The 270,920-nt window shown below is 32.1% G+C and overlaps 49 protein-coding genes and 5 non-coding genes across 76 annotated transcripts; 24 read left to right on the top strand and 30 right to left on the bottom strand.

Moving 5' to 3' along the window:
• Nucleotides 1–2,364: 2,364 nt before the first annotated feature.
• Nucleotides 2,365–5,898, bottom strand: LOC134830082 (kinesin-like protein Klp61F). Its single transcript, XM_063843447.1, has 4 exons — nt 5,588–5,898; nt 5,378–5,530; nt 2,778–5,318; nt 2,365–2,719 (listed from the first exon to the last, which is right to left on the bottom strand). Exons 1-4 carry the CDS (start codon nt 5,813–5,815, stop codon nt 2,549–2,551), a joined length of 3,093 nt encoding a protein of 1,030 aa, XP_063699517.1. The 5' UTR covers nt 5,816–5,898; the 3' UTR covers nt 2,365–2,548.
• Nucleotides 5,899–6,231: 333 nt separating this feature from the next.
• On the top strand, nt 6,232–12,934 carry LOC134830010 (F-actin-uncapping protein LRRC16A). Of its 4 annotated transcripts, XM_063843347.1 has the most exons (17): nt 6,232–6,379; nt 6,671–6,768; nt 6,884–7,374; nt 7,437–7,696; nt 7,896–7,937; nt 8,615–8,802; nt 8,861–8,938; nt 9,002–9,183; nt 9,242–9,393; nt 9,454–10,435; nt 10,490–10,649; nt 10,737–10,808; nt 10,931–10,951; nt 11,023–11,506; nt 11,601–11,912; nt 12,018–12,128; nt 12,182–12,934. In XM_063843347.1, exons 1-17 carry the CDS (start codon nt 6,325–6,327, stop codon nt 12,256–12,258), a joined length of 3,765 nt encoding a protein of 1,254 aa, XP_063699417.1. In that variant the 5' UTR covers nt 6,232–6,324; the 3' UTR covers nt 12,259–12,934. The 4 variants fall into 4 exon arrangements, with proteins under 4 accessions (XP_063699417.1, XP_063699419.1, XP_063699418.1 ...); XM_063843349.1 differs by lacking the exon at nt 10,737–10,808; XM_063843348.1 differs by lacking the exon at nt 7,896–7,937.
• A 1,656-nt stretch (nt 12,935–14,590) lies between these two features.
• LOC134830015 (SWI/SNF-related matrix-associated actin-dependent regulator of chromatin subfamily B member 1) lies at nt 14,591–15,916 on the top strand. The gene is made up of 2 exons (XM_063843356.1): nt 14,591–14,774; nt 14,831–15,916. Exons 1-2 carry the CDS (start codon nt 14,694–14,696, stop codon nt 15,854–15,856), a joined length of 1,107 nt encoding a protein of 368 aa, XP_063699426.1. The 5' UTR covers nt 14,591–14,693; the 3' UTR covers nt 15,857–15,916.
• Nucleotide 15,917: 1 nt separating this feature from the next.
• Nucleotides 15,918–18,406, bottom strand: LOC134830013 (ras-related GTP-binding protein C). Its single transcript, XM_063843354.1, has 4 exons — nt 18,181–18,406; nt 17,284–18,119; nt 16,588–16,816; nt 15,918–16,211 (listed from the first exon to the last, which is right to left on the bottom strand). The coding sequence occupies exons 1-3, from the start codon at nt 18,318–18,320 to the stop codon at nt 16,593–16,595; spliced, it is 1,200 nt and encodes a 399-aa protein (XP_063699424.1). The 5' UTR covers nt 18,321–18,406; the 3' UTR covers nt 15,918–16,211; nt 16,588–16,592.
• Nucleotides 18,407–18,421: 15 nt separating this feature from the next.
• Nucleotides 18,422–20,779, top strand: LOC134830014 (GTPase Era, mitochondrial). The gene is made up of 2 exons (XM_063843355.1): nt 18,422–18,739; nt 18,799–20,779. The coding sequence occupies exons 1-2, from the start codon at nt 18,491–18,493 to the stop codon at nt 19,747–19,749; spliced, it is 1,200 nt and encodes a 399-aa protein (XP_063699425.1). The 5' UTR covers nt 18,422–18,490; the 3' UTR covers nt 19,750–20,779.
• On the bottom strand, nt 19,746–21,511 carry LOC134830012 (adenosylhomocysteinase). Its single transcript, XM_063843351.1, has 3 exons — nt 21,367–21,511; nt 21,050–21,240; nt 19,746–20,899 (listed from the first exon to the last, which is right to left on the bottom strand). Exons 1-3 carry the CDS (start codon nt 21,389–21,391, stop codon nt 19,817–19,819), a joined length of 1,299 nt encoding a protein of 432 aa, XP_063699421.1. The 5' UTR covers nt 21,392–21,511; the 3' UTR covers nt 19,746–19,816.
• Nucleotides 21,512–22,237: 726 nt separating this feature from the next.
• LOC134830151 (type 1 phosphatidylinositol 4,5-bisphosphate 4-phosphatase) lies at nt 22,238–24,576 on the bottom strand. The gene is made up of 6 exons (XM_063843541.1): nt 24,416–24,576; nt 23,494–23,764; nt 23,224–23,430; nt 22,997–23,161; nt 22,817–22,922; nt 22,238–22,757 (listed from the first exon to the last, which is right to left on the bottom strand). The coding sequence occupies exons 2-6, from the start codon at nt 23,731–23,733 to the stop codon at nt 22,747–22,749; spliced, it is 729 nt and encodes a 242-aa protein (XP_063699611.1). The 5' UTR covers nt 23,734–23,764; nt 24,416–24,576; the 3' UTR covers nt 22,238–22,746.
• A 46-nt stretch (nt 24,577–24,622) lies between these two features.
• Nucleotides 24,623–26,335, top strand: LOC134829745 (BTB/POZ domain-containing protein 17). The gene is made up of 2 exons (XM_063842983.1): nt 24,623–24,804; nt 24,866–26,335. Exons 1-2 carry the CDS (start codon nt 24,758–24,760, stop codon nt 26,274–26,276), a joined length of 1,458 nt encoding a protein of 485 aa, XP_063699053.1. The 5' UTR covers nt 24,623–24,757; the 3' UTR covers nt 26,277–26,335.
• An 823-nt stretch (nt 26,336–27,158) lies between these two features.
• On the top strand, nt 27,159–32,180 carry LOC134829179 (ATP-dependent DNA helicase Q4). Its single transcript, XM_063842176.1, has 5 exons — nt 27,159–27,270; nt 27,329–28,573; nt 28,632–30,154; nt 30,570–30,713; nt 30,773–32,180. The coding sequence occupies exons 1-5, from the start codon at nt 27,181–27,183 to the stop codon at nt 32,178–32,180; spliced, it is 4,410 nt and encodes a 1,469-aa protein (XP_063698246.1). The 5' UTR covers nt 27,159–27,180.
• LOC134830944 (SET and MYND domain-containing protein 4-like) lies at nt 32,151–34,071 on the bottom strand. Its single transcript, XM_063844562.1, has 2 exons — nt 33,389–34,071; nt 32,151–33,333 (listed from the first exon to the last, which is right to left on the bottom strand). Exons 1-2 carry the CDS (start codon nt 33,981–33,983, stop codon nt 32,246–32,248), a joined length of 1,683 nt encoding a protein of 560 aa, XP_063700632.1. The 5' UTR covers nt 33,984–34,071; the 3' UTR covers nt 32,151–32,245.
• Nucleotides 34,072–35,209: 1,138 nt separating this feature from the next.
• On the bottom strand, nt 35,210–38,542 carry LOC134829480 (activin receptor type-2A). Its single transcript, XM_063842558.1, has 5 exons — nt 38,070–38,542; nt 36,846–38,004; nt 36,714–36,783; nt 36,565–36,657; nt 35,210–36,107 (listed from the first exon to the last, which is right to left on the bottom strand). Exons 1-5 carry the CDS (start codon nt 38,110–38,112, stop codon nt 35,928–35,930), a joined length of 1,545 nt encoding a protein of 514 aa, XP_063698628.1. The 5' UTR covers nt 38,113–38,542; the 3' UTR covers nt 35,210–35,927.
• Nucleotides 38,543–38,922: 380 nt separating this feature from the next.
• Nucleotides 38,923–40,616, top strand: LOC134830367 (protein D3-like). Its single transcript, XM_063843820.1, has 2 exons — nt 38,923–39,323; nt 40,173–40,616. Exons 1-2 carry the CDS (start codon nt 39,002–39,004, stop codon nt 40,472–40,474), a joined length of 624 nt encoding a protein of 207 aa, XP_063699890.1. The 5' UTR covers nt 38,923–39,001; the 3' UTR covers nt 40,475–40,616.
• A 166-nt stretch (nt 40,617–40,782) lies between these two features.
• Nucleotides 40,783–42,387, bottom strand: LOC134830366 (peptidyl-prolyl cis-trans isomerase FKBP8). The gene is made up of 4 exons (XM_063843819.1): nt 42,321–42,387; nt 41,196–42,194; nt 40,986–41,123; nt 40,783–40,921 (listed from the first exon to the last, which is right to left on the bottom strand). The coding sequence occupies exons 2-4, from the start codon at nt 42,135–42,137 to the stop codon at nt 40,841–40,843; spliced, it is 1,161 nt and encodes a 386-aa protein (XP_063699889.1). The 5' UTR covers nt 42,138–42,194; nt 42,321–42,387; the 3' UTR covers nt 40,783–40,840.
• A 2,275-nt stretch (nt 42,388–44,662) lies between these two features.
• On the bottom strand, nt 44,663–60,025 carry LOC134832753 (sestrin homolog). 2 transcript variants are annotated; one of them, XM_063846883.1, is made up of 5 exons: nt 59,829–60,025; nt 49,349–50,315; nt 48,623–48,729; nt 48,451–48,561; nt 44,663–45,275 (listed from the first exon to the last, which is right to left on the bottom strand). In XM_063846883.1, exons 1-5 carry the CDS (start codon nt 59,877–59,879, stop codon nt 45,189–45,191), a joined length of 1,323 nt encoding a protein of 440 aa, XP_063702953.1. In that variant the 5' UTR covers nt 59,880–60,025; the 3' UTR covers nt 44,663–45,188. The 2 variants fall into 2 exon arrangements, with proteins under 2 accessions (XP_063702953.1, XP_063702954.1); XM_063846884.1 differs by lacking the exon at nt 59,829–60,025 and adding an exon at nt 56,018–56,160.
• Nucleotides 46,164–47,059, top strand: LOC134832755 (farnesol dehydrogenase-like). Its single transcript, XM_063846887.1, has 2 exons — nt 46,164–46,811; nt 46,872–47,059. Exons 1-2 carry the CDS (start codon nt 46,193–46,195, stop codon nt 47,012–47,014), a joined length of 762 nt encoding a protein of 253 aa, XP_063702957.1. The 5' UTR covers nt 46,164–46,192; the 3' UTR covers nt 47,015–47,059.
• On the top strand, nt 47,073–48,568 carry LOC134832754 (farnesol dehydrogenase-like). The gene is made up of 2 exons (XM_063846886.1): nt 47,073–48,144; nt 48,197–48,568. The coding sequence occupies exons 1-2, from the start codon at nt 47,416–47,418 to the stop codon at nt 48,239–48,241; spliced, it is 774 nt and encodes a 257-aa protein (XP_063702956.1). The 5' UTR covers nt 47,073–47,415; the 3' UTR covers nt 48,242–48,568.
• A 6,124-nt stretch (nt 60,026–66,149) lies between the features above and the next one.
• LOC134830255 (lethal(2)neighbour of tid protein 2) lies at nt 66,150–68,014 on the top strand. The gene has a single exon (XM_063843675.1). The coding sequence runs from the start codon at nt 66,328–66,330 to the stop codon at nt 67,819–67,821; it is 1,494 nt and encodes a 497-aa protein (XP_063699745.1). The 5' UTR covers nt 66,150–66,327; the 3' UTR covers nt 67,822–68,014.
• A 482-nt stretch (nt 68,015–68,496) lies between these two features.
• Nucleotides 68,497–71,049, bottom strand: LOC134829419 (protein lethal(2)denticleless). The gene is made up of 3 exons (XM_063842476.1): nt 70,927–71,049; nt 70,453–70,637; nt 68,497–70,393 (listed from the first exon to the last, which is right to left on the bottom strand). Exons 1-3 carry the CDS (start codon nt 70,970–70,972, stop codon nt 68,603–68,605), a joined length of 2,022 nt encoding a protein of 673 aa, XP_063698546.1. The 5' UTR covers nt 70,973–71,049; the 3' UTR covers nt 68,497–68,602.
• A 57-nt stretch (nt 71,050–71,106) lies between these two features.
• Nucleotides 71,107–71,829, top strand: LOC134832827 (MRG/MORF4L-binding protein). The gene is made up of 2 exons (XM_063847011.1): nt 71,107–71,256; nt 71,315–71,829. The coding sequence occupies exons 1-2, from the start codon at nt 71,187–71,189 to the stop codon at nt 71,827–71,829; spliced, it is 585 nt and encodes a 194-aa protein (XP_063703081.1). The 5' UTR covers nt 71,107–71,186.
• A 176-nt stretch (nt 71,830–72,005) lies between these two features.
• On the bottom strand, nt 72,006–83,538 carry LOC134832826 (copper-transporting ATPase 1). Of its 5 annotated transcripts, XR_010162082.1 has the most exons (7): nt 83,255–83,538; nt 83,066–83,126; nt 73,387–76,570; nt 73,178–73,327; nt 72,580–72,809; nt 72,289–72,458; nt 72,050–72,156 (listed from the first exon to the last, which is right to left on the bottom strand). XR_010162082.1 is itself a non-coding variant. In XM_063847007.1 (6 exons), the coding sequence occupies exons 1-6, from the start codon at nt 83,304–83,306 to the stop codon at nt 72,006–72,008; spliced, it is 3,828 nt and encodes a 1,275-aa protein (XP_063703077.1). In that variant the 5' UTR covers nt 83,307–83,538. The 5 variants fall into 5 exon arrangements, 4 of the variants coding, with proteins under 4 accessions (XP_063703077.1, XP_063703079.1, XP_063703080.1 ...); XM_063847007.1 differs by lacking the exon at nt 72,289–72,458 and having other exon boundaries at nt 72,006–72,156; XM_063847009.1 differs by lacking the exons at nt 72,289–72,458; nt 83,066–83,126; nt 83,255–83,538 and adding an exon at nt 82,628–82,786 and having other exon boundaries at nt 72,006–72,156.
• LOC134832456 (uncharacterized) lies at nt 78,887–80,040 on the bottom strand. The gene is made up of 2 exons (XM_063846476.1): nt 79,879–80,040; nt 78,887–79,817 (listed from the first exon to the last, which is right to left on the bottom strand). The coding sequence occupies exons 1-2, from the start codon at nt 80,038–80,040 to the stop codon at nt 78,894–78,896; spliced, it is 1,086 nt and encodes a 361-aa protein (XP_063702546.1). The 3' UTR covers nt 78,887–78,893.
• Nucleotides 83,539–83,648: 110 nt separating the features above from the next.
• LOC134829322 (AT-rich interactive domain-containing protein 4B) lies at nt 83,649–89,064 on the top strand. 4 transcript variants are annotated; one of them, XM_063842357.1, is made up of 5 exons: nt 83,649–83,790; nt 83,865–88,227; nt 88,286–88,402; nt 88,466–88,597; nt 88,655–89,064. In XM_063842357.1, the coding sequence occupies exons 1-5, from the start codon at nt 83,785–83,787 to the stop codon at nt 88,828–88,830; spliced, it is 4,794 nt and encodes a 1,597-aa protein (XP_063698427.1). In that variant the 5' UTR covers nt 83,649–83,784; the 3' UTR covers nt 88,831–89,064. The 4 variants fall into 4 exon arrangements, with proteins under 4 accessions (XP_063698427.1, XP_063698425.1, XP_063698428.1 ...); XM_063842355.1 differs by having other exon boundaries at nt 88,668–89,064; XM_063842358.1 differs by having other exon boundaries at nt 88,469–88,597.
• On the bottom strand, nt 88,978–90,232 carry LOC134829323 (coiled-coil domain-containing protein 130 homolog). The gene is made up of 2 exons (XM_063842360.1): nt 90,091–90,232; nt 88,978–90,033 (listed from the first exon to the last, which is right to left on the bottom strand). The coding sequence occupies exons 1-2, from the start codon at nt 90,146–90,148 to the stop codon at nt 89,096–89,098; spliced, it is 996 nt and encodes a 331-aa protein (XP_063698430.1). The 5' UTR covers nt 90,149–90,232; the 3' UTR covers nt 88,978–89,095.
• Nucleotides 90,233–90,371: 139 nt separating this feature from the next.
• Nucleotides 90,372–91,262, top strand: LOC134829324 (E3 ubiquitin-protein ligase rnf146). Its single transcript, XM_063842361.1, has 3 exons — nt 90,372–90,512; nt 90,596–90,823; nt 90,881–91,262. The coding sequence occupies exons 1-3, from the start codon at nt 90,491–90,493 to the stop codon at nt 91,114–91,116; spliced, it is 486 nt and encodes a 161-aa protein (XP_063698431.1). The 5' UTR covers nt 90,372–90,490; the 3' UTR covers nt 91,117–91,262.
• Nucleotides 91,263–94,103: 2,841 nt separating this feature from the next.
• On the top strand, nt 94,104–100,677 carry LOC134829180 (photoreceptor-specific nuclear receptor). The gene is made up of 12 exons (XM_063842177.1): nt 94,104–94,146; nt 94,206–94,443; nt 96,866–96,910; nt 97,832–97,890; nt 98,664–98,781; nt 98,842–99,062; nt 99,515–99,571; nt 99,632–99,747; nt 99,822–99,917; nt 99,976–100,165; nt 100,223–100,335; nt 100,392–100,677. Exons 1-12 carry the CDS (start codon nt 94,104–94,106, stop codon nt 100,572–100,574), a joined length of 1,479 nt encoding a protein of 492 aa, XP_063698247.1. The 3' UTR covers nt 100,575–100,677.
• Nucleotides 100,678–101,357: 680 nt separating this feature from the next.
• LOC134829181 (LIM/homeobox protein Lhx9-like) lies at nt 101,358–102,528 on the bottom strand (the record flags this gene model as incomplete). Its single annotated transcript, XM_063842178.1, has 6 exons — nt 102,455–102,528; nt 102,260–102,394; nt 102,008–102,202; nt 101,822–101,952; nt 101,540–101,766; nt 101,358–101,477 (listed from the first exon to the last, which is right to left on the bottom strand). Coding segments are annotated over exons 1-6 (882 nt in total), but the record flags the coding sequence as incomplete, so codon positions are not given.
• A 6,778-nt stretch (nt 102,529–109,306) lies between these two features.
• LOC134829182 (protein apterous-like) lies at nt 109,307–110,906 on the bottom strand. Its single transcript, XM_063842180.1, has 6 exons — nt 110,868–110,906; nt 110,634–110,806; nt 110,231–110,509; nt 109,772–110,172; nt 109,511–109,710; nt 109,307–109,447 (listed from the first exon to the last, which is right to left on the bottom strand). The coding sequence occupies exons 1-6, from the start codon at nt 110,904–110,906 to the stop codon at nt 109,307–109,309; spliced, it is 1,233 nt and encodes a 410-aa protein (XP_063698250.1).
• Nucleotides 110,907–117,181: 6,275 nt separating this feature from the next.
• Nucleotides 117,182–120,298, bottom strand: LOC134830606 (protein daughterless). The gene is made up of 12 exons (XM_063844144.1): nt 120,178–120,298; nt 119,687–119,736; nt 119,372–119,629; nt 119,121–119,315; nt 118,835–119,068; nt 118,629–118,700; nt 118,327–118,534; nt 118,173–118,260; nt 117,996–118,109; nt 117,786–117,931; nt 117,614–117,726; nt 117,182–117,542 (listed from the first exon to the last, which is right to left on the bottom strand). The coding sequence occupies exons 1-12, from the start codon at nt 120,257–120,259 to the stop codon at nt 117,498–117,500; spliced, it is 1,605 nt and encodes a 534-aa protein (XP_063700214.1). The 5' UTR covers nt 120,260–120,298; the 3' UTR covers nt 117,182–117,497.
• A 735-nt stretch (nt 120,299–121,033) lies between these two features.
• LOC134829292 (mothers against decapentaplegic homolog 3) lies at nt 121,034–123,610 on the top strand. 2 transcript variants are annotated; one of them, XM_063842319.1, is made up of 8 exons: nt 121,034–121,314; nt 121,574–121,664; nt 121,724–121,953; nt 122,027–122,193; nt 122,313–122,490; nt 122,546–122,751; nt 122,812–122,956; nt 123,018–123,610. In XM_063842319.1, exons 1-8 carry the CDS (start codon nt 121,112–121,114, stop codon nt 123,139–123,141), a joined length of 1,344 nt encoding a protein of 447 aa, XP_063698389.1. In that variant the 5' UTR covers nt 121,034–121,111; the 3' UTR covers nt 123,142–123,610. The 2 variants fall into 2 exon arrangements, with proteins under 2 accessions (XP_063698389.1, XP_063698388.1); XM_063842318.1 differs by having other exon boundaries at nt 122,024–122,193; nt 123,018–123,609.
• Nucleotides 123,611–124,087: 477 nt separating this feature from the next.
• On the top strand, nt 124,088–127,871 carry LOC134829104 (flotillin-1). Of its 2 annotated transcripts, XM_063842101.1 has the most exons (10): nt 124,088–124,252; nt 124,322–124,397; nt 124,459–124,562; nt 124,624–124,874; nt 125,459–125,707; nt 125,771–125,992; nt 126,047–126,146; nt 126,205–126,413; nt 126,954–127,115; nt 127,831–127,871. In XM_063842101.1, the coding sequence occupies exons 1-9, from the start codon at nt 124,201–124,203 to the stop codon at nt 126,993–126,995; spliced, it is 1,305 nt and encodes a 434-aa protein (XP_063698171.1). In that variant the 5' UTR covers nt 124,088–124,200; the 3' UTR covers nt 126,996–127,115; nt 127,831–127,871. The 2 variants fall into 2 exon arrangements, with proteins under 2 accessions (XP_063698171.1, XP_063698172.1); XM_063842102.1 differs by lacking the exon at nt 126,954–127,115.
• A 1,443-nt stretch (nt 127,872–129,314) lies between these two features.
• LOC134829723 (sulfhydryl oxidase 1) lies at nt 129,315–132,044 on the bottom strand. Its single transcript, XM_063842953.1, has 2 exons — nt 131,671–132,044; nt 129,315–131,474 (listed from the first exon to the last, which is right to left on the bottom strand). Exons 1-2 carry the CDS (start codon nt 131,875–131,877, stop codon nt 129,765–129,767), a joined length of 1,917 nt encoding a protein of 638 aa, XP_063699023.1. The 5' UTR covers nt 131,878–132,044; the 3' UTR covers nt 129,315–129,764.
• Nucleotides 132,045–135,075: 3,031 nt separating this feature from the next.
• Nucleotides 135,076–141,956, top strand: LOC134831380 (SPARC-related modular calcium-binding protein 2). Its single transcript, XM_063845100.1, has 8 exons — nt 135,076–135,192; nt 139,410–139,569; nt 139,618–139,893; nt 139,948–140,162; nt 140,225–140,339; nt 140,772–140,887; nt 140,946–141,349; nt 141,408–141,956. Exons 1-8 carry the CDS (start codon nt 135,088–135,090, stop codon nt 141,643–141,645), a joined length of 1,629 nt encoding a protein of 542 aa, XP_063701170.1. The 5' UTR covers nt 135,076–135,087; the 3' UTR covers nt 141,646–141,956.
• A 413-nt stretch (nt 141,957–142,369) lies between these two features.
• Nucleotides 142,370–145,869, bottom strand: LOC134832038 (transitional endoplasmic reticulum ATPase TER94). The gene is made up of 5 exons (XM_063845926.1): nt 145,725–145,869; nt 145,258–145,363; nt 143,147–145,183; nt 142,648–142,799; nt 142,370–142,576 (listed from the first exon to the last, which is right to left on the bottom strand). The coding sequence occupies exons 1-5, from the start codon at nt 145,739–145,741 to the stop codon at nt 142,483–142,485; spliced, it is 2,406 nt and encodes an 801-aa protein (XP_063701996.1). The 5' UTR covers nt 145,742–145,869; the 3' UTR covers nt 142,370–142,482.
• Nucleotides 145,870–147,035: 1,166 nt separating this feature from the next.
• Nucleotides 147,036–148,488, bottom strand: LOC134829183 (uncharacterized; the record flags this gene model as incomplete). Its single annotated transcript, XM_063842181.1, has 4 exons — nt 148,308–148,488; nt 148,007–148,254; nt 147,318–147,949; nt 147,036–147,261 (listed from the first exon to the last, which is right to left on the bottom strand). Coding segments are annotated over exons 1-4 (1,287 nt in total), but the record flags the coding sequence as incomplete, so codon positions are not given.
• A 346-nt stretch (nt 148,489–148,834) lies between these two features.
• LOC134832039 (SPRY domain-containing SOCS box protein 3) lies at nt 148,835–151,531 on the bottom strand. Its single transcript, XM_063845927.1, has 3 exons — nt 150,507–151,531; nt 149,717–149,857; nt 148,835–149,662 (listed from the first exon to the last, which is right to left on the bottom strand). Exons 1-3 carry the CDS (start codon nt 150,665–150,667, stop codon nt 149,146–149,148), a joined length of 819 nt encoding a protein of 272 aa, XP_063701997.1. The 5' UTR covers nt 150,668–151,531; the 3' UTR covers nt 148,835–149,145.
• An 888-nt stretch (nt 151,532–152,419) lies between these two features.
• Nucleotides 152,420–167,421, top strand: LOC134830572 (acetyl-CoA carboxylase). Of its 4 annotated transcripts, none has more exons than XM_063844101.1 (10): nt 152,420–152,739; nt 154,808–155,156; nt 159,124–160,584; nt 161,098–161,352; nt 161,414–164,072; nt 164,653–166,150; nt 166,213–166,487; nt 166,549–166,890; nt 166,954–167,088; nt 167,145–167,421. In XM_063844101.1, exons 1-10 carry the CDS (start codon nt 152,730–152,732, stop codon nt 167,277–167,279), a joined length of 7,119 nt encoding a protein of 2,372 aa, XP_063700171.1. In that variant the 5' UTR covers nt 152,420–152,729; the 3' UTR covers nt 167,280–167,421. The 4 variants fall into 4 exon arrangements, with proteins under 4 accessions (XP_063700171.1, XP_063700173.1, XP_063700169.1 ...); XM_063844103.1 differs by lacking the exon at nt 152,420–152,739 and adding an exon at nt 152,997–153,149; XM_063844099.1 differs by lacking the exon at nt 152,420–152,739 and adding an exon at nt 154,187–154,728.
• A 10,094-nt stretch (nt 167,422–177,515) lies between these two features.
• Nucleotides 177,516–183,164, top strand: LOC134832891 (E3 ubiquitin-protein ligase MARCHF6). The gene is made up of 4 exons (XM_063847096.1): nt 177,516–178,835; nt 178,893–179,087; nt 181,174–181,356; nt 181,804–183,164. Exons 1-4 carry the CDS (start codon nt 177,516–177,518, stop codon nt 182,770–182,772), a joined length of 2,667 nt encoding a protein of 888 aa, XP_063703166.1. The 3' UTR covers nt 182,773–183,164.
• Nucleotides 179,111–180,985, bottom strand: LOC134832892 (UDP-glycosyltransferase UGT5-like). Its single transcript, XM_063847097.1, has 2 exons — nt 179,868–180,985; nt 179,111–179,643 (listed from the first exon to the last, which is right to left on the bottom strand). The coding sequence occupies exons 1-2, from the start codon at nt 180,901–180,903 to the stop codon at nt 179,126–179,128; spliced, it is 1,554 nt and encodes a 517-aa protein (XP_063703167.1). The 5' UTR covers nt 180,904–180,985; the 3' UTR covers nt 179,111–179,125.
• A 1,306-nt stretch (nt 183,165–184,470) lies between the features above and the next one.
• On the bottom strand, nt 184,471–190,274 carry LOC134829184 (uncharacterized). Its single transcript, XM_063842182.1, has 5 exons — nt 189,932–190,274; nt 186,129–186,231; nt 186,048–186,070; nt 184,848–185,215; nt 184,471–184,788 (listed from the first exon to the last, which is right to left on the bottom strand). Exons 1-5 carry the CDS (start codon nt 190,272–190,274, stop codon nt 184,471–184,473), a joined length of 1,155 nt encoding a protein of 384 aa, XP_063698252.1.
• A 2,904-nt stretch (nt 190,275–193,178) lies between these two features.
• On the top strand, nt 193,179–194,732 carry LOC134830993 (peptidoglycan-recognition protein SB2-like). Its single transcript, XM_063844616.1, has 4 exons — nt 193,179–193,379; nt 193,498–194,035; nt 194,098–194,421; nt 194,483–194,732. The coding sequence occupies exons 2-4, from the start codon at nt 193,801–193,803 to the stop codon at nt 194,686–194,688; spliced, it is 765 nt and encodes a 254-aa protein (XP_063700686.1). The 5' UTR covers nt 193,179–193,379; nt 193,498–193,800; the 3' UTR covers nt 194,689–194,732.
• A 933-nt stretch (nt 194,733–195,665) lies between these two features.
• LOC134831667 (uncharacterized) lies at nt 195,666–196,674 on the bottom strand. The gene is made up of 2 exons (XM_063845463.1): nt 196,465–196,674; nt 195,666–196,411 (listed from the first exon to the last, which is right to left on the bottom strand). The coding sequence occupies exons 1-2, from the start codon at nt 196,657–196,659 to the stop codon at nt 195,857–195,859; spliced, it is 750 nt and encodes a 249-aa protein (XP_063701533.1). The 5' UTR covers nt 196,660–196,674; the 3' UTR covers nt 195,666–195,856.
• Nucleotides 196,675–207,960: 11,286 nt separating this feature from the next.
• Nucleotides 207,961–208,046, top strand: Trnay-gua (transfer RNA tyrosine (anticodon GUA)). Its single transcript is given in 2 exon segments — nt 207,961–207,996; nt 208,011–208,046. It is a non-coding gene; the product is annotated as a tRNA-Tyr (tRNA).
• Nucleotides 208,047–211,028: 2,982 nt separating this feature from the next.
• Nucleotides 211,029–218,323, bottom strand: LOC134829249 (ubiquitin carboxyl-terminal hydrolase 47-like). Its single transcript, XM_063842253.1, has 11 exons — nt 218,233–218,323; nt 215,862–216,443; nt 213,849–215,416; nt 213,679–213,789; nt 212,529–213,628; nt 212,385–212,472; nt 211,974–212,213; nt 211,791–211,917; nt 211,660–211,733; nt 211,475–211,599; nt 211,029–211,415 (listed from the first exon to the last, which is right to left on the bottom strand). Exons 1-11 carry the CDS (start codon nt 218,279–218,281, stop codon nt 211,244–211,246), a joined length of 4,236 nt encoding a protein of 1,411 aa, XP_063698323.1. The 5' UTR covers nt 218,282–218,323; the 3' UTR covers nt 211,029–211,243.
• A 690-nt stretch (nt 218,324–219,013) lies between these two features.
• LOC134831356 (dnaJ protein homolog 1-like) lies at nt 219,014–220,709 on the top strand. Its single transcript, XM_063845074.1, has 2 exons — nt 219,014–219,173; nt 219,522–220,709. Exon 2 carries the CDS (start codon nt 219,548–219,550, stop codon nt 220,607–220,609), a length of 1,062 nt encoding a protein of 353 aa, XP_063701144.1. The 5' UTR covers nt 219,014–219,173; nt 219,522–219,547; the 3' UTR covers nt 220,610–220,709.
• A 267-nt stretch (nt 220,710–220,976) lies between these two features.
• Trnal-caa (transfer RNA leucine (anticodon CAA)) lies at nt 220,977–221,103 on the bottom strand. The gene is made up of 2 exons: nt 221,066–221,103; nt 220,977–221,022 (listed from the first exon to the last, which is right to left on the bottom strand). It is a non-coding gene; the product is annotated as a tRNA-Leu (tRNA).
• A 257-nt stretch (nt 221,104–221,360) lies between these two features.
• Trnal-caa (transfer RNA leucine (anticodon CAA)) lies at nt 221,361–221,486 on the top strand. Its single transcript has 2 exons — nt 221,361–221,398; nt 221,441–221,486. It is a non-coding gene; the product is annotated as a tRNA-Leu (tRNA).
• A 653-nt stretch (nt 221,487–222,139) lies between these two features.
• On the bottom strand, nt 222,140–222,265 carry Trnal-caa (transfer RNA leucine (anticodon CAA)). The gene is made up of 2 exons: nt 222,228–222,265; nt 222,140–222,185 (listed from the first exon to the last, which is right to left on the bottom strand). It is a non-coding gene; the product is annotated as a tRNA-Leu (tRNA).
• Nucleotides 222,266–222,372: 107 nt separating this feature from the next.
• Nucleotides 222,373–225,785, bottom strand: LOC134831568 (isoleucine--tRNA ligase, mitochondrial). Its single transcript, XM_063845322.1, has 3 exons — nt 225,521–225,785; nt 223,807–225,464; nt 222,373–223,343 (listed from the first exon to the last, which is right to left on the bottom strand). The coding sequence occupies exons 1-3, from the start codon at nt 225,713–225,715 to the stop codon at nt 222,389–222,391; spliced, it is 2,808 nt and encodes a 935-aa protein (XP_063701392.1). The 5' UTR covers nt 225,716–225,785; the 3' UTR covers nt 222,373–222,388.
• Trnal-caa (transfer RNA leucine (anticodon CAA)) lies at nt 223,615–223,739 on the bottom strand. Its single transcript has 2 exons — nt 223,702–223,739; nt 223,615–223,660 (listed from the first exon to the last, which is right to left on the bottom strand). It is a non-coding gene; the product is annotated as a tRNA-Leu (tRNA).
• Nucleotides 225,786–226,387: 602 nt separating the features above from the next.
• On the bottom strand, nt 226,388–227,827 carry LOC134829859 (ATP synthase subunit gamma, mitochondrial). Its single transcript, XM_063843145.1, has 3 exons — nt 227,673–227,827; nt 227,207–227,508; nt 226,388–227,146 (listed from the first exon to the last, which is right to left on the bottom strand). The coding sequence occupies exons 2-3, from the start codon at nt 227,505–227,507 to the stop codon at nt 226,563–226,565; spliced, it is 885 nt and encodes a 294-aa protein (XP_063699215.1). The 5' UTR covers nt 227,508; nt 227,673–227,827; the 3' UTR covers nt 226,388–226,562.
• A 286-nt stretch (nt 227,828–228,113) lies between these two features.
• On the top strand, nt 228,114–242,512 carry LOC134832480 (kinesin-like protein KIF13B). Of its 6 annotated transcripts, XM_063846509.1 has the most exons (18): nt 228,114–228,655; nt 232,062–232,149; nt 232,660–233,098; nt 233,158–234,717; nt 234,784–234,921; nt 234,988–235,041; nt 235,126–236,782; nt 236,841–237,004; nt 237,342–237,377; nt 237,576–237,687; nt 237,747–237,845; nt 238,715–238,759; nt 239,421–239,483; nt 239,571–239,915; nt 239,972–240,529; nt 240,591–240,727; nt 240,796–240,976; nt 241,038–242,512. In XM_063846509.1, exons 1-18 carry the CDS (start codon nt 228,577–228,579, stop codon nt 241,055–241,057), a joined length of 5,775 nt encoding a protein of 1,924 aa, XP_063702579.1. In that variant the 5' UTR covers nt 228,114–228,576; the 3' UTR covers nt 241,058–242,512. The 6 variants fall into 6 exon arrangements, with proteins under 6 accessions (XP_063702579.1, XP_063702581.1, XP_063702580.1 ...); XM_063846511.1 differs by lacking the exon at nt 238,715–238,759; XM_063846510.1 differs by lacking the exon at nt 237,342–237,377.
• Nucleotides 242,513–242,852: 340 nt separating this feature from the next.
• On the bottom strand, nt 242,853–247,870 carry LOC134830214 (ran-binding protein 9). 2 transcript variants are annotated; one of them, XM_063843621.1, is made up of 11 exons: nt 247,609–247,870; nt 246,230–246,394; nt 245,976–246,166; nt 245,709–245,893; nt 245,533–245,645; nt 245,014–245,165; nt 244,758–244,939; nt 244,446–244,696; nt 244,197–244,345; nt 244,021–244,132; nt 242,853–243,961 (listed from the first exon to the last, which is right to left on the bottom strand). In XM_063843621.1, the coding sequence occupies exons 1-11, from the start codon at nt 247,784–247,786 to the stop codon at nt 243,810–243,812; spliced, it is 1,830 nt and encodes a 609-aa protein (XP_063699691.1). In that variant the 5' UTR covers nt 247,787–247,870; the 3' UTR covers nt 242,853–243,809. The 2 variants fall into 2 exon arrangements, with proteins under 2 accessions (XP_063699691.1, XP_063699690.1); XM_063843620.1 differs by having other exon boundaries at nt 242,854–243,961; nt 245,967–246,166.
• Nucleotides 247,871–248,022: 152 nt separating this feature from the next.
• On the top strand, nt 248,023–249,020 carry LOC134831385 (SAP30-binding protein). Its single transcript, XM_063845104.1, has 2 exons — nt 248,023–248,213; nt 248,273–249,020. Exons 1-2 carry the CDS (start codon nt 248,073–248,075, stop codon nt 248,990–248,992), a joined length of 861 nt encoding a protein of 286 aa, XP_063701174.1. The 5' UTR covers nt 248,023–248,072; the 3' UTR covers nt 248,993–249,020.
• A 2,293-nt stretch (nt 249,021–251,313) lies between these two features.
• Nucleotides 251,314–268,222, bottom strand: LOC134829185 (uncharacterized). The gene is made up of 10 exons (XM_063842183.1): nt 268,000–268,222; nt 267,493–267,579; nt 267,162–267,266; nt 264,087–264,197; nt 258,065–258,198; nt 257,578–257,691; nt 256,736–256,802; nt 255,875–256,392; nt 255,538–255,798; nt 251,314–254,994 (listed from the first exon to the last, which is right to left on the bottom strand). Exons 1-10 carry the CDS (start codon nt 268,220–268,222, stop codon nt 251,314–251,316), a joined length of 5,301 nt encoding a protein of 1,766 aa, XP_063698253.1.
• Between the last annotated feature and the right edge of the window lie 2,698 nt (nt 268,223–270,920).

Below are 270,920 nucleotides of genomic sequence, written 5' to 3' on the forward strand. Positions count from 1 at the left end.
AATACCTTTTGCGCAAAAATAAATTTACAGGAGCCCAAAAACAAAATTACGTATTTTGACAAATACTATATGCGACACTGTTGCATGTGAAAATTGCAACATCCTAAAATTTGATATTTTTAGCTTTGTGCTTATCGTAGACAGTCAAATTAACATTCGTTTGAAAGATATGATTCAGAGCTACAAATTACAATAGGTACAAATACCTTTTGCGCAAAAATAAATTTACGGGAGCCCAAAAACAAAATTACGTATTTTGACAAATACTATATGCGACACTGTTGCATGTGAAAATTGCAACATCCTAAAATTTGATATTTTTAGCTTTGTGCTTATCGTAGACAGTCAAATTTACATTCGTTTGAAAGATATGATTCAGAGCTACAAATTACAATAGGTACAAATACCTTTTGCGCAAAAATAAATTTACAGGAGCCCAAAAACAAAATTACGTATTTTGACAAATACTATATGCGACACTGTTGCATGTGAAAATTGCAACATCCTAAAATTTGATATTTTTAGCTTTGTGCTTATCGTAGACAGTCAAATTTACATTCGTTTGAAAGATATGATTCAGAGCTACAAATTACAATAGGTACAAATACCTTTTGCGCAAAAATAAATTTACAGGAGCCCAAAAACAAAATTACGTATTTTGACAAATACTATATGCGACACTGTTGCATGTGAAAATTGCAACATCCTAAAATTTGATATTTTTAGCTTTGTGCTTATCGTAGACAGTCAAATTTACATTCGTTTGAAAGATATGATTCAGAGCTACAAATTACAATAGGTACAAATACCTTTTGCGCAAAAATAAATTTACAGGAGCCCAAAAACAAAATTACGTATTTTGACAAATACTATATGCGACAAATACTATATGCGACACTGTTGCATGTGAAAATTGCAACATCCTAAAATTTGATATTTTTAGCTTTGTGCTTATCGTAGACAGTCAAATTTACATTCGTTTGAAAGATATGATTCAGAGCTACAAATTACAATAGGTACAAATACCTTTTGCGCAAAAATAAATTTACAGGAGCCCAAAAACAAAATTACGTATTTTGACAAATACTATATGCGACACTGTTGCATGTGAAAATTGCAACATCCTAAAATTTGATATTTTTAGCTTTGTGCTTATCGTAGACAGTCAAATTTACATTCGTTTGAAAGATATGATTCAGAGCTACAAATTACAATAGGTACAAATACCTTTTGCGCAAAAATAAATTTACAGGAGCCCAAAAACAAAATTACGTATTTTGACAAATACTATATGCGACACTGTTGCATGTGAAAATTGCAACATCCTAAAATTTGATATTTTTAGCTTTGTGCTTATCGTAGACAGTCAAATTAACATTCGTTTGAAAGATATGATTCAGAGCTACAAATTACAATAGGTACAAATACCTTTTGCGCAAAAATAAATTTACAGTATAGTATTTGTCAAAATACGTAAATACGTTTGTTTAAATTTATTTTGACAAATACTATATGCGACACTGTTGCATGTGAAAATTGCAACATCCTAAAATTTGATATTTTTAGCTTTGTGCTTATCGTAGACAGTCAAATTAACATTCGTTTGAAAGATATGATTCAGAGCTACAAATTACAATAGGTACAAATACCTTTTGCGCAAAAATAAATTTACAGGAGCCCAAAAACAAAATTACGTATTTTGACAAATACTATATGCGACACTGTTGCATGTGAAAATTGCAACATCCTAAAATTTGATATTTTTAGCTTTGTGCATATCGTAGACAGTCAAATTTACATTCGTTTGAAAGATATGATTCAGAGCTACAAATTACAATAGGTACAAATACCTTTTGCGCAAAAATAAATTTACGGGAGCCCAAAAACAAAATTACGTATTTTGACAAATACTATATGCGACACTGTTGCATGTGAAAATTGCAACATCCTAAAATTTGATATTTTTAGCTTTGTGCATATCGTAGACAGTCAAATTTACATTCGTTTGAAAGATATGATTCAGAGCTACAAATTACAATAGGTCCAAATACCTTTTGCGCAAAAATAAATTTACGGGAGCCTAAAAACAAAATTACGTATTTTTTACGTAGTTTTTTTCGAATTTTTTTTTTCGCATAAAATTTTTCAGGATAGTTCGATTTTATGCATTCAACCGCCATTTTCTTGCATTTTTGACACTCATTGAGAAAAAATTTACGGAGGCTGTATCTCTTAAGACAACGAAGAATAATTCGAACATTTAAGTCAATCTAAAAGAAGAAAAATTTCGTAACTTTTGACTAATTTAAAGCTTAAAGAATCAGCAAAACTCATACAAAAAATGCATTTTTACAAATATGGCAAAGAAAATGACACCTTAGGTTTATTTCATATCAAATAAAGTGTTAAAAAAGTTTAAAAATAATACTTATATCTCTTATAAACGACAAGTTTTGTGCTCACACATCATCTTATTCCCTATTTTTTTTTGTGAATTTATATCAAGAGGCACATCTTACATTGAATTTTTGTAACTTTCGAGTACTTTTTAATTAACAATTGTCTGATTTTCCTTATTTTCTTCGGTAATTGCATCCAGACTCAGGATTTCCGACAAATGTAGTTCCTTCAAATCCTTGCGTTCAGTGACATTATCATCCAATTTCATGGGAGTTGACTCCATGATAATTACCGAAGAGTCGTTCAAGGTTTCGTCAGCCTAAAAAAAATTAAAAAATAATTATTTGTTTTCAACAAATGAAATTTTGAGCTCTTACCTCTGAAACAATTGAACTATCCAAGTCACTTGCGGTATTATCGAGCATAAATTTACGGATAATTCGATGATGGGGCGATGTAACTGCCAAATCGCGCACAATCCGATACTCTTTTCGTGCTGGCGTTTGTCCCGTTGGTTGGTACGATTTAATCTCGTTGCGTCGGAAGTGTTCAGCATCATCGGAAACACGGAGAAGTTTTGTTTTTGTCTCGCTTTCGTGCGTTTGAATACCTTTTCGCAGGCAATTCATCAAACTAGCTGAATTTGCCGTTACTGCTGTCACGCAATTGTTACATTTTTGCACCAAATCCTTCGATGAAGTCAGTTTTTCATCCGTATTCTTCGAGACTTTCGTATCCAGTTCCGTGATTTCACGCGTTTGCGAATGCCATAACGCAGAAATGTCTTCAAAGGCAGTCGAAACTTTCTTGTCGAGCGTCGTTAAGGAACATTTTGCATCAGATACGTGTTCAGCGGTGCAATTTTGCATCTTATCAAGCGAATTTTTGTTTGTTTCGTGCACCTCAGTAGCTTGTTGCGACAATTCTTCGTTGAATTTCGTCTCTTTTGCGATAAACGTTTGATATGCAGTGCCATGAGATGTCAAATCGTTTGTCCAACTTTGCATTTTCGCGTCAACGAGTTTTCTGTTCTCCTCTAAGTGAGCTGCGCCCGTTTTGAAATCAGCAACATTCGTTTTTGCTTGACTGAGCATCGTGTTCATCGTGGCAACGAATTGTCCGAAGGTTGATTGGAGTGTTTCGAGTTCCTTTTCTTGCTTGGCAACGACTTCTGTGGTCTTTTTGTATTCGGCATCGAATTTTTCGCGGGATTCACGCATGAAAGTTGTCATGGCGGATTTTAAGGATTCTGTGAAATTGTTCACAAGTACGTCTTTCTCATGGATGACCTTTAAAAAGTCATTTTGCTTTGCTTCCCATGCTTTTTGTTGCTTTTCAAAGTTTTGCGAGCACTTTTGCGTAAGAGAAGTCACTTCATGTAGATGTTTTTCGTGCTTTTCTTGAATCTCGTGAACGAGAGCGAGAATTTCCTTCTTGTTGAATGTCGTTTTGTCATCGATTTGTTTCAGGTTGAACGTTAACAGGGTTTGTCGATCGGAAAATCCATCGGAAATTGCTTTGTTTATCGCTTCTAGTTGTTGTCCCAAATCTTTGCTCAAACTTCCGTGCGTTTTCGATGCCGTATCTATCTCCGATTGGATGAATTTTGATTGTTTGCAGTATTTTTCGCTGAAATCAGCGAGTGATGCGTTCATGGTTGACAAATTTTCCTGTAATTTTTGCGTAAATTTGTCACAAGAACTCGTAATTTCGCTTTCAACTTGCTTGCGACGTTCAATTGTGTCGTGTAAGCCTTCGGTATCGGCACTTGCGAGTTCACACGTTTCAATTAAATCGCGTGCTTGTTGCGTCAACGTCTCTTCCGTCTTCATATGCTGCGATAAAATTACTTTTTTCTCGTTATAACGACGTTTTGTCTTTGACAAAGTCTTTTTCGTGTGATGCAAATCCGTTTCAGTGTTCGCTAATTTAACTTCCGTGTTCTGAAGCTCCTTTGTACGTTCAATCAAATTATAACTGACTTCATTAAAAAGCTTCGTTTTGCTCGCCAACTCGTCTTTGAGTGCTTTTATCATCAAATGTTTGTCATTTAGCTCCTTGTTTGACGTCTCAATCTTGTACATCATGTCGTCGTAAGATTCTTGCGCAAGGAAAATTCCATTTTTGTCACGAGCTGCCATCAAATCGCGCTTCAATTTGTCAATTTCTTCCGTGTATTCCTTCAAAACTGCCTTTTTCGTCAATCGTTGATTGATTTCCGGCTTATTTTGAATATTCTTTGCCCTATGAGCGTAATCCAAAGTACTCAACGTTTCTTCCAAATCTTTGTGCCCGGGAGAAATTGTCGCGATAATGGAAGTTTTTGTTCGTCCTCCCAACGATTCTTGCAAAAGTCGCGTCAATTTCGACTCGCGATACGGAATATGGGGCGTACGTTCGACAAGCGCTGTAATAACTCTGCCCAACGTTAAGAGACTTTGATTGATGTTAACTGTTTCACGTACTCGAATTCCTCGTTCATTGCCTGCTTTGGAGATATTTTCACTTCCAGCTAAATCAACAAGATTCAATTTTCCAATTTTCAACATTTCTTCGCCGTTTATGTCGACTTCCTTGATATGCACGAGAATGGAAAAGACAGTGTGAGAACGAGAAGATTGCGCATTCATCAACGTTGATGCGGTTCGACGACGTTCTTGACCTTTTGCAAGTAATTTGTAGACATCATCTTTGCTGTGCACGGGAATTTCTTCCAAACCTTGCACGATAACGGATCCTTTTTTCGTGCTATCATCAAAAATTCGGATTTTTACAGTGTCATCCGTAGAGAGCAAGTCACAAAGTTCTTCGTTATAGAGTTCCAAGTACGAGACACGCATCGAGAACTCACATTCTGTCATTCGGAGTTCGTCAAATAGATGACTTAAGGCACGCGGGATGATTCCAATGACGCTGTCCTATTAAAAAAAATGTTTTTAGAGTTGAAAAAATTGAAATTTTTAAAAAATTTTCTTACATCTTCCCATGAGAGACTCAATTCGGGCGATTCTTCGCCAACCATCGTGTGAGTTTTGCCCGTTCCCGTTTGTCCATATGCAAAAACTGTACAATTGTATCCCGAAAGGACTTCATCGATCAAAGGAGCAACTACTGTGGCATAAACTTCATGCTAAAAAAAAACAAAAAAAATTCAAGATTCATTTTTTTCTCAGAATTCCAATCTTACCTGTTTGCTGTCAGGTCCAAAAGCGCGATCAAAAGAGAATTTTTTCTGCGTTTTCGCATCAAGCAACACTCGGGCAATGACTTCCTTGTGATTCGGGACTTCGACAACTTCTTGCGATCGGATGCCCCGCTCCCGAGAATTCATTGGGCGTAGACGAACATAAACTTGGATGTTTTGATTGGCATTTCCCGCCTTCAGCTGCTTACTATTCTGAGCACTCGCATTCATCTCGACAATTTAACGCAATTTTCAACGATAATAACACGGATTTTAATGCTTAAATTAATTATTTTTTCGGATGCGATGAACACTTGTTTTGCTGCTAATTTGCAATTGAGGAGTTCCGAAATGAGCAACGTTTTTTAACGGTTTTTTTGTTGAATCGCAGCATGTTAATTCAATTTCCGGTTTGTCAGGGGTACTGTATCACAGCGACGTATAAACTCCGCCGTGTATTCTGTGATCGCCGGATAACAGTACTTGCAGAAAATTGAGACGAATGAAAGTGATAATTGAAGCACAGATGGCGCTGGCGTCTTTATCAATTGCATTCGTCTCAATCGGTGCCGGAAATGGAAAAATCGGTGCACTTCCGGTCGAGAGTAGCGCCTTCTGGTGTGCTCTTACGCCTGTAACCAAAACAACAAAAAAAGGCAGTAAAGCAGTAAAAAAGCAGTGTTTCTGCGCGAATTAGAATGACTTAAGTGTAAATTTTAAGTGAATTGAGTGTAAAGTGCATGAGACAAGGGTTCAAGATGTCGACGAGATCGCAGATAACGAAAGATTTGAACGGTAAAGCCTTTTTCGAGGAAAAATCCTGCACTTCGGAAACACCTTTTGCCTGGATTTTGCCTATTATCTTATCTCCGCGAGTGATTGGGAGTGTTTCGCAATGCGATGTGCACTCGAGCGTATCGAAAATGACGAATTTTCTGTGAATTGTACTCAGAATTGATGTTACAATTGAAGGTCAAATCGCATTACAACACCGAAAATTGGGCGATCGATAATCTCTCATCTCCTCACTTGCTGTGTTTACATAAACGTACGTTGCTAATTATCCTTTTTTCTTGCGTTTTGCAGAAAGCATCAAATCTGTGCTGGGTCGACACACGAAAATCCTCGTCAAGTACATGGTAAAATTGGAATACAAGACTGATAAGACGGAAAATCGGGTGTTGGTAAGTAAAAAATCTCTCCGAATAAATCACTGCCGGGAATCCCATTGCGTATGTGTACGATGCGCTGTATGGGGTGATTCATACGAGACATTTTGACGATTTTTTCTCGTTTCAGGTTTTTACTCCCGTTCGTGTTTACCTGTTAACAGCAAAAGTTCCGACGCGCATCGATCAACATTTCCATTATCTCGACATCCAGGGCGTCGAGAGTAAAGTTTCGACGCGTTTCAGCATCCAAACTACCGAAAAAACGTACAATTTTTGCTCGATTGGCGATGCGGGGAACTTTGCGTCGAGTGCCGACGTCATTTTGACGGATTTGTCTTCCTCCATCAAGCAAATCTTCCCAACTGTGCCGCTGAATTACATCATCAAGAAGATCGTGATCGAGCCATGCGAGCGAATTAGCATCTTTTCAGACGAATTACGCACGACAGACCCGAAAACTGTGGGTCCTTGCGGGGGATTTAGCCAACAATATGCGTGTTTGTGCGATTATCATGGCGTGCCATACCGAGAGGAAGTTGCATGGGACATTGACACCATTTACCTCTCACACGACAACAAAATCTTGAATTTGAAGGATTTTGATCATTTGGAATCAAAGTAATTTTTTTTTAAATTTCGAAAAAAAAAACAAAAAATTTAATTTTTTTCATGAATTTCAGAGATCTCATGGCAATCGTTTCCGTGTTGGAATATAATACATTTTTCCGCGGCTTGAAAATCAAACAAACAAAAGTTTCCAGCGAGACATTGGATCGAATTTTGCATGTTCTGAAACGTTCAATGTGGCTCGAGGAATTGCATTTGGAAGCGTTGGGCCTCAAATCCGACTTTATCCATAAATTAGCATTGTCTGTGATGTCAAATAAAAATTCTGCACTGCGAACCATCGATTTAAGTCACAACCCCATCGAAGATAAAGGTAAGAAATTTATAAATTTTTTGTCTTATAAATCGAAAAGTGAATCAATTGCCCGTTGAGAAGAAAAATCGGTAAAGTTCAAAAGAAAAATTTAATTAAAAAAAGAGGGCAATCGACCAACTCGACACGATTTCTCAACTAAAAAATAAAAAAAAAACGTTAACACTTAATTAATTTAACGCCTACACGACGAAATCAGGTGCTACATCGTTTAGTGTACTTTTTGGAAGAATTAAACAAGGTTTGGTCTCAATTAAGATTAATTAGAACAGAGTCATGAATGTCACTTGTTTCTTTCAATAGAGTGACCAAATACTCAAAATTTAAAAAAAAAATATTTTTTTTCAAAATTATCGAAAATTTCAAAGAAATTCAAGAAAAATAGAAAAAAAATTAAAACAAACTTAAAAAATTTTTTTAAATAAAAAAAAATGTAAATTTAATTTTTTTTTAATTTTTTTAAATTTTGAACATTTAAAAAAAAAATAAAAAAAAATCAAATTTTTCACCAATTGTTAAATTTTATTTTTTTTTTCAATTTTTTTTATTTGGAAAATTTAAAAAAAAAAAAAAATTAAAATTTCATTTTTTTTAAAAATTATGAAATTTTTATGCTTGAATTGATTCGAAGAAATTTTTAAAAAATATTTTTTAACTCGTTTCGAAGAAATTTGGATCCGTTATTGGTCACTCTAATTCTCATCACGTTTCATTAAATTACTTTAAATTGGACAAGAAAGCAACGAATGAATGCATGAGTCATTTTAGGTGTTTCCATTCAAAATTTCATTACACACAACTTCATTCATGCATATCGTTATTGTTTCCGGAAATTCTTTAGAAACATATTTTTTTTACGTTTTCAATTGACTTTTTTGACATTTGTATGCGAAATTTAACCTTTTTGAATTGTTTTAGGCGCTGTACATTTGACCGGATCAACAGCTCGCATCTCCAAAGGCTTGTGTAAATTAGCTTTATCGCATTGCGGTATCACATCGAAGGGCGTAAATCAAATCGCACAGTCACTGACACAAAATCAAAGCATTGCAAATTCCCTTACGCATCTCGATTTGAGCGGAAATAGCTTGAAAGATGACATTAATGTAAGAAAATTTGTTAAAATTTTGAAATTTTTTTTATAATAATTTTTTCTTTTTTTAGAATTTGTATAATTTTCTCGCACAACCGAACGTTTTGGAAGAATTGGATATCTCGAGTACAGATACGGCGTTGGAAAGTGTAAGTTTTTCATCAAAATTTATCTCAAAAGTTGAAAAATTAATAAAAAATTTAATTTTTTAGTTCTTTGGAGCACTTTTACGCGGATGTTCGACTCATTTGTGCCATCTGAATGTCTCGCACAACTATTTCAGCACAAAAAAAGGAAAAGAAATCCCACCATCGTTCAAGCAATTCTTCACGAGTACGCTTTGTTTGAAGCATTTGAACATTTCGCATTGTAAATTGCCGTTAGAAGCTCTCAAGTAAGATTTTTTTTCTGAAAAAAATTTTTTTTTTTATTAATTTTTTTTAAATTTTTAGACACTTACTCCTCGGTCTCGCATGTAACGAATCAACAATTGGCCTACATTTGAATTTAAGTTGTAATAATTTGGGTCCTGTTGGCGCTCATGTACTTGAATCCTGTATTCATGGCGTTCGGGTGTTGCAAAGTTTGGATATTAGTGAAAATAGTAAGTTTTTAACTTAAAATTTAAAAAAAAAAAAAAATTTTATAATTTTTTGTGTTTTAGATTTGGATGCTGAACTCGCAACTGTCATAACTGCCATCGGGAAGAACCCGTCAATTCGTTGTCTTCGTATGAACAAGAGCTTCCTCGGAATGAAACCAAAGTATTATTCTGTCGTGATGGATGCACTCGTGAATTTAGTGCAAAAAGACGATATTCCGTTGCAAGAATTGGTTTTGAGTGAAAATAAACTCAAAAATGACTTGCATAACTTCATTAACGCCCTCGGCAGTAATCAAACTCTTCAAATACTCGACATAAGTGGCAATTTTATGGGCGACATTGGCGCTCGGTTACTCGCCAAAGCCCTTCAGATCAACAATAAGCTCAAAACAATCTACATGGATCGCAATAACGTCTCGTTACAGGGATATGCAGACATTGTTTATGCATTAGAGAACAATTATTCCATGCGCCATATCCCTTTCCCCTTGTTTGACATCGCTCCAACGCTGAAAAATCATCCGGAACGAACAGATGCCGTCATGCGAAAAATGCAGGAATATTTGCGACGTAATTCGATGGGTATCAAACGTTCCAATGGTCAAGGTTTCCGTTTGCAACATGGATTTTTGCTTTCTTCGACACATCAATTGATCGATAAACTCGTTTCTGAAACAAATGATTCCATTTCGCTCAAACAAAACGAATCGTCGACAGGAATTCAAAGATTGTTGGAAGATGCGGAGAATTGTAAACAACTTTTACCTCGTTTACAAGAAGCTGTTCGTGCTGAAACTCATCCAATCGAGATGAAAATGAATTTATTGACGCAAGAATTGGGTCAATGCATCAAAATTTATCTGGATGAGACGTTGGAAACGATGATTCGCACAGGAGTTGAACAATGCCCGAAAACTTTGGGAAATCCAACGACAATTGCAGAACTACGAACGAGTTGTAATGATCGTTTGAACATTTCCGACGAATTTTTACAAGCTTGTGTCATTCAAACAGCTGGAAGTGAAATTATTAACAAAGTCAAGTAAGAATTTTTTCAATTTTTCTCAATTTTCAACTTATAAAAATCATTTTTTAGCGAAATTGAGCAAAATATGGCATCAACAATTGCTGATCGGGCAACTGACGAAGTACTTGAAGCTCTGACAAGATATAAGCGTGGTTTGGGAATCCCCGAGAACGATAGTCCTTATGACGATACGCTCGTTTCTGACATTGTAAGAAGTCAATCGAGTCATGTAAGTATATTAAAAAAATTTTTACGACTTTTCATTACTAACAACCAACAAAAATCACATGCACTCACCTTCATGACACGCAAAAAGGATGCATTTAGTATTAATTCAATGAAAATCCGGGCAGCACAACTGCCTATCATTAATTTGGGTTCGCCAACGGTAAGGATATTACTCACACATTTTGATTATTTTCACTTCCGCCTTCATTTTCACTTCAATTTTTTCTAACAATCACTTTTTCATCCATTCGCCTTCACACATCTCGGGATTCACGCATTTAGCAATTGGAGTATTTGAATCTGGTAAGAAATCATCATTTTCTGCTTTAAAAAAATTTTTTGAACAAATTTTAATGAAAATTTTCGATTTTTAGGCAACTCCGCAATTACGTAACAAGGCTCGTCCCGCATCGCGGAAGATTCGCCCGCAATCTGTTGTCGGAATTGGCGTTACTAATCTCAGTATCGATCATATTCCGCGAATGTTGGAGAATTTCCGTCGCGATTCGAAGGATTCTCAGGAAGAAAATTGCGATTCGATCACGGAATTGCCAAGTACGTCGCAACAGTTGCAGCATTTGGTGAAAAATCGCCCGAAAAAGGCGAAAACTCGAGCTCCAACGCGCCCTTTCCTTGCGGAAAATGCAACACAAAGCATCGGAGAAGGTTTGGAAGCGTTCTTTAGACCTGGATCGACAACGCCGAGCACTTTGACGCCTGTTATGTCTCCAACTTCCGAAGAATGTACGTTCCCGAGCATCGATAGCCCGACGTTGAGTGCGATGAGTCGTGATGAAAACGGGCATTTGAGTAACGTAACTTCCGGCGAAACAACTCCCATAATGGATGAGAGAAAAGGTACAGTTTGTCCGTGGTTTAAATTTCTTCGGAATTTTTTCAATAAACTTGTTCATTAATGCGTTTTATTGCTTTTTCCTTTAATTTTGTACAGGATGGACAACGCGTTCTCGTTCGACAGACAATATCGAAAAATCGCCCGCAATTGATCGAAAATCTCCTCGTCTAGTCAAATTAGAAACAGTTGATGGCCCGCATTCGTTCATAAGTTTGGATCATCGAGCAGCTTCGAAAATTTCACCAAATGAAGATGCTCTGAGCGAATTAAATCATAAAATAAACAACAACGGGATCTGTAAAACACCTTCTCGCCCTCGTCCTTGGAGCGTTGTCGGAAATGAGTCAAAAGATACGACAACGGGAAATGATTCGAGTCATCACACAACGCCCGACGAGCTTGATAACGGTAAAAAACGACATTCTTTGTGGAATTTCTTCCGTTTTCGCAATAAATCGTTGAGAAAATGAATTTTTAATACAATTTCCGTTTCTTACCTTTTTTCATTAACAGACGTTGACGTCGTTCCTTTTGTCGGAAACACTCCAGGTAGCTCAATTGTTGGCATCTCACCCGGTTTGGCGCTTTCGGGAGGAGGAAGCGTTGTTGGTTTAGGCACTCCAGGTAAGAATTTTTCAATAATTTTTGATTTTTTTATTAAATTTTATTTTTTTTAGGAACAGCTTTTGAAAAACGCTCCGTGCGCGATATGGCAGCAAATTTCCAAAAATTAGATACTGATACAGTTTCGTAAACGAACAAATTTTAGAGAGAAATAGCACTCGAAGGATATTTGAAAAGGAAAAAAATCGAATTTATTCAGTGTCAATGTGTATTTAGTCGTAATGAACAGTAAAATTAACTCAAAACGGAAAACGAAAGTGAAAATTAGAAAAGTACAGTGCACGAAAGATAAAAATTAGTAATTACCAAAAAAAAAGTTACTTTCCCCCTGCAATTCTCACGGAATTGAACGAAACAACACAATCATGAATTAATAACATTTAAAATTTAATCAATTAACAATTCAATCTAACATAATATTTAATGAAAATCAAAAAAAAAAAAATATTTTAACATATTCTTCAAATAATCAAAAAAAACTGAATAATTCTTCTGAATTAATAACAAAGTATTAATCGAAACATTACATGCCATACATAAATTTAAATATGTAGATGACAAAAAAAAATATTTAAAAAGAAAAACTGCCATTTCTTAACAAAAAAAAGTTAAATGTTCTTGACGATTTCGACTCAAATGTTTAAAAAAATGTAGTTTTTAGCAAACATTCCCCAAATTTGTCTGCCAATTTTTCGTGAAACCAAAAAAACGTATTTTTATATCAATTTTAATAAAAAAGTGAATGTTTTTTGTAATTCAAACGAACAAAATTTTTTGATGATTTTTTCTTCGGATGTAAGTTTTTGATTAGCGAATTATTTTTTTTTATATTTTTATGTTTATAATAAATCTTTCGAAATTTGTATAAAAATATATATTTACATATATAATAATTAATTAATAGGGTATTTAGATAACAATAAAAATAATATTTTACGTAAAAAAAATTTACATTTTAATGGAAAACAAATATTAAATAATTAAATGAAAGATGATGAAGCATTTAAATTTACAATAATAGAACAACAGTATGATAATAAAATTAATAAAATAATAAAATTTTAAAAAGTTATGATATAAAAAAATTGTCTTTTACACAGTTTTGTTTTGAAAACTAAATCAAGAGAAAAACTAAATCACAAAACTGTGTTTAAATCACAAAACTGTGTCATTTTTGTCAAATCTTGCTCCAAATGGATAAAAATTTGTCAGAGGGCTCTAATTTATCATTTTTAATCATTTTATAACTTTAAACTGCCAAAAAATTGAAACTGAAAAAAAAATTTTCCTTTGACATAGTTTTGTTTTGAAAACTAAATCAAGAGAAAAACTAAATCACAAAACTGTGTCAAAAACTGTGTCAAAGCAATTTTTGTCAAATCTTGCTCCAAATGGATAAAAATTTGTCAGAGGGCTCTAATTTATCATTTTTAATCATTTTATAACTCAAAACTGCCAAAAAATTTAAACTGAAAAAAAAATTTTCCTTTGACATAGTTTTGTTTTGAAAACTAAATCAAGAGAAAAACTAAATCACAAAACTGTGTCAAAAACTGTGTCAAAGCAATTTTTGTCAAATCTTGCTTCAAATGGATAAAAATTTGTCAGAGGGCTCTAATTTATCATTTTTTATCATTTTATAACTTTAATATGCCAAAAAATTGAAACTGAAAAAAAAATTTTCCTTTGACATAGTTTTGTTTTGAAAACTAAATCAAGAGAAAAACTAAATCACAAAACTGTGTCAAAAACTGTGTCAAAGCAATTTTTGTCAAATCTTGCTCCAAATGGATAAAAATTTGTCAGAAGGGCTCTAATTTATCATTTTTAATCATTTTATAACTCAAAACTGCCAAAAAATTGAAACTGAAAAAAAATTTTTCCTTTGACATAGTTTTGTTTTGAAAACTAAATCAAGAGAAAAACTAAATCACAAAACTGTGTCAAAAACTGTGTCAAAGCAATTTTTGTCAAATCTTGCTCCAAATGGATAAAAATTTGTCAGAGGGCTCTAATTTATCATTTTTAATCATTTTATAACTCAAAACTGCCAAAAAATTGAAACTGAAAAAAAATTTTTCCTTTGACATAGTTTTGTTTTGAAAACTAAATCAAGAGAAAAACTAAATCACAAAACTGTGTCAAAGCAATTTTTTCAAATCTTGCTCAGAATGGATAAAAATTTGTTGGAGGGCTTTAATTTATCATTTTTAATCATTTTATAACTCAAAACTGCAAAAAAATTGAAACTGTCAATTTTTTTTATATTTTTTTAATATTTATTTTTATTTATATAATATAATATTTAATATATATGTAGTATATATAAATATATATGTTTAACATATCATATATGTTTAATATTTATCATATATGTTAAACGTATATTTTAAATTTATTTTGAGACGAATGAAAATGATAATACACAAAAATTTGCATCTCGCTAATTCAAAAAACAAAAGGGACGCCTAACAAACACCGAAAAATCGTAAATTTTCATCAAATTTCCTTATTATTATAAGAAATTTCTTACTTTTTTGTGTCTCAACGATCTCCTGAGCAACAATGTCTGTTCGCACATACGGAGATAAGCCCGTAAGCTTCCAACTCGAGGAAGGAGGAGAATATTATTATGTCGGTTCTGAGGTTTGTATCATTTTTTCATCGATTTTTTCCTTTTTTCTAACAAAAATCCTTTTCAGGTTGGAAATTACATGCGTCTCTTCCGAGGGCTTTTATATAAACGTTATCCTGGCATGACTCGAATCACGCTTTCGAACGAGCAACGCAAAAAACTAATTGACTCCGGCATTTCGAGTCATATGCTTGCCAGTTCTGTGTCGTTGTTGAAAGCGAATGAAGTTGAAGATATCATCGCTGGAAATGACGAAAAGTATAAAGCTGTTGCAGTTCATACAAGTGAACCAACAATTCAACGCGAAAGTAAATCAAAGAAACAACCTCCATGGGCGCCTACAATGCCAAATTCGAGTCATCATTTGGATGCGGTGCCTCAACCGACAGCGATTAACAGAAATCGTGTTTATCAGAAGAAAATTCGAACGTTCCCCATGTGCTTCGATGACACTGATCCAACGATAAATTTGGAAAATGCAAGTCAACAGGAAGTTTTGGTGCCAATTCGATTGGATATGGAGCTCGAAGGTCAAAAATTACGCGATACTTTCACTTGGAACAAAAACGAATGCATGATTTCGCCCGAGCAATTTGCTGAAGTGTTGTGTGATGACTTAGATTTGAACCCGTTGACATTCATACCGGCAATTGCAGCAGCAATTCGTCAACAAGTCGAAGCTTTTCCATCGGAAAATCTCTTAGAAGACAGTTGCGATCAACGAGTCATCATAAAATTGAACATTCATGTCGGCAATACATCGTTGGTCGATCAAATCGAATGGGATATGAGCGAAAAAGACAACAATCCCGAAGAATTTGCCGTTAAATTGTGTGCTGAACTCGGATTAGGCGGAGAATTCGTAACAGCAATTGCATATTCGATTCGAGGACAATTGTCGTGGCATCAACGCACCTACGCCTTCAGTGAGGCTCCATTATCGACAGTTGACGTACCATTCCGTGTCATTAGCGATTCATGGGCTCCGTTCTTGGAGACATTAACTGATGCCGAAATGGAGAAGAAAATCCGCGATCAAGATCGTAATACGCGACGAATGCGTCGTTTGGCTAATACCACGCCTGGATGGTAAAAAAATCCTAATTTTAAGCGAATTTCATAAGTTAAGCTCAATAAAACGTGACAAATTCAATTTTTCACGGATTTATTATTAGTAGGCAATATAAGTAGAGGTAAAAACTCCTTTCTAATGTCTTCTTAAAAAAAAATAAGCAAAAATTAGCTAATTGAACATTGAACTTAACAACCTTAATTCTAAAAAAAAAATTTTTTTTTCACTGATAGAAGCAGGAATTCAAAGTATATCGACGAGCCCTTCCAAGTTTCCGTCATCGTCGTTGAATGACTCGGCTTGATTGTTAAAAGAGGTTGGCACGGGAGCGTAACCATCTGGAATAGAGCTTTGATCGGGATCGCCGAAAGTAAATCTGAAAAGAAAATTATGGAAATTCGTTTAAAAAATATTTTTTTTACTCACTCTTGAGCTTTAACGAGCGTCATGAAGAACAAAATGACACATAATGTTAAAGCAATTGCGAAAAATGACTTCATTTTTAAGAATTTTTCAATTTTTTGAAGTTATTAGAACAAATTTGAATTGAAAACTGAGCTCGAACCTTCGCTAAAACCCATTTTATAAACAAAATTTCCGAAAATTAGTCAAATATTTACACAAGCACGTCGAAAAAACATCAGGAGAAAAAAGTTGATGGTTCCAAATGACTGCCCGTATTCGACCTTCCCACATTTGTGCTGATTCAAGGTACTTTTTACGTGAATGAAAGTGCGATAATTGATACTTACTGTTGTTATGCTAATATGGCACCATCGTTATGGTTATCGACAACGCGCGAACTTTCGCCGTTCATGTGATTTCCTTGCATGTAAATGTCATCTTCGTCGTCGTCAACTTCCTCGTCGTCATCAATGTCTTCGCGATCTTGCACATATTCCAATTGCTGAGCCTTTTCCCGTAATTCAAACACTTTTGTGATTCCCTCTTTGAAGCAGAGGAAGTTGTAGTCGATTATTCCTGAAAAAAATTAAATTTTTGAATCTCAAAATAAATTTTTAGCTCTAAAAAAAATTTTGAAAATTTGTAAATAATTTTTTCGATTTTCAAATAAACTTTTCAAATATGAAAATTAAATTTTTGAATCTCAAAATGAATTTTTAGTTTTAAAAAAATTTTTGAAAATTTAAAAAAAAATTTTTCAAATTATAAAAATTAAATTTTTGAATGTCAAAATTAATTTTTAGCTCTAAAAAAATTTTTGAAAATTTGAAAAAAAAAAATTTTTTCTCAAAAAAATTTTTTGAATCTCAGAATGAATTTTTCAGTACTAAAAATTTTTTTTTTCGATAAAAAATTAAATTTTTGAATCTCAAAATGAATTTTTAAAAAATAAAAAAAAATCTTTTCAAATTATAAAAATTAATTTTTAATTCAAATAATGAATTTACGTTCAAAATTTTATAAAAAATTGCTCAAATTTTTACCTTGTCGACAGAAATTATCCTCTCTGAGAATCGAAACTAACGCGAGAAACTTGTTAACTTCCCGCAAATACAGCACTGTGTTGTTGTTCAACTTAATCAAACTCGAACTTTGCGAATCGAAGGCCATCTCGTTGCCTCCCTTCAGCCCATAGATGCACGACAAGTCGATGATCACGTCTATCATATCGCAACACAACTCGTACGTTTGCATATCAACAGGCGACGAATCTGTGGCAATGTAAATTTTCGACACGACATCAAACAAAAAAGCCTTTTCGATGCCCGAATTTGTCACCAAAATATTCAACAAATTTTCCAACGTTGGCAACTGATCGATTAACTTTTGCACGACTTTCGAGAATGCCTCAAAGATCGAATGATCATAAATGGAAGTCAGATGAAAACTGAGATGAATTTGATCGAGTCCCTGATCCGCCAGATCATCCGTTGCCCGTTGATGGATGTCCCGTTGCGATTCCATCTTGAAATCATCACTCACGCCATCGACTTTGTGAATGAAAACTTCAAATTTTATCCGTGGATTTACTTTGTAGGCTTTGGTAACTGTTTGATTTAGCTTCGCAAGTGCCTCGATGTAGTCATCTTGGGCATCAATGACGAAAACGAGGGCATTACAACCGCCAAAAATGACTTCCGAATCAAAAGTTGGATCGAAAAAGTCAATTTGACCCGGAAAATCCCAAATTTGGAAGCGCACGAACGACGAATTGTTGATGGAATCTTTGACAATTTTGTTTGTCGACTCGAGAAACAGCGTCTCATTCGGCGACATTTTGTGAAAAACGACCTTCTGTATCGAACTTTTGCCAGAACGCCTGTGTGTGATAAGAAAAAAGTGAAAGTGATAACGAAATATCATCAAAAACGCACACATACCTCAATCCCATTAAAAGTATTCTCGGTTTATTATCGCAAACCTTTTCAAACTCCGAGTTTTCAAAGTTTCCCCCATATCCGAAATCCTTCGGGAATGAACCCACGTCGCTCTCCGCGTACATTCCCTTATTTCCCGACATTTCGTTGTGCTTTTAAGACCCGTAAATGATTTTTTTCTATAAATTTCCTGAACTTTTACGATTTCTTCACTCGCAATGATACAATCTTGTTTTGGTCTGTCAAAAACAGCTGACTGTGTGACGCACATTTTATTGTTTACTCGCGATTTCAGCTATTTTTGGCTTGAAAAATGATTGTTCGACGATTTTTGTTTCAAATTACGCGAAATTCGGAGGTTTTGAAAAGCCTTCCGATCGTCAGAGCTTACAACACGAGCGAAAATCGCCAAAAAGAGGAAGAAAATTTGTTCGAATCAACTTTAGAGAATCCCCAAAGAGCATCAAAAGAAAGCCCGCATGAGAAATTAATCAGAGTAGCAATTGTTGGAGTACCAAATGCAGGAAAAAGTACCCTAATAAACACTTTAGCTGAACATCGAGTAAGATTTTTGACCAAATTTCGAAAAAAAATTCATCAAAAATATTTTTTTTGTTTTAGATTTGTCCCGTTTCAAGCAAAGTTCACACAACGAGAAACTTTTCACGAGCAATATGCGTAAAAGACAACACACAAATTGTATTTTTCGACACGCCAGGCTTAGTTAAGGAACGTGAGATTAAAAAACATCATTTGGAAAAGTCTTTTGTCAGCGCCTATCGTCATTCAATCCAAAATGCGGATTTAATTGCTGTTTTGCACGACGTTTCAAATCGTTTTACACGTGATACTTTGGATAAAAGTGTTTTGGAAGCTCTTCATCAATACCCCAAAGTACCGAGTATCTTAATTTTGAACAAAATTGACTGTTTGAAGTCGAAACGCATCTTACTGAGCCTCGTTGGAAAGTTAACAAAAGGATATCTCAATGGCGAACCCTTCGGAGATAAATTCGAAAAGAAATCTCGACGCAAAAAGAGTGCAATTCAAATTTTAGACGAATTAAAGAGACAAGAAATGCCAAAAAAGGACGAAGAACAAACAGCAGAAAATCCAGATGTGGAAAATCCTCGCCAAAAAGAAACCGGATGGGATAAATTTCAACAAGTTTTCATGGTTTCCGCTCTAAATGGCGACGGCGTACCAAAATTAACGGATTTCTTGTGTTCCGAGGCGAAGAACAAACCATGGTTATTTGATGCTGACACATATACAGATCGTACCCCCGAAGAGCTCATTGTGCAAAGTGTTCGTGCTAAATTATTAGATTTCCTTCCGCAAGAAATTCCGTATTCATTGTCGTGCGCCATGGAATTTTACACTGTCGAAAAAGGACAAATTTTTGCCTCTGTCTTGATTACTTGTCCAAATAAGCGAATCGAAAAGTTGGTTTGCGGCAATGGAAATGGAAAACTAAGACAAATAACGGAAATGATCACTTCAGACTTAATTGAGACTTTTGAAGCGCCATTTTCGTTAACGATCAGTACAAAGAGTAAAAGCAAAGATTAATTTTTTTTTTTAGGTGACAAAATTGTAATAAAAATTTTTTTTTTCAGTAAAAATCCATAGAAAATGTTTAGTAACGATAATGATCAGGCTTGAAGGGTCCTTCTTGCGGAACACTCAAGTAGTCTGACTGAGCTTTTGTCAATTTTGTCAATTTGACGCCCAATTTCTCCAAATGCAACAAAGCGACTTCCTCGTCGAGCTTCTTTGGCAACATGTAAACACCCACGGGATATTCCTTGCTCTTGGTCCAGAGCTCGATTTGGGCGAGAACTTGATTCGTGAAGCTGTTTGACATGACGAAGCTTGGATGCCCATGAGCACATCCCAAATTTACGAGACGTCCTTCGGCAAGTAAGATGATGTGACGTCCATTGGCGAGCAAATAACGATCGACTTGCGGTTTGATGTTGACCTTTTCTTTGGCGTTCTTTTCCAACCACGAAACATCGAGTTCGCAATCGAAATGCCCAATGTTGCAAACGATCGAGTCGTCTTTCATGTTCAAAAAATGTTCGCCTTGAATGATGTCTTTGCATCCCGTGGTTGTAACGAAAATATTTCCTTCTTTGCTGCATTCATCCATCGTTGTGACTTCATAACCTTCCATGGCGGCTTGTAATGCATTGATGGGATCGATTTCCGTGACAATTACACGTCCTCCGAAGCCACGAAGAGCCTTTGCGCATCCCTTTCCGACATCGCCGTATCCAGCGACGACGCAAACTTTGCCTGCGATCATGACGTCAGTTGCACGTTTGATGCCATCAACGAGAGATTCACGACATCCATACAAATTATCGAATTTGCTCTTTGTTACAGAGTCATTTACGTTAATTGCCGGGGTGCCAAGACGTCCTTCCTTGAACATCTTGTACAAATTATGAACTCCCGTTGTAGTTTCTTCACTGATACCCTTGATGCCCTTGATGTATTGCGGATATTTTTCGTGAACTAAATTCGTTAAATCGCCGCCGTCATCCAAAATCATGTTCAACGGTTGACCATCCTTGAAAACGAGCGTTTGTTCAATGCACCAAAGATACTCTTCGTCAGTTTCGCCTTTCCATGCGTAAACAGGGACTCCCGTAGCAGCAATTGCCGCCGCAGCATGATCTTGTGTACTGAAGATGTTACAACTGCTCCATTGGACCTTCGAAAAAAATTAGAAAAAAAAAAATTTAAAGATAAGTTATCAAATTAAAACTTACGGAAATACAGAAAAACAAAGTGTCATAATGGCAAAAGGTCAAACAATTACGCAAACACCCGAAAAATTACGCATTGCGATAAGAAAACGTACCTCAGCACCCAACTCAGTCAAGGTTTCGATCAAGACAGCAGTTTGAACCGTCATGTGCAAGCAACCGGCAATTCGAGCTCCTTTCAAGATCTTTTGAGGTCCGTATTTTTCACGACACGCCATCAATCCGGGCATCTCATTTTCGGCAATGATGATTGCTTTGCGTCCCGCTTCGGCGAGAGAGATGTCAGCTGAAAAAATTAAAAAAATTTTTATTAAAAGTTGTTGCTAATGCCTTTCTTTGTAGGTTAGAGAAGATTTTTTTTGTAAATATTTGAAGAAATTTTTCAATGATTGAATTAATTTTTTTTACGCACCGACTTTGTAAGCAGGCTTCGACATGTTTAGCGGAGTGTTGCGTCTTGAATGCGTGAAAAACTGAAAATATTTGAAGAATTCGACGGGAGCACGATGAAACCAACCGAGCACCTTGTGAAGTGAATTGAAAGAGAATGTCAGATTTTTGACGTTTTACAAAGAGATTACGTTTCATTGTGTACTTCTCATTTTGTGACAATTTAGTTCATTTTTGATCATTTTTCTTATTTTTGAATTTTTAAAATTTCTTAATTTTTTTATATACTTGAACTTCCCAAATTTTTTAATTTTTATTATAAACTGAATGACTTTAAAAAATTTTTTTAAAATTAAAATTATTTAATTTTTTTTAAATTTTTATTTTATTTTTTTTTCAATCAAGACTTTCAAAATTTTGATTTATTATTTCAAAATTTAAAAAAAATTCAAAAATTTATTTTTTTTTAAAGTTTAAAACTTTTTAATTAAATTTTAATTTTTAATATAATATTCTTGAATTTCCCAAAATTTTTCATTTTTAATTTTTAAACTGAATTATTTTTAATTTAAAATTTTAAGCTTTATTTTTTTTTTCATTTAATTTTTTTTTATAAAATTTCAAATTTTTTTAATTTTTAAGATTTTTTTTTTAATTTTAAATTTTAAAAAATTTTTCAAAATTTATTTTTTTTTTCAAAAAAAATTTTTTTTTTCTTTTTTGTGTCAATTTTTTTTTTTTTTTTTTTTTTTTTCATAAATTTATTAACGAAAAAAAATTATATGGACAATGTTGAAAAGAAAAACAATTTTTGCCTTTTTAATAATTTTTTTTATTGAATTTTTATTTTATTTTTCTAATCATATTACAGTTTATGTATAATATATATAATAAAGTGATAGATCTACATAATATTATATAATTTTGTAATAATAAATTTTTAATATAATAATTAGAGATAGCAAAAATTCCAACTCAATTTGCTCTACAATCTTTTGTTCTCATGGTTTTTACAAAAAAAAAAATTAAAAAAAAATATTTTTCGAAAAATTTTTAAAAAGCATTGAAACATGAATTTTTTTAGAACAGAAATTTTTAACAAAGGAAAAAATTAAAAAAAAAATGTTGAATATTATTTTACATATTTACTGAAGGAATGTCATCTTAATTAGGCGAATTTTGATTAAGTATTTTTTTTCGTAAACTGGATTGAAAATTTTTGCATCATTTTTCCGATTTTTTTCCCGAAAAAAGTTGTTGATGAGATGTAAGTAAAAAATAATGTTTTTTTTTTGTTGTTCAGTAATTTTTATGTCTGTTACAATAATAAAGAAGATCTCTCTGTGGTAGATCGTAATGTCGATTCAAAAATTGCTTCGTGCTATGTTGCATTTTTTGTAGCTTACATAGGCCCTGAAATGATAAAAAAATGAATTTTTGAATTTTTTATAAGAAAATTTTCAAAAAATTACCTTCTATAATGGAGACTTTTAAGACAGCGTAATAGACCATTCTCGCTAGCAGAAGAGCAGCAATCAAAAACAAGACAACATAGAGGAAATACATGCCAACATGGGACTGTGAAAGAGAAAAATTATGTGAAAGTTGAATTTTTAAGGCTTCGTACAGTCAACTTTCGCATGAAATCTTACCGCAGCATATCCTAATGTGAAGTATGTGACACCAAATCCAACCAATAAGAAAATAACACCAAACAAAAAGTAAAGTCTAATTCGGAGACGTGCAAAATCAGGACCCACAGACGAAACTTTGCGACAATGGGGACATCTTGCTAACGAATTCGTTAACGTATTGAACTAAAAATTAAAATTTTTTGTTAAAAAATGTCAAAAATCATGAAAAATTTTAAATTTCTTACCACAAAAGTGTCATGACAATGACCACAAGTAATACGACACATGCCGGGCATCGTAACAGGCGGCGTAACGGGCGATGGAGCAAGATTTATGATCCGCTTGCAATTGGGTCGAGGGCATGCAACGCGTTGAGATGAGCTTTTACAGATTAAAAGACAATTGCAAGGGCAACGAACGTACTTTTTACCCGGAGGCGCATTACGAATTGGCTAAAAAAGGTAAAAAAAATCATAAAATTTCTTTTAAAAAATTGATAAAAAATCAAAAATTACCGTCGCTTCATTACATTGTAGACACTTCACAACGTGTTGATCACGTTTCCATGAAATATCAATCATCGCTTGGCAAACGCGGCATGTAACAACGGGCCCCCCGCCTTGTACATCTTGTTGATATGGCGGCGGAAGTTCATCAGGACCTACTTGAGAGGCTGTTGTTTGTGTTTCTTCTGCCGCTCCTAAATCATCTCCGCCTCGATTTGGGAAGAGCGGTTGTCGTTCTGTATCTTCCATCGTTTTTTTTATGTTTTATATCACACTAAATCTGAAAAACATGAAAAAATTAATTTTAATAGAAGTTTCATACAACGATGAGTCATCAATAGTAAATGCCCTTATAAAAACAAGATTTTTTATGACAATTGATAAGAATTGTAGACTAAAACGAGTCATTGCAAGTCTTGAATTCCTCAAGAAATATCAATTAATTGTCTTGAATTTCAATGAAATTTCGAGAAATATTGAATCAATACAAAAACTGACCTTTCCTATGTACTACGGGTGCATTGATATGCAAATTAATAAAGAAAAAATCAGTTTTCTTATCATTTTTTACCGAATCTCGTGTCAAATGCCTATCAAAAATCTTTCAAAACATCCTCTCTCATGAGATTCATGTAGAAAATGATAAAAAATTTGCATAATTTGAGTCGTTTAGCCAATGAGAGGCAATAAAATTTAGCAAATGATTGATTTTCGTGTGCATAAGTGCAACGTAATTGAAAATTCTTCTTCTGAAACTTCATTTTTATTATTTTTTTCTTTCATTTCAATCGAAAATAATTTTTTTCTCAAAAAAAATCAAGGCTGAAACACGAATTTGATGCATTTTTGGAGTTTCTTTGTTTACAATTTGTCTAAAATAGAAAATGTCGGCACAAATTGCAAACTGCGACATTCTATTTTCACTAATTACCTGCCCAATTTCAGTTTGGCGTTCCTGTGAGCATCCGTCTTTGGTGCGGGACGTCTCCAAGAAGACTCTAAAAGCACTTTTGCGTGGAAAAGTGTCGAATAAAAGGCAGAAATTACGTGAAAATACGTTTCCTTTTGCAATAACAAACTTTTTTGACGCAGTGTTTCCACTTTTGTGGGGAGTGACAGTTCTCTTGTCAAAGAGAAAAAAATTTGTAAACAAAGCAAAGGCAGAAAAATGTAATAAAAATTGGAAAAAACGATTAAAAAAGCCAAAAATATCGACGAAAATAATTTTATGAGCAACGCTTTAGGGCGTTTCGAAGCAAAAGTTTCCTGAATCATGCAAAATAGTGAGCCAAGGGAGTTTTCGGTTGTCGAGATGAATAAGTAAGTGTCCTTCCCAGTTTTTTTCTCGATGATTTTTTTCATTTTCACACCTTTTTTGTAGCTCAAGTAGCGTTTTGCACAAAATAGCGAACCTTTATGCGGAACAGTTGATGTCGGATTTGATCATAAAGGTTGGAAATAACACGTATCCCGCTCATCGAGTCATTTTGTGTGCAAGTAGCGAAGTGTTTCAAGTCATGTTGATGAATCCCGAATGGAATGAATGGAGCAAAACGGTTATTGAGTTGAAAGAGGATCCTGTGTGTTATCCCGTCTTCCCCAGTTTCCTCGAGTACTTGTACAAAGGCAAAATAAATGTGTCGCTCGACACTTGTCTCCCCATTTTATCGCTCGCTGACAAATACAACATCAAGGATTTGGTTCAGCTGTGTCTGGATTACATGTTTAAGCACATCGCAGCCGCAGCGAAACACGGTTGCTTCATTTCGTGGCTCAGTTATGGATGGTGTCAACCTTTTCATCGCGATCTCGCCGAAGAATTACAACGTTTCCTCAAATGGAACTTGAAAATAGTCGCTGACTCCAAAGATTTCCTCGATCTCGACATCAACATTCTCATTATGTTGCTTCAGCAGAACGATCTTGTCATCGAAAGTGAATTTCTGCTCTTTGAATATGTGCAAAAATGGGTGTTGGCACGTCAAGAACAAATTTTCACGGAATATTCGCTCGCTGATGAGGAAAAACGACGTGAAGTTGCTTACATTACGGAAACCGTGATGAAACACATTCGTTTTCCGATGATGTCGCCCGCCGAAGTTTCGCACATTTTACAAGAAGAACCCGTTGCCAAACAAAATCCGAAACTTTTCATGGAATTCGTTACGCATGCCATGAGTTTCCATGCCGGATTCGATTCAAGCAAATCCCATTCGGCAAATGACTTGAAATACACTCCGCGTCTCTACACAAGCGATCAATTCTGCGTGAGCATCGTTGTTCCTGAATTCGAAAAAGTCGAAGATTACAAAAGCATCGCTTCCAACTTTTTCTCGCAAGTTTCGTTACAAGAATCGCAACAAACGGATCAAACCATCGCATGGGAAATTGATTTTTTTCCTCGTGGCGTGAGATTCAACGCTGCCAAACTCATCAATATCTACGCAACAGCCGATATTCCCGAAACGATCCTCAAAACGGTGCGTTGTCGAATCACATGTCGCGAAAAACTCACGGAAGACAAGAAATTCATGATTGGAGTTTTAATTACGGGCATTCAAGGAAGGATCCCGTATTGCAAGACAGTCTATGTGAGAGTTCAGTATTTTTCGCAGGAGGAAAATGTCTTGATTATCGACAATTTATTGCCATATGAAGAGCTCGAACTGAGTTCTGTCAACTTGAGCCCCTATCTGGTCAGCAACAATCGCGATACTCTCGATTTGTCAGTCATCATTATTCCGTTGAGTGATTTGTCGTGCAGCGTCGCTCCCAAATTCGAGATTGATTAACTAGAAATTACAAATTTGCACATGTTTATTAATAAAAATTGAACTAAAACTTTTAAAAATTGTCTTTTTTTAACTTTTACTTTGAAATTTTGACAATTTTTACAAAAATTCGTTTTTAACATTTTTTCCCTTCGTAAATTTTTTTCTCAATGTTGGTAAAAAACTCGACTTTCATAATAAATTTTTCAAAAATTTTGAGCAAATATACTTTGAAATTGAAAAAAAATTAAAATTTTATAAAAATTCAAAAAATTCTTTTTTTTTCATAAAAATTTTGGAAATTCTTACAAACACTCGCATTGATTTATTTCAGAATTTTCGTAAAAATTCACATTAAATTTTTAAATAATTTTGCAAACATTTATTTTAAAATTGAAATTAAATTTAAACAAATAATAAAAAAATCCTATTGAAATTTTTTTTAGATAAATTTTAGAAATTTTTTACTAATTATTAATAATTTTCGAATTTTCGTAAAATAAATAAACTTTCAGAATAATATTTCGATAATTTTGAAATAAATTACTTTAAAATTGAAAATATTTAAAAAAAATTGAAAATTTCTTATTGAGTAAAAAAAAAAATTTTTTTAAACAAATTTTGGAAAATTTTTACAAAATCTCGTATTGAGATAAATATTTATTTTTTTTTAAATTTTCTTTGAAAAATTAATTTTAAAAAAATTTTTTTTTAATATTTTTGTGAAAATTTGTTTTGAAATTGAAAATAAGTTTTTAAAGAAAAAAAATTGAAAAATTCACATTGAAATTTTTTCCCTCATAAAAATTTTGAAAATTCTTACAAAAACTCGCATGGTTGACGTAACTATCAAACGTCAAAACTTACCCGCGAAAGTGAATGGTTCGTCGACAAATTCAGAAAAATTGCAATTTTACACAAAATAATGGACGAAGAAAAGTATAAAGAATGCAAAAAGACAATCAAACTTTGGGAAAAACAATTTAAACTCAAAAATGGTCGAATTCCATCAAAAGTAAGTTTTCTTTCTTAAATTTTTGTATTTTTACTGTTATCAGCAATTTCGTTTGCAGCACGATTTCAAAGAAGCAGAAAAGCCTATCCAACTTGCTTATCGAACGTATTGTCGTCTAAAACATGCTTTATTGGAAGAAACACTCCGAGATGTTCTGGATGAGGGCGAAATGACGTTGGATGACGACTGCATGGGACTTGATGTTTCGCAAATCGACGATACCGAGTCCCTTGCTCCTTTTGAATTGCCTCGAGAGATTCCAACAACAATTTTCGAAGAACCTCCGGAGAAAAAAGAATTCGAAGCTGAAGGAGATATCAATCAAAGTAACGTTTGGGCAACGAATTTGAACAAAAAACCAAAGAAAACGGAGGAAAAGAAGAAAAAGGAAGACTTTAAGCTTCAAATGCCCAAATTGAATGCGACAAAAAGCTTTTCCATGAGAAATCCGAGAAAAAGTTTCAATCGATCGATCTCAAAAACGAGCAGTACTTCGAGTTTCAACTTGAGTCAAGGAACGGAAGAAGCTTTGCCTGATTTGGAAACCATTCTTTTGGAAAAATCGAGACGACATGATGACGAAAACATAGCAAAGAACGCAAATTTAGTTCAAAATGAGAAACAACAGCTCGTTAATACGGTCGACGTTGCTTGGTTAAATCGCAGAGACCCGACAAACAGCGTTCCTATAACAGAAAAACCTTCAACGCCTTCGTCTTATGGCTTAACAAACGTTCCTGTCGCAATTCAAGCTCAAAGCAGTTTCGGAATGTCATCTTTGAAGATCAATTCAGGACTTCAAAACACTTCTGTGGTACAAGAAGAGAAAAAATTCAACCAATCCGATGATGATTCTGAAGTTATTCCAAATAGCGATGACGAACAACTCGAAGCCATCAAGAATCGACGCTCAATTCGACATGTAATGAAACGACGACGCCTCAATGAAAGTGTTAAATCGCAAAAAGAAGCAGAAATTGTGCAAAAACCTCCTGAAAAAGAGAAAACTCCTTCGCCTGAGAAGAAAAAAAAGGTTGAGAAGCAAAAAACTCCCATGAAAACTATTCAAAGGACTCCAACACGAAGAAGTACGAGAGTTAAACCGGGTCAAGTAACGTATCAACAACCAATTATGGAATACGAGGAGGAACAAGAAGCTGATCCGTTCGCGTGCGACGATGATTCTGACAAAGATCCCGAGTTCAAAGACGAAAATGAGGAAAAACAGATCGAGATCAAGAAAAAATTGGAAGCTAAAAAGGAAAAAGTTGAAAAAACGGCAAAAGTTAAGAAAGAAAGAAAGGTAAAATTTGATTTTTGTTAATTTTTTTAAAAAAAATTTCATTTTTAAATATTTTTAGGCGAAAGTTGTCAAAGAAAAAGTCTCTAAACCAACAAAAATTGGAGGAAGAGTAACTCGAAAGTCATCAAAAGCATCAAAAATTAGTGATAAAATGCCTGAAGAGGAAAAGTCTGAAGAACAAAGCTTGAACGAAAGTAAAGAATTCACGGATTACGTTCTCGAGTTCGGAATTGAACACGCAGAAAATGTTCCGAGAATCGATTCTGACACGCTTCGACAAACCCAAAACGTTATAGAAGAATTTATCTGCTCTGAACCTTCATCAAAGCCATCAAAAGTTGCTTCTTCAGCATCAACCAAACCATTAACAGGCAAAAACTCCGCCGCTCGAGCCAAATTAGAGAAAAAAATCGCTGCAGGCAGCTTGAATGAAAATTTCGTTCGACTCAACATGAAGAAAAAAGTTTTTGTGCGCGGTAAAAAAGTCTTCAATTTCAGTCGTCACAAAAAATCCTTGTGGAAAAAGAAGAAAGCAGCTGCTCTCGCAGGTCCCGAAATGGATATGGGCGGATGTGATGGCGGCGTGTTGACTTGTTTCAATTGCGGAAATGTCGGGCATATGGCACGTCAATGCAAAGTTAAAGGAGATGGTTTGTTACCGATGAACGGCGTAGATGAAGAAGAAGCTTCTCCGTACCCGACTTTAGAAGAAGCAGAAAAAATGACAGAAAATCAAAAGTTACTTGCACACGCGAGAAACCCAAATGCCTTGCCAAAAGTCAAAAATATGAAGGTTGACGAGGTTTTGGTTGAAGAAACAGAGACTGAAACGGATATGGAATACGAAGACATGGATATGGGAAGTGACTTTGAAGATGAAACTCCGTCACAAGAAACGAAAATTGCTCCAAAAATCATCCCTGAAGACTTTTTGAAGTTGGTTGACAGTATCGAAACGACAGCAGGCAAAGATGAAATCCCTCCGATGTACGATCCGAACAAAATTATTGAAACTCCGGATGAAGTTCATGAAGCTTTAAAAAGTTTTGGGCATCAACGTTTCCGTCCGGGACAAGAACAAGCAATTATGCGAATTTTGTGTGGCAAATCGACACTTTTGACGTTATCAACTGGTTCAGGAAAATCTTTGTGTTACCAACTTCCCGCTTATTTGTACAAAAAACAGTTCAAACGTTGCATCACGTTGGTCATCTCTCCCTTAGTTTCGCTCATGGAAGATCAAGTTCATGGAATCCCGAGTTTTTTGAATGCTCAATGTCTTCATACGAATCAAACGGAAAAGCAACGCGAGAAAATCATGGAAATGGTGAAAGATAACACACTCGATGTTTTGCTTGTGTCACCCGAAGCAGTTGTTGCGGGAGAAAAAGCGACGGGATTTGGAGCTCTACTGCGTCAATTACCTCCGATAGCGTTTGCGTGTATCGACGAAGCTCATTGTGTGTCGCAGTATGGGCATAATTTCCGTCCCAGCTATTTGATGATTTGTCGTGTGTTGAAGGAAAAGTTGAAAGTTCGAACGATACTTGGATTGACAGCAACTGCAACGAAAAGCACGAGGTAATTTTTTTTAAATTTTTTAGGACGCTTTTAATGAAAATCAATAATAAAGTTCAAACTTTTTAAATTTTTTTCAAAAAAAAAAAAAGAAAAGAAAAAATATTATTTTCATACAAAATGACAAAATTTTAACAATTTTTAAACGTTTAAAAATTTAAGAAAAAAATTTCATAAAAAATAATTGTAAAAAAAATGAAAATTGAAATTGAAGTAAACTTTAAAATTTTTTTTTTTTTTTAATTTTTTGAAATTTTTTTTTTTTTTTTGAAAAATTTTTTTTTTAATTTTTTGAAAAATTTTTTGAAAAAAATTTTTTTTTCAAATTTTTGAACATTTTTTGAAAAATTATACATTTTATTTATGAATTTCATATTCAATATTTTTCATCAAAAATTAAAATTTTTTTTTATTTTAGAGAGAGCATTATAACACATTTAGGCATACCTGATGGAAATAACGGCGTAATTTCAGACATCCCATTGCCCGACAACTTGTTTCTTACAATTTCAAAGGATCATCACAAGGATATGGCATTAATCGAATTGATCAAAAGTGAACGGTAATTCAAAATTTTGTTCAAAAATTAAGATTTTTCCTTAAAAAAATTATTTTTTTTAGTTTTGCTGCTTGTAACTCAATTATCGTCTATTGCACGCGTCGTGAAGAATGTGAACGTGTTGCTTCTTTCATCCGTACGACGCTTCAAGATACTTTTGTGCCTCCGGAATCGACAAAACGCAAACGTGTCAATTGGATCGCCGAGCCATATCATGCTGGAATGGCAGCAAGTCGTCGACGAACAATCCAAAAAGCTTTCATGTCGGGAGAATTACGTGTTGTAGTTGCTACCGTTGCTTTTGGCATGGGAATCAACAAAGCTGATATTCGGGCTGTGATTCATTACAACATGCCATCATCTTTTGAGAGTTACGTGCAAGAAGTTGGGCGTGCAGGACGTGATGGATTACCCGCGCAATGTCATTTGTTCCTCGATGCAAAGGGAAATGATCGAAATGAACTCCGGAGACATATTTACGCAAACAGCATCGATCGTCATGTCATCCGAAAATTACTTCAAAAAGTTTTTGTGCCTTGTGCGTGCAAAAATAAATGCCCGGGGCACGAAGTTTCCTTTTCCGTTGAAAAAACTGTGCAGTTACTCGATATTCCTGAAGAAAATGTCGCCACGTTACTTTGTTATCTCGAATTACATGAACAAAGATACATCCAAGTCTTGAGTCGCGCATATACGCAATGCAAAATTTTGTCATACGGCGGATCAGAAGCCTTAAAAAAAGCTGCACAGAAATGCCCGCCTCTTGCAATGGCAATTGCTTTAGATATGAAAGCTGGAATCAATCACGAAAGCACAACAACACTCGAATTCGGCGTAATTGACGTTGCTGCAGCGATAGGATGGGATAGCGGCGTCGTAAAATATCACTTGAAACAACTCGAATGGACTGAAATCAATGGAAGACCAAAACGCAGCACAATTTCCGTGCAATTTAACGAACTTGGATTCCGTGTTCGTGCTCCCGGAGATCTTTCTGATGAACAATTAGATGAAACTTTGGATTTATTGCATCAACGTTCGACTTCTCAAGAAAAAACGCAACTTTTACAACTTCAAGCCACGTTTGAAGCTCTTCAATCTGTCGCTTTCAACAGTTACCTGCCAGCTACAAAGGCGGATTGTCCCTCAGATCCTTCAGACACGCTGAAAAAAATAATTCGTGAATACTTTCAATCAGATTCTCTTCCAAATCCGGAAAATTTCAACATGGGAGATGATTTTGAGACGCCAGACGAACTCATTATCGGCGATATTCGTACAATGATCAACCGATATCCCGAAAATAACTTTACGGGACGTGCTTTAGCTCGAATTTTCCATGGCGTATCGAGTCCTAATTATCCTGCTGTTATTTGGGGACGTTGCAAGTACTGGCGAGCACACTTGAAAGCAGATTTTAATCGAATTGTGTTATTGGCGAACGCGGAAATTGTTCGAATGAGACTTTAATGGACTGTTTTAAGTGCTTAACTAACAGATAATTGATTTTTTTCTTATTTATTTCATTAAAGCTGTTAACAAAATTTAATTTTTAGACGATTTTCCAAAGATTGCGAAAACATGAGGGCCCAAAGACACTCCATCAAGTTCTGTTCTGTCGCGCAAATCTCATAACTTGGATATTTTTTGTAATTTTTCGTCAAAAATTTTCGATATTCTTCAAATTTTCGACGAACGAACTTTTCATCGCCCTTTTTTATCAATTTTTTATCTTCAGAAATTTCAAGATACAGTTCTAATGGAGCATTCATCTTCTCAAGTAACGGATAATCGTTCGTGCAAGCTTCACATTGACACCAAAAGTTGTATTCATCCTTTAAAATTTTTTGTCTCTCAGATAATTCAGTTTTTCGATGATTTGGTCCGTAATTGTCGAAAAGTTGATCTCCAGCTTTGACAAATCTTCTGACAACAATGTGATTTGTCGTTCCATCGACAACTCTTTCGACGTTGGGAGCACAAGAGTGATTCAGTAAACTACAAAGCGCAAAAGATCCTGCTCCAAAATCCCCAAATCTGTGACAATTGAAGGCTGTTGTGTGTAAAAAACGAAAAATTAGGTCCAAAAAGAAGTCTTCTTCACTTTCAGATGTTAAAAATGACGACAAAGACGATGAATTCTTCAATAAATTCCAAACTCCCGCACAAGAATTGGTGAATTTGAAGACATCGATGAAACTACGTTCGAAATCGTTAACGGTATGAGCGTAAATTGCTTTTAAATGATCTTTTTCCGACAACTCAGGGGAGTAATTTAACGTAAAAGCACTTTCTCGTTCGACATCGATTGTAGAAATGAATTTTTTCAACTCTTCAATTGAGGAAAACATCGTTAAAGTACGTAAAGTTTGTCGAATCGCTAAAATTACTGTTGGAGAAGCATCAAAATTGGAAATTATTTCGTCAATTATGGGGCATTCGATGTGATGAAATCGTTTTGAGGCTTCTTGTTGACATTCAGGCGAACAAAACATCGTTTTTTGACATTTTAAGCAAGGAATGAGATTCAAATCGTTGGTTTCGAGACAATTTGCACATCTTGTGAACCAATCTTCAGCTACAATGCACTTGAAAAGGGGTTCTTCGATGATAATTACGTCGCCTGAGGAAAATTTTTTATTAAAAATTTGAAATTTCATATTAAATTTCATATTTACCTGGATACAAATCTCTCGTAGAACGTATAAAACGCCCAAATTTATCATCTTTCGCGAGTTCAAGTCCATCGATCATTATAGGAATTTGATTATTTGCTTCATAACTCAACGAATTCACTTTTTTCGTTACTCTTGTCGTGTTATTTTTCATCATTTCCTTACATTTGTTCCTCCGCCATTCCAATTTCGTCTTCAAATCTTCCGAAAAATTCTCCTTCAAGGCCATTTCGATGTTCTCCAAACAAAAATCATAAAATCCAATCTTCAAATACACCATTGAGCGATTTGCATATGCAACTGCCAAGTTTTCCGAACCACCTGTTGCCAAACACAAACTTTTGTTGTAACATTCCAAGGCATTCACGTACTCGGCTTGCTTGAAGAATGCATTTCCTTCGTTTCGAGCGTTTAATGAGGCAGTGTCATCTTTGGAATTTGGCGAAATTTGAGGCAAAACCGTTTTTTGCTTCAAGACTTCATAGATGAACTTTGTTTTTGCCGCTCCAGATTTGTGCGCAAAAAACTGATCCGCAGCTTCTTCGAGCGAGACATCGTCAAAAATGAGTTTTATGTAATTGAGAAGGCGAGTTGACATTTTTTTCGACGAAATCAACTCTTTCCGCGGATTTTGATGCGATCATCTCATATTGGAATCGCACAATGGGGATAAAAATAGAAACCAAATGACCCAGTACGAGCGTAAACAATCAAGTATGTAGGTTGAATTGACAAAGAAGGCGATTTTGGAAGGTTCGTCTTACATTTTTACAAAATTTAAAGAGATTTTTTGAAGATTTTTAGCCAAAATTGATGAAATATCAAATAAATTTTTTGTTCAAGAATTTAAAAATTTTCATGTTTTTAAAAATTCTTAAAAATTTTAATTTTAAATAACTTTATTTTTAATTTGAAAAATTTTTATTTTAATTTTAAAAAATTTTAATTTAAATTTTAATTTGAAAATTTTTATTTTTAATTTAAAAATTTTTAATTTTAAAACTTTTATTTTTAATTTAAATTTAATTTTAATTATTTTTTAAATTAAAATTAAAATTTTTATTATAAAAATTTTAATTTTTTAAAATTATAATTTTTAAAATTTTTGACCCAATAATTTTAATTTTATATTTTTTTGAAGCCTGAGTCGTAAAAATTCAAAAAAAAAAAAAAAATTTTTTTACAGAATAATTTTTTTAAATAAATCGATTAAATTAAAAAAAAGTTCAAAAACAAAATTTTTAGTCAACGTTTCATTTCACTTTTACTATTTTCGTAATTGTTACTCAACCTTTGACCTATTTTAAAATTTTTTTTTTGACTTTACCTCATGAAAAATCTTAAAAAATTAAAAAATCGAACCTTGTTAGTAGAAAAGTTATTGATCTTTATTTACTTCTTTCTAAATCTTTTTAAACAACATCTCTTCATATTTTTTTTTCTTCATTAATTATAATCTACGATACAATTATTACTCTTTAATATAAATGTTTGTTACAAACTACGTTAAAATTCTGAAATTTCTTCATTTTTTCTGCTTCACATTTTTTTTGTTCTAAACACTTATTTTTCGTTCGTATTTTAGTTGCACATGTATATAAAGTAATCTTAATTCTAATAATTTGAAAGAAACTTATCGAGTAATTCTTCTTAACTTTCCTAATTTTTTTTTAATATATTGAATTTTCTAATTGTAAAAAAGAACGCAATTGTCTATCATCAATCAATCAGGAAGAAACACTTTTCAATCTTTTTTTTAGAGTCCTTCTAAATATAAAATATCAATTTTTTTTGATTTCCAATTTTTTTTCACAGTCATTTTTTTAACAATTCAGTCCAATATAATTTTTTCAGCCAATTTTTTGCTTTAAATATTGAATATTTAAAAAGACACTTTCAATTTTTTTTTCACATTCTTTAAAATTAAAAACATTTTTTTTTTCTTTTGATTGTGGATTTGTGGAAGAACTATGTAACACTTGAAACTTAACGATTAATTGTTATTTTGAGGAGGATGCCAAGTTCAAAGGTAATATTTTTTTTTTAAATGATTATCAAAAACGAAATTTGGCACATTTTTAATATTTTTTTTAAATCAATCTCTGATATGTTTCCTATGTTTTAAAATATTTTCTGAGCTTGTGTTGTATAAATTCTCATCATTGTTGGTAAATAAAATTTTTTTTCGTTAAAAAAAGTGTTAACGAAGTTTTGTATATAAGATCATAGACACCGACGACGACGACGTTCTTACTTGTTAGCTTATCGATAATACTTTTTATAGTAGATAAAAATTAATATTACTTTTGTGGGTGGTTTTTGTCTCTCGAACGCGCGCGATAACCGACAGGGAACTTTTTTCGGGGCGTTTTTTATGAACTTTTCTTTTAGTACGAATCCTGAAAATATTTTTTCTTTCTTTGTTTTTTCTAAATATGGCAATTTTGAAGTTTTTTCGTGTGTAAATATTGATAAAAACGCCCTTTGTTAGTTTTTTTTACTTACTAAAATGAAATCTCTGTCAATTCCCCGAGGGGTATGCTTATGTACTATCAGACACATCCTTGTTATGGCTCACGGAGTTGTTTGTTTCGATGTGAAGCTGCGTGCTTGGGTATTTCATGTGTTGTGAAACGCGTTCCATGACGCAAGAAGCAGACAAACGCGCTTCAGCATCATGATCCCAACACTCTTCCATTGTTTCGCATATCGCATTTAAACCCTAAAATACAAAATTTATGAGTTTTAAAAGTTCAATAGGCCGTTTCAATTTTTTTCGATATTTTTGTCCCAAAAGATTTTTTTCTAAAATTTTTAAAAATAATTTTGTAATACTTTTTCATACAAAATGACAAAATTTTAACAATTTTTGATCTCAGAATATTTCAAGCTAAAAATTTTATAAAAACCACTGTCAAAAAAATTTTGAAAAATTAAAATATTTTTTCAGAGAAGAAAATTCATGTTAAATTTCGATTTTAAATAAAAAAATTTTTGAAAATTGAAAATATTTTTAAAAATTTTTGAAAATCTTTTAAAAATATATTAAAAAATACTAAAAAATGGTCAATTTTGTATGAAATCATCAACTTTTTTTTTATTTTGCCCTATTTCGACTTTAAAATGGGGCATGAGACAAAAATATAGAAAAAAAAATTGGAGCGCCCTAAATGACTTACTTTATGATTTCTCCAATGTTCTTGAATTCCGGGACGAACTTTCTTTGTTACGACATTCTCTTGCATTTCTTCCAACGATGGATGAGGTCCAATCTACGAAATTAATTAACATGAAAAATTTTTAGATAAAAAAAAATAAAATTTTTTACCTCAATTTCGAATGGCAAAGTATAATCTGAAACAATTCCATTATGGGCAGTACAACGAGAAACAAGTTCCCTATGATAAAATTAAAATTTTAGATAAAAATCTTTAAAAATTTAAAATTTTAAAAATTTTACCACAAAACAAGTCCACAAGCGTAAACATCTATCCTTAAAAACGCATCTCGAGTAAAATTGATCGCTCCTTCCAAGATTTCGGGTGCCATATAGCGTCTTGTACCAACTTGCCCATGCGTATCTCCGCAAGGTTCTCCCGGTTTGAATACCAAAGCGAGTCCGAAATCCGCAATGCAAGCCGTCAAATCGTCTTTTAACAAAACATTTTTACTCTTGAAGTCCCTGTGAGCAATTGCCGGTTTCAATCCTTCCGTTTTACTCGCTGCAATTTCTTCGTGCAAATGCATCAATCCACGCGCCATCGATTCTGCGATCTTACATAACTCAGGCCATGTCACTGTATGCGACTTCAAATAATCGCATAATGAACCATTCGAATGATAAGCCGTAATTAACCACAATTTTATGTCACTTCCATCCGGGAATTTGTCTGCTCCGATAAATTGCAAGATATTCGGATGTTTCATGCGTGGCAATTTGAAAATATTGTGTTCCGTTTCCCATGATTGTTTATCTTGCATCGGGAAAATCTTCACAGCAACTTCCTCAGGACGCATTTGTGCCTTCCAAACTGTTCCAAAGCGACCTTGAGCCTTCATCTCGATCAATTTGATCGACAAAAGCTCCAAACTCGGTCCGCTATCTGTCGCTTCGGGATCATTCGACGGGATTTGATTAAACGACGAGTGTCGATACTTCATGAGGATGAAGACAGTACACGATGAGAAGGCAACAGCTGCCATTATAACAATAACCAAGATTTTTATCAGCCGTTCACTCGTATCTGTGGGAGCTTCTGTCGGGACAACAGCATTTGGCGTCGCCGCCGTTACGGGACTCCATTTGTGATCGCGATTACACAAACTTCCGCTGCAACAACAAAACTTCATGTGATTTCGACCCGCGACATTCGTGTCAATACAATCCGTGTGATTACAAGCTTGATTTTCCGTGAAACAACCTTTCATTGTGACAGTAATATTGCCCGGCGGATCTTCTTTCCATAAGACAAAACAGTTGTTGGGACGATCATTTGTCTCAATGGGACAAGTTTCGTTCTTTACACATCCCTCGTAATGTCCTCCGGTACATTTACTCTGATCATAAGTCTCACAAACGGTCTCCGGAACATTTCCAATGACACTCACAGAGGGAGAAACTAAAAAAAAATTTTTTAAATCAATAAAAAAATTTTTTTTTTGAAGAAAAACGAAAAAAACTCACCAAAAGCCGAAACCAAAAATAACAATATCAACTCCAGACGCATTTCCGTATTTTTATTGTCTACTGTCTACGTTCCTTCATAAGCGAACACGAAAGCTTCGTCTCGTCTCGTATCGTAAAAATGTATTTTTGCCCAATTTTCCGCTACTTTAATGATCTTATGCTACAAAAACTCGTCGTAATACACGGAATTCGTCGTAATTTGACGTAATTCGACTCATACGCCGCCAACAAAGTCTATTTTTGATATTTTATGTCTCGCAAAATGTTCTTGTTTTAGAATTGTTTTGTTGCCGTCTCAAATATTTTCGATTTTTTCGAAAATTTCGGCAAGAGCGTTAACAATTTTGTACGTGAAATGCACTCACAGCACACCAAAGAACGGATTAATGCAAAATTTTAACAATAATTCGAGCTTTTAACTATTGAATTTTATGAAATTTATTAACAACAACCAAAAAAATGACCATAATTATGGAGTTGGTTGAAAGACAGCATCCATTTGAGCATTTCGAACCGGAGGCATACAAGAGAAAATATTTAAATTTCATGACAGTTGAAAATTTTTTGCTTTTAAAGTCAATATTTACGTAGAATTAGACAAACAGAACATGATGAGATGTTAATTACTGCTCGCCGCAAAAAATTTCAATTGCAAACACTTTACGCGGTAAGTCGAATCACAATGACTTGTGGAATTTTTTAGAATTTTTTTGCAATTAGTGAATACTTTCCTCTATAAATGAGCATTTTTCGTGTTTCTATTGACTTCAGTGTCGCATCAAGTATAAATAAAACTGGTTTCACTTTTCGACTTCATTTAAACTCGATTTGTTGTTGCGCAACGATTTAGTTTTATCACAGCTCTCAAAGTGAAAAGCAGCTTAAGTGATTGATAAGACAAAATTGATTACTTTGATTTTTCTGTCAAAATGAATCTTATCATTTTTGTTGTCTTCGCGGCAGTAGTTAATGCTGAAATGTCGACCACAGAAGTTGAAACAAAGTTCGCAGAGAACGAAATTACGGCAGATTTGAAATTGCCGAAAGGTCCTTCGAAGTTGTTGGAAATCACGTATCCGAGCGGAGCAACTGTTAATTTGGGAAATGAACTTACGCCGACGCAAGTGAAAGATATTCCTTTCTTGAAATGGGAAACTACTGACGATGCTTTGTATACGGTTTTGATGACGGATCCTGATGCGCCAAGTAGAGCTAATGCTACTTTTAGAGAAGTTCGTCATTGGTTGGTTGGTGAGTTATGAAGAATTTTTTTTGAATTGCAAAAATTCGCATCTTAAATTTTTACAATTTGTTGTTTTAAAAAACTAAAAAAAAATAGAAAATTTTTTTTTTTAACAAATTTGAAAAATATTTCTAATGAAAAATAAAAATTTAAAAAAATAAAAAAAATTTTTTTTAAGTAAAATTTTTAAAAAATTTTTAAAAATGATAAAATTTAAAAAATTTATGAAAAATTTTTGGTAAAATCCAAAATATTTATGAAAAAAATTAATTTTTTTTTAAAAAATTGAAATTTTTTGAAAAGTCATTCAAATGTAGAATTCAAACCTCATTAAAAAAATAAAATTCTTAAATATGATGAGAAAAAATATATTTTTTTTTTTTTTGAAAAATCGTTCGAATTATGAATTCAAAAGTCATAATAATAAATTATAAAAAAAAAATATTTTTTAAGAAAAAATTTAAATAAAAATTTTAAGTTACGCTTGAAAGTTGAAATGCTTATGATGAAAATTTCATAAAATTTCATAAAATTTAAAAATATTAAAAATTTAATTTTTTAACAAATTTTAAAATTATTCAGATGTACAAAAAAAATTAAGAAAATTCAAATTGATTGAAAAATGTAAAAAACTTTCAATTTTTATAAGATTAAGAAATTAAAAAAAAAAATTTTTTAAATTTTCAAAAATGTTGATTTTTTTTTTTGAAAAATAATTTTTTTGAAAAAAAAAATTCAATTTAAAAGTCTTAAAAAAAAAATTATTTTTTTAAGAAAAATTTTAAATAAAAATTTAAGTCTCAATATTGATGAAAATTAAAAAAAAAATAATTTAAATCGAAAATTTCTCATTTCAGTAAACATTCCCCAAAACGACGTTAAAGACGGCGATCATCTCTTCGAGTTTATCGGTTCAGGACCTCCGCAAGGAACAGGTCTTCATCGTTATGTCTTCCTCGTGTTCCGTCAACCCGCGAGAATTGACGTTACAAACATCAAACGCACCCGAAATTGCAGTCGAGAAAATCGCCTATCGAGCAGTGCAAAATCCTTCATTGACGAACATCAACTTGGCGATCCGCTTTTCGGTAATTTCTATCAAGCGCAATACGATGATTACGTTCCCGAACTCCATAAGCAACTCGCTGGATGCAATTAAGAGTCACACACGAGAGATCATTATCAAAAGAGTAATGAATGGATGATAGATAATAATTTTATTATATTTGCTCCTCTTTGCTTTGATGATTGATTAAATAACTCTAATTATTAGTTGATGTCTCTCGCTATTCATCCTACAATTATTTACAATTTTTTTTTTTGAGTACACAATGGATAAAATTTTTAACAAAATGAATTTTCATTAAATGAATCGAAAATTTTTTAATTAAAAAAAAACGGAATGAGTAAAAAGGACCCACAGACCATAAAATTTGCCTATTCTAAAAAAAAACGTTAATGTTAAAATGCACGAAATGCATTTGCCTTAAGCACCCCCGTACACAAGAATGAACTAAAAGTGTCTTTAGACGTAATTGTAACGATACATCGCAATGCCAGCCACACCAATTAGAATTGTTCCCATTAAATATCCCCACAGTTTGAACTAAAAAAAAAATTAAAAATATTAAATTTTTAAATTTTCGAAAAAAAAATTATAAAAATCTTACTTTAGACTCTTCTGTGGTTGTCGTCTTTTGTTGTTTAGATTTTTGTTCCAACTTTTGGGCTTGTCCGAGCATTTTTTGATACAAATCCTTTTCGTTACGAGCTTCGCGTTTTTGTTTCAGGATCATTTTCGATAACTCCTGAATGAAAAATGTAAAAAATTTCAAAAATTATTGATTTTTCAATGAAAAATTGTTTTAAAAAAGTCTCACATTTTGTATTGCACGATTTTCCGGGTCGAGTGTTGCTGCTTTTTGCAACAAAGGAATTGCAGCGTTGACTTGTCCTTTCGCATCGAGGATCTTTCCCTTGCGGAATAAGGCTTTTACGTTATCTGGTTTGCACGAGAGAACACTTTCGACACTTTTGAGAGCCGCATCCCATGCTTCGACTTTCATTTGTGCCATCGCCAAGTTATTATTCACGCGAATTCTGTCTTCGAGCAGTTCCTGTAGTTGTTCATTCGTCAAATCGACAGTTTTGACACGCGGATCGTCAGGCACTCCAACAGATGCTTCATCCAAATATTGCAGAGCTTTGCGGTAACATTGAATTGCCATATTGTACTCGTTTCGTTCGAACCAAAAGTTTCCGCGTTCACGTTTTTTGTTGCCGACACGTTTACGAACCTCAAATCCTTGTTCTTCTTCGTCCTCTTCTTTTGTCGAAAGTAGTTCGACGGTATATGTGACAGTTGCATTTGGAGGAATATTTTTCGCGGCGTCATCTTCGTTCACAAAACCAATTTCGCCGTATGCGAAACGTGCATTACACACAATTTCTGCCTTTTCGCCGACATCCATGAGAGGTAATGCCATGTCAATGCCTTGTACAACTTCGTAATTTCCTACTTGAACACTCTCGTTCTTCAATTCTTCGACAACAGTGCCATTTTCCAACTTCCCAACCAAATTTATTTTGCAAATGTCTTCGCGTTGCGGTCGATTTCCGGCTTCGCCTTTCACGAGAATGCGTTTCGTCAATTGCCCGTTGCCCAAAACGTCGAGAAAATCGGGCGTATCGACGGGAACATCGCCAGCTGTCGTTGCTTGAGCAGCTTCTTGTGCAGCAGCTGCTTCTGTGGCTTCCTTGATTTCTTGCTCGTTGAAGTTTGTCAAGTCTTCGAAGGAACTGCTGCTGGATTTCTCTTCCATCTTTTCGCTCACACTTTTGACCTACGTGAATTTTATTATTATGGGGAAATTGCGAATCTGGAACAAAGAAATAGAACACAATGACAATCAGTTGAAGGTTTTTGACGCACGGAAGTTAAACAAGGGCAAAGGGTAGTTCTCGATTCAAGCAGGTAATTAGCATGAAAATGCCGCGACACTCACCTAATTAGCGTAAAAAGTAACAAAAAAATAAAAGACTGGATTGGTGACTTTTGTATTTTGGTCGAAATGGGCGTCAAATAAAATGACAAGAGACTTACAACTTTTGGAAATGAGACAGGAGGCAAACAAGCAATACCGTTATTTAAGGCAATCACGTGTACTTGAAGCCCGATTTTAAATTAAACTTAAAATAAGATCCAAAAATTTATGAAAAATGAAGAAAAATTACTTTTCAAGAAATTTTATGATAGAATTTTTATTGAAAGTAAAGAAAATCATCAGAAATTGTTACTTCTGAAAGTAAGAAAATGTTAAAAATTGTTTATGAAAAAAAATTTGTGAAATCAGATTTTACTTCATATTTTGTAAAAATTTAAAAAAATCGAAAAAAAAAATTTAAAAAAAAAAAGTTATGTGAGCCCTTATAATAAGAGGATTTTGACTTAAATTTTTTTTCATCAATTTTTTTTTTGCTAACATCTTTAAATGGCTCCTGTACATCGGAAACGCAAAATTTTGAAAAAGTCCAAAACAAAAGTTGTTTCTAAAACAAAACCTTCAATTTGTGGAGAACCGTGATCTACAAAAGTTGAAAAAATCGGTATGTGAGCCCTCATAATAAGAGGATTTTTTAAATTTTTTTTCATCAATTTTTTTTGCTAACATCTTTAAATGGCTCCTATACATCGAAAACGCAAAATTTAGAAAAAGTCCAAAACAAAAGTTGTTTCTAATGCCAAAACCTTCAATTTAAGCTGGAGAACCGTGATCTACAAAAGTTGAAAAAATTTTGAAAAATCGGTATGTGAGCCCTCATAATAAGAGGATTTTGACTTAAATTTTTTTTCATCAATTTTTTTTGCTAACATCTTTAAATGGCTCCTGTACATCGAAAACGCAAAATTTAGAAAAAGTCCAAAACAAAAGTTGTTTCTAATGCCAAAACCTTCAATTTGAGCTGGAGAACCGTGATCTACAAAAGTTGAAAAAATTTTGAAAAATCGGTATGTGAGCCCTCATAATAAGAGGATTTTGACTTAAATTTTTTTTCATCAATTTTTTTTGCTAACATCTTTAAATGGCTCCTGTACATCGAAAACGCAAAATTTTGAAAAAGTCCAAAACAAAAGTTGTTTCTAATGCCAAAACCTTCAATTTAAGCTGGAGAACCGTGATCTACAAAAGTTGAAAAAATTTTGAAAAATCGGTATGTGAGCCCTCATAATAAGAGGATTTTGACTTAAATTTTTTTTCATCAATTTTTTTCGCTAACATCTTTAAATGGCTCCTGTACATCGAAAACGCAAAATTTAGAAAAAGTCCAAAACAAAAGTTGTTTCTAATGCCAAAACCTTCAATTTGAGCTGTTGAACCGTGATTTAGCTCAACTTTCAAAATTTGGTAAGAGAGTCTTACTATTAAATTAAAAAAGGTAAAAATAGGTCGAAAATAGAAGTTTTTGAGCGTTGTTAAAATCAAAATATATATAAAATGGTATCACTTTGACAGAATTTTTAAATTTTCTGAGCTTTTAGACTTTAATTTAGAGCAAGAAATTTATGAAAAAATAATGTTTGGTTTTTTTTTGGAAAATAAAAGAAAAATGGATGAGTGAACACATAAAAACTTATTTGACTTTTGACTTAATCTTAAGCTCAAGCCTAAGATAAGTCAATTAAAATGTTTTGACTTAAGCTTTTACTTGAGCAAAAGTCTAAAGTTTTTACTTAATAAGCTTTTTACTTAAGCTTAAGTCAAAAGTAAAATTCATTTTGACTTAATGACTTAAGTTTAAGTTTAAGTCAAACTTTTTTAAAAGCTTTTACTCAAGTTTAAGATTAAGTCACTTAAGTTTTTGAAGCTTAAGTTTAAGTCATAAGTTTTTGCAGCCCTGAATAAAACTCCGAAATTTATTAATCAATAATCTTTTCTCATTTATTTCTTTTTATTATTTTTCATATAGATAATCTTTTTACACAGCAAAATATAATCAATTAATCGTCAGTTTCTGATAAATACACTTTAAACATATATATTTCTTGCATATTCAACAAAAAAACTGAGAACAATAAAATAATAGTAAATAATAATTAATAATAATTATAAATCTGTGTGTATGGTTTGTGTGTGTGTGTGTGCCAACCTAACTATCACTTTACAACTTTTTGTGGCTGAAAGTTTATTTTATTATTTCATCATCGACTTTGATATTTTTTTCTTCTTAAACTTTAGTTTATTTATATTATTTATTATAAAAAATTATATTTATTAGAGATATTCATGTTGTTTTTTTGTGTAGTGTTATTTTTTGTATTGGGGCGTTGTTCAAGCAAACAAAAAACTCATCATTACTTTTTTTTGGCACAATTAAAATCACAAAATAAATCACATATTGTTTGTTTTTCTTCATATAAAATTTTTTCCTTGCTAAGGTACAGAAAATATTCATTTTTAACATAATAATTATAAACATTAATTATATAGATATTATTTATTTATCAGAAAGCTCTGAGGGTATGAAACCGATTTATTATTATTTTTTTATTTTGATTGCAAGACTGGCCAAAAAATATTATTTATTTAAATTTGTAAAAAAATACTAATTTTGATCGATTTTCGAAAAAATTTCATAGAACAACATACATATTTAAAGTTAAAAAAAAACATAAATTTTAAACATTAAATTATAAAATATAAAAAATTGTTATTAATCGCAGATATTTTTACTCTTCGTCATCGTGTGAACGTCTTCAACTTCTTACAGCTAATTTTGCGTCTTAAACTATAACAAACACTTTTTTCGACATCATTCTTACTTATCCGATACGTGAAATAATAATAATAAAGTTCTGTTATTGATGGCAGTAATCATGTCATGTAGCGCATTATTTCTCTGAGTGCGTACAGAAGCTCTACCTGATTGCGTGCCTCGAGAATTAGGAGATTAACGTGGACCTGAAACGAGAAAAAATGGAAAATTTTTAGAATAAAAGCATAAAATCAACATCAATTGCACTAATTATCGGAAATAAGGCCGTTTCAAATTTTTTTTTGAAATTTTTGTCCCAAAAACTTTTTTTTTTAAATTTAAAATAAAAAAAAAAGTTTTGAAATAAATTTGTATGAACAATGACAAAATTTTCAGTTTTTTGTTAATAATTATTAATTTAAAAAAAAATAATTTACAAATTTTAATTTAAAAAAATATAAAAAAAAACTGTAAAAAAAATTAAAAAAAAAAAAAAAAATTAAAAAAAAAAAAATTTAAAGAAGAAAATTCACGTCAAAATACTATTTTCAATACAGAAATTTTTTTAAAAAATTTTAAGAATTTATTTTTTGAAAAAATATGAATAACGACTTAAAATCGTAAATTTTTATAAAATTTTCAATTTTTTTTTTTATTTTGTCCCATTGGATTTTCGACTTTTGAAATGGGGCATGAGACAAAAAGTTCAAAAAAAAAAAATTGAAGCGGCCTTAGCAAGAAGAGAAAGAACGTTGATTGATAACGAGATTGTTTGTTCTGGAATCAGGCACGAGACTTTGTGCAAATTGTGTTGATTCACAATGACAAATGGATCTTAATTGAATTTATTTGCATATGGACTTAAAATTTCCGATGAATCCCAACCAAGCGATGCATTCTATTGATAATATTCGTTCCTCCTACGAATGATATTGACGGAATTTCAAACAAAAGATAATTTTGCGTGCAAAAAATGATACAAACAATCAATTTCAACGAGTTAGAATCTCTGAAAAGGGCATGACGTTGCTTATTTCGAGCAAAAATCGAATATAAATCAAACAAATTGTTCAATTCCTGTTCAGTCTTTTGCTGAAATTCCTCGAGAGACAATTGCAAAGCGATGGAAAATTGGCGCGGCAAAGTTGCTGTCGTTACAGGCAGTTCAGCAGGCATCGGAGCGGCGATTTGTGAAGCTCTGGCACGTCATGGAGTGCATGTTGTTGGAATGGCACGTCGTACCGATCGAACAGCTGCTCTTGCGGAAAAATGCAAATCATTTCCGGGAAAAATTCATGCCGTCGAATGCGACGTTACCTCATCTGAATCCATTAATAAGGCTTTTGATTGGGTTTCGAAGAAATTTGGAGGCGTCGATATTCTTGTGAACAACGCAGGAACGTATCGCAAAGGAAATTTCTTGGATTTAGAAATTCCGGATGAAAAATTTACTTTGACTTTTGAGACAAATGTCACAGGATTGCTTTTGTGCACGCGACGAGCCTATAAATTAATGTTGAATCGTCCCATGGGATACATTATTAACATTAATAGTGTTGCCGGGCATATGTCAGCTAATGCTTTACCTCCAACTTTTGGCTTGAATATCTACGGGGCTTCGAAACATGCCGTCACACAGATCACAGAAGTGGTTAGAATGGAATTGGCATCGATGGGAAATCATAAAATTCGTATTTCGAGTGTTAGTCCGGGAGCGATTGAAACAGAAATTCACTTGGCGGGTAAAAAAATTCAAAGTTTCGTCTTAAAAAAATTATTTTTTATGAAATTTTTTGTTTTAGCTGAAATTGGAGAGAATATTTGGGAAAAGATGCAAGTTTTACAACCAAGCGATGTTGCGGATCAATGTATTTACCTCTTAAGCACGAAGCCCAATGTGCACGTTTCTGAATTGACGATCAAACCAGCAGGCGAAAAATTTTAAAAAGCATTTGAAGTTCAAATAAAGGTTTTTTCGGTCAATTAATGACTATGACGGGCAATTTTGTGAACAAAAAAAAAAAAAGAATTCTGATTGACGCGCCCTTGAAAAAGGTTTGAAATATCTAATCTCTTACATAATTTGTTTACGCATTCACGTTCTATATGCCGTCGCCGTCAAATCATGTCAGAATATTCAAATCAACTCCCACTTTTGCTCAATTCTGACCCATTTGCTGAAACGAGTTTCTAAAAATATACAATTCCTGCCCCGCAAACCGACGATAATTTAATCTTCTTGATTGATTGAGTGCTTTTTGACCTTGTTTCGTATCAGACTCAATTGATAAAGTGCGAAAAAATCCAAAATTAGTTTCGTTTTACTCGTTTGTGTGCGACGACGAGATGGAAAAGTGGCTTGGCAAGACAGCTGTCGTTACGGGAGCTTCGTCAGGCATTGGAGCAGCGATTTGTGTTGACTTGGCACGACAAGGAGTGAATGTAATTGGCTTGGCGCGTCGTGTTGAAAAGGTAGAAGAGCTTTCAAACACTCACAAATCCCTTTCTGGCAAGATTTTTGCTCGAAAATGCGATATTTCGTCAGTTTCTGATATCAAAGAGACTTTTTCATGGATCGAAAGTACCTTTGGAGGCTTGGAAATTCTCGTAAATAATGCTGCAAAGCTCAAATACATGAATATTTTGTCAAAAGACGAAGACAATACGGAAGATGTGATTGCAACAATTAATACAAATCTCACGGGCGTCATTTTGTGTGCGCAGGAAGCTTTCAAATCGATGGCAAAACGTGATGTTTACGGATATATCGTTAATATCAACAGCGTTTCGGGGCATTTGTACACTTATGATCCCGAATGGCGTGAAAATGTTTATCCAGCAACGAAACATGGCGTCACAGCAGCTACTGAAGTCATGAGAGTTGAATTAGCAGCCATGAAAAACTTGAAAATTCGCATTTCGAGTGTTAGTCCGGGATTTGTGAAAACAAATATTTTCAACGCAGCAGGATTTGGCGAAGATGTTGACAAAGTCTTTGAAGGATGGCCCGTTTTAGAACCCGAAGATGTCTCAGATGCCGTTCTATATTTGCTAAAAACCAAATCGCATGTCAATGTAAGTGATTCGTCCTTGAAAAAAAATTTTTAAAAAACTTTTGTTCTTGTAGATAAGAGAAATCACGATTCAACCAACGGGCGAACGATTAAATTGAATTTCTGTGAATTTTTGCCTCTTTTCTCGGAAATGATCATCGACAGCTGTATGAGTCGTAAAAAATAAAAGACAGACATGTATTGTAAGAAACACGACAAATGGAATGTTTGAAATGTAAAAATAAAGTAAACATTGTATGATTTATAACGCGACGACGGCAAATATTTGTTCGCAGATGAATTTGCGTATTTAGCGGCAGAAACGTACCTTTTCGCTGTGTTGTAACTCGACGAGCACGCTATCATAGTCCTTCTTTGTGATGCGTTCAGGGAAACAACAGGCCGTTTTAATGAACATCTTCAATGGGCGATCAAGTAACTGAAAAGTCAATAAAATTCGTGAAAATTTTTTTTTTTTTGAGAAAATTTTTTTAGCTTACTTGATTCACTTCTCCATAGTCGTAGTCATCATGTCGAATTCCGTAGATACATTGGATGTAATTCCATATGGCACGACGAAACTTTGAGGTATCGACATTTTGACGTCCTATTGAGAAAAAAAAAATTTAGATTTTTTTCTTATTTTTTTAAAATTAAAAATTTTTCAACAAAATTTAAGATTTTTTTTCTAATTTTTGAAAATATTAAATTTTTAACAAATTTTGTAATTAAAAAAAAAATAGAATTTATGAGTTGAAAAAAAAATATTTTTTTGAAAATTTTATTCAGGTATATAAAATTATACATATATGAAAATTTTGATTTTTTTAAGAAATTTTTAAAATTTTCTTCAAAAATTTTTTTTTTAATTTTGAGTTTTTCAACAAATTTTTTATTTTTCAAATTTTTTTAATTCAATTTTTTTTTTTAATTTTAATTTTTTCAAATTAGAATTCATGAGATACATTTTTTTTTAATTTTTTTAGATCGAGTTTTTCATTAAACTTTTAATTTTTCAAAAAATTATGATTGAAAAAAAAATTTTTTTTTTTTCATTTATTGAAAAATTTTTTTTTTTTAAAAATTTAAATATTTTTTTAAAAAATTTTGATTTTTTAACAAATTTTATTTTTTTTTAATTCGAAATTTTCAACAAATTTTTAATTTTTCAAAAAAAAAAAAATTAAATCGAATTTCGACAAAAAAAAAGAGTTAAATAAACTAACCTGCAATTGTATAATAGGTGAGATTGTATGCAGTGCGAAACTTATCATCCAACAAATATCCGACATCGTTATAAAGTTGACTCACCAACGACAAGCCATGATCGTCCCATGAGTAATCTTGCACGCGAAATGTCGTCGGGACATTTTCGGCGCCGCGTCTCGTGAAATCCTGATACTTGAACGTCGGATCGTCGACATACTGCGTGTAAATTTTTGGTGCTTCGGTGGTTGTTGATTGTATGGGGAGTTCAGCTGCCTGCATTTCGACATTTTTGAAGCGATTACTGAGTTCCGTTTCGCTACATTCATCCGTCTTTTGCGACAAAACTTTCATTTTTTCCATGAGGGCATCGACTTTGGCGAATTGCCCGTCGCCTCCATTCATGCCATTTAGCATCGACATCATCGAGGGAGGACTTCCGCCATTAATCTGTTCGTTTTGCTGCTGCTGATTGCAAAGATTGTTGTAAATTGTGTGACTAGATGTTGTTTGTGTATCCAATTCCTGAGTTAGACCGCATGAGAAAACAAACGAAGCGAGCGAGTGAAAATGCGCAAGCAAAACAATCGCATGCACAACTTCCGACAAAGACCAATTGAAAGATCCCTTTGTGAGTCGCTCAATATGCTCCTTATTTAGCAGCCAAGGACGATGACACAGAATTTTGTTGATTTCGTAAATAGCTCGTAACTTCGCCGGCACGAATTCCAATCCGTTTAACCATTTTGGATCGCCGCGCGCTTGTAAGAAACGTTTTTCATGCAACGCTACGAGATACGAGCAATTATGACGTGCAGCTGCCATGATCGCCAAATAATGACGATAGGGCTCCGACAGAGGCCCATCACAGTTGAGGATGAAATTTTGTGTGCGCAAATAGTGCTCCAAGTAACGCGGATGATATGCAATTACTTTCGTAACGTGATCCAGAGTCTCATTCTCCATTAGATATTGCTTCAGGCCGTACTGCAAAGAAAGAAAAAAATTTCCATTAGTCCCAAGTTCACGTTTAAAAATAGCTCGCAACACGATTCAAATCTAGATCAACACAAAAAGTGTCAATAAAACTGATACGCTCACATTAAATAATAATAATGTGCGATAATAAAAAAAAGGAGAATTATATTATTCAATAATTTCTCAATAAACATATTCAGAGCTTGACGAGAGAATTGATGACCCATATTTCGCTAAAATTAATTAAATTAACCGCAAAACCGCTTGACGACACACATTTTTATCTTTTTTTGACTTAGAATTTGAAATTTGCTCGAAGAAATCAGGTTCGATCATTTTTCAAAAAAAAAAAAAAAAAAAATGTTTTGATTAATTTTTGGTCGAATTTGGGATGATGATGATGATGGAAAAATACATAAATGGCAAGTCAACTTGTCAAACAATAACAAATAAATATTAATTTTATGCAAAAAATATCGCGTCTGAATCAATCAGAGCGATAAACGACGGATGATGACTTTTAAAAAATGCATACGAATTGCTGATTAATTGACTTATGGCAACAAAAGATGTGTTTATGGATGTTTTTTTTGATTTTTGTAGATCGTTCAAGTGATGTTTTTGGAAGTTTTTCAAAGATTCTGAATTTTTGATGCTAAATTTGTCGCGCATTTCATTCACTTTTCGACCTCTAAGCAAAAAAGTCATAAAATCTTAACCTTCCTCAATAGTTTAATTGCACACTGTACACCGCAAATCCCGACTCTAAACAATCGATCACGTTCTAGTTTTATCGTTCGTACAGTAAATTATAAATATTTCGCAGATATCTACTTCCTCATAAACAACACATGTTGTTTTCGTTGTGCTGCGCTATTAAAAGCGAAATTTTCTCGTAAACATCGTCGTTTGTTGTCGCATTTCAAAAGAAATCCGAAAAAAACTTGGATTTATTGGTTTTTAGTCCATATTCAGCAGTATTCAGCGAATTTCTAGTAATTCAGCAAAGTTTTTCTTTAAGTTTTGATTATTTTAAGAAGATTTATATCAAATTTGAGGTAATTCAGCTTATTTAAATTCACGAAAAATGCGCTTTAGTTATTAACTTTACGATTAATTTTCATATCTTTTTATAATCTATGATGTTTTGCTTGTTTTGCCACACAAATATACAAGGAATTAAAAATGACCTTCTCGACGACTTCGCACTTGTTTGCATTTTTCTGTAAAGTTCTGTCGAATTTATCGAATTTTCGTTGCAAGCCAGTTATCATCATCGTAAGTAACGTCGTCGCGCAAGATTTAATTTATGCAAATCAAATAATGTCTCTTTTTTCAGTGCTTAACAAATATTAACACTCCATATATGTGGCGAACGAGCTTTGTTTACTCATGGTGTGGCTTGACAACAACAAAAACAACAAACGAACGAACGACGCGACGTCGTATATGCAAATATGTGCATCAATTGCACGCAAACAGAACACTTGAATCGTCGTCACCCGTAACCTTGAAAATGTTTCCTTGTGCTGATGATGCGCTAAATACGAGGAGACGCTCGGTGACTTTTGATTTTTCGGTTTTACTTCAAAAAAATAAAGATTGATGTGAATTTCACGTGCTATGAAGATTTAAAGAGATCATGAGTCATCATGAGCTGATAAACGACAAACTCTAATTCACTTACAGCTCTCGTCGTACAGTAAATTAATTCAAATTATTGACCTTGAAATTGAAATTGTTTGTTTGGATAAAGGCAATTCATTCTCATTCAAAGTGTTTGTGTGAGAAAATTTACTTTACTTAACGATGTTAAGTAATAATCTAAAGTACTTTGTCGTACACGACTCGCAAGAATGTTTCTTGACAAACGCACAAAACTTTTGAAAAAAAATGTTCTGAAGGGCACAAATTTAGCGAAAAAAATTTAATATCAAGGTTACCGAGATCGACACTCACGCATGTTGTAATGGATTTAAAACATAAAATTTATGAGCCGTTAATTTTCGAGTGTCTGGACAATGTTTGATGAAAAAATATTGATGGAGACAATACAGTGCAATAAAATTACGATTTTCAGGATATTTAAGGTAATTTAAAAAAATTAAATTTTAAAATAAAAAAAATATAAAAAAAAATTTAAAAAAAATGAAATTAAATAAAATTAAAAAAATAATTAAAAAATTTTAAAAAATTATTTAAATAAATATAAAATAGGTATAATATTTATAATTATATTAATTAAAAATTATGTTAATTTTAAAATATTTTTTTAATAAATTTTTTTCTTTAAAAATATTTTAAAATTTTTAATTTCAGGGCTTCAATAATTCCAATTAATTCAAACCAAGCATAAAAATTTAACAAAATTACTTCCAAGAAGCAGCAAAAGGATTAAAATAACATTTGAAGAACGAAAAAATCCTTCAAAATTAACATTTCATAAAAAACTATCAAAAAGTTGACAAAAACAAGCGATTTCATCCCACTTTTATCTCTTTTTTATGTCAACATCGGATAAAAACTCGTAAAAATATGTAATCTAAGCCCACTGTGAACTTGATAACTCATATTAAAGTCACGTTATTACCTGTATTGTGCGAGGTGTGGCGAACTCAACGAAAGAAAATATACGAAAACAACAAAAAACCGGTTGTCTGACCTACTGAGAACCTTATTTATCTCTGTTTTGTTTATACTTCTTTATGTTATGTTATTTTTTTTTTGCACACAAATCTCGAGACAAGACCGCGGATGATGTAACGTGTGTGCGTACGTGAGATCTCCCCATAATTTGATAATCAGATGTTCGAATCAGCATATTAACTTGAGGCATATTGAATGCTCTGAATCACTCGAAAGAATGAAAACCGGCTTTTTCGGATATTTTTATCGCTTTTTCGGTTCTATTTTTATAACGTGGCAATAAATTACGGGTGACTCGATGAAAATTGAATTCGAACAAAGGCACACACGAGTCGAAAGCAATTAAAAAAGTTTTTTTTTTTTGCAACAATGTAAAAGACTCGCGTGTGTGTGTGGGATGTGATTTGTTAGCTGACTGACTGATTAAAATGTTATTTAATCGACATTGTTGCGATTTTGCAATAATCTTGGATGGAGATCAAACTAAATTCTTGAAAAATTGCCTTGAAATGGGAAATTTTTTAATTTTTCTTAAAAAAATTTTTTGTTCAAGGGCAATTTAAGGTTTATTTTCAGATTTTTTGACCTTCCAATAGAAAATTTGCTCTTGAAAGGCAATTTATGAAACTTTCGTGAATGGAAAATTTTCTGAAATTCATTTTCACCTTCAACCTCCTTGAAGATTTTTCATGCGGCACGAAAAATGTCATCTTTATAATTAACCAAAGTGTCTCTGCCAAAGTTACATCAACGTTCATCAATGCGGAAATCATTTTCTAACTGCACAATTTTCACATTTTACACACAATTTGTGCTTTATGGGACTTTTATTCCCAACAGATGTTGCTGTAAAGAAAAAAAAACACTCACCGTTCGTCTTGTAAACAACGAAAATTTTCTTCGTGTGCCAAGAATGAACGCAACTATTTGTGCATTTGTGTGTCACACACTCATCGCGCGAAGAACATTAGATGAAGCAGAAGAAGAACATGCTACCGCAACAGATGTTTGTCATTAACTCGTATCATCGCGCATCACATGTAAGTCAAGTGTAAGTTTTTTTACTCACATTTTTATCGCGCGCTTCTGCTAATTTTCACACGGTACACATCATCTCGTTTAGTTTCTATTTTTAAATATGGCACGCTGAAGACACTTTCTTGCGATGTAACTCTTGCCTCTTCTACGAATCATGTGCCGATAATTGGCAGATTGCGGTTCAATCAACTTTTTTCTCATCTCGAGACATTTGATCGCCACGCCGCAGGAATGCACGACAAATTGATCTGGTAAAAATGCGAGAATAACAGGGGCAAATATTGCGAATTGTTTTTGTCACATTCAGGTGCGTTTAAAAATAGTTGATTTTTTTGTCATTCAATGTCTTTGCAGATTTGCAATCCTGAGAGAGAGGCGATTTCAACAAATTAACAAGTATTTGGCAAATATTTGAAAAGAAAATGGTTAAATATAACAAGTAGGATGTAACAACAGGTGACAACGGGGCTGTGTGATGCTGCGAGATGGCGAAATTGCATCAGCGAAAAAGACAACTTGACAGATTTCTATCGACAAGTTGAGAAATTTGGGCACGGGAACAATGTCAAGAGCTTGAGAATTAATTTAAGTACAGAAAATTTTAGTTTTTAAGCAGTTACAGTTGAAGAAATTCAACATAAAAATTAAAATTTTTAAAAATTTTCTTAAAAATTGTAATTTTAAAAAAAATTTTTTTTTAAATTTATAGAAATTGGCTTCAAAATTTGAAAATTAAGTTTTGAGTCCTAAATTCTTTAAATTTTAAATTTTAAAGTTCCATATTTTATTTTTTTTTTCAAAAATGAATTAATTAATTTTTTTTCAAAAATGAATTAATTAATTTTTTTTTTCAAAAATTAAATTTAAAATTAAAATTTTTATTAAAAAAATTTAAAATTTTTCATATTTAATTTCAAAAAAATTATCAAAAAAAAAAATTTTTTTTTTTAATTCTTAAAAAATTAATTGTTCTAAATTGAATTTTAATTTTCAAATTTTTTTTAATAATTTTTTAATTTTGTGTTGAATTTAAAAAAAAGTTAATATGGAAAATTTTCAAATTTTGTTGAAATTTTTATAAAATCTTTAAAAAAATTAAAAATGAACATAAATTCAACGAAGTTTAAGAATTTCAGTAAAAGTTATAAAATTTTCTGTATCAATGCTTTGATTTAAAGCTCATTTTTATAAAAAATTAAGATTTTTTAATTTTTTTAAGGTCAATTCAGGACCTTTTTAGTAATTTTAATTCTCGAATCGAGAGATGAGAATCGCCAAAAACGATCAAACTGCACGAAAAAACTCACCACATGCCATTCTCGTTCAAATTCCATCGGTAGACAATGAGTCTCTTGGTAACAAGACAACAATAACGTGCTTTAATGTAAAATATCTCGCTGCTTATCGTCGCTGTGTGTACACGATAATGAAGCATTGAAAGCGCGATTATTTTCTTACTGAACTTATCGTTCACATTTTTCGATAAGAACCCACGATTTGGACGATAACTGCTGACAACCTACTTCTCTTCTTGCTCTTTCTCTCTCATCATGTTGGACAAAAAGTGCACTTTTGTTGATTCAGGTGAGATCAGGTTATCAAAGTAGTTGCATGCGATAAAACGATGACTCAACATCGCATCAAGTTACTTTCTTTCTTTCTTTGTGTGACTTGTTGACACGAATATTGCGCACCAAAGTCAAGTCCTTTGTCCATGTTAACTTAATTCTGAGGGAACATGACGTCACAAATCGATGTAAATGTGCGGTAATAAAGGTTAATGTTTTTTTCCTGACGAGTGAGCGTTCGTGAGTGAATGAAAGAGGAAGACATAGATACACACTTTCCCTTTCTTTCGTTTTTTACGCACTTTTTGGTTCATTCATTGTTCGAATGTGGTATGTTTGAACGTCGTATGTAAGTATTTATCGACTCACACATAAAAAAAATTAAGAAGCTAATGGAAAATTATCGACAAAAAAAGACTTTTTTCTCGATTGATACACGAAATTTTGAAAAAAAATTACCTTTTCCGAGTTTTTGGAATCCTTTGCGACGAATTTTGAACTTTTCCCGAATTTCACTTCCCTTCAAAACCGAATTTCGATGCAGAAAATTTTCTGTTACACACACTCGCTACTCTACTGAACGCTCTCGCCTCATGAATGAACTACTCCCCATCCAATACACTTGATAACTGAAACTCTCAAAGTTGTAAACATCGTCGAGTTCTATAACTTTGTATGATTTTTGTGTTTCATTGTATTCCGTCCCGTACACACCGCACGTCGCATGTAGAGAAAAGAGAAACGCGGAGAGGGAACGAAGTGAAGAGGAGTATTTTTATGCAATTTGACAACAATACACACACAGACACACACGAGAGTTGTGAATGAGATGATGTGTGAGTGCCCGAGTCATATGGAGGAATATGTTGTAATATATTACAACAAGACAACGACAGTCGAAGAAAAAGAGAGTTTGAGTGAGAGTTTCGTGTTCGGAAATCCAGCGGATTGGAAAGATAACGCACAGAGTCAGGGATGGAAATTTTTCGGCGATCACGAGAAGGTTTTTGTGCGGAGGCATGAAGTTGTCATCGAGCAAAAGCGCTTAAAAAGTCGTAAAAAAATGATCGGCTTAACGTTTTGTTAAGATGTTGTTGCTCCGACAGACTTGTTGAATAAAACTTAAAAATAATAATACGCAAATATCTGTCGTCATTCACTTTTATTTTCATCCAAATTCTGTTTTTAAAGATGATTATAAAAACTCGACTCGACATATCATAATATGATCGCTTTTTAAAATTCTATCAATTTTTTTTCAGAAAAAAAAGTTCAAAAAAAGAATTCGTTTTTTTTTTAATAAAAATTCAAGAAAAACTTAATTAATTTAAAAAATTTTTTTTTAAATTTATTTTTTTTAATTTTTTAATTTTTATTTAATTTTTAAAATTTTTATTTACTTTTAATAATTTTATTTTTTGAAATTTGTAATTTTTTTTGATAGGGTTTTTTTTCTTTTAAAAATTAAAATTGAAGTAAAATTTTAGACTTTTTTTGAAAAATTATTTTTTTTTAATTTATTAAAATATTTTGATTTTTTTTTAAATTTCAATTTAATTAAAATTTTTTGAAATTTTTTAAATTTTAATTTAATTTTTAATTTTTTTAAATTTTTTGAAAGAAGAAATATTATAATTTAATTAATTTTTATTTAATTTAAAATTTTAATTATTTTATTTAAAATTTTTAATTTAATTTAATTTTTTTTTTATTTTTATGTCAAATTTTAATCAATCTCGATTTCTTAAAATTTTTTGTGAGACTTTAATTTTTGTAAAAAAAATTGAAAATTTCTTGAATGATAAAAATTTTATATTTTTTTTTTATCACAAACTGAAATTTTTATCAACAATGTAGTTGATTTTTTTGAATTATAGGCAAAGTAAAAGAAGAAATATCACAGACTGACAAAAAAAAATAAATTTTCTCAAAAAATGTCTTTCAAAATTGAAATTAAAAACAAAATACTTGCCTTGACAGAAAAATATAATAAAAAAGGCATAAAATAAATGAAGACAAATGACATCTAGCAGCAATAAAACTGATAATTACCCCGTAATTGCCTTTCTATCTCGAGATTGCGACGAATTTTTGACATGTATGACGAGAGGTTTCTCTCCGAAAAAAGATTCAAAGATCATCAAACACCTCCATTGGATGGCATTGCACGATACATGGCACATTACAACGACGACGCGATCATCGAGTGCGTACACGAAACAGATTGCAATATTTACTCGCGCGGATGAGAGTTCATTGCCCCGTATTTTTATTATTTAAATGTCCCATTTTCACACATATCGCGCGGCGTATTAAGACGACAACGCGAATGAACAAGGCGATGTGTGTTTATTTACGTTAAACTATATAAATATATAGGTTTCGCTTATAATTATGTACTTTTTATATGAATTTTATGACCATTTTTTCGAAAATTTTTATTAAAGGCGATGGAGACTTGTTTTTATCGTTTTTCTTGGCATGGCAGAGTGTTTGTTATCTATTTGCGTTGGAGCTGTGTTTATCAAGAAAGGCAATGCCCTCGATTTTTTTTTGTCATTTGTTTTCGTTCGTTTGCCGCTCTGCTGATAAAAAATAACTCGCCGGAGGATTTTATTGGGTTTTTGATCTTCTCGAAGACCGTGCTGTGTTGCATTTTCGTCTCTCTCGAAACTTTTGAAGATAAAATATAAAATATTTTATAAACATTTGAGCAGCTAATTTATTGCTTTGTTTTTGTCGAGATGTGTTTTGACGTTTAAATTGAGTACCCAAAAATCACGCAGTAGATAAATTTTTGTCGTTGTTCTGTTTTGTGTCATCATCTGGCTGGATTTCGAACAACATCAGATGATCCCGGGGAAAATTTCTTCTCTCTCTCCGGAATTTTTTTTTCACGAAGTAACTCACGCCCTTGAAAAATTTTACACTTTACAACAATCGCATGCGCCCATCGTACTTCCGTTACTCTCCGCCAAGCCCTTTGCCACGAAGTCGCTTTTCAAGTTCAATGCTGTTCCCCTGTCACCCGCACAAGCAACTGGTACGCCTGATAAGTTGATAAAACGACAGAAATTATGTGTCGCGTGCTCCGTGCTTCGTACCTCCAACCAAAACACGGAAGTTTCTGTGCGAAAATGTAAATTAGTTTGACGAAGCAAAACGAAATAGACAAAACGTGTTAACATTTTTCGCAAATATCACGCGTTCTTTTAAATGTCATCAATGTAAATTGTATTTTTTTTATTATTTAGCAGAGACGATAATTTTTTGACGTTACTCATTATCATTCCGTATCAGACCGAAATTTTCCATATGGTTTGTTGCAAAACAAACAAAACTCGACAAAAAAAAAGAACGTCGTCTGCTTTAATTGACCTACATAAAGTAGTTTGTTTTCATTTTCATTATCAGTTTAGTCGACTAACACACAAATTGTTTTTGTCAAAGCAGGAACGATTTTAATCCAGACAAAGAGAAGATATTCGATGAGATTTGAAGGTCTTTGTAGTTTTGCTCAAGTTGCATTAAAGGTCGTTAAAGAATTTTTTTTAGAAGATATTTTCTCAATAAAAATTTTTTTTTAATTTCTTAATTTTTAATAAATTATTTTATTTTTTGAACAAAGAAATTTAATTTTTTTTTCAAAAAAAATAAATTTTCATTAATTTTTTTTTAAAGAAATTAAAAAAAAATTTTTTTTTTCAAAAGAAATTAAATTTTTCTTTCCAAAGAAACTTTAAAAAATTATTTTTTTTTAAATTTAAAAAATTATTTTTTTTAAATATTAAACTAATTTTTTTAAAAACATTTGTTAAAATTATTTTTTTTCCAAAGAAAATTTTTTTTTATTTTCGAAGTGATTTAAATTTTTTCATTGAAAAGAATTTTATGAGAATTTATTTGTTTATTTCGAAACAAATAATTTAAAATAATAAAAATTCTTTACTCACAAAAAATATTTCACTGACGAAAAATAATTTTCTAAAAAAAAAATGTTCAAAGGACTTTGCCCCTTTCGTCAATCTAACCTGACAAATTCAGATACGCGTCATCCGAACAAAAAAAAATATAATTGACCCAATTCGTCGCTCGTAAATTAATTTAAAAACGTCTAATAAAAAAAAAACAAGATTATTTCTACGACTTCTCACCTCACATCATCGCGCTCATCATCGAACCTGTTATTTATAGATCCAAATTCCATTTTGCATCCATCAAAAAATATTAAAAAAAAAATAAAACAAAGAAACGTAAAATTTTTACTCACATCTTGCCCGATCTGGCCCATTTCCGTAAAGTTCTCGACCATTGAATACATATGCGATGCAAATTAACCGCTTTTCACGGCTTTTTCTTATTAATTTATTGCACAATTCACTTTTTTAAGTTTTTTTACACTTTTTTTTTTGTTACTTGGTCCGTTTTTCCGTTTTTGATATCATTTGTATTTTAATTTTTTTAAATCTGAAAAAAAAATTAAAATTTTATTTAAAGTCCTTGCTTTAGAGTGATAATGATTAAATTATTTTTAAAAAAATTTTTGAAAATCGTTTGTTATCGAGACTTGTTGTCAGTGTGAGAAGGTAACAACGACTGATTGCTTTGACAAAAGAGAGACAAATGTGTACGACGAGCAGTTGTCGAGTGATTAATGATAAGAATTTCTGCAACAATCGCACCTCTAACTTATCTATTAATACATTTTTGTGTTTTTTTTTTCTTTTTCGTACAGAACATCAAGTCGAGCAACGATAGATATGGAAAAACACTGACACACCCACAGGCAAAAACGAGAGCCCTTTAAAAAAAACATCCCTCAACATGAATCAACAAGTGTGATGTGAATGCACTCGAATGAATTTGACGACCCGAAAAAATATTTTTGTTATCATTTTTTTTACGTTTCTCGATGGATGACGGGATCAACGTCGTTGTCGTAAATAAAAAAAATCGAAAAGTAGCAGTACAATGACCGTAATTTTTGTTTTTTGATGCGATCGAGAGGACGACGACGTGTCTAAGAAGTGAATCACAGCGAAGCTGAAGAATGACATGACATGCACTTGTTTATTTCTCGTCTATTTTTACATCGCACAAACACCAACATCGATATTTCCTCATTGCCATCGCTGTGGATCGCTTTATACGACGCTCGTTGGTCAGGTGATGTTTGCTTCTAACAATCTTTAGGCAGAAACAATCAAGAAAAATATTCTCGAAAATGAATTTTCGAGTAACGATGATTTAATTTTAACGGTTATTTTTTGAATTGACATTTACAAAATTTTTATGAAAATTTGCAAAAAAATAAGATTTTAACAATTTTTAATTAATTTTATTTTTTTTTTGGGATAAAATTTAAATTATTTTACTTAAATAAGTTTAATATTGCTTTAAAATTTTTAATTTTTAACAAAAAAACATTTTTTTCAAATTTTAACGGTAAATTTTTAAATTGACATTTGCAAATTTTGTATGAAAATTTGAAAATTTTTAAATTTTAAATTTAAAATTTTCATTTTAAAAATTTTGCAAACTTATTATTTTTTTTACGTTTAAAATAATTTAAATTTTTGAATTATTTTTAAAAATAAAAAAAAAATTAAAATTTTAGCAAAAAAATAAATTAATTAAAAAAAATATTTGAAATAAAAATTTATTTTTTTTTTTTAATTTTCAGGAATTTTCATGAAACATTTTCGTTCGTTGCTTTTGCTCAACAAGGAAAAAAATTCTCGAGTCGTCTGGAATAAATAAATAAAATATGACAAAGTGTTGATTCAAGTCACAACAAAAAGTTCAAATCTCCTTAGAACAATATTTGATCAAAACCCGTGATAAGAAAAGATTGTCGAGTCGCGTCAAGACTCGTTTCGTGCATGCATGCGTGTGAATTGATGTCAATTGTTTTTAATAACAATAATCATCATCATCATCATCGCGAAAAACACGAAAGCAGAGCAGCAATTAATCCAATTTAAATCCTCCTCTAATTTTAATTTATACATTGAAGGCGATTAAATATGCATATATGTGAATCTCGCACGAATGGCAGCCATTCCGTCGTTTGTGTGCTCAGTGAGTAATTAATATATTTATTTTATTTGTTCGTAAACAACTTGTATAAATTTTACTGGCACAAATTGATTAGAGGAGGTAAACAATATATATTCGAGTGTTGTAGATAATCGTTGCAGTAGTCAGTAACAATGGGAATTATGGTTGGGCGGATCGATAAAGGGCGATATATTGAGCGAGGAATTGATTAAAAGTCAAAACCAACATTTTTTAATTGGATTGGATTGCCTTTAATTTTAATAAGGAAGGAAATTTTCAAATTTTTTGATGTTTTTTATTATAAAATTCTTGATTTTTGACCTAAAATTCATCCCTTGAAGCATTTAAACAAAAAAATTTTTAATAATTTTTCTCATATTTCATTTTAACTTTTTTTTCTTTCAGAATTTCTCAACTTTATTTGTCATTTTTATGCTTCATAAAATGTCATCTCCAAAGTTGAAGGTAAAACTTTTGCTGAAAGAAGTAAAGATCGCAATAAAAATCTAAGATAATGACTTCACGATTAATAAAAATGTCGAAGAGTTCAATAAAATTGTTCAACAAATGTGTGAGTCATTAAAAAAGTACAAAAACGATAACAAAAAGTACATAAGGAGGCCTGTGAAACTGCACAGTTGTTTAAAGTTCACTCACCCGAGCCATATTGTGTCGTTTTGGTTTAAAAAATTTCCGAAGAGTGTTTGACTTTTGTTCGAAACTTCACGTTTTCGAAGCATTTTGATGATTTTTAAGGATCAGAAGGTAAAATTTTTGCTGAAAATGAATTTTTCTCTAAAATTTTTCTTAATTTTGTATTTTTAGCAAATATATGCCTGCCTATGTCGAAAGAACACGAAAAACAGATGCATATCTCTCGAAATTTTTGTCGTCGTTTGCACTTATAGGAGCTTTAAAGAAAATATCTTGCAAGTAAACAATTGTCGTCGTGTCTCGAAAAATTGTCACCAAGTGAACTTCTCAACAAGTTGTCATATTTGCTCTTCAAAATCGCGTAATATTTGTACATACGCGACTAAATAGCAAAAATATCATCGCCTCAACCATGATCCGCGCAATATCAATTTAATTGTTCATTCACACAAAGCGTCTTCGACCATCGCCATACAAGGCGTGCGAATGCAAATCGTCGCTATTAAAGTTATTAGCGCAACGAGGACAAGTGCAGACAGACAAACATGACACGCATTCACTATAAGGAAGTGCTGAAGCAGTTCAAACCAGTTAGTTGAATGTTGAATGGTGCATCGAGTCGTAAAAATATCCAAGGAACGAGTCGATTTTACGCTATTTATTGATGTAATGCGAACTTACAAGACAAAAAAGGCTGAAAATTGATAAGAAACAAAACCGGGTGAAGCAGAAGACTTTTTTATTGCCTCATGATTGAATTTACGATGACTAGACGACGGAGTTGATAAGAAATTTCGCTTCCGACTTTCAATATCGATCGGCGATAATGAGACAATTTCGCAAGTAATTGACAAGCGATTGACGTGAGAAGCAAATTGCAGCCTTGAAAGGCGAAAAAATAATCTTTTGTTCCAAAAAAAATATTTTTTCAGGCAGAAATTCGGGTAAACAAACAACGTTCGCTTATCACTCGAGCGCTGTGACGAACGACTTTTGGTGATTAATTTTTTGGTTGTTTACTTGTTGCACATTTATTCGTAATTTTCCTACTCTTTTTTTTGATAAGAATTTTAAAATTTTTTTTTCTTCACAGAGAAAGTGCGTGAAACGAAAATTATGGAAAAATTGGAATCAATTTCGAGAAAAGGCAGATAAGAGCAACTAAATTTAATCAAAGCAAGTCAACCTTGAAATATGAGTATGAGTCAGATAACGGGGAGTTGCGTACGAGATTGTGCTTGAGGAAAGTAATTAACCAGGCGGAAGCAATTTGTGGTTGCATATGGAAGGAAATGAGGTATGAAAAATTTAATTTTTATCATTTTAATGAAATTTTCTATCATTTTAGGATCAAAAATTAATTTGAAAACGTATTGAATTTTGAAAACTGTGATATTGAAAGAGTAAAGGAGACAAAATACTTTGGTGTGATAATCGATGATAAACTGAATTTGAAAAAAAAATTCTATCCGTGAAGAAATAATGCGTGACATCCCTCATCAAACCACTAATTGACATCCGTTCGGCAAACAAACGACAGACAATCAATCAAAACCATTCTCATTAATCCTTAAAATAGCAACAACGCCGTTATTTACACAACAAACGATAAAAATAGTCGTCGAGTAGTTTTTGTTGTCATCCATGCCAACCACCGCCGCTTACTTTCCGTAATCCGTTCAATGTTGATTTTCCGTCAGCAACAATTTTTTTTCCTCCTCACATTTTATCGGAAAATCGATTACTTTCCCCCTCATGGCAACACGAATCACCGCACACTCAATCAACGCCCATTTATGGTCAGAAACCGCTGTCGTTCTTCACTTTAATTAACGCGTGTGCAAATATTTGTCACTTAGTGCACGTCGATACTTTGTTGCAAATTATCCGATTTCCATAACAATTATTGTTATTTAGAATGATTCTTTACGACGACACGCGCACCTCAGGGAGACAAACAAATTTCAAGGTTACGATTAATAATGCGTTAAATATCATCGAAAAAAAAAACCTACTTTCGCGTACAAAAAGGGCCAAAAAGATGTCGAGCGTAGTAAATAACGTTAGTTACACGAAAAGCAAATTAAAACAGGTTTGGCCCTACTACTCGACGATAAACATTTCAATTCCGCGATACATTTTTTTTTTTTGAGACAATACCATTTTATTTTATTTTATTTTTTTTTTGCTCGCTCATTCGATGGATGGTTGGATAGATAGATAGACGTTACACGTGTTTGATCAAAGCCAGCTACATTGTATACTAATGAGTTGATTGTTTGAAACGCTAATTTATGGGAGACGAGAAGCTCGTTGTTGTTGCTGCTGCTGCCGCTGAATTAAGTCATGATCTGATGTCGTATCGAATTGGCGTGAAAAAAAAAATAGTGAAAGACACTCCTCGCTGCTTAAGCGATAGCAAGTAAACAAACGAAGAGGCGATGAAACTGATACCTTCTCGGTATTGTTTTTTTCTTGTTTACCTACGATGCGATATTTTTCTACGAATTTACGACTTTGCCAAAAAAAAATTTTTTTTTTGCATAAGAGCACATTTTTGGTTGAACTCTTTAAAAAATCTCTTTGAGAATTTCATTGCAAAATTTCTCGACAATAAATTCTCGACCTTGACTGAATTTTTGCTTTAATTTTTTCGAAGAATCTCTCATCATCACATAACTTTTTATGACTTCTCTTTGTAAAAATAAACAAATAAATAGAATGTAATTGTCTCACATGGCATGGCAACACAAATGATTGATTAACGATGAGGAATTTCACTTAAAATCCACGGGAACGTCACACTTCTGACATCATCCAATTTAATTTTTTTGACTCTTTTAATCGGCTTCACTTGTTCCAAACATAAACCAAAACATTTAAATGGATCAAAAAAAAAATTTTTTTTGTATTCTCGTCATGTTTTCACATCATGCAGCATGAGTCCCATGCTCAAAAGCAACAACAACATAAACGTCGACGAAAAAAAAGCAAACAAGGTCATCACTTACGATTTTGTTTGTTATTATTATTTTTTTTTTTGTTAATTTTTTGAATTGAATTAATTTTGATTTTTTTTTTGTTAAATAATTTTTGATCGGTAACATACGATTTTTTGTTTTTTTAATTTTTTTTTTTGAGAAAATTCTTACATTTTTTATCACTTGATGAATTTTTTCACTTTATAAAAAATATTTCTTACGATGATCAGACTATTTAGCTTGAACTACACTAAAAAACTTCTGAACCTGTTGACTTGTTGATTGTGACTGATGCCGGCGAATGTGTGTTTTCGTAATGTTAACGTCTTGAAAGTTATCGTTATGAACATGTGATTCAAGCACATTTTTATATTTTTTTTTTTTCACATGAAGTTTTGATTTTTTTTAATTTTTAACTTTTAAAAAAATTTTTTAAATAATTTTTTCTTGAATAAAAAATTAAAATTAAAAAGTTTATTAAAAAATTTTTTTTTTCTCATTTTAGAAAATTAAAATTTTTATTTATTTATTTTTTTTTGCTTAATTTTTTTTAACATTTTTGTATTTTTTTAATTATTTAATTTTTAAAAATATTCGTAATTTTTTTTAATTATTTTTTTTGTTTAATTTATGTTTTATTTTGAAAAATTTTTTTTTTATTATTTTTTTTTTAAATAATTTTTCAAACGAAAATTCTTTAACAAAAAATTAAAAATTGAACCAATATATTGAAAAAAATTTTTTTTTTCTCATTTCAGGGAGTTTTTGAGACCATTTTAGAAGCAATGAGGCTCCATTTGGGCTCCGTTATTGTCCGTTATGATTTTGACCCGATAAGTAATTCAAAATATTTATCAATGCGAAATTCAGTTACTTACCTCTTTTTGTCAACAACAATTTTTTTTTCTCAATTTCAGTCATAAATCAGGCTTTTCTTCTTCTCAACCTTTAAAGAGAATATTTGTGAAGAATCTTCAAAATTCAAGACTCGATTGTGATGAACATCTTCCATTAAAAAAGGATTTCATTCAAAATTTTCTTCTGCCTCAAAAAGACGAACGAAAAATTGACACGATGGCACCGGCAACGAAAAGCAATAACAGCAAATTTGCCAAATTCTCAAAGAAATATCTCACACTCAACTTTATCAAATCCTTAATTTTCGATCCTGCTCAATTATGGATTGTATCTTTGTTGATATTAGTTGCTGAACTCGTTCTAAATGTCTTAATTGTGCATCGAGTGAAATACACGGAGATCGATTGGACTGCTTACATGCAACAAATTGATACTTTTCTGAACGGAACATTGGATTATTCAAAGTTACATGGAGATACGGGTCCTTTAGTGTATCCAGCGGGTCATGTTTACATCTATACTGCCTTCTATTACTTGACGTCGTTCGGAAAAAACATCCGTTTGGGACAATATTTGTTCATCGGGATTTATTTGATGCAAATGACGCTCGTTTTGAGACTTTACACGAAATGTCGGAAAGTTCCTCCTTACGTTTTGGTTATAACTGCCTTCACATCGTATCGAGTGCACTCAATTTACGTCCTACGATTGTTCAATGACCCGTTAGCTGTGTTATTTTTGTATATGGCATTGAATCTGTTCATGGATCAGAAATGGAGTCTCGGAAGTATCGCCTTTAGTGTTGCTGTTTCGATCAAAATGAACATTTTGCTGTTCGCTCCTGCCTTATTACTCTTCTACATCACAAATGTCGGTTACAAAGGAACGTTTAAACAACTCTCGATTTGTGCTGCGGTTCAACTTTTGCTTGGAGCACCGTTTTTGGCAACATATCCCGTCGAATACATCAAAGGAGCTTTCAATTTGGGAAGAGTTTTTGAACATAAATGGACCGTCAACTATAGATTCCTTCCCGAAGAGATTTTTGTCGACAAAAAATTTCATCTTGCATTATTGGGAGTACATTTAGCACTTTTAGCGTTATTTGCAACACCTTCGTACAAATATTTCATGAACTATTTCCGTTTGAGGCAGTTGGAGAAACAGCTACAACCCCAAATTGATGCTGAAAATCGTCTGAAAAAGACTCAAAAAGTGAAAAAATCAACGAAAAATGAAGAAAAACTTACAAAAGATCAGCAGGAATTTCTGAATTCATTCGAAAAAGGTCTCAAGAAGAACATGAAGCAACAAGGAAAGCAACCAGAAAAGGTCGAAGAACCCATTGAAGAAGATTCAAATCAAAAATATTCAGTTCATTTTGAACAATCAACACAATTAGCGCTTCTTCCGTTATTTTTGTCGAATTTTATTGGAATGATTTGTTGTCGCAGCTTACATTACCAATTTTATATTTGGTATTTCCATTCGTTGCCATATCTTTTGTGGTCGACGAATTTTTCGACAAATGTTCGATTTTTGCTCTTGTTTTTGATCGAATTGAGTTGGAATACATATCCAAGTACGGATTTCAGCAGCGAACTTTTGCACGTTTGTCATATCCTTGTGTTGATAGGAATTGGGAGAAATATGATGAAAACGCTCAGACAAGGACAAGAAGTTGTCGATCAGAGCAAAAAGCAAAAGTAAAAACCAAAAATTTAGTTAAAATTTATTAAAATTGGAAAAAAGACAGAATTTAATAGCATTTAATTCGAAATTTGTGAGGAAATGTAAAAATTTCTCATAAAATTGTAGTTGAACGGATTGTTTTTTTTTACATAAAAATATCTCCAAAAAGTGCCTTTTTATCAAATTTGATGAAAATAATAATTAAAACGTGCTTCATATATACGCGAAATATGAAAAAAATCATTTTTTTTTTTGGTAATTTTAATATGATTTATAGAGAAAAAAAATTTAAAAAATTTTAAAATTTTTCAAAAATAAAAAAATTAAAAAAATTTTTAAAATTTAAATTTAAATGTTTTTTATTTTTAAAAAATTTTAAAATTTTTTAAAAATTTTTTTTAATTTTTTAAATTTTTTTAAATTTTTTTTTTTAATTTTATTTTTAAAATTTTTTTTATTTTTTTTTCTTTAGAAAATTTTTTTAATTTTTTTTCTTTCGAAAATTTTTTAAAAATTTTTTATTTTTAAAATTTTTTAAAAAAATTGTTTTTTTTTTGAATTTTTTTTTAATATTCTTTTTATCTTTAAAATTATTTTTTTTTCTTTATAAATCTTCTAACAATGAAACGTGTTTTTAGCCAAAAATAAGAATTTGTGTGTCGTTTGTTAAAAAAATATAAAAAAAAGTAAAAATTTATATTTTTCTTCTTTTATTTGTGAATAAACTTCTATAAAAAATCAATACCTGTCTTTTTTATCTCTAAATCTAATCTATCGTCTCCTTAAAAATCTTTTCAGTCTACTTGCGACTCGTGGGTGTCACTGTCAGGAATCTCAAGATGCTCGTTTCCGCCGTCGACGATCTCCGAGGCGTCTTTGGATTATGCGACGTTGGACTATCATGGTATCCGGAATGTCGTCTTTTGGGCGTTTTCGAAGTTGGCGTTGTAGCAATTTGCGACGTTGTCTCCTCTGACGTCTTTTCACTCGTACCTAAACTCAAAATTTTCTGTTTTCGTATCTTCGTGAGCCAATCAACGTTCTCTTTGAGTTTACGTTTCGGACTAGAAACTCGCAAATGAGGCGCTTCGCCATCAACGACGAAATTGGGCAAGTTACTTGTTGGAGAAAAGGGAACTGCTCCATTCATGTCGGGTGACAAGAGTAAATTTGCATTTACTCGTTCAGCTAATGGAGATGTTCGAGGTTTGGAAGTTGAGGGTGAGGTAGGAATTTCATTTTCTTCAAAGATTATTTGAAGTCCTTTTGTTATGTCTAAACATTGAATGCCGCCTGCTTGACGAGAAGTGCTTGCAAGAGGACTGAATAAACGTCGCCCCTTTGAAATCACGCCATTTTCGGTATTAACGCGTTTTGGATCGGGATTCGTTGGTTCGTCTTCATCACAAATAGTTGAATAAGGTCTCTTAGTGCTGTTGGTTCGTCGTTCAAAGGGCGTTGTAGTTGTTGGAGTTCTTTCATATCGGATGAATTTTCTACCCGAACGAGGCGTAAAAGTTGTTTTAACAGGAATTTTCGTACTTTTACGGTAATCAGGACAAGGTTCAGCAACGCCTCGATATTTCAAAGCTAAAATATCGCTCGTAATTTCTTCACGCGGAATGCGCCAAATTTTGTGTCTCGCATCATCAGAACATGTAACAATTGCATTCTCCCTACTTTGAGTCCATGCCACGCAAGTTACTTCTTGCGTATGTCCATTTAGGGTAACAAGAGGATTTTGGTAGTCAACATTCCAAATGTACGCTTTTTCGCTACTACTTCCGCTGATCAAATATTTGTCATCAGGACTCAAACAAGCTTTGATGTAAAACGATCCAATATCAGCTCCTGTGTATTTTTGCACCAACGGTTGCGTGTATGTCGAGATATTGTAACAATAAATCGTGTTATCCATACAACTTGCATACAATCGAATTCCCGCATTATCAACCAACAAATTTGTGAATCCAACAAAAGTGCTCGTGCCAGCATACGGAAGACTATATTTTGGCATTGGTTCTTTTTTGAAAGCCGTATAATTGCGTCGCATGTCCCAAACTTTGATCAATCCGTCGCCAGCGCCGCACGAAATCAACGAATTGTCATCTTGAAAGACCAAACCTGTGATACTGCTCGAACTAACGTTCGCCGGTAATTTTGGCGTGCTTTGACGACTTCCTGAGCGTTTTCGATGCGATTGCGGCGTATTTGGTTGTCCTCCTGCATGCCCGCTAAAAATGCAATTATCAGCTCGTGATGCGGATTCCATACTATGAGCACTTCGCGTATCCCAAATCAAAATTGAACCATCTCTCCCTCCTGTTGCAAATACGGCAGAGTCTGTTTTACGAAATGCTGCTGTTTTCACAGATCGGAAATGACCTTGAAAGATTCGAGTTTCAACGAGTTTACTTTCCGTCAATTGCCATAATTTCGCCGAATGATCTCCTGAAACGGTAACGAGCTTCATTTCATTCGGCATCCATTCGACATCGAAAACAGCGTTATAATGACATTGCACACCATCGAGAGGGATTTCGCCTGAAGCTATATCGTAATTTCTGTGATTTACGTTCTGAACTGCAACCTAAAATAATGTTTTTTAAGAAAAATTAAGATTTTTACGTGAAAAAGTTGAAAAATTACCATTCCATCCTCATTAGCAATTGCGATGATGTGTTGGTTGCCGGTTTGTTTTGCAAATTTGGCGGCAAGAACGGGAGGCTCTGGATTATAAAGAGGCCCGTGTGTCGACGGAGCAACGCCCTTCCATGAATCTGTCTCGTGTGCAGCTAATCTACAGAGTGTTGTGTCATAATTTCGGGAAAAATCTAAAAGAAAAACGAAAATTAGATAAAAAATTGACGTGGAATTAATTACCCGCCAAATGCTTAAACGAGCGCGAACTTCCATAAATGGAATTTGCGAGAAAATTCTCATTTTTAGAAGAAAATTCATTGAATTGTAGCATTTCTTACGATTTTCATCATTTTTCGTGAGATAAAATGCATGAAAATGATATAAATCGTTTAAAAATTGCTGCGCAAAAAATTTTCACAACTTGTATGAAATTTGCAATTTTTCGATTTTTGCTAAAATCTCGAAGAAATCGATACTTACAATTCCCGTGTTGTCTTCCGATGAGATTGAGAATACTATTTTGCATCTTTAAACTAATTAATTCGACTTGTAAGGCTTAAAATAACATAATTTTCTGAGATGACGAGGTTCATTTGTTTCCCTCCAGATTTTTTAACCGTCAAAATTTTTGACGTTTGAAAGTTGACGTTTCATAACGTAAACAAACATCTGAATTTCAGTCAATTTCGGGAAGATTTTAGCAAAAATTAGCATAAAATAGCAGTTTTGAAGCCCGAAAAATGGCAGTAGCGAATCCTGTGGACTTTACATGGGATACTGAAGATGAGATTCAGTTGTTTTTCGCTCTTGGTAAGTAAAAAAATTCATTTTAAAAACAACTTTCAACTGAAAATTTCAAAACTTTTAGATGGTCTTCGTCCCTTTGGGCAAAACAAACACTTTAACATGGCTTTGCTCGTTGAAAGACTCGTCAATAAGCTCGGAAAAGAGATAAACAGCACAATTTTATGGGCAAAACTCAAAACGATGTACAATTTAGCTGCTCTTGACGAACTCGAGCCGCCCGTTGTCGATGCCGAAGAGTCGGATTTTGCGTTGCCGGAAAGTTGGTGTGTCAAAACGAGTACGGTAGAAAATCCTGATGACGCAGACGACGATACGGAAAGCAAAATGAGCGAAAAATCCGAAACGCCTGCTTCGACACCCATTTCCAACACTCCAACAAACGTCGCAAAAGAAGAGGAAAAATCTCGAACTCGTAATTCGACGCCGGCACGAGATACAAAAGACACAGAAGACAAAAATTCGACAATTAAACGAACACAACCGAAACGTACGAGAGCATCTACCTCAACTACTGACACGCCAAACAGCTCGCCATCTACTCCAACGCCAACGGGAATGAAACGTCGTCGAATTTGAATGAAAAAATCGAAAATTTCCCAAAAAAATATCATTTTTTATTCTTCACTTTGTATTTAAAAATCAATAATATAACAAAAAATGTAAAATTTTTCTTATCAATAAGTAACTGGGGGCTTGAGTGTTGTTCAATCGTATCAAAAATGGTCAAAAATCTAAGGAACGGTTTAACGTCGTTATAGTTTCTGCAATTCTGTGCTGTCTTTGAAGGGTTTCTTGCTTGACTTAACGATCTCGACATGAGTATCATCCTCCGCATCTAACAAACGGCGTTGTTTGTCGTCTGTCGATCCGCTCGTGAACTCCTTCGCTGCTTTCATGAACATTCTGGCAGTGTAAAAAAACGTAAAAAATGAATTTTTTGCTATTTTATGGCACTTTGACAGTCTTTTTAGTTATTTTTTGTGTATTTTCTTACAATTTTAACATGCGCTGGTTTAGTTACAATATTTTACTTACAAAATAATAATAAAAAAATTAAAGCTAAAAAATACTAAATCATTAGTAAATACAGTTTTCTTCGGCTTTTCACCCAAAATTATCTACAGTTCGTGCAAATTTGTGTTTTTGTGTGTGTGTTTGTTAATTAATTTTTTTAAGCGTTAATAGATGGAGACCCTTTGAAGAAACTGAAAAAGTAACCAATAGATAATAAATTATAAAAAAAAAATAATAAAAATCCGTAGAAATCCCTTTTTTAGTCACCAAACAAGCAAAAAAGAACCCAAAAGTGTTAAAACGAAAACTTACTTGGCAAGAGATGAACTTGTTGATCTACCGAAAATAGGTCTCGGTATGTCATCTAAGCCACGATGCACGGAAATTGAATCTGGATCGAGGAAAGCGCCTGATTCGTAGAGTTGTAAGTACTCGGGAGTCTGTAAGGAAGCTGCTGTTGGTTTGCGATACATTTTCAGAAGCAAAGATGAGCAAAGCACGGAAACGCTTGACATTGCCATTGCAGCAGATCCCATCCAAGGCTGTTTGATGAAGAGAAATTTTATTAATTTTATTAAAAAAAATTACAGTTTTTCGAAATTTTTATAATTTTAAAAAATTTACAATTTTTCAAAAAAAAATTAGCGAAAAGTCAAAAATAGGTATATTTAATAATTTTTTAATTTTTTTAAGAATTAAATTTTTTTTTTAAATTTCAAAAAAAAAAAAATAACAAATAGTCAAAAATATATTTCATAATTTTTCAAATTTTTTTTTTTAAATTTTTCAAAATTTTTTGTCAAATTTTTCAAAAAATTTTTTTAAATTTTTCAATTTTTTTTTTAAATTTATCAAAAAAAAATTATTTAAATTTTTCAAAAAATTTTCAAAAATTGTTTTTTAAATTTACCTCCAATAAGAATCCCCATGGACTGAAAACGCCTGCAGCTAATGGGATTCCAAGTAAATTGTACATACTGGCAAAGAGGAAATTCAAACGAATTCGACGAACAGTCTTGCGAGAAAGATCCAAACAGGCAATTACATCAAGAAGATCGTTCTAAAAAGGCAAAAAATCATAAATTTCTTCAAAAATTTCTTAAAATTCAAAATTCTTACCCTCATCAATACAACATCAGCAGCTTCCGCAGCAACATCTGTACCCGAAGCAATCGAAATCCCAACATCAGCTTGTGCTAAAGCCGGAGAATCGTTCACGCCATCGCCAACCATCGCAACTCTTTCTCCTTTTTCTTGAATTTTTTGAATTTTCGCAACTTTATGTGATGGCAAAACTTCAGCAAAAACTCTCGTAATTCCAACTTGACGAGCAATTGTCGCTGCTGTATTTTTATTATCTCCCGTGAGTAAAATAACATCAATTCCCATCTTTTTCAGCGTGTAAACAGTCAACAAAGCTTCCGGTTTTACCATATCTGAGACAGCTAACATACAAATTAACGTGTTATTAATCGCACAGAGAATGGCTGTGTTCCCCATGGATTCTTCTTCGATCATTGCTGCGTTGATTTCAGGCGGGAGAGTTATTGCATTTCGCATCATCCATTCACGATTTCCGATGAGAACGTTGAATTCGTTGACTAAAGCGAAGGCTTCGGCAGGTTCAGTTTCAATTCCGTCGCCAAAATGCAAAAGTTGCTCAAGTTCAATGTGACTCGGAGATTGTTGCGGAAGTAATTCACGAATTTCAATGCAATTCAAGAATCCCACAGATTTCGTTGCATTCCATGAATTTTTAAAATTAATCATTTTCTCTGCATTTTCTGTTTGTTTCAGGGGCGCATCAATATTTGAGACAGTACATTTTATCCCGCATCCCGGAACAGTTTGAAAATTCTCAACTTTTCCAAAAGTGTTTTGTTCGGAGACTTCTTTCACGAATTTCGTTACTGCTGATGCCAAAGGATGTTCACTGTTACTTTCTGCAGCTCCGAGAATCGTCAAAGCCCTCGATACGGAACAAATTTTTTGCTTAACGAAAAATGTGATTTTCGACGTCATTGGCATTCCGTGAGTAATTGTCCCTGTTTTATCAAAAACGATGGTTTTGACTTTATGTGCGTTTTCTAAAGGACCCGCGCCTTTCATTAAAACTCCGTTTTGCGCTCCAACTCCCGATGAAACCATGACAGCAGTTGGCGTGGCAAGGCCCAAAGCACAAGGACATGCAATAGCAAGAACACTTAATGCACATCGAAACGCGTAACTGAAAATAATTTCATGTTTGTTCATGCCTTCTGTATCGTGATGCTTCACAGGAAGCAAATTCACGTCAACATATCCCGTAATGATCCATCCGACGAGTGTTAAGGTCGAACAGGCGATTACAAAAGGAATGAAATAGGCAGCTATCCGATCGGCAAGTTGTTGAATCGGGGCTTTGGAAGTTTGTGCTTCTTCAACTAAACGAACGATTTGTGCGAGCGTCATATTTTCTCCTGTATGCGAAGCTGTCATCAAAAGTAAGCCATTTTGGTTAATGGAGCCTCCTATTACGACAGATCCTTTCTTTTTAGGCACCGGCATCGATTCTCCCGTAATAAGACTTTCGTCGCACATTGAATTGCCGCATAAAACTTTCCCGTCGACGGGAACTTTGCTGCCCGGAACAACTTTTAAGATATCGCCGCGTTGCACGTAATCCACAGAAATAATTTTTTCCGATAAAACTTCGAAATCATCGCTAACTTTGACTAAAACTGCTTCAGTTGCCTTCAGGGAGAGTAATTTACTGAGTGCTTCGGAGGTTTTTCCTTTGGCGATGTGTTCTAACCATCGTCCCAATGAGATGAAAATTATCAACATCGGCGGGGTGTCGAAAAATGTGACCGGCGAGATACGCATTTGCATTGCAATAGCAGTTGCGAGTACCACAACGGAGTAAATGTACGAAATACTCGTTGCCATTGTGATCAAAACATCCATATTACTTGTGCCGTGTCGAAAAACTGCATTATATGCTTGTTTGTAAAAATGCCATCCGCCGTAAAATTGCACAGGGGTTGATAAAACGAACATTACAAGATTTTCAAGAGACAATCCCGGCATTACCATGATCATATTTTCATGCCCGTGACGTTCCATCTCGATCATGAAGTAAACCATTGCGATCATCGCAGGTCCTCCGAAAATTAACGACACAAGAAACGCATTTCGCCATTTTCGGATGTCCTCTTTGTGTTCCAAATACGAACGTGATTGTTTATCTTTGTTAGATAAAATTTTTGCTTCGAATCCAAGGGACTCGATGTGTTCGCAGATCGTTCGTGCTCCAATTAGCTCATTGTTGAAACGAATTTTGCCCCGTTTTGTGGTTAAAGCAACGACAGCTGACGTTATTCCTTGTACTTTGAGGAGATGTTGTTCGATTTTGTTAACGCATGAAGCACATGTCATCCCGTTTATTTCAATTTCGACGTCATTTTCGCCCGTGCCCTCTTCTTGGATGAGTTCGGAAGGGAAACCAAGTTCACTGATAGATTGGCAAATGTCTTGCGGTGAGATAAGGTTTGGATCGTATTTGACTTCAGCTTTTGCCGCAAGAAGAGCGATTAAAATCGACTCAACTCCGAAGATTTTCTTGCAATGTTTTTCAATGGCGGCGACGCAACTTGCACATGTCATGCCTTGAACGTGCAAAAAACATCTCGTTAAGTCGCCGGATGTTACATTTATCACGCCATTCGATTTTGCGTCGCCTCCTGCTTCGTTTTCGATCTCAAGTAACTTTTTCACGTCAGTCTTTTTGCTCTTTTTACCACTAATACTTTCTGTTTCAGCGACATTTGCTTCAAATCCCATGTCATCAATCCAATCTGCGATTTGTTGGGGATTCGTAACACTTGCATCGTACTTCACAATGCCCATTTTCTCATTTAAATGAACAGCGATCGACATAATGCCCGATTTTCCTGAAATAGCTCCCTCGATATTTCGCACACATGACATGCAAGTCATCCCATAGATGTTAATTCGTGTCTCGAGAATCCCCGAAGCTCCGTTTTCGTTTGTGTAACTGCACTCGAAACCCATATCGTCGATCCATTCTGCAATTTGATCGGGATTTGTGATGACAGGATCGTAATCGATGTATCCCGCATTTTCGCTTAACACTACTTTGATTTTTTGCACTCCGGGACGTTGACTAATTGCACCTTCAATGTTGCGAACGCATGATTGGCAGGTCATTCCGATGATTGGAAGACGCACGGAGGATGTTTCATTGTTGTGATGATCGTCGAGCAAGCCGAGAGACTCGCTGTATTCGTCATCCATGGCGTTTCTGAAGAGAAAAAAGAAAAAAAAATATTAAAAAGTTGAAATTTTTTCAAAAAATTTTTAAATTTTCATCATAAGTGACATACAAAAGCTTAATTTTATCATCTTGACCCTCATTTTCGTTATGAATAGAAGCAATCGTCGAAATTCGTTTCATGTTTTTGTTACAAAGAGAACTTTTTCCGGTTTTTCCTTATCTTTATGGCTTCAAAGCATGAAGCATGACGCAAAAAAGGCAAATATTTGGTTGTAAATTCGCCTATTATTTCTCTTTAACACGTTATTTTCCTAAAATTTGTTAATTTATTGCCTTATTATTATTTTAAAGACACAAATTGAAAGTCTGTTGCTATTAAAAGTTTGAATATGACTAAATTTCATACGAAGGGTTTCATAAAGATAAGGATTTGAGGTAAAAATGTTTAAAAGTTGACTGATTTGAAAATATGAATGATAAAAAAAGCAAAAAAATAAAAAAAAAATTAAATTCTCAAGTTCGAAAATAATATTTTTAAATTTTCGAAAATTTTAAGTTTTAACTGAAAAAATTTTTTTTCTTTGACATAGTTTTGTTTTGAAAACTAAATCAAGAGAAAAACTGTGTCAAAAACTATGTCAAAAACTGTGTCAAAGCAATTTTTGTCAAATCTTGCTCGAAATGGATAAAAATTTATCAGAGGACTCTAATTTATCATTTTTAATAATTTTTTAACTCAAAACTGCTAAAAAATTGAAACTGAAAAAAATTTTTTTTTCTTTGACATAGTTTTGTTTTGAAAACTAAATCAAGAGCAAAAAAACTGTGTCAAAAACTGTGTCAAAGCCATTTTTGTCAAATCTTGCTCGAAATGGATAAAAATTTATCAGAGGACTCTAATTTATCATTTTTAATAATTTTTTAACTCAAAACTGCTAAAAAATTGAAACTGAAAATTTTTTTTTTCTTTGACATAGTTTTGTTTTGAAAACTAAATCAAGAGAAAAACTGTGTCAAAGCAATTTTTGTCAAATCTTGCTCGAAATGGATAAAAATTTATCAGAGGACTCTAATTTATCATTTTTAATAATTTTTTAACTCAAAACTGCTAAAAAATTGAAACTGAAAAAATTTTTTTTCTTTGACATAGTTTTGTTTTGAAAACTAAATCAAGAGAAAAACTGTGTCAAAAACTATGTCAAAAACTGTGTCAAAGCAATTTTTGTCAAATCTTGCTCGAAATGGATAAAAATTTATCAGAGGACTCTAATTTATCATTTTTAATAATTTTTTAACCCAAAACTGCCAAAAAATTGAAACTGAAAAAAATTTTTTTCTTTGACATAGTTAGAAAAATTTTTCAAAATAGTTTTTGGAAAGGAAAAATTAAGTCTAATTTTAAGCTAATTTTATAACAATATCATAGAAAATAACTCAAAATTAACCAATTTTATTACTTTTCCATACTAAATAGTACTAAAAACGAAAATCTTTATAAAATTTCTATATCCCCCATGGATTTTTTTTCAAGCATGTCAAAGTCATTCAAAGTCTCGAGTTCGAAAATAATATTTTCAAATTTTCGAAAATTTTTAGTTTCGAAGAAAAAAAAATTATTAAAAATATACAATATTAAAGTAAAAAAGAATTTTTTAAAAAAATTCAAATAATTTTTTAAGTTAATTTTTTTAATAATTTTCAAAAATTTTTAATAAAAAATATATATATATATTTTTTTTGAATGTCTATTTGATAGATATTGAACTTAAAAATTGAAAGATATGAAAAAAAAAATACGTAAAAAAATACGTAAAAAATACGTATTTTTTTTTTTAAATATAATTTGTTGGTTTTGAATGCATAAATTTTTCAAAAAAAAAAAAAAATTCAAATTTTAATCAAATTATTACGACTTTCAAACATTTTCACCTCAAACAACAACTTATCTATTCGAGCGATAATTCTCATTTATTTATTTATTCGTCTTCGGTCAATAAGTGATAAGATATCCTCAAGTGTTACCTTTTGAGATAATGCTCAATAGGTACATGAACAGTAGAGAAGTTTTGATCTACTTTTCAAACGCAACAACAAAATTCTTGCACAACGTACGATATTTTAATGAGTTAGACAGACATTGCAACGTTTTTGGAATAAATTTTAGACATGCATGTGTGTCGCAACTTTAGACCAGTTTTTGCAATTCAACTGAATTCCTTCGTTAAACCACGAAAAACATTCATATCTTATTAATATTTATTGAACAAGTTAAATTTTTTTGGATTTGAAATACAATAATTTACAAGGAGATTAAGGAATCTTAAAAGTTTTTGCAAAATTTGACGCTTTATCATCGTCCCGTTTCCTCGGAAGATGACGACGTGCTTGCTGTATGCGACAATTTCTCATTTTCGACTGCCAATTCCATTTCCGTGTGTCTCGATTGAACATGTTTGACCCATTCGCCCGGCGTTATGAAGTAAGTAGCACACAAATCGCATCGCAAAGAAGCCGTATTTTCATCATCGAGATCCAAATCTTCCGTTCGTCGTCTTTTTCGTGTTGGGATATTCGTTTCTGCGTGTCTTTTAACGTGTCGTACCCAATCCGCGGGCAAAATAAAATCTTCTTTGCAGATTTCGCAAGATAATTTTTGGAAATGTGTTCCTTGGGGAGGAATTTCTTCCGTTTTGATGTACATGCCGCGATGACATTTGATTTTTTCAGCTGTTTTCGTGAATTCGTCACTCCATTCAACAGGCTCCTCCTTAATTGTCGTCAGGAAGTTCACGAGATGCGATTGTTGGTGCGTCACATGCGTTTTTGGAACGGAAATTTTTGTTGATGTATGTTGCTCGATGCTTGGGCGACGCGTTGCACATGGGACTTTGTGAAAAGTGTCTTTTTGCGGGACATGCGAAGGCGTTGGCGCCACACTGCTGATGACAGAAACGACTTTTTGCGGTGCCTCAGCGTGAATTTGCTGCGGAATATTTGACGTTGGATGATGCGACGTCGAAGGACACAAAATTTTAGGCTTTTCTGCTTTGTTTTCTTTGCCTGCAGAGTCTCCGCGATACAATCCACGCACTTTTAGGACATCGCCCGCATGAAGAACTTCCTTCAGAATGTCGTTGGAGACACGAGACTCGCCGCGATACATGTAATGGATGAGAATTTTCATCGCCTGGTACGTCAAATCGGGCGGAAGGACAATGTAGATGATTGGCATGACAGACATTTGGGGCAATTTTTCGAAAATTGACGCGAAATACTAAAATTTTTTTAATGAAATTTTAATTTTTTATCGTTTTAGGGACCAAAAAGGCATTTACCATCGATGTTGAGCTCAAGACAATTTTATGGCACGGAATTGACTGTTCTTCGCACAACAACATCACATCCGCGTACTTGCTGTTGCGATATAACGATGCAATATTGCTGTTTAAATTGCATTGATGTTGCGCCCATTTCAGCTGATAGTCGAGCGTTTCCATCTCGGATAGCGATTTTTCACGCAAAACACGAAAATTTCAAATTTAACTCTTTTCTTTTGCGAAAATTCTACGGGAAATTCTGTTGTTTACAACCAACCAACTTTGTTTGACGACGTATCGATTTTTCGATATTGATTTTTTGTGTGCGCTCACAAAACAACGAATGAACGCATTCCTCCCTCTCTTTCCGTGTCGTATATATGTTCTCGTTCGTAGTAAATATGGTTACAAAAATCAAGTCAATTCGCATTTTTGGCTTCGAAATCGATCAACTTCAGACTGAGTCGAAGGACTTTCGAGCCAACTCCCTTCTGAATGACCGTTATTCGTCAAATTTCAAGGTCCCCCAATATTTTTTGTTATTATTCCGCCTTCGCAGTACCCAACATTCTCTTTCACATGACTAACGTAAGCATAGAAACATTAAAAATTAGATCCGTTACTGTTTTAGTAGCAAGTCTCAAAGCAACACGAACGGCTTTCAATAAAAAAAAAACAGCGAACGATATTATCTCGAAATGCTTTAAATAAATAAATTCAAACAAAAAAAAATATTACACATTATTATTACTGCATGCGTTGATCGCTCGTTGAATGTATGAGGCACGAACAATGCAACCAAAGGTGATTATTTAACGTTATTTGATCATTTGTGTGTTTTTGCACGACTTTTTCAGATAAATCTGTGAGAAATATCCAGAGTAGGTCACAAGTTGCCTTGAAATATTTTCAAAAAGGGCGCTAAAAATGACAAATTCTTACTAAAACTTTCAATTTTTCACACTTTTCGCATTCGATTCACTCCAAAATCAGTCAGTTGTGTGATGTTAAGTAACAAAAATTTATTTTTTTTTTAAATTACTTGTACGAAGAAAGTACATAAAGCAAATAGTCGACAAAAACTGGATCATTACAACGTTCGTACAGATAAAGACAATGTAAAGAAAAGGTAATAAAGTGAATGTGAAATGCAAAAAAAAAATGTAGACAGAGCAGTGAATGTGTAGAGAAATGAATTTTTATGTTACTTGAAGGTACTTTCGCTTTATTGCGATGTAAATAGGGATTATTTTGTATTGAGTCAAGTACCTTTTTATGAGACTTTATGCGGTTTTATGCAATTTAAGCAATTATTTTTGGATTTTTTTACTGAATAAAAAAATTAATTTCCAAAATTTTATCAAAAGTTTGAAGTTAAAGTTTGAATTAAATTTAAAATTTTTAATTAAAATAAAATTCTACAAAAAAAAAATAAATTTTATTTTTTTTATTTCAGTTTTCAAATTTTTAACTGTAATTGGTTTGAATTAAATTTAATTTTTTTTAAATTAAATTTTTAAAATTTTTCAAAAAATAATAAATTTTTATTTTTGTTGTTTGAATTTTCAAAATTTTATCTTTCATGTGTTTGAATCAAATTAAAAATTTTTTAACTCAAATTTTTTAAATAAATTTTTAATTTTTTTATTTACCTAAATAAATTTTTATTTTTTTATTTAAATAAATTTTTAAATTTTTTTATTTAAATAAATTTTTATTTAAAATTTTAAAAATAATATCTTTTAAAAATTTTTGAGCACTTGACTTAAAACTTTTGATTAAAAATTTCAACTTTTAATAATTTTTTCTTTTAAAATTTCCTTTTTATGTTAAAAAATTCACATTTATCGGTTGTAGACTTGGCTAATTATCTAATGAGTAATCAAACAAGCGTTCAATAACAGCTTAATTAGTAAACATTAAGTCACTTACGACGTCTCTTGTATACAATACTCTCATTGTTTTTAATTTTTTTTATCATTAAACACTTTAACTGTAATTTCGCCATTACTCCATAAGAAAAACTTACTTTCTTCAATTTTTTAATGTTGAACTGTTGTTTGCTGAACTGCGATGTTAATCTTAAACTTTTATATCTCACACATTTTTCACCTTTTTATTGGATTTTTTATTAATTCTTTTGCTTTTCTAACCACAATTCTGCTTTTTTTGTACGTCACTTTTGGGTTTTTTTTTATTTTTTTTTTTTAAGACAATGCATGAAATTTTACTTTAATTGAAACTAATCGCTTTTAAAGTGAACTTTTTCCAATTTGTTTTGTATCACATTTCAATTACAATTTATATGCGGGCACTAATTGAGAGATAAATTTATTTGCATTCGACTGATCTGACGCATAAACTGTTCAATACTGAACTCGAAGTTTTTTCAGCTAACAAAGCGGAATGAATTAACACACACAAGAGAGAGAGAAATAGTTGAAAAAATAGTTGTTGAACGGGTTTTTAGCGGCGTTTGATGAATTTTAGCCAACTTTTGGTTTGGGTTTGTTTTGATTTTTTTCAGCTATTACACGGTGAATGAACTCCAACGTGAATTTCTGAGCAAATTTTCTTGTTTTTAAGATTTATGGCAATTTTTGTCAAATCACCTGTTGATATTTCACGCGCAGATAACCAACTCCTGAAGAAGTATTGGCATAAAAATTGATAATAATTGACTTTGATAATCCATTTATCGCCAAATTTGACATTTTATTGCACGTAAAAGACTTTTCATCTAAAATTTTTGACTTTTATAGCTCACCTATCTAATCTACGGTACTTGAAACTTTTGGATTTCATCTTTATCGATGATTGTCGTTCTATAAAATGACGACAAATTGACAAACTTCTGGATTTCTAATTAAAAATTTGTTTTTGTGCACGATCAAGACATGTTGTTCGAGTAATAAACAAATTAATACTGAAAAATATGAAAAATTTCAGTGTCAAGTGCTCTTCCATTCATTAAATTATCAATGGAAGAGATAAGCCGAGTTGGAATAGAGCAACGTTGATAGCAAAAATGAGAGAATTATCGCTCTCTTGGATGAATTTCAAGCACTTAATGTTGATTCAATGCATCAAGCGTGATGAGAAGAAGTGCGTAGAGCGATAACAATTAAAGATTTTGTGACGTCACTAATGATGATTTATCGAAAGTTCTTTGTCGCGTCAGATAATTGAGACAAAAAAAATTTACCCAGAATTTTCTGCATTTTTATCGTTCGTTGAACTCTGTGGAGCAGCTGATTCTTCTTTTTCTACAAAGAAAATAAATAAGAGACAAAAATAGATTGAGATTAGAATGCACATCGTATAAAATGAGGGCAGATGATAACATATTGGACTTTTCGACAGGCAATAAATCCGGATTGGATGAAAAATTTACCTTTGTGATCTTCAGTTTCTGTGATTTTTTCATTTTTTACGTCAGTTTCCATCACTTTTCCTCTTTTTCACTGGATAATTGATGATTTTTGTTAATTTTTTTTAGTAGGAGGACACTAAATTATTATGTCACGTAGTATCATCTCCTTGGATTTGGAGAATTTTTGCGTTTTGTGATGATTGTTGTCGTAATTCGTCGTTGCTTGTAGTTTATTTGATATTTTTTGTTCGATATTTGACTCAAATTTAAGAGTAATTAAAGGAAAAATCACTGGATAATGAAAACCAAAACATTGCACGAGACGAATGAAAGTGATAAATTGAAATGTCATCTTTTCGCTAATTCAAAAACTATCAGCTGTCAATTTTTTGGCGTCTTAAAGAGTTGTGAAAGTCAGGAAAATGATTTTTTCTCGTAATTTTGCGTCTTAATCAATATTTCTTATTGAAATTGTGTGACAAAACAGAGTAAAAGTGGCGTTTGCAACAGATCCTCTATCTTTTGAACGTTATTTTCTTCAGCAAAACAAGATGCAGGTGCGTAAAATGACCTTGCATAGAATTTTCGTGCAATTTCTAAACATTTCCATAAACATTTCTCCCATTTTTAGACGATCGACGATCAACCATACCCGTTGTTAGTGGGCACCGAGGTCTCTGCCAAATACAAAGGAGCCTTTTGCGAGGCCAAAGTACGTAAAGTTGTACGTAACATAAAATGCAAAGTCGCCTACAAGCAGGGACTCGGTTCAGGTACTGTGGGCGACGACATGATACGGGGTCAAATTCGCATGGGAGCAACTGTCGAAGTCAAACATCCCGATCGGAAGGAATATGTCGAAGCAACTATCACAAAAATCCAAGATATTTCGCAATATACGGTTGTTTTCGATGACGGCGATATTACGACGCTGCGAAGAACAGCACTTTGCTTGAAAAGCGGGCGACATTTTAACGAAATGACGTTAGATGAGTTACCATTGACGAATCCAGAGCATTTTGGAAATCCCGTTGTTGGAGTTGGGCGTCGCGGAAGACGTTCGGGAAGACATATGCAAGACGACAGCTCGGAAGAGGAAGATGACGAGCCTCCCGTAAAGAAAAAGGTACAAGAAAAGGAGGCAAATATCGGAAAAGTTATTTGTGTTGAAATGTCAGAGACGAAAAAGAAGTCTTCGAAGGAAAATTGGTTCCCTGCTCTCGTTGTAGCGCCAACAGCACAAGAAACTGTCAAGATAAAAGTTAAAGATGAATATCTCGTGCGTTCTTTCAAAGATGGGCGTTATTATACAGTGCCGAAAAAAGAAGCGCAAGACTTTACCCGCGAACTTGCCGCTTCAGAAAAAAATCCTGCCGTCATTTCTGCTCTTGAATTCTTGGATAAAGATCAACTTCCGCCTCATTGGGATCGTGACGTGCTATTTGGATCAACTGACGGCTCAAGTGACACAGATCCCGATTACGAGAGTGACAGTTCAACGGATGAACCTTCGGAGGAAAAAGATCATTTTGTCGCCCAATTATACAAATTTATGGATGATCGCGGAACTCCTTTGAACAAAGGTCCTTCAATTACGAATCGAGATGTCGATTTGTATCGTTTATTCCGCACGGTACAAAAATTAGGCGGTTATAACAAAGTAACGACCCAAAATCAATGGAAAGCAATTGCAATTCGTTTGGGATTTGCACCCGCAACGGCAAGCATCACAAATTTGGTGAAACAAGCTTATAAGAAATTCTTGCATGCCTTTGAGGAATTCAATCGTAAGCTTGGATGTACGATGATAACAACGCCTCGAAATCGACCAACGAAGGGAAGAAGTTTAGTAAGAGCCAGTTCTGTCGCAAGCCCGAAACCTAAAGAGGAAAATGTGAAAGAAAATGTCTCAAAAACGACGCCAAGTGCTTCAACATCTGCAGCAACGAGTGTTCCGACGACGATAAATGTGAAGCAAGAAGAAGAAGAAGTCGCGAATGAAAGCGGAGGAGAACAAAAAGTGAAACACAGCAGCAAAAAACTCGGAAAAGTTCGAAATTTGGTCGATAAATTTGAGGAAAAGAAGGATTTGAGTGAGAAAGAAGACGAACCTCGTCCGACAAAGGAGAAGGAAAGCGGTAAAGATAGCGGAAATGAAAAAGAACGCAAAAAAGATAAACCTCCAAGTAAGAAAACTCCATTGCCGGATGATAAGAGACAAAGTGTTCGAAAACGCAAAGATAGCGAAACATCGTTGAAAAAAGAACCCGAAGCAATTGCTCCCGGAACATCGAAGCCAAATGCTAATTCAACCTTCAAAATCGACATTGGCGACAAACTCAAAGTTTTCTATCACGAACAAAAAGTCACGTACGAAGCAAAAGTGTTGGAAATTCAAAAGCAAGACGGAGAAAATGTCTATTTGGTACATTACACGGGCTGGAATACGCGATACGACGAATGGGTTCGTCGAGATCGTATCGCCGAAAATCTCACAAATGCCAAACAATCCAAAAAAGGCAACAAATCATCACAAAAACCAACGAATCAAGGCACAAGTCCCGCTGCGCCGCCGCCATCTGCGGGAAATAATGCTGTAGGTCCAAAATCCGCGAAACGCAATCGTGTCGGATCAAAAGGCGAACGATCAACAACTCCCTTACCGGGGTCAGGAAAGAGCCCAATGACACCCGTTTCGCGACGTGTTGGCACACGAGGCAGTAGTGCACGACGAACATCGAATAATACGGATATTTCGAGCATTCAAACGGATTCCGACACAGATTCGGATGAACCTATCAAAAAAAGTGCGCAACGAAGTACTTCGTCGTCAGCAGCTTCGACAACAAAAGCAATCGCTTCCGACAAATCTAACGTCACAGAATCATCAGATGAGTTTTCGAATGGAACAAAGGGACGAGATTATGATTTGAATCAAATTCGTTCAGAATTGAAGGGATTTAAAGATTTGAAAAGTGGATCTCCCGCAGCTTTGGAAAGTCTTGGGATTACTTCAGAAGTTGTGATTAAAGTTAAGAACGAAGATATCTCGAATTTGTCAACGAAGAGCAATTTATCGACAGCTTCTACCTCGGCGACAAAGTTTTCGGGTGTTTCATCCGATTCTGAGGAATTTGGAGACGGCGATGATTCACAATCTTCAGCAAAAACATTCGGATCTGATTCGTTGAAAACTCTTCAAACGAAACTCATTGCAGAAAAATCTTCGAACGAACAAAAAAGCTTTGGAAAACTCGAAAAATCAAGTCCAGCTCCATCTCCTGTCGCAAAACAAACAGAAAAGAAGGAAACCAAGACACCATCGAAAGCTGCAAAAGCAAAACAAACTGATAAAAAATCCGAAAAAACTCCCGCGAAAAATACGGATAAAAAATCTTCGCCATCGCCGCAACAATCCGCATCGAGTAACATTGAAAAATCCATCCCACGAAGCGTCATCGAGAAAAGTACCGCAAAAACTGTCTTGGAAAAGTCAAAATCTCCCATTTTGGAGTTGCAAGGAATGAAAGATGCGAAAAAAGAAGAAACTTCGGACATCTACGAGTTTAAAGAACCCGAACCGTTCGAATTTGAAAGTGCAGCCAGTAGCAGAAAGCATTTGTCAGACATGGAAACTGAGAAAAAAACAAAGAAACGCACGATTTCAGGCACTTCTGCGACAGATGAGTCTCCAACGCGTGAACAATCGAGTCCCGCATCAAGTAAAAAAGTTAAAAAATCTCCCATGAAAGCGGATTCAACGAAAGTAAAGGACGAGGAAATCGCTTCAAGTTCGAGTTTTGCATCAGAAAGTGTCGAATCTGCCTTCGATGCGTTACGAAAATCGCCGAGCTTCAAACCGATCGGAAAAATGGATGAATACGATGCGCCTGGAAGTCCCAAATTGATCAACAAATCCGTTTTTATGAACACAAATTTGGAGTCTTCGCCCGAATGCATATTGAAAAGTGAAAAAATTGGCGTATTACGAGGCTTGGGAAGTGTAAAGGACGAACAAAAGCATAAAATATCAGAATTGGAGTCTGTGAAGAAGATTTTGACAGATCCGATGTACGAACCTCCCAAAGTAGAGAAACCTTGTTCGATTGCAGACAAACTTTTGAACGTTTTAAGTCAAAAATCGAATGTTGAATCGGAATCTAAGCCTGAAAAAAAGATTGGCGACTCTCCGTTGACTTTTATCTCGAAGAAACCCGAAATGCTGAAGTCGTCGTTGGCGTCAATTGCGCATTTAGGAGATCCTCCGAAGATAGATACGAGTCATTTCATCCCAATCAAGTCCTCATCACAAGACACAAAAGTCGATATTTTGGAGTCAATTTCCCCGAAGAACAATGAATTGAGTGAAACAATCCAAAAATTGGAAAGTGTCATTCAGAAAAGTTCTGCGGCTCAAGCTGCTTCTACAACGACCCAAACTCCCCAAAATCGATACGAAGAAGAGTCTGACGACAGTACTGATTCAGAACAAAGTCGTTTAGTGATCGAAGATGAAAGTCAATCTTCAGAATTTTTGCAAACTGATGACTTGAACGACATCAAGACGAACGTAATAATGAAGCAAGACAAACATGTCAACCCGAAATTCCTTCAAGAGTCCTTCCAAGAGTCGAAACTCATCCAACGTCAATACGAAAGCAGTAATTTGGTGAAAATTTCTGACGAGCCAACAACAAAAACTGTCGAAAAAACAACAACTGCTGAAGGAGAAACGCCCAACGAGCCAATTTCGATGCTTTTGTGTGAAGAAACTATCCCCGGAAGTCCCGCTTCGAGCGGAATTAAAGATGCAACAGACACAAACACGAGAAAAGTTTATGCAGATTCAGGATTTTTGGTTCCTGCTTCATTGGGAGAGCGAGATGACATTGATCCAAACGACTATTCAGGCAAAAAAGGCACTCAAACAGCTGAAAATTCGCCCCGAGGAAGTTATAGTCAAGATGATAGCAAATCTGATAGCGAAAGAATGAGTAAGAAATTTTTTTTAATTAAAAATTTTGAGATTTTTAGAATTTTTTTGTATTTTAGCACAAGATGAGTATTCAGGCAAGAAACGTACGAAGAGACAACGAAAATCAAGTGAGACAGAAACATCTGCTAAGAAACGTCGGGGACGTACAAATGCTGCTAACACAAGAAATAACGGTAAAAATGATTTTTTTCATGAAAAATTTTCGAAAATTTATTTTTTTTTATTTTTCCGTATAGCAGGCACAGATAGCGAAGACAATTCAGATATCGCTCCTCATCGTTCAGTGCCCATGCAAAATATTTCAAACACGTGTAACATTGCAGGACGATCTCTCAAACCATCGCAGTACAATTTCTTGGTTCAATTAGGTATGTAATTCAAAATTTTCCTAAAAATTCAATTTACAAAAAATATTTTTTTTTCAGATCCCGCCCTTAGCAGTAATCAACGTATCTCAATACTCCGCAAAAAAATTCAAGATTTGCAAAAAACTTATAACAACATCAAATCCGAGCTCGCCAGCATCGAGAGACGTCGTAAAAAGTTACGACGACGCGAACGAGAAAACAAAAAGAATGAAAAAGCAAAAGCAAGTAGTTAAAAAAAATGCAATTTCACGTCTCTGGCAGGCTCGACAGACACGATTGTGAGGCAATTTGTTTAAATTTTTCAAAAGTTTTTTAGATGTGACATGAAATTAGTTGGAAATTTACTTTTCTTTTTAGTATTAATGAGAATTTTATAACAAAAAAAAAATAATGTTTAAGGCATTTAACGTATTTTGGCATCAACTTATGAGTTAAGGACCTTTTTTAAAAATAGAAATAAAAAGAATTTTAACAAATAACGTATATTATTGACGAATTCTATCCGTGATCTGATTCAGATTCGCTGCTACTATAATTTCCCAAAAGTGAAAGTGAAGAATTTCCTTTTTTATTGTCTTCTTTTGGCTTCTCTTGACTTTCTTTTGAAGAACTTGGTTCATCAAGTTTTGTTTTCTTTTTCACAACTCCGATATTTGTTTGTGTCAGACTTCGTTTCAGCAAATTTTCGCGTTTTAATCCCCCAAATGATTGTAAAAGGGTCGAAGGTAAGGCAGGTTTTGCCATAATTTCGAGTTGTTTTTGTTTTTCGCGCGATTTTACGTCTTTACTTGCGTGAAGTCTTAATAATTTGGCGACTTTTTGATCGTCAGCTGATTCGGGAAGTAATTTTATGTCCAAACTACTCTTTTTGAGCAATTCATTATCCTTTTCTTCCGTCGCTTTTATCTCTTTTTTCTGTTTTCTGAATTCCGCTCTCAAACGGGAATTCGCTTCGAAACAATCTTTCCATACATCGTTGTTGCGTTGATAAAGTCTTCCAATTACGGGTTTTGCGTCGTCAGCTGCTTGTTGATCTTTTGCGCCGTGTTCGAGTTTGTACATCGGATCGTCGAAAAGTTTCCTCTGAACTTCCTTCGTTTCGGGCACGATTTGTTCATTTTGCGTTGGATCCCATCGATTTTCTTGTCTTCGTGCGCCTTTAACGATCACATAGTCCAAATTGCCCGGATCTGTTTTGATCTCGAAATGATTGTCGCACAAATGGCATTTCATCCGAAACTGATACACGGGAGTCGAATAGTACATTCCAACTTTGGTCTTCTCGGCGTTGTAACGAACACCCATGCCAATGTGATTTTTGCATCCTTCGCACCAAATATTGTATGGCATCTCAAAACGGATAATAATGATGCCCAAATGGATCTTGCGAGCACGTTCACGCAAGGCATGGGTCCCGAGAAAGGCATTGAGACTTCCTAAAAAAAGAATTTTGGATAAAATATTTTTTAAAAGTGAAAATTTAAGACATTTACCTTTTTTCGGATCATAATCTGGCGGATAGTAATGATTCTGTCCTTTACGTTCACCCATTTTTGAACGATATTAAGCTTTAAAATCCTTTTAAATCAAAAAAATTTGTTAAAAATTCTCGAATTTCATGAAATTGTTTATTTTTTAGTGTTGCCAGATGTTGACAATCAGCTGATACGCCCCAGCATGCAAAAAAAAATTGCTAATTGCATGCTGGGGCGTATCAGCTGTTGGTATTGAGACGAATGAAATTGATAAATGACACGAAAACTCATGTATGAACGACGCCATTGTTGATGGATGACACCAATTCACGACGGAGGAACAAAAATATTGAAATTGTGGCTTTAATTGAAGCCTCGTGCACGATACATTTCCAAAAAAGCCCAAAAGACACACAAAATGGAGACAGAAAACAGTGAAGGTATGAAAAAATTTTAATTTTTTCGAATTTTCTTCCATTTAAATTATTATTTTTCTTTGTTTACGAAATTGTGCAATTTTTAGAATGTTCAATTTGTCTCCAAAGCTACATTCAACCTGCAAAACTGCCCTGTGGTCATGTTTTTTGCTTCCTTTGCATCAAAGGAATCTCCGATAAGTCGCCGCGCTGTGCGCTCTGTCGACAAGAAATCAGTCCCGAATTCCTCGAGAACCCAAATCTCCTTGAAACAGCACAACAAAAGACAGAAACAGATGATCCGCGGTTCGTTTGGTATTACGAAGGGAAGAATGGTGAGTTTTTGCGTGAATTCTATGAAATTTTACGAAAATTCATTAATTTTTATGAAGGTTGGTGGCAATATGACGAACGAACATCGAGCGAATTGGAAGATGCGTACATGAAAAATCAACCGCAATGCACAATATTGATCGCAGGCAACGTTTATGTCATAGATTTTTCCATTTTGCATCAGTGTCGCATGAATGACACTTCCAAACATCGTCGAGTCAAGCGAGATCTGAGTACGAGGCCCAAAAAAGGCGTCGGAGGCATTCGACAAAAGCATGGACCAACCAATAATTGAATTTATTTCTCAAATTGTGTCAAGAATTTTTCCATTTTTAGAGTTATTTTTGGATTTTTTTGGAGAATGTGCTCAAAAAAATCGAAAATTTGCTAATTGCAAGACGAAGACTGTGAATAAAAGTTATATAAATAAAAAAAATGTTGAATATATTTAAACAAGATGAGTTTTTCTCTCACCCTTCGATATTTACATCACATACATATGTTAATGTTACCCCCTATTATGCTCATAAAACAATTCTTACCTTTTTTTTTTTTTTGAACAACCAAAAGAAATTTCTTACACTTAATTACCTTTTCGAGTTCACCCCCTTTAAAAAGTTGTTTTTTTAAACCTGCTTCTCCGTAAAAAATGAGCAAACTTCGATACAATTCAAAACAAATAAATCCATCAATTGTAAATAAATTATATTTTATTGTTTTCCATTACACATTAAATAATTGTTTCTGACAATTTTCCAACAAATGTCAGTATCAGTCTGTCTATTTTTTGTATTTTCTGCCTTCCTTCGATGCACGTTTTGAGGTAAAACAAAAAAAGGCAATGCATCCTCCTCCTCTCACGCATTCGTACGAGAACGCTGCGAATTTTAGTGTGATTGACGTTTGGGGTGTAAAAATATTTATTTTTTGATGAAGAAGGCACGCAACGTGAATTTAGATGAAATTATCGAATGGTAGGCGGGTTTGTTGATACATTGATTGAATATTTTCGATGTTCGTGTCTTTGTCAGATTCGATTAAGTTTCATTAACTTTTTTTTTTCGTTGATGATGAGCAGAAAAGTGGTTACGAAGGAAAAGTTTTGCCGACGTGAAAAGTTTTTTATGAAAAAAATATTTTTATTGGTTTTCATTATTTTTGTCATTTTTTCTAATTTTATATGAAATAAGGATTTTTTGTCAAAAAAAAATTTTTTTTAATATTCAGTTTCAAAATTTTGATATTTCTTAAAATTTTTTTCAATAAGGTCAAAATATGAACATGAAAAAAAATTATAAAAATTAAAAATGTAAAAAAAAATTTCTGACATCCAAATTTTTAATTTTTGAGAAATTTTGTTATTTTTCAACAATGATTAACACTGAAAGTAATTTTTAACAAAATTTCATATTTTCACGTTTGTAATTTTCATGTCATGTTTATTTCTTTTCTTAAATATTGAGACAAAAAAAAATTTTTCACGTCAAGATTTAACAAATTTAATATGAAAATAAAAAAAAAATTCTATAAAAAATACAATGAGAAAATATTTCTTATGATTTTTTACTCTCAAAAATAGAAAAAAAAATATATGTATCATGAACACTTTTCATTTAAGGAAAATTAAGAAAAAAAAATAATTTTCTTAATTTTTTGACTTAAAAATACTATTTGCCTTTTCAGAAACTTTTGACAAAAAAAATTATTTTTAACATGTATTCGAAAGTTAACAAATTAAATGTAAAATTAGTGAAAATTTTCATGAAAATTCAATAGAAATTAATTTTTTATTCTTAAACTACTAAGGCCTAAAATGTAAAAAAAAAATTGAAGATATTAGAAAAAAATTATACTTCATATTTTAGCTTCCAATTTGTCAGTTAAGAATTTTTTTTTTTAAGATTTATTTTCTTCTTTTTTTGATTTAAAATGTTTTTTTACCTTACAAGATTATTTTGACAAAATAGAAAAAAACTTTTTTTTTGATAATTTTCACTGTGTTAATTTTTTTCTTAATTTTTTTTATATTTATCACTTTTTTCAAGTTTCAAGAATTCAATTTTATAACTTTTAATCAAAAAATAATTAAAATTTAGTTCATTTAATTTAAATTTAATTTATGTCAAAAACATTTGCAAAACACTTTTTTTGATAATTTTTTTCGTAAAAATGTCAATTTCACAAAAAAAAAGACAAATTTCATGTCGATGCTTGATTTCAAAGTTAATTCTCAATTTTCAACCATTTTCAATTTTTCAACGTTCCGCACCTGCTGCTTCATTGATTTTTCTTGATCTTTCTTATTTTCCGTCTTTTTCTTTATACACACAGAAAAGCACAGAGATAGCAAAAAATGGGAAAAGAAAAATTAAATGGAGCTCTTTGTTCTCGTCGTCTCCTAATGTTTCTCCCTTCAACGATAATAAATAAAGTTGTGTCGTCTTCCAGGTCACTGCTACTACACTGCACAGACATCTTTTGTGAAAAGCATAAAATAAAATTTATCTGCCGCACACAAAACGCGACACAGCACACTTCGTAAGCCTTAAAAAGTTAAATAGAATCTTTCGGCCATTTATTATGCGGGTACGCGAACAACAAGGATTGCTCCGCCCAAGAAGGAGGTGCCTCATAAAAAGGATCAAATTGTCATGGTACAATTTGTCAGAGTTCATATTACAGATTTGTGATACCTACGACGACGAAAAAGGTTAGTGTATGAATTTTTGTGGTGTTTCACACTGTTAAAAAAATCTTACCTTTGGAAAATTTTTTAAAAATCCAAAAATTGAAAATTAATTTTTTTTCAAAAAATATTTTGAATTCATGAAAAGTCCTTTAAATATGATCCTTCGACATTAACAGTGTAGAAATGATATTCTGAACGAATTTTACAGAGCGTTTTGATGAAAAAGGGTCCATGGTACGATCATCAGAGGAGCAAATTGTGAACATTTTCGACAGTTTTCCCTGTAATTTTCCCGTTTCTACAGCAATACAGCGTCGTAGCGAGCACACATAAAAAGTAAATTGATGTTAAGGCGACATCAATTTATCAAATATGTGATTTTGTGAGTTTGTACGTTTGTTCTATGGATAGCAAAAGTAGAAGGTTTGGCTTAGTGTTTGTTATTTGCCAAGCAAAAGCGAGGAAGTTTAAAATCAAACAAAAGTGAATCAAACGTTGTGCTGGTTTTACGTTTGTTCGACTCATTTCTACCGAATTTCCTCACAAATTCTTTTCTTTTTTGTTCCTTGAGACTTTCAAAAGTTGTCCAAATCATGGAAAATACCGAAAGTAATTCGAGCAAAACAACTCCAACGGGTAATTTTCCTAAAATTTCATTAAAACAAAAAAAAAACTTACTAAAAATCCTTTTTCAGATCAATCGAAATCATCGCTCTTGTCGTGTTACCCGTCGTCGCATCGCCTAATGCAATGGCCTGCTCGAGCTCAATCGCCTGCGGAGAAACCCGATAGTTCAAATAAGAAAAATGTCTCGCTGAATTTGACGTGTGTCGTTTGCGGAGACACGAGTTCGGGAAAACATTATGGGATTTTGGCGTGCAACGGATGTTCAGGATTTTTCAAACGCAGCGTGAGGAGAAAACTCATTTACAGGTAAGAATATTTTTTTTTGTTTTAATTGAAAATCGATCCGACGCGAAAATCAATTTTCCAAAATGGCCGTCGGAAATAGGAGCTACTTTGTGGATATGATAGCTGAAAAAAGTGAAAAATAATTTATAAAGTGAAGTGAAATTTTAGACCTATAAAGTTGAAAGATTTTTAAAAAAATAAATATTTAAAAAAATTGAAGATCAAAAGTCAATTCAATATTAATGAAATAATGAAAAATATAATATTTTTGATAATTAAAAACTTTTTGTAATTTTTTTTTTAAATTATTCTTCAAATCAGATTCTATTTAATTTTTTTTTTTTAACAAAAACTGGAAAGAGATTACAAAAATTTATTTCGTGAAATTTTCAATGACTTTTGATCTTTTGTTATAATTTGTTAAATTATTTCTAAAATTTACACAGAACATTTTTAACAAATTTTCTGAAAGAAAATTAAATAAAAAATAATTAATTTAATAATTAAATAATAATTGAGTAATAACAAAAAATAATAATAAATAAATAAAATTAAATTAAATTAATTAACCAAAAATAATTAATATTTCGCAGCTTAAAAAATACTCGAGAATAATAAATAAGCAAAATATAATTTTTTTCAACTTATGTAAAATTTTTAATTTAAATTAATTTTTTTTATTAAAAAATTTTAAGGTATTTTTGAGCTTTTTTAGTTCTGAAAATTAAAATTTAAAAAATTGTAACAAGATTTCATTTAAAGTTACAAAAAAAAAATTCGTAAAAAAAAATATAAAAAAATTTTTAATTATGAAAAAAGTGAAATTTTGCTTTTGCATCATATTCAGTATGATCTTTAACAAAAATACAACTTTAAAATTTTTTTCAACATTTTTGAAGTATCAGTTCAAAATCCTAATTTAAATAGAATTCAGACCTTCAGCATTGATAATTTTGACATCCAAAACAAAAATTACAATTTTTGAGAAAAATTTTTAATTTTTCATGAATTTCTATTTCGATTGAATGGTTCATAAGCTTGAAAATTAATTTATAAGTTAAAATTACGTAAAAAATTACGTAAAAAAATACGTAAAAAATACGTAAAAAAATACGAAATTTATAACGAATACGAATATCAATTGTTGGTTTTGAATATAGACCATGTAAAATGCATGGATTTTTTCAACTTTCAAAAAATAAAAAAATATTTAGTTAAAATATTTAAATAATGCAAGAAAATAATTAATTAATTTAAAAACAAAATTTAAACTTTTGGAAAAAACTGCCGTTGAATATTTTCTTCACTTTCTCAAAAAAAAAAAAAAAATGTAAATAAACTTTTTTCATTTTTCCATCAAAGCAACGAGTAACTTCATTTGCGTTAAAAATCAATTAATATCTACTTACACAAATTCCTTGAGCATTGCGTGTCTTTTGCTTGCAACTAAAGGATTAGCATCAACAAAATTCTAATTAGACTGAGTACTTTTCCATTTTATCGTTGTTGCTGCTGCTGCCTGTTTGTCATATTTGTTAGATTGATGTTTTTTTTTTTATTTTTTCGCATAAATTGTAATACACTTACAGCATTTTTCCATTCTGCAAATTACAACACATGCGGCACTTTTGGTCCGTTGTCACCCCGTGCGCGCATTCACCCTCAACTTTGATTTGATTAAATTAAGGCGATGCGTTAGAGGGTAGTTAAGTATATTTTGATCGCATTAATCTCTTTTTTGAATAATTTTCCTATTAAAAATCTATTCACTTGCTGGTTTGAAACATGCAGTTAATTCCTTCACACAAATAAATCGGATGAACCTTTTGTAGACGCATATGGTCATATATTCGGGATGCTTAAGCGATTCAATTGAAGAAATCCTCGAATGCTTTTTGTAACAAATGTGCGCACTTGATGCCCATGACTTGCCAAATGACGAAATAATAAAAAAGCAATGGGGACTATTTACACTAATAGAGTCTGGAAGATAATTTAATTTAACATTTTATTATTTATTTAGAGGAATTAACGAGGGCGAAATGGAAAAAGTCAAGGTTCCTTTGATTTTTTCCTGCGTTGTGTGTAATTCAACCGCAATTGCAACAAAAAAAAAGAGATAAGCCCTTTGGAAAATTTGTACATCTTGTCGTTCGGGTGGTGATCAATATGTCATATTTTAGACGAAAGTGTCACAAGTGAAGCGCTTGGATTATGTTATGATTTATTCGAAATTGATTCATGAATTATGCAAAAGGAAAATGAAAACGGCGCGCAAGAAATGAAATCAATACTAAATGGGATTAAGTGAGAAAACGATTGAGTTTTGTGTGTTTGTTCGGGATATTATCCGACAAAATGTTTAATTCCAACACAAAAAGAGATAAATCAAAGGAAAAAAGGGAAAATTTTCATTTATGGTCCTTTTCTCTCTTTTATGCAGATGCCAAGCTGGGACAGGAAGATGTATCGTGGATAAAGCTCATAGGTGAGTTATTAATTTTAGTAATTAATGGCAAAAATCTTTTTGAGCTTCAGAAAAAAATACTTTTATGGAAGACATTTTTAAAATTTTTCCTTTAACATATTTTTTTTTAATTTTTAAACAATATTGATGATTCTGATAAAAAGTGTCGAAACATTTATTTTATAAATTTTTATAAATTTAATTTATTTTTTAAATTTTATTTTAGTATTTAATTTAATTTAATTTTATAAATTTAATTTAATTTATTTAATCAATTTATTTAATTTAATTAAATTAAGTTTAAATTTATTTTTTTACAATTTCAATCGACAAAATGAAAAAAATAAGTTTCAGTAAAAAAAAATAATTTTTGAATGAAATCTTTAAAATTTTGTTAAAAAATTGAAGATTTTTGAAGATTATTGAATTGAAGAGTATTTCATTAAATTTTAACTTCTAAATCTTAATATAATTTATAAAATATGTAAAAGAATATTTTTGTTAAAGTTTGTTCCAATTTTGGGTCAGAAACTAAAATTTATAATAATTTTTGAAGATTTAAAATTATTAAAAAATTTAGTTAATTTTAAAGTTAATTTAAGAAAACATTTTTTTTAATTTTTTTTTTTTTGGGAATTTTTTTTTTTTTTTTTTTGAAAATAACCATTTTTGGAGGTTTTGATCTAAATAAGTAGAAAATATTCTCTAAATTATTTTTTTTCCACAAAAATTTTGATATTTGATTAAGTTTTTTTTATTTTAAATTTTAAATTCCAAAAGTTTTGGGAAAAAAATAATTTAGAGAATATTTTTCTTAAATTTTCTTCTTTTTAAAACTAAAAACTTCAAAAATTATAATTTAAAAAAAAAAAAAAAAAACTTTCCCCATCATCCTGAAAATTTAATTTAATTTTTCAATTTCTTTTTTACTTATCTTAATAGAAACCAATGCCAAGCATGTCGATTGAAGAAATGCCTCACAATGGGAATGAACAAAGATGGTAAGTCAGTCAATCAAAATTTCTCTCTTTCTTAAAACCTTTTTTCTTCTTTTGTTCCGTAAATGCTTTTCTTCTAATGCCACTCCCTTAAGGATTTGCCCGAAATCAATGCAAATATCTACCTTTCATCCCTCTTGTACCCAAAATTCACTCAAAATCATGAAGTTCGGCATACAAAAGAACAAAATCATCATCATCCATCTTTCCGACTCGTGTGTTTTTTTAAACGTGAAACAAAAAAAAATGTTCAAAATTTTCCTCACGTATTTGTTACTATATAAATATTCAATTTTTAGGATGAATGTTTTTCTTCGTGCCACATTCTTGCTCAGTTCAGTGAGTTGCTGTTTTATAATCGGGTCATCATCATGACGAAAAATAATAATTTTCCCGCAATTAACAGACAATTTAGCGTCGCACGATAATTTTTCCATATTTTTTAACGTGATAATTGGCGGTGAACGGGTGTTGATCGTTCTCCTTCACGTGCTGTTGTTCAAAAATTTGTCACACATTAATAAATTTTCGAGAGAGTGAGGGATCCATGATAAAATAATTAAAGACTTGTTGTGCGGTTTACACTTTGTGTCTCTTTTGAATAATTTTGTCACACAAATAATAATAATGATGACAATAATTGTTTCAAAAGAGATGCCAACTAAAAGGATTTGAATTCGTTTGACTAAAAACTACTCGGCACGTGTCGTTATGCAAATTATTCATATTTATAAAACAATTTGTAAAATCTTTCTCCCTGTTTTTTCTTCTTGTAGCCGTTCAAAATGAGCGTCAACCACGAAATACGGCAACAATTCGACCCGAGGCTTTGCGCGAGATGAGTCAAGGACGTGCTTTGCGAGAGGCGTGTTCAGTTGCTGTTGGTGTTTTTGGGTAAGAAATGAACAATTATCACTAAAAAATTGAATTTTAATGAGAAATTTTTTTTCGTAGACCTCCTGCTTCGTTGTCAATGTTGTCGCCGTCGCGTTATACATCAGCTTTGTTCACGCCTGCAGCTCCGTTTTTCCATCACAATCATTTGCCCGTTCCAAATGGCTTGTCGCAGCATCATAATTTGACGAGCGGATTGTCGATCGATGCGAAACTCTCGCCCGTTATGGAATCACAAATGAGAGCAAATATGAGCACGACACCAACTTACATCAATCAAGGTGAGTTTTGGGGTTTCTTTAAGGAAAAAGGGATGAAAATTGTAAAAATTTTCGATGAGAGGAACAAAATGACAAAAGAGCGACATGACCACGACACAAGAAGAAGATCCAGATTACAAATCCCATTGTCTCGAACAAACTACTCACGAAACAGTATTTTTCATGAAGGGATAAACTTCTTCAACAGCCTCCATTCTGAACTACAACGATTTTTTTTGTGAAAATTGAAAATCGGAAAAACCTTCGAGTCACGCCATCTGTGAGCTGAAAAGCAAAAGTTTCATGTAAAAAAGCTGTGCTCGTCAATAGATGGCGCTGTTTGAAAGTTTTTTTCAAAAAATTCGTTAGAAGCTTTTTTGTTTCTCTAATTCATTTTCATTTTTTCCAATTCATTTTCCGATCGATTTTCCTTTGCAAAGCTCAATAAAACTTTTAAATTTTCTCACACACAGAAACAAGTTCGCCAAAAAGTTCGTCGTCGATCAAGACATCCAACAACGATAACGATGGTAAATTTTTGAATTTTTTGCCATTTTGTTGAGAAAAATACAAATTTTTTCCTTTTACAGAAGACTCCATTGATGTAACGAACACGAATGATGTAAATATAGAGTCAGATTTGGCGAAACAAGAGCCACAAACTGCTTTGCTCTACAATCAGACGACGTACAATTATACACAAGCCGTAAGTTAAAGTCTTATCATGCGCCAAAAATGGATTTTGAGACTAATTTTTCTTCATTTTTATTATCGAAAAAGGAAACAATTTACGAAACAAGTGCACGTTTGTTGTTCATGGCTGTCAAATGGGCTAAAAACTTGCCGAGTTTTGCATCGCTCGCCTTTCGGGATCAAGTAAATTTAAAATTTTCAAAATTTTTTGAGGTAAAATTAACAAAAAAATGATTTTTAGATAATTTTGTTGGAAGAATCTTGGGCGGAACTGTTTCTCTTGAATGCTATTCAATGGTCGATGCCCTTAGAAGTCTCGAGTTGCACGTTATTCTCTCTCACGGAGCATGAAGATGCCGAAACGAACAAACAAGGACCATTTGTGCAAGATATTCGTATTTTAAATGATATTCTATGTCGATTCAAAACAGGTAAACTTCATAAAAAATCATTTTTTGAGTAAAAACTAAAATTTTTCATATTTTCAGTATTAGTTGATCCCGCGGAATTTGCTTGCATGAAAGCAATCGTTCTTTTTCGCTCCGAATCACGAGGCCTTAAGGATCCCTCACAAATTGAAAATTTACAAGATCAAGCTCAGGTGAATTTTTCAACTAAATTTCAAAAAATTTTTTTTGACTTGAAGTTTTTTTGTAGGTAATGTTGTATCAACACTGCAAAGCACAATTTCCCGAGCGTTCAGCGAGATTTGGGCGTCTTTTGTTGATGATTCCGCTTTTGCGACAAGTCAACTCCCACAGAATTGAGATGCTGTACTTTCAAAAGACAATCGGAAATACGCCGATGGAGAAAGTGCTGTGTGATATGTATAGAAATTAACTTAGTTGCAAATTATTTAGTCATTGTCGTCGTTAGTTTTAAGGAAATTAGTGAAAAACTGACTGTTGATTTTTTCTTTTTGGCAATTTTTGGTAATGGAATGTGTTTTAAATTTCAAATCATTTTTGAAAAATTAAAAATTTTTATTTGTGCAATCAATTTTTCTCGAAAAATTCAAAATTTTGTCATAATTTATTGTTTCAACAATTATTTTTTTAATTAAAATTGAAGAAAAATAATTGAAAAATTTAAAATTTTTTATTATATTTTTACAAATATTATTTTTTTGATTTTTTTTGAATTAAAATTGAAGAAAAATGTTAAAGTTGATTTTTTTTTACTCAATTTCAAAAATTTTTGAAGTTTTTTTGTAAATGTAAAACACTTTTCAATACCAAAAATGCTCTTCTTTTTTATTATTTTACATAAGATCTTTAAATTACGATGAAAAATTGTTCTACTAAAGTATTTCTGACTCATCTTTTGTTGTCTACTTTTATATATTACAATCTATATCATGATATTATTACACGTCTAGTTGCTAATCTAGTCCTATTTACGCTAAAATAAATAATAATAAATATAATCTGGAAGAAAAAAAGAAGGAAAAATGTAATAAAATATGTGTCTGAAATGTGATCGACAACTTTTTTCTCTTCTTACCTACTTAGCAAAGTTACGAAACAAAAAAAAGTTTTGTATTTTTAATTAATTGAAAAACATGTTGTCTTCAACGGAGCTGTTCGCACCATCATTAGTAATTCCCATTGGCATTCCGCTGTTGTCAATACTTGCGCTCGAACTCATTGGGGAGTACGTGTAGCTGCCAGGATTGGATTTTTGCCCGCTATCGCATCGCAAGACGTTTCGTCGGTATTTGGCGCGGGCATTTTGAAACCAAACCTACAAAAATTTAAAAAAATTTTCATTTTTTTGAAAGAAAATTTAAGTTTAAAGAAACAAACCTGCAAAACTCTCTTCGATAATCCCGTTTTCTGTGCTAATTGTTTCAAATCTTTGGCATCGGGATTCTGATTTACTGCGAAATAACTCTTCATGGTCCTTAATTGGTGATGTTTGAAGGATGTACGAACACGTTTGGCACGACTTGCTGCTGAGAGACTATCACGCGGCGATTGACTGTCTTCGTAATACATATTTAACGAATTGCTGGCGTCATGTTGAATGATTCCTAAAAATTTGTTTCTTTAAATTTCGAGATTTTCATGAAAAAAATTTTTTTTTACCGAATTTGTACGAATCTTTGGCAGCTTGTGTTGAATCCACATTTTCAATATTTGGAACGTTGTATTTTCGTTTTCGAGGACGTCCTTTTTGTGCCGTCTCTGTGTATTCAATGCCTCCGGGAGGGGGAGTTCTATTGAAAAAAGCCTCAAAAATCATCAGAAAATTACAAAATTTCAATATCTCACGTTGATTTCTTGAAATGATTTGTACAGCAAATCCTTCCGGTTTCTTGAACAGCAACAGTGTCGCCTGAATTGAAGGTAACTTCACAGTAATAGCACGAAAAACAATCCAAATGGTAAATAAACTCTTTCGCTTTCATCACTAAGTCATCTTTTTGTATGATATTATCACATCTTGTGCATCGAGTGTAAAATAATCTACGAGAAAAAAAAAAATTAAAATTTTATTGTCACATTAAAAAATCATAAAATTACCGATAATAATCCTGTTTACAATAAATTCGTCCATCGCGCGAGTAGCAACTCACGTCTTTGTCTAAGCTCTGTGAACAAACGGTACATCGCAAGCATTGCGAATGCCAAACATTGTCGATGGCTAAGAGGTAAAATCTAAAAAAAAATTAAATTGCAGCGGAAGTTATCGATTTTACGAATTTTAGGGAGACTTACCTGTCTAAAATTGGTTTCTCGCACGCACAACATATCTCGGTTAAATTGACAGGACTCGGAAATTCCTTGATCATTGTCATTTGACCTATTTCGGGAGAAACGGAGAGGAAAAAAAATCAAATGAAAAAATCATCAAGATAACAGAAGCCGACACAGACTGTTGTTTTGACATAATTTGTTCCCATTCTTCTTTATAGTTGTTTTTCAAACGTGCAATCAATTCTCGAAAAGTGCTACTGTTTGCTTTCTTTCATTCATTTCTTTTTTTTTTGCCTTCCACACACTCGTCGTCGAGAGCTGAACTTTATTTATTTATACACTTCTTCGTTGTTGTTGTTGTAAAATACATGAACTTTTCTTTTATGATCATAATATGCTTCTTACGTATATGGCAAACACTATTAATTATCTTCTACAAGTGACTGCGTTTACGGTGAGGCAAAAAATTTCTATCTCATTATGAAACTCGAAAACCGTTTTTTGGTATAGGTTTTTCTTACTCTCTTACAAGTAGCGAGCGCATAGGTAATTCTTGCGTTAAAGTCATATCATTTCGTTTGTTTCGCTCGTTTCGTCTCTGCGTAGAAATTTCTGCAAAAGATTTTCGATGAAATTGCAGAAAAAAAACGAAACAACAACAACTGCAGAATTTAAAAATAAAATGTTTAAAATTCACTTTTGATGCTCTTTATCGTCCATTGTGTCGAGCGACGAAGGTTCTTCTTGCAATTATATCCAAGTAGCCATGAAACTGTGATTTATTGGGGAAATAGAGCGAAAACGGCATGTTTTTAATTGATTTTTGGCAAGATAAGAAAATCGCTTAAAAAATCACGTTGAAAGAGAAAATCATCCAAAATTGTTAAAACTTTGCTTTGGATTGAAAATTTTATTTCTCATAACAATTAAAAAGCTTCTAATGAGTCATTAAATTTTCAATGATTATTTTTCTTAACTAACAAAATCTTTTGCAAAAAATTTTCAATAGATTAATTACTTCAATTTTGTATACATTTCTTGTATTTTTAGAATTTTAATCGAAAGTTTCATAATGACGCCAATTTGAAGTTTCAATTTTTTTTCTCAATTTTTTATTTTTTTTTTTAATTTGTTTTATTTGAATTTGAAATCATTTTAAACACTTGAAAAATTAATTTTTCTGAAAATATCAATTAACATCCTTCATTGAAGTAGTTTTAAATTTTTTCCTCTTCAATTTCCTCTTAAACATTCTTCACTGTTTTTTGAATTTTTTTTTGTTGCAAATTAATATTTTAAAAATTTTTCTCTGAAAATCTTGTCATATTTTACTTAAATTAATTTTTTCACATATTTATTAATTTTTCTTAATTTTTTTTTAAATTTTCATAATACAAAAGAAATTGAATAATTTTTTTTAATAAATAAATTTTTTTTTTATATTTATTTTTATATCCGAGAATCTTGTCTTAATATTTTTCACTTTTAAAAATTTTAATTTTTCTAATTTTTTTAAATATTTTTTTTTTTTCATTAAATCTGAGCAATTTTTTTTAGAATATTAATTTATGAATTTTTCACATTTTTATAATGTTTGCATTTTTTTAATTTTTTTTCTTCTAAATTTTTAAACTTTTTGAGCAAATTCATAAAAATAGTAAAAATTGTTAGTTTTAAGTTTTTTTTAAGTTAAATTCAAATATTTGTTGAATTTTCCACAATTTGTTGTTAATGAACTTTGTCAGATATTATTAACTTCATGTTTTTCTATGTCATGGTGTCATCTTTCACTTTTATAAAAAATAAAATTTAATCTTTGATGATTCGTGGCGAAGCATGTCATTCACACACACACGAAAAAAAACTTGACATTTTAATCATCAATTTGTCGCATATCTTGTTTCCACTCTTTGTGTTATTTTTGTTAATACTTTTTCTCAATGAACAACCAACACTTTTATTTACACTTTTACGCTAACATTCACACAATCCGCACACAAGCCCGTGTCTCCTCCGTGTGCTAAACGTCCCGTACGGAATGTATGAATAATTGCAATCATGATTAATTACCTGAAATTATTGTTTACTATAAACACACAAGTGAGAGAGCGGAGTGGCAACAACAATTTAATGCAATATTTTGTACGCACAAACACACGCGTTCTTAAAATAGAAACAAATGCCGAAGAAAAGTGTTAAAAGAATTGTTCACACATTTTCACAATGTGAAGGTGCACTTAAAACTACACTTTTTTATTTATGATTTTGTTCATGAAAAGTCAAATGTATGTCTGCCATACATTTCGCCAACATCATACACAGCCATCGACATCCACGACGACGACGTCGACGAAAAATCTCCGCTCGTAGATAGGAGAACACACATAAAAAAGTGTATCGACTGATGCCTGCTGCGTGCGTGGTAACATAAATTTAGTAGGCATGGTGGTTTTACTACAACTGCGCTTTTCCTCTCAAAGCTACATATTGCCAAAGTGTACGAGAACGACTGTTTTGTAGGCGGATTGCAAAAAAAAAAATGCTCCTGAATTAACGTGTGCTGCTCACGATGCGGTAAGAATTATCCTTTATTTGCGTTTTTAAACTCTTGTTGATAAAAATGTTGATTTGAATCCATTTTTGAGGATGCTCGATGCTAAAAATATTTAAAAAGTTATTAAAAAAAATTTCTTATAATTTTCGAAAAAATAAAAATTTTTAATTTTAATCAATAATTAAAAAAATCTTAAAATTTTTGTATTTTAATACAAGAAAATTTCTAAAAATTTTTGATAAATTTTTTTAATTTTCAAAATTTTGATAATAAAAAATTTCTTATAAAAAAATCTTTAAATTTTTGAAATAAAAAAAAACCTTTAAATTGTTTACTGAAAAAATTAGTTAAAATTTTTTATTAAAAAAAAATTATCAAAATTTTAGGTAAAGGAAAAATTATTTTAAAATTGAAATTTTTGTTCTTGATGGCATAAAAAATTTAATTAATTTGAACACAAATTCGTCGAACAAGGATAACAATAATTTCTCCAGAGACAAATTTCGAGTGTACACAAAAAATTTCATAAATAACAAAAATCAAACATAATTAAGTTAAAAGCTTCATGTAAATAAAAATTCAAATCTAAGCAAATATTTCCTCCTCTCATCTCTTTTTCTCGTCTTCATTCCTCGCTATTCAACGCCGAGCTATTTGCAAAACTGTTAAGATTGCGCCAAATAAGGAAGAAACAATTAAATGAAGACGAAAGTGTGTACCGTGCATTATTTAAATATGTGTCGAAGTTAATATGTAACCGCAATTAATTAATGGTGTTAGTTTTTTTTTTTTGCTTTTTTTGCTGCACAAGCATTAAAAACAAACATAAAAAGTAAACATTGGGAATTCTCTCGTGTTCTCCATCATCGAGCTGCTTTGTACGACAGCGCAGCCTGAAAAATCCAATAAAAATTCTGATTGGTTTGCGTTCAACGAGCGACAGACTGCCTCAAAAGTCGCGTGTATTTCGACGAGCACGAAGCAACGAGAGAAACAGAGAACGATACATTGAGGTAAGTTGTTGTCTCTTTTGCACTCGTTGTTTGTTCAATTCTCATCATCTTTGTTTCCCAAGTTTTCGTACGAATTTGGATCGATCGGCTTTTTTTTGCTGCTGCTGTCGATAAATGTCTGCGGATGTGAGCGACAAGCTGATTATTAAAATATAGCAAAAAAGGCATTTTCAAGTATTTTTTTAATGTATGTGCGAAAATTTTCTTTTTTTTAGGTTTTTGGCGATATTATGCTGATAAAGCAACATAAAACATCACTACTTACCGAATTACAGAGCAATAAATTTGGAACACAAGAAAAAAAGTCACATGCTGAATTATTATGAATGTTAAAGATTTTAAATATCAAATTGCACATGATTTATGAGTGTTACATCTGAAACCAGATACGTTCCAAATGCGACTATAGCGCACATATGACACATTAAGGCACGTAAATCATCTTCATTACTACTTAACTTTGTCTATAATCTCTTTTTTTTCTCTGTGTGTACAAAATATGATGCCGCGGTTTATCAACTCTTGAACTTTAGCGGTACAGAAGACGACAACATCGACCGAAAAAAAACATGTGTATCAATATTTTCTCGGAAATGAATGAAAGACGACACATCTTTCACTTTTTTTCGGTTTTTCGATGTTAGACACTGACACTCATGTTGCATCCATGCAGATTGTGTGGTTTGAGATAACAATCGATTGTTCACCTGTTTGAAGCAGTGACTTGCAATTCATAGACAAAAAAAAATGAAACATTTTCAACTCATTTTGACAAATTGTCGGATACATGTGTCGAAAAGCGTTTCCTTGTTTACTCAAATATCAAATGATAATAATCACCGGGTTCCGCATTTAACTTTTCCCTGAGTTCCCCCTGTTGTTTAGATATCTGATTTGAGCAATACGGTCCTTTTCAAGTGCCAACCCCTCCATGTTAAACCATGGAATGCAATGAAAAGCACGGAGAATTAGCGCGCTTCTTCGTCCCTCATGTAGAATTGATATCTTCATTATGTTTATTTGGTGTGCGGAATCTACAGAGCATTCAACTTTGATTTTTGCCTTATACTGTTTTTCATTTTTTCAAATGATTTTGACAGAAATTGTTAAAGGTTAAAAAAAAATTATTGAAATATTTTTCTTTAAAACTTGCCCTAAAATTAAAAAAAAAACTTTAAAATTTCTTCTAAATTCTCTATTCAAAAAAAAAGTTTAATAAAAAAAAGAAATAAAACAAATTTAAAAAAAAATATAAATTTATATAAAAAACAAAAAAAAAATATTAATTAAAATTAAATTAAAATTAATTAAAAAATAAATTAAAAATTAATTAATTATTAAAATTCTAAAATTAAAAAATTTTTTTTTTTAAATTTCCTAAATTTATTATGATTTTTTTTTATATAATTTCGTATGGTAATATTATTTGGACAAATAAATGTATTTTTCGTAACGACGATTATTTTTCTCCATAAACAAAAAAATAAATATAAAAATAAAAAAATAATTTCAAAAAATAAATAGTTGAAATAAAATTGAACGCCCTGTAGTATTTAAAAAATTCAAAACAAGCGAAAAGTTATTGAATAAAGATTTTCATGCTTGTCTGATAGAAAATAATACCCGATCATCAAAAGAATTGAAAAATTTTCGGTATCATGAACATTTATCGCTGATAACTCAAGTAAAACTATAGAGACAAAGTTGTTACAGGTGTTTCGACAAAAAGTTACATTTTCCTCGGATTATCCCTCTTAATAAATATATTTATTGTCATTTTACTAAATAATAACTATTATTATCAATAAACATTTAACGAGGGTTGTCACGACAAAAAATCCATAAAATAAGTCAGTGATGTGTGTCAATTTCCTGAAATCCTTTACGACAATTTCTTTCACTCAAGAAAATTTTGTAATGACGTAAAAATTCAATTTTCCTGAAAAAACATCAAAAGCAACATGACTCCATTTACATAAATACACCCCCGATTTTTCACACACACACGTGCATGGCGAAGGTAAGATAATTGTGCTCAACACGTGTCACTCATAGAGCGAAAAAACAACAAGCAGCACAAATTCGAATAAAAACTACAAATTGGTAAACTAAACAATGTGAAACAACATATTTAGTCGACTTCCTACTGTGAAGAGTGCGGTATGATTATGTGATGATTTTAACATTCATCAAATAAATGTCGGATGGTAGTCGTGTGTTTGTTTGTTCACAAGAGGTTAGATTTTTTAGCACTCTTTTAATGCAGTTATGGAAAACCGACGAAAGGTTACGAGATTGCAGATTTGAGATAATCTCGTTATCGCGAGTTTTGATGGTTTTATGATGATTCTTGAGCATTTTAAGGTTTTTGGTCAATTTTTTAAATAAAAAAAATTTGTCAAAAAGGAAAAAGAATCAAATTTTCAAGAATTTCATGACGGATGAGTTAAAGTTTTTCAGGTAAGTTTTTTTATTTAACTATTTAATTAAATTTTTGTTATTTATTAATCCAAGTCAAGCAATAAATTAAAAATTTTTAAAAGTTTTAACCAATTTTCGAAAAAAATCACAAAAAATTCATAAAATTATAAATCTTTCAATAAAATGGATGAAATTTTTAAAAATTTTCTGACGAAGGAGTAAAAATTTTTCAGGTAAGTTAAATTATTAAAAACAATAATTTTCCAGTTAATCCAAACCAAGCAAAAAAAAAAATAAAATTTTTAAAGCTCATTAACAAATTTTCAAAAAAAAATATCACAGAAAATCAATAAAATTATAAGTTGATGATAAAAAAAATAAATAATGTGAGAATTTTTGGTTCATCGAAAAACAAGGAGATTTGTTAAAAAAACGTCCCCATTTATTTTTAAGGCGGAAAATCCGATTGCAAGCACGTGACTTTTAGCTCATTATCGAGTGCGTTACATGATACCTTTTGTTGTCTCGGCATAACTTGTAATAATAATGTTATGCTAAGCGAACTAACGTCGAAAGGGTGCTGTAGAAATCACTCCCCTGTTATATTTTTTCATTCACTATTGATCATGTTGTCGGTTTCAAGTGAATGTTTTCTATTCTCCAAGGAGCTCTTCAGATGCCTACAAATATTTCAAGCATGTAATCCGACGAGGCAAAATGATTTAATAACAAACAATATGTTTTTCCTTTATTCGCTCATTAATAAAAAAGGGACTTACCTCATCGCCGAAAATTGAAAAAAAAAACCATGAAAATTGTTTTTCATAATTTTATTATTTTTTGTTTATTTCTAGATTTGAGATCTTATAATTCTAAAATTATTTGTCAGTCAACGGAGCCGGGACTCGCGTTATTTCCTATCCGGATGGGACTTGCGTACGTTTCGTATTCTTCGTGTTCGCCCGGTTTGCCATCTTGCTTCGAAATGACTCGTCGAAATTTTGCACGGGCATTTTGGAACCAAACCTTGTTATTTTTATATTGATTAGTTGAAAGTTAAAAAAAATGAGATATGATGAAAATTCCTACCTGCAAAACTCGTTTCGGTAAGCCTGTTTTCTGTGAGAGCTGTTTGAGATCCTTGGCATCCGGATTATGGTTAATGGCGAAATAGCTTTTCATCGCGCGCAATTGATGATGCTTGAAAGACGTTCGCATGCGCTTAGTACGGGACGATCCTGTTAAACTATCTCGCGAGAATCCTAATTCTAAGTATTCGGTATTGAGGTCTAAATTTAAAATTTTTATAAAAAATTTGATCGAAAAAGGGAAAAAATTTCACAAAAATACCTAAATTAGCTGTCATTCGTTCAATATCTTTATGTTTCCTCTTACGAGGTCTTCCCTTTTGTCTCGGTTGTTGCGGCGTTTCTATCTGAGGTGAGTTGTAAAAGCCGGGATAAACGTTGCCCGAGTCTTCGATGTTCGTTTGTGTGTTAATATCTAATGGTTCGTTATACTTTGTTGTTTGCATCAACATATAATTGTTTGGATTTTCGGGCTTTTCAAAGTGTAAGCGACACAAAATCGAGGAATTTTTGATGCCAAATTGGTCGCCTTTCGTAAGACGAGTGTTGCAAACTTCACAACTGAAACAACTCACGTGGAAAACGAGTTGCTTGGCGCGCATTACGAGCTCAGAGGAACTTATTGAAGCCAAACATTTGGAACAACGACGAGCGCCGAAGATTCTAATAATTTTTTTAGATGAATTTTGAGGTAAATTTATGAAAAATATTTTAAACTTACCGAAAATAATCGACTTTGCAGTAAATGTTGTCTCCTTTGGAGAAACAACTGCCTGCTTTGTCGAGACTTTTCTTGCAGACACAACACAAGAGACACCCAATGTGCCATTTTTTCTCGACAGCTGACAAAAAGTACCGATCCTGAATAGATTTTCCGCATTGCGCACACACATTATTTTGCATCTTGAGCGAATACAACTTTTTGTCCTCCATTTCGCGCAATATTTGGTTGCTGTTCTGAAAGCCGCATTCGTCATAATGATACGTCGTCGGTTGTTCGCTGCGATAGCAATAAAAATAAAACTTTTTTATAGCGAAATTTTTATTGTTGCAGTTCATGACCCCGAGTCGGTTGACGGCGTCATGCGGTAATAAATCAAAGGAGACGACGAAGAAGAACTTACGTTAGAAGTGCATTGTTATCTGCGGCAGAGTCGGAAAGTTGCAAATGACAGATGTCTTGACTGTTTTCCGAGCCCAATTTGCACATTTGGTTGTCCTGCACCATTGACGGATTCATTGATTCGTACGTTGTGATTTGCGATTCCGTTACATGATTCAATTTAAAGTGTTGTGTCTACGAGTTAATTAATTGCACATGAAAATTCAGGTTCAATAGCGACTTTGCATTGACTTACCAACTGCATAACAAAAACTTGCTCTTGACTAACCCCCATATAATCGTTGACGATATGTGATTTTTTTCGTTCTCTTTAGTTTTTCAATTAGCTCGTAACTGGTTTCGTTATCTGCGGTGCTCACAGACAATTTTATTGTAACATAAGTGTGATCATTGTTATTTATTCATAAAGTTGCCTGTGAAAAAAAAGAGACAAAAATTAAAACATTTAAGATGTTCTAGTTGTTTGTTGTCGATGTTTATATTCATAAAATCATTTGATAATTAAATTATTTTCAGATAATGTCTCTCTCGCTCTACTCCTGCTTTCAACAGTCTATTTCTTCGTTCTGCGTTCTGTATATGCTTGAGTGAGCGACCATATCGATACAATTTTATTATTGAATTAAATGAAGAGATACATATCAAATACACTTTTAAAACACAGCTTTCATTAATTTTATAATAAAATGAATGGATGGCAGGTTCTTAAGTCTTAATTTATACTACCTACAAATGAAAGACGAAGAAAAAATCAAAAAGGAGTAAAAAATTACTTGAGGAATAACTTGAGCGCTTTTTCGTAAGTATCATAATTAAAAAAATATTTTTTTAAAAAAATTAAAAATTTAAAAAAAAAAATTTTTTTTTATTTTTTGTAATTCGTTAAAAAGTTTGAAAAATAATTTGAAGTTTTAAAAATAAATTGAACAAATCATAAAACTTAAAAAAAAATATTTTTAATTTTTTTTTATTTTTTGAAATTAATTTTTGATTTGTTTTTATTTTCCGAAAATTGTTTTTAAACATAACAAATTAAAAAAATAAATTAAAAAAAAATTGATTTTTTACTATTTTTTAAAATTCATTCCTCTTAACAAATTAACAAATTTTTATTTTTTAAAATCGTTAATTAAACATAAAAAATTTTCAAAAAAAAATTTTTTTCTATTTTTTGAAAATTGGTTACAAATATATTATCATATCATATATATTATTAATTTATTTATTTATAAAATTATCTTATATCAAAAAATTTGTAATTAAAAAAAATTATTTTTTATTTTTTAGAATTTTTTGAAAATTGTTTTTATTAGACATAAATTTCAAATTTTTGCCGATCGTAAAAAATAAATTATTGAAAAAATGAAAAATTAAAAAAAAATATATTTTTTTATGAATTTTCAAAAAATTAAATAAATTCTTAAAAATTTTTTAATTTTTTTCAATCAACCGAAAATTTATTGAAAATTCATTCCATGAACATAAAAATTTTCAAAAAATTGAAAAATCTTTAAAAATTTATTCTTTTTTTAAGATAGACGAATATCAAGCCTCTTTAGAACATTTTTTTTCGACAATCTCCTTAAAAAATCTCTCACTCTCGTTCGATACACATTTAATTCATATAATATGAAGAAACATGTTTTTTTTTCCTTCGTGTTGTTTATAAAATCTTTTATAGATATCATCAGAGATAAGGGGCAATTTAGGATCCAAAATATTTATTCGTGTTTATATGTGAGCAACACAGCACACTGGCAATAAAGTGTCTTACCAAAGAGACGATCATAGACGACGTTACTTGTGACTTGACCGTAATGTCGTAAATATTCAACTGATTTTTCGTATGGATAAAAAAAAATGTAGAATGTGGCTGATGTCTCAACAGTATTTTTCTATATTTTTTTAAATAAATATTTTGTCGCAACGAACGGAAGTACTTCTACATTTTTTATTATAGAATTTTTTTCTCATGATATGTTTATTTATGATACAGAAGATTGCTACCATACTCATCAAAGATACTTTGTTAATTAATTGGGGACCCATCAACAGCGAGACAATAGACATTTGTCTCGTTTTTAGATAAGTACGTTTTTGGAAGAAATCCAGTAGCGCGAATGGAGTTTACACGGAAAGGTGTTGAGAAATTTAATGAGACGAGATCTTCACCTGTCGACAATTAATCTAAATAGGAAGGACCTTTTATGTTTATTAAAGGCTTGAAGGAAGTTATGTTAATTTTATCGGCTTTTTGTCACAATTTGTCATCAAACATCAGCTGTAAGGAAGAATTTTATCAGAAAAATTTTTTTTTATTACTTTTTGAGCTTTTTAATTAAAAATTTTTATTTTTAGATTCGAGCAAGGAAAAAAAATTCAAGTTGTTCTTAAAGAAGAATTTCAGAGGTAGGCTTTTTTCGAGAATATAACATTAAAAATGAGGTACGAGAGAAAATTCAAGCAATGAAGAATAGAAAAAATCGTATAATAATTAGAATGGCGGAAATTTTCGAGACATGCGCCATATCTTGAATGAATAATTTGAACAAAAATCTGCATGAGTAAAGTCGTTTTACTAACATTTTGCAACTTTTTCATCTTCAAAATGCAAGTATAATTAAATATAGCAAGTAAATGACGAGTATAATCGTCAAAGAATGACAACATACCAGTTGTACAACAAGTATCATATCCTGAAAGTGAATGACATGATTAAATACGAACAAGCAATGACGATATACAAAATGACAAAATGGTTATTGAGGTTTCCTCTTGTTCAGGACACAAGAAGAAGGTCCAGATTACAAATCCCATTGTCTCGAACAAACTACTCACGAAACAGTGTTTTCCATGAAGGAATAAACTTCTTCAATACAATTTTTACGACATATCCAGACCATATCCCTTCGCAAAAACTACTTTCAAGTGCCTATCAAGCCAACGATCGGCTAAACTTTCAACTTCAAGCGAAATTCTCGGATTCTCGATAACTGTTCGATGTTCGTGCGGATCTATATTTGGTACGTATTCATTCATTTTATTGTTTTGTTGCAACGTTGCCCTGCCTTCTTGTTTCCTTTTAAGTACATAGCAAGGCAAAAACAAACGAATATGCAAGAAGAAAAGACAGAAGTCAATTAAAAACAAGAAAATGCTATAAAGATTGGGAAAATTTTTACTCTTCCATGTATTTATTTTATAAATTTATATTATTAGCCAGAAATTGGCAATGCGCGAATTGAATTGAACGAATCAGATACCAACCGAGAGTAACATCTAATCAAAATTCTTCTTCAAATATTTTTTGCTTTGCTTTATTTTTGTTTTTTTTTTTTCGGTAAACATGAATGTTTTCTATTTTTTTTTAATAGTAACCTTTTTTTTCTATTCCGCATTTTCAGAGAATCGATTTCGGAGGATGGATTTCGGTAGCTGTTGAGATGCGGAACAACAGAAAAATACACTTGAGACATCTTTTGTTCTTCCGAAGACTTTTCTTTCGAACGTCGTCGACGTTGACGATGATGATGGCTTGCATGCACAAAATAAGATGAAGATAATTATAGTAATTTATGTGCGAAAAAAGGTAAGAATGATACAGAAGCTACGAAAAAAAGGAACAAATGAAAAAATCATTCATAAAAGTTGAGTTCCGTACTACATTATTAACGAAAATGAAATAAAAAAATTCTTTGGAATCTAAAAAATATAAAAATAAAAATCAACTATCATTCTTTTTAAATATCGATCTTCTTCTTTTTTTCAGCTATCTCAATGATGATCTCTGACTATGAATGGGACGGCGATCGTTGCGATATATAATCAAATCATCAGCATCGATACAATAGACCCGAGAGATAATTTATGAAAAATGCGGTAGCAACTTTTTTAACAATTTATGTGTTGATATGGAATGAATGAATTTCGTGTGACTTGCTTTTTCCGCTGCTGTCTTCGTGCCCGTCTATTTACTCAGAACAGTTCTCAGACCTCGCAACGGAATAAATTATCATTTTTATGGAGATTCTGTAAATAATCCATGCTTCGGTGATTTTACTCCTCAAGTACATCCAACAACGTTCCTTGTAAATCTTGACGATTTCTCAAAAAGTAACTGTCAAACTCCGTCTTTGGATAACCGAAAATTGACATGAACCTTGAAGGATTGCAATTTTTTTTTTTTGAGAAAAGTGCATTTTTTATGAAATTTTTTTCGTGTGTATGATTAATGTATGCACTTGTTCCAACATACTTGGATAAATAATTACCATTACAAGTTTTTGTGCATTAAGCGGAACGATTAAATTTGATTAACACAGAGCCGTTCTAAGTAACAAGTCTACTTAAAAAATTCTTTTTCTTCAGTTTCAGAAGAAAGTGAACTTTTTTGTTGGTTTTAATGAAAAGTCGGTAGTTTTTCTCGGAAGACACGATATTTTTGACGAGAAGGAGGAGAAACTTGACTCACGAAATTGATTAATGAACTTTTAAACAACGATTGACAATTTTTGATCAGTTTGGAGTGATAAAAAGGCACATGAATGGAAATATGAAATGAGTGACAGTCGATAATTTCTTGACTTGTTTTCGTTTTGAGGAATTTTTTACGTAACCGACGCGACGTTTGATACAGATTCTGTTTGACATGTGCTGTTGCCTCCTTTAGAAAGGTCGTTTTTGATGTAAGAACACGATAAATGCGTGACTTTTTGTTGAAAAATGTTGCTTGAGAAATTTTTTTATCGGAAGTTGTGTTGAAACATTTTGCTTTGAAAGAAAGTTTTGTTTTTGGAAAAATCAAAATTATTAATTTAAATTTTTGGTCATAGAGAAAATTTAATTTTTTGTGAGTTTTTTTCTTAATGTTCTTTCAAGAACAAAATTTCATTTAATTTAAAAAATTTTTAAATAAAAAAATTACTATTTCAAGCTCAAATTGTAAATAGAATGATTTTTGATGGATTTTTATGCTTTTGAGTCCTTTTAATTTTCTTAAATTTTTATTGTTTTTATTTTTAATACTTGACACATGATAATTTTCATAATATATAATATAATATATTTTTTTTATATTTTTTTAAATTTTATTTTTTTAAATTTTTTTTGATTTTTTTTTTATTTTTTAGCTCTTACGTTAAAAAGCAATAAACTTGTTACTTTAAAAAAAAATTATTAAATCTGGAAATATTAATCAAATTTTGTTTTTTCTTGAAATTTTTATTTGACTTTTAATTAAATTTAATACATTTCACTGAAGTAATTTTTTTAAATTTTATTTTTCACAAATAAAAAAAATCTTTGCAAAAACAACTTACTTTTCAATAATTTATTTGTAAAAAAAATCCAACTTGCTCTCCTGATTGTCTTAACAATTTTTCTCATTCATTAAATATTTATATTAATCAAAAATTTTTGTCACCGTCGGCTTAAATATTTTTTTTCCTGTATGATTTATTATTTTTACTTTTTAATATTTTTTTGCACACAATTTTTCATATATTCTGAATTTTTATTTTTTTGCAATTTTTTCCGTTCTTTGATCACCGAATATTTTATTTGTTAATAATAATTTTATTATTTTTTAAGCTAATATTTAACTTTTAGTGCCTTTGCTCTCCGGTCCGTGCATTTGATAATATATACAATAACGTGAACGTCTAGATTAACACTGCGAGTACGATCGTTGTACAAACAAGAAAGGAGACCGGCGAATCAAATATTGTGTAAATACGAGTTGTATGAATGAATACATATAACATATATATTTATCACATGTTTATGATGTTGTACGAAGTTTTATATATAAAGTGAATCGGGTTGTCTCTGTTACTCTTGCATATCGACGACGAGGAAAGAGATGAAAGATGGAAGCAGAAGAAGACGAAATAAATAACAACAATGAAAATTTTAAAATATACATATATTTTTATAAGTAATTGATGAATTGCAGTTACATTGAAGTACTGATATTGGAAAAAAGTCTTAAGATAATTATATTAAAATAATTAAACTCTATTCATACTCAAATAATTCCTTCACATTATCATCTTATGGCTCTAAAATTTATTTATGTTTTTTATAATTTTCTTTTAAGTTTTTTGAATATGAATGAAATTTTTTTTCATACATTTTTTTTAAGTTGTAATGCTTGCTTGCTTTTTTTGTATTTATTTATAATAATAATGATAATGATATATTCTATAAAAAGGATATACAACATAAATCTAACGAACGCAAAAAATAATATTTAATTTTTTGTATTTTTCTTTAAGTAACTTATTCAAAAAGGACGACCAACTGGTAAAAAATTGCGAAAATCAGTCGTCCTTTTGCTTAAAATAAAAAATATAATTAATTAAATTTTACTTTTTTTATGAATTATGCTAAAGCAAAATGTTCTTAAAATGCTATATCTTGATTTTTTTTTATTATTTTATTATATTATAAGATATAATAAAAAAAAATTGAGTTTATTTTTATTAAAAAAATAAAAAAAATGTTAAAAATTAAAAATATTTAAGTAAAAATAATATTAATATATGGCCAATGGGAGTGTGTGTGTTGTTAATTAAGTTTTAAGGTAAGCATTACCTATTTTGTTATTTTTTTTTTAACAAAACTATAATTTGTAGCATCATATGTTTTTTTAGCAGTTTGAGCAATTTTCTAAAATTATTTTTAAGCATTACGACATGAATCCTTTTTATACTTTTTTGTTTATGCATTATTTTCATTCATTATATAAAGATCATAATTATCTAAAAAACAATTTTTTGTTACAATTTATTTACACAGTTCGATTTTTTAAGATTTTTTCTTTTAATTATTTATTTTTTTTTGCTTATCAGATAAGTTTAAACTGCTATTGTGGTGGATTGTTGTTGTGAGGCAAGATTGGCGGGGGACCCTATTGAGGGAAAATTGAGAAGAAATTGAAACACTTTAATAAGGAGCTTCAGAATCTTCGAGGGAACTTACGGGAAAAGTCGCATAGGATGCTGGTTGTAATAAATGAGCGGGAGGTCTTCCATCTTCAGCCTTTTCTTCTTCGCGGCGCTTGAGACAGGCTGCTTTAGGATTCAAATTGCGTTCTACAAGAAAAATTTTTATGAATTTTTTTAAAGAAATTTTTTTGAAAATTTTAACATACCTCGAACTTGTTGCTCCAAATTCATGATAACTTCAACGGCCATATTTAAGATGCCCAATTTCGTTTGTGGCTTGTCAGATTTCAAGTGAGATTGGCACATTCTTCCGAGTTCCTTGAGTGCCTCGTTGATGTCTCTAATTCTTATTCTGTTTGAAAAGAAAAATTTTAATTTTTTTGAAAGAAATTGGAAAAAATAGAGATTTTTTTTACCTTTCACGTGCATTATTGGCTTGTCTTCGTTCACGCTCTCGACGATCTTTTAAGACAGGATCTCCGCCGCAATCATCGTCTTCATCAGCACTCGAGCAACTTCTTGATGTTTTGCTACAAAAGACATTTTTTGTTAAAATCTCGAATTTTTTTTTTTAAATCGAAGAGAAAACTTACTATCGCCTCTGTTTTTTGCCGGGACCTTTAGCTGAGCCCTCAACTGAACTGCTTGGTTTTGCGTCAGGATCTAAATCCTTTCGTTTTTCTATTTAAAAAAAATAATTAAAAATTAGCATTTTGATAAAAAAAAGCAAAAAATTTAAATTCTTACTTGAGTTTGATAAAGGTACAGGAAGTCTTTCCATTTTAACTGCATTTCCTTCTGCTCCGCTACAATTCTCCGGCAATGTATGGCTACCAATGATGTTCGATGTTCCAACGAATGGCGCAGCATCATCCAAATTTCCGATGCCAAGGGGTTCGCAATGATTTCGTAACACATTTATGGCATCGTCAAGTCTCTCCTCCATTCGTGCTCCCTAAATTAAAAGATTTTTTTCATGAAATGTTTTCAAAAAAATTTTTTTTAAGAAAAATCAATCCAAAACAATTCAATATCAAAAATATACTAACCGTTGTGTTTTCAGAATGATCACGAAGCAAAACAAAAGCATCATCCAACGGTTGTAGGTCTGTCGGATTTGTCTATTGTAACAAAAACAAAAAGGCATGCATAAAAAATCATAAACAAAAAAAAACTTCAAACTTGAAAAAAAATTTTTTTTCTAAATCTAAAAACAAAAAACACTCGAAAATCGGGGGAAAAATTTTTGACTTACCAAATGCATTCCACGTGGCACAATTTCGTTTGTGTAAAGAGGGCTTTGAATTGATGGGATTTGTGGTTGAATTGTTGGGCCCGTCATCGGAGCAATTTGTTGCCAACTGTTTCCTGCTCCATTGTTTCCGGGATGAATTGATGCTGCGACTTGAGGGTTCAATGGCGGCGGAGAATTAACTGGCGTAGATGGGTTTGATCCGTAACTGCTGATGCTCGGATCAGTTGGATACATCTAAAAAAAATCATTTAAAAAAAAAAATTTTTTTGAAGAAAAAAAAACTTACCGTTTGCAAAGCTTTACCAACAAGAGTATCATTTTGTACTATGGGACTCGCCTGCGAATGTTGGTTATGCAAATGGTTCACAACTGGAGAGTTATAGATGCCGGGGGAATTGGGCCCCTGACTATTTAGAGATACCTCATTGCTCGATGGCACACCTCTGAAGGAACTCATGGGCGGCAACGAATGTGTTGGATTCTATAAAAAAAATTTTTTTTTAGAAAAATTCGAAAAAATTCAATTTTTTGACTTACTTGTCCCATGTGTGAATCCATATGGCCAATTCCGGGTGACATGGAATAATGTTCATGATTTGGATGTACATTTTGATATGGCGCTGAAGAATGCGGAGCACCGCCATAGTTTGAGGGTCCTCCGGGCGGCGAATACCATGATCCGTTTGTGTCGTAATATGGCTCATTTGAGTACATCGCATTGCTACCTCCGGGCTTTGGCGGCGTATATCTTACGGAAGTCGAAGCACCCTCGTGCATAAATTCATCGGGGGTGTACTGAAAGTTAAATTTTGTTTAGTTTTGTTCTCTTGCGCAAAACACAAAATTACTTACGGCTCCATTTTGCATCCCGTATGGCGCTTGAAAGCCTGTCTTATCGGGACCTGAAACGAGAGAAATTTGTTATTTCCCGCACATTATCACGAAAATTTTGGTAAACATTTTTTTTTTGGATCGACGGACAATGTGTGTGTGCGTTGAATGCATACAACATAACACTTTTCTTTGTTGAATGTCGACTGAATGCTGTATGTTGACCAACGCCAGGTAAACACATTTCTTTCAAATTGAATTTTCACACAAAAACACAAATTTTCCGCCGTATTCGAATGTTTCACGGCATTCTCTTGAATGGGAACTTGCGTTTTTCGACATTTTTATCGTTGTTGCATTCGCTTTTTGCGTGCACGAATGAAAATAAATATTGTCCATTTCTCAAGCTGTGCACCAAATATTTCCACACACACATTTTTCGCGTCAAAAATGTTTCCAAGGCACTTTTTTTTTGTTGTACACGATTCCTTGCGGGTTGGGCTTCACATTACCTGGCTGCTTGTTGGCAATTTTGTTGAAACAGTTTTGAAAAACTTCATAAAGATGCAAATGTTCATCATCGCTCGTAGCCATTTTGTTGTACTTTTACTTCGTCTCTATTGCCCCCTTATTAATGAATGAAACGCATAAAACATCTGAATGAAAAAATCGCATTTGAAGCAGTGCGAACAAAAAAGTGCTTCTGAATCACATTGGAAAGAGTCCTAAAATAAAAATTTAAAATTATATGAAAATACGTTAATATCATTTACGAAAATATTTTAAAATTTGAACAAAAAATTATTTAATAATTAAAAAAATAAAAATAAATTAAAAAAATCATAAAAAAATTATTCTAAATAAAAAAAAATAAAATAAAAATCAATTAATTTACAAAGAAAAAAATTAAAATAAATTAAAGAGGAATGAAAAATAAAATCTAAATTAATTAAATTTAAAAGAAATATTATTTTTTTTAACAAAAATCATAAATAATTTTTTATCTATATAAAAATTTTTAAATAAAAAAAAATTAAATTAAATAAAAAATTAAATTAAATTAAAAAAAATTAATTAGTTTAAAAAAATTAAATTTAAAAGAATAAATTAAATTTTAAAAAAATTAAATTAAATTTAAAAATAAATTAAAATAACAAAAAAATTAATATAATTTGAACAAAAATAATAAAAAATAATTCTAAATAAAATTTAAAAAAAAAATTAAAATTAAATTTCATTATATTTTCATCCGAAAAGCAAACTCATCAGAGTTTCTTTTCGAGCTGTACAATTTGAGACTCACGAAATTGATTGTTCAATTTGCCATCACGTTAACTCAAGTTTCGACCAACTTTGAGAGGCATCAAATTGTGATTTCGGACAGTCGTCTGAGGCAAGCGAATCAAAAAAAAAAGTTTAATTTCTTTTTTTGGGTTTTTTGGTGAAATGTTATCATTTCATAGTAGCGGAACAGTCAAGAAACTTTTACTCTGGAAAAAAGGAAATGACGATTCTGGCGTAGAAGGAAAGTGGTCTGAAAAAGCTGTCAAAAGTCTCGTGAAAAAGTTGAAGAAAACTGACTTGCTAGCAGAACTTGAAAAGGCGATTTCAACGCAAAATTCCAACACCAAATGCATCACGATTACGAGGTTTGTACTCCGTTTCACGAGTTTCTCTGATCTCAGACAGGATTTTGCAAGTCGATTGTCGCAAAATCCGAGACTTGAGTCGCACAAAAGACAATCCTTACCGGCCATATTTTCTAATGCGTATATTCTTTGTGTGAGCGATGCGATTATTTATATGCCATACTGCATATACTATTGACGATGCATATGTATATTTTTGTTTCATATGTACCTACATTTATTTATGTGTGTGTTGTTGTGCAAAATTTTGTATTTGCAGGAATCGAACTAATGGCGAAAATGGTACTTCACATCGAAAAGGCTTGCCTCATGTAATCTATTGTCGATTATGGAGATGGCCCGATTTACAGGTAAAATTTTAATTTTCCTTAAATTTCTCTTTGATTTGAAAAAAAAAAATTTTTTTTAGAGTAATCAAGAATTAAAAGCATTGGAACATTGTGAATTTGCGTATCACAAAAGAAAGGACGAAATCTGCATAAATCCTTACCATTACACAAAAATTGAATCAGAGCCTCTTACGATTTTGGTACCAAAAACATCGCCGCTTCCGGGATCAGAATATTCCTCTTCGACATATTCCTTCGACGATCTACGGAATACAATTCCTGTAAACATTTCATACAATAACTCGTTGAGGTAAGCTTTAAAAAAAATTTTTTTTTCAAAATTTACTTTGAATTTGACATGAAAAATGCAATATTTTTAGCAGTTTACATTCAGACTACATGGAAGCAACATTAAGTCAATCAATTCCAAGCAACACAACATCGATGGATTCAAATAACTTGAGCATGGATAGTGTTCCAAACACAGAAACGCCTCCGCCGGGCTACGTATCGGAAGATAACGACCCAATGGATCAAAATGATAATATGAGTGAGTTGTTGGTATCCTCGGGAAATTTTTTTCTTTGTTATTTTTTCTATTTCAGGAGCAGGATATAATTTTGTTTTTAATTTTTAAAGAAAAATATACTTAAAAAATCAATTTTTCAGGTTTAGCTCGTCTAAGTCCTTCGTCGTCGTTAGATGTTCAACCTGTCGTTTATCACGAGCCAACATTTTGGTGTTCCATCAGCTATTACGAGTTGAGCGGAAGAGTAGGCGAGACTTTTCATGCATCCCAACCCTCGATTACAGTCGATGGTTTCACAGATCCATCAAACTCTGAACGGTAAAAAATTATTTTTTGTTCTTTTTCATTAAATTAATTTTAAAAAATTTTGTAGATTTTGCTTGGGACTCCTATCCAATGTCAATCGGAACGAAATTGTTGAGCAAACTCGTCGACACATCGGAAAAGGAGTTCGATTATACTACATTGGCGGCGAAGTATTTGCCGAATGTCTCAGTGATTCAAGCATTTTCGTTCAGAGTCCAAACTGTAATCAGAGATACGGTTGGCATCCAGCTACTGTGTGCAAAATCCCACCCGGTAAGGAAAATTTTACGTTTTAATGAGAAGAAAAGTTTAATTTGAATTTTTTTTCTTCAGGATGCAACTTGAAAATCTTCAACAATCAAGAATTTGCTGCTCTATTGTCACAATCCGTATCGCAAGGCTTTGAAGCTGTTTATCAATTGACACGAATGTGTACAATTCGGATGTCTTTCGTCAAAGGATGGGGCGCAGAATATCGGTAAATTTCAATTTCTCTTATATATTTAAAAAAAAATATTTTTTTTAATATTTTTTTTTAGACGACAAACAGTGACATCAACGCCATGCTGGATTGAATTGCATTTGAACGGGCCCTTGCAATGGCTGGATCGCGTATTGCAACAAATGGGTTCTCCTCATGTCCCTTGCGGATCTGTATCTTAAGAACTTTTCAACTTTTTTCATAATTTTTTTTTTATTTTGCGCCCCACATACGTTTGATTCCGAATTTTTGAAAAAATTTAAAGAATTATGTGCATTACAAGTAACTTCAAAAGTAGAAAACACAAAGAATTTATGCATAAAATGCGCTATAAATGTTAAAAATCTTCCAGAAAGTCTTGCACCCGCCTTTTTATCCCTTTTCTTTTAAATTAATTAATTAATTAATAATTAGTCTTAACGATGCATGCAACGATTGTTTATCCCAAAAAAATATGATATATATCAGAATCCCCCATTTTAAAATGAGACCGCATATAAATGTCTCTTCTTGCACTCTTTTAGTTTTTAATTTGACTTTCTTCGTCCTTGTACAGATTTTTTTTGTTACAATCATCAAATAATAAATATACATAAATATATAAAATTAGAGTCTAGTTTGTACTGTGTAACAACAAAAAACAAAAATATTCATCAATAAACTTTCAATTTATGTGGTTGTAGACAAAAATATCTTTTAATTTTTTCAGATTTCAGCAAAAAAGTTTCGTTAAGACCCCAAGAGTCAAATTTTTTCAATGAAAATTGTTTAAATGATGTTAAAATTTGGAAAGCTTATTTCAATACCTTTTCAACGTATATCTTCGCATCAAATTCTGTTTGATATTTTGTGATTTATAGCAATTTTAGTATTTTAAGACCCTAAAGAAAATTAGAAATAAACAATGAATTTTCGTAAAAAAACATTCATTGGAAAGGTATTAAAATTATCTTTCAGAAAAATTTCATATTTTTAAGGATATTAAGCTCTAAAGGGTCAAAAAGGGGTTCAATTGGGGTCCTATTTGAGACGAATGAAATTGATAATGTAAATCGCTTTTGAGTTAATTCAACAAATCGAATCAGCGTATGACGATTTGTGACATGCGCAATCAAAACAATCAAAAAATTTCCAAAACATCGCTGTACTCGGCTCGAATTTAGCTCGAAAAAGGACTCTACGAAGCCTTCGAAATACACAAAACGACGTAAAACGGCAACCGAAGAATCTCATTTGACGAAATGGTATGGGGATTTGTGACTTGCGGTCCTAATGAGGCACTTGTTGTCTCAGGTAAGTTCGTTTCCCCGGAATATTGATTTATCGATTTTTCGCAAATTTAACTTTTTTGATGTTTTTTAGGATGTTGTTACATGAAACCGTTGCTTGTTCCCGGAGGACGAGCATTTGTTTGGCCTTCCATTCAACAGGTTCAAAGGTAACATCGTGATTTTTCTCTCGCATTTTCATCTATTTTACAAAATTTTTCTCATTTTTAGGATTTCTTTGAACACAATGACGCTCCAAGTTGAATCTCCAACAGTTTACACGTCACAAGGTGTGCCAATTTCCGTTACGGGAATCGCTCAAGTCAAGATTCAAGGTAAATTTGCATCTCTAAAACAGGAAAAAATTCAATTTTTAATGAAAAATTTTAATTTTAGGACAAAATGAAGACATGTTATTGACAGCATGTGAGCAATTTCTCGGAAAAACCGAGGCAGAAATTCAGCATATTGCTCTCGTGACATTGGAAGGACACCAACGTGCCATTATGGGTTCAATGACTGTCGAAGAGATCTACAAAGATCGTAAAAAGTTTAGTAAGCAAGTGTTTGAAGTTGCCTCTTCGGATTTGGTAAATATGGGAATTACCGTGGTTTCTTACACTTTGAAGGATATCCGTGACGAAGAGGTAAGTTTTTGCCTGATTCGAAGTAATTTTGCGGAAAATTCGTTTTTTTCGTAAAATCACTTTTGAAAATCTTTCGTTCGAAGGCTAGTTTTATCATTTGAATCGTCAAATTAAAATATTTTTTCCATTTTTTAATAACTTGCTAAAAATTACTAATTATGAAAAAAGGGTGCAAAGGTATGTTTGTGTGATGCTCCTCCAAAAAAGAAGCTTTTTGTAGATTCTCGCACATGATTTGCCCTACTTTCTGTTCACCTCACAAATCATTTTCTCCATTTTCCGAGTATCTACGTTAGTTTATCATACCAACTGTGTTTTGAGTGACATTTCCTTCCAATTTCAACAAGTACTGTACGAAACGAACGACAATCCTGCACGTTTGTTGTTTTCAAATGCACATTGAGGCACAAATCCCATCATCTCTTTGTCTATTTTTCCTCTCTATTTAATCAATTTTCTTGTTTTAATCTGATCGATGACAACTCATTTCCATGGATTTGCTTTTTTTGCAGCTGTGTGACCTAAAAATTTCATCTAAAAATGCATAAAAATCAATTAATTTCATCAATTTCCGTTCATTTCAGGGATATTTGAAAAGTTTGGGTATGGCGAGAACTGCTGAAGTTAAACGAGATGCACGCATCGGAGAAGCTGAAGCTCGTTGTGATGCAACGATCAAAGAAGCGATTGCCGAAGAACAGCGAATGGCTTCTCGTTTCTTGAACGATACGGAAATCGCTAAAGCTCAACGTGATTTTGAGCTCAAAAAAGCTGCGTATGACGTTGAGGTTCAAACTAAAAAAGCTGAAGCTGAACTCGCATACGAACTTCAAGTAAGAAAAAATTGTATTTTTAATGAAATTTTTAAAAATTAATGATTTTTTTTGCTTAAATAGGCTGCCAAAACGAAACAACGCATCAAGGAGGAACAGATGCAAATCAAAGTCGTTGAACGAACTCAAGAAATTCTTGTGCAGGAACAAGAAATGGTGCGTAAAGAAGCCGAATTGGAAGCTACAGTACGTCGCCCAATGGAAGCTGAAAAGTATCGTTTAGAAAAATTAGCTGAAGCTAACAAGAAACGTGTCATTCTCGAAGCTGAAGCAGAAAGTGAAGCTGTGAGTAAAGAAAAAAATTAATTTTCATCAAAATTAACAAAAAATTCGTTTTAGATTCGCATTCGAGGTGAAGCAAAAGCATTTGCTATTAATGCCAAAGCCAAAGCTGAAGCAGAGCAAATGGCAAAGAAAGCCGAAGCCTTTAGAGAATATCGTAAGAAATTAATTTCATTCAAAAAATCTCATTAAATACAAAAATTTTCAATTTTCAGGCGAGGCTGCTATGGTTGAAATGTTGCTCGATACATTGCCAAAAGTCGCTGCTGAAGTTGCAGCTCCATTGTCACAAGCGAAGAAAATCACAATGGTATCGTCAGGCACAGGCGAAATTGGCGCAGCGAAACTCACGGGAGAAGTGCTTCAAATTGTCAACAAAGTACCCGAATTGGTCAAGACAATAACTGGCGTCGACATCTCAAGGGTAAATCAAAATCATAAGTTTATCTAAAAAAAATCACATTCATCCGTTTCATCGCAACTCTCATTCATTTGCGTGTTTTTCTTTCGAAATGTGTTCATTCATTAACTAAACTAACAAAAAAAAAATATTTGGTGATGTTTAAAATTTAACAAAAAATACTAAAAACTGACTAGATAGTAAATAATAATTGTGTTCGATGAGTTTTGTATATAATTTAAATTTAGTTTGTTAGAAAAAAAATGAAAATAATAATTTTTAGTGATTTTTTCAACTTATACAATTCAGTATTATTTCTAAAAATATGGAAAATAACAAATAAATGATAGATAAATGTTTTATATTTTCAAAAAATATTTTTTTAGAAATTTCCTGTGTGCATGCACTGTCTCCTTCTCTGTCATAAACACACTTAACATACCCATAAACACTAATTTCTTACTAATTTCGATTAAAAAGCGCTTTTCAACATCATACATTGCTTTAACTGACAAAAAATCATCAACTTCAAAGTGAATTTCAACATTTAAACGTAATTTTTAGATGCAGGAAACCGTTCATGCTCAACCCGTTACTGTTCAGTAAATTCTTTTCTTCTTCATGTTTGTATTTTTTTGAATAATGATCCATAAACCGACCAAAAATTACACAAAGTTGGCTTAAAAAGTGCTTTATAACCCGAAAATATATTGAATTATGACATTAGTAAGTAATTTTTTTTAGTTTTTATTTTTTTTTTTACCTTTTTTCATACACTTACAACACACATCTTTCGTTAGAACCTGAAAATTTTTTAGAATAGCATGATAACATCTTGCATGATACCTTCAGCATGATCAAAATCGTACATTTTTTTAGAAGTAGTTTGACAATTCGCAATAATTTCGCCTTTTTATTATCTTTAGATAGCTTCAAGCTTACGTGTTTAACGAATTTCCCCGTTTTTTCTCTCTTTTATTTTCATACAAAAAATTACAAACCATCTCTAAATGTATCCAACGTTAAAAAAAATTATATAAAATTATTAAAAATAAAAGCGTCGCGAGAATCCATAGGATCCATACAAAATTAGTGCAGAATTTAATCATAGCGCCTATTGTTTATATTACGATTATGATTTAGATAACTATAATAGCGATTCATCATCCGGAATTAGTTAGCCATTATTATTATTATCGATAGAACGTTTTGTCCAAACAGTATTCTAAGTAGAATAAGAAAAACTTTTTTTGTATATACAACAAAAAATTAAATCGCGAAGCATTTTTAAAAAAATATAGAATAGATTTGAACAAATTAACGAAAGCCAAAGCTAAACTTGCCAAAGATTAAAATTAAAATCACCATTTTTCTATTAATTCAACTTTTTATGTATAAAACTTTCAAAAGAATTTGAAAAAATTGTTTTTTCTTCTTTCAGTCCGTGCACGCTGGATAGATTCTAACATCTATGCCTAAAAATAATAATAATAATAATTAAAATTAATTAATTATTTCTAAAGAAAATTGTTTGTTCTTCAAAATTTAAGGGAAAATTGTATTATTATAACAAAATGTTCAATTATATATATGATAAATATTGTAAAATGTATTCAAAATAACCAACACTCTGTTAAAAAAAATATGAAAAGGGGTAAATATTAATAATATTTAATGAAAAACGACCATTAAGTGACTTTATAAAAAGCAAATCTACATAAAAAAAAAACTTTTTTTCTAAATTATTATAATGTGGCTGACAAAATTAATTTTTTCTATATTATATGTATAATGTAATATATATTAATATATATAATTGTTAATATAATAATTAATAATTATATTATATTATAATAATATATATTATATATAATATAGAAAAATTAATTTTGTCCGCAGCTTAAATATTATCAATTTATAATTGATAAAACGACACTTAAGTATTGATTTGAGTTCATCAATTTCATTAAAGTTATCAAAAGATAAAGATATCATTTATTTATAAATTTCGTGGAAAAATAATTAAATTTGTTACTTTCTTTAAAAACTTAATTCATTATAAATAATTTTTATTAATATTAACAAAATATTATATTATGATATATTAATAATTATTAAATAATATTATTAATAATATAATTATTAATAATATATTATAATATAATAATATTTTATTAATGAAAAAATAATTTAATATAAAAAAAAAGTTTAAAATACTTCGAATCATTACTCAAGTGTCAATATTAATAAAAATATAAATGAATTCTTTCTAAAAAAAAACTTATAATTAAATGTTCAATGGAAACAAAAACCAATATTGCATTTATACGATAATAATAACGTAACATTATTATATACAATGACTTGTAGATTTTCCATCATTCATAAAACTTCTAATAAACGCGCAAATTAATCTCAAAAATAATTAATTTTTACAAATACTATTAATAAAACTTATTTTTTTCCGTAAAAGAACACTTGTTCAAATAAATATACAATTTTTTTTATCGAAACAGAACACACTTGAGGTCTTCTACCATATTAATATTATTATAACATAATGACAATTGTTCTTTACATTTTTATCAACCATGCAAAAAAAATACTCAATCACAAAAAGTTAAAAAGTTAAACTAACGGGTGATTTGTATTATAAAAGTATTTCTGAGTTTTCATTCTAAACTAAACATAAGTCAACACACAGTCCTTTTGAACAAAAAAAAACTAAAAAATTAATGATAAGGAGCAACTAGATTTTGCTATCCGAAACCTATATTTTTTCTAAATGTAATGAAAAAAACTTAGATGTGAAAAAACACACAAATACCTTGATGAATAAATAAATTAAATATTAAAATCCAAAAAATTTTTTTTTATAATTAACATTAAAATCTTTATTTTTTTATATCAAAACTATTTCGAGCTTAGCTAATATCAAGAAGATTGACAAGAAGCGGATTCACTATTTTATTTATAAAAATATTTTTTTTATATTTTTCTTTTTTTTTAATTGTAGTCAAGAATAAATGTTGAAAAATTTGATTGCACAGTTAAAACAACACATTTGGTGACTTTCGGTCATTCAACTTTGATTAAGAAAAAAATACTTTGTAGCAAAAATTTTAACAAAAAACTTTTTGTCAACGAATTTTAAAGTTTAACTTTTTTTAGAGTAAACAAGAATACTATGTAACGGTAGAGTGAACTTGACTCGTTAAACTTATTGTTGTAACTAAATATATAACAAACCAGGTAATTTTTTTATCACTTTCTTTTTCGGCTTGAATTTTTTTCGTTTTTTTTTTGTCTTGTAGTAATTTGAGTAAGTGAAATATCACACTTTGTTGGCGGAATGTTGTCCAATTTTGGTCAGATTTACACTTTTCCGAGCATATCGTAGATGTAGAGTTTCTTGCGGTATCCACGTTTCAAGAAAAATTTAACGGCAATGACCATAATGGCGATGCATGAGACATAGAGCAACATTCCCATCCGAATATCCATGTCAGTGAAGATATTTCCGCGATTTGCTCCGTGCTGCGCCATGAATCTCGGGAGTGTCGTTTCATGTTCGACTCCAAGCAAATCCAAATTCGCCGGAGAATTTTTCTCTTTTAAATATTTCAAAACTTCTGATCTGTCCCATTGGATTTCGCCGATGATTTTATGTCCATGCACGTTACTTTGTTCCCTGCGACACGCATCACAATTCGATGGAAATTGTAATTTGGGGAATTCAGGATCTTCAGTTTCGTCGCCCGCTAATCTTTTATTGACTTCATTGTGTGCGGACCAAAGCCACAGTACAGCATCATCTTTCGAGGCAACACTCCAAATGTGATTTCTCGTTGCCATTTCTTGAAAATGTTTCGCGCATTCTGTGCATCCGAAGAAATTTTTGATATATCCGTGCATCGCTTGAAGTATTTCTAAAGCATCGTTTGACGTTTCCATCTCAGCTGCTCTTACCGTGAGGTAATGAAAAAGAGTCCACAGGCCGCAAGGATATTGCCGAAAACCGTTTCTGCTGGGCAAACATCCAACCCAACGATCGCTACTGAAGATTGGGATGTACAAATTTGCGATTTCCGGTACTTTTTCATCGAAATCACTTCCGTTGATGCGTTCTCGGTTCATCACGTAACTTCGCAAATCTTGAATAAATTTTTTTCCGTTGTCATTAAAGGGAAAATATCGTTCGATTACTGTTAAAAAGCGTTGAAGTGCTAATAATTTCTCTCCTTCGAGCAACGGGACACGAGGAACTTCGATAAACAAAATTTGTCTCAAGACTTGTTCAAGATCTGCGAGATAAACTGTGCCCAAATTCTCCTTGACACGCGTTCGAATGGCTTCTTCTTGTTGTTTCTTGAACTCCAACGGGACATTATCGTTCGCTGAAGTTGTCGTAATTGTATATGCGGGATGTTCTCCCAACATTTTTGGTAATTTAACACCTTCCGATTTTAAAAAATGCACAATTGCTTTGACAATGTCGTCTTTTGCGGTTGAATTTTTGATGTTCAAATCGACAGGCACGAGAGCTCGATTCAATGCCACAAGTTTCGCATTTGCATGAAGCCCGAATTCCGTGACGAAGGGAGATTCAATTGACACACGTTTCAATTGCACTTCCTTTACTTGATGCAAATCCAAAATAAGCTTCGATCCAAGAAGACTCGAATTTCTCTCGTAAAAGAGAAAAATGTACTTTACGTTTGCGGAGACGTCGTTGAAGAGCATTTCCTTGTTTGTCGTTGTCAAAAAGTCAAAAGAAGGCCAATTTGAAGGAGGATTTTTCTCCGTCGTGATATTGCCGACGACGTCATCGATTATCTTCGCCGGATCTAATTTCTCCAAAGGATTTCCGAGCGTTTTTTCGCCTTGTTTGTAATGCGGCGGGAAATATCGCAACGTTGGATATGCCATAACTTCGAATTCGCGACACGTATCGGAGTTTTCTTCCACAGAACAATCGAGGGCAACAACTTGCAGGATATCCGGATACCAAAGAGACACATTTGCGGCAATTTGATTGTAAATTGGAGCAAATCGCTTACAATGCCCACAGAAGGAGTTGTAAAACTGAAAGTGAAAAAAAAATTCATTAACAAATAAACAGGTTTGTGAAATTTTTACGTAAGTCAGCAAAAAAAACGACGAAAAAAATTGATTATCATTCATAAAATTCTACTTTGTTTTAGATAATCGTGCTTTATTTATTTGATTAAACGACAAATTTGACCTTCTGATAAATAAGTGAATTTGGCGAGTGACTTACCTCGACAAGTGATGCATAATTTTTGTCGTAAATTGATGGCTTCAGTGTGTGTACCGTGAGCGATATAACATATTGACTATCCGAGTAGAGGCCCAATCGTTCTATCACCCTTGTCTCGCTTTTATTACTGTTCGCATCGATGTGACAATATGTGAAGATTATCAGAAAAATTGTTGTTTGAAAAAGTGTTCTGCTACTCGGTACCATATTGTTCCCCAAAAAAAGCAAATATTTGCTCCAAAAATTGACGTTTTATGATGTCTGGCGTACAGTTTCGCTATTTACAATTTTTTAGAAGACGCCAAGATGCCCGTAGAACAAAAAGAAGAACTGTTAACTCATTAAAAATAATTTTGGATGATAAATAACACCCGAATACGATGGATTTCGACGAGACACTGAATGTTGAAGGGGAGCTTCGGAAATGATGTTTGGTTGAGATATCATCAAAATATGGGGTCTGTTTGAAAAGTTAAAAGGTTTGATTTGAGTTATCACTTTCGTTTTTAGATTTAAAATTTTTTTTTCAGTTTCTATTTTTTGGCAGTTTTGAGTTATAAAATGATTAAAAATGATAAATGAGAGTCCTCTGACAAATTTTTATCCATTTGGAGCAAGATTTGACAAAATTTGCTTTGACACAGTTTTTGACATAGTTTTTGTCTTGATTTGTTACAAAATTTCTAAAATAAAACTATGTCAAAGGAAAAAAAAATTTTTCAGTTTCAATTTTTTGCAGTTTTGAGTTATAAAATGACAAAAATGATAAATTCATCTGATAAATTTTTATCCATTTGGAGCAAGATTTGACAAAATTGCTTTGACACAGTTTTTGACATAGTTTTTGTCTTGATTTAGTTTTTAAAATAAAACTATGTCAAAGGAAAAAAAATTTTCAGTTTCAATTTTTTGGCAGTTTTGAGTTATAAAATGATTAAAAATGATAAATGAGAGTCCTCTGACAAATTTTTATCCATTTGGAGCAAGATTTGACAAAATTTGCTTTGACACAGTTTTTGACACAGTTTTTGACACAGTTTTTGACATAGTTTTTGTCTTGATTTAGTTTTTAAAATAAAACTATGTCAAAGGAAAAAAAAATTTCAGTTTCAATTTTTTGGCAGTTTTGAGTTATAAAATGATTAAAAATGATAAATGAGAGTCCTCTGACAAATTTTTATCCATTTGGAGCAAGATTTGACAAAATTTGCTTTGACACAGTTTTTGACACAGTTTTTGACATAGTTTTTGACATAGTTTTTGACATAGTTTTTGTCTTGATTTAGTTTTTAAAATAAAACTATGTCAAAGGAAAAAAAAATTTCAGTTTCAATTTTTTGGCAGTTTTGAGTTATAAAATGATTAAAAATGATAAATGAGAGTCCTCTGACAAATTTTTATCCATTTGGAGCAAGATTTGACAAAATTTGCTTTGACACAGTTTTTGACACAGTTTTTGACATAGTTTTTGACATAGTTTTTGTCTTGATTTAGTTTTTAAAATAAAACTATGTCAAAGGAAAAAAAATTTTTTCAGTTTCAATTTTTTGGCAGTTTTGAGTTATAAAATGATTAAAAATGATAAATTAGAGTCCTCTGATAATTTTTTATACATTTGGAGCAAAATTTGACATAAATACATTTTTAAGAAAAAATTCCAACATTTTTCAGTCAAATTAAAAGAAATTTTTTTCTTTTGAATTTTCGAATAACTTTTTTTTACGAAACTCAAAAAATTATTATTCTACCGTTATTTTCTTGCAAAACCTAAAACCTTTTTCAAAAAAAAAAAAATTCTGTAACAATTTATAATTTTTAATAAAATTTTAAATAATTTTTAATAAAATTTAAAATTTTTAGGAAATTTCAATAAAAGGAAAGTTTTTCAAATCTTGAAATAAACTCAATAGGTATGTACAAAAACTTAAATGTAAAAAAAAAACTTTCCATAACAACCATATCACTGTTATACAAAAAAAAAAAAATTCTCTCATTCACTTTTACTTAAAGACGTTCCTCGCATGCATCAAAGGTGTTAAAGATGACCACAAGAAACATACCAAAAGTCGTATCTACGGGTGAAGTGCTTTTAAATCGGATTCTCCTCTCCAGTGCAATTCACACACACGACACGCAAAGTGCATCATCTCATATACCTCTCGTGCATACAACATGTCATTCACAGAGTAGAGACACACACAGAAAAAAAAGTCGAAAAAAAAAAAAGTTCTGAATCTTTTTCTTGCAGTAAGTAGCTCGTTTCGTTCACACTCACACACTCGTTGTCGTACGGAAAAATTTTTGTTAAAGACACAAATTCAATATAATAGTTGCTGCTGGATATATGTTGGATATGTTATATTTTATAATATTTTATGTGTGTTGTGTGCAACGCAACGAGCACAGAGACCAAATAATATTATAATAGGAAGAGGTATGGTGAGAGAACGAATTGAGATAAATATTTAGTTGGAGTTTTGCTTTTGTGACGATCGGATCCCCCTTCGAGAGACAAACAAAAAATTTTTCGACAAGAAACTTTTCCAACAAAAAAAATTTTTTTTTTTGGTAAGTGAATTTTTTTTCAAATTTTTAAAAAAATTATTAAAATTTTCAGAAAATCGTAAAATTTTATCAAAATTATTATTTAATGAGTTAAGTTCATCAAACAGTTCATCACTCACTCACTTTAGTTCAATTTATAGTTAAGATTGATGGAAAATTTAAAATTTCATTAATAATTGAAATGTGTTGTGTTTTCAATTACGTTACATTAGCATTATTACAAAGATTGATTACTATTTGAGATAATTCCGTCTTTTAATTCAATTTTCATCAACATATATCATTACGTCAGATTTTTTTTTGCATTTGCGTCTGGAAAATGTTTCAATCAAATATTGTCTTTGTTAGCAGTTTTTCTCGCCAAAGTCGAAATTTTTTCTCTATAAATAAACAACTTCTTTAAATAAACACTTGAATTTTTAAATATAAATATTTAATTCAACTTTTAATCTCATTGCAGCAACAACAGCAGCAACAATTCAACATCATTAAGAAAAAAAAAAAAGAAAAAATCTCGTGTAACAATTTTTTCGTGTGAAGTGAATGATAACAAGGTGCAAAAAAATTAAACATATAAATAATCATATATTGACATATTTTGCAAAAGTAAAGTATATGTTGACAACATATTTTTATTTAATAATTTAATCATGTGTAGTGTGGAAATATTTTAATGATATACAGATCTAATCATTTGTTTGAAAAGTAATGAATCAAAATTATTTTATTGAATGGGACAGTTTTAAAAGCACATAAAATCTGGTTTCACGAAGTCACAGACATCGACGACGACGACATTTGAAAAATACTCAACATTAAAAAAAAAATAAAATAAACGAGAAACAGCTCGAAATGTTATTTAAAATTTGTTTAATCTCTTCGTTTTTACACACATTCGGAGGATTTGCGGTGACAGCAGCAGCAGCACAAGGTGTTTCGCCGTTGTTCAATCAAACGGTAAGTTTTCTAAGCACTTTTTTTTCTCACACTGCACACTTTTCACGCTCATAATGAATTGGATCAGGACAATATATCGATAATAATAATAATAAATAAATTCAATTTCTTCTCACTTTTTTGCTGATTTCTTGTGTGTGTGAAAAAAATAAACATTTTTTCAAATCATTTATTATTTTCTTTTTCTCAACTTCTCTCTGGTTATATTATTATCCCATTTCATACGTTTATAATTTAGTACCTGTTGTTGTTGTTTTTTTTTCGTTCTTCTCCAATATTATTATTTAGTAGAAACACCACTCGAAACACAGACCGCATGTGTCTTTTGTGCATGTGTGCATGCATTGTGTGTTAAATAACTTTACCTTTTTCTGCTTCTTTCTTTGGTTCTGGCAAAGCAGAGAGATGAAGAAAAAACACTAACACACTTCAGCGATGAATGCAATTCACACTGCGTTGTTATTGTATTTGTGCCGACATTGCTAGACCTTTTGGCACCAAATGGAATACAATGAGTATCACCTACATGAAAAAAATGAAGAAGAAGTACGAAAGATGCACACAGCACAGAAGTGCATTAGGGCGATTTTTGATTGCAAGTGCATTTTTACATGTTAATTTTTTTATGAAGAAATCTTTCGTAATTTTTAAAAATTTTATTTTTTAATTTAATTTTTATTTAAATTTTTTAAATATTTTTTTTTTTATTTTATTTATCGAGAATTAAAATTTTTGGTTTGAGAATTTTTTAAAAATTTCTTTTGACTAAAATTTAATATTTTTTATAAAATTTTTTTAAAATTATTTAAAATTATTAAAAAAAAATTTTTGGGATAAAAATAATTTTTTTTTATTAAAAATTATAATTTTTCTTTAATATTTTATTAAAACTGGTTTGAAGAAAAATATTGTTTTCTATTATTTCTTTCGATTATATTTTTTTTAATTAAAAAATTTTTAATTTAATTAAAATTAAATTAATTTTAAATAATTATTATAAAAATTCAAACTATTTTTAATTATTTTTGTTCATCAAAAATTGTAAAATAATTCAAAAATTTTTGAAGTTTTTAGCTTAAAACTATTTAAAAAGCAAATTCTTTCCATTTTTGTTAAAATTTTACACTTTTGTCGCAAAAAGTCACCCTAACGCAGGGTACTCGAACGTTAATCTTCTTTAAAACTTCTTTTACTTCTCTCACTTGTCTGAGATTACCTTTACAAAGCATGCATTTTATGCATGATGCATACACAAAGCAACTTCAAGTACATAATCCCTTTTTGGTTCTCTTTGTTGGTCATTTGTATGCGTGTGTATGTGTGTCGCATAAGTGCATTTATCTCACAAGAACTTCTTTACTCGAAACAATTATCAAAGCATTTAATGAAATTAGCAATCAAGACGAATTTTTAACAGAATTCCCGATAATTCTCTTACATTTTACAAGAATTCGTTATCCTTTTTTATTTTTGTTTATGTTCTCCGTTCTTCTTCACACCTCCATTCTTCGTCTTTGTCGTCTTTTTGGTTTGCCAGACATTGTGGCAGCGTTTTTCTGCAAGAGAGTTGAAACTGTTATACATCAAATTCGAAAAAAAATTGTTTCCTGTCCATTCCAAATCATTCGCAAATCATCGTCTATCAACGGTGTCATCAAATTAAATTTAATTTAAGCGAAGAATGCTGTGGGCTGCGATTTTTTTGAATATTTTTCCATACACAAAAACGTCCAAAAGTGAGTCAGAATTTTACGAAGACACAACAAAAACTTTCATTCTCATTATTAATATTACAGTTAATAAACCTGCTTTAAATGATTTTTATTATTATTAAAACAATTTACACACGACTACTCTGTCGACGAATGACGACGTTCGCTTTTCTTAATAAGCCAGAAGGAACTTACTTCAAATGAGATGATGCGGTAAATTTTAAATAGAAACAATAAAAATCTCATAGACTTGTCTCGTATTCCGTTGTAGGCGGCGGCGGCAGCGTGATACTTCTCGATTTCTCAAAAGAATTTCTGCGAAAAAACTTTCTTCTTCTTCTTCTGGAATATCGATAAATTTTTGTGGCGCCTTCCAAAAATCCGAATAAATTTTTAACGTATTTGACCCCGCAGTTCAATTAACGTCGATCACTCGTGCTCGTCGAGATGTATCAATCATCAGGAAAGAAAACTAATAAATCTGAAACGAAAATAAATCAAATTATTGTCAATATTTCAAGTTGTTCGTTAAGCGTTCTTTTGAATAAATAAACATTTCTCTTCCAAAATAACAATTACAGAACGACATTCCTTGTCATCGACAACATCGACTTTCCAGAGCGATAAAAGGCGCCAATTGTAGCGAAAGAATGTATTTAAAAAAATATTGATGAAAGAAAAGTATGTAATGTAGTCACATACGCCCGTTAATAGCAGGCGCCAATATTAATATCGCGTTAAAATTTTTTTCTTGTGAGTTGTTTAATTTCTTGCATTGTAACATTTTAATGTTTTGCACGAGCAAAAGTATTTATTTGTGAATTTTTTTTTAAATAATTAAGATTTCAAATCTTTGATGAATTAAAAAAAAAAATTTTTTTTATTAAAATTAATTTTTTTTTACTTTTTACTTTTAAGACTTTAAGAAAAATATTTTTTATTAATAAGTATTTTTTTTATTTTTGTCAATTTCATATCTTTGATAAAAAATAAAAAAAAATAATTTTTGATCCAAATTAAAAATTTTTCTTGTGGGCAGATTTTTCGAATAAATTCCGTCGAAAAAAATTTTTGAGCTAATGAAGGGGTTTTGTTAAGCATAAAATTCTGAGCAAAATGGTATACATGATGTTGGGTTCATGACTCATTTTGACCCAGTTAGGGCGCAAAAACGCGTTTTGGGCTCTAAACGGGCTCAAAATCTATAAACAGCTTTATTTCTGTAACGTTTTAACCGATTTTGATGATTGAGGTGTCGTTGGAAAGGTATTGAAAAGACGAACAAAATTGTCGGATTGAAGGAAAAATATCGGAAATCAGGCGTTACAATTTTGCTTATGGCTCAAAAACCTTTTGAGTGTTGCATTTTTAATTTTAATATGTTATTGCTTGAAGGATTACCTTTAATTTGAATGTACTCCGAGCCCGATCAAACGTCCGCTGTAGAAATGTCGCAGGCTCAAAAATGGGCTCTTTTTCGCGGTTTTTGCTTAATAACTTTTCCATTTTCCAAGTTAGCTAATTTTTCACAAAGACAATTTTGTTCGTCTTTTCAATACCTTTCCAACGACACCTCAATCATCAAAATCGGTTAAAACGTTACAGAAATAAAGCTGTTTATAGATTTTGAGCCCGTTTAGAGCCCAAAACGCGTTTTTGCGCCCTAACTGGGTCAAAATGAGTCATGAACCCAACATCATGTATACCATTTTGCTCAGAATTTTATGCTTAACAAAACCCCATCATTAGCTCAAAAATTTTTTTCGACGGAATTTATTCGAAAAATCTGCCCTTGTACTATTTTTGAAGATTTGAAAAAATTTTCATCAATAATAATTTTTTTAATTTTTGACAATTTCAAATCTCTGATTAATTAATTTAAAAAAAAAAATTACTTTTCATTAATAACTTTTTAATTTTACTTGAAGACTTGAAAAAATTTTTTATATCAGTAAATAATTTTTTTTCCAATTTCAAATCTTTGATGCCCTTGATAAAAAAAAAAGTTTCGATCAAAATTATTTTTTTTTTAATATTTACTAATCTTAAATCCTTGATGAAATTGATAAAAAATTTAAAAAAAAATTTTTTTTGATGAAATTTTTAATTTTTTCATGAATCTCGCATTTTTTTATCTTGCGAAACTAAAAATTTTTACAATATACAGCAAGAAGTAAATTTCGCGATCTTGTTCTACGATAGATTTCATCGTGCATGGAGATTTTTGCTCTCAGTGTGATCTTGAATATGCAAAATATTACGAGATGTTGTTCGAGATTTGTGTCGCTGCTATTTTATTTATTTATTTATGTGTTCAATTAATTTGCCACTTAAAAAGTGTGGCGGCATTTATCGCATATCAGCGACATAACAACAACATCTTCCAACGTTGCTTTAATTAATTAATTGTATCTCTCTCGAAACATATGTTTTTACGACTTTAATGATATATTATTGTCTCGCAAATCGATGGAGAAGTGAATAAATTATGATTTTTCTCTTCAGAAAATTTCGGAATGCGCTGCAAAGGGAGGCGAATGTGATGAAAACAAGGGAAGACCTGTCTGCGGAACAGATAATCAAACGTATCCGACGAGATGTCACTTGATTCGAGCCCAATGTAGCGGATATCAAGTCAGTTTCAAGCATATTGGAACGTGCAAAGGTAAGAAAAAAAATTTTTTTGAAAGGAAATGTAATTTTTTTTCTTTAGACGCTTGTTTGGCTTCTCGTGCATACGCTTTGGCACATCGCAAGACACAAAGTCAAAGCAAAGAAACGAAATTCATCCCAAAATGTCGCAGCGATGGATCGTATGCGCCTGTACAATGTCACGGATCTGTCGGTTGTTGGTGTGTCAATCCGCAAGGGAAGCCAATTCCCAATACGAGAGTCGATTATGGATACGGAAGACCCACGTGTGCTCCCAAATCGAAATCTAACCAACGGAGATCGTCGCCGCGGAAGGTTGGAGTTCAAACGAAAAAAAGTAAGTCATGAAAATTTTAGGAAATTATGAAAATTAATGATTTTTTTTTTGTAGATTGTTTGAAAGAAGATCGAATTGCCTTCAATGGAAATGTTATTCGAGTATTTGTTGCTGAATACACACGTTCGAGACAAAATTTGCAAAATGATAAGCCCGTAACTCTTTCTGATAAGTTGATTACTGATTGGAAATTCGCTACTTTAGACTCGAATCACAATCGGATACTCGAAAAGTACGAATATCGAGAACTGAAACGGATTGTCAAAAGGGTAAAAATTAATTTTTTTAAAAAAATTTAAAGATTTCAATATTAATTCAAATTCTTTCATAGCTTATTAAACCGAAACGTTGTGCAAGATCGTTCATTAAATTCTGCGATACGGATCGCGATGAGAGAATTACACGGCATGAATGGAGCAATTGTCTCGGGAAGGAATTTTCGAATGGTGAGTGATATTTTGCAGATGTTTTTTGCGACGTATTGAAAATTTCTCTCGCAAAAAACAGACGACTTTGACGAAGAAATCGAAGAATACGAAGATCACGAGGATTACGCACATTTCGATGGCGGCGATGTCTTTTCGAACAATCGTGGCTCAAACTCAAACAATCATTTAGGTGCGACATTATTAAGACCGGCTGATTCAAGATCACAATCAGTTTTTTGTATGTATTTAGAGTTAGACTCATTTTAACGCATTTTCATCGCTATACAATGCTTGTTGTGTTTTCTTCGATTTTTGGTTTGTACAATTTTACTAAATTCAAACTAAAACCTCATTTGAATGAAAATTTATACTAAATTTAACACAACTAACTTGATAGCATGCTTGTTCTTGTAAAAATCGAATTTTAGATTAATTTTTAAATATTTTTAGTGCTCCAAAGTAAAACGACGTTAGATTTGAAGCGAGAAAATGATCCTGGATTACATGAAAATGAATCAGAATCTGATTGTTTGAGCGATCGATTAGCTGCTGAAGAAGAACAACGAGTAAAATCCTTTAAAAATTTCAAATTTGAACATTTTTTGAACAATTTTTTCTTTGTAGGCGGGTTCTCAAGCAATTTACATTCCTGAATGCACCGTCGATGGTCGATATCAACGCATTCAATGTTACAAATCGGAATGGTGTTGGTGCGTAAATGAAGATACAGGCAAAAATATTCCCGGAACGTCGACGAAAAACAAGAGACCTGTTTGCGATTCAACTGTTACCGTTTATCGACCTATGAAGGGATGCCCTGAACCTCGAAAGACAGAGTTTTTGCGAGATTTGAAAGAATATCTCAAAACAAAACTACCAAAATTGAATTTTGAGTCGGAATTATGGAGTCACGGAAATGAAGATGAATTAATTGCAACGAAAATTTTCGTCTATTTGGATAAAAATAAGAATAAACTGTGGGAACGGAAGGAATGGAAGACTTTTCGAGAGTTAGTGATGCCTATCAAGTAATTTTTTTAAACTTTTTTTGTACCATAACGCTTCTTAATGAAAATTTTCTTTTAGAAATCTTCGAAAATGCGGCAAAAAAATGCCGCGATATTGCGACGTGAATAGCGATCGAAAAATTACACTCACCGAATGGATCAATTGTCTTCAGGCACAACGAATATCGTCACATACGAACATCCCAACGGCGCACGATCAGTTGCGACAAACAACACGAGCTCCTGATTTGCAACAATCCTCGAAACTTGGTCGTATTGGGCAAAATCCCTTCGATTCCATACTAAAAAGTGATTAAAACTGTGTGAGAAAATGTTCTCGTTAATAAATATAGTTTTTTTTATGAAATATTTTGAACGTATCAAAAGAAGAAAAATAGAAATTAGAATATTTTAAGTGTCTTTTTTAGTTGTTAAAAGTTTAAATTATTTTTTGTGCCATTTTATTAACATTGCCATGAAAAACGAAAGAAATTCGAAAAAAAAAATTGGTCAAAAACCGATAATTGTTACATTTTTATATAATATCATTCTGATAAGCTCTATTTTTGTACCAGTGATATCATTATTAGTTATAGAAAGAGAAAAATTGAATAAAAATGCAATTTATTTAGGTAAAAATTTTTGAAATTTTTGCTTCTATGAGGCTTCGAGGAGAATTTTTGAAAGAAAAAAAAACATTTATCAGCTTTTTATTAATTTTTTTTATTCATTTTCTGTGATTTTTTTTCTTCTCTATCATTGATTCATACATAATATATAATCATTATAGTAAGTTTTGTAATAAATTTAAAGGAAATCGAACTAAATACCTAAAATTTACTTTATTTACGAAAATAAAAGAAACGAGCAGCAAGAGAAAGAAACCAAAATACGGTGAAAGACGAACGAAACCAACGTAACACACGCAACTTATATAAAAATTTGTTTAAAATCCATTTTTTTTTTTTGTATTTTTTTCTATTACGTGTAAATAACTTTCTGTGAAGATGTTGGATATTGATGAAAAAAGAGTCTGAGATACTATTTGCTATAGGTAATAATTAATTATTATAAAAAAATGTTGATTTTAGTACGATGTGATACAAAAAATTTCAAACTGTTCTCTTGCAGCATTCTCGCATATCGCATCGCATTTAACTGTAAAGATCATCGTCGTTGTCAACGGGGCGATTTCCGCCTTGACCGCCGTCTTGACCTTGTCCTCCAGCATTTTGTCCGCCAGGGAATCTAAATGAATGAAAAAAATGCGAGTTTTAGAAAAAAAAAATTTTTGTATTGGAAAAAGTGAAAATTTTTACCTGAAGTTTGTTCCGAAACCACGACTTTGTTGCAATGTTTGTGCAAACATCTCGTATTTACGAATGTCATTATCACTAACGGAACGACGAGCGAATTTCATTGCTTCCTCAAAGTGAGCACGGGTAATTTCGGGCACGGGATCTTCATCAGTCTGAAAAATTTAATAAAATTTTTGGAAAAAAGATTAAAAATTAAATTAAAATATAAAAAAAAATTTTTGTTAGAAAAAAAAATTTAAATATTTTCTGAAGAAAAAAAAAAAAAAATTAAAATTTAAGAAAAAAAATGAAAATTTTTTGAAAGAAAAAAATTGAAAATTTTTAGAAAGAAAAAAATTGAAAATTTTTAGAAAGAAAAATAAATTGAAAATTTTTTGAAAGAAAAAAAATTAAAATTTTTAGTAAGAAAAAAAAATTGAAAATTTTTGATAAGAAAAAAAAAATTTTTTTATAAGAAGAACAAAAATGAAAATTTTTTGAAAAAAAAAAATTAACTTACATCCATTGCAGACGATGGTTTGTCAGCTCTTTCGCGTTCACGACGAATCTCAGTCTCGATTGCTTGTCGGATCGCCAATTTGCATGCACGTTGGCAAATTTCTGTCAAATCGGCGCCAGAGAATCCCTGTGTTACCTTCGCCAAGTAGTTCAAGTCGACTTCCTTCGCAATGGGCGATTTGCGCAAGTTCGATTTCAAAATAGCCTCACGCGATTTCTCATCCGGCAATGGAATATAGATAAGTTGATCGAGACGCCCAGGACGCAAAATTGCAGGATCAATGATATCCGGGCGATTCGTTGCTCCAATAATGAAAACGTTCTTCTTCGAGCCCATGCCATCCATTTCTGTGAGAATTTGATTGATGACACGATCCGCTGCACCGCCAGCATCTCCAACATTTCCGCCGCGAGATTTCGCAATGGAATCCAACTCGTCGAAGAACAAAACGCAAGGCGATGCACTACGAGCCTTATCGAAAATGTCACGAACATTAGCTTCGGATTCACCAAACCACATGGTTAGCAATTCAGGACCTTTAACACTGATGAAATTGGCTTGACATTCGTTCGCAATGGCCTTTGCGAGCAAAGTTTTACCGCAACCCGGAGGTCCGTAGAACAAAACGCCACGCGATGGTTGCATACCGAATTTCAAGAATTTATCAGGATGCTCGACCGGATATTGAACGAGTTCTTGCAACTCTCGTTTAACATTCTCCAAACCTCCGATATCGTGCCATGTAGTATTGGGGACTTCGACGACAGTTTCACGCAATGCGGATGGCGTGCTCTTCGTCATGGCATAACGGAAGTTTTCCATCGAGACAGCAAGAGAGTTCAAGACTTCTGCATCGATTTGATCGTCTTCCAAATCGATCAAATCCATCTTTTCACGAATTTGTTGCAAAGCAGCTTCCGAGCACAAAGAAGCCAAATCAGCACCAACATGCCCATGAGACTCCGCAGCAATTTGTTCCATATCGACATCGTCTCCCAAACGCATGTTCTTCGTATGGATGCGCAAAATTTCCAAACGGCCTGTAGCATCAGGAATTCCAATGTCGATTTCACGATCGAAGCGACCAAAACGACGCAATGCGGGATCAATTGAATTCGGGCGATTCGTTGCTGCCATTACAATGACATGAGAACTCTTCTTCATGCCATCCATCAACGTGAGCAATTGTGAAACGATACGACGTTCGACTTCGCCATGCGTTTTTTCACGTTTCGGTGCAATCGCATCAAGTTCATCAATGAAGATAATTGCTGGCGAGTTCTTTTCTGCTTCTTCGAAAGCTTTACGCAAATTCGATTCAGATTCGCCTGCCAACTTTGACATGATTTCGGGTCCGTTGATGAGGAAAAAGAAAGCGCCGGTTTCGTTGGCAACAGCTCGAGCAATCAAAGTTTTTCCTGTGCCGGGAGGACCGTACATCAAAATGCCACGAGGAGGCTTGACGCCAATCGCACGGAAAAGCGATGGATGACGCAATGGCAATTCAACCATTTCCTTAATTTGGGCAAGTTGTTTGCGACATCCGCCAATGTCGTCGTATCCAATCGCATTCAAGGCTTCCTCTTCCTCTTCACGCTTAATTGGATCTCCTTCGCAATGAATGACCGTATCAGGAGCAACAATGCAATATGGTTCGGGTTCACATCCGACAACTTTGAACTCAACAGCTCTCATACCTCCGCGAGCGATGAAAACGTCGTCTTTATGAATTGGGCGATAAGCCTCCAAGAAATAGGGCTTCAAGTAAACATCGAACAAGTTTCCTGTGAGACCCTCGACAGTATCGTCAATGGGAAGAATATGAATGCGTTTGCCATATTTGATGTCGGGACATGCTTGAATTGCGATAACATCCGACAAACGAACGCGCAAATTATTACGAACTACACGATTCATGAGGATTTTGTCGTCAGGGCAGTTTTCTTCGGACAAAACGATGCACACAGTTTCCTTGCGACGCTTGCCTTTCAACAATACGGTATCGCCGCGGAACAATTGGAGCTCATCCATTTTTGCCTGTAACGAAAATTGCGTGTTATTCAATCCTTTGTTCTCCCTCATTTGTCATTATGGGCGAAAATTAAGCTTACCTGAGACAAGCAAACGACAGAGTTGTCATCGTTCAAGGCTTCGCCAACCAACAAACGATTTGGTCTGTCCTTGCGCTTAAGAATCGCAGTTGCGAGATCATCAGGACTGTAATAAAAGGAAAAAGAAACAAGATTCAGTCAATGACCTGATTGAAATGGCAGCCATTTAATTTCACAATATCTCGATTTATGACTCATTTTTTCACGGAAATCTATAAAAAAATTTCTCGAGAAGGAAAAATCTTCGAAATTTGTCTGCCTAAAGTCATTCAAAGGCATTTTACTTCCTTATTTACAACACCAAGCCAAGAAATTTCTAACCATCGTATGTTCGTTATAGAGTGTCGTACATTTACGCAATGACAAGACAAAATTGAACAACGATGACCTGGCTTTTTGACGATCGGCACACTTTAGGAGCTTTTTTCTCGAAAAGTATACCGAATCCCGACGAATCTTCAACTCACCTCTTTCCATCAGCCATTTATGCACACGTTAAAAGTATTTTCTGGATGGGAAAACGAAATTTAAGCAGGTAATTTGAACTTTCTTGACTCGATTATCACAAACGAATTCTTAAAATCCAGTCAGTAAATGCACGATGGGTTTGAATCGCGTTCGTATTGCACTGTGGGATATCGAGAATTAGCGAAAACAATTTCATTACGGCTCACAGTGAAATTTTTTTGGTAAATTTTGAACCAAAATTCGTAAAAACTCATGAAAAATGTAAAACAAAATATTTTAAAAAAGTATTTTTGTTAAATTTATTCCTTGAAATTCATCAAAAAAAAATTACAAATTTTTTAGGTTTTTTTATATTTTTCAAATTTTTAGCTTATGAACCATCCAAAAGACATCCAAAGGCTTTTTCATAACTTTTGTTCAATTTCAAGCTTAAGTATCATCAAACATGCTTTCAAAATGAAAATTACGTATTTTCATATTAAAAAAAAATATTTAGTTAAATTTATTAAAAAAAAAAATTATTTAGTTAAATTTAATTTTTTTATATGCATTTATTAAAAAATCTGTTTAACTTAATTTATTTTTTTTCTTAAAATATTTATAGTTCGAACAAAGGGAAACTCAAAAATCAAGTTGAAGATGATCGATGCGATTATAATAAAAACTCCAAATCCCATAAAAGTTATAATCTACAACGAAATGAAAAAAAATTAGCAAAAAAATCAAAAAATAAAAAAATAATTTTGACTCACATTCATTGGAAGCTCATAATGATGAGGTCTCGATGTCATCCAGATACCAAAAAGAACCAATTGATTCACTAAACACATCGAATACGAGATTCTGCTGATCGGAATTAACCATTTTTGAGTGAAAATCCTTCCGACAACGCCTCCATGAGACAGAGCTGTTGTCACAATTATCCAAACGACGACAAAACTCCACAAAGTTCTTCCCAACGAGAGATAAAAGGCTCCAAAAATGGAATTTTCCGCACGATATATTTGTCCAAAGTACAACGAGGTCGATAAAACTAACACTAAAATCCAGAAAAATCGTACAAAAACTTCATTAATTTTTTGTTGCTTCAATTTCTCGTAGGCAAGAGCTCCGAAGACGCCCATGAGATAAGAAGAGGTTCGAGTCCAAATAGGATAATAAAATTCGTTGAGTTGACTCATTTGAACATCAATGAAGAACGAAAAATTTTTCGAATATCCAACGTATGCCGTAATTGACAGTCCCGTAACAAAAAGCGCGAAAAGTAGAAAATTTCCAATTCGTTTGAATTTATTACGAATCGCAAAAATCGCAAGTACTGTGACAAAAAGTTGAAAATCTGCCGAAATATACCAAGTTGTGACGTAACAAATCTCCTCAAAGGGAAATAAATTGTTGATGAAGAGGACATTTCGGTACCAATAATGCTCACAATTGTATGAATCGTTCATGAATGTCATGTAAGGCGATGATTTCTCAAAATACGAAGCTAACGACATGAAAATTAACAAAGCAGGTACGTATGGAATCATCAATCTATAAGAAAAAAAAATGAAATTTATAACAAATTTTTACAATTTTTAGGCATTTACCTTAAAATTCTGATGAAAATCCCCTGAAAAAGCAGTTTAATTGAACTTTTATGTGTAACACTGATCATTCCAAGTCCCATTAAGAAACCGCTCATGGCAAAAAAGTTCTCGATAACCACTTGCCCAATAACAAAAGGAAAAAATTCGATATCATTCACATGTTTTAAGCCTTCTCTACTGTTATCCATCACATAAATCGAGAAATATCCAATATGAGCAAGTACGAGATAGAGAGTTGTTAATGCACGAACACCATGAATGACGAGTCTCAATGGATCTAGTTCCTCATCATACTGAAAAATGCTTTTCAGGTTCTGTTTTAACGAGAAACAATCGCTAATATCTCCCAAAATTGGCGGAATGTGTCTCAAATTTTTAATTTTAGCACTGAATAATGTACAAAAAATCGTTAAAAGGACACAAATTGTTGAAATAATGACCAATGTGATGAAAGTGAATCTTGTACTGACACTCCTGAGAGACGAATCAATCGTTTTTGTATGAAGTACTGTGAATTTCTTGCCAATTATCCTATATTGATCGAAATTTTCGTCTAAAACCTCGTTAATGAGTTCTGTTACATCTGCATTTGAGCAAATTTTTGGCAAACAAGTTCCTAAATGGAGGATATTCTGCAGAAAAAAAGTAAATTTTAGTCTCGAATCGAATAAATTTCAACAAAAAATTACATCTTTGAACATTTTATGCTCCAACTGATACGGCGAATGATGTTCAACGTATGTGACGTAATACAAAAACTCAAAAGGCGCCTTTGCATATGTCAAATTTGCATCATTGAATCTCGAATAACGGTTCGACAAACTCATATCCCTCAAGGAAAGTTGTTGATTTACTCCATAACATGCATCTTTTGATCCTAACCAATAATTGTTGCCCGCAACGAAATCCGAAGCAATGCGCCCAGAAGAATCGATTACTGTACGAAGAAATATTAGTTGAGAAAACGCGCAATTTCCGGATATAACTTACGTTTTATCGTCCATATTTCATCCTCAACGAAGGCTCTTTGAACTTTTTTCAAGGTTTTTTTGCAATCCATGGATACGACAGAGTCTCCATCGAGTTTCAAACCCAAAATATCCTCAACTAAAGAAGTGCCTTTAACGAGAGCGACGTGCAGCAATAAAAAAATCCAGCGGAAAATTTTCATTTTTACGACACTTTGCTTGTCGGTAGCTTGTGATAAACTAAAATCGTTTAATATACATTCGATTAACGCATTCTAGATTCTATGACGTTGTCTCGTGTAACATATCATATTAAAGTGCATTTCTATTCCGGAGTAGTAGACGTCTTGATTTCATTGAGATCAGCTGTTTTTATGTTAATAACTGGAATTAATTTACATTTTCGCGCAATTCGTACCTGAGTTGAATGAATGAACTTGATTTTTCGCCAAACAACACAAATTAAAAAAATTTTCTGATTTTTTAAGGTTTTCTTTTTATTATTTTATGACTAGCAATTTAAGTAATTATCATTTAATTTAAGCTACATATCTAATGGTAATTGTAAATTGTAAGTTTTATGTCAATGAATATGACTAAAGTCGTCGGTATGTTACAGCTTGAAACATCAAAACATGAGTAACTTACATTCAATTTGACTAGAAAAAGTAAAATATTGGGAAATCTTGAATTATTGGTAAGTGAAAACTTAATTTTAATCATTTTTTTGAAAACATCGAGACATAAATAATTAAGTTGTTTTTTTTTAAGGAAACGAACGTGAGAATTTTCAATTCAGGAAAACAAAAAAAAATAATTCAGCTACAAACGCACGCATTCAACAGAGAGATAATCGCCATTCAGTACATATAGAAGTCATAGAGATTTTCCACGGGAGAAATGGGCGTCGTTTGTGGCGGATTTAACGCTACTTGCAAGTAATTCGTAATTCTATGCGGCAACCCGAGCGCCTGTAAGTCTTTTTCCGAATGAAGTCGCTGGATGATGATGGCTCTACATCGATCCTGCAAATTGACAAAATCGCGTCGTGTCTCGCTGAGTGTCATTTCCGTTTTGGCAGCGGTCGAACACACAATCGGATACAGCGAGTCTCGTACTTCGTTCAAGCCACGAAATGCAACGCCAAGACATTGCCCGTCTTTGTAATATGTCATTGTGCCGGCAATACCATCGAACAGGATACCGACAGTTGTTGCTTCGTTCTCCTTGAAACGTTTCGTGTATGTGCGAACTTCCCCGTTGTGCCATAGAAGACCTTTGTGCGACAATCCCCATCCATGTTTGTCTTCGCCGAGCAGATTTGTGAAGGAATTTGCATGAACACGAGCTAACTTTGTGCCAATTCCGAACATCATACTGAAGGAAATGGGAAAATTAGTTAAATTTCATGTCATGAGATGAAAAATTTACCTCGTGCCAAAAACTCGTTGAGAAACTTTAATTTCCCAATAATATCTACCATTATTTAATACTCGATTGCCACGAATTCCCGCTGTGCCTTTACTCCAATTTGGATGAAAATGTACAGTTCTGCTATTTTGCCCGCTCAATCTGTAATTTATAAAAATTTCAATATCAGTTTTTTTAAATAATTTTTTTCATTATTTTTAATTTATTTTATTATTTTTTTTATTTAATTTTTAAATTAATTTTTAGTCAAAATCTTTAAAGGTAATTTTCAAAATTTTAAATAATTTTTTTATTTTAACTTTTTTTTAATTATTCTAATTTTTATTTTTTAAATTAATTTTGAATGAAAAATTAATTTTTTTGTCAAATTAAAATTTTTAATTTTTTTTTATTATTTTTTTTATTTTAATTTTTTTAATTATTTTTAATTTTATTTTTAATTAAATTATTCTTCAAAGTAATTCTCAAATATTTGAATAATTTTTTATTTTTATTTTTTTTTAATGAATTTTTAATGAATAATTTATTTTGTAGTCAAATTGAAATATCATTTTTTTTATTTCATTTTTTTTTATTTTAATTTTTTTGTTATTTTTAATTATATCTTTAAATTAATTTTTATTCAAAAATCTTTAAGGTAATTTTTTTAAATTATTTTAAATAATTTTTTTAATTTTTTTTAGTTTTTTTTTATTTGTTTGTTATTATTTGAACTTATTTTTTTATTATTTTTTTTTAGGCTTAAACACTTAAAAAAATGGATTTACTTAAAGTCGGAAACAATTCTTACCTCACTTCCTGTGATCGATCCCGCTTATTCCATGTCCAATTATCTTCGCATCCGTAACACAGAGGTCTCTCCAACATCAAAGGCTGTAACTGTGTTGATTGCGGCGACGGCGGGACAATATTATGATTTTGTTCCTCCATTTGTTCAATTGCATTCGTCATTTTTCGTGTTTCTTGTGACAGTCACGCACGCATTAATCACCCTTCCTCCTGTTTTTTTTTTGTAGTTAATATGTATCCTTTTATCGATGCACGCGGATTACATACAAATGTATGTCAATAGAATTCGTGTGTTTGCGTACGGAGGTCACCAACCTTTTTATTGTAAAGTGTAATATTGAGTATTTTTCAGCAAGTGTCTCGACTTTTCTATTTTTTTTTTTTTTGACAAATATTTCTTATGTTGCTATGTTGTTTTTTTTTTGTGGAAGATGGAACTTGTTCGATGTCTAAATGCTATTCTAATTTTACAAAAACGGCAATTACAACTTTATCGATGCATGTTACAATTTCTCTCGAGTCATTCAATTTCAAGTCATATTATTGTTGAGAAAGCACCCCCTTGTTCTTGCTGCATGTTATTTTCGTCGAGAGTGATATGATAAAAAAAAAAGTTAGTATAGTCGTCCCTTTTCCTTGTTGCGTAAAGTTGTGGATTTCTTCTTGCGACCCTCTCCCTCTATCAAACGTGCACGATGCGCCGTATGATGTCTACCGCCGTTCGATGAAGCACTCGATCGATAATTATGATTATTTCGGCTTTCGCTATCTGATATCAGTCTATTTGTCGAATTTTGCCCGATGACCCATGAATTGTAGACGCGGAGCACGAGTTTGTTCAGGTATATCGTGATTTGTTTGAAGATCAACAAAATCAGAACGACAACCATGCAGGACGATTTACGTTTTTACCTTTTCCCCACAAAAAAACGAAAATTCAAAACTTTAAATTCTTGTTTCTTTGAATTTCTTTGTATTGCACTCTGAGTGAATCACACCCTTTGATTATTTTCTCACAATTTAGGATTCTTATTAAATCCTTATTTCTTGCTCTTTTCACACATCCTTAATTTCTGTCGAAGGATAACTCGTTCCTCAAATGATTTTTCCGATTTTTGCGAGTTTTTGGCTTTTTAAAAGGATTTTTTTAATGGAAAACTATCTGACTCACAGGAAAGTCCTTGTTTATCCTGTTGTTTATGAAAATAATATGAACATATTGAGTGAATGTATGAGTGACGATCAATATTTTATTCAATGTCCTTATTGGTTAACGGTAAATGGCGAGAACCAATCACGACGCAGGAGATAAGAAACGCGCGACATGCACTCAAAAGTGCATGAAAATGGAATTGTAACTGTCAATTTCGATGATAAGAGATAAAACGGTATTTTTTAAATTTCAAATTCAAAAAAACATAATTATTTTAAATAATTTTTTTGTAGAAATTCCGAAGTACTAATGAAAGAAAATGTAAAATTTTTGGTACGTTTTTTTTTTGTATTTTTTTTTTATTCAACATTTTTTGTATCTTAAAAATGTTCATAATTTTAATTTTTTTTAAATTTTTTGAATTTTCATTTATAAATTTTTCAATGAAAATTGTGACCTATCCAAGATTTTCAAAAAATTTTAAAAATTTTAATTTTTTTTTTTAATTTTTCAAAAAAAATTTTTTTTTTTCAAATTTTAAAAAATTTTCTATAAAAAATGTTTACAATTGGTTTTCAATGTGTTTTTTTATTTTTTTTTTATTTTTAAAATATTTAAATAAATTTTTGAAGTAAAAATTTTCAATTTTTGAAAAAAAAAAAAATTTTGCATAAAATTTAACGTTCAAAAAATTCAAAGAAAAATGAAATTAAAGTTACGTGCCTCCAACTTATGAAATCCACAGTCACGAAAAAAGTAAATACACGGAAATTTCTCTCGCGTGAAAAGTCTTAATTTCCCCGAAAATAAGGAAAAATGAATTGAAAAATCGTGTCAATTCAATTCTTCATCCTCGTGCGCAGTGAAACAATCCAAAAATCCGCTAAATAAAGCGGAAATACACGCAAAATTCGCAGACTTTCACTCGCCCATATAATAATAAATAAACCATCATCATCGAGACACATTAAAAATCGGATCATCGAATAAATGAGCAGTTAATTGATTTTTCCGGACAAGTATTGATAAGAGCACGACATTACATCGCAACCGATATCGATTTGCCGAGAAATGGATAAATGTAAGTAAATGCAGCGAAAATGAGTGAATGACATGGCGGAAAGTGCTGTCGTAAGCGATTGTTGGAAGAAGAAGAAGGAATTTCGGACACAGTTACACAGTGTTTGTTTAGTATTTATTTAAATTTTATTATAATTTTTCGACAAACAAGACGATCGGTGTTTGTCGTTCGTGTAAACGTGTCTCTTCGGCTTGAATGAAATCAAGAATTTAATTCAAGACGGTGTGCGAGAGTGTTTTTGTTTTGCACTCTCTTACTACAATCATCGCAAAAGGGACGTTATTTCAATAAATAGGCTATTCGGTCAGACAGTTTGTTGTTGATTGTGCCAAAGTCAGGTCGTTCATCGGCAATTTCAACGTGAAAAAATAACAAAGAAGTGCAAAAATCGAAAAAAAATACGAAAAAAGGTGAAATTCTTGAAATATTTCGAATAAATTAGTCGAATAAGACGCAAAATTAATAGAAAGAAAGAGGAAAAGTGTGTGTGTAGCTGAAAACTGTACAAACGGGCTCGTTGACCTTGAACATGATTGGATGACTAACATCGCGCCATCCATACTCTCGTACGAGGATCTCTCGTACAGCGATAAAATCATACGGTTTTTTACTCGTTCGCGTGTGTTACATATAAAATTGGGTATTATGCACCTTTGGATAACGACGGCGCGTCGGAGGAGATGTAAATAAATAACCGGTCGACACATTTTTTTCGTATTGTTTGCATTTTGACGTGTTTTGCGCTTCTGTTGTTGTTTACGGAAGTCATTGCATCGCCGACACGTCGCAAGAAACGCTCTTGATCCATTTTTCCACGTATCACAAATTGATAGATGCAACGTTGCATAACATCTTTCTTCGTTTTATTGATTGATAAGCAAAGTCATCGCGGAATAAAAAGCGTTTCTGTCAATTTGCGTATGTGAAATGGAGATAGGAGCTTGTACGAAATAAAAATTCAAGGTGATAACGAGTATTAATTTAATTTGTAACGAAGTCAAAAGCACGAAGAAAGCCAAATTTGCATAATACTCCAACGTATGCGTTACAAAAAAGGTCGCGGAATGGTCAATGAGTTGTCAAATGGAATTTGGAGTCATTTTTATTTGTGTTAGAAATGACGGAAAAATGTACTTTTGACCGCCAACTATTATTTATTGATCGATCATTACACACATCATCTCTTATCATGAACTTATCATCCGTATTACGACAGCTGACGTCAATTTATTGAAATTTCTCAGGCCCGCGACGCGTGGATCGTTCCTTAACTCATGGCAAAAAGTCTCGCATATCAACAAAAATTGCAAATTATGACAACGAACGGTGCGTTATCTCACTCAAATTCGTGATTTCTTAGACTAAACGACTAAAATTCATTTAAATTAATCGACAATTTGTCGCATACACTCACACAAAAAGACAAACGTTCATAGAATTTGCCTCGTTACTGACAGTGTGTGTTGCGCTATCGTCGTGAAAAGTTCAATTTTGTGTTCGAAGCGATTTTCTTATAAGAAACTGAGAAATTCCATGAAAATTACTTAATAATCGTTCTCCGGGTAATCAATTCACAATTAACACGTTAATGAGGTGATCTTTTTTTGCAGTAAACGTAATTTCGAAGGTTATCATATTACCGATGAGTAGTCGGGCACGAAGTTCGACCTTCAGTGGCAATGCAAATGCCAAAAAAATCACAGTTTTGAAACGCATTAGAAGCTTCTTGCAAGGTTAGAAGTGTTTGGACCCCAAAAAGTGACTAATTTGCATGAAAATACAAAAAAAAAGTTTTGTGCGTGAAATTCATTTAAGAAAAAAATTAAATGGAATAACAAAAGACACGGAAATTCTAAATAATAACAAGAGAAACAGTGAATACCCATATGATAACTATACTATTGATGTCCTTTGTCACTCTAATCACTTTGTATTACATAATTCGTGATTATTTTCATCCAAAATCGACGCAACAAGTGAATAATTTTTGTACGTTTCTTCCTCCTTGAAATGTTTTTTCCTCAAATTTTAATTTTTTTACTAATTTTTTTTTTCTTTTTTGTTTCAGGCGGCAATTCTATTGCATCTAACTCAAATACAGACTCTCCTCACGCGAATTCTGTGACAACTCCCGTGGCTTCGTCGACACCAAATTGTACAGTAACAAATAAAGAACCCGATTTATCGTCTCTTGCGAACGAACTAAAGCGCGTTTCCTTCTCCTCGAACTTGACATCCTATCAAACTATGGAAGGCGAGGGCGCTGAATCGACAAGACCCAGTTTTCTTGTTGGCGAAGAAAATGGCTCGCCTGAGGCAATGGACTCGCTTGAAGCAACTGATGACTTTCCGCCGATAGAAAATGGGAAAATGTCGTCGTACGAGGCAAAGTTGTTGGAAAAAAGACGTCGGTTGAGGTAAGAATTTAATTTTTTAGAAAATATTGCGAAGCACTTTTTTAAATTTTTAAGAAAAATCATTCAAAAAATTTTTTGAGAAAAATGAGAAAATGAATGTGAAAAATTAAAAAAGTGAAATTTTGAAAGTTAATTTAAAAAAAATTTTTTGAAAGTTTAAATTTGTGGATTTCGTGAAAAATGAGAAAATGAATGTAAAAAATTTAAAAATCAGTAAGCCGAAAAAAATTTTTCAAAAAAATCAAAAAATTCAGTTACAAAAACGCTCAATTTCATCAATACGCAGCTGCTGTAAACGACAAGCAACGAAAAAAAAGCCGGCTTCCCTTTTCTCTCTCGTTTCAGTGCAAAACTCTCGCGAAATCGACAAACATGTGATTACACGACGCTGTAATAATTGCTATTGGTACAATTTATTGCGTCATACCGTATTGCTTGCTTCACATTTATTCATAAAAAGACAAAGTTGACTAACCTCCATAGCAAAATATTGCTTAAAGTTGTTTAAAAATCCACACGCGAGCACTCTTCTCGTCTATTTTTGCCATTATTTCAACAAAAATGTAGAGAATCCCCCATTTGACGTCACACAAGCCAATATGTGCCGAAGAAAAAATCGTACGATAAACCTGTTTCCATTTCTTTCTCGCTACCATTCATCCATTCAGCGACGTTGTTGTTGTCAAAAAGCTACCTACCGGTCGGAAACAAACTTTTCTTCGTACATAGCTAAATGTAGCAAAAGTGACAATGAACGAGAGACTCGTAGCTGCTTTGTTGAATGTTGAGTCATGTCAGTTGAGTGCGAGTCGTGGCTGAAATAAGACGTGAAACGAGATTTTACTCGTCTTGTTTACTTTGTCGCTTAATTATTATTAGTTTATGATTAAATAAATATCAATATTGGACGTTCGTCGTATGTTCATAGTGAAAGTTTCTAAAAAAAATAACAAAATTCAAACTAAAAATGTGCTGATCGAAAAATTAAACAAAAATATCAAAGTAGTAACAAGCACAAAGTCCGTCAAAAAAATATTTTCGCTACAAATTATCACCAAAAAGCTACAAAATCGTCAAAATTGGGTGCAAACAAGTAAATTTTACGTGGCTCGTCATGTAAAAACAACCGAAAAGTTGTAACGTAACTCGTGAATAATTCGAAAGTGAAAGAAATTGAAAAAATATACGAAAAAAAAGAAACCTGTTGACTTCGTAACACAAAAATTGTTGAAGCAACATGATGAATACCGCGAATATCAATCAGTTCAGCGAATTACAAGCGAAAAAAACATTGAATGTCAAGGATAACTTGATGCAATTTAAAATTTCCAGAAGAATCTTTTTTAATTCAACAAATATTTGTCACTTTGATCGATTTTTTCGCTTTCAAAGCTAAAATCCCAATAAATTATTCATATGGAAAAATAAAAAATCAATTCAAATTACTCGCAATGTTACAAGCAAGTTAAATAATAAACTCGCTTCGTGTACCTTCCTTATCAATATTCAACGTTCATATGAATGAAACACACAGCAGTGCAATGAAATCACGATAAATTTAATTGTTTGTTGTACTATCGGCGTAATGTGAGGTAAAACGGAGGTTAACTGCTCATTTTTCATTGCAAACTCACATGTTAAGACGCACGAGAGAAAAATGGAGCAACAAGTTTGTGAACTTGAGATAATTTTTTAAAATAATAATTGATACGGAAGCACAGAAATTACAAATTACACGTGAAAGGTCAAATTTTTGTACCAACGGAGAAAGTTTTTTTTATTATTTTCTTAATTCAATGACCATGACTTTCATCCAATTTAATATCAGCAGAAAATAATTAAAGTTAATTAACTATAACGTTGTCCTGGGTTGATATTATTATATCATTATTATTTGTCGTAAAATGTTCAAGTGAATGAAGGTCATTTTTTCAGGTTTTTTGAGTTTAATTTTTGTTTTTGAAGACATAACATGAAAAAATGAAGGGCTTATTGAAAAATTTTTTGAGACAAACTTGATTTTTTTTTTAATTTTTTCTAGCAAGTTTTATTGAACAAGTTTTATTAAAGCTGTAAAGGTTATGAAGTTCTAATATAAAAAAAATAAAAAAAAATATATTAAAAAAAAATATTTAAAAAAAATTTAAAAAAATAAAATAAAAAAAATTTTTTTCACTAACAAAAAATTATTTAAAATTGAAAAAAAATAAAAAAAAAAATTTCGCTAAAATTGTGTGTTGACTCGAGAAGATAATTTTTCTTCATGAAACAAAAAAGTATTTAAAATTAAAAAAAAAAAAAAATTTTTTTTCGCTAACATTGTGTCGAGTAGATAATTTTTCTCCATGAAACATATGCTCGGAGACGCATCGTTCTCGAGTTATAAGATCAAAACAGATCTTGTAGAGCAAAATCAATATAAATTTTATAATAAAAATGCTAAAAATAACTTTTTAAATCTTCTAAAAGTTCAAATGATGCTCATTAACGACGTAATAATATCCGAAAAATTCGACAAATCATCTAATAATTTTTTGTTGCATCTCATAACAAATTTTCGCATTAATTAAACTGGTTTTTGTCTCATTTGACGTCAGAAGTATTTTTTCTTGTTTACATTAGATGACCAGTTTCAACTCAAATGTTGACCGACTTGAAGTACTTCTCGCAAACAATTCACGTAAGAACTGAAAAAAAGTTACTTAACATATTAAAGCCACAAAAAAAAGTTCTACCTTGAATTGGTGCTACGTCATGGTCATCATCATCCGTAAGCCTGTTTTAGTTGTTCTCGCGTAAATCCGTTTCTTCAGTTGTTTCTCGAACTTCGACGTAGCAACAACATTTTTGGTGATAATTTTGCGCGAAAATTATTTTTTTCGACTTAAAAAAATAAAAATTATTTTTTTGTGAAAAAGGCTCTCTAAAAGATAAAAAAACAGACTGTCTCAGTTCATAATAAGAATAATGTTGAAACGTCGTACAAGTAAGAGATTTATTCTCGCCGAAAGCGGCGAAGACGTAACTTGGGACCCGAAAACAGACACAACGAATGCCGATCAAACAGCATCTATCACGCAAATTCCGACAATTGCGGAGCCCGATGTGGTTCAAGGCACGGAAGATAAGGCAGAAGCTGCGGAATTACAACAAAAAAACTTACAGCAACAACAACAGCAGCAGCAACAAAACAACCTGTTGAAAGTCAACACAGGCGGACTAACATTAAAGTACGTTTTTTTTTTGCGCGTTAAATTTTTGTGCAATCATTATTACACAAATAATAGCATGTCAATGTTAAACAACGACGTTCCTTTTGTCATTTCGTCGATTTTTGCGAGTCAGTTGTAAAAAACAAACAAGAAGTTAAACAGTGTGTGATGATTTGGTGTGATAGTTTATCGAAAATTTTTCAGTTGCTTCCCGAAAAAGTACAAAATGTTGATCGAGAGAAACAAAACAGAATTTCAAGGCACGTGTCTCTCATTTTTTTTTTTTTTGCTTATTAAGTAATAATACAAAGTGAGCGAATTACTGAAGAAAATTGAGTAAAGCACGAAGAGAGATAAAATTTATTTATTTCTATTGTAAAATTTTTCGTCGTTAGTCGATTGCTGTTCTTCATATAGACAAGTTCAGAAGCAAAAATAGAAACAGCAAGTCATAAAGATTATTTTTTTTAATCAATAAATTTTTAAAAACTCGTTTTTTCGGTAGAAAATGTTGTTTTATCAAGGTCAAGTTCAATAGTTTCACTTTTGTTTACTTGCTTGCACAACATATTTCCCTGAAACGGTGAAAATGAAGCAAACTAAAGGTCGTTCACCCCGCTATTGGTATGAAAAGTGTTTTTTGAGAGGTTTTTCAATCGATCATATGATCGAACCAAAGAGTGCTTCGCATTATCTCTAACTCGTATGACATTTTTTGCATTGATTAATAAAATTTTTCATTTTTTTTTCCATAGGCCAAGTATGTCCCATGGCACGGGATTGGGCTTAGATCGACATCAAGAACGAGATTTCATCCTTTCGACGACGGAAGAGTTTGTGAAACGTTTTGGCGGAACACGCGTGATTAATAAAGTTCTCATCGCTAACAATGGCATCGCCGCTGTCAAGTGTATGCGTTCGATTCGTCGATGGTCTTACGAAATGTTCAAGAATGAACGTGCTGTGCGTTTCGTCGTTATGGTTACGCCGGAAGATTTGAAAGCGAATGCCGAATACATCAAGATGGCGGATCATTATGTGCCTGTTCCGGGCGGATCGAATAACAACAATTACGCGAATGTCGAATTGATTATCGATATTGCGTTGCGAACGCAAGTTCAAGCTGTTTGGGCTGGATGGGGACATGCTTCGGAAAATCCCAAATTGCCTGAGTTGTTGCACAAGCAGAATTTGGTGTTTTTGGGACCTCCTGAACGTGCAATGTGGGCTTTGGGAGATAAAGTTGCGTCGTCAATTGTCGCACAAACAGCTGATATTCCAACGTTGCCATGGAGCGGACAAGAATTGAAAGCACAATACACGGGAAAAAAGATCAAAATTTCAAATGAACTTTTTTCACGTGGATGTGTTCAATCCGCAGAACAAGGTTTGGCTGCTGCCGAGAAAATTGGATATCCTGTGATGATTAAAGCTTCTGAGGGAGGCGGCGGAAAAGGTATTCGTCGTGTTGATGGCGCCGACGAATTTCCCGCATTATTCAGACAAGTTCAAGCAGAAGTACCCGGATCTCCGATTTTTGTCATGAAACTTGCCAAAGGAGCGCGTCATTTGGAAGTTCAGCTACTTGCTGATATGTATGGAAATGCCATCAGTTTATTTGGGCGTGATTGTTCCATTCAACGTCGTCATCAAAAGATTATCGAAGAAGCTCCTGCCATCGTCGCATCGCCTGATGTCTTTGAAGATATGGAAAAAGCTGCTGTTCGTTTGGCAAAAATGGTTGGATATGTTTCCGCAGGTACAGTTGAGTACCTTTACGATGGAAACGAAGGAAAATATTATTTCCTCGAGTTGAATCCAAGATTGCAAGTTGAACATCCATGCACGGAAATGGTTGCTGATGTTAATTTACCCGCTTGCCAATTGCAAATCGGTATGGGAGTCCCGTTATATCGCATCAAGGATATTCGTTTGTTGTATGGCGAATCGCCATGGGGCGGCACAATGATCGATTTCGATAATCCAAGTCAAAAACCTCGACCATGGGGACATGTAATTGCTGCTCGTATTACTTCTGAGAATCCAGATGAAGGATTTAAACCAAGTTCGGGTACTGTGCAAGAGTTGAACTTCCGTTCAAGCAAAAATGTATGGGGATACTTTAGTGTAGCAGCAAGCGGAGGACTTCACGAATTCGCAGATTCACAATTCGGGCATTGTTTCTCATGGGGTGAAAATCGACAACAAGCCAGAGAGTAAGTTATTATATTTTTTTTTTGCTTCAAATCAAAATCAAAAATAAAGTTTAAAATTTTTGAAAATAAAAAAATAATTGAAAAAAAGGTTTGAAATACTATTTTCATACAAAATGACAAATTTTAAAAAATTTTAGCGTAATAATATTTTTGATTTTTTTTAACTATCTACTTTAAAAATTGTTAATTTAAAATTGATTTCACAATGCATTCATAAAAAAAATAAAAAAAAAAAATTCATAAAAAAATTGTAAAAAAATTTTGAAAAATATTTTTAGAGAAGAAAATTTATTTTAATTTACGATTTTCTGTATAAAAAAAAAATCTTAAAAAAAATTATAACTTTTTCAGTAATTTTTGTAATTTTAATTTTTGATGAAATTTTTAAATTTTTTTTATTTTGTCCTTTTTATTTTATTTTTTAATTTTTTTTTATTTGATTTTCGACTTTATTTTTGATTTTCATTTAAGCCTTTTTAAAAATTTAATGCTAAAAAAAATATTTTTTTATAGAAATTTGGTTATTGCATTGAAAGAACTTTCCATTCGAGGAGATTTCCGTACAACTGTTGAATATTTGATCACGTTGCTTGAAACCAACAGTTTTCTCGATAACACAATTGACACGGCGTGGTTAGATGCGTTGATCGCTGAACGAGTTCAATCAGAAAAACCCGACATTTTGTTAGGAGTCGTTTGTGGTTCATTATTAATTGCTGATCGACAAATCAACGAAGCATTTTCAAGCTTTCAAACATCATTGGAGAAGTAATTTCTTTTTTTTTTTTGAAATTTTTAACAACTTTTTAATGTAATTTTTTTCTTCAAGGGGTCAAATTCAAGCTGCAAATACTTTAACAAACGTCATCGAAGTTGAATTGATTTCTGATGCTCTCAAATACAAAGTTCAAGCAGCAAAAAGTGGTCCAAACACATATTTCCTCGTCATGAATGGCGATTTCAAGGAAGTCGAAGTTCATCGATTGTCCGATGGGGGAATGTTACTTTCGTTAGAAGGCAATTCCTACACGACTTATTTGAAGGAAGAAGTTGATCGTTATCGTATTGTTATCGGTAACCAAACATGCGTGTTCGAAAAGGAAAATGATCCATCAATTTTGAGATCGCCATCCGCGGGAAAATTGATCAATTTGTTGGTCGAAGATGGAGCGCATGTCAACAAGGGACAACCTTATGCTGAAATTGAAGTTATGAAGATGGTTATGACTCTCACATCGCAAGAAAATGGCACGGTAAACTTTGTAAAGAGACCCGGAGCAGTTTTAGATGCTGGATCGTTGTTGGGACATTTAGAGCTTGATGATCCTTCGTTAGTTACGAAAGCTCAACCATACAAAGGAACATGGGGTACAATTGAAAATACCGCCATTCCCGAAAAACTCAACAGAATTCATCATTCGTACAAGACAATCTTGGAAAATACACTCGCGGGATATTGTTTGCCTGATCCTTACAACGCCCCACGTTTGCGTGAAGTTATCGAAAAATTCATGCAAATTTTGCGAGATCCTTCACTGCCATTACTCGAGTTGCAAGAAGTTATGGCTTCGATTTATGGTCGTATCCCAACAATTGTCGAGAAGAAAATTCGCAAACTCATGATGTTGTACGAGCGAAATATCACGTCTGTTCTTGCGCAATTCCCTTCGCAGCAAATCGCAAGTGTGATAGATAGTCATGCGGCGACGCTCCAAAAACGCGCGGATCGTGATGTTTTCTTCCTCACAACTCAGGGCATCGTTCAACTTGTTCAACGTTATCGAAATGGCATTCGAGGAAGAATGAAGGCTGCTGTTCACGAGTTACTCCGACAATATTACGCCGTCGAGTCTCAATTCCAACATGGGCATTACGATAAATGTGTGCAAGCGATTCGGGATAAACATAAGGACGATATGGCAGCTGTTGTTGCTACAATTTTCTCTCACAGTCAAGTTGCGAAGAAAAATTTGCTTGTTACGTTGTTAGTTGATCACTTATGGAGTAACGAACCTGGATTGACGGAAGAATTGGCAGCAACTTTGAGCGAATTGACGTCTTTGAATCGTGCGGAACACTCAAGAGTTGCTTTGAGGGCGAGACAAGTCTTAATTGCGGCTCATCAACCTGCCTACGAGTTGCGTCACAATCAAATGGAATCAATTTTCTTATCAGCTGTTGATATGTACGGGCATGATTTCCATCCGGAGAACTTGCAACGATTGATTTTGTCGGAAACGAGTATTTTCGATATCTTACATGACTTTTTCTATCACACAAATCGCGCTGTGTGCAATGCCGCTTTGGAAGTTTACGTTCGTCGTGCCTATACTTCGTACGATATCACTTGCCTTCAACATTTGGAGCTTTCCGGCGAAGTGCCCTTGGTTCATTTCCAATTTTTACTGCCGACATCACATCCGAATCGAATTCGCATCAATGCTGATAACACAGTTGAACTCGATCTCGAAGGAAGTTTCATGCGAACAGGATGCATGGCTGCTTTTGACTCTTTCGATCATTTCAAACAATATGCTGATGAAATTCTCGACTTGCTCGAAGATTTCGTGACGCCAGCTGTCGTTTCGAAGAACATTTTAGACGCTGTCGATGCAGCTACGGGAGATTCGTTATCCGATGGGCGTCACAGTACCTCCATTAACGTCTCAATTTCCGAAAATTATGGACGAGCTGAAGCAATTATCCAATCAACGGAGCCAATTCACATCTTGAGCATCGCTGTTCGTGATACCGGAGACTTGGATGACATTCAAATGGCAAATCTCTTTGGTAGTTTCTGTACTTTGCATCGTGATGAGCTTCTGACACGTCGTGTGCGACGAATTACTTTTGCTGCTCTCAAAAAACGACAATTCCCGAAATTCTTTACGTATCGTGCGCGTGATTTGTTCACCGAAGATCGCATTTATCGTCATCTCGAGCCAGCATGTGCATTCCAATTAGAGCTAAATCGCATGAGAACGTACGAATTAGAGGCGTTGCCGACGGCAAATCAGAAAATGCATTTGTATTTGGGACGAGCAAAAGTCTCCAAAGGTCAAGAAGTGTCGGATTTCAGATTTTTCATTCGTTCGATCATTCGACACAGTGATTTGATCACGAAAGAGGCCTCTTTTGAGTACTTGCAAAATGAAGGAGAACGCGTTTTGTTGGAGGCGATGGACGAATTGGAAGTTGCTTTCTCACATCCGCATGCAAAACGAACGGATTGCAATCACATCTTCTTGAATTTCGTTCCAACTGTCATTATGGATCCCGCGAAAATCGAAGAATCAGTTACGAAGATGATCATGCGTTATGGGCCTCGTTTGTGGAAATTGCGTGTCTTGCAAGCAGAATTAAAAATGATCATTAGACAAACGCCGCAATCGCCGACACAAGCTGTTAGATTGTGCATTGCCAATGATTCGGGATACTATCTCGATATTGCCATGTATACAGAATATACGGACAAAGAAACAGGAACGGTAAGATTTTTTCATTTTTTCAAAATTTCATAATTTTTTATAAAAATTTAATCTGAGACATATTCATAAAATTGAAGGATTTTTTTTTAATTTAAAATTTGTTAATTTTTAAAAATCGAAAAATTTTTATAAAAATTTATCTGAAATAAGAAAAAAAAAATTTTTTTTAAGTTTTCAAAATTTGTTAAAAAAAAAAAATTTGAAATAAAAAAAAATCACAAAAAGTTATTTTTCAAAAACATGAAATTTGAGAAAAGGTTATAAAACTGATTTTTTTTTAAATTTCATATTTAAAAAATAATTAAAAAAATGAATTTTGAGAAAAAATTATAAAATTATCAAAATTGAGTGAAAATTAAAAATTTAAAAAAAAAAATTATTTTTTTAAAAATGATAAAAAAAAAGTTAAAAATTTAGATTTTAAATTTTTAATGAAATTATAAAAATTTTTTAAAAAATATTATGAGAAAAATTTTTTTTAAATGAAAATTTAAAATCAATCGTAAAAACATTTCAAAATGTTTTTTTTTCATTTCGTTTAAATGAACATAAAAATTAAAACTTTTTTTTGTACTTTCAGATTAAATTCCAAGCTTATGGAAGTCGTCAAGGTCCCTTGCATGGATTGGCAATTTCAACGCCTTACGTGACGAAGGATTATTTGCAACAAAAACGTTTCCAAGCCCAATCAAATGGAACAACGTACGTTTATGACATTCCCGATATGTTCCGTCAAATGACTGAACGACATTGGCGTGAATTCTCCAAAGCTCGTCCCACGGAAGACATTCGAATGCCGGAAAAGGTTCTCATTGAATGCGTTGAACTCGTACTTGATGGCGACGGTTTGCAAGAAGTTCAACGTTTGGGCGGCGAAAACGATTGCGGAATGGTTGCTTGGCGCATGGTTTTAGCAACTCCCGAATTTCCCGATGGCAGAGAATTGATTTTGATTTCGAACGATTTGACGTACGTCATTGGATCGTTTGGACCGAAAGAGGATTTGTTGTTTAATCGTGCTTCGGAATTAGCTCGTGCACGTAGAGTTCCGCGAATTTATCTCAGTTGCAATAGCGGAGCTCGTATTGGATTGGCAGAAGAAGTAAAAGCTTTGTTCCGTGTTGCGTGGGAAGATCAAGATGAGCCTGAAAAGGGCTTCAAATACATCTACTTGACGACAGACGATTACAGCAAAATTGCGAACAAGAACTCTGTACGTGCCATATTGATCGAAGATGAGGGAGAGCCTCGTTACAAGATTACCGACATCATTGGCTTGCAAGATGGATTGGGCGTTGAGAATTTGCGATATGCTGGCATGATTGCGGGCGAAACGTCGCGCGCTTACGAAGATATTGTCACAATTTCGATGGTAACGTGTCGTACAATCGGTATTGGATCGTATCTCGTGCGTTTGGGACAACGTGTTATTCAAATCGAAAACTCGCACATTATTTTGACGGGATATGCTGCGTTGAATAAGCTACTTGGGCGTAAGGTTTACGCGTCAAACAATCAACTTGGCGGCGTGCAAATCATGTACAATAACGGCGTCACGCACAAAACGGATGCTCAAGATCTTGACGGTGTCTACACAATTCTTCATTGGCTCTCTTACATTCCCGATGCACGAGGCGGCAAATTGCCCATTGTCTCGATGAGTGACACAATTAATCGTCCCGTCGGTTTCATGCCTACCAAAGCGCCGTACGATCCGCGTTGGATGCTCGCAGGTCGTGTCAATCCAACAAATCCCACGGAATGGGAAAGCGGATTCTTCGATCGCGGATCATGGAGCGAAATTATGGAGCCATGGGCACAAACTGTCGTTACGGGACGTGCGAGATTAGGCGGCGTACCTGTTGGCGTAATTGCTGTCGAAACGAGAACTGTTGAAGTAACGATACCCGCAGATCCCGCCAATTTGGATTCTGAATCGAAGACGGTACAACAAGCTGGACAAGTTTGGTATCCTGATTCGTCGTACAAAACAGCACAAGCCATCAAGGATTTCGGGCGTGAAGAGTTACCATTGTTGATTTTCGCCAATTGGAGAGGATTTTCAGGAGGACAAAAAGGTAAAAAATTGAAATTTTTCAAAAAAACAAAAAAAAAATTATCATTTACCTTTTTTTCATAGATATGTACGAACAAATTGTGAAATTTGGTGCTTACATCGTCGATGCTCTTGTGCAATACAAACAACCTGTTTTCGTTTATCTCCCTCCAAATGCTGAACTTCGCGGAGGCGCATGGGCTGTTTTAGATTCGCTCATCAATCCTGAATACATGGAGTCATATGCTGATCCCGAGTCACGAGCAGGCGTTTTGGAGCCCGAAGGCATTGTTGAAGTCAAATTCAGGGAGAAAGATATCACAAAAACTATTCACCGAATCGATCCTGTTGTATTAAAAGTAAATTTTAGAAATTTTTATTTTTTATGAAAAATCAAAGTAATTTTTTTTTTATTTTCAGCTCAAAGAAGAACTTGCAAAAGCAAACGGTGACAAAGAAACGCTCACAAACACGGAGAATAAAATCAAGGAACGCACAAGTCTCTTATTGCATGCATATCACACCGTGGCAATTCACTTTGCCGACTTACATGACACTCCTGAACGAATGCTCGAGAAAGATTGCATCAAAGAAATCGTTTCATGGCGCACTTCCCGGTCATTCTTCTATTGGAGATTACGTAGACTGTTGTTGGAACGGACGTTTGTGCAACAAATTCAAACAGCGCAACCCGAATTCAGCGTTGGACAAGCCAAAAATATGCTCAGAAGATGGTTCGTGGAAGATTTGGGAGCAACAGAAGTAAGTTTTTCACTTTTTGTGTTTTTTTGCGAAATAATTATTATTTAAATGTTTGCTTTGCAGGCATACCTTTGGGATAAAAATGAAGAAATTGTTAGTTGGTTGGAAAAACAAACGAAACCAGATTCCGTCGTACTGAAAAATATTGCAGCTGTGAAAAAGGACGCCATTATCTCACAAATTCAAAAATCATTAGAAGTAAGTTTTTCGGTTTTAATCAAAAACATTTTAATTTCAATGGAATTTTCTTGTAGGAATGTCCTGAAATCGCACTCGATGCTGTTGTTGGACTTTGTCAAACGCTTTCACCAACAAGTCGAGGCGAAGTTGTTCGAACATTGGCTCAACTTGCGTTACAAGAAGAACAAGAAGCAAATAACTCAGGATGACCAATCATCAGAAACTATCAAAACGCAATTCCATAGGTTTTTACGGTGTACGGACAAATTTTGCTTCTTTTATAATTATTTTTAAATATTATTATGATGAATATTTATTTAGGGGAAAATAAAATAAAATGAAAATGTTGTTAAATTACCTGATTTTTTTTTATTTCATCACATATCGACCCCATATGAACAGAAATCATCTTTAGAATGCATATTTATTAACTTTTAGCTTTGAAACCCATCAAAAGTTGGTTGAAAATTGACTTGAGAAAAAAACAACGATTTTTGCTCCTCATATGATAAAATCGTTGTTTTTTTTATTTCGTCAAAAATCGATCAGATATCAATGGAAATCAACTTTAGAATGCATGTTTATTAACTTTTAGCTTTGAAACCCCTCAAAAGTTGGTTGAAAATTGACTTGAAAAAAAAAACAACGGTTTTTGCCCCTCATATGATAAAATCGTTGTTTTTTTTATTTCTTCAAAAATCGATCAGATATCAATGGAAATCAACTTTAGAATGAATATTTATTAACTTTTAGCTTTGAAACCCCTCAAAAGTTGGTTGAAAATTGACTTGAGAAAAAACAACGATTTTTGCTCCTCATATGATAAAATCTTTGTTTTTTTATTTCTTCTAAAATCGATCAGATATCAATGGAAATCAACTTTAGAATGAATATTTATTAACTTTTAGCTTTGAAACCCATCAAAAGTTGGTTGAAAATTGACTTGAAAAAAAACAACGGTTTTTGCCCCTCATATGATAAAATCGTTGTTTTTTTTATTTCTTCAAAAATCGATCAGATATCAATGGAAATCAACTTTAGAATGCATGTTTATTAACTTTTAGCTTTGAAACCCATCAAAAGTTGGTTGAAAATTGACTTGAGAAAAAAAGTACGATTTTTGCTCCTCATATGATAAAATCGTACTTTTTTTTATTTCGTCAAAAATCGATCAGATATCAATGGAAATCAACTTTAGAATGAATATTTATTAACTTTTAGCTTTGAAACCCATCAAAAGTTGGTTGAAAATTGACTTGAGAAAAAAAGTACGATTTTTGCTCCTCATATGATAAAATCGTACTTTTTTTTATTTCGTCAAAAATCGATCAGATATCAATGGAAATCAACTTTAGAATGCATGTTTATTAACTTTTAGCTTTGAAACCCATCAAAAGTTGGTTGAAAATTGACTTGAAAAAAAACAACGGTTTTTGCCCCTCATATGATAAAATCGTTGTTTTTTTTATTTCTTCAAAAATCGATCAGATATCAATGGAAATCAACTTTAGAATGCATGTTTATTAACTTTTAGCTTTGAAACCCATCAAAAGTTGGTTGAAAATTGACTTGAGAAAAAAAGTACGATTTTTGCTCCTCATATGGTAAAATCGTACTTTTTTTTATTTCGTCAAAAATCGATCAGATATCAATGGAAATCAACTTTAGAATGCATGTTTATTAACTTTTAGCTTTGAAACCCCTCAAAAGTTGGTTGAAAATTGACTTGAGAAAAAAAGTACGATTTTTGCTCCTCATATGGTAAAATCGTACTTTTTTTTATTTCGTCAAAAATCGATCAGATATCAATGGAAATCAACTTTAGAATGCATGTTTATTAACTTTTAGCTTTGAAACCCCTCAAAAGTTGGTTGAAAATTGACTTGAGAAAAAAAGTACGATTTTTGCCCCTCATATGATAAAATCGTTGTTTTTTTTATTTCTTCAAAAATCGATCAGATATCAATGGAAATCAACTTTAGAATGCATGTTTATTAACTTTTAGCTTTGAAACCCCTCAAAAGTTGGTTGAAAATTGACTTGAGAAAAAAAGTACGATTTTTGCTCCTCATATGGTAAAATCGTACTTTTTTTTATTTCGTCAAAAATCGATCAGATATCAATGGAAATCAACTTTAGAATGCATGTTTATTAACTTTTAGCTTTGAAACCCATCAAAAGTTGGTTGAAAATTGACTTGAGAAAAAAAGTACGATTTTTGCCCCTCATATGATAAAATCGTACTTTTTTTTATTTCGTCAAAAATCGATCAGATATCAATGGAAATCAACTTTAGAATGCATGTTTATTAACTTTTAGCTTTGAAACCCCTCAAAAGTTGGTTGAAAATTGACTTGAGAAAAAAAGTACGATTTTTGCTCCTCATATGGTAAAATCGTACTTTTTTTTATTTCGTCAAAAATCGATCAGATATCAATGGAAATCAACTTTAGAATGCATGTTTATTAACTTTTAGCTTTGAAACCCATCAAAATTTGGTTGAAAATTGACTTGAAAAAAAAACGGTTTTTGCCCCTCATATGATAAAATCGTTGTTTTTTTTATTTCTTCAAAAATCGATCAGATATCAATGGAAATCAACTTTAGAATGCATGTTTATTAACTTTTAGCTTTGAAACCCATCAAAAATTGGTTGAAAATTGACTTGAGAAAAAAAGTACGATTTTTGCTCCTCATATGGTAAAATCGTACTTTTTTTTATTTCGTCAAAAATCGATCAGATATCAATGGAAATCAACTTTAGAATGCATGTTTATTAACTTTTAGCTTTGAAACCCCTCAAAAGTTGGTTGAAAATTGACTTGAAAAAAAAGTACGATTTTTGCTCCTCATATGATAAAATCGTACTTTTTTTTATTTCGTCAAAAATCGATCAGATATCAATGGAAATCAACTTTAGAATGCATGTTTATTAACTTTTAGCTTTGAAACCCATCAAAAGTTGGTTGAAAATTGACTTGAGAAAAAAAGTACGATTTTTGCTCCTCATATGATAAAATCGTACTTTTTTTTATTTCGTCAAAAATCGATCAGATATCAATGGAAATCAACTTTAGAATGCATGTTTATTAACTTTTAGCTTTGAAACCCATCAAAAGTTGGTTGAAAATTGACTTGAAAAAAAAGTTTTTTGCTCCTCATATGATAAAATCGTACTTTTTTTTATTTCGTCAAAAATCGATCAGATATCAATGGAAATCAACTTTAGAATGCATGTTTATTAACTTTTAGCTTTGAAACCCATCAAAAGTTGGTTGAAAATTGACTTGAAAAAAAAACAACGGTTTTTGCCCCTCATATGATAAAATCGTTGTTTTTTTTATTTCTTCAAAAATCGATCAGATATCAATGGAAATCAACTTTAGAATGCATGTTTATTAACTTTTAGCTTTGAAACCCCTCAAAAGTTGGTTGAAAATTGACTTGAGAAAAAAAGTACGATTTTTGCTCCTCATATGGTAAAATCGTACTTTTTTTTATTTCGTCAAAAATCGATCAGATATCAATGGAAATCAACTTTAGAATGCATGTTTATTAACTTTTAGCTTTGAAACCCCTCAAAAGTTGGTTGAAAATTGACTTGAGAAAAAAAGTACGATTTTTGCTCCTCATATGATAAAATCGTACTTTTTTTTATTTCGTCAAAAATCGATCAGATATCAATGGAAATCAACTTTAGAATGCATGTTTATTAACTTTTAGCTTTGAAACCCATCAAAAGTTGGTTGAAAATTGACTTGAGAAAAAAAGTACGATTTTTGCTCCTCATATGATAAAATCGTACTTTTTTTTATTTCGTCAAAAATCGATCAGATATCAATGGAAATCAACTTTAGAATGCATGTTTATTAACTTTTAGCTTTGAAACCCATCAAAAGTTGGTTGAAAATTGACTTGAAAAAAAAAAAACGGTTTTTGCAACTCATATGATAAAATCGTTGTTTTTTTTATTTCTTCAAAAATCGATCAGATATCAATGGAAATCAACTTTAGAATGCATGTTTATTAACTTTTAGCTTTGAAACCCATCAAAAGTTGGTTGAAAATTGACTTGAGAAAAAAAGTACGATTTTTGCTCCTCATATGATAAAATCGTACTTTTTTTTATTTCGTCAAAAATCGATCAGATATCAATGGAAATCAACTTTAGAATGCATGTTTATTAACTTTTAGCTTTGAAACCCATCAAAAGTTGGTTGAAAATTGACTTGAAAAAAAACAACGGTTTTTGCCCCTCATATGATAAAATCGTTGTTTTTTTTATTTCGTCAAAAATCGATCAGATATCAATGGAAATCAACTTTAGAATGCATGTTTATTAACTTTTAGCTTTGAAACCCCTCAAAAGTTGGTTGAAAATTGACTTGAGAAAAAAAGTACGATTTTTGCTCCTCATATGGTAAAATCGTACTTTTTTTTATTTCGTCAAAAATCGATCAGATATCAATGGAAATCAACTTTAGAATGCATGTTTATTAACTTTTAGCTTTGAAACCCCTCAAAAGTTGGTTGAAAATTGACTTGAGAAAAAAAGTACGATTTTTGCTCCTCATATGGTAAAATCGTACTTTTTTTTATTTCGTCAAAAATCGATCAGATATCAATGGAAATCAACTTTAGAATGCATGTTTATTAACTTTTAGCTTTGAAACTCATCAAAAATTGGTTGAAAAGTGACTTGAGAAAAAAAGTACGATTTTTGCTCCTCATATGGTAAAATCGTACTTTTTTTTATTTCGTCAAAAATCGATCAGATATCAATGGAAATCAACTTTAGAATGCATGTTTATTAACTTTTAGCTTTGAAACCCATCAAAAGTTGGTTGAAAAATGACTTGAGAAAAAAAGTACGATTTTTGCTCCTCATATGATAAAATCGTACTTTTTTTTATTTCGTCAAAAATCGATCAGATATCAATGGAAATCAACTTTAGAATGCATGTTTATTAACTTTTAGCTTTGAAACCCATCAAAAGTTGGTTGAAAATTGACTTGAAAAAAAACAACGGTTTTTGCCCCTCATATGATAAAATCGTTGTTTTTTTTATTTCTTCAAAAATCGATCAGATATCAATGGAAATCAACTTTAGAATGCATGTTTATTAACTTTTAGCTTTGAAACCCCTCAAAAGTTGGTTGAAAATTGACTTGAGAAAAAAAGTACGATTTTTGCTCCTCATATGGTAAAATCGTACTTTTTTTTATTTCGTCAAAAATCGATCAGATATCAATGGAAATCAACTTTAGAATGCATGTTTATTAACTTTTAGCTTTGAAACCCATCAAAAGTTGGTTGAAAATTGACTTGAGAAAAAAAGTACGATTTTTGCTCCTCATATGATAAAATCGTACTTTTTTTTATTTCGTCAAAAATCGATCAGATATCAATGAAAATCAACTTTAGAATGAATGTTTATTAACTTTTAGCTTTGAAATCTATCAAAAGTTGGTTGAAAATTGACTTGAGAAAAAACAACGGTTTTTGCTCCTCATATGATAAAATCGTTGTTTTTTTTATTTCGTCAAAAATCGATCAGATATCAATGGAAATCAACTTTAGAATGCATGTTTATTAACTTTTAGCTTTGAAACCCCTCAAAAGTTGGTTGAAAATTGACTTGAGAAAAAAAGTACGATTTTTGCTCCTCATATGGTAAAATCGTACTTTTTTTTATTTCGTCAAAAATCGATCAGATATCAATGGAAATCAACTTTAGAATGCATGTTTATTAACTTTTAGCTTTGAAACCCATCAAAAGTTGGTTGAAAATTGACTTGAAAAAAAACAACGGTTTTTGCCCCTCATATGATAAAATCGTTGTTTTTTTTTATTTCTTCAAAAATCGATCAGATATCAATGGAAATCAACTTTAGAATGCATGTTTATTAACTTTTAGCTTTGAAACCCCTCAAAAGTTGGTTGAAAATTGACTTGAGAAAAAAAGTACGATTTTTGCTCCTCATATGATAAAATCGTACTTTTTTTTATTTCGTCAAAAATCGATCAGATATCAATGGAAATCAACTTTAGAATGCATATTTATTAACTTTTAGCTTTGAAACCAATCAAAAGTTGGTTGAAAATTGACTTGAGAAAAAAAGTACGATTTTTGCTCCTCATATGATAAAATCGTACTTTTTTTTATTTCGTCAAAAATCGATCAGATATCAATGGAAATCAACTTTAGAATGCATGTTTATTAACTTTTAGCTTTGAAACCCATCAAAAGTTGGTTGAAAATTGACTTGAAAAAAAACAACGGTTTTTGCCCCTCATATGATAAAATCGTTGTTTTTTTTATTTCTTCAAAAATCGATCAGATATCAATGGAAATCAACTTTAGAATGCATGTTTATTAACTTTTAGCTTTGAAACCCCTCAAAAGTTGGTTGAAAATTGACTTGAGAAAAAAAGTACGATTTTTGCTCCTCATATGATAAAATCGTACTTTTTTTTATTTCGTCAAAAATCGATCAGATATCAATGGAAATCAACTTTAGAATGCATGTTTATTAACTTTTAGCTTTGAAACCCATCAAAAGTTGGTTGAAAATTGACTTGAAAAAAAACAACGGTTTTTGCCCCTCATATGATAAAATCGTTGTTTTTTTTATTTCTTCAAAAATCGATCAGATATCAATGGAAATCAACTTTAGAATGCATGTTTATTAACTTTTAGCTTTGAAACCCCTCAAAAGTTGGTTGAAAATTGACTTGAGAAAAAAAGTACGATTTTTGCTCCTCATATGGTAAAATCGTACTTTTTTTTATTTCGTCAAAAATCGATCAGATATCAATGGAAATCAACTTTAGAATGCATGTTTATTAACTTTTAGCTTTGAAACCCCTCAAAAGTTGGTTGAAAATTGACTTGAGAAAAAAAGTACGATTTTTGCTCCTCATATGATAAAATCGTACTTTTTTTTATTTCGTCAAAAATCGATCAGATATCAATGGAAATCAACTTTAGAATGCATATTTATTAACTTTTAGCTTTGAAACCCCTCAAAAGTTGGTTGAAAATTGACTTGAAAAAAAAGTACGATTTTTGCCCCTCATATGATAAAATCGTTGTTTTTTTTATTTCTTCAAAAATCGATCAGATATCAATGGAAATCAACTTTAGAATGCATGTTTATTAACTTTTAGCTTTGAAACCCCTCAAAAGTTGGTTGAAAATTGACTTGAGAAAAAAAGTACGATTTTTGCTCCTCATATGGTAAAATCGTACTTTTTTTTATTTCGTCAAAAATCGATCAGATATCAATGGAAATCAACTTTAGAATGCATGTTTATTAACTTTTAGCTTTGAAATCTATCAAAAGTTGGTTGAAAATTGACTTCAGAAAAAACAACGGTTTTTGCTCCTCATATGATAAAATCGTACTTTTTTTTATTTCGTCAAAAATCGATCAGATATCAATGGAAATCAACTTTAGAATGCATGTTTATTAACTTTTAGCTTTGAAACCCCTCAAAAGTTGGTTGAAAATTGACTTGAGAAAAAAAGTACGATTTTTGCTCCTCATATGGTAAAATCGTACTTTTTTTTATTTCGTCAAAAATCGATCAGATATCAATGGAAATCAACTTTAGAATGCATGTTTATTAACTTTTAGCTTTGAAACCCATCAAAAGTTGGTTGAAAATTGACTTGAGAAAAAAAGTACGATTTTTGCTCCTCATATGATAAAATCGTACTTTTTTTTATTTCTTCAAAAATCGATCAGATATCAATGGAAATCAACTTTAGAATGCATGTTTATTAACTTTTAGCTTTGAAACCCCTCAAAAGTTGGTTGAAAATTGACTTGAAAAAAAAAACAACGGTTTTTGCCCCTCATATGATAAAATCGTTGTTTTTTTTTATTTCTTCAAAAATCGATCAGATATCAATGGAAATCAACTTTAGAATGCATGTTTATTAACTTTTAGCTTTGAAACCCCTCAAAAGTTGGTTGAAAATTGACTTGAGAAAAAAAGTACGATTTTTGCTCCTCATATGATAAAATCGTACTTTTTTTTATTTCGTCAAAAATCGATCAGATATCAATGGAAATCAACTTTAGAATGCATGTTTATTAACTTTTAGCTTTGAAACCCATCAAAAGTTGGTTGAAAATTGACTTTAGAAAAAAACAACGGTTTTTGCTCCTCATATGATAAAATCGTACTTTTTTTTTATTTCGTCAAAAATCGATCAGATATCAATGGAAATCAACTTTAGAATGAATATTTATTAACTTTTAGCTTTGAAACCCATCAAAAGTTGGTTGAAAATTGACTTGAGAAAAAAAGTACGATTTTTGCTCCTCATATGATAAAATCGTACTTTTTTTTATTTCGTCAAAAATCGATCAGATATCAATGGAAATCAACTTTAGAATGAATATTTATTAACTTTTAGCTTTGAAACCCATCAAAAGTTGGTTGAAAATTGACTTGAAAAAAAACAACGGTTTTTGCCCCTCATATGATAAAATCGTTGTTTTTTTTATTTCTTCAAAAATCGATCAGATATCAATGGAAATCAACTTTAGAATGAATGTTTATTAACTTTTAGCTTTGAAACCCATCAAAAGTTGGTTGAAAATTGACTTGAGAAAAAAACAACGATTTTTGCTCCTCATATGATAAAATCGTTTTTTTTTATTTCGTCAAAAATCGATCAGATATCAATGGAAATCAACTTTAGAATGAATATTTATTAACTTTTAGCTTTGAAACCCATCAAAAGTTGGTTGAAAATTGACTTGAAAAAAAACAACGGTTTTTGCCCCTCATATGATAAAATCGTTGTTTTTTTTATTTCTTCAAAAATCGATCAGATATCAATGGAAATCAACTTTAGAATGCATGTTTATTAACTTTTAGCTTTGAAACCCCTCAAAAGTTGGTTGAAAATTGACTTGAGAAAAAACAACGATTTTTGCTCCTCATATGATAAAATCGTACTTTTTTTTATTTCGTCAAAAATCGATCAGATATCAATGGAAATCAACTTTAGAATGAATGTTTATTAACTTTTAGCTTTGAAACCCATCAAAAGTTGGTTGAAAATTGACTTGAAAAAAAAAAACGATTTTTGCTCCTCATATGATAAAATCGTACTTTTTTTTATTTCGTCAAAAATCGATCAGATATCAATGGAAATCAACTTTAGAATGAATATTTATTAACTTTTAGCTTTGAAACCCCTCAAAAGTTGGTTGAAAATTGACTTCATCAAAAAAAAATAATTTATTTTTGCTCCTTTATGGAAAATCGTTTTTTTTTTCGATTTCGTCAAAAATCGATCATCAGATATCAATGGAAATCAACTTTAGAATGAATGTTTATTAACTTTTAGATTTGAAACACATCAAAAGTTGGTTGAAAATTGACTTGATTTTTGCATATGATCGTTGTTTTTTTTATTTCTTCAACAATGGAAATCAACTTTAGAATGCATGTTTATTAACTTTTAGAAACCACTTCAAAAGTTGGTTGAAAATTTTGAATTTTTGCTCCTCATATGCATTTTTTTTATTTCTTCAAAAATCGATCAGATATCAATGGAAATCAACTTTAGAATGAATAATCAGAAAATGCTTTGAAAAACAATCGTCCTTTTTTAAAAATTGTTGCAAAGAATAAGTTTCGATGGTAAAATCGTTTTTTTTTTTTGCAGGATGCGATGATTCTCTTGGAAATCAACTTTAGCGGGCATTTTATTAACTTTTATTTGAAACAGCAAAAGTATGGCCGTTGACACACCAACGTACGATTTTTGCTCCTCAAATTTAAAATCGTTGTTTTTTTATTTCAAAAATCGCGTTCAGCATCAATGGAATCATTTAGAATGACGCTCAATCTGCATGCAAGGCGAAAAACCGGCGTGAAGAAAAATATCGTTTTTTTTATTTCTGTATATTTTTTTAATTGCGGGATCCTTCAATGAAAAAAAAACATCATTAAATGTTTTTTTCGCGGTCGATCAGATGGAATTTCGCAACATATTTATCGAACGTTAGCTTTGATCATCAACGGTTGAAAATTGACCACGCAAAACCGGCATATGAACCTCGTTGTAATTTAGCTATTTATCAAAAAACACATTTATGAGAATTACACACGAAAAATACACACGTAAATTTTTTTGAAATTTCCTCTTGCGTTCCCTTCGAACAAATTTTGCGATGGCGGAAAAAATCCCGCAAGATATTTGTAATGTTCCGAAAAATCAACCGTTTATTCAACGAAGAAGCTGAAAGCCGCAAGCAACAAGAAAAGCTTGGTTGACGACGGAAATTGGAATCAAAAAAAAAACAACGGTTTTTGATTGTAAACTCGTTTTTTTTTTATTTCTTCAAAAATCGATGCGGATATCGCAAGGAACTCATCTTATGCGGAGCACCGATTTCGGCTTGATTTATTCGATGATATGCCGCGCGTGTTACCATTACGCGATGTCGCCGGCGGGCTTCTCAATTCCGTTACGCACGCCGTCAAATATTGGCTACATTACACGATTGTCGCAATTGCATGGCTTGGCGTTGTGCCTCTCACAGCTTATCGTACTTATAGATTTTTGTTCACGGGATCCTTCAACATGCTGCTAACACTTCCTTTGAACATTTTTTCGATGGAGAATCTCGCCGTTGACGTGTTTCGCGGATGTTTCGTCGTGACATGCACTCTTTTCGCTTTCATTGGACTCGTTTGGTTGCGTGAACAAATTTTGCATGGCGGCGGACCTGATTGGTTAGAACGTGATGAACCGCCCGTAGCTGTTGCCGAAGCAAATCAGCAGCAAAATCAGCCGCCTGTTGTCGCGCAACCTCAAGCAGCTCAAGCTGATGCGGCGCAAGAACCGGCGGAAGATGTCGTCGACGAGAATGAAAACAACAACAATGACGAAGACAACAATAACAACGATGGCGGACACAATAACAACAACAATGCGAACGTTATGGATCACAATCGCCCGCAAAACGAACCTTTGATATTTGTGCAAGAGCCGCAAGCACCTCCGCAAGACGTTCCCATCAACAACGATCAACCTCCGCCGTTGATTCAACGCGAAGAAGCTCAAGAGCCGCAAGCACAAGAACCCGAAGCTGCTCAAGACGACGGAAATTGGAATCCAATGGAATGGGATCGTGCCGCCGAAGAACTCACATGGGAGAGACTTCTCGGGCTAGATGGTTCAATGGTATTTCTCGAGCATGTATTTTGGGTTGTGTCTCTAAACACCCTTTTTATCTTCATTTTCGCCTTTTGCCCGTACTCTGTGGGCAATTTGGCAATTTCTTGTTTGAAAATCATTCGACCCGGAAAGGCGCTTGTTCATATTCACGGCTTATTAACAACTCTTTTCGGATATTGCATCATCGCCGTGATTCTAGTTGGATTGCATGCCATCACGAGATTCCTGAGACTTCGAAAGCCACGAAGAGTATTGGGATTGTGTTACATCGTCGTGAAAGTTTCGTTGCTTTCGGTTGTCGAAATTGGCATTTTACCTCTTGGATGCGGCGTTTGGCTTGATATTTGTAGTTTGCCGATGTTCGATGCGACATTGAAAGATCGTAAAATCAGTTTTAGAGCAGCACCGGGTACGTCACTTTTCATCCATTGGATGTTTGGAATGGTATTTATCTACTATTTTGCGTCATTTATCGTCATTTTGCGAGAAGTTCTTCGACCCGGAGTTTTATGGTTCTTGCGAAATCTAAATGATCCCGATTTTAGTCCAATTCAGGTAAGTAAAAACATGAATTTTCTCATTAAAATACAATTTAACCTTTGATCTCCGTAGGAAATGATACATTTGTCAATCTTTCGTCACACGCGACGACTAATTGCTTCAGCGATTATCTTTGGTTCAGCAATTCTTTTGATGCTTTGGACCCCAATTCAGATTCTCAAGTACTTCAATCCCGGATTCTTACCTTATACGTTGTCGGGAGACTCGGAAGTGAATGAATTGAGTTTGCAACTTTTACTTTTGCAGGTAAGAAATTTCATTTTCTTCAATTTTTTATCAAAATTTTATTCCTTCTTTGACTTTGAGTTGTTTTTCTTGCCTCCAAAGATTAAATAATAAGCAAAAGATAAGATTTTGTACGAGATAAAAAGCACCAATTGTCCCAAAATTAAAAATATCGCATAAACATCCATGTTGTAGCGTTCAACAGTGTTTAGCTTCAATGCAGGAGACTTTAAATAATGAGCACCTTTGTGTCTAATCACATATTCTATCCAATATTTCGCTGTTTCAAGAGGATCTTGAGGGCGATCTCTAAATCTCGCTGACATTTCTTTGACAGTATTTCGATATTTTGGGTTGTTAATTACTTCATCGAGAGCCCATTTTAACGAAACTTCCGTCAAATTCGTGTACTGAAGTTTAATTCCATATCCAGCAAGTTCAGCTTTTGCCATGTTCATATTTTGATCCGCCATTATTGGAATTCCGACTAATGGCACGCCATGAACAATCGCTTCTGTTGTTCCCAAAAGTCCTCCGTGCGTTATAAATACTTTTACTTTTGGATTTGCCAAAATATCTAAAAAAAAATAAAAATAAAAAAAATATTTAAAAAAATATTTTAAAAAAATATTCAAAAAATATAAAAAAAAAATTTAAAAAAAATTAAAAAAAAAATTTTTTAAAAATTAAAAAAAAATTAAAAAAAAATAAATTAAAAAAAAAAATAAAAAAAATAATTAAAAAAAAATTGATAAAAAAATTAAATTTAGATAATTTTTCGCGAAAAAAAAATTTTTATACCATTTTGAGGCATCCATTTCGCAATGTAAATCTTATTTTTGTCATATTCCAAAGTATCGTCGTCAAATTTCCAAATAACCTTCTCCTTCATCTTACTAAAAGCTCTTAAAATTGCTTGTTTCTTCTCCGCATGCATATATTTCGGGCGAACATTCGATCCGAGACAGAAATAAATGACTCCATGTTCTGCTGAATCGATAAAATCTTGCATATCCTTCGGTAAAGGTTTCGTTTTCAGCTCAACATGCATCCCTCCGACTTCAATCATGTTCGACATCATCGGTTTCGTGCCTCCCAAACTAATGTGACTGTTCAACAGAGTCAAAGAGATCGCTGTTTTTCGCAACGTATAAAAATCCGGCTTTGGATCAGGAAATACTTCATTATAAATTTCTTCCATTTTGGGATAAAGCAAAAATCGTAAAAGCCCTTCTTCGAAAAGACTCGCAATTGTGTTGATAAATCTTTCGGAGAACGTCATTTGTTCTTGAAAGTTCAAGAGGGCATGAGGAATGTACGAATAGGGCATCGGTGTTGCTGTAAATTCTTCAACCCAACGTGAAACGCCAATTGTTGATATGCCAACTGCGGGAATTTTGAAGTGATGTGCTAAACCAAGCAATGCTTCATCCATGAAAATCTCAAAAACGAACAAATCGAATTTCGCATTTGATTTCATGAGACTTTGGACTTTTTCGTGTAACAAAATTCTGCGTGACGTATCTACCATTTTCAGAAAGAAACCCGTTATTGATCCGCTTGCCAGTTGATTTTCGTCTGTTTTGTTGAACAATCCTTTCGCAATTTCATCCATTTCGTCGCCAAAGTCGAGATAAATTTCGTTGTAACCTTCGGGAAGGTTTTTCGTTTGCACAAGAGTGATGACTGTTACTTGATGTCCTGATTTGGCAAGTTCAAATAGGAGTCTTTGACTAACGATGTAATGAGATCTCGCTTGTGTGGGAAAAACGGCGAGAATATTTGCGCAATTTGCCGTTGTCCAAAGACAACAAACGAAAAATAACAACAATTTCATTGTAATTATTTACAACTTGCCCGACTGACGCGAGATAATTGACTAACTAACTAACTATTTTCAATAAAATCTATTTGCTATCTGTAACTTATCGCACTTGATTCACGAGACTGTGTCAATAGAGCTACACAAACACAATTAAATAATATTTCCAGTTTTATAGTTTTTGCTGCGTCATAATTACATGAGAGAACTTTTGATTGTTTTTTGAATAGAAACTTGTAAAACTCGATTTTTACATTATTTTTTTCTCTCTCGTCTCTTTTTTAGATAATTCTTCCGGGTTTCTTCGAACAGTCTCATACACGAATTTGGTTAAAAGGGATCATACGAATATGGTGCAACGTCGTTTCATGGATGCTCGGGCTCAAAAGTTACTTATTAGGTTCAGAGCCGCGACCAAATGATGATGACAATGCGAGACAACAACCTGAACCGGGAGCTGGATTAGCTGTAAGTTGAATTTTAAAAAAAATATTTTGAAAAAAAAATTTATAATTTTTATGAAAAATTATTTTAGAGAAAAAAATCCATTTTTAAATACAATTTTCAATTTAAAAAAAAAAAAAATCAAAAATTTTGAAAAAATAATAATTCAATAATTCAAAATTAATAAGACAAAAATAATTTTTAAAATTAAAAAAAAATTTTAAAAATTTTAAATATTAAAAAAAAATTTCAAAATTAAAATAAATTTAAAAAAATTAAAAAAATTGAAAAAATTAAAAAAAAATAATAATTCAAAATTAATAAGACAAAAAATAATTTTAAAATTTTTAAAAATTAAAAAAAAGTGTAAAAAAATAAAATAATTTTAAAAAGTTAAACGAATTAAAAAGGGTTCAAAAAAATTAAGAAAAATTTAAAAAACAAAAAAAAATTTTTTTTTCTTTTTTTTAGGCTGCTCATCAAGCAATTTTACAACGAGATGTTCCCGTCGGCTTTCAACCATACGATAAACCAACGATTTTTGGTGTTCGTCTTGTTGGATTAGTTTTGCTCATGTGTGCGAGTTTAGTTGTTGGTAGTTTATGCACTTTGACGATCCCCATCTGTTTGGGCCGATATGTGATGACACTCTGGAGTCTCGGCACACATTTGACGCCCCAAAAAGGAGATACGCCAACACGCCCTCATGAACTTTATACCGCTGCAATGGGCACGTATTTGTGTTGGGTAATGTCACGAGGCATCGCTCTCGCTGTCAATCTCTTTCCGCAAGGCAGACAAGCTGTGATACAAAAAGTCAAACATTGGCTAAGTGTGGGTGCAAGTTACGCGATGGCAGCATCGATTTTCGTACTGATGCTCGGCGTAATTCCGCTGATGTTTGGTTTGCTGCTCGAAATGGTTGTTGTTGTGCCGTTACGTGTGCCGCTCGATAAAACGCCCGTTTTCTTTCTCGGACAAGATTGGGCTTTGGGCGTTCTTTACACGAAAATTGCATGCGCTTTAACGGTAATGGGACCCGATTGGCCTCTCAAACGTGCCATCGAACAAGCGTATCGCGATGGTTTGCGAGATATCGATCTGAAATTCATCATTCGGGAACTTGCGACGCCCGTAATTACGGTTTTTGGACTCTGCTTGGCAGTTCCTTACGTGCTCGCACACTCAATTTTGCCAATTTTCTTCGTCAATCAACATACTCGCATTCTGATTGCACGCAGAATCTATCCGTGTTTCCTGTTGGCAGCTGTCATGATTGCCATCATCAATTTCCACATTAGGCAATTCAAGAAGTTGTATGTCGCAATCAAAAATGACAAATATCTCGTGGGCCAAAGACTCGTCAACTATGATCATCGCAAGAAGAGAGCTGCTGCTGTTGTTACTTCAACTTCGACGTCGCAACAGGCGCAAGACTAAAAAAAATAAACACACAAAAGAAGCGAACAGTGTCTTAAATCAAACTATTTTGTCCAGTTTTAAAAATTTAATGCAATCAGAATTTTTCATATTTTCTCCGATCCTCTTCCTTCTGTCTCCAAAAGTACTTGAGAAACAAAATTAGAGTTTGGTAGAGCTTCGCCAATTTTACTATTTACATACATATTACTTTAGTGTAACGGATGTACATTTACCTACAATTTAATATTAAAACAAAAAAAAATTATAGGATATTGAAAAAACAAAGAATTTAAAATTTTTTGGAATAGAGCAAATTTCGTTTTTACCTTTTTGTACATACATAAGACATTAATTATTTTATTGAATCCTGTTGTTATTATTTAGTGGAATTTAATTAAATTCTGTTTGAAATAAAGAAATCAAAAAATAAATAAAAAATTCTTTTTTTACTTCCGAAATCTTTCCTTCTAAAAAATAATAAGGTAGGTATAAAAAAATATTTTTTTTTTCAAAAAATTAAAAAAAAATTTTTAGCTTCAAAATTTCTCATCCTACAAAAGTTCAAAAAAATTATTTTTCAAAAAATTAAAAAAATATTTTGTAGGTACTTGAAAAATTTTTTCTTCTATAAAAATGAAAAAAAAAATTTATAAATAATTTAAAAAAATATTTTTTTTGAATTTTGAATTCAAGTGTTGAATTTTGAAAATATTTAAAAAAGATAATTTTTTTCCATACCTTCAAAATTTTTCCTAAAAAAAATTTCAAAAATTCGCAATTTTTTTTAAAGAAGTTTTAAAAAATACAATAATTAAAAAACTTTGCATTTCATTTAACTATTTTTCAGTTTTAAAAACTTGACTTTATTCATTAAAATTTATTATTATTCTATGTCATTCACTCTTATGTTCTGTAATCCTTACAACTTATTCTATAAAATGCTTCCGTTTAAGGTTTGTTTTTTATTCTTTCCTATATCTGTATATATTTTCACATACAATATAATTAAATGTATTATAATATATATCTACAATATCGTTCCTATTTAAGTTTATAAATATAAAATAACCGAAAAATTGCGGTCACAACACTTTGATTTGTTATTTTTTTTAGTTGCAAGGTTTTCTCTTATAATTTTTTTTTTCGTTTAAATTTTGGAAGGCATTTTTTTGAAGGGGTTTTATCGAAACCGTGATTGGGATGAAATTGTAACATATTTATATAATTTTTCATTCGATTTTTTTTTTGTATACATTAAATTTAGAATTTTCGTTTCCGAGACTTTTTGTTAAAGGGGTTTTCCGTTAATACGAGTTGAAGTGAAAATATTACAATTTTTTTTATCAATTTGTACTTGTCTTTTGCTTTTACGAATAAAATGGCAAGATTTGGCAAATATTAATTAAATTTTTAATAAATTGTAATTTTCACTTCAAATCATTTTGATATTTTTTTTACAAATAATTTTACTTAGTTTAATTAGTTGTCTTTTTGTATATTTTGGCAGTTTGAATATAAAAGTAGTTGATAAAAAATAAAATTTAATCACAAAAAAATGTCAATTTAAGTACTTTTTCCGAGAAAGACTAGTTGCTGAAATGTCTGACGAGGAATGTCGTTCATTTCTAAAAACAAAATCATAAAATTTAAGTCAGACTTTTCTGTTTTTCCGATATTTTTTTTTACATCTAATATAAATAACGAAGGAAATTTCTCTTACACGTAATCGGATGGAATTGAAGTGCTTTCGTTGATAGCGGAGAGACGATTTGCTCGTCGTGCTAACATCAAGTTTTGTTTGTTTAAGCTATTGCTACTGCCGTCTGACAAACTCGTCGACGACGACGGATGATGGAAATGATGGGACATCGATGTCGAAGATGATGGATGCTCATCGACCCAATTTGGCAACGGAGACGACATAACAGTTTCGACAATTTCGTATGCGCGTTCTGTGGGCATCGCCGTTACCGAGAGATCCGAGTAATATGCACTACTGGGTGCTGAAGATACCATTGGAATGTCATGATCGTGCTAAAATTAAAAAAATTTCAATAATTTCAAATTTTTTTTTTAAATTTTTCAATTCTTACCATATCCCCGCATTGACTATATGCCGTATTTTGGTACGACGGATTGTTCGAGTTGATGCTTTCGCGATCGAGTTCAGCATATAGCGCTTCGCCTGCTGCCCCAACCGGACTGTAAGCGTCATCCATGTGAGTGTAATGATTTTCTGCGGGCGACAAATGTTGCGGACTGCCCAATTGTTCGGGCGCTGATGGCGAACGACGATTCGTTAGCCAAGTCCAAACACCCGCATTACTATTTGGATTGCGTATACTATCGGCAGGATGTTTGCTTGAATTACTACTAGATCCTAAATTAGCACAAGGCGTGTTACTATTACGATTATTGGCGGCGCTTCGTGATCTATACCACCATGGCACTGGACGATTTGCTGAAAAGAAAAAAAAAACGTTTCATTATTTTTTTTTTTCATTTTACGAGGTAAGGTTCGAATAATATTTCATTTTCTCATTAAGACTTCTATTGTCACACACCGATAATCCCACAGATATTGATAACTGCGAAAAAATGCTAAACAAGTCCCCATTTAATTTTAATGCTAGATTAATAAAGCATTATGGCGAAGGTGTTGCATTGCGAGAACGTAAAATTGCATGACTTTCTGCACGCCAATTAAACACTTTTCATTTCGTTTTGCTTATCCGCCATACAGACGACGACGACGACGCGAATCGAAGGTATGTAGCACGTAATTGTTAGTTAAACGCGCAGCTCAACTCGAAATTTATGCATGAACAAATATTTATTCATTTCTGCCGTAAATTAATAATTTTATTTAAATTAAATTGGTGCGATAAAGCGACTCGAAGAAGAATTTCTTATGAATATATTTATAAACACAGCATAAAAAAACATATTGAATAAACATAAATATATTATTATTCGCCACAGAAACAGTAGTAGATTAAGATATTTCTGTCTGACATAAATTTCTTTTGCTTCTCTCTCTTTCTGTGGTATTATTATTCAGTTAACTGTCATTTTGAGAGAAAAACGCACAAATTTTTCACTTTTTCACTTAAATTTGATTGTTTTTTGAATATTTTTGTTACTTTTTTGGTCAAAAATTCAAAATTCAAATCCTGAAGTTATAAAAAATAGATCTAAATATCCTTTAAAATCCAATTTTTGTACATTTTTCTCACAAAATCCCGCGATAAAGGTACACTTGTGCGTGTCGAATCAATAAAGCCTGCACTTACCGTTGCTATTCGATGATTTTAGTCTGAAAATAGAAAAAAGCCTTTAGAATATCGGTAAAAATAATTGCTAACATTCCTTACCTTTTACATTTGATCACAATTATCATGATTGTAGCTCCTATAAATGCTGATATTAGCGATACTATGATGAGTGTGAAGGTCCATCCGATCTCGCCTTGTTGCTCTTTAGCGTAAAAAAATGAAAAAAGAAACAAAGAAATGTTTTTAATCCTTCCATTTGAATAAAAACGACAAAGTCAAGTCACACATATCAATTTGTACGGAAATTATCATGTTATGCTCCACACTCAGTTAAGTTAAACAACATCCCATTATGTAGTTTTTTTTTGGTCATTCATCCATCCACACTTCATTTCATTTTTCATTCCTCTTCATTCGTTGATCGTCGAGGATCAAGGTAAATAATAATAATAGAAGAAGACGAGTGAGTTGTTGTTGTTGTACGGATATTATGAAGACGTATTCCGTCAGTAATAAAGTTATAAAAGACGAGAAAAGAAGAGAAACAAACGAACATTTTTATGTATTCATTATCATCGTCATTATTAACTCTTTTCTTCTGATCCGCTTTGATTCTCGTTTTTTTTTTGTTGGTTTGTGGAGTATTTTTGTGAAATATATATTTATTTATTTTTTTTTCGTTGTTGTCAGAGGAGTTCTTTAAATAGAGTCATTAAATTTAGGGGTATACAACATAAATAACGCCGAGAATTACGAAAAAAAGATAAAAAAAATAAATGTAGAAAAACGTTGATCGTGTCAGGTGTAGATGTTGTATTGGATTGCTGGAATTTAATCACTGTTAGTTTGATGTCGTTAAAGTTATGTAAGCTGATGCTCTCGTAAACAGAGATGGATTTACACGGGAGATAAGGAAATGCAAAAAAAAGAAGGGCCTTAAATGTCAAAATTTTGTTATGTAATTGAGGATTTTTTAGCATTTTTTACAATTTTTCACAAAATTATTGCCCTTTAACGTTGAAACTCGTTCATTTTGCTGAAAATACAAAAAAAATCTCCTTCGTACGTTTCACACAAATCTGTGTACGTTTCTTTTTAGCAATTGTTTTTAGTGTCTTTTTATCCATTTGGAGCAAGATTTGACAAAAATTGCTTTGACACAGTTTTTGATTTAGTTTTTCTCTTGATTTGGTTTTCAAAACAAAACTATGTCAAAGAAAAAATTTTTTTTCAGTTTCAATTTTTTGTCAGTTTTGAGTTAAAAAATTATTAAAAATGATAAATTAGAGCCATTTTAGAGTTATTTTATAAACTTCTCATTTTAGAAAAGATATGAAAGTGAAATGATATTTAAATAATTTTGTTCAACTTTTTGAAATTTTATTCAAAGTAACTTCTTGAAACGTCAAGTTTCACTTAAAATCCGTCACTGCATGAAACGTTTAGCCCATATTCGATTCAATCTCTGCAAAATCGCGTCTCTTGACCACACGCAACGTTTATTTATTTGCACTCAATCTATTTATGGCTTGAAAGTCACTTTTTGTTCGTTATTTGTTTACAGTGCCATTATTATTATTTATCATTGCAATTTACGTTAATGTCGTCGTTCATTTGTCTCCTGTTTGTAAATACGTGCAATTCATAGAAATCCGAGACTTTTCTCGTCATTTACTTAATTTGCGACATCATTGCAGGTTAAATTTCCTTTTGAAGAGCGCACAAAAAAAAATTGTTCACACTTTTAATTAAATATCCGCGTATCAAAAGATTCGTTCAAATTATATAAATCGCGTCGCTTTTGCATTTCTGGCATTTGTTTATCATAATTTTATCCTTTTCCGACACCATTCCGGCGCTCATTACCCATTTTAAAGAGCTATAATCATTCACAGTTTGTTAACCTCTCTAACTACTTCATTATGCCATTAGGGCTTAATAGCATCTATCTCACACTCGTTCATCGCACAGCGTTCGCGGCGCGTTCATTATGGTAATTTTGTTCTGTTTTGTAGTTTCTTGATGATTATTTCATTTTATGTTGTTTCATGCACATTACAATAAATACACTTTTTTTTTCGTTTGTCATTTACGAACAACAAGCGGCTCAAACAATATGAAGATGTAATAAAACTAATTATTTAAGGTGAAAAAAAAAGATTGAAAGTAGCGAGAAATTCTGGATATTAAAAATGAGATAAATAATTTCAGAGTGTTTTGTTCGCAGCGTTAATTGCTTTCAATTGTGCAGTGACAAATTATTGCGTTTAAACAACTGCGCACGAGAGCGACAAGTTAATTTCTGAATAACTGCACTTTTAATCGCATTTTTCACGCTGACAATAGACGATAGACCTTTCTAACCTATACTTTACCGGCATTAATAATAATAAAATAAAATTATTAAATTCGCACAAGATAAATGTGTCTTGCCCGGAGCTTATCGATTATTATCAACGTGTCTTGTTTTAATATTATTATTATTACGTAAATTTATTGTTTCACATTCCTTTTAATATTATCATTTTTATGAAAAAAATATTTAAAAAAAAATAATTTTTTTTTAATTTTAAATATTTATTTTAATTTTTTTTAAGTTAAAAATTTTTCTTATATAACTCATATATTAAAAAAATATAATTTTTAAAAATTAAAAAAAAAATATATATTTTGAATTTTATTTTTATTTTAATAAATTTAATATTTTAATATTTTAATTTTTTTATTATTTAATTATTTAAATTTTAATTTTTTTTATTTTAAATATTATTATTTTAATACTTTATTATTTTATTATTATTTTAAATTATTTTTTTAATTAATAAGGTTTGTTTTTTTTTAATTTCATTTAATTTAATTAATTAATTTAATATTTTCATTTTTATAACTTTTCGTCTCATTTTCACTTTGGAGAATATATTCAATGCTGTTTTGTATTTTTATTTAATATTTATTTCATAACTTTATTTTAAAAAAATGTGAAAATCTTCATAAAAAGCACATACTAAATAATATTAAAAAGTAACAAGAACAAGGCGATTTTCAGCTAAAAACGTTTCATACAAAAACTGAACAATTTGTCAACTCAAAAAAAAAAAAAAATTTTTTTTCAATAAAATAAGTAAAGCGCGTGGAATGTTAACAACAAAAGTGTATTTTGATACTTTTTAAGTGTTTTCAAGTCTCTGTTACCATCACACTTTTTCTCGTGAAATGCATAAGAAAAAAAAAATGTTTTGCTCAATTAAGACCGTGAAACCCCGCAAAAACATAAAAAATGTTACAAAAAAGAGTTGTATCAGTTTTTTTCGTCTTTTTTTTCATGTTCCCGAAGATCCACAAAAATATAATTAATTTCATTAATTCTTAATTACGGTCGGGAAAGAGGAAAAGTAGGTACAACTTATGTACGGAATAAAGCGACAAATAAATCATTTATAATTACAGTCTAATTATGACGGTAATTGAAGCGAATAATATTTTTTTGCATTTTTTAGCGTAAAGTTTTTGTGATGTGTAAAAAATGTGTTTTTTTGTTACAAAATCTGTTCTTGGAAAAGTTTAAGAACAAGAATGAAAAAAAAAAGTTAGACGAGGTCTATTAAAAAAACGTAAATTTGAATGACATTAAAAAAACTGAAAACAGGATCCATTAATGTCGAAATATTCAAATCAGTTGGAGAATTTATAGGATCATTGATTTTTATTGAAATTCGTATCTCACACAAGAAATGAGATTCGATTGGGAACGAAGGTAATCAAAGATAATCAAAAACCGTAAAAACGAGCATAAGAAGAGAGATTGGAAATAAAAATGGAACTGATTAAATGTTGATCTCTTTTTTCCGTACAAATCGATGGTAAACGACAATTTAATTGGGCGATAAATGCGCCGTACTTACCTATGGAGTCGCCAAGCGATGAAAATGAGTTTTTGTCATGCCATGCCCACGAACACAAATCACAGGTTGTCAGTCCATCGCTATGAACGTCGTTCTCGAGAAACGGAGGTCTCGGAGGCGGCGGCACGAATCTCCCGTTCCACAAACCGCCGTCGCTCGCATCAAATGGCATCGTCGAGATGTCATCCTCGATGGCATCGGCCCAAAACGCGTCGTCGACATTCGACGAATACGCCATCAGGTTATCCGCAGCAGCATCTGTGTATGCATAATCCGCTGGATGATCGTCCTCTTGTGCTCCTGCTGCTGCTGCATTCTGTTGTAAAGGGAGACGCGGGAACATTTTCTCATATCTGGAAGAAAGAAGGAGAGGAGCGATGTTTAAAATGAAATAAATGAGCTTAAAAAAGTGAAGTATTGTCTAATATCTCTTCAGAACCAGCAACAACAACAGAAAAAAGACAAAGCATGTAGCGTGATAATAAAGACATACACATAATATATCATCATCATCAACGCTGCGTCGTGCGAAAGACGACAAAGTGTATGAGCGACGACGAAGAATGGAAAAAAAGTGTAAAAAGTCTGGCAAATACTTCATCACGACTCGAATAAAAGGACCATTATGACAGATTTTCTGCTATAATACTGATTGTTTGTAACACACACGACACACGGCGGAACGGCACGACGAGTGTTTCGCACAAAGTAGGAGCTCATATTGAAAAAAATTGATCTCTCACGGAAAATGCATAATGAGTGAAAAACAAAGCCAAGTACGATGTCTTCTCCAGCAAAGTGGAAAATCGGAATTAGTCGTGTCTATGGCGCATCCGTACAATGCGATATTAAAAAATCGACACCGCCGAGGCACAAAACACATAAAAAAAAAATTGTGTGCAGTAGTAATTATAAATAGACCTGCATATCTTCCTCTTTTTTTGCTGTTACTTTGCACACACAAACGCACATAAATGAACGCAAAAAAGGGGTAGAACGTGTTAAAATTAAAAAAAATTATTTTTTAACACTTAGGGGTTGGTTGTTAACACTTATGCAAAAACATGCATTTTATTATGTATTTTTGCAATATTGTCATAAGTGTTTTTGATAAATTTCGTCATGTGTGAACGTGTGTGATATCAGTTGATTTTTGGATTAAGACACTCTCTTGCCTGACACTCTTTTGATTGTTTGTCATGTTAATGATTTTCACGCCTTTTTGCCTCTTACAATGTACGTTTTTTTATCAAAAACTTTTTCAACCAACACTCTTCTTTTTACTTAAAGAGTTTTCAATCAACGAATATCTTTTTTTAAAGACTTTCCATAAAATTCACTTTTAAATGAAATATTTCAAATTATTGAAGATTTGACGATAAAAATACAAAAATTATAAATTTTCTTTAAAAAAAATATTAAAAAATTTTTGTTTGCTTTAAATTTTTTAATTAAAAGAATTAAAAATTTAAATATATTTTTTTTATTTTTCAAAAAATTCTTGAATACCTAAAAAAAATAATATGGATTTAAGAATTTTCAGTAAAAAATATAAAAAAATTAAACAAATTAAAATTTTTTCCTCATTTTTTCAAAAATATTTTTTTTTTAAATTTTCAAAAAAATCATGAAATGATGGTACAAAAAATAATATGTGAAAATTCATTGAAAAAATATTTTTTTTACATCAAATTGGTTACTTTAAAATTTCCTTTTAAAAAAATATTTAAAAGCTATAATATTCATATTTGTTCCTTAAAATGTTTTAAATCAGAAAATAGAAAATTTTTCACACCCGAAAATAAAAGCCGTGCAACACTTGAACATATTTCAATGTTTCTGGCATGTTCTACATAATATTGTGTTTTTTGTCGTTAGAGTGCTTTGTTTTTAACTTTTTCAGCAGGAAAAAAATAATAATAATATAAAGGATCCTTTTGGCGTTTACTTGACTCTGTATGCAACACCTAAAAAAAGTTTAATATCCGTAAAAGGATTGCTTTTGTTGGGACTTTTGTTTTCACCTGAATGTATGGCGAAAAAAAAATTAGAGAGCTGCTGAAGGTAAACATTTTAAAGAGCCTTTTCTTAAAAAACTCTGTGCCGTTTTTATTTTTCTTTCTTTTTAATTAATCTAGACCATTAGATCGTAACAACAGCACGCAGCACAGCTATCAAGATGCTTTACAATTTATGGAGCGACAGAGAGCGAGAAGAATAACTAGTTTGTTACCATCACAAAAATTTTATCATTTTCGCCTCCTCTTGCCTACGAACTGTCTTATGAATGGAGAATAGATAAAATAATATTTGTTCAACGTAAATCATGGTGTAAATCACGAGCGATAAAAGTAACTAGATAACCTCTGAGATGCACTTCGTCGTCGTCGTCGTCGCTGTTATTGCACACACAATGCATTTAATCCAACCAAGTTATATTTTCATGTATGCGGTAAGTAATTTATATTAGTGCACAAAGATCAACCCTACATCTTAACGCAACGAAAAAAAAAAGAAAAATATTTATAACAAAAGCATTTATGAGACAATAACGCAATAATTTTATATTGTTTGTTTGTGTATGTGCATTGTTGACTTATTTTATTCGCGTTTTTCTTCTTTTCATTTAAATAGATAAAGAAAATAAGCGCACACGGATAGGATTGAAATATGGTTTTAATAAGGCTTGTACACAACGCTCCGATCAAGATGTGAAAGCAAGTTGCTATTGTTGCCTGCGATGCAAAAAAGTAGCAGTTTGCATGCCAATTGCACAGGAAACGAAAAAGGTTACGAGCAACAAATAATTTCTTTGTATCTTTTTATGTTTTATGTCATGTCAACTGTAACGCAAATCACCAAACTGGACCAAAAAAGCAGAACTCCTGAATTTATTGTATTTTATTTGATTGAAAAGATGGATTTTTTATGCCGAAGAAAGTTGTTCAATGACTTTTTACCCCAAAAAAATATGTAACTGCCAAGGGTGATGAACATGAGTAGGCAATGCGAGAGAGGAGATGAGAAATTACTCATCGCATCCAGATTTCTGACTACTACATGCAAAAATAACCTGTTCAAACCGATATACTTATCAATTCTAATAAGAGCATAGAACAACAAGATTATCGCTCTGTCTCTCTCGCATTCACGAAAACATGAAAGGAAAGGACCAAAGTTTGAACTGTCGTCGTCGTCGTCTGATCGTATTTACACGTTAATGATGTGTCTACAGACATTGACGCAGCAGATCAGAATTTAAAATCGGAATGTAGACAAAAATCCAGAAACAGTCGGTCATTGTCTTCGGCGCGTTTCACTTATACACTCTTCGTCATAATAATTAACCTTTTGCATAGATTGCATTTTTTCGAAGTTACTCGTGTGTCGCAAAGATCAGAAAGTGTATCGCGTTCAAGTTCAATTTCGACTCTGAATTTATTCGAAGGTAAGTGAGTGGCTCAGTGTCGGAGAAATCAAAAGGAGCTCGTGTTTGCTAACGATTAAAACACGTTCGAACCAACCTCTTGATAACTCTTTCCTTATCTTATCTTTTTTTATTTCAGGAATTCAATTTAAAATATTGACGAGTTCTTGACTTTTCTTGATAGTTACTGACTAAACTTTGCAACTAATTGTCGCGATTCATCACCGAATACAGAAAATTCTTTAAATCTCTAACTGATGAGGAATGGCATCCTTTCTCCAAGCGCAGGAAATCCAAAACGAGCACATCGGCTAATTTCGGGCAGCAAATAGCCTGATATGGGTTAAAATAAAAACATCGAATGCAAGTTCAAGTTTGAAATTGGAAAACGACGACTTTTTTTTAAATATTTTTATAACAAACAACGAATTTGGGACAAAAAATGGGTCACAAAGTTGGAACAATGACTTGTAAGAAACACACGAGCTTCAGCGAAAAGGATAGGGCAATGTTGTATGACTTGTTAGAACGCGGCGAATCGATTCCGTTATTGCGTAAGGATTATCTCCCGATTTCATCGAGTCCCAAGAAGAGATGTTGCGATTCTGGTTTGGTTATTCTTTCGTGTTTTTTGATCATTGGATCAATTATTGGGCTTTATTTGTTACTTGAACAAGGTTTGTTTCAATTTTTTTTTGAAAAAAAAAAAAAAATTTTTTTAATTTGTTTTAAATTTTAGATCAAAAACTGAAATTTAACGTGCCCTTTTTCATGGTTGAACGATCTGTACTTAATTTTGCGACGCCAACGAAACTTTTACTCGGAATTGGACAAAAAACGTCGCTTGAAACATCAACTGCCAATGCAATAGTTATCCAAAACACCCGATTTCCGCAATGTTTCTCGAAGGAAATGTGCACGGAGATCATCAAGAGTCTCATAGCTTTGGGAGTTCCGGTTCAACAAAATTTCCTGATTGGCGGAGACGGGCATGTTTATGAAATTCTCGGATGGGATCTCAATGGAAGTAATGACCCGAATATGCTCACAGTAGGATTTATGGGTAAATTTGACATTTTTCTTCTATTTAAAAAAAATTGATTAAAAAAAAATTTTTTTTTTAGGAGATTTTACAAATCAAATACCCCCAAAATTGATGTTTGATGTCGCAAAAGCTCTTATTTCGGAATCAATTCGTCGAAAACGCTTAAATGCCGATTACAACGTCTTTGGGATTCGAAACTCATCTCTTATTGTACCAGATGGCGAAGCAATGTACGAAAATCTTGCGTTATGGCCTCGTTGGAAGAATGTCATCGTGAAAAGTTAAAAAAAAATTAAAAAAATAAAAGTCAACTTACATTTGTTCGTTTTGTTCTATCTATGTTTATGTCTCATTTTCGTCGTTTTTTCGAACTTTCTGCAAGAAAAGAGAAAAAATTTGGTTAAAATTGCCATTTTGTTCAATTAGTTGGTATTAAAAGTAGCTTTTTACAAAACAAAAATAATGTATAACCAACAAGAGAGTGTTAAATAGTAGGTTAGGTAAAGACTGCCTTACTTATGCATTTTAATGTCAAGACATGAAACCTTCTAAATGTGACGCGCAAAATCTGCAGTGTGAACGCACTCATGCATACAAAGTCGCAACGAAAGGAAAAAAATGATACTTGGAGCAAAAATGCAAAAAAAAAATAAAAAATCGAGTTGGCTTGAAGGATGTTTTTGAGACCCACTTTGGTTTGTGTCTCACAAAGAAAAATTTTTCACAGAGAGAAAACTTTTCTTTGTGCACGCTTCGAAAAATTCACGAGCATCAATTTTATTTGATGCAAAATTTCAAATTAAAACAAGGGTTGGTGTTAATTATTAACGCTTCGTCGTATGGATTTCTTGGAATTTTGTACTTTTTCGGTTTCATGCGTTGCTATAAACGAAAAAATGACGCAAAACATTTCCTTTCAGCCAACAACCAGCAATGATAATAATAACATTTATAAACGAAAAGAGGAAAAAAAGCGATAAATTTTGCAGTCTCCTATTTTTCTTGCCGTTTTTTTTTTATTTTATTAATTCATGTGCGTCGTCGTCGTCGTCGTATAGGATGTTGAAAGATGACATGTTATTATTTTTATTAAAAGTAAAATATGTTTCTTGTAATTTAATTTTAATGTAAATAATACAGACAACAACAACGCAATGGTTACTGCCGTGGAAATGAAAGACACTAACAAGAAGACAAATTCATTTTTGTTTTCTCTGTACGTCGACGGTCATTCAGAGAGATAAAAAAACTCACGTTCTATTTGTTGCCTCGATAATTGGTGATATAAATCATAAAAAAGTATTTATTACACATGCGTAAGGGACTTGACTCGAAACTCGCATGGAGGAAATTGTATCCAAGTCTCTCTTTTTTTATTATTTATAACTACCTTTTGTCACTTTTATATAAAAAAAAGTTATAATTGAAAACTTTTTGCATCAAAGCATCTCTTTCAGTACTTTGGAGCATCAACAAAGCCATTTTCCGACATTTTAGCCAAATATTGCACGACATCTTCAACACTCGAGAACTTTCCGTGCATGTTGTTGTTAATTTCATCAATAACTTCTTGCACATTTTCCCTAAATTTGTCAGAAATGAAGTCTCGTAAAATCCCGCGGAAGATAAATGACATCGTATTAATAATTGCATTCGCCAACCAATCAACCAAAATATTTCCGTGTAATTTTGTCCAAACACTTCCAATTTTCTCAACGCGGAAATCCTGCATGTAAATATAAAAATCCGTGATATCAATTAAAATATCCGTGTGCATAATGAATTTATCTGTGCCGCCTTCTAACCATCCCGTAGGTCCCAAATTCCAAATTTTTGCCGAATAATCAAAGCGATATCGGATATTTCGTAAATTTGTCGAGGTAGATACACGGAGGAGCATTTTGTCGTAATACATCATGGAATTTCCCGAACGTGCTGTGCCTTGGAATTCATCCAAAACGCCGTTTGTGAGTTTTAATTCGCCTCTGTATGTGATGAGAATTGGTTTCTAAAAAAAATTTTTTTTGATTTTTTTTATTTTTAGCGAAAATTTTGACTTACAGCTTCGAACCCTTCGACAATATCAGGCAAATCCATCGGAATCCATCCCATAGAGTTGATGAAAGGACCAAATTGGATCAAAACGTAGTCCATATATGCATTCATATTTGCCTCCGTGATGACATCGGACTTCGTATCGTTTGCTGCAAAAACGCAGCTAACACCCAAAGATAGCAGAAATAGGTAAATTTTCATGTTTTCAGTTTCGCAACGCAATCAAAACTGAATTTCCAGATTTAAAAAGCGTAGATTTCATTGTTCGTTATCGACGCGGATTAAATTTCGATAAGATCAACGGATGGATGATAAGAAGTTTAAGACATCAAAACAACCATCGACGTTTTAGCGACAAAAATTGCATTTTGATTTAAGGCCGCTCCAAATTTTTTTTCGAACTTTTTATCCCAAAAACTTTTTTTTCAAAAAAAAAAAAAAAAAATTGAAACACTTTCATACAAAACGGCAAATTCAATGAATTTTTAACACTTGATCAATATTTTTGTTATTTTTTGTTTTAAATTGAGAATTTCTTATTTAAAATTGATTTCAGAGCAATTCAACTAAAAAATTAAAAAATAATTTTTCATAAAAAAAAATTATTTGAATTTTCCGAAAAAAAAAAATTATTTAGGTACAGAAGAAAATTCTTTTAAAAAATCACAATAATGACTTAAAATTAAAAAAAAAAATTATGAAAAATTTTATTTTATTTTATTTTTCAATATTTAGTTAAATTGCTCGGAAATCAGTTTTAAATAAGCAATTCTCAAACAAAATTCAAATTCATAAAAAAAATATTGATCAACGGTCAAAAATTCATTGAATATTTGTTATTGTGTGTGAAAAAGTATTTTAAAACTTTTGTTTTTGCTCCCAAAATTTGAAAAAAAATGGTTTTAAGGACAAAAAGTTCAAAAAAAAATTTGGAGCAGCCTTACTTTTTTTTTTGAATTTTACTTTTGTGTTAAATTTTTGGATGATTTTTTTTTCAAAAGTAATTGAAACAGTTACATTCGACATAAATGCATCAAAAAATCTCATCAACACAATTTCCCGTGTCATGTTGCGATGTTGTAGAATTTTTATATATTTTTTTTTGCATCCATATCGTTTTATAATATTGTTAAATACTTCATTTAATGAAATAACTGCATTCTTAATTTATTTATATTTACTCAGCTCTGCAGAAAAAAAGGTACAAGCATAAGTAGGTATAGTTGCTGTTTTTAGTTAACAAGTTGCCAATGCTTTGTACATTCACGGCATGCACTCGTCGCTGCGCTGCTGCTGCTGATATGAGACATTAATGAAACGAAATGCACGAAAAAGAGAAAAAAGACACTCTTCACTTACATATTAATGCCTTTCATAGCGATGCTTCTGATTCTTGCTTGACGAACAAAACGCGCACATTAAATGAAATCAGTTAAAACGTCGTCGTCGTCGTTGTTGTCGCATAATTATTATTCAAGTTTTTTTCGTTCGCCAAGTAGCAGCCAACTGTGCAAATGAATTTATGTTCGCGGCGAAACGAGAAGTCGAATCGCCTATTTTGGGATGCGAGTCAGGTAAGTGGATTCCATTAGTTCTCCATTCTTCTGCACTTCTCGCAATTCGAAGATGATGATTATTATTATTATTTATTTACATTCTAAAAAAAAGTCTCTATTTGCTGTGAGTTCATTATTAGTCGACTTGATGTTGTGCTATGTTGTTAACAACATACAAACAAGGCATAAAATACCAGAATTAATGTCGCAACAAGGCGGTAGGTAAGTTTTTTTTTCGTTTCGCATCCTCCTCGCATCGCAGAAATTGACAAATATTCCTCTTTCTTTAGTTGCAGGTTGCTTGTAATGGAGTAATAATGCACGGAGACAAACAACTTGCTTAATCCCGACGACCAATTTACATTTCGATACACGACGACGACGATTCTTTCACTCTCGCGACTCGATATGGATGCAATATGCATGTTTTTAATGTGTTTGATTAGATTGGGATTCCATGAGGGAATTTAAAAAAAAAAATTTTTTTCATCGGCTTGGGAATTACTTAGTTCACAAGTTAGAAGACGTCGATAAGTGCCCCAAATATTTCACATAAACAGCGGTAAATTCTTTATTTTCACTTAAACATATCATTCGATATTCAATAAAATAAAAAAATCCGAATAAAGAGCGCGCAAAAATGGAAAACAAAGACAAATATTGCACGACAACGACCAAAAATTAGTCAGTCATTGGCAATATAATGTAGTTACGAACGAAGAAGAAGCGTGAATATAAAACGAAATAAATTGCATATTAATGTCACACAAGATTTCGATGTTCGCAAAAATTTACAAGTTGTTCTGCTCTCCGGTCATGCCATAATAATAAATTTGCGAACCATAAAAAAACGAGTAGACTGATATAAAATGCATAATTGACGATATTGAAGATGTCAACTTGCAATTTTTGTTACGTCATTAACGTTTTATTTTATTTGCAGTGTGTTTTTGGCTTTCCTCAAGACGACCCTTGCTGCGTGGCGAAAACACATTCACATCTATGGCAAGGTAAAAATGTTTAAATTCCTTTTCATACTTTATTTTACGTTACTTTTTACTTTGTTTTCAGCCAAATTGAGTTTGTAAGACATGTGTTGATGCGTCGTGCCAGTGTACTTTTCTTTGTGTAAACATGAAAATTGGTCTGATGTTTCCATTAAATGATGCTTTTTGCCAACTTTGTCTTAACAGATGTGTCAAAAAGAACCCAACATAAGTGCATTTTACGAAAAAAAAATTAATTTTCCATAAAGAAATTTAAAAATCTCAGTTAAATGAATGAATCTCGTGTTGAAATCTCTCCTTTTAAGAGACATTTTTATCATAAATTTCATTCAACACAAAAAACCGTTCTCGAAATAAGTGATCTGAGGATGCTTGTAGTTGAAAAACCCAACTTAAATATATTTATATATAAAAAAAAAAATGTAAAAGCTATACAAACGGAAAAGTATAATTACACCAAGTAGACATACATGCACTATTATTCTGACAAAAACATGCAAGTCTCGGCTATGGAGTCTGCTTGGCTCATTAAAAGAGTTCTATGTGTTGCGGGTAAGTGCAGTGCAGAAATACACAAAAAATACTTCTTACGGCATATTTTTATTTTAGCATTCAATGTGAAGTCAGTGCCCGATTTGATGTTTTTCGTAAAAATTTTTACAAATTTGCATCTTTTATTCCAATTAATCCAAACCAAGCTAAATATTTTTATCTAAAGGGCCCTTTCAAAGAGGTAAAGACACTGAAAAGAGAGTGACGGAGATAGTTTATCAAAAGAAAGATTGTAGTCTGGCAGTTGCCCTTTGAAAACTCTCTTATTAATTATTTATTAATGACATGTGAGTGTGTGGCGAGATGCATTTTCGATCAATATTTGGACATTCCTCTTTTTTGTTGTTGTCGTTGGACTGCGGAGAGACATTCGACGAACGAAGGTAGGTAAAAATACAGAGAAAAAAAATTTAATCACCAAAAAGTCAAATAAATTAACTACAAAATATAGCATTTCCCATCAAATTTAACACAAATGGAATATAAAATAAACATTTATGAAGCGCAATAACATGCAGCACAAAAAAAATATTTAATATTATAAAAAGATATGAGCACATTTTATTTCCAGTTATTCAAGCTGTTCGATTTCTATAGGCGCGCGCGTTGTTTGCCGTGTAAATACCAGCCAAATAAAATTACCCTTTTACATATTTTTGCAGTTAAATATACGGTTAAATGTGAAAATTTCATACTGTGTGCTTTTTGACAGTTTATTTATTTTTTTTTTTGTATTTTTATTGCTCGTCGTGCTAAATAACTTCCTTTCGAGATAAAAAAGCCAGAGACTTGCGAACCGAAAAAATTTCTTCTCGCGCGATAATTGGTCGACGACGACATCTGCTGACCATTGCAATCTGCATTCGAGCTGAGCTGAGAACAAAGCGTTCGCATAATAGACTATTTTCCATAATTTATATTTCAGGTTTTCTCGTAGTTTTTCAATTGCAATTTCAGTGCAGTGCGTGAACAAGTAGACGACGACGATGAAAACAACAAGAAAAAAAAGGAGCGATTGTGTGTTTCCTCTTCCATTCAATTCTTCGAGGCACAAAACTATATATGGCATGCATGATGCTTGTTCAAATATTTGAAGTATTCTAATTGTTACCTTAAATGATCGGTTACTTCGTCGTCTCTCTCTCTCGGTTTTGGTCTTTCTCTAACGCGCGCGATTGCAATATATGCTGTAACTGTTCTGTTTTGTTTTACAACAATATCGCGCATTTGTATCACATATCACGCATACACGGCCTCTCTATGTGTGCAACAAAATATTTTTTTCCTATTTTTTACTATTATGTTCCCTTTTCAATGTTCAAAATTCTTGATCGGGAGTTTTTTTGCATGGGAAATATTTTGTTTTGGACGGAAAATTGTCCGTTATTATCATAAAAAAAATATGACTAAAATATTAAATAGTCTTAATAGAAAAAATTTCATAAGAAATTAATTTTTTTTAAAATATGAAATTTCATTAAAATTAAAAATGAGTTGTAAAAAAAAAATATTTTTTAAATTTTTTTGAGAAATTTTTTTTTACAGAAGAAATTTTTTGTGATCTTTTCAAAAAAAAAAAAAAAAAAAAAAAAAAGATTTTTTTTTAAATTACAATTCATGAGTTGAAAAAATTTTTTTTTTTTTTATAAAATTTGAAATTTTAATTTTATTTTTTTTTCGATAGTTCATGAGCTAAAAAAAGATTTTTAAAAATTTTTGATTTTTTAAATCAAAAAAGTTTTTTTAATTTTTTTTTTTTAAATATTTAGAATTCACAAGTTAATTTTTTTTAAATCAAAAATGAACAAAATACGCTCAAGTGACATTTCTTATCAAATTTTCCGAAAAAAAAAATATTTTTCGCAAGTCCATTTTACAATAGAGACCACTTTGTACTCACAATGCATGTCGTAAACGTAAAGAGACAAGAAAAAAAAATTGTAACGTATACCACGAAAAAAAAAATCCATTTTAAAAATTGCTTGCAATTGTATCTTTGTAGAAACGTACTCGAAGGAACAATTATAAATTCATGATAAGCTGCTGTGCGATGTTGTTGCATTACACGATCAAGTGTTCTTTCCTTTGTGCGCACAAAATAGACAAAAGATAAAATAAATTATGAAAACATGAGCACACACACTCGTACAGAAAAGTGCATTTCGGACATTTTAACCGGAAAAAATAAAAAAAAAGTGAAACAAAAGAAAAGGGCTGAAAAACAAACAATTTTGCTGACCAAAGGCTCTCCTCTCGAGTTTCAATTAAATGTAAATGATTTTTTTTTTGTTTATATTTTTTGACCAGAAACAAAAGAATGTGAAAAACGGTTTAGGAGCAGGATGTAAACATCAGCCGAGATCCGTCGCCATTTTAATGCATTTCCATCTTCATTTGCCTCAAGAGTTGCAAACACAAAAAAAAAGCGTTTCCTGCTTCAAGCAGCGTGCGACGCCTCGACAAGTTCACAAGTGCTATGAGGAAAGCAGAGAAAACATTCGCACGACATGAGCTGTGAAGAGAAGCAAACGAGAGGAAAATTAAGGAAATTTCATATACTTATCTTACGTCGCTTTCGTAATTGTTCGTGTGAGTTATTATTTTTTTCATTTTTTTTTCTTATTTTTCAGGAAAATCCGCAGCAACAACGGGTCATGTCAGCACACAGATGGCAGTCACGAATGAACAAGCGAGCTTGGAGAAACTAAATACTAAACACTGTTAAATGGCCTTTTATTCTGAGAATGTGCATAACTGCTCAGGGGACTATGATTACTTATAAACAGTTCATTTTACTAATCCGATTACGTTAATCACTACTACAACATGTTTTTTTTTTATTTTTAGGAGGAGTCGAGGAGATCTGGGAAATAAGTGCTTCTTCTGACGAATTGCTGAACATTTGTTGCAATGGCTTCTTTAACACATTATTTTGAGGCGAAATTCGATCCCGTCGATACCTTCGTACACAATGTGAGGAAGAACAAATCGGGTCGTTTTGTCCATTTAGTCGTTTATTGATCGGTTTTTCAGAGTCGTCGACGCCTGTCGCTCTCATCATCACATCTCGCTTTGGAAAATCATGTGCAACCATTCATTCACTCAAGCAAAAGTGTCAATCTTCATGTCTTCTTTGTCTTTTCCTCATTTTTTTTTTGCGTTGCGTTTATTATTTGCAAGTCTTGTGTTGTCATGTAATTCACACTTTTTAATTTTTTTGTGTTCTTGTCATTCTTCGTCGACGTTTTTGCTGTCGCTGCGACAAAAACAACACACAAAAAAATATAAATAACAGAGAATGATTCCTTTCACAGTTTTATTACTCTACTACTTAGAGCCATTGCACACAATATCAAATGAAATTTTAATCTGCACTTTTTTCACGCTTTTTCATCTTTCTCTTCTATTTACCGCGAACCGCGAGACGTTCAGGATTTGTGCGTGTCAAAGGTTAAGTATCGTGTCTATCTCCGTCGCTGAAGAACGCAAAAAAGAAGAAATTCTTCGAGTGGGTGGTCGAACATTGACACGACAAAAGTTTTTTTGAGTGAAAACGTGCCCTTGACTGAAATTCCAACGATGTAGCTTCACACTTGACTAAGCTTCAATTAATAATCGACTTGACTTGACCAACTTGTCTATCATCCAATTTATCATAATTTGAAGAGATTTGCCTCATTATTATTCATATCTCTGTGCGTACAACTTTGATTCGAAAGCAAATTAAAACGCACAAACGCGAGTCTAACTGAAGCAAATAAACAAACAAAACGCAAAATGAAAGAAAAAAAGAAAAGAACTTCCTGATCAATCAAAAACATCATAAAATAAGTTTTAATGTCTCTCAAGATAATCACCGTGAGTTTTATATAGCTTCATCAGCAACGAGCGACAGAGATGGATTTTTAGAGTAAAAAAAAACTTAAAAGGGTGCAAATAGAAAATTAATAAAAAAAAATTAAAAAAGTTTTTTAATTTCACAATTTTTCAAAATTTTAAAAAAATGAATTAAAAAAATAAAAATAATTATAAGAATTTTTTTATTTTTTTTTAATTTTTTATTGAAAAAAAAAATTTTTTTAATTTTTAAAAAATTAAAATTTTTCTATTTTTTTGTCAAAAAAAAAAAATTAAATAAGAACTTAAATGCAAAGTGAATAACAAAATGCTCAAAATTTAACTTTTCAAGTAAAATTAAAAAAAATTTTTTTTCAAATTTAAAATATTTTTAATTCAAATTTTTTATAATTTTCTAACATTTTTTTTTTCTATTTTTTTAAGAACTCAAATTCAAAATTAATTTTTTTTATTCAAAAAATTTCAAGTTTTTAAAAAATTCGTTTCAAATTTTAATTATTTAAAATCGAATTTTTAATAATTTTTTAATAAAAACAATTTTCTTATTATTTTCAGTAATTCCCGAAGCCTTTATGTTCCATCCCTGTGCACGTCGTCGCTCGCAAATAGCTAAACAAAACAAAAAGCAACTGTAAAAGTGTACGAACGAGAATCCAGACACGTTTCATTTGATGTACAATAGGGACATTTAATTTCTTTTAATTGATTCACTTGAATTTATATGAGCAGAAGAAAAAAAAAGTAAGAAAAAAATAAATAAAAGCCCTTTTTACTTACTACACACACAGAAATCGACGACGAGACAGTCAATAGCTTATTATTAAAAATATTCCTTTTTGTTTACATCTTGTCTTGCTGTCTTCTTGCAGATTCTCTCGTCAATATAAGTCGTCGACGACGTTTGTATTTATTTTATTTGTATATAAATTATTGCACTATGCAACTGTTTTTTTGCTTTATTATTTTATTTTTTATTATATAACTCTCTGTGCTTTCCGTTTCATGTAACTTGATCACTCACTGTTTTATTTATTTATTTATTTTTTTCGATTCCTTTGATATTTTTTTAATTAAGAATTAATTTTTCATTCATGCAAATATTTTTATTTTTTTTTGGTCCCAACGGATTTTTTTTGCAACATTTCATTTAAACAATTAATTATATGATTATTAATTTCCTCTTATTTTTAATTTTTTTTTGTGTTTTGTTGCAAATAATTGCAGTGTGAAAAAAATTAGCAACACTTTTTGCTCCGTAACTGACAAACACATGTAGAGAGACTCACAGCGAAACACTCAACGTAAATAATATTTTTTGTTGTGTTGTGTGGAAAAAACTAAATAAGAGAAATAAACGACGGTTCTGTCTGCGACGAAGGTAAAAGAGCGACTGAAATTCATTTTACAATTACTTTTTTTCAGCTTTTTTTACACCGTTCGTCGTTTCCACGGATTATGTATGGATGCGATATGTTGTTGAATGGAACACGCATACGGGTTCTGGTTTGCTGTGCGACAACAACGACGACGACGAAGAACAAGAAACATGTAGTAAAAGGAGTATGCGAGTTGAGTTACGTCGACGGCACTCAATCTTGTATCGTAAAGAACGAAGGGAATGGAAGTGCATTCAGCAGTACGGATGTGTGTCGAGAGAAAGTAGATTTTTATCCAGTTGGCGATCGGATCATCATTCGTGCGTTTTCCTGCTTCAGCATTTCGAGCCACTTGAGACGAATAAAAAATTGATTAACGTTTGAAGGACAATCGATCGTTTTTCACTGAAAATCAATTCATTATTTTTTTTTCACTTTTGAAGGATGTCTGATGAGTTTTTTTTTATAGACGAATGCCCTTTTTGAAGACAGAAGAGAGGAGAAGATTGCAATCAACACTCATGCTGCTTGTAACGGAAGTCATATGTGGTTTGGAAAATTGTTGAGTGCCATGAAATTTCTACAACTAAATATCTTCAAAAAGATTGGAAAGCCGGCATGAGATCCATTCATATGTAGATGAGTGATCACTTTATATCAGGTTCGAAAATGAACTATTTCGCATACGTGTCGTTGTTGCACAGTACAAAAATTGCATGCACAAAAAAATGTTAGTTCTTATGTTTTTTGCTGCAGTACACAATTATTATTATGTTGAAGTATTTATCATTAAAAGCATATATCAAGGCTTGTCTAGCAAAAAAAAAATAAATAAAAACAAAACTCTTTGTTTGTTTGAACGAACACCTATAAGAGAGAAGAGATAAATTGCACAAAAGTAACAATGGTAACTCTCATCTGCAAGTGCAACAAAATATCTGTAGTATTTTTTGTGACTCCATATCTTGCATCTTCAAATAATAATGTAATAGCACAAAGGCACGTCTCCGCATGTGACATGACACATAAAAATTTGCGTTTGAATGCAACTCACAATATTTAACTAAGATTATTCATTTTTGATAAAAATATTGATGACCTAGTTAACGGGAGATTGTTACTTTGCGAGAAAATGACTCACATTTTCTATAAATTTGCTTGGTTTGAATTAATTGGAATAATTGAGATGAAAATATTACATAATTAACTTGTTCCAATATCCTGTGCGAAACCAAATTTGAACCTAAAAATACAAAAAATCATGAAATTTGGGCAAATTTCTCAAAAAATTGAAAAAATAACTTAAATAAACGAGCATTTCTGATATCAAATGATGATCAAATGGCTATTCTGCTTACGGTTGTTTGTTTACTTCTCGGGCTTCTGCTGAATTACATTTCAGATGATCGACAAAGACTAAAAAAAAAAGAAAAACAAAAGAGAACCAATTAACTTTCGTACAAATATTCGACAAACATTGAATGTAAATTAAAAATGACTTAAAAGGACACACATTTATGACGACTTGCATGATGATGTTCGCATATTTTTGTGCGGGGCAAAATAACTGGATAATAAATAAAACATGTTGACCAAAAAGTAACCAAAAAATATTTCATGAAAAGAAAGAAAGAAAGAAATAATAAAACAGAAGTTTGATTATTTTATGCAGATTAAACAAAAAATGTTGTCTGTACTTACCAACTACATCGATGTTTGATAAGAATTTCGACGAGATTCGCAGTGTTTGTGCAAGCGAGAGACAAGCATTTCTGATCATATCGCTGCCATACAGTTGCACGTGACTTCGCACTCACTTATCGTATCTCGCCACATATCGCGTTGCCGATCACAAATAATTTACACAATATTTGCTGTCATTATTTTTGTAAAGTCATATATTCGTTCCTTTCGTTCTTTTCTCATAAAGCATCGCTGGTTGCCACAAAACAAACGAAAAAAAGTAGCAAGATCATTGAACATGCACACATATTTTTTTTATTAATAAGGCAGCTCCAAATTTTTTTTCGAACTTTTTGTCTCAAAAGATTTTTTGCAAAAAAATAAAAAAAAATTTTTCGAAATACTTTTTCATACAAAATGACAAAATTTAAATAATTTTTAAATTTTTAATAATTTAATTAAAATTATTTTTTTAATAGTTTAAATTTGATATCAAACTATTTCAAGTTTAAAATTTAAACAAAAAAATTTAAAAAGAAAATACCTTGAAAAGAATTTTAAAAAAAAATTTTTTTGAAAAAAAATTTAGACAAAAAAAAAATTCACGATAAATTTCGTTTTTTAATGCAAAAATTCTTATGAACTAAAATTTTTTTTAAAAAATATGAAAAAGATCAATTTTGATGATATTTTCAACTTTTCTTTTGTATTTTGCCCCATTGGATGTTCGACTTTTGAAATGAGGCATGGGACAAAAAGTTCAAAAAATAGTTGGAGCGGCCTAACCAATACATTTTATTCACCAAAGTCGTTTGTACTTGTCTTGAAATTTATGACACAATCACATATCGCTGCTGCGCAATCCGCAGCGCATCGAGCCACAGCAAGAGAAAGAAAGAAATCTTGTGAAATTGTAACGGATCTGACTTCTCTCGGATGCCCATCTCTCTCGAACGACGACGTCGATGAATGAAAATGGATTTGGTGCCTGCTGCGATGATGCAAATAAAATATAGTACGAGGTAGGTACGCCTTTGTGTGTCTCTCACTCGCTTTGGGATCGGTAAAAGTGTCATGTTGATATACTTTATTACTTATCGCGTTGTTGTTGTGCGGATCGACTGAATACTGGTAGGAGTGTGTGAAGGGAATAACATTTTTTTTACTTGTTTTTTTTTCGTTCCCAAGAATTCTTCATATTTTTTCTTTTTTTTTTTTTTTTGGTCATTGGTCTTGACTGAACATGACTTCTTACAAATTTTTCATATATGGTTAATATATCATCGTCATCACAGACAAGACTTCAGTTCAAAAGCATTTTTGATTGCGTTTCAATTTTTTGTACGTACTTTCATTACCTGTCTTATCGCTTTTTGCTTTCATTTCTTTTTTTTTTGTTTCATAATTAAAAAAAAAATATTTTCGTCTATAAGTGCTTTAAATAACATACGAACACTTGTGCAAATACAACCGCTCTTAGCTCAATGGTAGAGCGAGTGACTGTAGACGGATTTGTAGAGATCACTAGGTTGCTAGTTCGATTCTGGCAGAGCGGAAAAACTTTTTTGTTTAACCAGACGTTTCCATCTGTGTCGATTTTATCGAATTTTTCGAAAGAAAATTTTGAAAATTTTTATCTTGAACTTTTTTTACGACAAAATTTTTGAAATTTCACTGAAAATTGCTTTTTAATTTTTTTTCTCACTTTTCATCATTCTATAATTATCTTTTTTTTATTTTTAGCTCATCTATTGGACCTTCCTGAAACGAAAAAAAAATATTAATTCAATCTGAAAAAAAAATTTAATTTTACTGAAAAAAAATGAGATCGATACCAATGAGATCGAAAAAAATTTCAAGGAAACAAAGTAATTAAATAATTAATTAAAAAACATTCATGTCAAGAAAAAAAAGTATTCCATAAAAATGGAAAATTTTTAACCTTTTTTGTTGCAAAAATGAACTTTTTTTTTTGAAATGTTAATGCACTTTGACAATGTTGCAAGTTACATTCGCTAATTGCTTTCCGGCAAAACCTTAATACGATTAAGAATTTTAAATATTTTTAATAGAGCTTTTTTTGTCAAACGAACGCTCAAGTCAAGCAGCTGCCTTGCTTGTCGCTTTACCGTTGACTTAGGGAGCTAACACACAAAAAAAACCACATTAAAATAACGAAAATAATCTGATCTTGTATACCATTTGACATTGATGCATTTTTTAGCCAATTTTTTTAATTTCTCCCGACGATCGTTTTCCGAATTATGCAGTTTTTTTGCGGGTTTTTTGGTCAAGAGACGACAACAACACATCAAATGAATGAAACAACATACAAATAACATTATCTTTCCCACCTTTTGTGAGTTGTGTACGGCTTCTACTTCTTCGGGTTCTGTTTTTGCGCAAAAATAACATGAATATTTTCGCATCAATTGTTTCGATTTTTAAACAATTTTTTAACTGTCTTTTGTCTCATTTTTCTCAGGCACATTTCATGCTAAAAATGGAAATTTTTGGCTTTTTACATCCTGAAACGGGAGAAAAAGGCGCTTTTGAGACATGAGGAAACTACGAACTTTGTGAAAAAGTTTCAAAAAACTAATAATTGGATAAGTATATCAAGGACTAACAAGACTTTAACATACTTTACATATTTTCTTGAAACATTTTAGGTCGCTGACTGTATCAGAATTCGTCGAACGAAAGTTAATCCACTCCACAGATTTAATGATAATTAGAGAACACATTATCGCCATTTATGAAAATTTTCTTCATGATGATCTTTTGATACACATTTCATAAAATAATAATTAAAAACAATAACAAAAGAACCGGAAACAATGATATAATTATAACGTTACGCTCAACGTTTGGATATGATGATGATGATGATGGATTTGAGAGATAAGATTTTTGCATCGACTTTGAATTACTGTGTGTGTGGAAGACATTCAGGGTGGTCCGTTTTTTTTGCATTATGTTTCTTCTATCGCGTTTGTATATGGATATAGAATTAAATAAAATAAATTTGAAATATGTTCGTTTCTTCCGTAGGTTGGCATCATACACGGTAAATGAAGAACAAGCAACTTTTCATTCACGCAACGAAATAATTTTATATGTGCGCAAAAAATGTTTGTATAATTTAGCAGGTGATAATAATAATGCCGGTTGTTGTTGTTATGATGCCATGATATGCGCATGTTGATGTGATTTTAGTTGTTTACAATTTTTCTAAAATATTAAATGAGCAATTATTGAAGAAAAAATTCACAAATAATAGAATTTTAATAATTTTATTAGATTTCTTAACTTTTCAACAATTAATAATTATTATTTATTAATTAATTATTTTTATTGACATAAAAATTTTTTTTTTTTTTTGAAAATTTGGAAAAAAAAATTTATCTCTTCGTAAAACGCCTTCCCATGAAACTTGCCCTGAACAAGTTTTGACATAAAAAAAAAATTTTTTTTTGAAAATTTGGAAAAAAAAAATTTATCTCTTCGTAAAATAATAAAAAATTTTTATATTTAGATTTTTGGTTGAAAAATTATAAAAAAAATGTAAAAAAAATTTTTATTTTGAAAATTTACTAATTTCAAATTTTAAAAAATTCAAAATCGACAAATGACATTCAAAAATTTTTTAAAAATTTTTTACGTATTTTTTACGTATTTTTTACGTATTTTTTACGGAATTTTTATTTATCAATTAAATTGCAAATGAAAAACGATCAAACAGAAATTCATGAAAATTATGCAGAATCTAAAATTTTACTCGACAGTTGTAATTTTCGTGTCGGATGTCAAAATTAAGCAAAAATTGAGGCTTAAATTAAAAAATTAATATTTTAAAAAAAATCTCGAAATTTAGATTCTGAACTGATACATTAAAAAAATTTGAAATCAATTTAACACTTTAAGTAAATCTTAAAACTCAAAAATTTCAAAAATATTTAAATAATTAAGAAGATGATAAAAATTACGCCGGTTGCTATTATAGCATGAAATGCGCATGTCTATGTCTTGTTTTTGTCATATTTTTGTTGTTTACAGCTGATTCGACATAAAAAGTGAAAAAAATGTCTTTTACAACAAAATTTCTTTCCTTAATATTAATTTTCAACATAAAATTCTGCCTTTGTGAGGATGTCGTTTTCAGATTTCCTGAATTCGATTACATGCCAACTACGAGTAATGTAAGAAAATTTTCCATAAATCCGTTTAAAAACAAAATTTTAATATTTTTACGTCTTTTTTAGGAAAATATATTCAAAGAATTCGAGATAGCTTGTGAAAATAGCCCTCGATGTGACGAATATGAAGGAATTACGAGGATAAATTGTATTCGAGAATGTGTTTCGCCCTCTTGTTATAAGGATATTTATGCTTTTGATGAGGTACAAGTCTAATTTATGAAAATTTAGAAATTTATTTAAAATTTATATTTTTTTAGTTGGAAGAAGGAGAAGTAGATATTCGGCTGAATTCATTTAAAGGCTGTTTCATCAACAGAACAAAGCAATAACTCATTTTCTAACTTTTTTTTATTTGATTTGTATGTTTTTAAAGAAAGGTTATCATCATTTTACAGAACATTTTTTTTTATATCCTACTTCAATTCAAAAAAAGGAGAATAATTAATAAAAATAACAAAATATTTCGTCAAATAAAAAAACGGGTGGTTTTCACTAAATATAGGTAATAATTATAATAATTAATGAAGAAGAAAACAGAAGAAGTTCAAGCATTAGTCATCTCTTTTCTTCGGAGACCAGTCTATCTGAATTTTGAGAGCACGTTCCTTCTTCGGCGAGTAGGACGACGTGTAGCGAGACGACGTGTTCAAGTCGTTGACTGTTTTGTTCATCATTTGTTCGCGTTCTTCGTTTGTCAGTTCTTTAAGAGGTTCAGTTTTATCCCTGTTTTAATGAAAAAAATTGAAAATTTTTGTTTTTTGGAATAAAATTTTAAAACTTACTGATAGAAAACCAAAGTTCCATCGTTCATTGTCGATCGATCGTAAGATGAAGGCGTCGACGAATACCAAACCAGTGAAGGAATGCTCATTAAAGAAACATTACAGCGAGGAAATGAGTTTGTAATCTAAAAAAAAAAAATTTTCATTGAAAAATTGAATTTTAAGATTTTTTAGAAGAAACTCACTTTTGTATATTCAAGATTTTCTTCAGGAATTCCCGAGAGTGTGGATAAAACATTAAACAATTCTCCATTTTCTCCTAAAATTGAGTAAAACTTATTAAAAATGTCAATTTTAGAAAATTTGGAAAACTTACGTGGAATCACAACCTCTTGAAATTCGCCTAAAGTACGTGTTGATGGGTTCCATCGTCGTGCAAAAATAATTGTGTCATCAGGATCTTCAAATTTGGGATATCCTTCGAAGATTTCTTCGATTATGACCTAAAAAAAAGTAATTTCATAAGATTTGCTCAAAAAATAAAAGTTTTTAAACATACTTCATTTCCGCAGGGTAACAATAACATGTCTTCGCCAAACTTTTGATCTGGAAGTAACACTTTCGATGGACATTTACAACTTTTTTTGCGCAACCAGCAATTGCTTGTGTTTAAATGCGCGTATTTAGGATCAATTTTGTTGATGTAAGCCAACATTTCGTTGAACACGGGACCAACTTCCGTATCTTCTCGCAGAATCCATTCACAGATGAGGGGAAGTTTTTCCGTGTCGTCATCAATCTGTAAGACAAAAAAGTGTATTTTTTATTATTTTATTATTTTTTTTAAATTATTTTTTTAATTTAAAAAAAACAAAAAATTTTATATTAAAAAAATTATTTTAAAAATTAATTTTTAATATTGAAAAAAAAATTTTTTTTAAGGAAATTTAAACAAAAAATATTTTTTTACCTCTTTCAGATTGAGATACAGAATTTTGCATTTGTATTCTCCTTTTTGAAGTGCTCTGCCAAGTTCAATTTTTAATCGTTCTCCATCTCTGTAAAAGAAAATTGATGAAAATTTGTTCGAAAAGTAAAAATGGGACAAATTTACTTGAAAGACGACAACGTATCGTTTAATTTAGTGATTTCCTGCTCTCGTGAATTCGTCAAAAGTACCTTAAAATGCGTATGAGGCACTCCGAGATATGGTTGCAAGTGATATTTCAAGGCGCCAATTGTCATCGATCGATCTACGAGTGCTTTCAGCATCTTTCGTGTCGTCTCAAACTCACTGTCTGTGTCGATTTCCTCGAAAGGCGTTGCACGGAAGTAACTTGCCTTGCCGCGTTCAATTTGCATCTCGAGTTGCGCCGCAGACGAGTTCATATCGACATCTGTATCACTGTTATTACAATAGTCATCGGGACTAGATAAGTGCGGATCACTGCAAGCAGGCGAATTGCTCGTGCTCGAAATGTGACTTAAATCGTCTTGTGCCGCATCGACAAGAGTACGATCGCTATCGCTTAAACTGCTATCTTCGCTATTGCATTCTGTGGGTTCGAGCGATGGAAGAGGCGAAATTCGACGATAATCTCCGGATGCCGTCAACTCGTTGCTGCTCGTTGGCGGATGTTGTGCATTCGCGTTATTGACGTGTGTCGGCACAGGCGATGGATTAACGTAACACATGGCATCTACGGTATCGAAGGAGGGCGCTGTTTTGCAAGCAGTTGGCGTTTTTAAGCTGTTCGAACTCAAAAAGTCGTTGTTGTTCTCGATCGTTGGTGTTTGCGTGGGATTGTACACGGGAATCTGAAGTTTATCCAAATTCTCCTTGTCCGTATTCGGAAGAATAAAGTATATCGTGATAATGTGCTCGAAACGTTCAACAATTTTTTTCATACGTTGATTCGCATCTTCTCCGACGGCATTCGTTTGAGCGACAAAAATCTTGTGAGACAAATGAAGTTGCTCCTCGTTCAAAGTCACGTTATCGTCATCCAATACCTTGGCAATACTGCAATTGAATTCGTTTCCAGATGTTTGAATCCCGCCCGTAGCATTGATTTTGGCAACAACTAACGACGCGGCATTCATGTGCAACTTTTTGGCAATCGCCTTCTTGTAATCCATTACTGTTCCATTCAATAAACCGCGAATTTGAACGGGACCATCAATATCGGCAGTTTGTAAATCTACCGAATAAACCTAAAAACACAAGAATGAGAAAAAAATCACTTTTTCATGGAAAATCTTACTTTTGTGATAATTCCTCCGGGTAAGTAAACATCAAATTCTTCATCTGGTTTTCGCATTTCCAATAAAAGTTCATTGTTATTGCCTTTCAGTGAGGTCATTATATCATTGATCTATATAAAAAAATGAAAATTGTTAAAAATTTCGAAAAAAATTGAAAAAAAAATCTTACTGTATCCTTTTCTCGTCCTTCAAAGCTTCGATCGATAGTTTCCGTGACACTTTCGTACGCAACGAGTCTAAACAAGTCAATTGTTCCGAAAGATTTTCCATGTTTTCGATGAGCTTCTTCAAGAGCATCTTCGAGAGTTGATTCCTGCGAGATGTAAATGTTGCCATCGACGAGTTTTTGTTGTTTCGGATGGTAGAAAAATATTTTGATTTTCAACAAATCTCCGAGAACGGAAGAAGATTGCGTAAAACTGCGTGAATATGATCTATCGTTTTCCTCTTTTTCCTTCAGGGTCATTTTGAGAGTTTTGATGTGCTCGCCAAATTCGGATTCTTTGATAAATTTGGCATTGCGCGGCGGATCGATTTGACGATACATCAACATGTAGGCATTCGTGCTTGAACTATAAGCGCTCAAAAAAGCTTTGTATCCGGCGCCTCCGAAGGATTTTTGGATATCTTCTTGTGTGATGGGCGACACTGTTTGATCGTTGAACGAAAACCATTGCCCGGATTCGAAATCTTTGATATACGCATAATAATGTCCTCCCGAAGCACTTCCCGAATGGATCATAATCGAAAATAGTTCGTACAAATATGGTCCGCTTTCGTTGGGAGTACTTGATGTGCTTTTACCATCGCCATTCATGTCAATTCCTTCATCGTCTTCTTGCAAATCGGCGGGATCTTGACCCGCAGCTGTCGTCGATTGTCCCGCACTCATTGTTCCGTCGTCATCTAATGCACTTCCGCTATCCGTTGTACTGCAATCATCACATTTCATCGCACTTTCGACACTTTCGTGCCCAATGGACATATTATCGCTCGCAATTGGCTGCGAACAGATATCCGTTTGATTGACAAATCCGTTCAAATTGAGAGTTTGCGGGAACGTGACTTTGTCATTCAACTTGATACGATGCATCGTTTGGTAATCAAAGTCGAATCGTTTTAAATGCAACGTCAAGATATAAGGAAATTTCGTGAATTTAAGTCCCTTATGCGCATCACACTTTTTGTTGCACGTCTCGCAATGATACTGATTATTGCCATCTAACGTTTCAGGTTGCACGAAAGCTCGCAACGCTTCTTCGACACTATTGTAGGCAATTGAACTCCCGAACGGCTTCACAGGCAACGGAATATCCAAAAAGGTATCTTCTCGTGATTTTTCTGTGCTACATTCCAAACATTTGACATAATCCGTCATTTTTCCCTCGTACAGTTGATTTATCAGATCCGCTTGTTTCGTATTTTTGAACTTTTGTTCGAGCGCATCGAACATTACGCGACACAACTCTTGAATGTCGTGTTGTTGCCATGCTTCAGTCGAATCCCATCCAAAGCTGCGCGTCAAATCGGTAGTTTCAACGGCAGATTTTGTGGATGTTTGTAAATTTAGGAACAATTTTTGCAATTGGAAGGGAATCGATTTTGATTCGCCTGTGCCGTCAAACTCCCAATTGTACAAAGCGTTACGAAATTCGGGCGTCATGAAGAGCGCTTGTAACAAACTGTTCAAATAACAAGTCATCGCTTGATTCACTAATCCAACGAAATGAGGGCGATCTAAAAAGAAATTAAATTTTCAAAATTAGACCGCTTCAAATTTTTTTTAACTTTTTGTCCCATGCTCCATTTCAAAAATCGAATGGGGCAAAATAAAAAAAAACTGAAAATTTTTCATATTTTTCTTTTTTCGTATTTTTTTAAGAAATTTAATTTTTTTTTTTAAATATTTTCGATTTTTAATTTTTTTAAAATATTTTCATTTTTTTGTATTGAAAAACTAAATTTACCATGAATTTTCTCTTCTAAAAATATTTTCGAAAAAATTTCTTCCAAAATTTTCAAAATTTTTTGACAGATATTTTTATGAAATATATTTTTTTTTGTTTAAATTTTTAACTTAAAATGCTTTGTGATCAATTTTAAATCATCAAATCTCAATGAAAAAAAGTTTTTGGGACAAAAATTTCGAAATAAAATTGAATTTTTCAAAAAAAAAACTTACCCAAAGACTTCATTTTTCTGAATTGACTGACAATTCCATCCTTTTTCTCTTCCGTATCGTTGCTGTTGTTCGACGACGGCGCATCAAACAATGGTAAAGCAGGCCAATTCGGATCGAAGTCGAAAGGGACTTCCTCGTTATTTTCTTCGGGCGAACTTGTGACACTTTTTTCCTTTGTTTTCACTTCTTCGGTTTTCTCGTCGCCATTGACGCCATTTACACTCGTCAAATTCATGGCTTCCGGTTTCTTCTTCTTCTTCACCGCGATACTGACTTCCGAATCACTATTTTCGCTGCCCGGTTTGTCGATAATGAGGATATTGCGATCTGTTTGCGTGAATTTTAGACCAACTTCTTGCAAGGTCTTGCCTTTGTGGTTGTTCAAGACAATGGGCTCGGCGTTTTTCGTCACTTTTAGTTTCAACACGAACGCGTCGTACTGATATTGCCGCTTGATATCTTCCAAAAAGTCAACTACTCGATAGGAGGGACGTACAATCATCGATTGACGCTTCTGCTGCGAATTAGGCATACAATCCAATACGATGCATACTGTACTTCCTTCGTCATGTGAAACCATTGCTACAAAAAATGCAAGAAAAAAATAGATAAGAATTTTTTTATTAAAAAAAATTTTAAAGAATGCTGCTTTTCATCAATTAACCTTTCAAATTAATTCAAACCAAGCAAATTTTCTTCCGATTCACTCAAAAATTATTGACAGTTTCGCGTAAAAACAAGGAAAAAACGGGTAAAATAGGAAATTATTTACAAAATTGTTAAAGAAAATAGTGCAAGGTCATTGTTTTTATTTCTTATTTGAATTTTAAATGCAACAATATGACAAATTTTACGTCAAACATGAGGAAATCACGCGAAAAAAATGTTAATGACAAATTTTTCTATTTTAAATCGACTTTTTTCTTAATTTCATGAATGGAGAGACAAAGTTGTTGTTAGGTGCCGAAAGAAATCTCGTTTAAATTAAAAAATTCTCTTGTTCGCTCATCAATAAATAAATAAACAACAACCACATTACACTATTTTTAGATGCAAGAAACACACACTGCCATGTTATTACTATTTGTTCACATTAACATTAATAAGCACGTCATAACACTCTTTCATTAAAAAAAAAATGGAGCAACTGCACATTGTTGATTTAAAAAAAAACAAATTTTATTGGGGAGTTGAATTTTCCGCGTAAATGAGTCTTGTTAGTTTTGATTATTATTAGTTTTTGGCTCATTTAGGGACGAGAAAAGGGGAGACACACACACACGAGGCACAAATTTGCACAGAAAACTCACATTTTGGTCATTTGTAAGAGTTTCAAAGTGTCTGATTTGATGAAATTTCCGTTGATTTTTATTTTTTTTGTTTGATATTAGTTGAAGAGTAGTGTACTTAAAAGTGTTGGACAAAATTTACTCGTGTAATTAGATGCGTATTTAATTGAAAATGCACAGACAGCAAACTATTGATGTCAACTAACTACAAAAAAAATTAAAATAAAAATGAAAACTCTTTAACTAAAGCGACATGCGATCGTAATTTTCGCGTTTTTGGAAGACTTTAACTCACTTTTCTCGCTACTTGATACAAAACGTGCGTTGTCGGTAAAATCTTTTCTTTTCCTTGTATCGCAAAAATACAAAAAAATACGGTTGAAGAGAAGAAGAAAAGAAAATTAAAAGTTTTATTCACAAAAATTCGTCATTTGCGGCTAAATTTAGAGCTTGCGTGTGTGTCGTCGTATGTTTACAGCACTTCTGCACAGCTGCTTGCTACGAGAAATTTATTTTTCCGATTAAAATGCGGGAAAATGTGAAGATGCGAATGCACACGCTGCCGAAAAACAACTAAATTTGAGATTGAGATCGAGATCATGGCAAGTGCCGAGACCGAAATCGAAAATTACACAATACATAGTGATTTTACATGCGTGTGTGTGGCGTTATTTATTTATTTTCTGAAAATCACGAGCGGATTGTGAGAAGATTTTCCGACAGCAGAGAGAGAGAGCTCAAAATTAACCGGCAAGGAGTTCATTTCAGGAACTTTTGCGTTGAAAGTGAAATTTTGCACGAGAATTTCAAGGTCTTGCTTGCATAATCAGCTGCTTCTGTGTTCTTCTGTTGTTTCATGGATAAACAAACGAAGCGCCATGATTCGGAGAATTACGTTTTTTCTTGGATTTTTGCTTTGAAATGCGCCAAATGGCACGTTCGAGGGTGATGTTGTTCAAAACAATGTGAAATTTTCGGGCAAGAGCGTACACAAACAACAACAACTCGGAATATTTCGGACTTTTTCTCTTCTACAATCCTCTTTCGTTCTTACAGCACCAAATAGGAATAAGTGACTTTACTTTTTCTTCTTTTGCAGGTCTCCTCAGCAAATTCACACTTTCTTTTCATGTTTTTCACATGATTTTACGTGCAAACATCGCACGATTTCACATAAATTGACGCGAAAACGCACAAAAAATCACGAAAATTTTGTTCAATTTTTTTGCTTACCTGAAATGCCAGCATGTGTTGAAGTGATTGATGCGCCGGTTTCGCCCATTAACGGTTTGTCCTTAAAATTTTTCTTATTTTCAAATATTTTTTTAAATTTTGAATTTTTATTTTATTTTTTTAAATTTAATTTTTCGTTTTGAAAAATATAAAAATTGTTTTAAAAGTTGAAAATTTAAAAAAAAAATTTTTTTTTTAATTTTTTTTATATTTTTCTAAATAATTTTTTTTTATTTTATTTTTTTTAATTATATTTTTTTAATTCATGAATTTTTTCTCTTAAATTTTTTATGATTTTAAACATTTTCGGAACAAAAAAATGAAAATTTTAATGAAAACCGGTTGAAAATAAAAAAGTTCGGAAATGGCAACACTAACTTCATAATTTGCCTTCTTGTTAATTCAAATTTCAAAAAGGCGCCAAGTGCAAATTCTTCGAGATCATCAATGAAGTTGTGAATGAAAGTCACAAGTTGAATGATTCCCAATGGATATGTGACTTTTATGCCTCAAAACGCAGATTGGAACGTTCGAGACTCGTCGTTTATCGCACTAGAAGATTCGAGACCGTCAATTTTCATATAAAAAGCACTGTGCACGTACGTTCTGTATCATTTGATTGAAAATCGTTCAAGAATTAAGACGTGTAGTTGAATTTTTAGAAAAAATTACAAAAGAAATTTCAAACAAACGCAAGCAAAAATTATATAAACTTAGTGAAAAGTTACATTTTTAGTTATCCAGCATCAACGAATCAAGGATAAATTAATAAACAAGCAATTAATATAAGGTAAGAACGAGAATTCATTTACATCAAATTGGCAACTTCGATCAAATTTCTATTTGTGGAAATTTAATTGACATTGAACTACCTTTGCAATTCAAGTGTGATCTCATATAGAACGCAAAAGTTGAAAAAAAAGAGTTTGCAATAAAAGTGAAAAAAAAAATCGTTCAAGAAAGTTTTGTTCTCGAACACTCGAGAACAGTATTGCATGGCGGACAATATAAACAACAATTTTTTTCGAAACTAGAACGAGTGAGGTCACTTGCGAAATAATACTTTGTTGCATCGAGTTCATTCGAGAGATAAAAAGAGGAGAAAATTAATCATAGATCTTTTTTTGTATCATTTCAGGCTTTATATTACATTGAAACATCATCATGGGAAAAGACTATTATTCCATTCTTGGAGTGTCAAAGTCAGCCAACGACGATGAACTGAAAAAAGCTTACCGGAAGTTGGCACTGAAATACCATCCAGATAAAAACAAGTCCAAAGATGCGGAAGAAAAGTTCAAGGAAATCGCTGAAGCGTACGAAGTGTTGTCGGACAAGAAGAAGCGCGATATTTACGATCAATACGGCGAAGAAGGCTTGAAAGGAGGAGTTCCCGGAAGCGGCGGATCCGGATCTGATGGTTCAGGATTCACATATACCTTCCATGGGGATCCGCGGGCAACATTTGCGCAATTTTTCGGAAACAGCGATCCATTTGCCGCATTCTTCGGCGGTTCGGGAGGCGGAAATATGTTCGATGCCGATATGGGAGACGAAAATGACATTTTCGCACAATTCGGCGGCGGAAGAGGAGGCGGCGGATTTCCCGGAGGAACATTCAGATCACAATCTTTCAACGTTGGGGGCATGCCACAAGGCGGACAACGCAAACAAAAGAGTCAAGATCCTCCCATTGAGCATGATTTGTATGTTTCGTTGGAAGATGTCGACAAAGGTTGCATGAAAAAGATGAAAATTAGTCGATTAGTTGGACAAGCAGATGGTTCCGCGCGCAAAGAAGAGAAGATTTTGAACATCAACGTGAAACCCGGATGGAAAGCAGGCACAAAAATCACATTTCCAAAGGAAGGCGATCAAATACCCGGAAAAATTCCCGCAGATATTGTCTTCATCATTCGTGACAAACCTCATGATAAATTCAAACGCGAAGGAAGCGATATCAAATATACGGCGAAAATTTCACTCAAACAAGCGCTTTGTGGATGTACAGTGAATGTGCCAACGTTACAAGGACAGACAATTACGATCAACACATCGGGCGAAATTGTCAAGCCATTAACAGTAAAACGCATGCAAGGCAGAGGATTGCCTTTCCCCAAAGAACCCAGCAAGCGAGGCGATTTGCTCGTGGCATTCGACATCAAATTTCCCGATAATCTGTCAAAGAACACGAAAGATCTTCTCATGGATATGCTACCGAATTAAAGAAAGACTGAAGTGCCGTCTCAACGTAAGCTACTACTAAACGTAAATTAACCTGAACTGTACTGAAAACAAAAAATAAAATTATCACTTCTCATGAGAATCAATAATTTTGCCCGAAAATCCAATTCCCGATGCTTTATTAATACATAAAGCGACTCACGTGTAAATATTATTTGTAATGTAAATAACTTAGCTAGCGTGTAAGAAAGTAGTGACAATAGTTGTTATTATTATTATTTAATAAAAAATTTAAAAAAAGCTAAAATAAACTGAATAATGAATTGTTTTAATAAAAAAAAATGCGTTTTAATCACTTTTTCCATACAAAAATTTCAATCAATTGCACAATTGGAGCTCAAAAAAATTTTGTCAGGTGTGGGATTCGAACCCACGCCTCCAGATGGAGACTAGAATGCTCAGAATGTTGCCCTTTAATAATTTTCAGGCAAGTTTTCACTTGAGTCTAGCATCTTAGACCGCTCGATCAACCTGACACGTGTGTTTGTGCGCGCCAAATTAAAATTCTCAACATGAAACATTTTTTTTTCTTTAAAAATAGATTTTACTATCACACAATTTGACGAAAGCGAGAGATAACGAACTCATTGTGGTCAGAAAATAACTTGTGCGCGCGCCAATTGATCTATTTTTAAACATAATTCGAACGGAATTAAGTTCATGTGTTAAAAAATTTACTTACGTTATGTTGCTGAGCGATTGTCTCTCGTTTTAGCGCCTCACATCGACACGTGTCAGGTTGATCGAGCGGTCTAAGATGCTAGACTCAAGTGAAAACTTGCCAATATGAGAATATGGGCAGCATTCTGAGCATTCTAGTCTCCATCTGGAGGCGTGGGTTCGAATCCCACACCTGACAAAAATTTTTTTTTGTGAAGAAATTTTACTTGTATTTCAAAAACTATTGAAAAAATTCTGAAATTATAATTGCATAAATAAATTTTTTTTTAAATTTTTCAAAAAAATCAAATTGAATAAAATATGATAATAAGTTTCGTAAAATTTTCGAATTAATGCAGAATTTAGATTTTTTACGTTTTCAATTGTATAAGATGTTTTATAATCCTTTTGAATTGCTAAAATGTTGAAGCAAAAAAAAAAATTTATGGAAAATCAATAAAAAAATAGACAATTTTTTTCGATATCAAAAATATACGTCAACAATCTATTTTAAGGATAATTCTCTCTTGAGACATCGATTTTTTGTTGAATGTCATTTCGACATTGAATTTTCATTCATATTTTTTTGTGAAAAATTTTCATCCAAATTAAGTGAAAAAAATGTTAATAAATTTTTTAAGGTAAAAATTTAAAAAAAAAAAATAAAATTTTAAAAAATTAATTTTTTGTTAATTTTCGATTTTGAATTTTTATTAATTTTTTTTTCAAAAAAAAAAAAAAAAATTCATTCAAATTTAATGAAAAAAATTTTTTGATAAATTTTTCAAGGTAAAAAATTTTCATAAAAAAAAAATTGAAAATCATGAAAAAAATAAAGATTCAAAAAATTTGTGTCAGGTGTGGGATTCGAACCCACGCCTCCAGAAGGAGACTAGAATGCTCAGAATGCTGCCTATATTTGCATATCGGCAAGTTTTCACTTGAGTCTAGCATCTTAGACCGCTCGATCAACCTGACATGTTGTAAATGTTCTGCCAAATGCCAAACACGCTTTTTTCATACATTTTCTATCGATAGAACTCCATTTACTCTTCTATACGACATACATTTGAAACTCATCGCTCTTCTTTATCGACTTTTTTATTGCTTCTTCATTAAAACTTCTTCACATCTCTTACAAACGGTTGTTTCGCAGAAAAATCTTCGACATCGAGGACAAAGGTTTCCATCTTTTTGCTTAATTTTAAACTCGTAATCTTCTTTTTCCGAATTTTTCAACGAAATTGACGAAACTTGACAAATTTCAACAAGTTCAGAGTCCAAACTGAATGATTCCTTTTGTAATTTGTTGATTTCCTGAAGTTTATTTGAAGGAACTGCAATTTCTACGTCTAACAACCACGTATTGACATCTTTGATGTGTTTGTAAAGGCTTCGTTTCATGTCAAAAGCAACTTTTAGTGTTTCAACAACTTTTTCGTCTTTCCATGCGATGTCTGATTTGACGGGAGTTTTGTAAAATGACTCATTTTTGTAATAACTCCAACTTTCTTCTACCAAAAACGGTACAATAGGCCACATTGCTTTGCACGAAACTTTGTATGCATGTTCCAGAATGTTTTGGATGCACGCGAAATCGGCATCTGTACCGCAATACAATCGATCTTTGCACAAGTGCAAATACACGCCAGATATTTCATTCGTAATGAAATTATTGATTGTTGATGTCACATGATTATATTGGTAACTTTCGTACAATTTCTGAATATTCTCGTCGAATTCGTGTAAAAGTGATAAAATATAACGATCCAAGTGCGTTCGATTTGCCGCATTTCCTGTAGAAACTTCTTTCGATAAGACGCCATTCATGTATCGTAGAGTCGAACGAAGTTTCTGTACTGTTTCTGCGGATCCTTCGAGAAGTTTGTCGCTTACGGGAATCATTGCATGTTGCACAGAATGAGCTGCAATCCAATATCGCATCGTATCAATGCCATATTTTTTGATAATTTGCTTTGGAGCGATTACATTTCCAACTGATTTTGACATTTTATGCCCTTTTTCATCAACTGTGAAGCCATGAACGAAAATTGAGCTGAAAAAAAAATTATTAAAAAATTTATCAAAATTTTTCAAGGTAAAAAATTTTCAAGAAAAAAAAAATTAAAAATCATAAAAAAAATTAGAAATTTTTCAAAGTAAAAAATTTTCATAAAAATTTTAAAAAAACTAAAATTATAAAAAAATTATAAAAAAATTAAAAATTATAAAAAAATTAAAATTATAAAAAAATTGAAAATCATAAAAAAAATTAAAATCATAAAAAATTAAAAATTATGAAAAAATATAAAATTAAAAAAAAATTGTGTCAGGTGTGGGATTCGAACCCACGCCTCCAGAAGGAGACTAGAATGCTCAGAATGCTGCCCGTACATCGTATAGGCAAGTTTTCACTTGAGTCTAGCATCTTAGACCGCTCGATCAACCTGACATGTTGAATTTGTACTGCCAAATGCCAATGACAACATTGCGTGTGAACTTTTGTACATGCAACTTACCGATACGGCGCTTTGTCACGTAATGCTACACTCGTCATGAGCGAAGATTGAAACCATCCCGTGAACTGATCAACGCCTTCGAGATACAAATCCGCTATTTTTGGCTCTTCTAACACTGTGTACCATGAAATTCCCGAATCGAACCAAATATCGAGGATATCGTTGCCTTTAACGAGCTCTTTTGCATCGATATTCAACGATTTTTGTGTTTCTTCTGACAAAATTTCTTCTGAACTTTTTGTAAACCAAAAGTCGATGTTGCCATCTTTGTTCACGTGACTCAAAATATCGTTGATGACACTTTGTTCAATTATAATTTGACCGTTTTTGTCATAAAAAGCAGGAATTGGAACTCCCCAACATCGTTGACGAGAAATGCACCAATAAGGACGTTTCATTAGCTGACTCACTAAACTACTTTTATGCGTTTCCGAAACTCCCTTCGGATACAATTTCACTTTTTCAACTTCTGAAGCTGCTTTTTCTTTGATTTTTTCCGTATCGATGAACCATTGATGGCTTGCACGGAAAATCACGGGTTTCTTCGTTCGCCAATCGATGGGATATGAATGTGTCATTTCCGACAAAAACAGGATATTGTCTTTGACGTGTTCAAGTACGAGTGAATTTCCATCTTCGAGCACAGATTTGCCATGAAGGAACGTTGGAGCGTCTTTTGTGTAACAAGCAAGTTCGTCAACGTAACATTTTGTCGGGATTTTATTCGCGAGACACACAAGATAATCTTCTAAACCATGAGCGGGAGCTGTGTGAACGAGTCCCGTGCCTTTGGAGTCTTGAACATGATCAGCTGAGAGAAAAGGAAGAGGATCCATTTGCATTACGGGATGTTTGTAAGTACATTTACTGAGCGCTGCTCCATCAATTTCTCGCAAAACTCGAATTTCTTTGTTCACTTCCTTCGAAAATGCTTCAACAAGACTTGATGCGATGAGATATTTTGAATTTTTGTCGTCTTCGAACTCGATTACGGAATATTTGAGCTTTGGACTGTAACATACAGCTTGATTTGAAGGCAAAGTCCATGGAGTTGTTGTCCAAATTATCGCGTAAATGTCTTTAAAATCACCCAAAGCATCAGGAATTGTCTCTAATTTCAGTCTTATGTACAACGAAGGACTTTTAAATGCCGGATCGTATTCCAATTCAGCTTCTGCTAATGCTGTCTTTGACGATGCTGACCAATGAACGGGTTTCAAGTCACGAAATATCAATCCTTTAGCATATAACTCGTAAAATAGTTGAATTTGCTTCATCACGTAACTTTTGTCGATCGTTTTGTAAGTTTCTTTCTTCCAATTTGCTCCGACTCCCCAATCACGAAAGTCTTGACGTTGCTTTTCCATCGTCGACAATGCGAATTTTCTCGCTTTTTCTCGAACAACCATCGGAGGCGACGACAAAGAATCCGATAAGGCTTTCAGTTCGATGGGCAATCCATGACAATCCCATCCAGGCACGTAATGAACGCGTTGACGTTCGATAATTTTACTCTTCATGACGAGATCTTTGAGAATTTTGTTGACAGCATGCCCGATATGAGTATCTCCATTTGCATATGGAGGTCCATCGTGAAGAACAAATTCAGGATCTGAGAGATTTTTGCGTTGCCATTCGTACATTGGACTTAAATGTGTCTAAAAATGAAAAATGTTGATGAATTATTTTGTTAAAACATAAAAATTTAATTTACCTCATTGATGATTTTTTGCATCTCTAACATCTTTTGACTGTTGAGCCTCTGAGGAAACCTCGTTTTTGGTAAGTTAATTGTATCTGTGTATTTTACAGCTTCATTTCCTTTGGATTTCACTTTTTGACTGCTCGTGCAATACCGGTAGAGTGTATTTGGTGCCTTTTCACTAAAAATTTTCCTTAATCGATGCATTTTTGAGGGTTTTTTGTTGCTTCAGTCGATCTTGAGTCTTTTGACACGTTGGTAACTGCGAATTTCTTCTTCAAATGTGATGCAATGTGCAATTTAATTTTCACATGCACTTGATTTGTTTTGATTTTGATAATGCATTTCATGGGGAAAAAAATGCTCCATGAGGGTTTTTATCGTCTGTCATCATGAAAAATAATTAATTTTTGTATTTATAAGAAAAACTTGTATTAATTTTATGAAAATATAAAAAATTTAAAATTTTTGATAAAATATGAAATTTAAAAAAAAATGTAAAAATTAAAATTTATATGTATTTTTGTTAAAATCATATTCTATATGAAAATTAATCAAAATATCAAAAGTTGCACCCGACATTTGAAAATTTTGTTTCTGATGTCAAAATTAAGTAAATAAATTAATATTCAGGATCTATGTTTTTTCTTAATTAATATTTTGAGTTGATAAATTATAATTAAAAATTTTAAATTAAAAAAATAATAAAAATTATATTTTTCAGAAAAAAGCGCTTATGAAGTGAAAATTTTATATACAAAAAAATTAAATTTTTAAATAAAAAAAAAATAAATTTTTAAATAAAAACATATAATTTATAAAATAATTAAAAATAAAATTTACGGAAATTCTTATAAGAATAGAAGAGAAAAAGAAAAGTTTTTGATAACTAGAAGGTTTTTTATTGGTTTATTTTTCCCATTTTACTCCATACATTTTCTGATTTCTTCTTGTAATTATTAATAATGCTCAACATGCGCACCTAAAACGGCTGTTCGTGAAATACAAGTGTGTGAAGAGTAACGCAGAGAACTGATGTAACGGCGAGCGAAATTTAATCCAAAGCAGCAGCTCCGGAAATAATTTCAATCAATTCACGCGTAATGACGGCTTGTCGAGTTCTGTTGAAGGTCAATGTCAATTTATCAATCATCTCGCCGGCATTCTTGGAAGCATTGTCCATGGCAGTCATACGAGAAGATTGCTCGCTGCAAGCACCCTCCTTCATGGCGTAGAACAACAAGGATCCGAGCGAGAATTCCAAATAGCTGCGAACGACTTCGGAATCAAGGGAATCATAAATGGGCAATTTTGAGGAATTCTCGACGCATGCCAAGCTGAAGATATTCATCTCAGACAAGTTGTACGAGACGACAGACTTGAACTTGTTGTACAAGATTTTGCCGTCGGTGAACTCGTAGTTCAAGTTGAGAATTTCGTTCGCCAATTTTGAGGCATCCAAAAATGTTGGAGGCAAACGCCCAATTTCATTCGCAACCATCAAGACATTCTTGGGGAACATACGACCCAAAATTGCACGAGACTTGTCGCCGACACAGATGATCTTCGTGTCGGGCGTTTTTGCCATCTCGTTTCTGATGTGACGCCCAATACCGCTGTGAACGGCGCCGCAAAGACCTAAAATTCAAAATTTCTTTAAAAATTGAAAAAAATTAGATGAAAACAAAAAAAATGTACCTCTATCAGATGTCATTGCGATGAAAACAGACTTATTTTCCTTCTCTGGCGGAGCAACTTCGGCACGCTCGTAAAATTGCTTCGCGCCTTCTCCATAAGGACGAGCTTGTTTCAAGTCACGTTCGGCACGAGCGTACTTGGCAGCTGACACCATTTTCATAGATTGTGTAATCTTCTGGATGTTCTTGACGGACTTCAAGCGGATGGAAATGGTCTTGAGCGTAGCCATACCTCGTTGTTGTTGTCCAGCATTGAAGATGCACAAGACATTGCCTGTCACGGCGGGAACGCGTGAAAACATCCTAAAAAAAAAGGAAAAAAGTTAAATTATTATCCCGGAATGTGTGTGTATCCAATCCTGGGTTATGTAATATTTTTCAATGTCGAAAATTGCAACAAATTCGCAATTTTAACATTAAAATTCACATAATTTTTGACAATTTCGATGCTCCAAAGAGATTCATACCTGTTAATCTGCGTTTATCACACGGTTAGTTACTGAAATCTGGAGAAAAATCGGCCCTCGGATGAGTTTTTCGTGGATGAAAATGGAGTCGTTGACAATCACGCGAACAGTTGTCGTTGGGAAAAATTCGAGCAACGCGCCCTCTACAGCAGATTTTCGCTGAGGCTCGTGACTGAATTGCACGAGGAAATCCATAGTGACGCTCAGCCAAAAGTGAGTCGGCTGAAAGTGATACTGTTATATGCTGTCAGCTAAGTATACCAGACTGGTATACTTAGCTGACAGATGTATAACAGTTCACTTTCATTCGTCTCAATTTTGGCTGAGCGTCACTATGGATTTCCTCATGCAATTCAGTCACGTGCCTCATGCACGACATGTCGCACTTATCACTTTCATTCGTCTCAACATACACAATTGTTCAGAGGGTCATTAGTCATTGTTGTAAAGTGAGTTTAAAAAATTAGTTTTCCTCTGATTTCCTCGCGTTAATTTTTAGAAAGACACAAAATCGGCAAAAATTCGAGAAACGGGGAAAATTCGGGCAAAAAGTTGATGTGTTGTTATTATTGTTATGCCAAATGAAGCAGTTTCCGAGGAATAAATGAGAGTGCGCAAAGAGACCCAATTTTAACATCGATCGAATAACAATGGTTTGTGCAAAATAACTTCACACAAATATCTTCACATCTTTTAAAAATTTGCTGTGTGACAAAAATCAAGCCTTTATATAATGAGGAGTGCACTGAAATTGCACAAAACCAAAACCTCAAAGTGCTAAAACGAAAAAAATAATCCAAATCGACGAGAAACTCGCTTTAAAGTTCACATCATCACATCACATCATCATCATTAAGTCGTCATCGCAAAGTTGAGGAGGAGAAAGGTGAAAAGTTGAACAACGATGGATTCCCATCAAATGCAGAAATCAAACCAAAATCGGTGCATGGTTTGTGCTCGGGTGCGACCATTCAGTCGAAAAGGTTGGTAATTTAATCGTCGTCGTGCGTGTGTGTCTGCGAATGAATGAATTAAGTGGTTCTCCTTTGAGATTAATTCGATACATTACGCGACGAATGTCCAGAGTGTGTCGGAATTCCGTGTTGATTTCATTCATTCAGAAAAAAATCGAGTTGCGAACATGAAAAAGCTATCGTGCAGTCCTTGTGCTTTTACAATAAAACGAAAAAAAAACAACGGCGACGACAAAAAAAAGTGCTGAACCGACTATTAATGCTAAAAAAAGAACAAACAAAGAAAACAACAAAAATTTCAGTTGAGAGACACAATTGGGCCACAATAACGCGCTTTCATCAATCAATAAACTATAATTTTATTTTATGCGAGTATCTAATTCGAGCATAAAAATATCTCTGAAGCAATTTTTGTTGTTTTTTTTTTGACAACGATTAAAATGTCATGCGAGAAAAGTCGCTTTGTAACCAATACGAGAATGACGAGACGAACAAAGAGAGAGCTTTCAAGAAAAGTGAAAATTTGTTTTGTATTTTGACAAAAGTAGAACAGGCAAGCCAAGAGACAAGAGACAGACATTTGTTGGTTTTTTAATTTGCTGTTTGTTAGCACGTTACACGTTAGCCCATATAGCCTTGGGGCGAACATGACTCGTTTTCACATACTACACACACGTAAAAATCAATGCAATATAGTTTTTCCGAGAAACACAGCCTTGTTGTGTTGCCTTATTAGTTACTGTACACTACTTTCTTATCTAAAATAACCCTAAATATAGAAAGGAACAACAATAAATAATGTAATACGACGTCGTTCCTCATTTCAGTGACGGGCTTTGAACTTTTTCAGGCTTTTGACGTCGAATTTTTATGCTTGGTTTGAATTAATTGGAAAATATTTGACAAAATTTATTGAATTTTTTTCTCAAAAGGACCCATTTTGACAAAATTTTGGTAATCCATCACTGCTTTCGCCGTATTTATGTATCTGCAGAGGGTTTTATCAATAAAAAGTTATGCAGTCGCCAGAGTTGTCGAGTGTCGTTTGTCGCTCGCTTTATTAAAAATCAATCTGGATTATGTTTATTTGACTATTTTATTTGTTTTTTTTTTGTGTTGTTTTGTTTTGCTGTTCTTTTATTTTTTTGAAGTGACACAATATTTTTCCTCGTCGTGTTTTTCTTCGCTACTCGTTCGTACATTCGTGGAAAAATGTCGTTGTTATTTTTTTTTTTTTGTTCTGTTACGATTATTGATCTCATGCCAAAACATTTTTCCATAATTGATTCGGAGTTGTTGAAATCTAATCTAATCAACATAAAAAATGAAGTTAATTATGCAAAAACTGTTTCCACAACTCTTCGTTTCGTTAGACAACTACCCGAAAGGATGTTATTGATCATTATCATAATAAGAGTTTATGAACATTACGAGGCGACGTTACAAGGGACGTTGTCTATCCTTGAGATTTTGTGTTTTTCGAAAAATTTACATGATACGATCGATTGAAATTATTTCATATGTGCTTTGAATGAATGATTTTTAGTTAAAAGGATGAAAATGGAAAGTTTTTAAATGTAAAAGTGCAAAGAGAAATTTCTTGAAGAAAATTATAAAGAAAAAATTTTTTGATATTTTTGCATATTTTTGCATATTTTCATATTTTTGTCAAAAATTTCACTCTCTCGAACAAAAAGACATTCGAAAAAATATTACATTTTTTTACGTATTTTTTACGTATTTTTTTACGTATTTTTTACGTATTTTTTTACGTAATTTTTACATATTTTATTTTATAAATTTTTAAGTGTATAACCATCAAATTCAAAAAAAAATTTCATATTTTCAAAAAAAAATCAATTTTTGAAAAAAATTTACGAATTTTTCAGAATAAATGTTTTAGTAAAAAAAAATAATTTTGGATAAAAAAATTATTAAAAATTAAATTAAAATTTTTAGTTAAAATATTTATTAATCGAATATCTGCTGCAAATTTTGTCCGAAAATATTTTTTTTTAATTATTTTTTTTTATTTATATTTTAAATTTAATTTAATTAAATTTAAATTTATATTAGCTGTTCAAATTATTGTCACAAAGAAAATTTTTTTTTTAATTTTAATTTATTTTTTTTAAAAATTTATTTAAATTAATTTTAAATTTAATTTAATTTAAATTTCACAAAATTGGAAGAAAAACTTTAAAAAAAATCAATTTTTGACAAAAATATAAAAATTTCATTCTCAAATCCGCTTTTTTTCATAAAATTTCTCCTTAACGAACAATTTTTTCTTCATCTTTTTTTTGTAAATCCAAAAAATTATTTGGAAGTTTACCAAATCATAATTGGCTGATCGACAGATTTGCTTAATTATTCATGTTGAAATTGTGTCAAAAGCATTTCGTGCATTAAAAAAGGTGTTTCTTTGTCTCATGAGTTTTTCACAAGAAATTCTTGCCAACTCATGTTTCCTGAAATTCGAGAGAAAATTTGATACCAAAAAATTTCTTCGGAAAAAAATTAACTTCGCATGCGACTCAAATCAGAGGTAAAGCAAAGCGAGGCAAAGCAACAACAAGACAGCAAAAAACGAACCAATTCATTACACTTGACATTGTTGCCCCAAAATATATGCTCTATAAATTTTTTGTCTATTTCGTGGCACGGAGTTTGCTACCTAAAAAGCAACAACGGCAAAGAAAAAAAATAAAAACGAGAGTACTTGGTTGGAGGTAAATATTTTTTCTGATACAGAAAAACGAAACAAACGAGTAAATATTATATAATTAGTAGCGTGATTGCATGCAAACAGTTAAATTTTATGATATTTGTGTTAAGCATGCCAAGTCTCTGTCCTGCACCTGAATGCGAGGAAGTTTCCATTAAATGGGTGGATCGCAAATTGTTTTTTTTTTTTCGTTGCCATTGTCTCTCGGTATCCTTGTTGCTTTGTTGGCATTTAATTAAAGGCAGGTTATTCATGCAAATAAACCAACGTCGGTGACAACAAAAATGTAATTAAGACTGCGCGATGTGATGTGATACGACACACGAGGGAAATGAACTAATAAATATGTAATTGCGGGACGATGATTGCTGTTTGCCGCACGTTCAGGGAGATTCTGGTCATTCTGGATGATGAATTTGTACGAAAAGTCGTCTGTTTTGCCGTATGTTTTAATTTATGGGCGATGAACATGAATAAAATTGAATGCTTTGTTACACTCGAGTTGCATAGAAAACGCAATTCAACGAATGTGCAGCTAATAAATTATTGACGTTGGCTCGTTTGAAGTTAGTTACGTAAGAAATGCTCGTACACATGAACAGATGTTTTTAATTATGATTACGGACATTCTTGACTTTTACTTTCCGATGCCGTTTTAGATTAATATTGCGTGATTTTTATTTGCAGAGCTTGAAATGGGCACCGAGAATGTCATTGAAATGCAGGAAAATCAGACGATTTTACATAATCCCAATTCCATGGATAAAATTGAAAAGTAAGTAAGGTCACTCAAAAATTTTTTTTTCTACTTTTTGTCTCATGCTCGATTTTAAAAGTCGAAAATCCAATGGAGCAGAATAAAAAAAAAATCAAAAATTTTTTCAAATTTGACTTTTTCCATCTTTTTCCAAATTAAAAAAAAAAATTTTAAAATTTTTTAAATACTTTCAATCTTGAAGAATTTTTTTTATTGAAAAACAAAATTAAACATGAATTTTCTTCTCTAAATATATTTTCAAAAAAAATATTTTTCAAAATTTTTTTGAAATTATTTTTTTTAAATTTTTTGACAGTTATTTTTATGAAATTTTTTTATTCAATTTTTTTTTAATTTAATATTTTTTAATTTTTTTGATCAATTAAATTTTTTAAACTTTTTTTTTTATTTTCAATTTTAAAAAAAAATATTTAGGGACAAAAAGTTCGATAAAATATTGGAACGACCTAATTTCCTTTAATTAATTTTTGATCGATATTAACAAGTCATTCTCTTTTTTGTCAATAGAAAACAGCCAAAGACATTTGCATTTGACTATTGCTTTTACTCCACGGATCCAAATGCCCCGAATTTCGCCTCACAAGAAAATGTTTTCGACAGCGTGGGACGAGATATTCTCGAAAATGCATTTCAAGGGTACAACGCGTGCATTTTCGCCTATGGTCAAACAGGCTCCGGAAAATCTTACACGATGATGGGCACACAAGATAATCAAAATAAGGGAATAATTCCGCGATTATGTGACCAATTGTTCGAATCGATTTCGAAAAATACCAATGACGAGTTAACGTACAAAGTTGAAGTGTCGTACATGGAAATTTACAATGAAAAAGTGCACGATTTGTTGGATCCGAAAACAACGAAACAATCATTAAAAGTGAGGGAGCACAATGTTTTGGGACCATACGTTGATGGATTGTCACAATTGGCGGTGACATCATTTGAGGTTTGTTAAATTTTTATTTTTCATGAATTTTTAAAAATTTTTTAATTTTGTCTTTTTAGGATATTGATAATTTGATGACGGAGGGAAATAAATCGCGAACAGTAGCTGCTACAAATATGAATGCTGAGTCATCACGTTCGCATGCAGTTTTTTCGATTGTACTAACTCAAAGCTTATTCGACAAAATGGCAGGAATGACGGGAGAAAAAGTCTCGAGAATGTCTCTTGTTGATCTTGCGGGATCAGAAAGAGCTGTTAAAACAGGCGCTGTTGGCGAACGTCTCAAAGAAGGTTCAAACATCAACAAATCTCTCACGACGCTCGGATTGGTAATTTCCAAACTCGCCGAAGCGGGAAAAGGCAAAGATAAATTCGTTCCGTATCGAGATTCGGTTTTAACGTGGCTGTTAAAGGATAATTTGGGAGGAAACTCAAAAACTGTAATGTTAGCGACAATTTCCCCGGCAGCTGATAATTACGAAGAAACTTTGTCGACTTTGAGATATGCGGATCGTGCGAAACGTATTATCAATCATGCTGTTGTCAACGAAGATCCAAACGCCAAATTGATTCGCGAATTGAAAGAAGAGATTCAAGCATTAAGGGAAATGTTGAAACACGCAACAAGCAGTCCCGTTGGCGAACGTGTCGATATTCACGATAAATTGGCGGAAAGTGAAAAGATTATGGAACAAGTTTCACAGACATGGGAAGAAAAGTTGCAAAAAACCGAAAGAATTCAGAATGAGAGACAACAAGCACTTGAAAAAATGGGCATTAGTGTACAAGCGAGTGGTATTCAAGTTGAAAAGAACAAATATTATTTGGTAAATTTGAATGCGGATCCGTCGTTGAACGAATTGCTCGTGTATTACTTGAAAGATCGAACTCTCGTTGGCGGAAGAAATACCCAACCTCAACCTGACATTCAACTTTTTGGTTTGGGCATTCAAGCAGATCATTGTGTGATTACCATCGAAGATGCGGAACTCTTTATGGAGCCCATTAACAATGCAAGATGCTTCGTAAATGGATCGCAATGCACGAAAAAGACCCCATTACGACATGGCGATCGAATTTTGTGGGGAAATCATCACTTTTTCCGCGTAAATTGCCCCCGATCGGCAAATAGTACGAATTTGACGTCAGAACCGCCAACGCCTGCACAACCAATTGATTACAACTTTGCTCGTGATGAGATCATGCAGAACGAATACAGTAACGATCCGATTCAATCTGCAATTGCCCATCTCGAGAGACAACACGAAGAGGATAAACAAGTAGCTTTGGAGCAACAACGCAAAGAATATGAAAAGCAATTTCAACAACTTCGAAATATCTTGTCGCCAACAACGCCGTATGCTCCTTATGTTCCATACGATCCCTTACGAATCAGCAAAATGAATCCTTGTACGCCAAGTTCGCAGTTGAGAATTGAAAATTGGGCACAAGAAAGAGATGAAATGTTCAAAAAGTCATTGTCGCAGCTGAAAGAGGATATTATGCGGGCAAATTCACTCGTGCAAGAAGCGAATGTTTTGGCAGAAGAAATGGGAAAACAAACAAAGTTCAGTGTTACTTTACAAATTCCTCCTGCGAATTTGAGTCCAAATCGTAGAGTGAGTAATTTTTAAATGAAATTTCATAAAAAAAAATTTCTGACATTTTTTTCTTTTTAATTTCAGCGCGGAGCATTCGCAAGTGAACCCGCAATTTTGGTAAAACGAATAACTGGAAGCCAAATTTGGAGTATGGAAAAGTTGGAGAACAAATTGATCGACATGCGTGAAGTTTATCAAGAGTTTAAAGACCCAATGGCAGCGGTAAGTACTTCAAAGTTAGTTTTTAAGCAAATTTTTTGTCTATAAATGCGAAATTTGTAATGCAAGCCTATCGTGGATGCCGATATCGACGATGATTATTACGACGATGACGATGAAGAGGTATTTTTTGAGTGTTGTCGAGTGTTTTTCCTTATTTTTTGTCACTTTTTGATACTAATTTTAATTTTTTCTCTTTTTTCGCAGAACGAAAACAAGTTGAAACTCGATCCGTTTTACGAGTCGCAAGAAAATCACAATTTGATCGGTGTTGCGAACATTTTCCTTGAAGTCTTGTTTCACGACGTCAAGTTGGAATATCACACACCGATCATCAGTCAACAAGGCGAAGTTGCGGGACGACTTCAGATCGAAATTTCTCGTATCGCAGGACAATTTCCGCAAGATCGAATGTGCGAATCTGCCTCTGATAGTTCACAAGATTCGCGAGACGATGAATATGAGAAGGATGTCACTTATAATACCATAACAGCTCGTATCAGCATCAAACAAGCAAGTGGCTTGCCATTGTCTTTGTCGAATTTCGTCTTTTGTCAGTACACGTTTTGGGGACATGAGTCAACTGTTGTTCCTGTTGTGAATCAAGATCGATTAACACATGATCAGAATCCCGCTTTCATGTTTAACCATCAACAAGATTACACTGTTGCGATAAATGAGGAGTTTTTAGAGCATTGTGCTGATGGCGCGTTATCGATTGAAGTTTGGGGACATCGCAGTGTTGGATTTTCGAAGAACAAAGGATGGGAAGTCGAACAACAACAAGCGAAAGCACGAAGTTTAGCCGATAGATGGGCAGAATTGTCACGAAAAATCGAACTTTGGGTCGAAATTCAAGAGTTGAACGATAATGGCGAATATGCTGCTGTTGAAGTGACATCTCAACGTGATGCGGAAATGTTAACGGGAGGCGTTTATCAATTGCGACAAGGACAACAGAGACGAATTGAAGTACGTGTAAAGCCTGTACAGAATTCGGGAACGTTGCCAATAATTTGTCAGTCAATTGTCTCAATTGCCGTTGGAAGTGTCAATACGCGATCTCGTTTGCAAAAGCCTCTTGACTCGTATCAAGAGGAAGATTTGACGATTTTGCGTGACAAATGGAGCGAAGCTTTGGGACGTCGTCGCAAATATCTCGATCAACAAATCCAGAAACTCATCAATAAAGAATCCAAAACGGAGCAAGAAAAGGAACGCGAACAAAGTCTCGTCAATCAATGGGTTTCGCTGACGGAAGAACGAAACGCTGTGTTAGTTCCTGCAGCAGGTTCAGGCATTCCCGGCGCTCCTGCCAATTGGAATCCTCCGCCCGGCATGGAGCCTCATGTGCCCGTGTTGTTTTTGGATCTCAATGCGGACGATTTGTCGACACAAAATTCCAACGACGAGCTTTCAATCACAGGTCTCAACTCAATTTTACCCAAAGAACACGGAAATAAATTCTACACGTTGCAAATTCTTCAACATTTGGACAAAGACATTTGCGCTGTTGCCAGTTGGGATTCTTCAATTCACGATTCGCAAGCTCTAAATCGCATTACGGAGTCAAGCGAACGTGTTTATTTGATTTTAAAGACGACAGTTCGTTTATCTCATCCAGCTCCGATGGATTTGGTATTGCGTAAGAGATTAGCCATCAATATCTACAAGAGACAAAGTTTCACGGATAAATTGAAGAAAATTGGGCGCCTTGGAAGATTTGATACCGTGATGCAAACAGGAGTGACTTACGAAGTTGTTTCCAATATCCCAAAGGCATCGGAAGAACTCGAAGATCGCGAATCGCTTGCACAAATGGCAGCCAGCGGAGATGATGGAGATGGCGAAGAAACTTATATCGGTAAGAAAATGATCGATTTTCTCTTTAAAAAAATATTTTAAATTAATTTTCTTTGTAGAAAAATACACCAAAGGAGTTTCGGCTGTAGAAAGTATCTTAACACTTGATCGCCTTCGACAAAATGTCGCAATTAAAGAACTCGAACAACAATTAATTGGACTACAGAAACAAAATAGCACGACATCGATGCGCAAAACGTGCAGTGTTCCTAATTTCTCTCAGGTAAGTTTCACTTTTTCTTCTTTTTTCATTATTTTATGATATCAACATCATCGTTTTGTTCAATCTAGTTGTTTTTGTCTTTTTCATATTTCACAAGTTTTGTACGATTTTTTGGTTAAGAAAGCTTTTCTCGCATAATCAATCAAAAATCGCACTTTTTATTTAAATTTTTCCTTTTTCTCATCTTTATTTTTGAGTTTTCTTACAAAAAATATTTTTCTCTGATTTTAACTAATTTTCACTCAAATTTTTTCACGCTTATCAAAATTCGTAACTTCCCAAAAAAAAAAAAAAAATCTAAATTTTTCAAAAAAAAATAAAATTTTTAACGGTTCAGGCTGTAAAAGAAGCCGCTATCAAAACGAGTGCATCAGTAAGTATTTTAAACTTCTCGTAGATGTTAGTTGATAACTTCTCCTTCCCTGCTATATTTTTAATATACCCCCTTTTTGAATGAACGAACTCCCGAACAATACAAAAAATTGGCAAATAGCTTTAATGCGCTTTTTTGAATGTTTTTTGTGTAAAATTTTCAATTTTTATGACTTTTACTGATAATTTTTTTATTTAGATTATGCGTTTTGACACGTCAATGGAAGGCTTGTGCAATATGGGACGTTCCGAGTCATTTGCTGAGCAATTGAACGATCCCGATATGAATATTTCGCGATTTATGAGTTCAGGTAAGGCATAAATTTGGGTTTTTATGAAAAACTTTGATTAAAAAAAAAAATTTTTTTAGTGCCTCCATCGAATTCTCAACGTACGAGACACAGTTTCGGCGGAAAATCGGATAACGCTGATCCTCTTGCTGGATTACCAACGAAACAATTTGGCTTAGGTAATTTTTGTAGAGACAGTTTGTCATTTTTGTACAACATTACACGATATACACAGTGCTCAAGCAAGAGTTTTATGTTAATTGCTGTGAAAATGCAGATCAAAAAGGGTCATGACAACTTTTTTCTTGAGCAAAAGTTCATTCTATCGTACGATAGTTTAAACTTTCGAACAAGTTGCCTGATCGCAATATCAAAATATAGTAGCAAAACACTCAGTTCATTAAACAGACCATTAAACCATTCAACATTTGATTGATTGATTGATTCGCTTTCAATTTACATTACAAGGTCGTTTAATTTGACACATCATTCTTTCTTTTTTCGATATATATTTGCACTAGATGACATCCATATTTTTACACATGTTAATATTTTACATATATAGAGACATATTTATACTCGACCTTAGCGACATTTTTACAGTAGGAAAAGTTGACGTAAAAATTTAGAAGATTTTTTAGGTAACTTCCCCATATAATCAACGTAGATAGAAAATTTCGTTAAAGTAGAAAAAAAATATTTATAAAATGTACAGAGGAGTCTTAGATAACGAGCGACAATGGACTGACCGAAAAAACTTCTGAGATCTGCTTAAATTTTCGTTTTAAAAAAAAAAATTAACGCACCAATTTCACGTTTTCGATTTTTTTTCAACCAAAAAACAGCAATTTTTTCTTTTTCTATCTAATTTTTTATTCCTTCTCTGCTTGCTTGACATACAAAAAATTACGAAAAAATAACGAAAATTATTTATTAAAAAAAATTATTTCATCCATCCTGCTCTGCTATTATTTGCGTTTGCTGTGCGTGTGATTGTCTCTCACGTTTGTATCGAAAATGAAAAAAAAAATTAAAAAAATAAAAATAGTGAACTGCAAAAGTTTTTACGGTCAAGGCTCTATACTATCATCAGGTAAAGAAAAAATGATTTTCTTAAAATTAAAATTTGTTTCGTTTATTTTTTTTATTCAAACTTTTTTTTTATTTTTTTTGTAAGAACAACAGAAAAATTGTTCAAAAAAATAATTAGAAATGCAAAATTATGTAGTTAATTCGAAAAATCTCTTGATTTGGGCAAAAATATTGTTTTTAAGTTTTTTTCCAAAAAAATATTTTCGACAAAAAAAAATGTGTTCGATAAAAGTTGAATAGAGGCTTGACTTATTTTGTGTTTTTATTCACGTTTTCAATCAAATTATCAAACAAGGGCGAATTGCGATGGATAACTTTCAACAATTCAGCAATTTGTCCTTGTTTGTCGAGTATGTAAAGCTTCAAATCCAAGTGTGTGTGAGTGTGCTCGCTACCTAGAAGTAGAATAGTTGTTGATTTTTTTTATAAAAAAAGTTTCAAGCTCTCATTCATCCAACAAAAATGCATGAACCAAAAAAAAGAAGAGTAGAAATCTGTAAAAACGTTTTCTTCGTTAGAATTCACAACTTTCAAGTCCATTAACTTTGCAATGAACTCGATGTTAGTGTGTTTGATTCTTTCTTAGTTTTCAATGCTCTTTGTGAGGAAACAAATTTACTAACTCTCCTTCTTTCTCTCGTTCAAATTATATTGGAATGCAGCACGACCAACATTCTTGAATCTCAATTTGAATCTAAACTCAATGAGATTGCAGCCAACAAAACGTAATGAGCTTCATTTTCCATCTTTTTTTGAATTTCCCCCAAAAAAAATTTTTCAAGCAATTTCTAATTTTTTGATTTTTTTTGTAGCTTCGCCAGCTGGAAGCAAATTAGCACATCGAATGACAACATTGCACGAAGAACCTGTTCGTCCCCACACATTGAACGAAGAATCGGAGGATTGTTACAGCGATAACGAGTACAATGATGGCGCTTCGAAAACGAGTTATGCCTACAATCGACCCATGAAGTACAGCAGAACAGTCGATTCGTTTGTCGATATTGGGCGTGCTGCGTTGAATCATCATCCGATGAACGAAAGTCACGCAGAGCAAAAGGCCACGGAAAAGACATCTGCGAAGACAACAGGCACTCCCAGCATGACGTCATCGACTTCGAGTGGATATGGTTCGATGTGCATTGATGATACGCCAGGTAAGAAAATTCTCTAAAAAAAAAAATTATTTTAATAAAAATTTTTATTTTTTTAGATTTTGATAATCTTTCATCCGCTTCACCGCCAAACAAATCAACTTTCCGTCGTAAGCAAAGTGACGATTTTGTCATTCACAAAGTCTCGACATCGCCTATCAAGAAACCTCTGACACCCACAAACAATCATCCGCTCCAAAATTTGCGAGAAATCCATCAAGAAACGGAAGCGATCAACGAAGATGAACAAGACGAGGACTTTTACGAGGAAAAACTGACAAAAAATGACGAAAATCGCAATAAAATCAACAACATGATGCTCAATAGTAACACAATTAACATCAATCTTAACAACAATTCCGATGAAATTGACGACAATCAAAATGACAGTAAAAGTACAACAACAACAACAACCAACGTCGAAGATGAAATGCAAGAAATTGGCACAGGAATCGTAACAAAAGAGCTGAAAGGAGATCAAGTAGTACGAAGACAAAAGAAAACTTCGCAGAAATCATCAAATCAAAGAGCTTCATTCCCAATGATCACGAAAACGAAGCCAACAACTGTTGAGAATCCGGGATTCGAGTGCAGCGATACTGAAAAACTAATGGAAGGTAAACAAAAATTTTTTATAATTTTTTTTAAGAAAATATCTAATGAAATTTTTCATTTTAGAACCGATTCCTGAGATGCAAAAGTCATCATCGAAAGCAACAGACTTGCCAGAATGGTGTACAATTGGAGAATCTGTGTTAATTCGACCTGTAAATCATAGCGGTGTGATAAGCTTTATCGGAGAAACGCATTTTCAAGTAAGTTTTTTCATCATTTAAAAAAAAAAATTTTTTTTTCATGAATTTTTTTTGATTTTTTTTAATAGGCAGGCTTATGGGTCGGCGTTGAATTAGACTTGCCAATGGGAAAAAATGATGGAACCGTCCAGAATATACAATATTTTTCATGTAAGCCAAAGCATGGCATATTTGTACGTCCAGATAAATTGATCTTGGATAAAAAGGGGCGCGCAATGCGTTCTTACCGCGCAGAAAAGGAGAAGAAAGGTAAATTTTTTCATATTTTATATTGAAATTATTTTAATTTTCGATTTTTTTATTTAAACAGAAACAGGAACACGTAAATGATTGTTTCACAAGTGCTCGTTACACAATTATACACGTGCGAGCACAGCAATTTTGAAGAAATCAGCAAGCACTTCAACAACCTTTAGACGATTCGTCGGCACAAGTGGTAAACGTTAAAGAAAAATCCTTTTCAAACAACCAAAATATGGCTTGTAGAATAGAGAAAAACACACACAAACCAGATTATTGAAAGTAAAAAAAAATGTAATTAGAGATTAAGAGACATTAGACATTAGAGAACATAGAGAAACACCAAAAAGGCACTCCGTTCCCCTTTTTCAACATATTTTTTGCAAAAATCAAAATTTATTGTATTCCTTTTTGTATTAACTTATTTGAATTATTTCGGCAATTTTTAAAAAAACTATTTTTTTAACAAAAGACAACGACATGGATGTCAAATAATTCCATTTTTTTTAATTTTATCGAAAAAAAAAAAATTCTGAGAATTTATATTTTTAAAGCTTTTTTAAAAGAAACATGTGAAATACATTGAAAAGTTATTCCAAAATGTAAAGTACATTATAAAAAATATTTTTAGAATAGAAGAATATTAATGTTAAGTAGAAAAGAGAAATAAAATTATGTAAAATCTAGTCATCAATTCACAAAAATAAAGATTAATTAAGATATGATGGCACACACTGTTCATACAACTTATAAATGTTTTGGAAAGTAAAAAAACTGAAAAAATGACAAAGTTATGTGATACAATCTTGATTGAATGTAAGGAAAAAAGAGAGAAAACTGTCAATAATGGGATTCTTTTTTGTAAAGGAAAAAGGATTTTCAACTATTTTTCGTCTTTTTAAAAGTTACTAAAGCAAACAAAAAATACATTTCCTCAATAAGCAATTTTCTTTTGCTCATATTTTGATAAATATAAACTATAACTACTAAAAAATTCCATTTTACAAATATTTAAAAAAAAAATGATATACATGATTATTAATTATTATATTAATTATTACGAGATACAACAAAAAATGTCCTAAAGAATGAATTTTTCACTGCGCAAAATAACTTTGACTACTTATTTCAACTCTTGCGTCAAATAAGAGTGCCAAGGAACAAGACAAAAACCTATTTAAACAAATATGAGGCTATTTTTTTACAAGTTTGTCCTCTGGAAGTGTCAAAGAAAACAAAAATAATAAAAAACAAAGTTATGAACACAAAAGTATTGATCTATCTCATGAAATGAAATGGAAAACTAAAAAAATTATTCAAAATTCGTCCCATTTTTCTTATCTAATTATTATATTATGTATTAAATAATTAAAAAAAATGAAAATACATATTAATATAACATTAACATTAGATAAACTAAATAAAAATCTGCTTTAGACCAACAAACATAAGCCCATCCAGAGCCCGTTAGCTAACTCTCTGTTAGAAACTATGATGAAAAAATATGAGTAAATAAATAAAAATAACTAAAAAATATAAAAAAAAATATTTTTTTTTATAAATAAAACAAGAAGAATGAAATTTTGGCTTCAATTTATTTATTTAAAATTTTTCTCGTTATTATTAATTTTATATATTTATACTTTTTATATATGTTTGCAAGATTAAATAACACACTTTACGTACACGGGTTATTAATAATTAATAACTTGAATTGTTTATCATTAATTTTTTTTTCAAAAATGTAAGAACATAACTTTATCTCTTAATAAATATATTCAAATAATGTCTAAATTAATAATATTTTATTTTATTTCTACATTTTTTAATTAATTATGTTTCATATTTTTACTTTTTTCTTGAAATAGTAGGCAGAAATTTTCTTCTATTTTACTTGTTTTACAAACTAATGTTAATTTTTGTGTTTATACATTTTTTTTATACGAATGAGTTGTTTTTTTCGATTCTTAATTATTTTTAATTGTTAATTATTTTAAGAGTTGAAAGTGAATGAATCTGTCTCTACAAGTAACGCATCTATTGTAACCTTTGCTATCAATGGAATCGAATGAAACGTGAAAACTAAAAAAAGTGACTCTCTGTGTTTTTATTGATGTACCCGAATAACGTAAAGAGAATTTTTCAAACTGGAAACCGAGAAAAGGACAATTCGAGTTGCCTAAATGTTAAATTTATTTACATTTTATTTATAATTTATGTTTTTTTAACGTCTTATAACTTAAAATAAAACTAAATTTCACAGAATTTATTGCGTGCTGTGATTTCTGGTGTTTGTTTTTGTTTGTTTAAATTCGTTATTGTACAACTATTAATCTTTTTTCGTCTACCATCTGCTCTACTAATCGACTTTCATAAGAATTGGGAGAGGAGAAGGAAAGATAAGTAGTTGGGTTGAGAAAAATATGGAAACATTTCGATTTACACACAAAAATATTTTGAAATATTTCAACCAAGAAAAAAAATTGTTTATTTTATAAAATGTTTCATATCATTATTTAACATAAAAAAATAAATTTGTGAGTGAAATTTTTGTTTCTCTTTAGATAAAGTTAATGTTCATCAATAGTAAAACTAGAATTATGCTATTACTATTTTGCATGAGGAGAAAAAGCAGCGGAGCAAGATAAATTACAACAACTAATTGAAAGACTTCAGCAGCTTTTGCGGTGAAAACGGATGTCGCGTAGGATAGAAGGGAGAAGATGCATGAGGATGCGAGAATCATGTCATCGTGCCACGCAAAATCGCAACAACGACTCGCATAACGCATCAGTAATGTGATGACGGCGGATTTCTTGTGTTTTTGCTGTGTTTGCTGTAGTCAGTTGTGAGGCGTTACTTCCTCGTGTAACATATCGTCGACGGTAACGAAAGCACACGCACCTAAATTTGAGTTAGACATAAGACGGAGAAGTTCACTTGCGTGAGCTATACTAATTTCTAATGGCGGTCGCCATGAGTAATTCATTGATTCTGCAAAAAAAGTCAAAAATTATCATAAAAATCAACTTTAACGAATGACATTCACGTACCTAATATGGCAGAATTTAGTGCGGCACAAATAGTTTCACGTCTCGAGGGACATAACTGCCAACCCAAAGGACTTGCCCATGGATTTGAATAAGCTAACAAACTAAATGCATCCTAAAATTACAGAAAAAAAATCAATATCTCATGTAAAAATTTAAAATTTTTTGAGAAAAAATACCTCAAGCGTTTTCTGATTCGTCTCGTTAACTCCATTTTCCTTTTCCAGTCGCTGACTCATTTGAAATAGTTCACGCCCAAATTCCAACATTCGTTCTACGCCAGATTTGTTTGAGGAGGATTTTATACAGCCTGGGGATCCGTCGACATCTGTTCAAGAATTACAAAATTTTTTTTAAAAATTAAAAAAAAAAAAATAAAAAAAATAAAAAAAAAAAAAATTTTAATTTTTTTAACAAAATTTTTTTACCCATTTCTTCATCTCCATCACAAATATCGTGAATATTGTTGGAATTTCCGTTCTTAAAGCCATTTGTGTGTCCATTTTCCATCTCGACATCGCTATTGCTGCCATTTGTATTATCCATTCCAGCTACCGCTAAATATTGTTCACTATTTTGTGAGTTAATTTGATTTAGTTCCTGAATATTGATAATGTCGTGGTTTCCGCTATTCCCGTTATTGACATTCTTATTGTTTTCGTCTAAATCATGATGGTGACTAAAAAAGAGAGAAGAAAAACGTAAAAATCTGTTCTTCGTGAGAAAAAAATTGAATTCACCTTAAATTATTATTCTTAAATGACTGCGGATCTTGATTGTCATTACTATTACTCGGATCGGAAATAACTAAATTTGAATTATTTTGTGTCGTCGTGCCATTATGATAAGTCTTTGTTGATTGTATGACAGACTGTGCCTGCGTAATTGGACTTTCTCGTGATGATGGAACTTGTGAGTCATTCTACAAGAAGAAACAAGAAAAAAAAGAATAAAATTTAAAAAGTTGTTAATTGATCGAGTATAACATCAAATTACATCAAAATCACATCCATTCACCATTTCGACAAATTGACGACATTTCAACATAAATAACAGATTTTGGTTTGATTCTAACAATCCCGGATAGAATCTTATTGTTTGTTCTATTGCCTGTCCCATACGACCTGAGAGCACTAATTTTAAGATTTCTGAAAGAAAAATTTGTTTGTTAATGATTTGAAGGAAGATTTAAAAAAAATCATTAAAAATGTAGAAATTTAATATATATTTTGAAATATTGGTTTAACATTTTTATTTTTTTTATGAAAATTCTTCATTTCTTTAAACATGATTTAAAAAAAAAAAAAATTAGAAAAATGTTTTAAAACTATCATTGATAAAAAAATTTTTAAAAAATTTTTGAATGATTTTTATACAAAATAAAAAAAAAAAATAATTCCAATTTGAACAATTCTAAAAGTTTTTCATACGAAAGTCTATATAAAATTTTTATATCCTCCATGGTTTATTTTCAAAAATTTATCGCATAACAAAAACGGGATAAAGAAAACTTACTTTGTCGTGTCTTAATGGAAGCTAAGTCTTCGTTAAATGTTTGTCCCGTCGATTTAGCGAACGCCTCTGCAGTCGAACTGAATCCATGATGAACGAGATATGATGAGACCATTCTAATTTTCAAAAAAATAAAATTATTTTAATGAAAATTCTTCAAGAAAACCCTTAAAACTCACCTGTGTAAGATAGTTGTCCAATCCCCTTGATCATCTGGGACGGGAAAGTTATAAATGGAAGCTTTTGTCGACGCACGAAGTTCCTTTAGCATATCTTCAATGTCAAATTTGAAGGGTTCTTGTCCAAAATTCGCATCTACAATCTCGCCAGGCGTTTGTAACCCAACCGTGGGATAGAGTTTTGTCTACATAAAAAGGAAAAAAAGAGAAAAACGGCGATTATAAGACATTCTTATGGCAAACACGTGAGCCAACTACTTTTCTTACGGGTAAATCTCGGAAAGCAATCCCAAGATGATGACCGTTTTTCGTGTAGAAGCAAGTGTTGTCGACCAAATTTACGCCACAGCCAATGATGTCGTTTGTTGTAAACGTTGGACCATAAGGTTGTCCGTTGCCAGATGAACAAAAGGAATTTCCGTCGTCGCCGTGATAACCGTACGAACCTTTATCCCAACCTACAATGTATGAAATTCAAATCAAAAGGTTATCGCATACAAAAATATGAAATTTTTTCATACCTGGCAAACGATTCGCTTTGAAGTTTTGAGCTGTCAATCCGATGCCCATATAACCATCACGACCTTTTGAAATAATTTTCACTTCGAAGTAGTACAAACCACACGCAGCGGGAACAGGATGTGCTGTCCTTACACTTGCAGCATCATTGTGTGATTTTCCAATTCCTAAAAATTGCAAAAATTTATTAAAAAATCTCAAATTTTCAAGGAAATGTCTGCCAATTTGGATTTTCAAACAGAAACTGATCGAATATACTCTACATTCGAAATCTCTTTGTCTTCCGCTTTTTGTGCAAAAATAACACTCATGTCTGTGACTCATACATAAACACGACGAAAAACTGAAAATCTTCCATTCCAATGAATTTCGCACGAAAAAAAAAACTGTACGTGCTCTCCTTGATTGGTAGACAAAGGTGCGCGCGTTTCTTTGTTTATCTTTTTTAGTATGGAAAAACATTTGTCGAGTCAAGACGTAAAAAAATATGCATTTATTGCCGTGTAGGAGGATCAATGGTCCTCATTCATATTTCACTTCTTCACAAGTCAATATCGTTTCGTTCGTTCTTAATTGAACATTTTCATGATTTGCTGTTTACTCACTTGCTCCGTACGTAAATCAAGTACAACGACCTCTTTTAGTGTTTGACAAACAAATTTAAGAGAGATTTCATTCAGAAATCGCATCACACGCGAACATTTTCTTTGAAACGGGAAAAAGTTAAGCCTTTACGTACGCAATAAAACAATAAAATTGACACACATATTCAATGTTGAACGAACAACGATATCAAAACACAACAACAAAGAAAATCTTTGCTGCTGAACAGCTGCGATTCAAAGTTTCATCGATATTAACTGGAGGTCGAATTGAGTGCGCAACGATTTTTCTTCACTTTTCACATTTTTTCGGATTTCATACAAAAAAATTCTTTGAAATATTCTGATTTTTTTCTGAAAATGTAAAGTTTTTGCATAATCATGCGGAGTTGAAATCAACTGCGCATTTTCTACCACTTCCCTTTTTATTGAAGATAAATATGAACGACGTCGTAGACACACAACAACCATCTTTTGTTGCATTTTGTTCTTTTTTTCATTGTCTGGCACCTTTTTGCACTTTTCGTCACTGAATTTTCATGTTGCACGAAGCATTTGGGCATTTTTCGTTTACACAATACGAATTTTGTTTTGTATTTTCATCATCAGCTGATACGGATTCGAGTCTAATTTACGCATAAAATGGCCAATAATATTTTTTTCAATGGCATCGCGAGACACTCGACGACAGGCAAGAGATTTTCCGATCAGTGGTTTCATAATGCACGCACCAAAATGGCAGAGAACGTCTTTGATTTGCAATAACAAAATAAATATACCTTTGTAATGTACTCGAAAGTTGTGCACGTAAATCGAATTACATTTATCTGTGGGACTCCAGTTTCTTGGCAATGGAGTCTCGTCTTCATTTACATTCGGATACAGGAGCTTTAAACGGTCTACTTGTTGCAACGTGGCATCAGATTTCGGGCTATCTTGGTACTCGAGCTTCTCCATAGTTTTTTAGCACTTTAAATTTTCAGATTTTATCAATTTTCGCGATTTTTCATCATTTCCTTGCACAAAGAATTGTTTTTGAAATAACGTGAAGGCGATTTGTTTGAATTACCGAAAGCAATTTATCAATTTCATTCGTCTCATTTTTTTTACACAGAACACAAACCACACAAAAAATTATTTTTTCTGAGGAAAACAGTACTTTTTGACACGAGACTTGACATTTTAAAAGTAAACAAAACACTGAAAACGATCATTTTCCTGATTTCCTCGTTTTTATCTGAAAATGGAGAACAGCAACTCAGCTCTTGCATCGCTAACAGCTACTTATACAGATTCCGAAGGCGAAGCTGATGATAACAAATACGACGACGATGTTATCGAAAGTCGATCTGACTCACATTCAACGCCAGCAAGTCCTGCAGCTGTATGTTTTTTCGTTTTTGATGAGAATTTAAGCAAAAAAATGTTTTTTTTTACTTTTAGTCAACATCCACACAATCCCCAAAATCGACAGAACCAACGAGCAAAAAGAAAAAAAAGACAGCTTTACGTCTCGTGAGTTACAACGACGAGAATGATGATGAAATGATGTCTCCGGAGCACGATGAAGACGAAGAAGAGTCTGAAGATGAGCAAGAAGAAGTCGCTATGGATCAACAGGAGAACGAGAAACCCGCCGAAGAGACAGAACTCGAAACACAACACGTTGATCTCGCAAAACTCTATGGGTTTTCATTGCCGCCCGAACCAAAAGCAAAATGTCCCGCTGAACTTCAGGAAAAAATCGCAAAAAGTTATGAAAAAATGAAAACGAATAATTTGGACATGAATAAAATCATCCAAGAACGTAAAGAATTCCGAAATCCAAGTATTTACGAGAAACTCATTTCCTTTTGTGACATTAACGAGTTGGGAACGAATTATCCGCCGGAAATTTATGATCCCTCGCATTTCGGCAAGGAGTCGTATTACGAGGAATTAGCACGGATACAAAAATTGGAGATGGATAAGTTGGAAAAACAGAAAAAGGAACAAGTTACGATCGTGACGGGAAGCAAAAAGCCCACAGAAGTCGAAAAGAGAAAGTCAAAATGGGATCAACCTGCTCCCAATGTACAAGTGAAGCCTGTTCCAACGCAAACGGGGACAAAAACAACGGTGTTGAATGCATTTGGATCGCTGTCGAAGAAACCAAAAGTGTAAAAATAAAGTTTTTATTTGTTATTTTAATGAAAAATTTTGTTTTGTTGCCATTTTTGTCAAATCTTGCTCCAAATGGATAAAAATTTATCAGAAGGGCTCTAATTTTTCATTTTTAATTATTTTGCAGCTCAAAACTGCCAAAAAATTGAAACTGAAAAAAAATTTTCCTTTGACATAGTTTTGTTTTGAAAACCAAATCAAGAGCAAAACTAAATCAAAAACTGTGTCAAAGCAATTTTTGTCAAATCTTGCTCCAAATGGATTGAAATTTGTCAGAGGGCTCTAATTTATCATTTTTAATCATTTTATAACTCAAAACTGCCAAAAAATTGAAACTGAAAAAAAATTTTTTCTTTGACATAGTTTTGTTTTAAAAACTAAATCAAGAGCAAAAAAACTGTGTCAAGAACTGTGTCAAAGCTATTTTGTCAAATTTTGCTCCAAATGGATAGAAATTTGTCAGAGGGCTCTAATTTATCATTTTTAATCATTTTATAACTCAAAACTGCCAAAAAATTGAAACTGACAAAAAAAAATTTTCTTTGACATAGTTTTGTTTTAAAAACTAAATCAAGAGCAAAAAAACTGTGTCAAAGCTATTTTGTCAAATCTTGCTCCAAATGGATAAAAATTTATCAGAGGGGCTCTAATTTATCATTTTTAATCATTTTATAACTCAAAACTGCCAAAAAATTGAAACTGAAAAAAAATTTTTTCTTTGACATAGTTTTGTTTTAAAAACTAAATCAAGAGCAAAAAAACTGTGTCAAGAACTGTGTCAAAGCTATTTTGTCAAATCTTGCTCCAAATGGATTGAAATTTGTCAGAGGGCTCTAATTTATCATTTTTAATCATTTTATAACTCAAAACTGCCAAAAAATTGAAACTGAAAAAAAATTTTTTCTTTGACATAGTTTTGTTTTAAAAACTAAATCAAGAGCAAAAAAACTGTGTCAAGAACTGTGTCAAAGCTATTTTGTCAAATCTTGCTCCAAATGGATTGAAATTTGTCAGAGGGCTCTAATTTATCATTTTTAATCATTTTATAACTCAAAACTGCCAAAAAATTGAAACTGAAAAAAAATTTTTTCTTTGACATAGTTTTGTTTTAAAAACTAAATCAAGAGCAAAAAAACTGTGTCAAGAACTGTGTCAAAGCTATTTTGTCAAATCTTGCTCCAAATGGATAGAAATTTGTCAGAGGGCTCTAATTTATCATTTTTAATCATTTTATAACTCAAAACTGCCAAAAAAATGAAACTGAAAAAATTTTTTTCCTTTGACATAGTTTTATTTTAAAAACTAAATCAAGACAAAAACTGTGTCAAAAACTATGTCAAAAACTGTGTCAAAGCAAATTTTGTCAAATCTTGCTCCAAATGGATAAAAATTTGTCAGAGGACTCTAATTCATCATTTTTAATCATTTTATAATTCAAAACTGCCAGAAAATTGAAACTGAATAAAAAATTTTTTTTTGACCTAGTTTTGTTTAAGAATTTTTAAGAATTTAAAAGCAAAAATTTTTGACTAATATGAAGCCTAAAATCGTGAAAAAAAATAAAATAAAAAAATCAATTAATCTTAAAAAATGTAAGCAAATGGTTTGAAAATTGAAATTTCCTTCTATGTTAAAACTTCTAACGACTTTTTTGATTTATTTTATTATCTAAAGAACACAAAACGGAAGAAAGGTCTTTAAAAGTAAACGTTTTTTTATTGATTATAAATAAACTATAAAATATTACATAAAATATGATCATAAAATTACTCTTGATTAACTTTTATAACATGTGATAACATAAAATATCGTTTAAATAAATAATTTATCGCTAGTTGAAATATATTAAATCTTAATAACAAGTCATATAACTTTTCATCTCTCATCTAAATAATAATAATAATAATAAATGTTTAACAATAATTTATTATAATCTCGTGTCGGAAGACATTTTCAGTTCTTTATCTTCAGTGAAAATAATTTCTTAAAATTTAAACTAAAAAAATTAACTAGAATCGTATGTACAAAATTTTTTTCTAGCTTTAACTAAATTTATATGGAGCAGGTACAATTGGAGTAAGGCGCTCTCTGTCTATTTTTTTGTTAAAAAAATTTCCTTAAAAATTAGTCTTTAATTTATTTGCTATATGGTTTTTTTCATCTTTTTATTTAAAAATGCATATTTTTGTATTTCTTTTTCTTCCAGCACCTATTTTTTTGTTTTACGATCTACGAGTCTTAAAAATTAAGTCTGTCAATTATTGCACATTTCCAGCCTATCACATCTTATTAAAAAAATGATTTTTTTCTCTTAAAATTAACTAATTACCGCTATAAAAGTTTTTGATATTTTTAAAGAATACGGAATGGGTTTCGACACTTTCAGCTCCCGATTCACAAATGTCATCGAATTCTTCGCCTTCTTCAGATTCTCCGGATGAAAGACATTCGCCGCCATTGCTGCTGTAACGTTCAACGCCGCAAGCTTCTTCTTCTTCAGATAAATATTGAACATTGACGTTGATGACATCCTTCAGTTGTTGAATCATTTGTTTCCCATTGATTTGTGTGATGTTGAGTTGTGTCGCTTTTGGATTCGTGACGCCTAATTTTGGGACAGGAGGCGCAGGCGGAGGACGAGATGGAGGCGATAACATGTAAATACTCGGTTTTGTCGTTCTCGGAGGACTATTTGCGTGAATTGGCGCCGAAATATCTTTTGTTTGAAGTTTTGGTCGAGGAAGAGGTTTCTCGTATTCGTCATTTTCGCCCAATTTCGATGAAATTTCTTCACTAATGCAATTTACTTTGTTCGAAAAGTTGAATCTTTCGTACAAACGTTTGTTATTTTCGCAGCGCGTTTTTAACTCGTTCGAATCAGCACTCATGTAACCGCCATCTGTTTCGCGAGAACTCATTCGAGATGAATTGCTGCGAGAAACATTACTGCTTGCGGGCGGTTTGATTTTCTCCAAGGAACTCGTGAATGGTTTGGAAATCGAGATAACGGCACTTTCGTCGAGCAATGAACCAATTCCATCATCTTTGTCGATTATTTGATCGACAATTGTTTTGTTTAAATGATCAGTATCGACCTTTTCTCCTTTGAGTTTTGACGTTGCAATTGAGATAAAACGCCATAATGCGGATTTTATCTCTTTTGTTTTGTTGGCTTTGTCTCGAATTCCCATTGCAATTTGCATTCCATTGGTACACGGGTTGATTTCGGCACGGAATACTTTTGTAGTTGTCGGGAGATTGTTAATTGCTTGATCGAAATCTTTATATCCGGAACGTTTTGAGGGAGATTTTCGACTATTTTCTTCGTGTTGCTTCAAAGAACCATTATTTGAGAGAGTTTTTGTTGAAACTACTTCAATTTTATCCAAATCGTCAGATTTCTTGCCATCTTTTCCTCTTGTCGACTCATTTTTGAAAGCATTTAACTTTTTATTGACATGATCTATGAAGAAATTTTCATTGCTGATGCCGAGACTCAAATAATCCTCTAACAGCGACATTGGTTTTTCCTCATTCGATTGATTTTTTCGACATTTTTTGTGTGTATGACCCCCTCGTTGATTTGAATTTTTCGATTTTGCATCAAATTCGGATGTTCCTTGCGTGTCTGAAATTCCCGTGAAGTTTGTTGAACCGCTTGTTACACTATTAGAGTCGTTCGTATCTTCAATTGAATTTACTTGTGTTTGATATTTGCACTTTGTTTTGCTTTTATCATGTTTGTGCGCCCATGAAGTATGATTTGTCGTTGCATTCAAAGCTTTTACAAAACTTTGAATTTTATTTTCAGATAATTTTGAAGCATTAGAAGGAATTAAATCCGGCGGTGCAAGTTTCTTGTCAAGCGTACTCATGCTCGATATGGGACGTTGTCGTTTGGAGTGTCGATGCTCGAGTGTCAAAAGCTTTCCTTCGGGTTTTACTTCGTGTTTGTGTTTATTCGTGAATTCATTTTTTGGTTGTTTGCTTTTCTCTTCGTAAATATTTTTGATATTTTCGACCTTTTTATGCACTTCTGGCTTCACATTGTTGTTTTTGTTGCTTTTGCTGTGCTCGTGACACGGTTGTTTGTTCAAATTTTCCAAAATTTTCTTCGTATTGTCGACACTTCGAATACTGCTTCGATTTGTATCTTTTTTCCCTTGCATTAATTGACTAGTATCATCTGTTCCAAAGTACGTGGCACTCTTTTCTCCCTTGAAAAACCCCGTGTTTTTGTGTTTCCGCGCCTTCCTATCGAGCGTATCGGGCTCAAATTGATCGCTGTCTGTCGACAAATCGAATTCATCGGGGCTGTGTTCAACCTCGATAGTCATACTGCCAAGGAAAGGAGTATTGTATTTGATTTTGGGTCCTGTACCTTGTCGCATTAGTAAATTCTTGCCATCCGCCTCCTCTCGAAAACCCTCAACTCGATCGTAAGTTGCATTTCGGATCTCGAGTTCTTCTTCCAAGGGAAGTGCTGAACTCAGCGATGGGCTTGCTTGAGATGTTTCCGAACTTTGACTCGGAGGCGTTGCACTTTTTCGTTGTTTGTCACGTTGAGCTCCTCTTTCCAAACTATCCGTTTCGTAATCGACAATAAGGCTATAGGGAGATTTTCGCGAATAAATTGGAGAATCTGGCGCATAAAGCTTCTTGGGCGTTCTTCTACCGAGAGTATTGTAATCTGGCGTTGGAACAGGAGGATGACTATCGCTGCTATTTTGCGTCATTGAACGTTGGAGACGTTGATGAATTCGTTTTAAGGTTGCATTTGAAGTATCTTCTTCATGACTTGTATAATCGGGTGTCGGTAATTGAGGAGAAGAAATTCGAACATTATTGTTGTTGATCACTCGACTATAGTCGCTTGCCATTGCTTCGTATATCATATCAGGCATTTGATTCATTTTATTGATAACTTCATAAGGAATCGAGTTTCGTTTGTTATTTTTGTATTTTTCATACAAATTTCGCTTTTCCGTTGACTTTTCCAAAGTTCGAGTTTTAATGTCACTCGTATCAAATACAGGATTGTTATAAATTTCACTTCCCCCATCGATACTGTTGTACAAAGATTGTCTTCCCATGTAATCATTTTCTTGCAAAGATTGTTTGTCACTTTCGTGACTTTGACTTTTCTTCGTTTTGTTCGTGGCAAAAGCATAAATTACATCTTCCTTCGTTGGAACTTGCTTGATACTTCCTCTTATGCTACTTGCCCTTGACGATGCGTTATAATAATCTCCTTTATCGACAGCGGAATAGATATTGTCCAATTTTACGCGAATTCCATATTGATCATTTTCGTTTGAATTTTGATCGGGGATGATGACATTCGGTTTTGGGCAATACGAAACAATTTTCGGTAAAGTATCTTCATTTTTCGTTGGCGGCGAAGAATTCGTTGGAGTTCGAATTGTTCTATTGCCAATTTTACTTGCGGGCGTCACGCGTTTCACTGTGTCAGCATCTGAATTCGAAATTGAACTTTCACTCTTCTTGCTGCTTATGGAGTTTGTGTTCGCGTTCGGTTTTGGTTTAATTTCCGGCTTAATTGTGTCATATTTATCGTCATTTTTGGATTTTTTGCTTCCAGATTCAGATACGGGGTTGATATAAGTATCAGATAACTCGTCATTTTGATTGTTGTCATGATCAGAAGAAACACTTTCGAGCCATTTTTGGATGCTTTTTTGCTTGTCGCCGCAATTTGTGCAATTATTTGCCGTATTTGAGGCATAATGATCCGTACTTTTGCTTTGACAATCTGAACATCCTGAACACATGCTTTTGTGTTGTGTTCCATTACGGGAGGAAATGAAACTTTCTCTTCTGCTTGGAGGATGTTTCGTACTTTGATAGATTTCTTTGCTTGCTTTTTCTTCGGGAATTTCTGTTAGAGATGGTTGAAAGCGTTTTGTTGCCATTTTGTATTTGGCAATGGAGATGACTTCTCGGATTTTGCTCAGAAATTCAATTGCAGCAGGCGGAGGAGACTGTAAAGAAAAAAATTTGTGAAATTTATTGATTTTTCTTTAAAAAAAATTTTAAAGCTTTTTTTTTTGCTTCAAATCATGATAAAATTTTTAAATTTTTAACTCAAAAAAAATTTTTTTTCTAAAATTTTTATATTTTATAAAATTTCAATTTTTTATCTTCTTTCATCAAAACAAATTTGAAAAAAAAAATCAAAATCAATTTTTTAATAAAAAAAAAAGAAATTGAATATTAACAAACTAAAATTAAAATAAGAAATTTATAAAAAACGAAAAAAAAATTTCTTAAATTTAGAATTTTTGATTTTTTTTTCGCAAAATTTTGTCTTGAGGAAAGAAGATAAAAAATTGAAAATTTGTAAAATATAAAAATTTAAAAAAATTTTTTTTTTGTTTTATAAATTTGAATTTTTCAATATCGAAAAACCAAAATTTATAAAAAAAAATATTGAAAATTGAAAAAAAAAAATTTTTTTTTTAAAAATATAAAATTTTTGAAATGTTTGCAAAATTTTGTTTTTAAGAAAGAAATTATAAACTTACCGCCAATAAGTGAGGTTCAAAATACGCCGGATTAAAATACAGTTTTCGCCTTGAGTTTCCATTAATGAGAGCTTTCATGTTTTCAATTTGATCGTCGTGCGACAAATCTTCCGTTATCGAGACATCTTCTTCAGGCAGGCATTCCGTGTCATTTTGCGTGTTTGTGTTCTGCGGCGGATCGTTGTTGACGTTATTTTGTTGCGTCGCAGTGTTAATATCGCCACGCTTGCGCCCCAAATGGACGACTGCCGACGTTTGTTTCTGTTAAAATAGAAGAAAATACATTACAGACCCAACATCCAGAACTCTGCCACTTGCTGTTTGTTGATGCACTTACATTACTTTCCTGTTCAATACTGAAATCATCATCAAATTCGGAATTAGAGTTAGACGTGTCACTTACGAAGCCAGAATTATCGCTTGCTGCCAAATTCGGATAGTGCTTTAACAACGGATTACTCTTAATGACTCCCATTTCTTCAGCATGATGCAAATTTAAGCTATTCGGGCCTCCGACGACAGAATTGTTGCTGCGTCGTTGACTCGCATTCAGTGTCGACGGCAAATTAAGAAGACTCGAACGACTTTGACCGCCAAACATGCCACAACTGATGCCCGCACCAAATGTAACTTGATCATTTTGATGGTATGTGTAGTCGTCTTTGGCATTGTGCGAACCGTCGCTTGCACGTGCTTTGCGTTTCTTGATGTGCAAATACAGGAAAACCGATGCGATGTAAATCAAGCCGAGACACAAACTCGAAACTCCGATTACAATGTACTCCTTTGTGGTCAAATTCATAAAATGATATTCGTCGATTTGCGATTCCGAGGCGAAAAGCACTTCAGCAACATCTACAATTCGAAGAAAAATTGAAAATTAATCATGAGGTTCGTTGCTCATTGAAATCTTTCGTAGGTCATTGTCATTTAATGCATTTAAAATCATTCAATAACATAAACAAAGTCTTTAAATGAAAATCAAGTTTGACGCCGTTGGAAATACATATCAATAACATTTCACACATGATTATATGAAAATGAAAGTGAAATCCATATAATTTCGAATAAAATTATTTAACATGCGTTATCACGTAAGTATGCGATGCTAAAATTGCTAAAAACTCGTTTTCTTGAATTATGAATGCAACAGGCTTGAATGTCATCGAGTTATCGAAAAACAACAAATTTTACTTACTCATGCTATATTTCGATGGAGTCCCGACAATTCTAAAAGCCACACATGGCGTAAAAGTATTTCCGTGCTCCGTCGCCGTTGTTGACTTTTCTTCATCGTTTGACACTCGTTCAACTGTAAAAAGAGCGAAAAAAGGGTTTTTAAGTGAAATAACCAGAAAATGATATAATGATTATGATTTGTAATAAATAAACATCCCAGAATCGTCATTATTATTAAAATATAAACAGACAAGGAGAGTGAAGACAAGATATAAGAGGAGAAATAATAAATCAGAATCAATTATGAAATGAAAAAAAAAATTTTTTTTAAAGAACATGCAAAAAGATAATTATAAATGAGATGTAATATATCTTCGGGAATTATACTCCTAAGCACCATTCATGAACATTAGCCTTAACTAACATTAGGTAAGGCGAATAAATTTTATATATCCATTTTTTGTCTAAAAAATTTTGTTTAAAAAATTCAGGGGGAAAAATAAAAATTCATTTAAAAAAATAAATACCTATTTTTGACATTTTTTGGAATTTTTTGATTGAAAAATCATAAAAAAAAAATTTAAAAAATTTTAGAAAATCTTTTTTTTTTTTAGAAAATTATTGTTTTTAAAAAAAAAAATTTTTTTAAATTAAAAAAAAAAAAATTAAATTTAAAAAAAAATTATTTTTAATTTTTATTTTTTAGTTTTTTATTTTTAAAAAAAAGTTAGAAAATCCTCATGGGACTAAAAATGAAAATATTAAATTTATTCGCCTACGTAAGTACTGCGATTTCTATTAACCCAAACCAAGAAGGAGATTTATCATCAAGCATTATTTACCGTTACTTGAGGCAGCAACTGCAATATCATCTTCCGGTCCTGTCATATCGAAGGAATCCATATCACGACATGCTAAATGAACGACGATCAATCTTCCTTGCATGCGGTATCTTAAATCGGGCTCTCCAAGCCACTGTTGAAAAAAAGAGAAAAAGGGAATTAAGACAAAAGAGTTGTTAATGAGCGTTTTTTGTTAACATTAATGGCTTGTACTATAAAATTAAGATTTCATTGTACATTTTATCAATTAGACAAAACTAAACAATGTAATTAATTGGCGCATCTATTAAAAAGTTACGTTAAATTAGAAAATTTATATTGGAAGTAATAAAGTTTTATCTTCGTCTCGTCTTGCTTTTTCGCAGTTTCTTCGTAAGAAGCAACGAGCGAATGAAACGAAGAAGAAGATAATACTTAATTAATCTATTTTTCGCGATTAATAGTGTGCGAGGAGTCGTAAATGTTTTTAACGCTTTATTCCATCGTTCGACATTAAATTAGCTCACCTGTAGAAATGTGCTATCCTCATCGCGGAATAGTCTGAATGGCACTGTCGTATCACTTGGGTTCCGTAATTCGTTCCAACCATTTTTTGTGAGGTACTGCGAGCCAATTACTTCGCAAACGGACTCTTTCATACCTGAAACGACAAGAAAAAAACCATATTTTAATTGAATTTAATGTAAAATATCATAAAAATATTTATTATTTTCACAGTGCGACTCATGTTACGTTCAAAGAGATGAAAAAACGGCAAACGGAGAGATAGAGAACCACGAATGGCACAAGAACATTTAGCAAAAACCGCAACGAGTATTAATTTTATATTAATATTAAGTTCCAGAAGCTATTTATATTGCCATATATGTCTGCAGTTATGTTAATTCTATTAACCATTAAAAGTTTTGCCGTTTCAGGTTCACGCAGCAGCAGCAAGAAATGGCAGAAACAATCTAAACATAAAATCTCGCATTTGAAAAATGAACGATTATGGGATTACTGACTCGAAGAAACAAAAAACAGTGCAAAATTTATGTTTTAGCGAGATTACATGTGTTTGGAGAGATGTTTACAACGAAACACGGGAATCGTGTTTGTCTCAGGTGTCATTGGGGTTTCGTGACAAAAGCTTTTTTCTCGACCTGAGACAAAAAATCCACAAAAACGGGTCAAAGTTTAACGAATTCTCACATCAATCACAAAAAAAATATTTCTCGCCTCGCAGGTTGGTACTAAATACCCGATAAAGCCATTAAAAATATTGCCACATAACTTTATTATTTTTACTACTGTGCGCTCGAAGAAAAGTGCTGCGCGCTCTGATTTATTTCCCCCATGTAATATCGACATTTATATTCTATCCGCCTATTAATCATCAATCATCAACAACACCTTGCTTGCGCATTGCCCTGCGTAAGTCAAGTTCAAACCTTCGAGCGGAACAAAAAAAACTGACAAAACACGACGACGACGAATGAACACGTCAAAGTAGTAAATAATAACATTTTTCGTTAAAACCAATCGATTTATGACTAAATTAAATGTTTTGCCATTATTCGTCGTTTTCCTTTGCATGAGCTTCAACATGTCTTGCCTTCGTTCCACGCTCGAACGAAGTAAATAATTGATATAAGTGATTCGCATTTACCTGCATGAAGTAGAAAACGAAGTGTGCGTGGTCCCGAAGATAGTTCAATGAGTGTAAAGTAAATGTTTATGCGCGCAAATTTGTTTCTAAACTAATTAAAATGTATCAACTTACACACATGAGACGACGACGTTCGAAGACATCGACGACTATTTATGACTTGCAACTTCCTTCGTTCTCTCTCTCTCGGGGAGGAGTATTTTGACGCACAATTGGCATAAATTAGCGTAAATAACTCAATATTCATTTATTGATGAGTTATTATAAATGTTAATTGATGTGATGTGATTATGGGCAAACTTGCGAGTTTCATCCAGCGGGCTTGAATGATTTTTCACCGTTTCTCGACGAAGAGATATGTATGCAAATAACTGGAAAACTTGTTATGTCATAACAACTCGGGAAAGAGTTATCTTTTGAATTATCACACTCTCATGAATTAAGTCAAGACAGCGAGCGAAACTGCAGAGGATATGGAGAATAACAGAACATGAGGTGTTGTGTTGTAAGAATGTAACCAGTTCTACATTTTCTTCTCGCATTTTTTGTGTGTGTAAGAAAACATCGGGTAAAAAAACAGTTTGAAAGCGGAGAATTATATCAGTAACATTTTTCGCAACACACAAGGAAACAACATTTACACACATAATGGAGAGCAGAGGCACATCATTCTTGCATCAAAGGCAACTGTAAAAAGACAATTTTAGCAAAATTAAATTTTTCGAAAATATTCGTTCGAATTACAATATTTTAAATTAAAAAAAAATTTTTTTTAAAAAAAAAAAATAAATTCTCAATTTTTCTTCCAAAAATAAAAAATTCTCAAAATTAATAGAAAACATAAAGTTTTAATCAAAAAAAAAAAAAATTTAAATTTTTTCTCCAAAAATAAAAAAAAAATCTAAAAATTAATATAAAAATGAAAAAGGTAAAAAAAAATTTTTTCATTAAAACATATATTTTTGATGTACATATCAGTTCAGAATCCGAATTACGAGAACATTTAGACCTTCGGCAATAATTCGGTCTTAATTTGCTTAATTTTGACATCCGAAACGAAAGTTACAAATTTCAAGTGAAATTTTAATTTTCAATGATTTTCATGAATTTCTCTTTGATACTTGATAAGCTTAAAAATTAATTGATAAATAAAAAATACGTAAAAAATAGGTACGTAAAAAAATTCGAAAAAAAATTTTTAATGGTATTTGTTGGTTTTTAATGTATATCATGTTACATGGTCAAATTTAACTCTAAAAAATTTTTTTTTTTATTTTTTTTAATAATTAACCCAAATTTTAATTAACGAAAAATGTAGATCCTGAATACGTTATAAATTTCATTTGCTTAATTTTGACAACTGAAACAAAAGTTTTAACAAAACCGAGTGAAATCTTTAATTTTGCATAATTTTCATATTGAATTTGAATATGATCAAAAATCTAACTTATAAAAAATTTCTTTAAAATTTTATTTACACGAAAGACAAAATTGACTCGAGAAGTTTGAGAGACATGAAGTTATCACATCGAGGGCATATATGTTTGTCTATCTCTTACAACTCTAACTTCAATAACATCATTAATATAATGGCAAATAATATAAAATTTATCCAAGAAGGAAACAAGTTTTTTTTCTTCGTTTTTTCTCTCTGGACAAAGTTTTGCTCGTTCTTTCTGAAGAAAAACATTTATTATTAGTATTATTATGTTGTGCGAGACGTCGAGCTAAATGCCTGCTAAAACAACGAACGAACCGATGATATACATTAAAGCCGAGTTTTTATTGCTGCACTTTTTCCCTTTTCTTCCCAGATGGACAGTTCTTGCAGCAAAAAAAAAAGTTGTCTGATAAACTATATTTTATTTAAACTAACTTTTAATGGCAACCTGTTTCACTTTTTTTCTCTCCTGAATCCTAGCGGTTGTTCGAATCGAACGGTTTGCGAGAAAAATGTGTGTAACGATTCAATTTTTTAACGCTGCACGGAACATTGTTGTTTTTTGTGCCAAATAAGGCACTTTTTCTACCGCCATATCACATATGTATGGTTGCGGGAATAAACAGCTAAGTTGATGTTCGTTTGAGAAATGAAACCAGTTCTAAATCATTTTTCAAGAACTATTAATTGAAACATACTAAGTAACTAACAGCACTTAATACGGGAATCGAAATCCAATCAGGGAGAAATAAACATTTTCCTCTGTGTTGCATGTTGATGTGAATAAATGGATTTTTATGCACTTTTTTTTATTACGACAACTGTGCGCTTACATTTGCATCGTCAAACAAACGTCATAAAGATAAAATGCATGATTAATGCGGAGTTTAAGTCCGAATGGGAATTCATCGTTATCATCACAGTTGGGCATGTGCATCGCTTGAGGAGCAACAAAGTTTCAAAAAGAGGTAAGATTTTTTTGTCTTGAAGCTCATATTTATGTTGAATTGTTCGAAAGCTTCAAATCGACTTCAAATTCCTATAAAAAATAATTTTTAAATTTTATCATAAAAAAGAAATAAAATAAATATTTAAAAAAAATATGTTAAAATAATATTTAAAAAAAAATATTTAAAAAAATATATTAAAAAAAAAATAGATAAAAAAAAACATTTTTTACGTATTCAACTTTAAAATAATTTTTATATTTTTCAAATAAAAAAATAGGTAAAAATAAGATTAAAGAGGATAAATTCTAAACGGTTCTTTCGTGTAAGCTAAGCTCAAGAAAATCGCATTACGAGAAGAATCAATTGAAACATTAGCTAATTTTTCATCTTTATTACTATTTGATTGCATTGGGATTGCATGTGAAAGAAAGCATGTGGTCGTATCAAGAAAATTTATTTATAAATATTTAACACAAAAAAAAAGAGAAGTACGAAATCGAAGAACAAGGCAAAAAACTAACAACATGCAATTTTATTCCCCGCTGGCTATAAATAGTCTATAAATCTGTGTAAATTGGTTTCCAAATATACTCTAAGCGACGACCTGATAGCTACATAGACCAAATAAACATTTTTTCATGCAATTCTGCCTTACATTTCGAAAGAAACGGTTCAATTGCATGCAATTCTGGAATAATTCTTGCTAAATATGCGCGCAGTTTCTTTGCTTCCATAAATAGTTTGATGGACCACGCACACAGAGTTAACTTTTTCAACAACAAAAAAAAAGTGGCTTCTGTGAGTCAATTCTAATGGGAACTATTGAAATTGCTATTTCACAACTTTTAAATGGTACATTTCACTCAGCACAAAGTTTCGTTTGTTCCGCACAACATTAGATATGGTTCATTCACATTTCACAGATTTTTTCTCTGTGATATCAATGTCCGACGAGGTGCATTCACCTTTTTTCCGCACACACACACACTCGCTGACTGACAACTCATTCAATTCACAATTCCATTTAAAAATAGATAATAGCGACTAATTTACATATTTTGTAGTGACAATCAAAAATTTTGTCGGGAAAAGTTCTGATGATGATGAAATTATTTTTTTTTTTCGACAGAAATATAATTTTTGAGGCAAAACTCCCAAAGTCTATTATTATCACACATGTGTTCGATGCGAGATAAATTGGATCACGTAGTCTGATAATATGCGGAAGTGTAATATAAAACAGTTACTGTCGATCGGGTCTCGTATGCGTGTCTTTAATGACGGTCATCATCATCAACTAGAATTTTATTGAATAACATATTTGCACGCATTTCCCGCAATCGGCAAAAGGAATCCCTGCTTCTTATCATCGTCATTCAATTTTAGTGTCATTTCTTTATTTATTATTAAATTGCTGCTTCAGCCACAAAAAAAAAAGAAAAACAGGAAAGCTTCAAAGTCCCGCCAGGCGAAATTGTATCATGTAGTTAAATTCTTTTTATTACGCAAATAATGTTTGATATTACTTCGTTAAAGCGACTTACGCAGGTAATAAATACCGTCAATTAGCTTGTGCGCTGTCGAGGCACTGAACCTTCTTCTTCTTTTTAGCAGGTTTTGATCGAGTTTGAGGCGAAGATGATATTTAAATGAAGACGACTGTCGCTATCTTTGCGTGTTACGAAGATATTTTATAGTTTATTAGAGGGAAATAGTGACTTGTAACGGAATGTTTTGACAAAATTTTATAGATTTTGAGGGATTGTTGGTTTTTATCAATAATGTTTTTCATGCAAGTTCAAAGAAAAAAGAAAAAAAATAATTTTAAAAAAAAATTTCTAATTTATATTAAAAATTCATTTATTTTCTTTTATTTTTATTCGTTGAAAAAAAAATTGAAATTTTCACAAAAAAAAAAAAAAAAAAAATCAAAGTTTTCAGACTTTTAACTATAGGTACATAAGAAAATGAATGATCAGAAAAAAAAATAAGAAAAAAATTCAAAATTTTGAAAAACATTAAAATTTCTTAAATATTTTTGAAATGAGAAGAAAAAAAATTTGTTTATCAAAAATCGAAAAATGAAGAGAAAAAAAAATTCATTAAATTTTTTTAAGAAAAATGTTTTTAAATTTATTGTTGAAATCAATTCCAAAAGAAGATAAAAAAAAATTAAAAAATTTTTGCTGAAATAATTTTCACGTTACTGATCAAAAGCAAAAAATAAAAAAAATGTTTGAAAATTTTGACACAAATTTCTAAATTAAAAATTTAATTTTTACAATATTTATATTTTGTACTTTAATTCACAATTTTTTAAAAATATTTTTAAAATGACAAGAAAAAAAAATTTTTTTTTTTCATTTTTGATCAATTTAATTTTTTTTTTGTGTTTGATATCAAATCACAATAAGTTAAATAACATTAGAGGCCTTTGTGAAAATAACTTTTTCGTCAAAAGAAGAAATTTAATACAAAAAAAAACTTACCTGGATAAAAAATTTCTTTGCTCGGATAGATAATTTGTCCTTTGAGAGGCAAAAAGATAAACGGGATTTTCTCTGATGACGAGCCGCTTGTAAAAGTAGCCATGGAACATTCTAAAAAGAAACAAAAAAAAAAAAATTTCATTAAAAATCTTACAAATTACAATTACCATAAAGCAATTGGTGCGCATTGCCGTTACGACAATAACTCATAATAAAGCAGCATGCTCTTTATTAAAATTCATCGTTGGAACAAAAATATGATAAATAAAATAAATAAATTGCAACGGATTAAAAAGAGCAGGAGACAAATTTGCGTTAGCACTGCTGTCTATCGGATTTGCGCGCTTTTAACTCGCGTACGACGTTGTAGGAAAACGACTAAGTGATTATAACGTTACCATTTCTCCATGCACATTATTAATGGTTGTCATCATAAATATCTGCACAAAGCACAATTTGAATGGCAGAGCGAACTTTTTCACATATAAAAACCAATATTGACAATAACCATGTTTGGAAATCTAATTTTACATGCACAATTCGCGATATGATGATGATGCTCCCTTCGTCGTCGTCGTCGTTCGTTCGTTCGTTCGGGATAATATTTCTTCATTCCATGGCAATGCTTCAAGCGATATTTTGAAGGAAATAACATACTATTAATAATAGTTATAAATTCTGCATTTGTCATGAAAGTGTATAATATTCGAATGCACATGACACATAAATTGCAAGTTTATTTTTCTTCTCTCTCCTGCCACGGAATATGCGATAGTACTAATAATAACAAGATCTTTTAATAATAAATGAATAAAATATTGCAGGTAAAAATATATAAAATTCTTGTGTTTATATCGGGAAAAATCACATTTTGCTTTTCATTCAATACAGCATAAAATAAATATCTATGGCAATCCATAAATGATCGCACAAAAAGAGATTCGAAAAATTAATAAGAAGAAAACAGTTGGAGCAACAGGTTTTATCGATAAACGGTGTACGAGTGCTGCATCTGACGCGTCGATAAAAGATTTTTCAAACGGACCGCTACGATTCTACTATTTTTTTTTTCAAGTTTTGTATAATTTTTATAATAATAACGATAATTGTGTACCATTTACGCATAATCTAAAACAAATTATTACTTTTTTTCTAATAAAAATTATTTTTTTTCTTTTTCACACAGAAATGAAGAAGAACGAAACCTGAGAAGCGCCCACAAAATTCCCATTGAGCGACGAGGAAAGAGATTTTTATTAAAATGATTCAATCAAGCAGAACTTAGCTGTTATTGCTACTGATTTTCTCGACAATTACCGGCTTTGTGCGTTACTTTTTACGATCATGATTATTTTATTTTTTTTACGGTGCAGCTGTACGTCGACGAGCACTTTACTGAACAAATAATCAACAAAAAACGGGTAAATTGGATTCAAATAGGTTTGAAAATTAAATGAGAATTTCATAATGAAATGCTTTGTGCTTTATGATGTTTGTTCATCTAAGCGGCAGAAAGCAGCTGGAAAGCCAGAACTGATTAAAAAAGGTAATTCATGTCAATTATTGCGAAATAATAAAAGAAGAAAGCTTTGAACGATCCTGACAATGTCCTGCTGTTATGTAATTTATGTTCAAATCATACAAAGTTAGAGACTACTGAACTTTTTTTTTGCATTCCAAGAGAATTTCAGGCGATAAAGTTTATATTTTATCGTTTCAATTAATTTTTTCTGCAAGGCATCTAAGTGATTAAACAAATAAAATAGATTTTTATGCTCAAAAGCATAAGCAATCAATTCGAATCGAACGTAGCAATTTCACGGTTTGCTCGTATGTGCGTTGCTTTATTAAAAATTGCTTGCTTGCCTTCTATTAATAATCATAATAATTTATGCCTTTAGAACTGTAACTAACTCTTTTTTTGAATGAAAGCACGTGATGTGTTCGATGCATTTTTTTCTCCATGGCATCAAATTGCATCTGATGTTTACTGATCTGATGATTGTTATATGCGCCGTCATAATAATAGCAGCAACACAACAATAATAATGATGATGGACAGTCGTTTCATTATTATTTGCTGATGTGCATTCGCCAACAACAAAACACACAAATAAACATCGAGGCAGGCAAACAGGTGAGTTTTAGCTTAGATTGCTGGAGAAGAACAAATTATCATCACATTTAATGTCCATAAAGCATGCGCGTTATTATTGCTCTGACTGACTGCCGACCGTGTGTGCAATTAAATCTTGCATAAACTATTTTTTTTTCTTTCTTTCTTTAATATTGACATGCATGAACTATTAAATGGGTTGTTTGCCGATAAATATAAATAGATGTAAGCGCGAACCGATGATGATGATGTTGATCCATAATGGTAAATTATTATAATAGAGATGTTCTAATTTTGCTTTTTCGTAGTTGCTGTTAATGATGGGTCGTTACGATTGATGCAGCGATGAGAAATTGGACCACCAACGATTTGTTTTGTGCGAAATTTTGCACAAATTGAAGTTTTAAGTGACTTTTCAGGAACATACAGAATGAAATTTCAACAAAATTTTAGATTTTTTTTAAATTTTCAAATAGCTCATCTTCAATTTCTTAAAAAAGTTATTTGACATATTTCGAAAATAATATGCAAGAAATTAACAAGTTATTTAATTTTTGTCATGTTTTGTAATTTTATAATATTTTTTTTTTTTTACTAATTTTCATAGAAAAAAGTAGAAAAAAATTATAATTTGATATTTGTTAAAAATTTCGATATTTTAAAAAAGTTATTAAAAAATTAATCTAAATTATTTTTTTTCATTTTTTTTTAAGAAACAAAAATATCAAAATTAATTTTTTAAAGAAAAAATTAACAAAAATATCAAAATAATTTTTTTTTAAGAAAAAATTAACAAAAATATAAAAATTATTTTTTTAAAGAAAAAATTAACAAAAAAAATCAAAATTAATTGTTTAAAAAAATTTAACAAAAAAAAAATTAATAATTTTTTCATTATTCATTCAAACATTTTTTGATCAAAAAAAAAAAAAAAAAAAAAAAAAATAAAAAAAACTTACCTCGTATCTCATCAACACAAATTCCCTGATCTTCTCGATAAGTGTGAATTTGAGGCAAACATTGACATTTACACTCGTATTCCATTGTCGGGCTAATTGACATATCTACAAAAAATTGAAAAAAAAAAATAAAGTTGTTAAGAACCATATTGTACATAAGTACGCAAATTAATCTCCAAATAGGTTACAAAAAAGAGCTAATTAATTAATTGAACCGTGTTCGATACAGTTATTAAAATGCTTCAAGTTGTTTGTTGTTTTTGTTCATGTTCTCTTGAACGCTCTGCTCTTATAAATTAATTTACGGTGCGGTTTTCGGTCTCACACTTACCCATTTCTTTAACGTTACTTTCGATATACAAGCTCGCTGTTCCGCTCGAAAGCCCAACGCACGTATCTGTATCGCACTTGTGTACATCTGGTCAAGAAAAAAAGAAGAGATAAAAAAAAACATTGAATTGAATTGAATTGAAAACACCTCGAGATTTATTTTTTTGTATGCGCCGCTCGACTGCTGAACTATTGAATTCGCATTCGCAAAGGCACATAATTCAGTGTATTTAATAATAAATAATAATATTAATGTATATAATGAATGTAATAAAATCCACAAAGTTGCTTATGAAACATCCCGATCGTTCGCCGATAACAGGTGTACATTACCGCATTTTATTGTGTTACAGTTAAAAAAAAGTAAGCAAGAAGACGACGAACGAAGCAACAAAGTGGAAGTAGTAAAAGATAGGAAACGAAGAGAACGAAGAATTACAAATTGAATAAAGGAAATCGTTAATCGACGAACGACCTTTTTGCTTATATGCCATTTATTGCCACTTACCATATGAGAAGAAGACATCTCCATTATGTTGCCTTGTTAGATTTGTCACCTTTGACGTATCAGCAACGACACGCCGATGCGCGACAATTTCTTTGCCATTACTGCCGTTCTTTTGGCTCCAAGACTTCAGAGACAATGGCGTGCCACGTGTTGTCCTCGTCGTCGTCATCCATGTCAAGAACAAGAAGAGAAGAACACTTTTGAATCTGCTACGTTTAAACATCATTCCATGTCACCTCTACATGTCAAACTGTTGATTACGGAATTTTTTCCTGCAAAAAAAAAAAACAACAAAAAATAAGATAATTGTCCATAAAATAATCAAGCGACATTAAGATAAAGTTATGACGATCATCTCATGACAATCTCTTCATTAAAAGAAATAACGAGAGCAAAATTTCGGTAATGCACCGCAAAAATAATGCCGCTAATGACATTCTTCAGATCATATTGCACCGAAAAAGTAAAAAAACAACAAAGTTCTTAACGGTTGCGACATTAATCCCAATTTTATCGCTTCATCGTCGAAGATTCCCTTTGAGTATTTTATTGTCGTCACTTAATTTTTTCAGCAAAAATCTAATAAATGAACATCTTTATGATCCGTTGTCAAAATTTTTATGGAAAAATACTTTCAAACACCATTTGCTCTGATTTGGACAAAAAACAACGCATTAACGATCGCGAATCGGATAATAATAAAGAGAAACAAAACGTTTATGTAAAAGTACTGTGACGTTAATGACTTCAACAATGGTGACATTGTATTCCAAATGCAACGAATTCGAGGCAACAGCATGGAAATTTCCGCCTTCAAAGGTATAATTTTCGTTCAGAAACTGTAATTAAGTTAGTTTTATCTACAAAAATTTACAACACCTGATTTTGTTGCCTCGTCTATAGGCGAAGTCGAGATTTTTATGATGCACGCATAAAATGATAATGATGCTGCCCATAGTAGTATCTTAATCTGCTCTTCTTTTACTGCGTGTTTTCTCTATCATTAAGTGCATTTTGTGAGACCTCTATCTGTTGAGGTAATAAGCACTCACGCCTATCTCGCGTACTTTGCTGTATAAACATAAATTGCAACAATATTATAATTCGCGTACTCAAGACGGCACAAAATTGACCATTAGTCGTAATTACGTTTCAAGTGACATCTAATTAGAATATTTTTAGTGTTATAACTTAATTTTTGCGTTTGTCTCGGCGTAACGTTGCTCAATGACTCGAACAAAAGGCATTTACGGTGCTTTGTTTCTCTATTTTTTTTTCTGCAGATTCAAGCGATGATGGTGAGAAAATTCAAATTTATTCACAAGTTGCACAGACAATGCCCCGTCAATACGGTCATTACTTTCAATTTTCATGCTTTTTTTGGTTTGCAGGCGATACAACCAACATTGCAATATGGCAAAATTTTTTCCCAGGTAGGTTTTTATGATGAATATTTTTACAATTACTATTCAAAAACACTTTCAGAGAGAAAAAAAAGTCAATAATAACAAGACGATGCAGAGATAGCGAAAAAAGATGTTGGGAGTGCGGTTGCATAACATAACTCTCATGTGAAATAATTGTTTTAAGTGTGGAACAAATATGGAGTAATTTGCAAGTTTTTACTATTATGCGCCGTTTCTTTGCATCATCAATCATAAATTTTCTCTGAGAAACCCTTTTTTTTTTGGAATTTTCGTTTCTCAAAAAAAGTTAATTTTTTTTCAATGAATTCTAAATAATGCAAACCAAGCTTAAAAAAAATATGCCATATTTTTTAATTTTTTTACATTTAAAAACAAGCATTTTATTATTTAAAAAAAAATATTTTTTTTTTAAATTAATACTTAAATTCAAAAAAAAAAAAATAAAATATATTTTCTTATAAAAAGACTTTAATGACAAAACATGTGTCTTTTGGCTACTTTTTTTTAATTATTTAATTAAATTAAATGAATTATTTTTTTTTTATTTAAATTCAAAAAATTCAATTATTCAATCAAAATGAAAAATAAATAAAATTAATTATTCATCTAATTTAATTAATTAATTAAAAGACACGTGTCAACTATGATAAAAGGTCTTTTTTGAGAAAATATATCCTAAAAAAATTATTTTATTTTTTTTCTAAATTTATTCATTGAATTTAAGTATAAATTTTAATTAAAATAATTAAAAAAATAATTATTTTCAAAAAAAAAAAAAACAAAAACAAAAAATGCTTGTTTTAAATGTAAAAAAATTTTAAAAAAAATATATGACCGATTGAATAGAACGTTAAAAAAAATCAAATTTCGTGATTTGAGATTTCAGATATTTGAAATTCTGTGTGAAAAGAAGACGAAAGGTGAAATTCTGTCACACATTTACACATAATTTTTCACGAAAGACGAGGAAAAAAAAATAGTGCATAACAAGATACGGATATCAGGTAGTAACAATCACAAACAATTTTTAAGTCTTGTCTTCGAAAAGTAGAGTAGAAACAATTCATGTCGCCATACAACAACATATTTGCATATCTCGGTCAGCATATCTGACAAATTATAGTGCTTTGTATTCAAATTGTTGTGTAGCTCTTAATTTAATTTCATTTTTTTTCTCGCATTTCTTTATTTTTTTTTCTTCAAGAGATACCCGAGAAGCAATCATTAAAAAGAAAAGTTGGTTATTATTGCGAGATGGCTCGTGTTGCAAAGAAAAGAAAGAAAAATTGCGCAACTTGTGTCTTTCTTTTGTTGTTTTAGAAACATCATAAACAGACAAAATTCCCATGGCATACGTAACAATTGCATATTTCTACTTCCCTCTTATCTTGAGTTGATTATTATTATATTTTAAGTATTTATTTTTAGTTTTGCAGCATTTATAATCCCATATTGAGCTGATGTTTCGTTGAATGGGAAATATCATAGAGGTAA

The sequence above is a fragment of the Culicoides brevitarsis genome, chromosome 2 (genome assembly GCF_036172545.1).
Source record: "Culicoides brevitarsis isolate CSIRO-B50_1 chromosome 2, AGI_CSIRO_Cbre_v1, whole genome shotgun sequence".
Classification (NCBI taxonomy): Eukaryota; Metazoa; Arthropoda; class Insecta; order Diptera; family Ceratopogonidae; genus Culicoides; species Culicoides brevitarsis.

Excerpts from the sequence above, each read along its gene's own strand:
- LOC134830082 (XM_063843447.1), bottom strand. The coding sequence starts at position 5,815 with ATGAATGCGAGTGCTCAGAATAGTAAGCAGCTGAAGGCGGGAAATGCC. Across the intron at positions 5,531-5,587 it reads TTGGACCTGACAGCAAACAG|CATGAAGTTTATGCCACAGT; the intron begins GTAAGATTGGAA and ends GTTTTTTTTTAG. Across the intron at positions 5,319-5,377 it reads TGAGTCTCTCATGGGAAGAT|GACAGCGTCATTGGAATCAT; the intron begins GTAAGAAAATTT and ends TTTTTTTAATAG.
- LOC134830010 (XM_063843347.1), top strand. The coding sequence starts at position 6,325 with ATGAGACAAGGGTTCAAGATGTCGACGAGATCGCAGATAACGAAAGAT. Across the intron at positions 8,803-8,860 it reads GCTTGAAAGATGACATTAAT|AATTTGTATAATTTTCTCGC; the intron begins GTAAGAAAATTT and ends TTCTTTTTTTAG. Across the intron at positions 10,650-10,736 it reads TAAGAAGTCAATCGAGTCAT|GATGCATTTAGTATTAATTC; the intron begins GTAAGTATATTA and ends ACACGCAAAAAG.
- LOC134830015 (XM_063843356.1), top strand. The coding sequence starts at position 14,694 with ATGTCTGTTCGCACATACGGAGATAAGCCCGTAAGCTTCCAACTCGAG. Across the intron at positions 14,775-14,830 it reads ATTATTATGTCGGTTCTGAG|GTTGGAAATTACATGCGTCT; the intron begins GTTTGTATCATT and ends AATCCTTTTCAG.
- LOC134830013 (XM_063843354.1), bottom strand. The coding sequence starts at position 18,320 with ATGTCGGGAAATAAGGGAATGTACGCGGAGAGCGACGTGGGTTCATTC. Across the intron at positions 18,120-18,180 it reads ATACTTTTAATGGGATTGAG|GCGTTCTGGCAAAAGTTCGA; the intron begins GTATGTGTGCGT and ends TATCACACACAG. Across the intron at positions 16,817-17,283 it reads GGATAATTTCTGTCGACAAG|GAATAATCGACTACAACTTC; the intron begins GTAAAAATTTGA and ends AATTTTTTTCAG.
- LOC134830014 (XM_063843355.1), top strand. The coding sequence starts at position 18,491 with ATGATTGTTCGACGATTTTTGTTTCAAATTACGCGAAATTCGGAGGTT. Across the intron at positions 18,740-18,798 it reads ACACTTTAGCTGAACATCGA|ATTTGTCCCGTTTCAAGCAA; the intron begins GTAAGATTTTTG and ends TTTTTGTTTTAG.
- LOC134830012 (XM_063843351.1), bottom strand. The coding sequence starts at position 21,391 with ATGTCGAAGCCTGCTTACAAAGTCG. Across the intron at positions 21,241-21,366 it reads GAAGCCTGCTTACAAAGTCG|CTGACATCTCTCTCGCCGAA; the intron begins GTGCGTAAAAAA and ends TAATTTTTTCAG. Across the intron at positions 20,900-21,049 it reads TGACTGAGTTGGGTGCTGAG|GTCCAATGGAGCAGTTGTAA; the intron begins GTACGTTTTCTT and ends TTTTTTTCGAAG.
- LOC134830151 (XM_063843541.1), bottom strand. The coding sequence starts at position 23,733 with ATGGAAGATACAGAACGACAACCGCTCTTCCCAAATCGAGGCGGAGAT. Across the intron at positions 23,431-23,493 it reads TACAATGTAATGAAGCGACG|CCAATTCGTAATGCGCCTCC; the intron begins GTAATTTTTGAT and ends TACCTTTTTTAG. Across the intron at positions 22,923-22,996 it reads TCACATTAGGATATGCTGCG|TCCCATGTTGGCATGTATTT; the intron begins GTAAGATTTCAT and ends TCTCTTTCACAG.
- LOC134829745 (XM_063842983.1), top strand. The coding sequence starts at position 24,758 with ATGCAAAATAGTGAGCCAAGGGAGTTTTCGGTTGTCGAGATGAATAA. Across the intron at positions 24,805-24,865 it reads TCGGTTGTCGAGATGAATAA|CTCAAGTAGCGTTTTGCACA; the intron begins GTAAGTGTCCTT and ends CCTTTTTTGTAG.
- LOC134829179 (XM_063842176.1), top strand. The coding sequence starts at position 27,181 with ATGGACGAAGAAAAGTATAAAGAATGCAAAAAGACAATCAAACTTTGG. Across the intron at positions 27,271-27,328 it reads ATGGTCGAATTCCATCAAAA|CACGATTTCAAAGAAGCAGA; the intron begins GTAAGTTTTCTT and ends TTTCGTTTGCAG. Across the intron at positions 30,155-30,569 it reads ACTGCAACGAAAAGCACGAG|AGAGAGCATTATAACACATT; the intron begins GTAATTTTTTTT and ends TTTTTATTTTAG.
- LOC134830944 (XM_063844562.1), bottom strand. The coding sequence starts at position 33,983 with ATGTCAACTCGCCTTCTCAATTACATAAAACTCATTTTTGACGATGTC. Across the intron at positions 33,334-33,388 it reads TACGAGAGATTTGTATCCAG|GCGACGTAATTATCATCGAA; the intron begins GTAAATATGAAA and ends AATTTTCCTCAG.
- LOC134829480 (XM_063842558.1), bottom strand. The coding sequence starts at position 38,112 with ATGCGTCTGGAGTTGATATTGTTATTTTTGGTTTCGGCTTTTG. Across the intron at positions 38,005-38,069 it reads ATTTTTGGTTTCGGCTTTTG|TTTCTCCCTCTGTGAGTGTC; the intron begins GTGAGTTTTTTT and ends ATTTTTTTTTAG. Across the intron at positions 36,108-36,564 it reads AACATTGGAGAAATCATAAA|GGTTTAAATGCGATATGCGA; the intron begins GTAAGTCATTTA and ends TTTGTATTTTAG.
- LOC134830367 (XM_063843820.1), top strand. The coding sequence starts at position 39,002 with ATGAATCTTATCATTTTTGTTGTCTTCGCGGCAGTAGTTAATGCTGAA. Across the intron at positions 39,324-40,172 it reads AGTTCGTCATTGGTTGGTTG|TAAACATTCCCCAAAACGAC; the intron begins GTGAGTTATGAA and ends TTCTCATTTCAG.
- LOC134830366 (XM_063843819.1), bottom strand. The coding sequence starts at position 42,137 with ATGGAAGAGAAATCCAGCAGCAGTTCCTTCGAAGACTTGACAAACTTC. Across the intron at positions 41,124-41,195 it reads AAAATCGTGCAATACAAAAT|GAGTTATCGAAAATGATCCT; the intron begins GTGAGACTTTTT and ends TTTTTCATTCAG. Across the intron at positions 40,922-40,985 it reads CAACCACAGAAGAGTCTAAA|TTCAAACTGTGGGGATATTT; the intron begins GTAAGATTTTTA and ends TTTTTTTTTTAG.
- LOC134832755 (XM_063846887.1), top strand. The coding sequence starts at position 46,193 with ATGGAAAATTGGCGCGGCAAAGTTGCTGTCGTTACAGGCAGTTCAGCA. Across the intron at positions 46,812-46,871 it reads AACAGAAATTCACTTGGCGG|CTGAAATTGGAGAGAATATT; the intron begins GTAAAAAAATTC and ends TTTTTGTTTTAG.
- LOC134832754 (XM_063846886.1), top strand. The coding sequence starts at position 47,416 with ATGGAAAAGTGGCTTGGCAAGACAGCTGTCGTTACGGGAGCTTCGTCA. Across the intron at positions 48,145-48,196 it reads AAACCAAATCGCATGTCAAT|ATAAGAGAAATCACGATTCA; the intron begins GTAAGTGATTCG and ends TTGTTCTTGTAG.
- LOC134832753 (XM_063846883.1), bottom strand. The coding sequence starts at position 59,879 with ATGTATTCAATGGTCGAGAACTTTACGGAAATGGGCCAGATCGGGCAA. Across the intron at positions 50,316-59,828 it reads TGGGCCAGATCGGGCAAGAT|TACGGCCTGAAGCAATATCT; the intron begins GTGAGTAAAAAT and ends CTTTCTTTGCAG. Across the intron at positions 48,730-49,348 it reads CACCTATTATACAATTGCAG|GACGTCAAAATGTCGATACC; the intron begins GTTAGTTTATTT and ends TTTTCTCAATAG.
- LOC134830255 (XM_063843675.1), top strand. The coding sequence starts at position 66,328 with ATGGCACCGGCAACGAAAAGCAATAACAGCAAATTTGCCAAATTCTCA.
- LOC134829419 (XM_063842476.1), bottom strand. The coding sequence starts at position 70,972 with ATGCAAAATAGTATTCTCAATCTCATCGGAAGACAACACGGGAATT. Across the intron at positions 70,638-70,926 it reads CGGAAGACAACACGGGAATT|ATTTTTCCCGAAATTATGAC; the intron begins GTAAGTATCGAT and ends TTTTTCTTTTAG. Across the intron at positions 70,394-70,452 it reads TTGCTAATGAGGATGGAATG|GTTGCAGTTCAGAACGTAAA; the intron begins GTAATTTTTCAA and ends ACATTATTTTAG.
- LOC134832827 (XM_063847011.1), top strand. The coding sequence starts at position 71,187 with ATGGCAGTAGCGAATCCTGTGGACTTTACATGGGATACTGAAGATGAG. Across the intron at positions 71,257-71,314 it reads TCAGTTGTTTTTCGCTCTTG|ATGGTCTTCGTCCCTTTGGG; the intron begins GTAAGTAAAAAA and ends CAAAACTTTTAG.
- LOC134832456 (XM_063846476.1), bottom strand. The coding sequence starts at position 80,040 with ATGGAAACGCTCGACTATCAGCTGAAATGGGCGCAACATCAATGCAAT. Across the intron at positions 79,818-79,878 it reads TCTTGAGCTCAACATCGATG|TATTTCGCGTCAATTTTCGA; the intron begins GTAAATGCCTTT and ends AAAAAATTTTAG.
- LOC134832826 (XM_063847007.1), bottom strand. The coding sequence starts at position 83,306 with ATGGAAACTGACGTAAAAAATGAAAAAATCACAGAAACTGAAGATCAC. Across the intron at positions 76,571-83,065 it reads AAAAATGCAGAAAATTCTGG|AAACGCCATGGATGACGAAT; the intron begins GTAAATTTTTTT and ends TTTTCTCTTCAG. Across the intron at positions 73,328-73,386 it reads CTGATGTTGTATTGATGAGG|AACGATCTTCTTGATGTAAT; the intron begins GTAAGAATTTTG and ends TTGCCTTTTTAG.
- LOC134829322 (XM_063842355.1), top strand. Across the intron at positions 88,228-88,285 it reads ATCTGATAGCGAAAGAATGA|CACAAGATGAGTATTCAGGC; the intron begins GTAAGAAATTTT and ends TTTGTATTTTAG. Across the intron at positions 88,403-88,465 it reads TGCTAACACAAGAAATAACG|CAGGCACAGATAGCGAAGAC; the intron begins GTAAAAATGATT and ends TTTTCCGTATAG.
- LOC134829323 (XM_063842360.1), bottom strand. The coding sequence starts at position 90,148 with ATGGGTGAACGTAAAGGACAGAATCATTACTATCCGCCAGATTATGAT. Across the intron at positions 90,034-90,090 it reads AGATTATGATCCGAAAAAAG|GAAGTCTCAATGCCTTTCTC; the intron begins GTAAATGTCTTA and ends TTCTTTTTTTAG.
- LOC134829324 (XM_063842361.1), top strand. The coding sequence starts at position 90,491 with ATGGAGACAGAAAACAGTGAAG. Across the intron at positions 90,513-90,595 it reads GGAGACAGAAAACAGTGAAG|AATGTTCAATTTGTCTCCAA; the intron begins GTATGAAAAAAT and ends TGCAATTTTTAG. Across the intron at positions 90,824-90,880 it reads GTATTACGAAGGGAAGAATG|GTTGGTGGCAATATGACGAA; the intron begins GTGAGTTTTTGC and ends ATTTTTATGAAG.
- LOC134829180 (XM_063842177.1), top strand. The coding sequence starts at position 94,104 with ATGGAAAATACCGAAAGTAATTCGAGCAAAACAACTCCAACGG. Across the intron at positions 97,891-98,663 it reads AATGGGAATGAACAAAGATG|CCGTTCAAAATGAGCGTCAA; the intron begins GTAAGTCAGTCA and ends TTCTTCTTGTAG. Across the intron at positions 99,748-99,821 it reads CGTACAATTATACACAAGCC|GAAACAATTTACGAAACAAG; the intron begins GTAAGTTAAAGT and ends TTATCGAAAAAG.
- LOC134829182 (XM_063842180.1), bottom strand. The coding sequence starts at position 110,906 with ATGGGGGTTAGTCAAGAGCAAGTTTTTGTTATGCAGTTG. Across the intron at positions 110,173-110,230 it reads TGCAAAGTCGATTATTTTCG|AATCTTCGGCGCTCGTCGTT; the intron begins GTAAGTTTAAAA and ends AAAAATTATTAG. Across the intron at positions 109,448-109,510 it reads TACCGAAACGAGTTTTGCAG|GTTTGGTTCCAAAATGCCCG; the intron begins GTAGGAATTTTC and ends AAAAATAACAAG.
- LOC134830606 (XM_063844144.1), bottom strand. The coding sequence starts at position 120,259 with ATGGCTACGAGCGATGATGAACATTTGCATCTTTATGAAGTTTTTCAA. Across the intron at positions 118,261-118,326 it reads TGTACCTTTATCAAACTCAA|AAAAACGAAAGGATTTAGAT; the intron begins GTAAGAATTTAA and ends TTTTTTAAATAG. Across the intron at positions 118,110-118,172 it reads GGCAAAAAACAGAGGCGATA|CAAAACATCAAGAAGTTGCT; the intron begins GTAAGTTTTCTC and ends TGTCTTTTGTAG.
- LOC134829292 (XM_063842318.1), top strand. The coding sequence starts at position 121,112 with ATGTTATCATTTCATAGTAGCGGAACAGTCAAGAAACTTTTACTCTGG. Across the intron at positions 122,752-122,811 it reads TGTGTGCAAAATCCCACCCG|GATGCAACTTGAAAATCTTC; the intron begins GTAAGGAAAATT and ends TTTTTTCTTCAG. Across the intron at positions 122,957-123,017 it reads GGATGGGGCGCAGAATATCG|ACGACAAACAGTGACATCAA; the intron begins GTAAATTTCAAT and ends ATTTTTTTTTAG.
- LOC134829104 (XM_063842101.1), top strand. The coding sequence starts at position 124,201 with ATGGTATGGGGATTTGTGACTTGCGGTCCTAATGAGGCACTTGTTGTC. Across the intron at positions 124,253-124,321 it reads TGAGGCACTTGTTGTCTCAG|GATGTTGTTACATGAAACCG; the intron begins GTAAGTTCGTTT and ends GATGTTTTTTAG. Across the intron at positions 126,147-126,204 it reads CGAAGCCTTTAGAGAATATC|GCGAGGCTGCTATGGTTGAA; the intron begins GTAAGAAATTAA and ends TTCAATTTTCAG.
- LOC134829723 (XM_063842953.1), bottom strand. The coding sequence starts at position 131,877 with ATGGTACCGAGTAGCAGAACACTTTTTCAAACAACAATTTTTCTGATA. Across the intron at positions 131,475-131,670 it reads ATTATGCATCACTTGTCGAG|TTTTACAACTCCTTCTGTGG; the intron begins GTAAGTCACTCG and ends TTTCACTTTCAG.
- LOC134831380 (XM_063845100.1), top strand. The coding sequence starts at position 135,088 with ATGTTATTTAAAATTTGTTTAATCTCTTCGTTTTTACACACATTCGGA. Across the intron at positions 139,570-139,617 it reads GCATATTGGAACGTGCAAAG|ACGCTTGTTTGGCTTCTCGT; the intron begins GTAAGAAAAAAA and ends TTTTTTCTTTAG. Across the intron at positions 139,894-139,947 it reads TGGAGTTCAAACGAAAAAAA|ATTGTTTGAAAGAAGATCGA; the intron begins GTAAGTCATGAA and ends TTTTTTTTGTAG.
- LOC134832038 (XM_063845926.1), bottom strand. Across the intron at positions 145,184-145,257 it reads CTGTCGTTTGCTTGTCTCAG|GCAAAAATGGATGAGCTCCA; the intron begins GTAAGCTTAATT and ends TTTTCGTTACAG. Across the intron at positions 142,800-143,146 it reads AACCATCGTCTGCAATGGAT|ACTGATGAAGATCCCGTGCC; the intron begins GTAAGTTAATTT and ends TAAATTTTTCAG.
- LOC134832039 (XM_063845927.1), bottom strand. The coding sequence starts at position 150,667 with ATGACGAATGCAATTGAACAAATGGAGGAACAAAATCATAATATTGTC. Across the intron at positions 149,858-150,506 it reads GATCGATCACAGGAAGTGAG|ATTGAGCGGGCAAAATAGCA; the intron begins GTAAGAATTGTT and ends TATAAATTACAG. Across the intron at positions 149,663-149,716 it reads CAACGAGTTTTTGGCACGAG|TATGATGTTCGGAATTGGCA; the intron begins GTAAATTTTTCA and ends CATTTCCTTCAG.
- LOC134830572 (XM_063844099.1), top strand. The coding sequence starts at position 154,626 with ATGATAACTATACTATTGATGTCCTTTGTCACTCTAATCACTTTGTAT. Across the intron at positions 164,073-164,652 it reads CGGACAAAGAAACAGGAACG|ATTAAATTCCAAGCTTATGG; the intron begins GTAAGATTTTTT and ends TTGTACTTTCAG. Across the intron at positions 166,488-166,548 it reads TCGATCCTGTTGTATTAAAA|CTCAAAGAAGAACTTGCAAA; the intron begins GTAAATTTTAGA and ends TTTTATTTTCAG.
- LOC134832891 (XM_063847096.1), top strand. The coding sequence starts at position 177,516 with ATGCCGCGCGTGTTACCATTACGCGATGTCGCCGGCGGGCTTCTCAAT. Across the intron at positions 178,836-178,892 it reads CCGATTTTAGTCCAATTCAG|GAAATGATACATTTGTCAAT; the intron begins GTAAGTAAAAAC and ends TGATCTCCGTAG. Across the intron at positions 179,088-181,173 it reads TGCAACTTTTACTTTTGCAG|ATAATTCTTCCGGGTTTCTT; the intron begins GTAAGAAATTTC and ends TCTCTTTTTTAG.
- LOC134832892 (XM_063847097.1), bottom strand. The coding sequence starts at position 180,903 with ATGAAATTGTTGTTATTTTTCGTTTGTTGTCTTTGGACAACGGCAAAT. Across the intron at positions 179,644-179,867 it reads GAAATGGATGCCTCAAAATG|ATATTTTGGCAAATCCAAAA; the intron begins GTATAAAAATTT and ends ATTTTTTTTTAG.
- LOC134829184 (XM_063842182.1), bottom strand. The coding sequence starts at position 190,274 with ATGTTCCCGCGTCTCCCTTTACAACAGAATGCAGCAGCAGCAGGAGCA. Across the intron at positions 186,071-186,128 it reads ATTGTGATCAAATGTAAAAG|ACTAAAATCATCGAATAGCA; the intron begins GTAAGGAATGTT and ends TTCTATTTTCAG. Across the intron at positions 184,789-184,847 it reads ATAGTCAATGCGGGGATATG|CACGATCATGACATTCCAAT; the intron begins GTAAGAATTGAA and ends TTTTAATTTTAG.
- LOC134830993 (XM_063844616.1), top strand. The coding sequence starts at position 193,801 with ATGGGTCACAAAGTTGGAACAATGACTTGTAAGAAACACACGAGCTTC. Across the intron at positions 194,036-194,097 it reads TTATTTGTTACTTGAACAAG|ATCAAAAACTGAAATTTAAC; the intron begins GTTTGTTTCAAT and ends TTTAAATTTTAG. Across the intron at positions 194,422-194,482 it reads GCTCACAGTAGGATTTATGG|GAGATTTTACAAATCAAATA; the intron begins GTAAATTTGACA and ends TTTTTTTTTTAG.
- LOC134831667 (XM_063845463.1), bottom strand. The coding sequence starts at position 196,659 with ATGAAAATTTACCTATTTCTGCTATCTTTGGGTGTTAGCTGCGTTTTT. Across the intron at positions 196,412-196,464 it reads TTGTCGAAGGGTTCGAAGCT|AAACCAATTCTCATCACATA; the intron begins GTAAGTCAAAAT and ends AATTTTTTTTAG.
- LOC134829249 (XM_063842253.1), bottom strand. The coding sequence starts at position 218,281 with ATGAAAAGAAAGTGTGAATTTGCTGAGGAGACCTGCAAAAGAAGAAAA. Across the intron at positions 213,629-213,678 it reads CCGGAGGAATTATCACAAAA|GTTTATTCGGTAGATTTACA; the intron begins GTAAGATTTTCC and ends TTGTGTTTTTAG. Across the intron at positions 212,473-212,528 it reads GATACGTTGTCGTCTTTCAA|AGATGGAGAACGATTAAAAA; the intron begins GTAAATTTGTCC and ends TTTCTTTTACAG.
- LOC134831356 (XM_063845074.1), top strand. The coding sequence starts at position 219,548 with ATGGGAAAAGACTATTATTCCATTCTTGGAGTGTCAAAGTCAGCCAAC.
- LOC134831568 (XM_063845322.1), bottom strand. The coding sequence starts at position 225,715 with ATGCATCGATTAAGGAAAATTTTTAGTGAAAAGGCACCAAATACACTC. Across the intron at positions 225,465-225,520 it reads TGCAAAAAATCATCAATGAG|ACACATTTAAGTCCAATGTA; the intron begins GTAAATTAAATT and ends TTTCATTTTTAG. Across the intron at positions 223,344-223,806 it reads CGTGACAAAGCGCCGTATCG|CTCAATTTTCGTTCATGGCT; the intron begins GTAAGTTGCATG and ends TTTTTTTTTCAG.
- LOC134829859 (XM_063843145.1), bottom strand. The coding sequence starts at position 227,507 with ATGTTTTCACGCGTTCCCGCCGTGACAGGCAATGTCTTGTGCATCTTC. Across the intron at positions 227,147-227,206 it reads CGCAATGACATCTGATAGAG|GTCTTTGCGGCGCCGTTCAC; the intron begins GTACATTTTTTT and ends TTTGAATTTTAG.
- LOC134832480 (XM_063846509.1), top strand. The coding sequence starts at position 228,577 with ATGGATTCCCATCAAATGCAGAAATCAAACCAAAATCGGTGCATGGTT. Across the intron at positions 235,042-235,125 it reads ACGACGATGACGATGAAGAG|AACGAAAACAAGTTGAAACT; the intron begins GTATTTTTTGAG and ends CTTTTTTCGCAG. Across the intron at positions 237,005-237,341 it reads GTGTTCCTAATTTCTCTCAG|GCTGTAAAAGAAGCCGCTAT; the intron begins GTAAGTTTCACT and ends TTAACGGTTCAG.
- LOC134830214 (XM_063843620.1), bottom strand. The coding sequence starts at position 247,786 with ATGGAGAAGCTCGAGTACCAAGATAGCCCGAAATCTGATGCCACGTTG. Across the intron at positions 245,646-245,708 it reads TGGACAACTATCTTACACAG|AATGGTCTCATCATATCTCG; the intron begins GTGAGTTTTAAG and ends TTTGAAAATTAG. Across the intron at positions 244,346-244,445 it reads TGATGGAGATGAAGAAATGG|ATGTCGACGGATCCCCAGGC; the intron begins GTAAAAAAATTT and ends ATTCTTGAACAG.
- LOC134831385 (XM_063845104.1), top strand. The coding sequence starts at position 248,073 with ATGGAGAACAGCAACTCAGCTCTTGCATCGCTAACAGCTACTTATACA. Across the intron at positions 248,214-248,272 it reads CGCCAGCAAGTCCTGCAGCT|TCAACATCCACACAATCCCC; the intron begins GTATGTTTTTTC and ends TTTTACTTTTAG.
- LOC134829185 (XM_063842183.1), bottom strand. The coding sequence starts at position 268,222 with ATGTTTAAACGTAGCAGATTCAAAAGTGTTCTTCTCTTCTTGTTCTTG. Across the intron at positions 255,799-255,874 it reads GTATTGAACAGGAAAGTAAT|AAACAAACGTCGGCAGTCGT; the intron begins GTAAGTGCATCA and ends CTATTTTAACAG. Across the intron at positions 254,995-255,537 it reads TTGAACCTCACTTATTGGCG|TCTCCTCCGCCTGCTGCAAT; the intron begins GTAAGTTTATAA and ends TTTTCTTTACAG.